The 288,358-nt window shown below is 39.9% G+C and overlaps 5 protein-coding genes across 15 annotated transcripts; 2 read left to right on the top strand and 3 right to left on the bottom strand.

Annotated features, from left to right (window-relative positions):
* Positions 1 to 67,051: 67,051 nt before the first annotated feature.
* On the top strand, positions 67,052 to 92,750 carry GALNT15 (polypeptide N-acetylgalactosaminyltransferase 15). Of its 2 annotated transcripts, XM_089532999.1 has the most exons (10): positions 67,052 to 68,225; positions 74,768 to 74,934; positions 76,203 to 76,407; positions 83,213 to 83,380; positions 85,213 to 85,330; positions 86,300 to 86,494; positions 87,307 to 87,438; positions 87,830 to 87,928; positions 89,320 to 89,460; positions 90,683 to 92,750. In XM_089532999.1, exons 1-10 carry the CDS (start codon positions 67,666 to 67,668, stop codon positions 90,815 to 90,817), a joined length of 1,920 nt encoding a protein of 639 aa, XP_089389125.1. In that variant the 5' UTR covers positions 67,052 to 67,665; the 3' UTR covers positions 90,818 to 92,750. The 2 variants fall into 2 exon arrangements, with proteins under 2 accessions (XP_089389125.1, XP_089389124.1); XM_089532998.1 differs by lacking the exon at positions 87,830 to 87,928 and having other exon boundaries at positions 67,053 to 68,225.
* Positions 92,751 to 96,881: 4,131 nt separating this feature from the next.
* LOC149309754 (vitelline membrane outer layer protein 1 homolog) lies at positions 96,882 to 104,580 on the bottom strand. 2 transcript variants are annotated; one of them, XM_089532994.1, is made up of 4 exons: positions 104,057 to 104,580; positions 98,853 to 99,019; positions 98,262 to 98,377; positions 96,882 to 97,198 (listed from the first exon to the last, which is right to left on the bottom strand). In XM_089532994.1, exons 1-4 carry the CDS (start codon positions 104,181 to 104,183, stop codon positions 96,898 to 96,900), a joined length of 711 nt encoding a protein of 236 aa, XP_089389120.1. In that variant the 5' UTR covers positions 104,184 to 104,580; the 3' UTR covers positions 96,882 to 96,897. The 2 variants fall into 2 exon arrangements, with proteins under 2 accessions (XP_089389120.1, XP_089389122.1); XM_089532996.1 differs by lacking the exon at positions 104,057 to 104,580 and having other exon boundaries at positions 98,853 to 99,357.
* Positions 104,581 to 105,849: 1,269 nt separating this feature from the next.
* DPH3 (diphthamide biosynthesis 3) lies at positions 105,850 to 111,396 on the bottom strand. Its single transcript, XM_089532997.1, has 3 exons — positions 111,144 to 111,396; positions 108,656 to 108,730; positions 105,850 to 107,230 (listed from the first exon to the last, which is right to left on the bottom strand). The coding sequence occupies exons 1-3, from the start codon at positions 111,249 to 111,251 to the stop codon at positions 107,165 to 107,167; spliced, it is 249 nt and encodes an 82-aa protein (XP_089389123.1). The 5' UTR covers positions 111,252 to 111,396; the 3' UTR covers positions 105,850 to 107,164.
* On the top strand, positions 111,234 to 144,978 carry LOC149309752 (oxidoreductase NAD-binding domain-containing protein 1-like). Of its 4 annotated transcripts, none has more exons than XM_089532992.1 (8): positions 111,234 to 111,472; positions 120,365 to 120,510; positions 126,231 to 126,294; positions 128,829 to 128,935; positions 137,715 to 137,856; positions 142,168 to 142,410; positions 143,924 to 144,032; positions 144,644 to 144,978. In XM_089532992.1, exons 2-8 carry the CDS (start codon positions 120,389 to 120,391, stop codon positions 144,796 to 144,798), a joined length of 942 nt encoding a protein of 313 aa, XP_089389118.1. In that variant the 5' UTR covers positions 111,234 to 111,472; positions 120,365 to 120,388; the 3' UTR covers positions 144,799 to 144,978. The 4 variants fall into 4 exon arrangements, with proteins under 4 accessions (XP_089389118.1, XP_089389117.1, XP_089389116.1 ...); XM_089532991.1 differs by lacking the exon at positions 111,234 to 111,472 and adding an exon at positions 111,588 to 111,738; XM_089532990.1 differs by lacking the exon at positions 111,234 to 111,472 and adding an exon at positions 112,509 to 112,676.
* RFTN1 (raftlin, lipid raft linker 1) lies at positions 135,961 to 283,015 on the bottom strand. 6 transcript variants are annotated; one of them, XR_016281931.1, is made up of 13 exons: positions 282,879 to 283,015; positions 272,454 to 278,786; positions 267,712 to 267,864; positions 241,489 to 241,675; positions 224,781 to 224,889; positions 199,836 to 200,166; positions 184,149 to 184,352; positions 174,007 to 174,122; positions 157,082 to 157,185; positions 155,164 to 155,245; positions 152,825 to 152,941; positions 149,561 to 149,907; positions 136,107 to 136,190 (listed from the first exon to the last, which is right to left on the bottom strand). XR_016281931.1 is itself a non-coding variant. In XM_089532988.1 (12 exons), the coding sequence occupies exons 2-12, from the start codon at positions 272,476 to 272,478 to the stop codon at positions 135,984 to 135,986; spliced, it is 1,635 nt and encodes a 544-aa protein (XP_089389114.1). In that variant the 5' UTR covers positions 272,479 to 278,786; positions 282,879 to 283,015; the 3' UTR covers positions 135,961 to 135,983. The 6 variants fall into 6 exon arrangements, 5 of the variants coding, with proteins under 5 accessions (XP_089389114.1, XP_089389115.1, XP_089389113.1 ...); XM_089532988.1 differs by lacking the exon at positions 149,561 to 149,907 and having other exon boundaries at positions 135,961 to 136,190; XM_089532989.1 differs by lacking the exon at positions 136,107 to 136,190 and having other exon boundaries at positions 145,052 to 149,907.
* Between the last annotated feature and the right edge of the window lie 5,343 nt (positions 283,016 to 288,358).

The raw sequence follows: 288,358 nt of genomic DNA, 5'->3' as shown, positions 1-288,358 counted from the left end.
AACTCCTGCTCCTAGAAGGCAGAAGTCCCGCACCCAGAAGCCCTGCCCCCAGAAGACAGAAATCCTGCCCCCTGGAAGTCCTCTCCACCAGCACCTGGTGACACCCGGTGTGGAAACGCCACTGAATTTGCGCACTTGGTCTCCAAAAGGTTCGCCGTCACTGTATTAAAATATGTCAGCTCAAAAGTAAATGGACCAGTAATCTTCCGTTCAGCTGGTTTAAATGAGGGGACAAAATTAACAGGCCACTACAAGCATTTACAGTTTTGCAACTATTTGGCTGCATTTTTAAACATTGTCAGTAACAACATGATCATCATGATCATCATCGATATCATCATATGGAAGCTTAAAGGTAGGATAGAAATATGCAGCCTGCTCACCTCAAGATGTTTTGGACTACAACATCCGCAGTTTCTGGCTTTTGGTCATTTTTGCAGCTTATTGTATTTACAGTCCAGTCATAGAATCATAGAATCATATGGAGGAATAGAGGAGGAAATGTTGCCTGCCCCTCTATGTGAGAAAGAAAATAGTTAAACCTGAGGAGCAACTAGTTGAGATGTTGCAAATCTGTAATTGGGATTGTCTCCAGGTGGTGTGGTTTGAGAATTGGGCTATGACTCTGGGGGCCAGCATTTGGTGACCTTGAGCAAGTCATATTCTCTCAGCCTCAGAGGATGGCAAAGACAAAGCCACTCTGAAAAAATCTTGCCAGGAAAACACTGTGGTAGGTTTACCTTAGAGTTGCCATAAGTAAAAAATGACTTGGAGACACACAACAACAACAACAACAACAACACGTTTTTCTCCTTGCACTGAAAGCAAATGGAAGTAATAATAATAATAATAATAATAATAATAAGTATAATACAAAGATATAGCACCTCCCTGCTAGTCTGCCAGTTGTAATACAACTTTGAAATTGTGAAGTTCGGGTGAATTAATTCGGTCTCAGATGGGCAATCAAGGGCCATGAACGGGGCCGGCTCTAGGTAATTTGCCACTCTAGGCGAGAAATATTTTGGCACCCCCTGTCACCCCTCATAATTATTTTCACCCCTTGATTTCCGCTGTTTCGTTTATAAAGCTAAACATGACATAAAACTTTGGTTCCTATCTGTTGTCATAGTATTAAGAATTAGTGAAAAAGCCAAAAAAATATACAAAAAAGCCACCATGCTGCCTCTAAATTTTGCCACCCTAGGTGGCTGTCTAGCTCATTTATATGGATGAGCCGGCCCTGGCCATGAACATTACAAAATACATTCTTACATGATTGCCAATTATTGCCCATTTGAGACTAAGTTAGTTTGGTTAGAAGGGATGCTGCAGAGGGCATGGAGACCTGCAGAGAGAGGACAAAGATAATCAGATATTGAGGACAGGGTAGGCATGACTATCTCCTTGAAGATTACTCAACCAACATGCTGGAAGACAGAGGAAAGCCAGAGGAGGAGTGTGAGTGAGAGAGAATGACTGATATCTCTGCCAGCTGCAGTGTATGCTGCTGTGGTGGGTTCAGGAAGGTCTATGAAAGCTCATGCTGCTAACTTCTTTCTTTCAGTTAGTCTCAAAGATGCTACAAGATCTCTTTATTTACACTGACTATGTGACACATTTTTGGTCTCATTGTAAGGAAAGTATTTGATCAGCTGACATTACAACTGCTACTGCTTTGATAAAAGGTTCCTTCATTTTGTTGTGGCATTTGAGGATGCCATCACTGTTGTCAGAAAAAAGGTGAAAAAACTAGACCTTGTCTGCACTGGCTAGGATACTCTGGGGGCAGCCTGAAGTATCCTGGCCCTGCAGCCACCCCAACCTTCCACAACTTCCTGGCCCTCCATTCCCACTGGGCCACCCAGCATGTCCGTTGCTGCCATGAGTTGCTCGCTTCTAAGGTCAGAGGTGCCTAATGACAAGCACAGGGCTGAGCTCTGACCTCAGAAGTAGCAACCTGTGGTGGTGGCAGATGTGTCAGGTGGCCCAGCAGGACATCCATACAGGCAGATGCCATGGCACAGGAATGGAAGGCTCAGGATCTTCCCAGAAGATCTGGAGCAATAGGTATATTATTTTTAGCCATTTTAAAGCTGTAATCCCCCAGTTCTGGTGTGGAACATGCCAGATGTCATCCAGACTGCACCAGAACTGGGGTTTGGGGCATGCATCTTCCACACAGGATGATGCCAGAACACGGGGTGGGGGGTGGACGGGCCTTTTTGTCCATGCAGACAAGACCTTAGATGTTGAGTCTGACTTCAAGGCACCTTAAATTCCCTGGTCAGAGGAACAGAAATTTGGTTACAAAGGCAGAAATGAGTTTCCGAGATCCTTGAAATAAACAGCCCCAGATACCTATGCTTCCAGTTTGCAGCCTGTAGCAGAGAGGGGAAACAGAGTTTCCCCTCGTGGCTTGTGTCCTCTTCCCAGCATCCCACACTGTTTGAATGTGCTCCCAGTGGTGGTGGGAAGAATGGGCCAGTCAACTATGCAAAGTTATTCCAGGGTCAAGACTTTACTAAAAAGGTCAAAGTTTTCACCCTGGGCCATCTGGCTGACCTCCATTTGGGCTTCAACTTTTAATCCATCCTCCTTCCTTTTTTGTTTTGGAGAAATAATATTTTGCTATCTTAACAGTGACAAAATTTGGGGTGGTTTGTCTTGGGATCAGATCCAGTTTGCGGGCAGACAAGGGCTGTATGTCAGTTATTCCAGGTTTGGTTTGTTTGTGTTCGTTATGGGATCTTGGGGGGGGGGGGGGGACGGGATGGTTGCAAGGGGCCTGACAAGCTCAGGGACAGGGAGACTCTGCCTCACCCTCAGGTGAGGTTTTTGTGTGCATGGCATCCCATTTTTTAACCAATGTGCAACAACTAGCACATGGGCTGGGTTTGGTTTTCATTGGTCAACAGGCAGGTCAGTTGATGCAGAGATCCAATCCCATACATGGCTAGCCATCTACAGCTATAACTAATAAAAGTTACAACCTTTTATATTCAATATCATGGCTGTAAATGTGTATTTGCCAATGTGCCACCCTCACTGTCTTGTTGAAAATAAACAAGGGAGTTTCCCTCCAACATTTATTGACATTGTTTTAATGTATATATCATGACAAATCTGGTCAAACAAAACATCACAAATTTTAAATATAATCTTCATTCAACTCTGGCAGACAGGAAACACTATTGAACAGTTAAATTATATGGGCCTTCACTAGATTCTGACACAGGTGGAATATTTGGAAGACAGTAATAGAGGCCTCTCTGTTGAATTGGACAACATTCATCAGAATTTTGCTGCATGAGGAACATGTTCTTTGCCAAGTTCTCCAAATAATTAATGATATACAGTTGACCAAAGCTTCTGCTTACAGTATTAGTCACAGCCACAAGTGGTGAGCACAATTTGTTTTGAAATTCATGCTTATTAAAACATATTTTATTGATGGTAGACAATATGAAGCTTGTATCACTTCCTATTTTGAAAATGCCACTCTTGAGTCTTTGCATTTCTCTGACACTGTGCTTTAGTTCACAAGGGCAGAAAGGTGTGGAAAGTGATCTTTTGAATTAATGGACTAGGGCAGCTCTCAGCTCTCTGTGATTTTCCAGATGTTGGTGGACTCCAGTGCCCATTGGCCAGAGTGGCAGTTATGAGGTCTGAAGCCAGTAGCATTTCACAAATACCTGGAACCCTTTCGTGCGAAACAGTTATAGCATTATGACTCCACTTTTACTGCCAGTGCTCTGCCTATGGAATCCTGGGATTTGAAGTTTAGAGAGAGCATTAATAACTCTCAGTCAAAGAGCTCTAGGGCCACACCAAACTACAAACCCCAGAATTCCAGAGGATGAAGCCATGGCAGTTAAAGTTATAACTGTTTAGTGCAAAAAGGCTCCTGGAGTGCCTCACTTCTTCTATTCATAGACAGTGGTTAACACTGTCACCTTAACACTGTGTAATAATGCTCTACCCTGTTTTGAAGTCTAGTTCAATGTCTTAATTTTAGCATATTGCTGTTTTTCTTAAAATTAAGAACAATGTATAGGTTTAGAAGAAACTAATTTTATCTTTACTTGCTTAGATGTATGTGAGCAACTGCACCATTCTGTATGGTAGGAACTGATTGTGAGTTTCAAAAGTTATTTTAAAATCAAAGAAATGGAGCACAATCTGCATGCCAGTTGGTCCAAAGCTCTTATGGTCACCAGACTGAAAATAGGAGAGGATTCTTACACAAATGTAAATGTAAATCCTACCTGGTTGTGTATTTCAGCAGTTGTTGCTTGTCATGCAACTAGGTAACAAGCAACACTTGCTTAAATTCCATGTTCTACACAACCATTAACAGTACAGAAACCCTCTCCAGTTTTCAGTAATGTATTCTGGTCTTTTACTCCAAGGAGATTATCGCACTGCGTTCTGAGAACGTTCCTATCATCACGTGATGAGAATGTTCCTGGAACAGATATTACTGCATTAGTAAACTAGAACGTGATCAGAACGTGATCAGAACTGCATTTTACCGCACAGCGAAACCGTTCTCAGAACGGTTTGCTGTATTACGTTTTGTGGGCTGTGTTCTGATGACGTCGCCACTCAGAGGTTGGACGGCTCGGGAGAGGCGCTGCTCCCAGGAAAGAGGAAAAAGGGAGGCTTGGCTTACTGAAATCCCTCACCTCCCTTCCCCATAGAAATCAATCCAAAAACGGAGCTTAAAGAGCAGAGAGCCCTATGGGTCTTCATCTGAGGAGGCAGAGCTTGCTTGGCTATGGGGATGTCCTGCCATCTCTCCCTCTCCCCTCTTTCCCCATAGAAATCAATCCAAAAACGGAGCTTAAAGAGCAGTGAGCCCTATGGGTCTTCATCTGAGGAGGCAGAGCTTGCTTGGCTATGGGGATGTCCTGCCATCTCTCCCTCTCCCCTCTTTCCCCATAGAAATCAATCCAAAAACGGAGCTTAAAGAGCAGTGAGCCCTATGGGTCTTCATCTGAGGAGGCAGAGCTTGCTTGGCTATGGGGATGTCCTGCCATCTTTCCCTCTCCCCTCTTTCCCCATAGAAATCAATCCAAAAACGGAGCTTAAAGAGCAGTGAGCCCTATGGGTCTTCATCTGAGGAGGCAGAGCTTGCTTGGCTATGGGGATGTCCTGCCATCTCTCCCTCTCCCCTCTTTCCCCATAGAAATCAATCCAAAAACGGAGCTTAAAGAGCAGTGAGCCCTATGGGTCTTCATCTGAGGAGGCAGAGCTTGCTTGGCTATGGGGATGTCCTGCCATCTTTCCCTCTCCCCTCTTTCCCCATAGAAATCAATCCAAAAACGGAGCTTAAAGAGCAGTGAGCCCTATGGGTCTTCATCTGAGGAGGCAGAGCTTGCTTGGCTATGGGGATGTCCTGCCATCTTTCCCTCTCCCCTCTTTCCCCATAGAAATCAATCCAAAAACGGAGCTTAAAGAGCAGTGAGCCCTATGGGTCTTCATCTGAGGAGGCAGAGCTTGCTTGGCTATGGGGATGTCCTGCCATCTCTCCCTCTCCCCTCTTTCCCCATAGAAATCAATCCAAAAACGGAGCTTAAAGAGCAGTGAGCCCTATGGGTCTTCATCTGAGGAGGCAGAGCTTGCTTGGCTATGGGGATGTCCTGCCATCTTTCCCTCTCCCCTCTTTCCCCATAGAAATGAATCCAAAAACGGAGCTTAAAGAGCAGTGAGCCCTATGGGTCTTCATCTGAGGAGGCAGAGCTTGCTTGGCTATGGGGATGTCCTGCCATCTCTCCCTCTCCCCTCTTTCCCCATAGAAATCAATCCAAAAACGGAGCTTAAAGAGCAGTGAGCCCTATGGGTCTTCATCTGAGGAGGCAGAGCTTGCTTGGCTATGGGGATGTCCTGCCATCTTTCCCTCTCCCCTCTTTCCCCATAGAAATCAATCCAAAAACGGAGCTTAAAGAGCAGTGAGCCCTATGGGTCTTCATCTGAGGAGGCAGAGCTTGCTTGGCTATGGGGATGTCCTGCCATCTCTCCCTCTCCCCTCTTTCCCCATAGAAATCAATCCAAAAACGGAGCTTAAAGAGCAGAGAGCCCTATGGGTCTTCATCTGAGGAGGCAGAGCTTGCTTGGCTATGGGGATGTCCTGCCATCTTTCCCTCTCCCCTCTTTCCCCATAGAAATCAATCCAAAAACGGAGTTTAAAATCTCTCCCAGATGCAGACCCAAAGGGCTTGCCTCTGCTCCTTTTAAACTCAGTTTTTGGATTGATTTCTATGGGGAAGGGAGGTGGGGGATTTCAGTAAGCCTAGGGACTCTGGCTGGGAGAGTGCTTCTCAGCCTCACTGAGAAGTCTTCCCTCCGAAGGGAGTCCGAAGATTCTCTTGGGAGGAAAGGAAGGCAAGCATCCCCCCCTCCCATCTTGTCTTCCCTCCGAAGGGAGTCCGAGGATTCTCTTGGGAGGGAAGGAAGGCAAGCCCCTATAAAACGCTGGGGCTTCATATGCTGGCATATGTTTGAAGAAAATAGGATAAAACTTATGTAACTTGATGGGCCAAGGGCAGAGTCCCCTCCTTGGCAGCCTGGGCTTTAAGGGAGCTCCACGGAGGTCCCTTCAAGTGGAGGGAAAGGGAGGGGACTGGACCAAGGGGAGAGCCCCTGCAGCCATTGCAGCTCTTTAAACCGGTTAGAAAAGAAGAGTCCTCTGCTGTCATCCCATTTCCTCCTGTGTGTGTGCATGTAATGTGTGCCTTCAGGTTGTGAGCTTCCCTCCCCGCTTTAACTCTTGTCTGGCTCTTTGCTATGGAATTCTGGGAGTTGTTTGCTTGCTTTTGTGTGGTGCTCCAAACAGAGGAGCTTTTGTGGGTTCCCTCCTGGAGGGAAGGAGGAGAAGGTCCTGGGCATCCCTGCCTCCTGCATTGTGACAGCACAGGAGCCCCACTGGACATGACACTAGAGGCCCCCGCAGAAGCAGCCAGACCCTCTCCCTCTTGCTCTCTGCTTTGGCCCCCCTGTTTCCCTCTCTCTTTCTCTCTCTTTCCCTTCTTTCCTCTTCTCTCACTTGTCCCAACTTTCCTCCCTTCCCTCCCTCCTTCTTTCCCCCCTCACACACACACACACACCCCTTCCCTCACTGCAGTCGCTCGCCTCCCTGCCTCCCTCCCTGCCTGTCATTCTTTCAGCCAATCAGGAGACGGAGGAATGAGAGAACGGATTTGAGAACAGATAAGAATATCGCACACACTTCTGTTGGAACGTTCTCATCACGTTTCAGCTCTCTGAGAACACATTCATATCTGTACCCTCCTGGAACACATTTGGAACACATTTAAGCGTTCTGAGAACCCGATTGGAACACATACGTGCGGTATACTCAAATGCGTTCCGTTCTCATCACGGGATGAGAACGTTCTCAGAACCCAGTGTGATAATCTCCCAAGTCTCAACCCAAGTCTCAAATCTCTGTCTTCAAGTTTCAAGTCAAGCCTTAAGTCTAAGAGCTAACTCTAACAGGAAAAAGGAGATGTGAGGTGTATGTGGGAGGGTGGAGTTTCAATACCTAAAAAAATCAAAAAGACATGGACAAATAAATTGATCAAGATGGCATTTTAGAAAAAATGAGGTCTACTCAGTAGTCTGTCCCCACTGCACATTGGAGGAGCCTTGTAAAGTTTTTCCTAGAAGCAATAGACAAGGCTCACCTCTAAACGTAAGACACATTTCTTGGAGGGGAATAGCAAATGCCTTAAGCAGTGGCCTTGAGGGTGGAGGTCTACAAGAAGCAAGGGCTTCCTGTACTGCACACCATTTCCATCGTGTGGCCAGTAGGCAAAAAGCAGTGAGATAGAAGCATTATAGTTCAAAGGAGGAAAACCATTTTCCATTATGGAGGAAGTTAGGCCAGCAAGTCAGTTACTAAAATGCAAGCCCTGGGTCAGGTCTGTGTGTCATTTGTTGCTGAGTCTAGTCCAGGTAGAGTCACTGAAGTGACTAGAGTTTGAGTCAATTGACTTGAGTTCTACATCACTGCCAGTTTTCACTCTGGCAGTTCTAGAACTGTCCTGGCCCATGTGCCAGCACTCTTGCTTCCCTATTCCTATCCAGAACCACCTCCGTAATCACAGCGCTCATAATTCAATCTACAGTCACATGCACAGTTACCTGGTAATAAGCACAAAGGAGAATAAACAGGATTTCTTGCAGAATACACATGAATAAGATTGCACCAGGCATATGCTCATAGTGCAAAATTCCTTTAAGAGAATAATCTAAGGGAATAATTGGTGTATGATACAGATTATACCCCTCTGGCCTACTTATCACTTCATCTGTAGAGATTGTTTCAGGTATAGTTAAGAGTGACATACTTTCTTGCTTTAGTTTTGATAACTTCTGACAAAATAATTAGGTCACACTGGTGAAGTGAAAACAAGCATATTCCTGAAGAGCTCGAGGACAACTAAATTAATAAATCTAAACAGACAAGGCAGTAAGAAATGCCATCAACACCACCAACAGTCGTGTGATGCATCCAGGGGCAATGTCACAGCTGCCAAGCCCTTTTTGCTTAATTCTGGCTCTGTTTATAGTGGCAAGAAAATAATGAAATTTCCAATGATTCTAACATGATTCATAGAAAAGTTAGGATTTTAAAATTTATTATTTAACAGAAAATGTCTTCTAGTTTCATTTGGAAAATTTACACTCGGCTCATAACAAAAGATTTGAGTTATGTATTTAGTCTTGAATGTGCATGTTCCTGGAAATTCAGCAATTCATAAACAGCCAAATTAGAATCTGTCATAGCATATAATTTTTTTTATTTACCATTAGTGTAAACCTTTGTTATGCAATCTGAAGATGTAGAAGTCCAGGAATTACTACTGGAATTTTAGTATTAATAGTACTGTAGTACTGTATCACAAAACAAATGTTATGGCTGTATACTCTATTATTATTATTACAATTTTCATGATTATCATCACTCCATCTTTACTATCTCTGTACAGTACATAGTAGTATGTAAATAGGTAATAAAGGACATCTCTCTCTCTCTCTCTCTCTCTCTCTCTCTGGCAGTTCACAAAATAGTTCTTAAAAAGTAGAACTGTATAAAGCTATATGATATAATTAAAAGATACAATTTAAAATATATGAAATATACAAGTATATAAAATAATATTATCTAATATAAAAACATAAAATATAGCACAAACACTTAAAAATTAAAACAACTGTGAAATAAAACCATTTTTAAAAATACAAAATTGAATAAAACTTAAAAACAGCTATGGAATAATGCCAAAGTTCTATCTTCCCAACAACCCTGTGAGGTAGGTTCATTTCATAAGGAAAGTGGCAGAAACTCACCCACTGGATTTCATGTCTTGACAAGAATTTGAATCAAGTCTCGCTAAATCAACAGCCTTTTCAAAGACACAAAGATGGCACTTCATCTAGGGCTGAATTTTAAAAAATAAAATAGAACAGCCTACTTTGACTAATGGGGATGCCTTTTTAGATTAAAAAGTTAGAAGGTTGTGTGTTTTTTTTAATTTGCAGAAATTTTGGAATTACCCATGGACTATAGAGGGGTGAAGATGGTCTCCTAAATGTTTTCAATTTATACATTCCATCATCTTTTACCATTGGCTATGCTCTTTGAGGCTTCCAGGAATTCATGTTGAGGTTACCCAAATGTTCCCCACCCCTAGAAATATTCTAAAAGAATAAGAGGGTCCTTACATAATCTGTCAGTACTTTTGCCATAACTGTCTTATCTCCCCATAAACACCCTCCTACCTTTCTTATTGCAGAATATTGTTATACATTTCTATTTTGCTCAGCACTCACAGGTTTTAGGTCATAAATATATGGATTTGGGAGTTTATCAGACAAGGGAAATTGAAAGTATAATCCAATGGCAATCCGAACGCAATCATGGGGTTTAACATTATTGCGTGATAGACTACCACACACAATTTCGGTCAATGGGAAGTCAGCCCGAACGCAATTGTGGGGTTGCACGTTATTATGTGAGAGGTGATCACACGCAATTTCAGGCAATGGCAAGCTATTTTTGGGCAATGGGAAGTCAGTTCGAATGCAATTTGAATTCATGTAAATTTGCTGAACTAGCGAATTCACGTGAATGCGTTCCGGCCCCACTTCCTTTTCATTCGAAATTAAGAGAAATTCCTCCTGTGTGATAAACTCCTTGGTTTCCCTGGAGGGAAAATTACAGAAGACTTAAAGAGTTTTGTTTTGTTTTTTTGCAGGTATACAAGCTGAGCATGTGAGAAAGCAAGCGGCCTAAACACCCCTAGCAAGTACTGTACCATACCAGATCCCTAGTAAGCTGCACCCTGTTCCCTGAGATACTTTTAAGAACAACTCTGTCTCTGTTCTTCAGTGTTGTTTAAAGAGACACAAACAAGAGGAGACTGTAATAAACTGCTCTCTTTATAGCTTGGAGGAAAGGTGGGTCACTTTCCGAGGTCTAATGGGCTTTCATACCACACATTCCAGAGATGTCTCTGTATCAAGGATCCTATCATTCCCTTAGGCCCTTTCATTCTACACAATTACAGCACTGTGATTCCACATTCACTGCCATGGCAACATCCTATGGAATCTTGGGATGTGTAGTTTGGCAGGGCACCGGCGTAGTGTTGTGGTTTGGGCATTGGACTATGATTCTGGAGACCAGGGTTCAAATCCCAGCTCAGCCATGTAAACCCACTGGGTGACCTTGGGCAAGACACATTCTCTCAGCCTCAGAGGATGGCAACCTCTTAGGACAAATCCAGACTGATAGAAAAATCCCCCCCTTTGAAGAAACTTGCCAAGGAAACCCCATGATCCCCTTGGCCTTAGGATCGCCATAAATTGGAAATGACTTGAAGGCACACAACAAGAAGAAAGAGGAGGAGAGGAGGAGCCAGTGGCAGCTAAGCTATAACTCTCTGAATGGGAATTCTAAATCCCTCTCCCTAAACTGTAGATCCCCAGGATTCGAAAGAATAATAATAATAATTATTATTATTATTATTATTATTATCCCGCTTCTCCAAACAGATCGAAGTGGCTAACAATAAAAGCATCAGTAAAATATAATAACAACTTATCATTGTTGTATCCCTCCCAAACCCTCCCATCCACAATAAAATACAATTAAATTATTAAACAGTTATTAAAACAGTTATTAACAATAGGGCAGAGGCAGTTAGAGCAGTTGTTGAACAATTGATTAAATTAATACGAGATTGCTGCAATGTTAATCTGGAAAGGCCTGTCGGAAGAGATATGTCTTGATTGCCCTTTCAAAGCAATCAAGACTGGTGATATATTGGGTCTCTTCTGGCAGGCTATTCCATAATTTGTTGCCAGGGCTGTTAAAGCAGGATCCTAGCAATATAACTGTGTAGTTTAAAAGGGCCCCTGGTCTTCTTGGACAGTTAAGAAATACTAACATTACAGTGATTTCTTTTCTGAAGCAATACTGTCTTATTTGATTAGTTTCTGTAGGGGGGTTGTTATCTTGTTTATTTGTTTTCTTTAAAACACTTTCTTACCACTTTTTGGACCACAAAAAGTTCACCGTGATTTAGTTATCACCAGTAAGAACCGCCCTAAAATCAGCAATGCACAGAGCCAAACCTGCAGTGAAAACAACAACAACTAAAAGCCAAGTTTAATACATTTTGTTTTATTTGATGTGTTCCTTTTATGTATTTATTGCCTTTGATTTTTGCATGCCAAATGGTAAGAAGGGATCTTTAGTCAATAAAGCAATATATTCTGAAAAGAGACTAGAGTATCCAAAATAATAATAATCAAAGCTCAAACTGTAATCAACTCTTGTTTGTAATGCAACCCACAACAGGCTTGTTCACAGCTTTCAATCTCACAACTGTATGTAATCATGAGCTTGTCAATCCTTAAATACAGAGAACTCCAACCTCCTAACGCTACAGTTCCAGTCAAAAGACATTGCACATCTATTCCATCTATCCATCCATAAACCTCTTTCTTTCTTTCTTTCTTTCTTTCTTTCTTTCTTTCTTTTTTTCTTTTGCAAAGCAGTTTATGAAAAAAAAAGGAATGAGGAAACCTGAAAGAGCTACAAGTGAAAGATTATGTTACCCAGACCCATCATACAATTCCGAGAATGAGGACAATTGCACAATAAAAGCTGTCACTGGAACTCACTTTATAGCCCACAGAACATTTTCATTGACCAAAACGTAAATTTACATTGAGAAATAACTGAAAAACTGATTGATTGATTGATTGATTGATTGATTGATTGAGTAATAATATTTTTCAGAACAAAAGCAGAGCCTAGAAAAGTGGTCTTTGTTTTTGGACTACTACTTCCAGATTCTCCCAGCCAGCATGGCATATGACCACAGTAACTGGGAAATTCTGAGAATTGCCTTTAAAAAAAATATCAGGCTCTGAACCAAAGGTATGCTGAGTCTGATTTAGGATTTTGAAACTGTTTTTTTGTTTGTTTGTTTGTTTGTTTTTCAGGCTATGTGGCCATGTTCAAGAAGAGTTTCTTCCTGACGTTTCGCCAGCATCTGTGGCTTGCATCTTCAGAGAATGCTTCAGCCACAGATGCTGGCGAAACGTCAGGAAGAAACTCTTCTAGAACATGGCGACATTGCTCAAAAAACCCACAAAAAACTATGGATGCCGGCCATGAAAGCCTTCGACTTCACATTGTTAATTTTTTTCTAAAAAGCAACCGAGCCTTTTGCAAAGTCTGCAAGTCACAGCCTCTTCTGAGAAATGCCTACAGAAAATATTTTACATGCGCAAGGCAACAATTAAATGACTGCCATTTCTGTCAGCAGTAGAAGAAAAGTAAGAAATAATTAAACAAGCGATTGCTGAAATAACTACTGTACTGACCCAGCCCAATGCCAAATTTGTTTTCTGCCTCAGGAGGTTTTTTTGCAGCTCATTAGTTCACATTCCCACAATGAAAGAAAGGCACATCTCAGTGTAGGATTAAAAAACATAATTATAATGATTAGTGTTTCCCATTTTGTGTTGGCAGCAATTCTTTTCATGTAAGACTATAATCATGTTAAAGTCCTTCTAGATCAGACCAAAGGCCTATCTAGTCCAGAATTCTGTTTGCTTACTGGCCAACCGGATGCCTGGAGGAAGCTGAGAGAAGGACAGGAGTGCAAGAGCACTTAGGGTACATTCAGACTTATTGAAAAATCTCAAGTTTTGTGTTGTTGTTTTTCCTTCCAATTTTATACTGGTGTTTTCTTCGCAAGATTTCTTCATATAGTGTTTGCCATTGCTTCCTCTGAGGAGGAGGAAATGCGACTACCCCAGGTCACCCAGTTTGATGACCATGTTCTTCCATTGCTCTTATCAACTGGTAGCCTCACACATTCTAAAAAAGAAGGAGGGAGGAGAAAACAGGAGCCTGGGAGATAACAAAAGTGTGATAAAGAAGAGAACAATCCCAATTAAATAGTGCTTTTGAAAACAGCACTATTTTAATGGGAGAAGAGGCTAGTGCAATAAGGTGCTGAGAAGAGATTCAACATTGGACTCCCAGAGTCTAGGTCCAACACTCAAACCACTACACCATACTGGTTTTTATTCTGCATTATAGTGGAGGCGTGTGTCTGTCTGTCTAGCTATCTATCTATCCGCCTTATTCTCCATTAATCTATCTAAGTCCCATTTAAAGTTGTCCTCATGGCTGGCTTTTACTACAAGCCTCACAATTTAAATATGAACTGTACAAAGAAGTACTTCCTTTTGTCTGTCCTGAATTTCCCACCATCGAGTTCTATACTATACATAACTGTATATATCTTTACCATGTTTACCCAGTCCCTGCCTTCTTTCTAAGCTAAATAGATCCAAACATTGTAACACTGAGGAGTTGCTCCAGTATCCCCAGTCATTTTGGTTGCCATTTTCTGTAGCTCCTCCAGTTCTACAATTTAATGTTTGAGGTAAAACACAATAGTGTTGTAAATATGATTATGTCTCCAATTATTAATTATTTGCTAGCTTTGTTTTAACTCACTTCTTAATTATTGCCATTATGGTATTTGCCTTTTATCGTGGTAGCTGCACAATTTGTTAACATTGTGACAGTGAGGCAGTACAGACCCACACTTTGTGCCGGCCTGACTGCGGAGTAGGGCTAAAGAAGGACTGAGCATTCACACACTCCATCAGGGCACCATCTTGGCACACATCCATTTACACGGGGTGTGCCACAATAACATCCCTTGTGTGCAGTGCCCAAACAGCGCTGTGCACAAGGGCATCATAACACTGTGCTGCAGCAGTTATGGCACCCCTTCTACAGCGCAAAAAGAACCCCCTTTGCTCCATGCAGGCCGCAGTGTGTGGTTGCCACGGCTGGCCTCCGAGCCAGAAAAGGGCGGTGTCTTGCTGTCCCTTCCTGCCAATCTGTAGAACCCCTTAGTTATGCCCAGAACCCAAAGGTTTCATTCCTTGTATGTCATTGCCTCTTATCACACAACACAGTTATAAAAACAAAGAAGATTATCGCATATTATTCTCATAACATTACGAGATGGTACATTCTAGGAACGTTCTGGGAAGGGGTATTATTGCATTCAAGAAAGTAGAACGTGATGGGAATGTAACGGGAACGCATTTTACCGCATAGCACATCCCTTTTTCTTGAGAACATTCCCATAACGCTTTGCTGTAGTGCATGCGTATTTCGTTTTGAGGACTGTGTAATGATGACGTCTCCACTCTGTGGTTGTTTTCACTCCGAATAACTTTGTTAACACTGGACTTGTAAAAGTTGCTGTTACGAATTCTATCTATATAAATATGTGTGTGTGTGTTTGTGAGTGTGCAGAGAACACACAGACAGACAGACAGACAGACACACACATATGCACACATTAGCCATTTTATATATAATTTGTGTTTGTATAAGTATATATATATATTTGAGTGTCTGTGTGTGCAAAAAGCAGACACATACAGAGACCCTTGGGAGGATTCCCTTGGGAGGGAAGGAAGGCAAACCCCTATAAAACGTTGGGGCATCATATGCTGACATATGTTTGTAGAAAATAGGATAAAACCTATGTTACTTTTGTCAAAGAGGGTGCCGCGTCATACCTGGGAGAGCAATAAACATTTTTGCACGCTCTAGGACTTTGGAGGACTAAAGAGAAGGGCATTCTTTCAGCCAATCAGGAGAGGGAGGAATGAGAGAACGGAATTGGGAACGGATAAGAATACTGCACAGACTTCTTATGGAACATTCTGAGAACGTTACAGCTCGCTGGGAACACATCTAATATGTCCCCACCCTGGAACGCATGTGGAACACATTGGGAACGTTCTGGGAACCCGATGGGAACACATATGTGCCGTAAACTGCAATGCGTTCCGTTCCCATCGGGTTCCCAGAACGTTCTCAGAATGCTGTGCAATATTCTTCAAACAAACAGCTTCATTTATATACCACTTCATAGTGAACTAACAGTGTCTAAGTGGTTTACAACTGTAAGCTAATTGCCCCCAATGATCTGGGTACTCATTTTAACGACCTTGGAAGGATGCAAGCCAGAGTCGAGCTTGAGCCCTTTTGCTGGTATTGAACTTGCAACCTTATGGTTTTGAGTGAGTGGCTGCAGTACAGGCATTTAACCACTGCGCCATTAGGGCTCCTCCATAGCATTTTCATACCACTTTGCCATAGCTGCAATCTATAGAATTATGGGATTTGTAGTTTGGTGAGGCTCAAGAACTGTCTGACAGCATTTTAAGCACCTCAGCAAACTACAAATCCCATGATAGGATGGAATGCTGCTATGGCAGGTATCACAGTGCGGCATGAATTGTGCGGCATGAAAAAGACCACTGTCTGCTTAGATCTCAACAACAGAAGTTAGGATTTTTTGGCCCAATATGCATTATTCTATTGCTTGTACTGAACTGTATTTGCCATCTTCTGTCAAGTCCAGTAATCCCTTAGTTCAAAAATTCAGGCTTCAGCAATAAAACTCAGAAAACATTTATTCAATAATTAATAATGTTCACCAGAGTTGTCTGTTGTCACAACTAACCAGCAAGGATTAGCAAAATGTAATTAAAGCAGTTTCAAATCTTTACTTGGCTAAACCCTCATTCATTACAAAACCAAAACATTCTGTTATTTCCCTTTTCTCATGAAGCCACTCTCTTTTCTTCCTCTGCCAGCATTTCCAAAAGAGTGATCTTGGATCTTCTTGAAGCTGTCTCAACTCTCTTCCATCTGCTCATTATCCACAAAGGAATGTGATCAATATTTTCTAGCAATTAACACCCTACCGTATATCTCATAATTTCCTGCAATACTGTATGACATATTAATATCAGTAAAAAGCAAGCAAGTAAAGCTATACCCTTCTAAATTATTATAAACCATGGCAGGCAAGCTGAATGATGCAGCTCTTGACACCTTCAAGTAGAAGACTGTCCTCTGATAATACAGTACTTCAAATAGGGGACCTTTGTGAAGGATACAAAAGAGGGTTGCATTTTCCTTGGCAAAATGCCCAACCCAGAGGCCATCAGAATGTGTGAAATACTATTGATTATTGGATTTAGAGAAGAGATGGTAGTAAAAAGCGCAGATTCGGTGCCGTCAGGGCAGGACTTTGGGCAGAAGCCCAAGCCCTATTCAAGAGAATGAACAAAAGGGCTTCTGAATACAGCACTGCTATTTTATCATATTTTTAAGCAAAAGAATCTGCATTACTAAAGAAAGAGGGTCTCCTTTTAAGAACTTTATGCAGATAATCTAAAATGTCATAATAACCCTAGTTTTTATAACAACGCTTTCTTATAATAACATAATAACTTAATATAGTATAATAATATAATAACTTTTTATAATAACATAATAGATAAAGGTAAAGGTTGTCCCTTGACATGAATGCCTAGTCATAACCAACTGCAATGGACAGTGCTTATCTCTGTTACTAAGCCAAAGAGCCAGCATTGTCCGAAGACAAATCCGGTGGTCATGTGGCCAGCATGACTGCACCAAATGCTGCTACCTTCCCACTGAAGTGATATCTATCTATCTACTTCATTTGCATGCTTTTGAACTTGCAGAAGCTGGGGCTAGTGACAGGAGCTCACCCCATCATGCAGCACTCGGGCATCGAACTGACAACCTGCTGATCTCCCAATCATCAGAACTGGCATCTTAACCACTAAGCCACTGCATCCCATAATAACATACAAGACTATAATAAATATAACAACACATTTGGTTATCTGCTCTCCTTGGCTTTATGCAACAGCCTTCCTCCTGCCTTTGTCCCCCAACTACTGTTGTTAATACTGAACTTTTCATCTCATCTCCATACCCACAAGATTTTGAATTTGAATTAACATTCTCACACACAAATGGCTTATATAGGTCTGTCTCTGCACTCTCCACTCCAAACATGCATCTGAGAAAGTAAGCTCAAGTCTGTGAAAGGCCATGCTACCAACTTCTTTGTTCCATTTAGTCTCAAGGGTGATACAAGATCCCTTTGCATACTAGTTTTTGTTTTTTGCCATTATGGCAGCTTTGACATCTTGCAACCCTATCAGTGAGAGACTTCCAAGAGTCCCAGTCATCAACAGTCCTGCTCAGGTATTGTAAATCGATGACTCTGTTTTCCTTGATTGAATCAATTCATCTGTAATATGTGTTACTCATTTCTTACTGACTTCCACTTTTCAAAGTCATTTTTTCATTCTCATTTTTTCCAGTGAGCCATCTCATCTTATGATGTATCCAAAGTATGATAGCCTCACTTTAGTCACTTTGCTTCTTTGTTAACCAACCCCATCTAAACAGATCATGTGCTACGAATACAAACTGACTACTGGGTTGAGTTTTATTTTGTTTATGTGTATACCACATGTATATGACGTCTGTTTGAATGTTCAGTTCTTCCCACTGGATTTGGATTATAAAGGAAGATTAAAAAGAAGGAGAATGGCAATAAATAATGCCCCATGCTGGCAGTGGTGGAGCTATTAAAAACAAAATCTTCATGTCATCTAATGTATGTCAAGCAGCCCTCAGTTAATTTCAGAGTCCAACAACTTTCTCTTTGTGTTCTAGTAGTATATAAATATCCCCAGTAACAGAGATCTGATAATTACTGAAAATATATTCCATCTTCTGTAAAATTAAGGCTGAAATGACAAAAAGGGGCACATTTAATTTCTTATTATCCTGCAATCATTCTTTCCTTTACTCTCTTTCAGATTTAAATGGTTCACTTCTAAATCAATTTTCTAAAGTACTGTAATGCTCTAATTTTAGGCTCTTTCATACAGCTATAAGACATTGGGAAAGACTGCTGAGTGGCTCGAAGGCAACCACCATTTGGTGAGAATTCAGAAATAGAAACAATTGCTAATTCATTTTCCATTTCACTATTATCAGAGGACTCAGTTCCAATAAATCTCAGAATAGTAATGTAATTTGTTTTCCCAGTACTGTATGCTGTAGAGTATCTGTTTTACTCAGCAAACCTATTCATATCTAAATGCTGGATGGGTATGTACAACATATTTGTGGGAGTGTAGTAATACTCATAATCAGATATCGACGGTATGTTCCTGAGAAGCAGGAGAAGCATGGCGGGTAGGTGGGCAGAACCGCTGTTCCTGGAGGGAATGGCCACATGATGGGCAGGCAATACCACTGACTGCAGAGGGGGGCAGAGGCTGCATACAGCCCTGGTGGCACAGTGATTAAATGCATGTACTGCAGCCACTCACTCAGAAACCACAAGGCTGTGAGTTCAACTCTCATGAAACTTTGTGTGAGATCTAGCAAACCATGAATGCCAGATCTCATGCCCAATTCTCATTATGATATAATCATTTGCGAGACTTCACCATAAGTGAAGTCTTGCACCCAGATCTTATGCCCAAGTCTCTTCTTCGTAGAGTGGGGACATTGCACTGAGCCTACAAGGGCTTGCACCAACACTCCTATTCCCAAGCTGCCACTCGGCAAGGCCTAGGAGTGTTGGTGCCAGCCCTTTTAGGCTCAGTGCAATGTCCCCACTCTACGAAGGAATCATGGATGAAGCCAATGGTAGCTGCCCATCCAATGCAAAGCAATTTCAGGAGGACCCGTATATACTCAACTATAAGTTGACTTCATGTACAAGTCGAAGGTAGGTTTTGGGGCCAAAATTGTGGATTTTGATATGACCTGTGTATAAGCTGAGGGTAAAACAGGAGCATGTGACAAAGGAAAGAATGAAGCAAGAAAAACAATGCCAAACAACTTACAAAATTCCAGCAGGCACAACAGTTTGTGCTCATACTAAATGCTGACTGGATGAGAGACAGAGGGGAGTCAATGCTTCCCAGACAGATTATGTTCGTGCTTTTCACCAGGGAATGGTTCCTTTTTGAATAAAGACTTGTGGATAAGTCAACTCAGGTTTTTGGGGTCAATTTTTTGACTAAAATTTCTAGACTTATACATTATATTTTTGTTCATGGCGTAACAGGAAGGAAAGAGTTGAAGCTGTACCCCATCTGTTATTTACATTTAAAAAAAAAAACATACATTGGGTTAGCTCCAGACTTAGTTGTATTCAAATCAATAGGACTTAAATTAATTTAAAATGAACCCATATCTGCTTTGGTCCTAAAAGATCATTTAGACATCTTCAGTTTTCCTTACGTTCTGATTTGAGAAGCATTTCTTCTATTTCCAGAGAGATTAATATCAGTATTTATAGAAATGGCCTTCTGCTTCACAGAGGAGGGACTGAAAGAACTGTTGTTGATGTTATTATTTTTGATGGTGCTGCTGTTACCGTCAAGAAGGCTGACCTGTTACATGCTTGAGGCCTCACTTGTGTTTCACACTAAATGAAAGAGTGTAATTTTATTTGTAAGAAGATATGTCTGTTCTAGAGAACACCAGTGAAACTCAATTACAATAAAAATTTGGAAAGCATCCAGTCTGGGACAAGGTTATTCTCTTACTCTTGTGCTTAGTCCAAAAACCTCTCACCACTCAGTAGCTGCCAGCTGCTCCTTCATACCAGAAGTAAGGGAAGGGAGAGGAAGAGTGACTTAGTCCATAAGATCTAGCTGCTCTATGCTTCTGGGGAAAAGAAAAAGCAGGTGCACTCCATTTCAGAGAGCATCCTTATTGTCCTCCCTTCCAATCTGAAACCAGCTGCTTCTCTATGGTATGAATCACTACCACCTCTTTTTCCACTGGTAAGCCACAGCAGCAAAGACCCATCCTGGGCTTGGCAGCAGGAGGACAGAACTAGATATATGGAACAATGCTCACATGCAGGATCTTGGCTGTTGTGTGTTTTTAAAGCATGAATTCCCCAGCATCTGTAGAATGAATTTTATTTGATTTGAACTAATAAACTACAATAATATCAGTTCATAACATAACAGAAAAACAGCAATAACAAATCCAGCATAGTATGCATAGTATACATAATAAAATGTCATAGGAAAAAGAAAGGAAAATAATACAGAAAGCCCAAGTAAACAAAGAAGTCTTCAGATGGCAACAAAAGACCAAGGAGGAGATAAAAGAAAATGGTATCTTGTGGCAGGGATTTCTACATCTTTGTAGGCAGAGTACCACCAAAGCTCCCTTTATTCATTCCTACTAATCATATTTCTGATAGTGGTTAGACACAAAAGAGATCAGTCTTTTGACTGTAGTGGACAGGCAGGATCATGGTCATGGCCAGAATGTCTCTGCTCACATAATAGTTCTGTCATAAACCAATGGTGCAAGATGATTGTAGAACGGACATCATTTCATTGGTGTTAAAGAAACCAGGGATCATTTATGAAACTGAGGACTGGAAAAGTAACTAGCAACTGGCCTTTGACCAAAGGATGAATAAATGATACTTAGGATATATGTATCAAACTGTGTGAAATTAATCAGCAAAAGCTTGGGAAAAACTAACAAAAGCTTGCAAAATTATAAAACCAAAACAGTGCAATTCACTAAATGGCTACAGCTTTTATGCTGCTGTCAGTTTCTGGGAACAACTATTTAATGGATTCATATATTGTATTCTATCATAATCTTTCCTGCCAAAGATATTTCTGCTGAAATGCCATGTACAGGAATCAGTTGTGGAGAAGAGTATGCTATGCTTCCATTAGCACATTATATTATTTTCAGAATAAATCAAGTTCTAAATTAGGTTTCATGCAATAAATTTGGTCAGCATGTTTCAAGCCAAATCATATTTACAGAAAACTTTACACGCATCTTCATATGCTTCCTTACACCCTCATTCTTTTTAGTTTTCTGAACAATGAAAAATAATTACGCATACTGTGTAACCGACCACCCAGCAATTGCGGGGATGTGGGGAGGACACACATGAACAAGCCTTTTGTATTCTTTTTGGAGTACAAGATACTTAAACTATTGAGTAGTTGCCAGGGGTAGTAAGTAAAAGCAATAGTTGAGGCAACTGTGCCTGAACATGGGAATCAACACATCACACATTGAGAAAATAATGTTTCCTGGAAATGACTGGAAATGGAATGGCATTCTGGTCAGACATTTTCCAGGCAGCAAGTAAAATTACAAAACAACAATTAGTAATGCTGCCAGAATTGGATTGATTATCCCTATGTGTAGGAAGTGAGGAAGTGAAATGATAAATTATACCATCAAAAACTCCTTTCTGTTGTTGGACAGCAACCCAAATTAAAGTGACAAGAGCCCAGAAATTGTTTCTTAAAAAAACCTTCGGCACTCGTGGACACATTAACAAGATTTACAAGCACTAATAGACATGAACTGTCAAAGGATCATTTTTATGACCAATGATACTCATTCATTAATTATCCTAAATTGCAAGGGAAATAGTATACACCCTCCAGGTAACTTGTCATGAGATCTTCTGGGATAATTGGTCTGGTAAAGCATAAACAGATGGCACTTAGGATTTTATATGACATTTTCACACAACACCACCATATTTTGAAGTATGCTCTGTTGAGTTAATGGCTGATTACAGATTTTTAATTTTGCACTTTGCTTTAAATGGACATTACAGTATTTTAATTAAATAATGAAAAGACGATGGAATGATAGCAAGAATAATATTTCTCACCACGAAAATGACATCAAGCACAGTTATGTCCTGGGATCTTTTGATCAACTTTTGTGGTCATCATGTGTGATTAGGCTTTTGGTTTATTTGATTTGGTTTGAATCACAGTCCATGTTTCCCATCAGTTGTATACCACACACTGCTTCCTTCAAGGTGGCACTTTTGTTCTGGGAATTTCCTCTTTTTTTAATGTTAAAACCATTGAGTTTTGTACCCAGTGAAGACCATTCTTTGCAGAAGGGGAGACTGTTGCTTTTAATTTTCACTAACAGATTATCCTTGGGTTATATTCCTGCTTTCAGTTTTTCCTAGTAGGACTCTTGTCTTTTAACTGCTTCATGATAGGCAAAGTTCTAAAAGATCTTTTAATTTCAATTTCAGTGATTGCACCTCAGTGGTCCAAAACACACTGCAGAAATAACCCAGTTTGAGACCACTTTAACTGGCCTGGTTTGATGCTAGGGAATCCTGGGAACTGTAGTTTATTGTGGCACCAGAGCTCTCTGACAGAGAAGGCTAAATGTCTCACAAATCTACAGTTCCCAGGACTTGTTAGCATTGAGGCATGGCAGTTAAAGCGGTCTTAAACTGGATTAATTCTGCAGTGTGTTTTGGACAAGTGCTAGGGAAATAGAGTGTCAACAGAGTGTTTCTGAATAGGTTTCTCTACATAACAAAGAAGCTTTTCATAAATTAAGATAAAAAGTGTAACAAGAAAGACCCCAGAATAATGATACAGTTCATCAAACAGAGTATACAGAAATTAATGAAAATTATCTATCCTTGAGACCATTTAAAATCTATCTGTGTTCATTAGTAATACCTCATATATCAGGCTAAAACATCATTCCACGATGTGAGTTTTAGGTGGAAATAAAATCTCAGAACTTTCATTAATGCTCAATAAATTGATAGCATTTTGTTTAAGTATTTGTGTATTGTTTACGTCTTTTATATGTTGAATTAATTTGTCAATCAAACCTGAAGTCCAAATTCTAGATCTTCCAGCCAAACACAGTGAAACAATTAAAACTTTATGTAACAACTCTTGAGTTATCATCCACAAACAAAAGGTCAGTAATTCATGAAATTTCAATCAATATATTACATATTTCTTTAAAGACCCCTTTCCACTATTTTGACACAAACATACAAGGCTACCACATATGTACCTTGTTCTATGAGCTTTTCCAACACTTATCTGAAAGGATTTAACTGATAATAGACCAGAATTATCCACACAAAGCTCCTGTGATGCAGGGACGTAGCCAGGATTTTGGGAAGGGGGGGTCCAGACTAAGTGCCACCATTATAATGGGGCTTGGGCGTGGCAGCACAGCAGCACGCACCATTCATTTTTCTAATGGAAGGGGGGTCCGGACCCCAAGAACCCCCCCCCCCCCGGCTACGTCCCTGTGTGATGGGGAATCCAGCCTTATCAATGTACTTATTCACAGGGGTTTTGTAATCATATTCAGCCAAATGGAGTTACAGGGTCATTTATAGACCCTAGAGTACATTTGAAGCATGGCAGGAAATTTAAATAGTTAGTTCACAAAGAGATATTACACACACAAAGAGGTTTCTCACAGCTCCTTCCAGTCCTGTCAAATAAGTTCTCTACCATCAACCTAAGGCCTGTCAGATAAAACTTTGTGGAATTCCTATAATCACCAATCCATAATCACCAGCAGCAGTCATGCTGACTGGGGGAAATGAGAATTGTAGTTCATACAGCTTCAATCTATCTTGGATGACACTGATTTTCTGGACCCATTTCAAACCGGCTTCCGGGCAGGCTATGGAGTTGAGACTGCCATGCCGCCTTAGTTGATGACCTCCGCCTGAGCATGGACAGGGGAAGCGTGTCCCTGTTAGTGCTCTTGGACATCTCAGCGGCTTTCGATACCATCGACCATGGTATCCTTCTGGAGCGCCTGAGAGAGTTGGGCATCGGGGGCACTGCTCTGCAGTGGTTCCGATCCTACCTCTCGGGTAGATTCCAGATGGTGGAGCTGGGGGACTGTCGCTCCGATAAGAGGGCCCTTACATCTGGTGTCCCTCAAGGAGCGATTTTGTCCCCTATGCTTTTTAACATCTACATGAAACCGCTGGGAGAGATCATCCGGAGACACGGGGCGCGGTGTTATCAGTACGCTGATGACACCCAGATAGTTTTCTCTGTGTCTCCGACTGATGCAGTAACTAAGGGTGGCATCTCTCCTCTTGATGCCTGCTTGGCGTCGGTAATGGGCTGGATGAGGGAGAACAGACTCAGTGTGAATCCAGGGGAAACGGAAGTACTGGTGATAGGTCCCTCGGTTCCGGGTGGTGAGATTTGTCAGCCTGTCCTGAATGGGGTCACACTCCCCTTGAAGGACTTGGTGCGCAGCTTGGGAGTACTCCTTGATTCGTCGCTCCAGCTAACATCTCAGGTGGATGCGACGGTCAGGAGTGCTTGCTATCAGCTTCGGCTGATACGCCAGTTGCGCCCCTACCTGGACCGATGGGACCCTGAAACTGTTGTACATGCTTTGGTAACCTCTCGGTTGGATTTCTGCAATGCGCTCTACATGGGGCAACCCTTGTACCAAACCCGGAAGCTACAACTGGTGCAGAATATCGCAGCCAGACTGGTCGCTGGTAGTTCCAGAACGGACCACATAACACCTATTTTAAAAGATCTCCACTGGCTACCCGTTCGCTTCCTAGCTCAATACAAGGTGTTGGTTTTGACCTATAAAGCCCTAAATGGCTTGGATCCAGGGTACTTGGAGGACCGTCTCTCCCCATATAATCCGCCCCGCACACTCAGAACATCTGGGACAAATTTGTTGGAGGTCCCTAAATCCCATCTGGCGAGGACCTCACAGTGGGCTTTTACTATTGTCGCCCCCTCATTGTGGAATAAGCTTCCTGTAGAGCTCCGTTCCTCTGCATCATTAGTTTCTTTTAAGAAACAATTAAAAACGCATGTATTCCAGCTGGCTTTTTCACTTTAGTTAATAGTGTTTCTTCTCTGCTCCTTGTCTCTTTGTTTTCTTGACCCCAGACTAGTGCAAACATTGTTTTTTCTTGCCCCTGGTGAATGCGATTTGTATAGATTCCCGTTCATACCCCTTGTAATGATGTTTTTAAATTTTTATATTGTGATGTTTTTAACTGTATTTTATTACTCTTCATCTTGTAAGCCGCCTTGATCATGCATTTGGAAAGACGGGGTAAAAATAAAAATTATTATTATTATTATTATTATTATACACATCTGGAAGGCAGGACTGGAGCAAAGCTTTGGCACAGCTTCCGGACTCTTAGGATGCATGCATCATTTAAACTGCATACCTCCAAAGTGACTCGAAGCAGCTTTATTTTGGCAGTCTGTATGGGGCCACTGTTAAGAAGCAGAGCTTTAAGTTTTCCCTCCACATCTCACATTGATTCCTCAAGTTCCTCAGGCTTACCCCTGGCTCCCGTTTACATAACAAAACCATATGCATATTAATTATTTTCACATAATTAATGTCATATCTAGTTTCGTCTTAAACACCAGCAAATTACAAAGATTTAACAGTGTTATGTTATGACATGTGCTTTCAGCCACAATTCGTAGAAAGCCAAACAGATTGACTGTGACATTTCTTTATTCAAAAGAGGTCCATATCTAGAGAACAATAGGCTCACACAACAAAAAACAAAAAAAACCCATGAAATGTTTTTAAATCTTTCCATTGGACTTGAGGTAGTTGACATGGCCCTATTTGATAGTAAAGCAGCATTTTGAAATGCTGTTCTGTGACTCATCATTCATTTCTAAGTCAATTTGGTGCTTCAGATTTTCATGGAGATTTATTTTTCAAAAAAAGAAGTGGTATTTGAACATAATTAAGCATTTGAAAAAGGCATTTTCAGAGTTCAGCCGAAACAGCTTGCTATTCTGCCAAGTGTGGGCAGTAGTTTATTGCTGAACAGTAACTTGTACTTGGGAAGAAAAAAAAGAGGATTTTTTGCATAATGTCACCTATTTTGATAGAAGAAATTCTGAGAATACATTAGGCCTTCTTTTGAATAAAATCCTACTAGGCCTTACCATCCAAGAAAGCAATAATAAAGATATTGCTTTGTCTAGGTCCAGAATATTCTTGATTAGGTCTCATTGTTTTGAGCCAAACTATATGTCACCTTAGCAGGCAGGTCTGGCCTTTAAATTAAAAGTTTAAAGTTAAAACGTCACATATGTTTTCTAGGGAATATAAATGTTTGACTATTGCTAAATTAAGTTCATGGGAGTAAGAAGGATTTCAGGGCAAGCTTTATTATGCAAAATATACCACACTCGTCAGTGGTGTCCCTGCACTGGGTGCCACCTAGTGTGGGATCAGGGCTTCCAGGGGCAGCACATGCTCCCCCCCATGCCACCATGTTCTTTTCCAGATGAGGAAAAGGTTGGGAGGGCTCAGGGAGTGGGAGTGCCTGTAGGGGAGTGTGGGGACAGCATGGGGGGAGCACACATGGGGAGTCCCACACGTAACTACAAATCCCACAATTTTGTATGATGGAGCCTTGTCAGTTAAAGCAGTTTCAAAGTGGTATAATTGTGTCGCTTGAAAGTGATACCTTTTATGTCCCCTAAATTACATTTTTCATTTCTTTCCTAAATACATTCAAAGTCTTCTCGAAGTCTAAATTAAAAATACAAAGCATACTGAAGACAGCTGCAGTATACCAGAGACAGAAGAGTTTTTCCAAAGTGATATAAAGTTGTAGGGAAAGAAGGATGAATTTCTTTCTGAATATTCACAGTAACTGAGTGTCCCCCTCTTTGTGTGAATTTAATTGTCCAGTTTCTTCAAATATCTCTAACAGGAAAGTTTACAAAAATGGGATCTTTTTGCCTACAGTCTTTCCAGTTTCTCCTTCAGAGTTGTATATAGAACTTAGAAAATGAGTTGTCACTACTGTTGTACACTTGGCTGGTTATCATGATGTCACTTCTGCAACAGTATTTCTATAGAAATAAAGACATAAAATTTGCATGTTTAGCACATTTCTGTGTGTACATTTATGTTTTGTCACAAGAACACAAGCAAGGAGGTTACTGCAACAAAACAAAGAAAGTGGAGGCGTGCAAATATTTGGTTCTCTATGTACTGAGAAATATCCAGTGTAAGGCAGCCAGGCCCAGATAAGGCATAGCGATGAGCTGATTCCCTGAACCTGAAGGCTCTCTTTCTTAGATATCATTTAGGACTTCTTGATAATAATCTTTCAAATTTTTAACAGTTGGCACCTGATCAGTTACAACAGTGGTTCCCAACTTTGGTCTTCCAGATGTTTTGGATTTAAATTCCCAAAAGTCCCAGCCCACCTAATAATCAGAAATTCTGGGAGCCATAACTTCTGGGGGACCAAAGTATGGAAACCATTGAATTGTATCAACAGTGTGGGCTAATTATATTAATCAAATTCCCATCAAGTCAAGATACTGTTTGTCCTGTAAAAAACAGGGTTTTGCAGGGTTTAAATGGTATCTATACTTTGTGCCTTTGATTAAGTGGGAAATGTATTACATGCCACAGCGCTGCCACAGTTGGGATCCTTGTGGGATTCATATCTGACACTATATGGATATCATTTATTGGTTTATGTTTCTCCCATTGCAAAAATTGAGGCTCACATTTCTAGACATATTTTATTTATTTTAAAAATAATCTTGCTGAAATGATGTGTTTTAATAAAAAGATTGTCACTTTAACAAGCAAGGTTTGTGTGTTGGCATCTCCCGCAAATTGCAGCTTTCAGAAATAAACAACAACAGATTCAAAGCATCTACTGCATTTCCTTGAGGTCCCTTTTTGTATATCAATTAACCATCACCTGGGTTAGACAGTGGATTTGGCCCTACATCAACATTTTTCCTGAGCTAAGTGCTTTGTTTCCCCTGGCCCATGTGAACCATTCACCTGTGTGGCAGAATGAATAGAGAATAACCATTGGTGTAGGAGCTAAATCTGCCTTTTGCTTGTGGTTTTTCTTCATGTCTTGAGCAGAGGTGGACATCTTGTGAACCTCCAGAAGTCACTGGAATGCAGTTCCCATTAGCCCAAGGCTGCACACCTAACAGTGAAGGATCATAAGACATTCAGTCTGGTGGTAAATGAATGGCCATTAGTTGTCCACCCTGGTCTATTTTAAGAGTGTTCCTTCATCACCTTGTCCTGGTGTATGCATCCTTGTCATGTGAAACTCAACTTGAATTAATTCAGTTCCTGTCTACAGAATTCCACCACTTCCTGCCTTGAGTTTATACAACCTTTTTTGAGAATTGAAAGAACACATGAAGAGGAGGAAGTAGTCATTACAGAGTTCCACACTGGGCTGCCATGTTCAGTGGTCATGCCCGAGCACCACAAACACACACACATGTACATACACAGAGAGACATGGCACATGCATAGCATATATTCTGTTGTGTGTGTTCTATGTGTGAGTCAACATCAATTGTATTAAACATGATGCTGGTGATTCTTACTCCATTGTGTAACAAGCTACATTACAGTTAGTAGTTTATCCCAAATAGCACCCACTCAAAGGAGTTAAAAATAGCATGCATACACTCTACTTTGTTTCTTGGGAAACAGACGTGTTGCAATGCATCTCCTGAGGGAATGGAAAACTTTAATTTCCCTGTTAATCTCTTTCAGCAAAACCCAACAAAGATGTTTAGTGCACCTTAGAAACTAATTTATTTGCAGTAGGACTCCTTTATTTGCATGTCCTGGTAGTGGGCGTCATTTCCTCTGCCACTACTGCACATGTTCACACAGGTGCATGCACACATATTCTCTATAGAGTACACAAAGAACAGCAGTTCAGTTTGGAAGACAAAATACTTTATTTTTTAGTTTCATCACTTCATCAGAGGAGGTCACTGACTCTGTATAAACTGGGTGCTGTACAAAGTCTAGTACACCACCCGGGTTCATACAGAGTACAAAGTCTTGTACTGGCTGATTCTCCCTTATCCAGAATTCCAAAATCCGAAATACTCCAAAACCCAAACAATTTCTCATGGGTGGCTGAGACAGTGACACTTTTGCTTTTTGATGGTTTAATGTATGCAAACTGTGTTTCGTGAACAATATTATTGTTAATAATATTGTATAAAATTACCTTCAGACTATATGTATAAGGTATATATGAAACATAAATGAACTCCATGTTTAGACTTGGGCCCCATCTCCAAGTTATTTCATTATGTACGTATATGCAAATACTGTACAGGTATTTCAAAATAATTTTTTTTAAAAAATCCAAAATATGGAACACTTCCAGTCCCAAGAATTTTGGACAAAGGATACTCAACCTGTAGTGGGTTTGATTGTGTTCAGATGCAGTTAGTTACCAGAGAATAAATCATACTTGTCAGAACTTGTCAGATAATTCATACCTGCCGTTGTTGTTGTTGTTTTTACCTGTCTTTCTAACCAGGGTAGTCCAAGGCATTTTGCTGCCTGAGCCAAAGCAGGAAACCCTCTGTCTTCATTCAAGGTCCTTAGAATTCAAATTCATTATTTTGTTACATGAGGCAGAAAAGCCTACAAGTGTTTCTTCTCATCCTAGACAGTGCAAGTACAATAATAAGCTGCTCTTTCATGATACCCCAAATCTGGTCACTGGGTATAAGTCCATTTATCACAGTTTCCTCGTTACAGTAATTCGCCAGGTCTATGTTGACTTTATACATAGGATGATTTATAAATGAATATTCAAGTCTCTTACTTTCCCCTTCATTGTTTGTACAATATATTCATTTTTCATATAATAGATGGTTAGAAACAGCTTAATCCTACTACTTCTTCATTTCCATCCAACCTCACTGTTTACGCTCCCACCATTGCATCCATATCATTTGAAGATAAAATGTAGTGCACCTGATAAAATGTAATGCAGTAATCCGTTAAAGCTTTTGCTGCAGTGAATCTGTGTAAATTATGCTGCATAAATATGAAGTGCTGGTCAGCTTTAAGCAAATAACAGGATTTCCTTACTACCGTCAGCATTCAATGTACACCAGCTTACCAGACTAGTGATGATATGGCACCCTTTTTCACTTTTAAAGACTTGGTTGGGTGACACAGAAGGTGGGGGGTAGAGACCTAGATTTGGGTGCCTGAAAACAAACACAATATTCTCCCTAGTCTAGGTATGGAAGCCAATAGACTGAGTCAAATCTTCCTTCAGTATCATCCATAGGATTGTCTTCTACTGTGCTTGAAGAAATCAAGTCAGCTCAGGGGATGCCTTCCACCTAAGACAGCTGACTTCATCTGCCTAATAATAGGGTTCTCTATAATGTCACCCAAATCTTTCTAGCTTCTCCTATAACATTTAAATCCGGCTCCCTATGCTGATGTCCCTGTGTTTAATCCATGTTCATTTAGTCCCAGTGTTGCGCTAGGCAGGCACTGTATACTGTTTAGAAAATTCTCTTCCTGCCAAAAAATTAAATTCAGCAGCCTTCAAAATGTCTTTTTTTCCCTAAAGAAAAGCTACCTGATTTATCACTGCAGCAATAAGGAATATTTCTTTCCTCCTTCAACAATGTCATGGAAATGGTATGAAAATAAATAAATCACAGATTGACAAAGTGCATTCTATAAGTATGCACTTATTCTAAAACATGCTGCTATACGTGTTGAGGATTCTACAGGGAGTATATAATAGCTTGTATTAATACAGGTATCTTTCAGTGGAGAGGGACAGAAGGGATTTTACAATTTAAAGACGAGCAGAGAGGGTTGGGGCTGAATGTGGCACTTACTGGCAATTTCTTATAAGAATATCAAACCCAAATGGGATTGTCTTGTGGAGATGTTAACTTTAAAAGTGGTAGCATATCCAACTGCTTAAACCATGATGTATTAAATATAATCATCCATATAGGAGAAAATTCTAATATTCAGCAAGTAGTAAGTAGCTGGTAGGTATTGTGGTTTCTTTTACTTATCAGCAAAATAATATTGGCCTAAAACAGATGGCTTTAGGTCTGTGACATGGCAGCGGTGAGACTCTAACTCAGGACCAAGACCCTATGGTGATTCTGTCCGTATCTGAGTCCACCGCTGTCACCTAGGATGTCAGCCCCCTTCTGGAGTGTCACCTGGTGTGGTACACACCCCACAGTGACACTACTGCCTGGGAGCAGCCCCTACCCTTTCTAGCTTCACTCCAATTGGCTGTTCTCACCATTCTAAACTGTGTTCTCCACAGGGCCAATCCGGGGGCATGGCGTTCAGATGACTCCAGGTCAGGTCCTCCTAAGGTGGCCTGGACCTGCTGGCAGAAGGAGCACAAAAAAGCGCTTCTTGCCAGCAGTCCTTTTGGGACTGTGGTGCTGACTAGCCTTGGGACCACAGCGTCCAGTCACTGTGGTCCTGCACTGCTTGGGTTCAATTGGCACTGCAGCAGCCAGGGCCGCTCCAAGGAGCCAGTCTGTTTGACCCCATAGGTTATTTCCAGCATTGCAGCTCAAAATCAAAGTATACTACGTACAGGATTTAAACAGGCTCTACCCCAGTGATGTCATCATGGCAAGACTTTGTGGCAAAAGACCAAGGCTGGTGCCATGCTACAGAGATAAAGCAGTTTGATACCACTTTAACTGCCATGACCCAATGCTATGGGATTCTGGGATTTATAGTTTGGCTGAGCACTAGAGCTCTCTGATAGGGAAAGCTAAATATCTCCCAAAAGTACAGTCCCTAGAATTCTGTTATGTTATGGGGTGTAGATGGAGGTGCAATACTCAGTATGGTACGTATAAATGTAGCACCCCCAAATAGCATTTTTGTTGTTGTTTCATAATTTACTGTATGCCCTGTCCTAACGTTACAGGCTCTTATATAGAAAAAACTTACCAAAGCTTGGAAGTGACTATTATTTTCCTTTGACTTCAAGGCAAGCTGCCAGTCCAAATGAACAGAATGCACTGTAACCTGAACTCTCTCTGTGAGTACTATTCAGGGAAAGAGGAGCCAAAAAAACTAAAAACAAAACAAGCATGGTTGGAACTTGCAATGCTGGAGAGGTCAACAGACTGCTATCCCATTTCTGCTATTTTACCTGGTGAACACCAGAGGGAGGAAGAGGAACAGAGATTTGGTCAATTGCAAAAGAAAGAAATGAGGAATGAGGACTTGGTCAGGGAGGACACAGCCTTGAGCCTGCAGGCCCTGAGCAGAGAGAATGAGAACAGGGGATCTTGGAGATGTCTTATTCACCAGGTTGCCATGAGCTGAGGACAACGCAAGGATAGATAACAAGAGCAAAAGTCATCTTCACCACGGAAAGCATTTAAAAAAATATGTTATATCATAATGTGTGGTTAATCTATGCGCACTAATTTGTGATCGATGATGATGATGATGATGATGATGATGATGATGATGATGATGATGATATATTTATACCCTGCTCTTCAGCCAAAAGGTTATCAGAGCAGCTTACAAATTATTAATTAGACATTCCCCTGTCCTCAGGCTTACAGTCTAAAAAGACAAGACACAAAAGGAGAAGGGAGTGGCAGTGAGGAAGGGAGAAAGTCCAACAGATCTTCTCTCCCTTGGAGGCTTGGACCATGGCAGATAATTTTACAAACAGAAATTAGAAGTTAGTTTTTATTCACTTATTCCATAATAAAGATTTATTCTGTTCATTTATTTTTTGATAGTGATGAGTACTTATCAATGTTACTTGTTATTTGTTACTATGTGGCAGCAGTGGCAGAAACATAATTATTTGTTTCATTTCCTCATTAGTACTGAAAATAATTTTGTTGGGATGGAGTTAAAAATTGATCCGCACTGGGTGTCAAATATGCTAGGTAACCCACTGAGTGTAAAGGACACCTGCTACCTCTGAGGACTTCAGAGCAAAAAACACTAAACATGGCTTTTGTAGAAAGTTTATGATAATAAACAATGGCCAGATTCTTTAAATACTCCGCTAAGTAAAAATGACCAACTTATTCTATACTGAAGGAGCTTAGTGAGCAGGATGAGGATGAAGGATTTACAGAAAGCGATATCAGTCTTTGGTGTATCGATCTGAGAGCATTGTCATAGCCCAGATGTAAAAGGAGAGATGTTAGCAGTCTTTGGTACTGCTGCTTCTGCCTACACTCAGGCAAATTATTGGATACCTATTGCATGGTGTGATTGAACTCCACAAGCTCACAGATTTGCACGACGCCAATGGAATTCAAAGTCTGTAATGGAACCCCTATCTAAGTTGGACAAACAATTCTAATCCAGGGCTTCGGTCACTCAACCTGCACTTTTAACTTCAGGAACCTACCCTGGATACTCAAACCGCAAGGTGACCTCTATTATTATTATTATTATTATTATTATTATTATTATTATTATTACCGTCATCATTATATTTATTTGTATCATGCTCTTTTCCCAGAACTGGGACTCAGAGTGGCTCCACAACATTAAAAAAAAGTACACTTAAAAACATAGGGAAAAGAACATTAAAAAGGAATTAAATTATTACAATATTAAAACAGTCATGCCCCCATCCTATGGAATCCTGGAATATGTAGTTTGTTGTGGCAGCAGGGCTCTCTGACAGAGAAGGCTGAATATCTCACCAAATTAGCACTGAGCCAGTTAGTGTGGTGTCAAATTTCATTAATTCTGCAGTGTAGATGTAGCCTAATTGTCAAACAATCTTCCCCTCCACCCGGCCCACCTTCACTGTATTCCATAAGCTGTGATTGACCAGTCCCACACAGTTTTGTCTAGCTTTTCACTTCCAAAAGTCATTCATCCAAGCCAATGTTCCTTTTGTTGTACATTATAGCTAAGTGGTAACTTTGGTCAGCCTCTGAGCAGTCTTAGTAGGGTAACAATTATGTTATTAGGTACCTCCATTGAGGAAGAAGTAGGTAGCAGGGAAGCGGTTTGAACACAGACAAGTCAGGCACAGTCTGCTCCTAGATTTTAGCCACATGAGCACATGTGTGTTGTGTACCTTCATGTCATTATGGCAACCCTATCATGGGGTTTTCTTGGCAAGATTATTTCAGAGGAGATTTGCCATTGCCTTCACTTGAGGCTGAGAGCATGTGACTTGCTCAACATCATCCAGTGGGTTTCATGGCTGAGCAGGCAATCAAACCCTGGTCTCTAGAATCGTAGTCCCAACACTCAAACCATTACACCACACCATGGGCACATTCTCCCTTTTTATTCTTGTAACACTCCAGATCCAGCATATTGCGGCTTTAGGACTTCTCTGATCAAATGTTAGTATCATTAAACATATAATTTCCAACAAAGAGCCTGGGGAGGCAAATTAACCTCCTAACAACACTATCAGGCAGGGGAAGTGAATAACTTTTCTGTGATTACCAATGAATAACATTCATAGGTGACAAGTATTCAGATCTGGGCAGAGTTTGGAAACATTACTTTTTCATACTATAATTGTGCAGACACAGCTATAGCACTATTATTATTTATTATTATTATTAACCTTTATTTATAAAGCGCTGTAAATGTACAAAGCGCTGTACATACAATCTTTTTAATTAGATAGTTCCCTGCCCTCAGGCTTACAATCTAAAAAGACATGACATAAAAGGAGAAGGGTAAGGTGGTGGGGCTAGTAGGCTAATACATATAAAGTACATAGCAATACAGGAGATGGTTCGATAAAACAGGCACCAAAAGAACATCAAATAGCAAGCGACAATTATGCAATGCCTGGGAACGCTTCTCTGAACAGGATGGTCTTCAACTCCGTTTTGAAGCTGGTTAAAGAAGTGATGGCTCTAGTTCGCGGGGGAAGAAGGTTCCAGGAGTGAGGGGCAGCGAGTGAAAAGGGGCAAATCCGAGATGGGGCAGAGGAAATCCTGGGCTGGGACAGCAGACCTTGACTACCAGAACGGAGGGCCCTGGTGGGAAGGTGAGGAGAAAGAAGATCTGATAAGTAAGGAGGGGCCAGTCCATGGAGGGCTTTAAACGTTGACAGCAGGAGTTTGTACTGAATATGGAAAGGGAGGGGGAGCCAGTGAAGGGATGCCAACACAGGAAAGATGTAGTCAGAGCGGTGGGCAGATGTGATAATGTGTGCAGCTGAATGCTGGACAGAAATTAAAGGTCGGAAGTGAGAAAGAGGAAGCCCAGCCAGGAGGACGTTACAGTAATCAAGTCGTGATACCACTAGGGCATGGACCAGGATCTTGGCAGTAGAGGTGGAGAAAAAGAATCTACAAGCCTTGGCTGTGGTCTGGATCTGAGGGATACACGACAGAGAAGAGTCAAAGATAAAACCAAGACTGTGGGCTTGCTGGACTGGTTGAATAGAAATGTTGTCCACAGAGACAGAAAAGGAGTGTTGAAGGGTGGACTTAGGAGGAAAGACAAGAAGCTCCGTCTTGGACATTTTGAGCTTCAAACGCTGATGGCGCATCCACTGCGAGACAGCTGTGAGACATGACAAACTTGCTGTTCAAGCCTTGGAGAAAGGTCGGGGGTGGAAAGATACAACTGGGTGTCATCGGCATACAGATGGTAGGAAAAACCAAAAGAGCTAATGAGTTTACCTAAGGACAGTGTGTAGAGAGAAAACAGAAGGGGACCCAGAACAGAGCCCTGGGGAACTCCAATAGATAAGGGAACAGGACAAGAAGTCTGACCGCCTGCAACCACCGCAAAAGATCTGCCAGACAAATAAGATCGAAACCAGTCGAGAACAGAGTCTGAGAACCCAAAGTCAGAAAGTATATCAACTAGAAGACAGTGATCAACGGTGTCAAAGGCTGCAGACAGATCAAGAAGGATGACAACAGAGTAAAGGCCACTATGATTCACGATGACATTAAATGATGAACTCACTGGAGATGCACTGCTACTTTGGGCACCAGCAGAACTCAGCAATGAATAATATTAATTTGGCTTAGTCCTTTTTCTTACATTATGGATCAACTTTGCCCACTTTGCAAGATTGCACATATTCTTCAACTTTTCTTAATGAAATGGAGAATACTAAGGATAAAACTGCAAAACTGTACCAAAGGGAGACTAGCATCTATTTTGAAGGTTCTATGTTAACTATGTACAAATTACAAAAGTATGCATGCCCCCCCCCCCCAGGCTCTTTAGCTGATCTTTGCCAAGATGGGTGTGTGTTGGCTTTGGAGAACTCAGTGGAAAGAACATGCAAAACCAATAACCACAAAATAACACTTGGGTGAGCCTGAGCCAACTTGAGATTTCAGAGGACATTTCACTTAAAGGCACTGAATTTTCTGTCATGTTGATTTCTTGTTTTTTCCCCTGTAACGCCTTTAAATAATCTCTTTGGCAGGTGTGTGCTGTAAGACTTTGAGAGATAACAATTTAATATGTTCCTGGTATCCATAGAAATTGAGTTGATGTCCAACATTAAAGGAAGTACTAAGCCAGAAAATCAAGCAGCATGGTCCAAAACTCACTGCAGAAATAATCCAATTTGAGACTGTTTTAACTGCCCTGGCCTTTTCTGTCAGAGAGCTAGGATGCCACAATAAACTACATTTCCTAGGATTCCCTAGCACTGATCCAGGACAGTTAAACTGGTCTCAAACTGGATTACTTTCCACAGTGTGTTTTGGACCCATGTGATGCATCTAATAAATGGACAGTCCATATGTACTGTATGCTCTAACACCAGTTTTGAACTTGAGTCCAGTTGCTAAATTCTGTAGAAAGGGTTTCTCTTTTGAAATCATAGTATTTAGAACTGCAATTTCCAATGCTAGACAAGATGGCCTTTGGTCCAATCCAACATACTTTTTTTTATCTCTTCACTCATCCAGAATGTCTGCTTTTTTAATGTGCTAGTGAATTTATTGACAATATAAGGAACAGCATAATAGATGGAAAACTATAATGATCAATGCAAAGAAATAGAAGACAACAAAAAGGGAAGAATGAGAGACCTATTCCACAAGAGCTAGAAAATCAAAGGAAATTTCAAACCAAGGACCAGGATGCTCTATGACAATAAAAATAACATAATTCAATACTAAGAAGTAAAAAATAGGACATTGGATGCAATACACAGATGATAAAATGAATGACACATGGAATGAAGAGCAATATGAAGATGAATCCCAAATTCTAAAAAGTGAGGTGAAAGCTGCAATAAGACAAATGGTGGGCAAAAAATCACCAGGAACAGATGATATCCCAATGAAACTGCTGCAGTTCACGCTGACAAAGTCAACTACAGTGCTAACTAACATATGTCAACAGATCTGGAAAACAAAATGATGGTGAACAGATTGGAAGTGATCAAAAGTGATCCATCCACAAAAAAGGAGACACAAAAGACTGAAACAACTATAGGACTATAGCACTAATCTCCAACGCAAACAAAATTCTGCAACATAGACTCCAACCATACATGGGGAGAGAAATCCCAGAGGTCCAAGTGGGGTTTAGGAAAGGAAGAGGCACTAAGGACCACATTGCAAACAATAGGATGGCTAATGGAACACATGAGGAACGCATGGATCAAGATTGACTCGAGGGCAGTTAACAACTACAAAGTGAATTTATATAGAATATATCTTCAAATACTAAAAATTCCACCTGTAAAAAAATCTGCAAATCTCTTTGTCTGAAATGTGGCAATCTTCATTCTTCAGCAAGAGGATTTTTGGCTGAAAATGTCATCAAATTCTGCTAAGAAATGGAAAAAGCTATTGCCGTTTTACTTTTTAACAATCCTCTTCTTGTAAAGACATCCAGCACAGAAGCCCCAGACCCAAATTGGTAATGCTCAACCTTGCACACTCTCTAACTGTCCTAGAACTTTATCGCACACTTTTCCCCCCATTATGGGAAATGGAAGGGGACTCTCGGGGCTGCGCACAACCTGCAAAAAACAGATTTTATCGCACAGCGAATCATCCTCAAAAGGGCCGTGTTCCATCCTCCGGCACCAAGCCGTCCCCGTTCAGTGCTGAGGGGCATTAAATGTTCTGGTCGGAAGTCTTCCTACTGAGGAAAATGGCGCCCCTCAGCACTGAACGGGGATGGCTTGGCGCCGGGGGACGGAATGGGGCCCTTTTGAGGACGATTCACTGTGCAATAAAATCCGTTTTTTGCAGGTTGCGTGCAACCCCAAAAGTCCCCTTCCCGTTCCCATAAGGGGGAAAAAAGGTGTGTGATAAAGTTCCTAGTTTGTCAGGAAGAGTCCTGATTCGTCCCATTGTTTCAACTGGTTTTCAAATGTTCCAATTTCCCCCTGCTCCTCTTCCCAATTTCCCCCTTTATCCTCAGCTTACTTTAATTGTTGCAAACTGAGTTCAAAGTGCAAAAGTATTTGCAAGGGGAGAGGAGAAGAGGAGCAGAATCTTGTCCTTCCCCCTAGACTCAGGCAAAAGCAATCTGCTGCATCCTCTTTTACCTTGTCTATTCTTTCTCATTGATAGCTTTTTCCATCTTGATGTTGCTTGCCACACATGTCCTGGTTTTCATCTGTAAAATGTTGGAGGGTATGAACTTGTTGAGAGTGATAAAGTTATCAATGATGCAGGCAGGCAGAGATTGTGCATCCACCACCTCACTCTCACAGAATTCACTCACAATTCAATTCTTCGCATGAGGAAGAAAAAATGTGCCTGAGCAGGGCTTTAGAAATTTACATATCACTGGGGTTCACTATGTTTCCAAGAGCTATGATACAGAAAATCATGCATATTCAGTACTGTATAGATCTGGACCTTTACTCACAAGAGAACACTTTATAGGAGGAAATACAGACAACTTAAGTACTGTATAGCATGGCTATTGATAGGACTAGAAAATCCTTTGAATAAATTTACAGGGCTTTGCAATGGATACAAAAGCAACAAAGAGTACTTAGGGAATGGGCTTGTGAATGTCTAGGTTGCTACAGACAAATCAACAGCCGTTCATTAGCAGAACAACAGTCAGACATACATCAAGGACAGTGCACTTGTCTGCTCTGGCCTGGGAATTTCTCATGGCACATTCTTATCAGCCCCTTTTGAGAACCCAGAGTGGTGACACACTGAAAATATTGCTTCTACTGGTTAAAAAACAAAACAAAAACAAAAAACTGCACACACTGAAACTCCATATAAAAACCAATGTGCATCTGAACAGTTGGACTGACTGGAGATACCCTGGTTTGGGGATTTAAAGAATACATTTTGTTAGATGAAAAATAAAATAAGACTGTATCATGGAGCAATGACTTATTTAAAGTCTTTATGTAGTAGATGGAAATTTTATGCATGGGAGAAACTGAGGGGGAGAGAAGGCTGGCCCAGTACCATCGGGCTAGCCTGAAGAAAGAGGCTCCTCCCTCCCTAACTGTCATCTTTCGGCCTCTGAGGGAGAGAGAAGGCTGGCCCAGTTCCATCAGGGGCTAGCCTGAAGAAGAAGAGCCCTCCCTCTGGTCCATCTGCCTTGGTCCAGGCCTCAGAGGGAGAGAAGAATGCTGGACCTGATTCCCTCCCCCCTCACCATTCCCTTCTCCTTTTGTGTCGTGTCTTTTAGATTGTAAGCCTGTGGGCAGGGAACTGTCTGTTATCCCCTCTATTGTAAACCGCTCAGATTCCCAGTGATTGGGCGGTATATAAATAAAACATATTATTATTATTATTATTATTATTATTATTATATGTATGAGGTTTTTCCCTACTCTTACATAGAAGTGGGAAAATCTATTTACAGCAAAATAAACATTTGTATCTCATTAGTTAAATCATTACATACCTGCTTTTTCCCTGCACAGAAATGATCTCAGTGTGGGAAGATCATAATGCACAAACAATTTTTCAGTAATCTGAAACATATTTTCACAGTTTTGCTTTTTCATTCAGATTCATTTTTAACATTCCTTTCTATCCAAGGGATTTGGAATACAGTAATTTTGGCATAGGAAGTGTTTTGTTTTGTTTGCCCATTCAAAACTTTTTTTCCTCTCTGGAATGTCATATTGCCTTTCTGAACATATTTTCTGGCTTTCTGTGACTATTGGGAAGCTTGTGCTCTGCTTGAAACTGGAGCTGACTTGAAATGGGGTGTGTTTCATGACCTCTTCCATTAAGTAAAAAATAGAAAATTAAAAGAGGAATTTCATTTTATTGGGAATTTTATAGGGAATTTTTTCTTTTTGTTCCTAAAAAATGGGATGAACATTTCATCCATTCAGAATGAAGAACTGATCTGTGAAGCCATGAGCAAATCTGACTGCCTATGTAATGTATGCTGTCAACATTTCACCAACCAGATACCTGTCTGGCTGGAACCACTTTAAAAAAAGGGCTTTAAAAAACACTGTGGAACCTGCATATCTGGCAACAGCAGCAGAAGCATCAGCAACTAAGAGGAATAACTTGTTTAAAAATATATATGTAAGGGTTTGCTTTTGCTTTTGTTTTATTTTTGTTCTAGCCAGTGAGGGATCTCATAGGCAGTGTAATGACATCACATCACCATATAGCCAATCACTATACAGTTGGACCTCAATGTTTGTGAAACTGGGAAAACTACAAACATTTTAAGCCTTCCTAAACATGCGTGCAACACACTCTGCTGTTGCAAAAAATCTCTGCCTCACTCCTCCACCCCTGGTGTGCAAGCCTTTCTCCTTCCACCTGGTAGGATGATGGCATTGTTGCAAAAAAATTCTTCAGTGTCACCTTCTTTCTTTAGTAGAGAAGGAAGAGGAGGCGGCTGACACTAAGGAGATTTTTGAAGCAGCCATTGCAGGGCTGGGCTGGTAGTGTTGGTAGTGGCACTGTCATCTTCCTACTACTACTACTACTCCTTATCTACTTTCCTGCCAATAGCCCCCTCTAGCCCATGGTGCACACCACCCATGACTAAGGCAGATTCTGCCAACTGATTACCTATCTGCTCCCTTGCCCATTTGCTCTCTCCCTCTTGCTGGCTGCCTTGCTCTGTTTGCCTTGCTCAGCCCATGCATGTCTCCAGTATCCCTTCCATCTCCCAGTGATGATGCTAGGCCATGGCCAACTAGAGTGAGAAGGGCAGGTGGAAGCAAGGAAAGAGGGGGTGTTTACAGAAGCAGATGACACCAAATTAGGAGGAGTAGCTGATACCCTAGAAGACAGGATCAAAATTCAAAATGACCTGAATAGACTGGAAAGCTGGGCCAAAGCTAACGAAAAGAAATTCAACACAGAGAAATGTAAGCCCTGCACTTAGGGCGGAAAAAAGAAATGCAGAGCTATAGGATGGGAGACATCTGGCTGAATGAGACTACGCGTGAAAGGGATCTAGGAGTCCATGTAGACCACAAGTTGGACATGAGTCAACAATGTGATGCAGCAGCTAAAAAGGCCAATGCAATTTTAAGTTGCATCAATAGAAATATAGTGTCTTAGATCAAGGGAAGTAATAGTGCCACTCTATTCTGCTTTAATCAAGCCCCACCTGGAATATTGTGTCCATTTCTGGCCACCGCAATTCAAAAAGGACATTGAGAAACTGGAGCATGTCCAAAGGAGGGTGACTAAAATGGTGAAGGATCTGGAATCCATGCCCTATGAGAAACGACTAAGGGAACTGGGGATGCTTAGCCTGAAGAAGAGAAGGTTAAGAGGTGATATGGTAGCCCTGTTTAAATATTTGAAGAGATGTCATATTGAGAAGGGAGCAAGCTTGTTTTCTGCTGCTCCTGAGAACAGGACCCGGAACAATGGATGCAAGCTGCAGGAAAAAATATTCCACCTCAACATTACGAGGCACTTCCTGACAGTAAGGGCTGTTCGACAGTGAAACACACTCCCTCCGAATGTAGTGGAATCTCCCTCCTTGGAATTCTTTAAACAAGGCTGGATGGCCATCTGTTGGGGATGCTTTGATTGAGAGTTCCTACATGGCAGGGGGTTGGACTGGATGGCTCTTGCGGTCTCGTCCAATTCTATGATTCAATGATTCAGAAGAAGCAGCAACAACCATCCCTTGTGAGTGAGTACAAAAGTTATAAACACTGATGCCAACCTCCTTGATACCACTGGTGTTAGAACAAACTTTAAATGAACCATCCAAGGTCCAGCACCTTGGACAATTCCTTTAAAGCTTGAATGAAAATGCAGACTGGATTCACCACCTCACACTCAGGGGAGTCACCTCCAGATACTGATCTGATGCATTATATTCTCATTAACATGCTTAATCTTTTTCCTGGCAAATCTATTCTGAGCATAATGTAAGACTCAGGATTTTTGTTACAGGATATAAGTCAGCATGAGATGTCTTAGGAACTATAAATGACATCTAAAGTACAATTCCATAAATCACCACTAAATAAAATTTGAAATAGCAAACATGCTATTGTCATTCAGGATGAATTACAAGTGGACTGCTTTGCCTTGTTAGCAGCAAAGGGGAAATTCACAACAGTTTGGTGGCCAAGGTTTAGCAGTATTCAGACTGCAGAAGCATTGCAATTTACACATTTCACGCTTCTGACTTAGGACTGTGTTATTGGCTCTTCTTGAATAAAGTTTTTGAGAAAAGGGAAAGATATACTCCTTCCTGGGTCCATTAGTGAATTTACAGGAGACAAAGCCAAAGACTAACAAGAGGACTTCTTAAGCAGAAGCAATAAGTTGCCAGCAATCTCCTAGCATAAGAACATGTAGCAAAGTGTGGGCACTCTATGAATTTAACTGGTATGAATGACTCTTTCATTCTGCTATTCTCCTGTTATTCTTCACAATCATTGTCAGTTTTAGTACAATTTAACAGTGGCTACTGCTTGTCCCCACCCCGTGTACATAATTACTAGTGTATTTGAGTTAAATAACAATGATATTTTTTCTCTGTCAAGGAAAGGATCTATTAAAAGTTCTGAGACTGTCATGTAGACAAATGACATGTAAGTTTTCCTCATATGCAGTTCTGCTGTGCACACTGGGTATGTTAATGTCATCATTCAAGAAATCTTTTAGGTATCCTAAATAAAGATCTCACAAAATAGATATGATATTTTGTTCTGGAATGGATGGGCTGGAGAAGATAATAAAGAGGAAGATGTGTAGAAGCTAGATTGTCAAGATTTGGACTGAGAATCAACAGAGTTGGGCAGAGATTGGAGACTATTGCATTAGCTTCGCTGCCAGGATAGACCCGGGATGTAACTTTGTTAAGGTGGATCTTATTGCATTCACCTATTGTCGGGTGGTATACAGCCTGTACGCAACCTGGGCTTCTCTCTCAGATTTTCAAGAAAGGGATTTTCCTGTTCTTGAAAAGATGTGGGACAAGCCCAGAGAAGCGCTGGTTACATAAGGGCTGCACAATGCCCAGTGATGGGTGAATGCAATAAGATCAGCCTTAAGAAAGTTACATCCCAGATCTACCCTAGCAGTAAAACTAATGCGATAATCTCAAAAATCTTTGCATATGGAGTTATGCATTGTTATAAGCAACACTTGTGCTGAATGGAAATATATAATAACTGAACCAAGTCAACAAATGTATAACTGAATGCACAGTCAAACACACATGTCTATCATATGCAATATGTATCCATGGACAAAGGTACCATATGTGTAACTCCACTTCTGAAACCTTGAAATGAATGTGGACATTCATTATTAAACACAAATGCCCAAATGCTTCCACAAGGCAGGAGTGTAGCTATGGGTTGCAAAACAAAGGCATTGCCCCCCATAAGAATTCTGCTCCTCCGACATTTTCTTTCCCTCCTCAATTGTCTAGCATTGCAGAGAGTTATACAATTATAATAATAAACAATAAATTTCTAAAACTGTTTGTTGTGTTTGCATTCCCTTGGTAACTTTGCTTACACCTTTACTTTGGATACTTATACTGTATTTCTAAATTCTCAACTGAAGTTATACATTAGCAATGCTAGAAATTTGGGGACTGAAAGAAAATTTCACAGGATGGATTCTGGGCCATGACTTCATTTTGCCCAGCCCCAGCTACTCCCCTACTTCAAGGGAATTCATGCATTCATAAGATACCAGCAGGATTCTGGTCTAAGACTGGGGAAACTGATATTCCAGTCCCTACCCAGGGCCAAATTATGTTACATTGAAAGTATTTTAACTGATGTGCTTAGAAGTGGCTACAGCTTTCTTTAGAAAAGGCAGCTGTGGACCACCCAATCTAGTTCAAGATTGTGGCATGGGGGACAGGTTCCCCTATGCCATTTTCCTGCCAACACTTCTTCCAAAAGTTTTGAAACCAATGATATCCTACCACATTTGGTTTATTGGATCACTATGAAAAAGGTTCTCTTTTCTCATGATCTTTTATAGCTGCTCATGTGCCTTAGCAATAATAATGAAAACTCAAGAACCAGCCCAAGTTGAGAATATAAAATATCTTATGAGCAGTTATAGCTGGCCACATGAAAGAGCACTTATTTCATTGCCCATTAAAGTCATTTTGTAATACAGGGTTTCACTCTTTTTGCCAGGGAATAAAAGTAAATGTGTTACACCTGTTGGAAAACAAGGGAGAGTTTAAAATTACACTGGATTAGATTCTGTTTTTGTCAGGAATTTTGGAACCTGGTTAAAGCAAAAATTATGAAAGGAACACATTCCTGGAAAAAAGTTGTTATTCCGAAGTCTCTGGTTTTTGCTCTGCCGTATTTTTGTCCCTTTAAACTTCAATAAATATAATAATAATAAAGACTGATAGCATACCCTCAAACTGACAGGGACAGACCTAATACCAGCAATCTTCTGTTGTATCACATTTCCAGCTGCTTTTAAAATGTCCCAGTTGTTCTCTCCACTTTCCCCTTTTGACCTCAGCTTACTTCAATTGCTACAAATTGAGTTCAAAGTGCAAAACTGTGTGTACTCAGTTAATTCAGTAAAGGAAAGAAGAGATAAAGAGGCAGAATCTTTCTTTTCCCAGTCAGCTCAGACAAAAGCAAACTGTTGCGTTCCCTCCCAGCTTTGTGTTATTAATAACTTCTGCCATCTTGACCACATTCTGATGTAGCTTAGCCTCCTGTGTTCATGTTTTCATTAGTGAAACTTTGGAAGGGATGTTACTGAATCCTTAAAATCAGAAAATATATTTTTGAGATACCCACTCTCCATTGGCATTACTATCAGATAAGCCCAGTCATTTTTGCACCTGGTCTTTCAGGTCTATTTACTCAGAGGATCTGAAGATGGCTTCAGCTGGCGTGTGCTTATAATGCTTTTCCATCTCCTGCCTATCTTAATATAGTGAGAGCCTTACAAGGATAGAAGGCAACCGTTGAATTAGTGTGGGAAGATATTGCAATTAGAACCGAAAGGGAGAGGGGAAAGATAGCTTAGACAATAAAAAATTAGATTATTAGATAGTGTTTTTGGCCTCAGTGCTGTTTCAGGGGAAGGAACTGGCAAAGATGCCTCTGAGTATTCCTTGCCTAAGAAAGCTCTATGGAATTTGTGGTTAACAGGTGATTTGAAGGCATACTCAAGATGAATAATAATATTGTAGATGAAAGATGACACCAGGTATGGATAGCAATGATTAAGGAATGGGTCACTCTAGCCACTGAGGATATGTGAAGTCGAAGGCTTTCATGGCCGTCATCCATTGTGTTCTGTGGGTTTTTCAGGCTCTGTGGCTGTGCTGTGGAAGAATTTATTACTGATGTTTCTTCACAGATGTCAGCCACAGTTGCAGGCAAAACATCAGGAATAAATTCTTCCAGAACACGGCCACATAGACTGAAAACCCACAGAAAAACACTGAGGATAGTTTTCTCTATGAGGCAGAATTGGGCCAACACATTTTGCTACATGTGAGGAAGAACAAAATGCACCCTCTTCCCTTATTCCACAATACTGACAACATCCATATTGTATCCTCTACCACACCTAAAAGCAAAGGGCTAGCTTAAAAGAATAAGATAGGCCATGCAACACATATAGCTTTGTCCTGCAACAGAAAGGAATGATGAGTAGCTCAAGAGGAACAGATTTTTTTTTTTTTTTGGCTGTCCTTCCAGCACCTGCCACCTGCAGCAGTTTTTCTAGAGTGTACACAGTGAGCAGACCCACTGAATGTTTTATTTTTGTTTGCACAGAGCCTAACTCTTTATCCTATTTAAATTGGAGAAGACCACTGCTGGCAGGTGATGGCATATAAGCAAATATTTGAACCATGCTGCACCACAGATTCAAGCTTTTCATTTCAAGGGAGCCCTGGTGGCACAGTGGTTAAATGCCAGTACTAAAGCCACAAGGTTGTGAGTTTGATCCCTGGCATGGCTCCAAAGTTCACTCAGCCTTCCAGCCTTTCATAGGTTGGTAAAATGAGTATCCAGCTTTTTGGAGGGGGGGGGGCAATTAGTTTACACATTGTAAATCACGTAGGGATTGTTAGTTCTCTGATAACTGGTATAGAAACATACTTGCTATTGCTATTGCTATTTGTATCACCTTTGGAATCATAGGTTACCATTTGGCCAATGGCCTGATGATGAAAATATGAAGATACCTGTTTGGAATACTGTTTAGTTTATCAATAGCACTGAAGGTGGGGGGCCAACTCTCAGTCTCACAGAATCCTGCCCTCCATGCCACCTTTTTTCTGTATAAACATGATGTGTCCTCTCTTCCAGTCTGGATTTCAACTGATCTTCCACTATTTTTTAGTTATGGGGGGGACATAGGGTATGTGTCAAGTAAAACCACAATATTTTGGGGGTGGTTTCAATTGTTTTGGGAAAAGTGGTATGAAAATCATCCCAAAAAACCTAATTTAGAAGTCTGGGTTTTAGTCATTTCTAGGAGCCTTATCACACTAGACAAATCGTGCTCACAAATGGGATTTTAAAAGTAGGAAAAAAAACGCAAATGTGAGAGGTTTTCAGATGCATTTGCACCAAATAGCAATAACACAAAAATAAAGCAAACGGAAAGTGGGCAAAAACAACACCTTTTTATTTTCAGAAAGTTGCTGAAAGTAAAAAGGTGTCATTTTTGTCCACTTTCCGTTCATTTTATTTTCTCATTAGCACTGTTTGGAAGAAACATCATCTGAAAAACCTCCCACATTTGCAGGTTTTTTTTCTACTTTTAAATCCCGTTTCTGAGCAGGATTAATCTAGTGTGATAAGGTCCTAGGACACAGAGGGCTGCTAAAATGGGATTGCAGGCCATCTGATCACAGGGACAAGATAACTAAGCTTTCCTTCAAATATCTAGAGACATCTCACACACATTTATTTCAAGAGACCACAAAAATATATTGCTATTCAGTCAGAGGGGAGGTTTTTATGATCTATTCCAAACTCCTTATGCTACTTTAGATTCAAACTGGCAAGCTATCTTGAGTTTATATATTAAGATGCTCCACTTGTGAAGTAATAATTTCCCTTCTTAGATCAACAGTGTTCTCACATATCGTATAGTGGTGCTGGCACTGGCATTGTTTAATGTGGACCTATTCAGTTCTGACATCTGGACTTTCCTTGGAAAAATAAAGATCATAAAGACATAGTCTCCATTGATGCCAAGTAACTGTAGATAATTGGGCACCATCTTTTATTAGTAATTCTTGCAGTTATGAGTATGTTCTTATTGGCAGAAACGTATATATATTATACTTATTTTCCCCAGACATATATTGGATAAGCTAAAACACCTATTTTAGCTTTATTTCTCTTAAAAGTCCTTTACAATTCACATAAAATAATAATAATGAGATTTTCTATTGGAAAAATGAAGATCAGTAAAGGTAGTTCACATTAGTCACATGTTTCTGTGCCTATGCCTATTTTCTAAATCTGCCCTATTGGGGAAAAAGTAGATTAGAAATCTTGCAGCATGCATTTACTATTTCTCCTCAAGATTTTGTTGGGCTATAACTCTAGCCAACACAGCCAATGATGGTGGGTGCTGGGAAATGAAACTCAGCAACTTTGTTCACCCATACTTTTTGTGAACAAGGCATTTCTTTAGATTACCAACCTCCAACTGGACATTCTCAAGATATTGTAGCCTACAAATCCTATCAACTCTGAACTGACCATGTTGGCTGGAACAGATAGTTGTTATAGTCTAAAACATCTTACAAATATATCAGGCAGTGGCAGGGAATGAATGTATATATTTTTTTCATATGTGTTCTCTCACTAGGCTTCATAAATGAACCATATTGGAATGGCGAAAAAGTGATATTATTTGAGATGGGAAATGCATTAATGTATCAATATGTGTTCATATGAGTCTTCCTACTATTAATATTGCATTTTGGCAAGCAATAAAGTGTGTGATCAGTTGGGCATGTTAAGAGTAAATCATTATTAAAATATTTGTTGTTGTTGTTAACTGCCTTCAGGTCGGCCTTGACTTACGGCGATCCTATGAATGAGATATCTCCAAGAACCCTATCCTTGATAGCCCTGTTCGGGTCTTGTAGACTCAGAGGTATGGCTTTCTTGATTGAATCTATCCATCTGTAATGCAATCTTCCTTTTTTCCTGCTGCCCCTCTACCTGACTTAGTATTAATTTTTTTCTAACAGGTCATGCTTTCTCATGATATGACCAAGTACAACAGCCTTAAATTAGTCATTTTAGCTTCCAGGAAGAGTTCAGGATTGAATGGCTCTGGGGCCAATTGATTTGTCTTTTTCACAAATCACAGTATCTGCAGAACTGATCTCCAGCTTTCCTCATTGTTCAGCTCTCACATCCATATACTGTGTGGAATAAGTACACATGCCAGTAGTCAATTCAATACTGTGCATAAACACAACATAGCATTCAACACAGATTGTTATCTCATGTGGCCTTCACTTCTTAAAATCAGAGGTGGCTGCTCTAACACTTTTCACTGTCTGTGGTTTTAAATTATTTTTAAGGAGTATTTTTAAGTCTATTTGTCAATATTTGTATTCATGAATTTAACATTACAGACTTTGTTCTTAGACTTTGAGTTACATGGTTTTTGGACCTCGGGGGAGCTGAAATCCTAAATATCTGGAAGACAAAAAAAAATTGAGAACCACTGTTACAGTTTTTAGTCATTGTACATCGCCTAACAGGACAGGCCCAGATGAAATGACAGTACAATAGGCACTATGCAGGTGTCTCCCAGAGGTGTTTTGTGACTCTTGCCAGCTTTTTGCTGCTTCTACCTTACCACTCAACAACTCCACACTTTAAATATTTTTTCTTAAAAAACAAGCTGTTCAGGGAGCATGCACCTTGATCCTAGGCAGATTTATGCTCCCCAAAATATCTTGGAAGTGCAAATCCCATTTTAACAGACCTTAGCCCTCTCTGCATGGGCCAGGATAGTCCAGTGGGGGAAGCTGTCCTATCTTCCCCTGTTATCTGGTTCTCCGTTCTCACACCAGGGAAACTCTGCACAAGCATCCAGCTGAGCCACTTGGCATCCAGACCATAATGCATTATGTGGTGTAAAAATGCACAAGAGTGTTTGGGGCTGCAAAATATTCCATAATCCCCAATTACCCAGAGGAAGAAAGCATATGCACCTAATTACATGAGATGGAATATTTGTTTTGAGTAGCCATTTGCCTTCTTTGTTTGCCAAACAAACAAACAAACAAAAAAAACCCTCCTGAAACTCAAGCCAATTGTTATTTTTATTGACCTTGTTGTGTTTTTAATCTGTATTTGTTGTATTGTTATATTGTAAGCCGCCCTGATCTTTCTGGAAGGGCGGGATATAAATAAAGATTTTATTATTTATTATTATTATTAATTTTTACAGCTTTTCGGGTGACATTTAAATGCCTTTCTTTTCATTTAGTTCTATGTGATTTTTGTGGCAAAATGTGACTCTGGGGAACTAAAAGTTCCTGTTTGCCTGGATGAGAAGTAATTTTTTAAACACAGTTGAAATAAAAAGTTTGAGAGCAGAAATATAATTCATAATAATTATAAATACATAATTTCATTCACACTCACCCATTATTAATTGGGAAACTTTATAATACCGTACGTTCCTTTGCAACCACCCTCTTTCCTTCACTTCTTGCCAAATGTATGAGATTACATAGTGTTCTAACTATTTAGACTCTTTTTATTACTTTAAAGCAAATAAATCATCACATTTTAAAGTGTCAGTATTTATTGCATAGGTGGAGATAGGAGACAAAACTAATAGGGAAAAGGAGAGACATCCTATAGGGATCTTTTACATTTCTTTAAAGCCATGGGAAAAAATTAAGAATATAAAATGATACCTGTTTTCCACCTTCCTTTTTACATAATGGAAATGAGCAAATCTGCCAGCCAGTTTAGAGTTACATCAACAAGCAGAATTAGTTAAGGAAATGATAGTAGAAGAAGTGCTGAAAACACAATGGTTGACAAACTCTGCTGAGTTGTTACTTAAGGAAGAGAAGAGATTGCTTTACTGAAGACTGGTATTCCAGTCCACTAAAGTCCACTAAAAGCGTAAAATCACAACCAAACCACACATTTTCTTTAATTCTTTTCCCCTAAACCAAATGTCTCATATGATGGGAAATGACTTTCACTGTCTTGGCTCTATGGAACATTACAAACCTTTTTCTCTCATATTTTTTTCTACAGTGCTATCAATTCTAAACTAATCCTGTTGCTTTTGGGTGGATCCTTGGTTGCTATATTACAGTCATATCCCTCTAGTGTTTATGCATAGATTCAGTTGCTTGGAAAAATAATGTCCCAGACAGGCAAATATAGCCTGTTCTGGCTAGACTGTAGGCCTGCAGAGCAGTAAGCAAAATCTAGAGGAGATTGACTAGCACTGGAAGTCATCTCACAGTGAAAAGGGTGGGAAGGACAAGTGGTAGGTGTCAGAGTATGGTGCAGGAATTGCAGAAGCTTTGAGTTTCCAGGCTAACAAGGCCCTGACTGCATGAGCCAGAATACTCGGCAGCCTAGAGTATTCTGGCCACAGTGTTGCCCCAACATCCCCCCATTACCTGGCACTCCCACTGCAACACAAGGTGGCTGTTCGCATGCATGTTCCGCTGTACCACCCAATGCGGCTGTCACTGCAGCAGGTCTCTCACCCTGAAGTCAGAATGAGGTGCCCAGCATTGATCATATAGCTGGACACATTGAGTTTTGGGCCTTGCATCATCTGGACTCCCCAGTGGGGCAATATTTTATTTGGCCCATGCATACAGGGCCCAAATGGCTGCCATACTCATGCAAGTTTGTTTGTTTGTTTCATATGATTCAGGGAGCCCTGGTGGTGCAGTGTTTAAATGCCACTACTGCCAGTAAATGCCAGTACTGCAGTCACAACGTTGTGAGTTTGAACCCACAGGGCTCCAGGTTGACTCAGCCTTCCATCTTTTCATAGGTTGATTAAATGAATAGCCAGCTTGTTGGGAGTAATTGGTTTACAGATTGTAAACCACTGAGAGTGCTGAATTCACTGATAAGTGGTATAGAAACATAAAAGCTATTGCTATCTCAGGTAAGTGTGCAACAAAATAGGCTTAACCAATTTAAAACAATATGAAACAGTAACAAAAAATAGACAAATTAGAGTAAGTTAACTTTTAAATAAAATGGATAAGTTAAAAGAGTTTAAATTTATAACACCTGCAGAGATTTGGATAACATCACTTATGCCCTGTATGCTTTAGTGCAAAGCCATGCTTCCACTTGGAGCTAAAATGATGCCACTATTGGCACCAAACTGAAAGGTATTCCATAACCAGGATTGCCCCCAATGGTGGGACATACAGGAGGGCCACTCCTGCAGACATATAAAAGACATGCTCATTCAAGCATTAAAGTCCCAAGGCATTTAAAGTTTTGAATGTCACTAATGCTGTGACTCATGTTAAGATGCTGACGCTGACAATTGCAAGATCGGCAGGTTAAAATTTAAGACCCAGGCACTGCATGATGGAGTGAGCTCCCATCACTAGTCCTAGCTTCTGCCAACCTAGCAGTTCAAAAGCATGTAAAAGTGAAAATAGATAAATAAGTATCACATTTTTTTTTTGTCTGCAATGAATGTGGGGTGACTGGATTTTCCGGCGGCAATTGTGCGGATAAGAGTTTCCATTGCTTACACAACTCCATTCTCTGGCCTTGCAGTTGTGTGGATGGCGTGGGAGGAAGAGGAAAAATATGCTTGGTTCATTGCACATAATAGGGACTTGCCTCTGGGGCTTGTCTAGTGTGTTTCGTCTTGGCTTTGTTCCATTTCTACTAGTCTGTTTCCCCATTTCAATATCTTTTATTGCTGTGTTTTCAAACACACCACAGAAGTCCCAAGACATTATTGGAAGCAATCATATTAGAAATTCAGCTGCACTTAAATGAGCATTTACCTGTCACAAGCCATTTTCTCCTGCTGTGGGTAGTTAACAGTCATTTGCTTGCATGCTTAATGTTTGGCTGAGTGTGATGTTCAGACAAACAGATGATTCAATCCAACATAACTCCTTGAAAACCAATCAGCTCTTGCAGCAACACGTATCCTGCTGGAGGAAACAGACAGTGAAGGGTTTTCCTAAAATGCCTGAAAGATGGAGATGTAATAGTTCCACCAATAGCCAAATCATACCAGCTGTGCTTATGTCATGCTGTTGTTTTGATACTTATGGCTGGAGGCTGCACCATCCCAGTGCAGTATTAAAGTATGTTTATCTGTCTGAATAATAGCCTGAAGAATGTTTTTTTTTTCCTGACCTGACATTAAAAGTGTTGAAGAAAGTATACAGTCTAGAGATTGGTAGCATAGAAGTAATGGAGGTTTGTTGGAACAGAGGATTGGTTGTAGGATTCTTACGAGTCTTTTATGACTCAAGATCAGCAAGCCTGATTACAGATGAGCTTTCTATGGAAATTTTCACATGCAGATTTTAAACAGCAATTGCAGTAGTAAAATACCAACTTTGATGATGCATATCACACAATGTCACCTCTGACCCATAGCAGTTGTGTCTCCCAAGCGTGGTTTGAGTGTCCCTTTTTATTGTTGGGGGAAATCCATCAATAAGCTTCCAATCAGTCCTATTTGTCTTCAGATGTGAAATGTCACTGCCATGGCAATTGCAATATTGGCAGTCACATGGTATCACAGTATCCTCCTCCCCCCATCCTCCTCGCTATTCCCAAGTAATCTGATTGCCTTTATTTATTTATTTTTCCTATTTCTTTTCTTTTAAACCTTAAATTGCATTACCACAATTCTGGAACTCTGTTTAAAAATACACACAAATGACACAGTAGGTAGGGCATGGGGCAGGGAGGCAGAGTTAAGTGGGAGTGCGGAAGAGAGCACAATGGCAGAAACAGACTCTCTTGCAGAATTGGGGAGAGGTGTGAAAATGGCTGCTCTCATAGAAACATAGAGTTGGAAGAGACCACAAGGGCCATCCAATCCAACCCCCTGCCATGCTGGAACTCCCAGTCAAAGCATCCCCGACAGATGGCCATCCAGCCTCTGTTTAAAGACCTCTAAGGAGGGAGACTCCACTACACTCGGAGGGAGTGTGCTCCACTGTCAGACGGCCCTTATTGTCAGGAAGTTCTTCCTAATGTTGAGGTGGAATCTCTTTTCCTGGAGCTTGCATCCATTGTTCTGGGTTCTGTTCTCTGGAGCAGCAGAAAACAAGCTTGTTCCCTCCTCAATATGACATCCCTTCAAATATTTAAAGAGGGCTATCATATCACCTCTTAACCTTCTCTTCTCCAGGCTAAACATCCCCACCTCCCTAAGTTGTTCCTCATAGGACATGGTTTCCAGACCCTTCACCATTTTAGTAGTCCTCTTTTGGACACGCTCCAGTTTCTCAATGTCCTTTTTGAATTGTGGTGCCCAGAACTGGACACAATATTCCAGGTGGGGCCTGACCAAAGCAGAATATAGTGGCACTATTACTTCTCTTGATCTAGCCACTATACTTTTATTGATGCAGCCTAAAATAGCATTGGCCTTTATAGCTGCCGCATAACACTGCTGCATCACACTCTCAGACCAGTATGTTTCAGTTTTCTTTAACTAGCACAATTGTGGCAAGAATGGGGTTTGTGTAATAATTTCATAGAGCCACAGAATTGGAAGTGAAGAGAAATAGTAACATATCTAATGTGCTACTATCTCATTTCTTACTGTTGGCTATATTAGCATGCCTGATCTCTAATTCCTTACTGTTGGCTATATGAGCATGCCTCATTTAATGGGAATGTGGGATAGGGCCTTTGCTGTGGCTGCTCCTAGACTCCAGAACCTCTTTCTTAGGGAGGGTAAGCTGACTTCTTCTCTTGTCTTTTTATTGGCAGATGAAGACGTTTTACAAGAAAATGACTTTTTGGTGTGTTTTACTGGTTTATTCTTTGTTTTCAATTAATGTTTTAAAATGATTTTATTTTGTTGATAGATTAATACTGATTTAATCACAACTTTTGTATGTTTTAAACTATATGTGCCTTAATTTCTAAATTTTCTATTTTCTAAGCCACCTTGAGTCCCAATTTAGGAAACAGTAGGGAAGGGATAGAGAAACAGAAATAGAGAATTAGAAATAAAGAAACAGAAATAAAGGAAGGGCTGGTTGGATGGAGTCTAATCTTTGCTTTAAAACATTTGGAAACAGACTGTGGAGCCATCAAATCGTTTGCAGTGTTAGTGAGAAAGTTCTTCCTAATGTTTAGTCAAAATGTCCTTTCTTATAATATGAATGCCTTATTGCAACACCAAGCCCCTGACAAAGTTTCTTGCTGACTTAAATGGTGGTATCATTTAAAATTATTTATCTCCTATGTCAGTATCACATCAGATCACATAAACAGATGAGGGCATTTTCTTAGACTGGGGGTATCTTTCTGCTTCCTGGAATGACCACATGAACAAGCAGAGGAAAGACATTTTCTGAAAACTTATGATTCAGACAAAACTATAATTAGAATGACCACAGTATAAACAAATGGAGAAGCATTAACTGTGAACTAGCTATGATCTTGAGAGGAAAAACTAGCTTCACTTCTTGCTGCTGTGATGAAGTGCTTGTGGTTAAGGAAGTGCTTGTGATTAATGACCATATACAAGACACTGTTGTTTACAACTTCACATCAGATGCATATTAAACCACAGCATGGACCCAACTTCTGTTGGAAAAGTTGTGTGTGTGTGTGTGTGTGCGCGCGCACGCACGCATGTGCGCGAGTGTGTGCACATGCACACTTTTGTGATAAATGGGAGTCTCTCCATTTATCAGAACCTTCTCCCCAGATAGCAAAGTGTTAAATGCGGGCAGAAATACATTTCCATTTTAATAAGGCAACATCACAGACATTATGAGATAGCAAATGTCCAATAAGATAGGCAGTTGGTGAGAAGCTCGAATCTTTGAGAGGGTACTGAGGACAGATCTTTTTAAAAACTTGGAAGCAACACAAGGCTTTTGTCTGTCTGTCTGCCTTTGTCTCGGGATGTCATTAGGCAGACCATGGCTGCATCCACACTGGAAGAGCTCTGCACTGGGCCCCACAACAAACTCCAGCTCCCAGAATTCCATAGCCTTGAGCCAGGGCAGTTAAAGCAGTATCAAATCAGGTTATTTCTCCAGTGTGGATGCAGCCCAAGAGGGGCTTCTAACCAGGAGTTTTAACCAGGCTCTGGAACTGGGAAACTGATGGAACTTGACAATAGAATTCATACTCCCAGCTATCCAGAACATCAAGGACTTCAAATACCATCTGATCTGTGTTTAAGATTAGGATAAAGTACCAGTCAGTGACATTAGGATCTTTTGATTTCTTGTCCTAGATTGGCTGAAACGATTTTACTCTGTAACTCATACTTTTTGTCTGTGCCTGGAGGACAAGTGGTCCTTCAGGTAAGTGATATCCTTTTTCTATAGAATTCACTTATTTAGAATAAAGCTTTTCCTTAAGGTGCTCCGTCTCTCTTGCACTCCTTTTTCATATGCCTTAGCTTGGCCCGGTTCTTCCCTATAGTCAGCAAGGGAAATATCAGTTGAACTCCCCAGCAATGTCCCAATGAATTGCTAAGGTGAGAGAAGTCACTAATCAGGTAGTGGCAGTAAGTTCTTTAAATAAAAGTTGGTTTCAAGGGGTCCTATCCAGCTGAGGCAGGAGAAGGGAGGTGGACACACAGAGACCTTTCCCCTGTCAATGTTTAACTTTTAGAGGAGAGTATGCCTCAGCCTAGAGCCCTACACAGTTGTTTGCACATCAGTAAAACCTGGCTATTATGCATCTGTACATCTAAACTCTAAACTTTAAATAGAGAGGGAAAGGTGGACTGAGTGACAGTTGTTTCACCCTGAAAAAGGGAAAATCCACAGGGAGTTTGTTGCCCCCAAATTGTCTCCCACTTCAAATAGCCTTGGTAACAGGCCCCCTGGGTTGAAAATGCTGCTACCCAATGCTACTTTGATAAACAGAAAAACAACAACAACCCAACACGTGATCCTGGATAAGCATGCAGACATGTCTTGTATTACAGAGATCTGGTTGGATGTGCAGCAGGAAAGACCTAAGATGAGACTGGGTAGAAGTGTGCTATCCTGATTCCCTTCCCTTCACTGGGTGTCCCATCCCACAGCTGGCTGGGTTTAAGTGCATGCCTGGAGTTGGGGGTTGGGACATAATAGGATTCCTGAGATTTAAGGAGATTATAGTATGCCTCTTTTCACCCGATCCAGGCATAGGCTGGGCACGGGCTTAAATGGGTGAAAATGGATCTTATTGCACACCCTTATCACACACTGGCATACTTTTTGAAGAAACACAACCTCCAAATGGTTTACAAACCGAACAAGAAAATCCAGCAAATGTTGCACTCAGCAAAGGACCAGAGAGACCCTCTCACAGCTACAAGGGTTTACTGGATACCATCCAGCTGTGGACAAGTCTACATAGGGACCACCAAATGCAGTGTTCAAACATGAATCAAAGAACATGACAGACATTGCAGACATAGGCCCGGTAAAGAACTGTGGGAAGTGCCGTTCTGGTGCCGATTCTAGGGTTCGGGAGCACACGATGTCCGCGTGCTCCCAAACCCTAGTGCGTGGTGGTGGCGCTATAATGGTGGCCTCTTGTCCACATGGGGAGCGCCATCATGACACAAGCGCTGTGCTGCATCCGCATGTTGCAGCACTGCATTTGCGTCATTGATACACACCAGTGCACCAATGGCACAGTCATGGCGCCCGGCATGCGCAGTAAAAATAAACCTGCTTTTAGCAGGTTCTTTTTGGTGCAGAGGGATGACTCGTGGTTTGGCTGCTGCGGTGTCCCTCAGGAGGAAAAACGTGCGACTCCAACCCACCCTTTCGGGGCGGTCTGTTGAGCCTCTGAGTCAGCCAGAAAAACCAGAAGTAGCAGAACACATTATAAACCATCCTGGGCATAAAATGCACAGGGAAGCCATTGAAATTCACAAACAACTTCAACAGGAAAGAAGAAATCCTTAAAGTGAACAAAATTTGGCTACCAGTCCTGAAAAACAGCAAAATCAGGACTCAGCAAATGCAAATGGAAAACCACCCAGGGTCAGGGGTTCTCCCAGCAGACAATGATCACCAATTAAACAGACACTAATCCTCTTTGTATATCCTCCCACCCTGAGGCCTTGCTATCAGCAATAGAACAACATAGAGATTAACATGGAAATCACTCCTCCATACTCAGGGTCATACAGTATATAGACAGACAGACAGACAGACAGACAGAGATATAGATATATACCCTAATCTCTTCCATTCCAGCTGAAGATGCCAGCCCTACAGATGCTGGCAAAACATCAGGAATAAACTCTTCTAGAAAATGGCCACATAGCCCGAAAAATCCACAGAAAACTTTGGATGCCAGCCATGAAAGCCTTTGACTTCACAACATTTATTTTACTTAAAAGGCTTGTTACAACAAATCTGTCAGGATTTCCACATCCCCATGTTTCATGTGGGTTTGTTCAATTGGTTATGTTTTAGTGATTATTTTGTCAATGGTTGCAGGTATGTTAGAAAACTGCTTGAACCTTTGGATTAGGTTGGCTACATACCCAAAGTTACAGCTTCTTTTTTTTAATAAACATTTAATTAATATTTTTTCTAACATAAGTAAAATCAAGACATACAAACATAAAACATATACAACATGCCAGTACATATAAATCATGAATATTCATTCCATTAATTTCATACCATTACCAAAGCATATTGTTCCATTCACTAAACATTCATTACTTCCTTTTCCATTCACCTTTCATACATTTGGGCTTTCTGTAATTTCACATTAATCTTTTTATATGTCACTTTTCAATCCCCCCCCCCCCCATAATTTCATATATACATTCTCATAATTTATCTATACATACAACTTGTTCTTTAAATTTATTACAATTTTCTTCTCTGTAATTAAATCTGTTTGAGAACTTGCTACTTGTGTATCCTAGTAATAAATTTAAACCAAATTTTAACTTAACGACCATTTACAGTAACTTAAAAAGTTCTAATTTCCACATTCTGGTATGCCATTCATTCTGGCTGCAGATATCATATAAACATTATTCTCCCCTGTTTCTTTTCCATATTTTTCTCTTACATAGTTAGTAAGAATATATCTGGTATGAATTCTATATTTATATGCAAAATTTATTTTATCACTTGGTGTATCTGGGACCAAAATATTTTTTGCTTTGGGACAGGTCCACCACATGATGTAAATTGTCCCTTTTTCTTTCAAACATTTCCAACAACAATTGCTACATCCTCCATATACCTTTGACAATTTTTCCAGTGTTAAATACCAGCTATAGTATATCTTATAATAATTTTCTGTGATACTTTGGCGCAAAGCATATCTCAACGTCTTTTCCCATGTTAATTCCAACTATCTGAAAATAAAACTATTCTTTTTAATTATTTCCTCTTTGATATAAATTTTCTAATAGATGTTTGTATAATTTGGATAATATATTGCTAGCGTCATTTAAGATGATCTCTTCTAACTCTGAACATACACTCACTATACCTTCTCATTTAGTATCCCTGATAAATCTTTCCTTTAGCTGTCTGTATAGGAACCAATTACGCCTTGGGTTTATTCTAAGCCTTATTAAAACACAATCATACTCAATGTGCAGAACTCATATCCCATAAAACTAACTTTCTAACAATTTTATTTAAAAACCATCCATTTTATGGCACCTGTGAAAATTTGTGTAACACTTCTTTTGCTGAATACATTGGGTTTATGAAGCTGAGACTTTAAAAAAAACCCATATAGAGTGACTCAACACAGGATGACATAAAAAAATTTATGAGCCATACTTAATGCATATGCACAGCAGGTGTAGATTACCTGCCAAGTCTTACCTCAGTCAGGCTGGGATTTTTATTCTGGCCAAAACTATCTCCCACTGGTTGACTCACTAATACAAATACTTGGGACTGGAAACAGAACAATAATATATTTTTGAATGATCATTAATTTGAACAGGGAAACTTGTGACCTTCTTCCCACTGGTTTTTAAACAGAGACTGGATGGCAGTCTGTCAGGAGTGCTGCGATTGTGTATTCCACCATGACAGGGGATTGGACTGGATGGTCCTTGTGGTCTCTTCCAACTCTATGATTCTATGATTCTATATAGAGTTTGATTCCCAAATAATATAACACATTATTCAAGGTTTTTTTTAAAAATTACCTTGTGGTATATTTTGAGTTAACTAACCCCCTTTTGTCAGCCATTACAAGGACCTCTGTGTCACTTTTTCCTAGGAACACAATGGTATACAACTTAGGTTTTCCTAGGAACACAACAGTATACAATGGTATAAAAACAAAATTTTAAGGTGATAAAAGCATCTTCAGCTGGTGCATATTACATGAGGTTTTGTCTGTCCTCTTCCTGCCTTGCATTCTATTCATTACTGTTCACTGATAGGCATCCCCATCAATAGGGTCTTAGAGGCTGTACAAACAGGCCTAAAGGGGCAGCCTCCAGCCACCCCTTCTTCAGCCAGATCAGGGCTGCGGCAACCTCACACTGCAGCCCCGATCTGGCCTTCTGAGAGCACAAAAAGGAGCTGCAAAAAGCAGCTCCTTTGTACACCCTCGAAAGGGTGCCATAGCCACGGCGGCACAGCTATATGGTGTCCCTTCAGCACTGTGTCATCTGGATGCAGCGCCAGAGGCATGTCATGACACCACATTCTACCTGGAGCGGCATGTGGCATCAGGGCACCCTTAAGGGGCAGAGTCAGGCGTGCGTTGTCAGGATGCTACGCCCCGACTGGCTCCAGGCCGGCCTTTCAGGCCGGTCTGGACAGGGCCTTAGTCTTGCTGCTATTCCATTACTGCTTTCGTGCAATAGGTCCCTTCCACTACAGTTCTGCTTCTCAGGCACTGTGAATGCGTGAGATTCTGCTCTTCTCCCCCTCAGAGTGATCACACCTCCAACAGCTTCCAGGAGGGAGCTGGCAGTCATGATCACTTGTCTCCCCCTCTTGAAGTGCAGAGCTGCTGTGTAAATGTGCACACAGCAGTCCATGCTTTGGGAGGAGAGTGGAGCAGCAATTGTGGTAGCCAACACATTCCCAAAGCTGGCTGTTGTGTGCATATTCACACAGCAGTTGGCTTTGGGAGGCAGTTGGCAGCTGCAATCACTCATCCTCTCCCTTTTTCCTGAAGGCAGAATTGGGCAGTGCAGAAAGCAGATCATGCAACTACAGATCACCAAAGCTCTATTGTGGGGGAAAGTGTGATAAGAAATGATATCAAACTGGTATGCTTCCATTCTTAAACTAACATGATTGTGGTGAGATAGCAGACTGGTGTGATAAAGTCCTAGGAGTTACCTTTTCAGTAGCATCCTATAGTTAAACTACTTTAGAAGAAGAGACCAAATGAGCAGATTTGGTTCATTTGCTGGGACCAGCCTCTAGAACAGGGGTAGGCAGAGCCTGGAAATAGTTTGTTTTAAAAAATTAATTTTTTGGCTCTGCTTCACCAAATCCTAAAAATTGTTTTCAAAATCATTAAATGTTAGCAACATTAACAAGCTCAGATAATGACTGGTGCTTCCTATTATTTTAAATTGTTACTTTGAACATCATTATTTTGGGAGTGGTGTTTGCTATTATTGTAGTAATAAAAAGGTGATGCACATAAGCTGAAGCCTGTGGTCAAAGGCTACCTGGTATAACAAAAGATCAGTCAGTCTAGAATTTATCTTCCCCTTCTATAGATGTAAATAAAACAGGAATCTACAGTGAAAACTAGAAGCAATTTTATAATGTAATTGATCCTTCATAATTGTATCATTTGTAGATATTAACATAACTGGAATGAATTATTAGGCGAAACATTGCTAAGTAAAATTTCAGTCACAAATAATAAGTTTCTTTCTTCTCCATCAACTAATGTTCTTTTAATCATACATTCAGCATTTGTGAGTCATCAGACATTCTGAACACTGAGCTCCAATAACCTCAAACATTGTGTTCTGAGCAATTCTGTCCTAATTTATTATTAACACACTACTAGAAAATGCCTTTGAAGTTCTGAAGCACTAAATCATGCCAAATATACAAAACAGCAACAACCACAGCAAATAAATTACACTTTCAAAGTTCTAAAACACTCATCATGGTGCCAGGGGAAGAATGAGGAAATAATTATGTTGTATAACCACCCAGAACCATTGGAAGCCATAGAATCAGCCACATGGTTTATATAGATCTGTTTTCTTCTTCAGCTATGCACATGCATGCATCTTGATGAAGCTGCTGACAATCGCTGTTAGCTGTGCCCATAATCATTACAAATTAGAATGCCTCCTTTGGTATATATGTCTTGTTATGCCTGGATGAGGACAACTGCAGTTGTTTACTGCTCTCTTAAAGCCAATGGGTCTTTAAATGGTTGAACCTGGAATACATCAAACTTGTTTTTCCATGATGGGCTCCTCCAGATGGGGCAAGTATGTCAGAAGGTTGCTGGAGGTTGCAGTATGTTTTCTTCTGTAGTTCTTTTTTTAAATTATTTTTCTAAATATTCAAACAATGTATTTGTTATCCAAGACTATTTCCTGGCAATTGCCACATCAACTGCAGAAACCTATCCCAACCCTCAGATGGGTTTCTTTTTAATTCTGACATATTGGAATGAACAAACAAACAAACAAACAAACAAAAAGTCTCCTCAGCCACTTCTTACTCTCCTCATTGCATCGGTGAACTGGTACCTTTGCACTGTGTATGTATGTATTGTGTGACTTCAAGTCAGTTCCAACTTATGGCAACCCTAAGGTGAACCTATCACAGGGTTTTCTTGGCAGGTTTCTTCAAAGGGGGTTTGCCTTTGCCATCCTCTGAGGTTCAGAGAGTGTGACTTACCCATGGTCACCCAGTGGGTTATCATGGGTGAGCAGGGATTTGAACTCTGCTCTCCAGAGTCATGTTTGCTTTCACTTACTCTCATGCTTGCTTTGCACTATTAACACTATACATTCAAGATAATTTTTGAATCAAATTCAAGTGGGACAAAATTTGCTCTTCAGATCTCAGCACGCCATCCCCTTGGAAAAGGCTTTTGGAAGAGCTCTAATGCAGATCCAGAAGATCACTGCTAATAGAATGGAGCAAGCAGACATGGAGGCAATAACTGACAAAACCCAGTGGAACTCAAGAATGTATATTGTGAGAATGCACACTTTTAAAAACAAATCTGGAACAGCCATATGAATGGACATTGCTGTACTGAGATGTGCTTTCCTTGATAAGGAAGCAGGATATATGCAGTCTATACAAAAAGAAACGTATACTTCACATCTAAATAAAATGATGATAGAAAAAACTGCTTAGATTGTGACTTTCAGGAAATGTCCTACTAAATGAGGGTTTTTCAAGTGCAAGTATGATTTTGAAACAACGTATAAAAGACATAGATTATCAACATGTGATAGCAGCAGCCTGTACCACCTACTTCCCTATTAATTTAGGACTGGGTTTTAACAGAAAGAGGGAGGCTAGATATCTTAATTATCTAAATATCCCAAAATTCAAAAGGGGTTTCAGTAGAGCAAGATTTAATGTCGGGTTGCTGGGAATTGTTCTCCAACGACATTTGGAGAGCCATATGATTCCTACCCCTAACATTAGGCCAATGAACAATTTCCTTCTATCATTTCATATTTTCAGATGCTTCCAAGATTCCTATCTTAGAAATAAAACAGGGTCACATAGAACGATGCCTTATGTGAGGTTATGCTGTTTATCTTTCAAGCACAGAATTGTCTTCTTTAATATCACCTCTCTAGTATCTCAAGAGAGATCTTTCCTCTGAATGGCTACCCAATTTCCTTTTTAAATAATCTAGATCTTCTATATATACAAAATATCTGCTATAACTCTAAGCAATGGCTGTTCCCCAAAACTACATGAGTGTCTATTTGAAGTTGCAGGTAATTGCTGCCAAGTGAGCTTCCACTTATGGTGACTAAATAAAAGACCTCCAAAAAAACTTGTGATCAACAGCCCTTCTTGAGTCCTGCAAATGCAGGGCTGTGACTTCCTTGACTGAATCTCTCTCTGAAACTGAGTGACCAAACATCTGTCATTTGCCAGAAAATACACTACTCTGTCTGGTATTTGCCATTCTGATACTATTGAAGATTTGATTTATACTATTTGACCTTAGTGTGACATTTAAAACAAATCAAAAGGAAGAACTCATAAAAGTTATTTTTTTGACTGCAGCCCCAAGAACCTTGTATCTCATAGCCATGCTGGCTAGGGGATTATGAAATCTGTAGCCCCCAAATTTTCCAAACTCTGGCAAAATGTGATCACTGCTTGCCATAGGGAGAGAAGATGGATAATTTCAGTCTTTTAGAGCTACCTTTTAAAAAGATGTATGTCTTTGGAGAAAGCAATTAATTTGAAAAGCTTAGATGTTGCATAATTTGGTTATTATGCTCTGTTTTATATAATTTATATATTAACTATATATAATCCTTGGTGCAAAGTTAAGAAAAGTTGCTTTTTTAGTTGTAGCATCTCCAGGGTTGGTGTCGTCCCAGAATGTTAAGTCATGTTATCACTCACCTTCAAGCTACCTGGCTGGCACCCGCTGATGTGCGGATGGGACTGCTGATGCCAAGCAGCTCGTTCTGTTTTGGTCCGCTCACCCAGAAGCCACGCAGGACCTGAAAGGCACCACCTTACCCACTAGTGGCTGTTGATGTGGGGGCAGTGTTGCTGCTGGTGGCAAAACTCCTTTCCAGGTCCGGTGTGACATCTGGACAAGTGAGAAAGGGAGGTAGCAACTGCACAGGACTCGAAAGGCACTGCAACCACTGGTATCACTAGGGGTGCAGACCATATCAGGTGACACTCTAAGAGAGGAGTGACACCACTGCTCTTCAAACATCTGCATTTTGGCACAAATGGGCTGTGACATTCACCTGCTTCACTTTTAAATGATTTAATAGATGGTGTGAGTGGGGTGAGGCTCAGTGAGAGAAGAAAGGAGAGGCCACAATTTTTTTAAAAAAATCAAAATTTCAAATTTCAAATTTTTAATTTTTTACAATATTGTTTTAAATTAAAATTTTATTTTAAAAAATTCTTTTAAAAACATCACATTTTACCAAATTTTCACTTTAACCACACGAAACTTGGTATATGTAATTACATTTAGGCTGTGCATATGAATTTAAAGGTATAATTTAAATTTTGTTAGTTGTTTATGCCACAACTATTGTCATTACAATCAGTGATATGTGCAAATTAGTGCAAAAAACATTACTAAGAATTCTGTATCGCGCAGTATGGGAGGTCAATTGGAGGTGACACAGTGAGTTACCTGGCACCAGGTGGTACCAACCCTAGCACCCACTGATTGGGGGGACAACCCCCTTTATTGCTTGAAAAGCAGCTTTGCCAGTCCCAGAAGGGATTGCTGAGTGGCAACAGCTCCTCAGCCCCAACAGCAGCTGCAGCCAATGAGCAGTAAAGGCACATTGGCTGGTGGAGGGGTCATCCAAGTGGATGTCTTTTGATGTGTGGGAGTGACTGCCCCATTGGGTGTTCACCCACCTCTGAGGTGTCACCCAATGCAGTCTGCATCCCCTAGTGATTTCCTTGGGATTGTTGGGCAACTCCCAGAATTCCTTATTATGCATTCTGGGAGCTATGGTGCAGAATGTCACTTTTTCATGATCTGTCCTGGCAGAGGTCCCATCCAGTGGTGTCACTAAAGTTGGTGTCACCCGGTGCAAAGAGGGGAGGAAAATAGCCTTGCTCTCCCTCCCATCTGGTGAGATACTGCTGCAGCTGCTGCCCCCCCTTCTGAGTCCAATACCAGATTCAGGAGGCAGCTGCTGCCACCCACCTTCTGAGTCTAGCATTGCGGCAACCACCACACCAGACTCGGAAGGCAGCCCCTTCCCTGTGTGTACCACCCCACTGGGTGACATCACCCTCTGGGGTGTCACCTGGTGTGGCCCAAACACCCCTCATGATGCCATTGGTCCTATCCATTACCACAGAGAGAATCCACCACATGTTAGCATGTGACCCTCTCTAGCTGCTTTTGCTTTCTTTCATTTCTCAAAACACATAAAAATGGACCCAGAATATAGTAAGGTGGAGTCATATTACCAAATACAAGTGCTTAATTCCTTTTTAAATCACTCTCAGTCTCAAGATACTCCCATAATAGCATTAGCTGTAGTTAGGGTTATCATAATGAAAACTGGATAGGTCTCCTGTGTCTTTAATGGTTATGTAGAAGAGGGAATTTCAACAGTTGTTGGTTGTTACCTGGTTGCAGGGTAAACAACACCTGCTGATATTCCCTTTTCTACATAACCATTAAAGTTGAGATAGAGAGGCATCCTCTCCAATTTTCACTTTATGAGTCCTAGTTATACAGTTAGCCCTCCATATCCATGGATTCTTTATCCATGGATTCAACCATCCACAGCTTGAAAATACTTTAAATACAGTATATAGAAATTCCAAAAAGTAAACCTTGATTTTGCTATTTTATATAAGGGATACCATTTCACTATGCCATTATATTTTAATGGGGTTTGAGCATCCATGGACTTTGATATCCACACGTGGTCCTGGAACCAAACCCCAGTGGATACCAAAGGCCCACTGTAACACCATTAATGTTATTATGGAGTCCCTGGCCTGAACTGACTTTTGCGGTCACTTTTAAGTCTAAAAGTGTAACTCCATCCATCTAAAATCTATATATTATTTAAGTAAAAGGCTGCAGTTGGGTGGAAATATTTCATGAAGTGAGTTGTTGCTGATATGTGTGTGGAATAGAGTTTTGCAACACCAGCTTTTGATGATTTTTCAATCATATTATCAAGCTGTCTGTCCATAGCTCAAAATCTTGCACAATATACCATTGCACTTCATTTTTGTTTTGCAAGCCTTCATAGTGAAATAAAATTGCTTGCCTGTCAGCATTCTCTGAGAAATAGGGTAAGTGGGATGTCCTGATCAGAAAGGCAGATTTAGAAATGAGCCATTAATCACATCAAACCAAATCAGGTTCACTAGTTCTCAGTGTAAACTACCTCACAAGGGTGTGGTGAGAATGAATGGGAGAGAACATTATATTTACTGCTCTGACGTTCTAGGAAAGGCAGGACATGAATGCAATAACAACCAAATCCGGAATGCATTCTTCTCATGACTTGCTGTGTTTTCATGATCCCCACTCCCTTGTTTGGGAAGGAAATTATGAATAAGCACAATAAGCTGTACATCTTGATTAGTTTCAGCCACTCCACCGTCACCAGCCCCAGCTTCTATTACAAGGTTTTGATTTGATAGTGTGAGAACAGTGAGGGCATTAGGACCAAGGGAAAGACACTTGCATGCACATGCATACACACACACACACACACACTGGCAAAGTACGTACTTATGTGTAAAACCAAGTCTGAGGCTGAGTTGTTTGCATAAAAGTGAACCTGAAGCATCAGAAGAGAGCAAGAAAAGCTATCAACTCTGCTTAAACAGAAAATCTTTTTTGCTGCATCCCTGACAACATTTGGAATTTTATTTTTGCTGGAACAAGCAATATATGAGAGAAAACTGTCAAGATATGGGCTTCCCCTCAGATTCAGGATTAAAAGAAAACAAATTCGACTATAAGATACCCTTAATGGACTTTCTGGCCAACTGATTATATCCTCTTCCATCCTAACCCACTTGGACAATCTGATCTTTGGTACCATACAAAAAGGCTATTCGTTTGTTAAGTGGATTTGTTTCATATGTAAGTATTGAGAGGGAAGCTGCTGGCATTTTATGCTCCGACTCCAAGAATAAGGCTGCAGCAACCATGACACTATCTGAAAAGGATGAAAAATTGTTGACTGTTGCAGTGAAACAAGAAATCTGGGATGAAAATGTACTTGACTGATTTTTAACATGACAGTCTGCATTGCTTTGTTGCTGAAACTATGTTTATGAGGAAAAGATGCAGGCACAGCTCACGGAAATGGCAATTTCTCTTGTTGCTACTCATGTTGGGCTTTTTACTAGTGATGGTAACAGTGCTCAACCCCACAGCCAAAGAACTAAACAAGGAGGGAGAATCCCTGCAGGTAAAATCCATCCCTAATGAGGGATATCAGGTAGATTTTGGAGAACCTCAAGAAATCTTGGACACTCAGGAGGTCAGTGAACAATATTTGTCCATGGAGGGACTGTCACCTTTCATCTCCCTAAGAGAGGATGAGCTCTTGGTGGCTATAGAGTCACCCACAGGCAAGAGAAATCACACCAAAGTTAAGAAGGGATACCGAATGGTCAGGCAGCAAAGCAGAAAACAAGAGGAGGGCAGGCAGATGCAAGACTCAGAGTTTCTGTTGCAGTCCCATCTGGTAAAAGAGGATGGATCTCACAACCAGACTGATGCAGGTGAACAGGCTATAGGTGGCCTGGAGATGTATGGGTTTAATGAAGCACTCAGCAAACAGATTCCTCTGCACAGGGAGCTACCTGAGGTACGGCATCCTTTGTAAGTAAGACTTCCCTAAATAAACTTGATCTTGAACTAGTTTTCATGAAATAAACTTATTTTCTCTCTCTGGAATGTGTTCTTTTGGTCTGTTTTCTCTTAATGGGGATGTTTTCTTGTCTCCAAAAAATATGATACCTTTCACAATCTGCATGTACCAAAGCAGAATATGGAACGCTTATTTTTTTAATTGAGGCTATGGCAGCTTGTTTCATTCAGAATCAAATACTTGGAAGGAAGTAGCTTTCAAGAACATAGGGAGCTGCTCTATATTCATCTGTCAAGGATACTGTTTTCTGATTGGCAGCAGCTTTCCTGAATTTTTCAGGCCAGAGGTTTTTCCTAGTCTTGCCTAGAAATCCCAGCTGTACCTGGAGCCCAAGTAAATAATTGCAATGCTGTTTATTCCACTCAAACTCCCATAGCTACATCCTATGCAGTCTTGAGGTTTGTAGTTTGGTGAGACACTAGAGCTCTCTGGTATAAAATTTTAAATGTCCCTCCCTAAACTGCAACTCCCAGGATTCCATAGGATGGAACTGTGGCAGTTAAAGTGGAATAGTAGTGGTATAATCCTGTAGTATTAATAGATGTCAATGGTCTCCCATCTGAAATCAGGCTGACACTGCTTAGCCCCCAAAATTAGATAAAATTCAGTGTGTCAGGGTGGGATTCAGGATGGGGTTTTGGTATTTTATATTCATCTTGCTAATTTTTTTTATTTTGTTACTTGTACAGTACACCTGCATCATACGTGGGCATGCCATATGTGTGCCAGAAGAGACAACAGTGTGCATGGTGTGGTGTGTACACCACACTGCACCATGGGCACGAGCCCCATTGTTTTCAATGGGGCTCCAGCATATGTGGTATTTCTCTTATGTGGCTTTTTTGTTTTCTAGAATGGATCCCCCACGCACTGTATTTTAATTTTGTAATAAATTAAAATCAAAATTAGTTTTTGATTAATGTTAATTTTAACTTCAATCATTAGAGAGAAATGTGAATTTTAAAAAACTGTGGAGCATATCGAATTGATATAAGATCCATTCAGAAGTAATGAGAATCATGACTGAGGCAGTCTGACAGTTTGTAGTTACAAACTGTTTTAAAATATTTTTCTATATTTTATTGTTTTTGTATGTGTTTTAATCTGTATTGGTTTTAATGTTTTGTAAGCCACATTGAATTCTATTAGTGGGGAAAATTCAGGATACAACTGAATAAATGAATGCTTTCTAAGCCATCCTGGATGTCTTTTTGATGAAAGATGGTGGATAAATACTCTAAAGCAATAAATGAATAAATAAATTCCCCTTAGTGTGGGTGTACTAGTTCACATACAAAGCACAGAGCAACTACACAGTGCACACAATGTATGGGGAAAGTGTTGCTGTTCTAAGAATGTTACTATAGCAGCATTATTCACTCTAGTTAGCAGAAACCAAGACATTTTTAACCAGGTATACCAAGTGTAGACTATAACTCGAGAGACCAGGGTTCAAAACCCCAGTCAGCCATGGAAACTGCTGGGCAGCCTTGGGCAAGTCACACTGTCTCAACCTCAGAGGAAGGCAAAGGCACCCCTTCTGCCAAATCTTGACAAGAAAACCTGTGATAGGTTTGCCTTAGAACAGCGTGAATCCACTCAGAGGAATGCAACAACAAAATCAAGTTTTAAGTCTCAATATTTAGTATTACTATTTAACGAGGCATATGGTGGCCTCTACTGGCATGTATGAGAATGACATAGGATTTACAGGAAACTTATATTTTAGCAGGTGCATGTTAGTGTTTTGTTTTGTTTGGCTGTGGCTTCTTGCTTGTTTCTGATGAAACCCTGGCAACCAATAACTATTGATATCAGTGACTGATGTGGAGTCTATCAAGGGCTAAAACCTTGTGTATGAAACTAAATGAAGTCACTCTAGTACTGTTACACTGTTCCAGAAGAGCATGTTTGTGTGTGTAAGTAGTGCACAGTGATGAGTGTCACAGTTTTTTTTTAAAGGAGACATTCCCACTATACAAATTCTCTTGCAATTAAAAAACAGTCAGTCATGTAGAAAGCATGCTTTACTTCTTGCTTACACCCTCCCAAATAAGCTCCACAGGAATCGGTAGCTCTTATCTGCTAAAGCAACAATTCCTGTATGAATCTGTCTTTGTTCCTTAAGTAACAAGACAACCCTGCACCACTGGCAGCTCCAACTCAGTGACACACCAGTGCAAAAGCCATTCCTACTGCCCCAAAGTGGTACCATCTCACAACTGAAGCTACACCTCACAAAAATAGCTACTCCTATTTTTGCCTGACAAACTGTCATTGCTGTGTTTAATAAACATTCCATGTCAGGGTAGAAAGTGTCCTCCTCCCATCATTAAATCCTGTCAATATTGTGCAATAACAGGAAGATTTTCACACAAGTTGCCATTATCACACGATTATCCTGTGAATAAAGCGGTAAAATCGCACCGCTTTTTATTCACAGTTTTAAAATTACTAGCAAATATTCCTTTGCATAGAAACACTTAATGTGTCTAATTTCCCTTCCATTTTTTCCAACTGTACACTATTAGTTTCTACTTTTCCATTTTACTATACTTCCCCCCCCCCCCCATTGAATATTTTGCATCCAATAGACAGTGACCAACTACGTCAACAAACCTGGAGCAAGGTGTACATGCAGAATACCAAAGCATATTATAAGGTGTATCAACCTGACATGAAATCTCTGCCCATGCACCCATCTGAACACTGGCCAAATGCTACTTAGACTTATTTGGATCTTTCATAGAGAGACTTTACCCTACACCATTACAGCATCTCTGTTACACTAACTGTAATGGATCAGTCCTGAAGGATTCTGGGATTTGCAGTTTCATAAGGTACTTAGAATTATATATGAGATAGTGCTGAAGTTTGGCTGTGTGGAGTGACAATTCTTAGGATTCCATAGGATGGAACCACAACATTTGAAATGGTATCAAACCTTTGTAACTCTATTGTAGATATACTTACAGTCAGTTAATAGCAATGGCATCCCCAAACTCTCAGCCTATCTCTCGTTTTGGTGGTAAAGATCAAAACTTAGGAAAGACACTTTTTAGACTATAGTTTCCCAAACACCCCAGAAGATTTGGGAAACTGTAGTACAAAAAGGTAATTTCCCCATGGTCCGGTAAAGACTGAGCATTTCTAGCAGTGCACATATGTAAGGTTTTCATATCGTAGAAAACACTAGACATTAATGAATCATATTTAAGTGGAAACTGGATTGCAGGGACAGGTTTTTTTTGTGGAGGGTGGGGGTGGATGGCCTGCTCATGTTTGGATATTCTGGCATACGTTCTTATCAGAAGTCATGCATTTGTGCATTATGGCACATTTTCAGTGGTGGATTATTTTGTAATCATGTTTTATTCCCAGATCAGATTGAAAATGTACATGGGATATCTGATCTATTATGTTTGAAAAGCTCACCTAACTAAGAAAATATCCATTCCTGGAAATCTATCTGAGACCTAAATATTAGTAAGACACAGTCTCCACTTGCCCCACGCTGAAATCATTAATCAGTCACTATAACAACTAAGTAAGAGATTGCAGTGACGTTGGACTTTATCACATGTGAGGAATTTCTTTTAATTTCAAATGAAAAGAAAGTGGGGCCAGAACACATTTATGTGAATTCGCTAGTTCAGAGAATTTACGTGAATGCGAATTGCATTCGAACTGGCTTCCCATTGCCCGAAAATAGCATGCCATTGCCTGAATTTGCTTGTGGTAGTCTATCACGCAATAACGTGAAACCCCATGATTGCGTTCAGATTGTGATTGGATTATACTTCTAATTTCCCTTGTCTGATAACGTCCATTGTAATCTTATATAGTACAATATGCCATCCTCTTTCAATTCATACACCCAGCTTTAAAGTGTGGTGGGGAATGCTAAAAGAAGCCATGGCTCATTTTATTCATGTTCAACCTACTGAGGAACATAGGCAGGTTGTTTCCATGTTATTGGAACAGTTGGTTCACTTAATTGCTTCACAGTGTGCTGCCTCTGGAACCAAATGTTGAAACTTACCGTTTAGGTCTGAATCAAAAAGACAGACTGGTACCATTCAGTGGCATTACAATAATTAAATACATTTTTCTTGTGACTTCTTGTGTACAATATCTTCTAAATTTAGACTTTGCTACAGGTTAATGGAAGAGCAAGGTCAGGTTAACAGCTGAACATTATGAAAATGACCACAGATGATTTACATAACTTTAAAGTAGTTGATAAAGACGTTGAAATAGTTCAAGATTTTCTATACTTTGGCTCAGTCATTAATTGGAATGGAGACTGCAGTCAAGAAATCAGAAGAATACTAGGACTTGGAAATGCAACTGTGAAGGAACAATAAAAGATCGTGAAATGTAAAGATATATCATTGAATACTAACATTAGGACTGCCTGTGCCATTGTGTTTCCCATTTCTGTGTATGATTGTGAAAGCCAGACAATGAAGAAAACTGAAAGGAAGAAAAGCAATTCATTTGAATGTGGTGCTGGAGAAGAGTTCTACAGATATTGTGGACTACTAAAAAGACCAATAAATGGATCCTAGAGCAAACCAAGCCTGAACTCTCCCCATGAGCTAAGATTACTAAACTGAGACCATGCAGGGAGCTGGCACAGCTTGGTACTTTGAGCATTAAGACTGCAACTCTGGAGACCAGGGTTCGATTCCCTGCTCAGCCATGAAACCCCTTGAGTGACCTTGGGCAAGTTCCACTCTCTCAGCCTCAGAGGATGGCAATGGGAAACCTTCTCTGAAGAAACTTGGCAAGAAAGATTCACCTTTGGGTCATGATAAGTTGGAAATGACTTGGAGGCACTCAACAGCAATGATATGCATGTGCACACTGACCATTATAATATGACATAGTGGAAAACCTATGATCTCCAGATGTTTTTGGAATACTCCCATTAGCCTTGGCCAGTCAAGGGACAATGATGATGATTGCTACAGTCCAACAACATCTGGACAGCCATACATTTCCCACTTCTGTAATCTGAAATAGGAAATCAATATTTTAGGTTAGAAACAATGCATTATAGGTAGTCCTCCTTTCTTGTGTATAAAAAGTTTTATTGCTTTATATTCTATTTCTGGGTTTATACTACACTTAGATTTTATGGTTATATGGTTGTCATTCTGTGCTTTTTGGAGGGGTGGTGGTACTTTACTGTATGCCATTCAGAGAATTTGTGTTATTACGTAACATAATTCATACTGACTATAAATCCTAACAGTATATAAGTGGGCAAAAATTAGCATTGCATATGCACTGTAGACATGGCATATTTCAGCTTCTAAGGATATTCTATTTATCCAAAGTAATGTTCTTTCTGTATGTTACATACTATAAATTGTAATTTCTTAAAAATAGCACCAGATGCATAATACTTTGGGCAATATGAATCATTGCTGTGCTTTATAAATGCATGATAACATATTACAATAAAGTCTTTAATGACATGCTTAAAATTGTCCCCAGGAATTCTTAGCTTATAAGTAACATAGCTACTTAACAAAAGCATTGTGTGAAATAGTAGTAGCATTACATGCATAGATAATCCTGAATAAATTCTGTAATACTATAATTAAGGACTTAAGGATTTAAACACTGAAATTAGCACAATATGTGAAAAGCAGAAAAAGAAAACAGATAAAATGATACCTTTTGAAACACCCATTCATGTAAGAGAACACAGACTTTCAAGTTATTGGCAAATCTGCCAAAGTAAGAAAATATGTTTGTAGTTGTTTTTTGTGGGTTTTTCGGGCTATGAGGCCATGTTCTAGAAGTTTATTCCTGGCGTTTCACCAGCCTCTGTGGCTGGCATCTTCAGAAAATATATGTTTCTCTGGATGTAAGAAAGCATGTTTTTCAAGCTCCAGTAACTATAGGTTCCTATCACTGGTAACAGTAATGGTACAATATGATATCTTTGAGGACAATCCTAATCCTATTTTTTAAACACTATTAAATTTTTTCTTGCAATTTTTGGCTATTGCATCACTCTGAACTAATATTAAGCAGTGTCTTTGACACTGTGCTGAACAGGTTGCCTAGAGCTGTATTGTTGTTATTTTGTCAGCAGGGTGGGCCTTTAATTAGACAGAAAGAAGTAACTACCTGAAATAGATAATTTGTGGTGTCATAAAAGTACAAGAAATTGTTGTTGTGTTTGTATTTCTTAATGCCAAGAATGGAGAGAGTCAATTGTGGCATTTTCAGCTTCCATTGCCTTGAGAGAAGAAAAGATTCTGCCATTTGACACTGTGGCACGGGCGACAACATGACTTGGGTTGAGAGAGAACCAGAGACCACACTGATGGGAGGATTATGAATCTGTACTCCAATAAAGTAACATTTCCATGCTCAGGCTAGTTTGAGCCCTGTTCCCAGGTAACATTGTGTTTAATGGAGAGTTTTTTTTGTTTGTTTCAAAGGCTACTTGTATGCATTGTCATTTACACAGATGCCTGAAGCAAGAACCCAGTCCCAATCTGCCTACTGCAAGTGTCATCATTTGTTTCCATGATGAAGCTTGGTCTACTCTCTTGAGAACAATTCATAGTGTCTTGGATACAGCCCCAAAGAGCTACCTCCGAGAAATCATCCTTGTAGATGACCTCAGTAAACAAGGTAGGTCCCTTTGTGCTCTCAGAAGCACATGGTATTAGCAGGGCCTACTTAACTAAACAGCCGAAATACTGTGAAAGCTCCAGATCATGACGGATCTTGGAAGCTGAGCATGGTCAGTCCTGGTTAATACCTGGAAAGGAGACTGTCAGGGGATACCAGGGACATATTTCAGAAGAAGCATAAAACAGAGGATGGAAGAGGGAGGACAAAAGATAGAATTGTGTCAGCACCTTGAAGATTAACTGGGTTTTATTTTCTCTTGAACTTTCATGGATACAGCTCAGTACTGCATCTAAAGAAGTAGGTTTATAGCTATGAAAACTCATGCAGGAATAAAAACCAGTTAGTCTTAAAGGTGTTGCTACTCTTCTTTCTTTGCTCCCTCACCCTTCTTTCCTTCTTTTTATGCTGCAAGAGACTAACACAGGTCCACAACAAACAGGAAAGAAAGTGTGGCTTCTGGCTGCTTTGGGCATGGGGCATGCATTGGGAAAAGCTGGCTGAAAAAAGACCATGGCATCTAGTCACCACTGTTCTGCACTGTTTGGAGACTGACTGGGGCTGGAGCAGCTGGAGGCTGCTCCAAGCTGCTGGTCTGTTTGGAGATTATCACATTGTATTTAAAATGACTTATCCCAAACAGGATACAATTGCATTTAATTTTAAAACCGGGTGCTATCGCATGCAGCCACAGCCAAGTGAGTACAACCCGTATGCAGCCCAGATCCCAGGTGCACTTATCCAGTGGCTTTTCAAAAACGGGTGCCGTTTTTGAAATACCACAGGGAAAGCGTGGGATCCAGGCTGCATATGGGTTGCACTTGCCCTGACACAGCTGTGTGCAATAACACCCAGTTTTAAAATTAAACGTGACTTTATCTCATTGGGCACTTTAAATACAATGTGATAATCTCCTTTGACCCCACAATCATACTTTTGAAAATTAGCACTTCCAGAGGAAGTCAATGACAAACCTCCTCTGAATAAATCTTCAAGAAAACCCCATGATAAGAGTTGTCATATGTGTATTGTCATAAGGCAGGCTTGACAATTCTTTGGAACTGACAAATAAATTTGTAAATTAGACCTATAGATTAGATAATATTCTTCCATGTTTTGTTTTCGTTCCTTCCTTATTTTTCACACTGTGAAATTCTAGGTCAAAAATCTAGCCTCTGGAATTATTCACACGAGGCAAATTTCTTTTACTGAGAGACATCTTCCAACTCTGACCTATTATTAAAATCATTATTATATTGATTTGGCAGAATATCTGAAGTCATCCCTGAGTGAATACATCTCTAAACTGTCAGGTGTGAAGTTGATTAGAAGCAATAAAAGACTAGGGGCAATCAAAGGTCGCATGCTTGGTGCAGCCAGAGCTACAGGCGATGTTGTGGTCTTCATGGACTCTCACTGCGAGTGTCACAGTGGATGGCTAGAACCGCTGCTGGAACGACTAGCCAGTGACAGGTAAGAACAATTTCTTTCATCCCAGCTATCATGTCAGTTCATCTTATACTGGGGAAGAGTGCAGCTCTAGCTTTTTAAAGCACAGTGGCATCCAGTCAATTACTGAAAAATATATTTTTTCATATAAATAGAAATATAAATAAAATAATGCACTCCCATGGCCGTTCCAGAAGGAATTTTTGGAAACAATAAATAAATATTGTTTTTATTTGGAAAATTATTACCAGTCATTATGTTATTATTTTTTAAAAATGTCACCAGGCCCTTATTATTCTCAAAAGTAATGTCATTACATGTAACATTTTACTACTAAACTGTAGGACTTGGCTTTATCTTGGTAAATATGACTCCAAAATTAACATTTGCAGCTAGAACAAGGATTCTGAAGCCAATGAAATAAAAAATGATCAGCAAGAGGGACAGCAATTTAGGGGCTCGAGAGGCTGATTGGGGTCGCAGCAAGTATATGCCGTGGTCCTGATACCACCTTTCAGAGGTGCAAAAAGGCGACACAAAAAAACAGAAAGGGCACAATAGCCACCTGCTGCAGCTTTTCCATGCTCCTTTGGTGCTGCATCATGTAGACACAGCTCTAGAGGAGCACCGTGACACCACCTGCTCTGTGGTGTGGCACGCAGTGTCATGCTGGCCTGGGAGCAGAGTCATGGTGTACGTCGTGTGGATGCCATGTCCTGATTCTGTCCTCAGGCCGGCCTTAATGGCCAGTCTGTACAGCCCCTAAATCCTTCATGTTCTTGGTGATTCTTCATGTCTTCTTGCCAATAGCACTGATTCCTTCTTAACTGCCATGGCAATATCCTGTGGAATCCTGAGATATGCAGTGGAATTCTCAGCCAGAACTCTAGTACTACCAAACTACAAATTCCACTATGATGTTGCTATCATAGAGGCTGCCTTGGGCCAAAAGGCCCGTGTTTCCCATGGCATTTCTTTGTCCTGTTTTGATGTTGTAGGCCATTAGACCTAGGCTGGGATCAGACCCAGATCCTGCAGACTAGATGTGGACCAGGTGGATCTGACCAGAGTCCAGGTCAAAGATCCTTAACACAGGTCAATATTAGTTTCTCTGAAACTCCACAGCAAACCCCATGCAGACCAGACCTGCACACCCCTTACTTTACTCCTCTATTGCGGCTTTGTTACCACCTCTGCCATCAAAATGGCTGCAGCCACGTGGCCAGGCACCACATTTTGGTATCAAAAGTGGTAAGAGGGGGAGGCGCTTCTCAGTAGCTGCAACATAAGAATAAGGTAAGGGGTGTGCATTGCTTTGCTTCTGCTCAGCCTCATAGTGCTAGAATTGTGAAAAGGGAATGGCTAACTAGTAGCACTTACTACTGCAATAATATAGAAAGGAAAACCAGTGATCCCTAACAACCCCAGAACACCATAAATCACAAAAAGTACACAAACTGCCACAAAAGACATCAAAATGTGGCAGTCTGGTGTTATTACTTCCCCACTACCATATCTCTCCCTGTAGAAAAAAAGGTCTGAAAATTGGCCAAAAATAAAGCTAAAACAAATCCAGAATTAAGTACCAAAAACTTCCTGGGTACCAAGAAGGCCTGGGGTGATTCACTTGAAGATGTAGGGATGAAAATGCAATTACCCACTGCTTTGTTGAAGCCTCTTTGCAAGGGATGAGTACTGTATGAGAAGAGTATTTTGTGTATGGTATCAACTGTTCACTTCAGTTGAACACATGAAGAGAAATGGTACTTAAATGTTTTTCCACATTCAGAACACTGATAAAATTGAAAAGAACTAAGGAGGCTTTTGGGCAAAAGAAAGACTCCTTTCTTAATAATGCTTATTAATAATTTCATGCTGTAAAGATGCATAACAGAATGGAAAACAAAATCATCTGTACAAAATTTAATTAGCACAGTAAATGTTGCCTGGAGGAATCAAATGTGCCATGATATTTATGGATAACATGAATATAGCAGGAACATCTACGTTACATTAGTTACAAAACTGCAGGCTTGTTGTATCATCGTACATTAGATCTCATATTTCCAAAGCATATGAAACTTGGATAAATGCTAAAATGTCTAAATTAATGCATTAATTTGCATAAGAAACATTAAAGCAGATAAAGAATGGGCAAAGAGCAAATATTTAAAATGTGCTTACACTAGTTATACAAGGGGTTTTTTTTTTCATTGAAAAAGAAACAGAGCTTTTCTTCTCAACAGAGATCAAAAACAGGAACAGTTCAGTCAGATGCAGCGTAAGTATATATGTTGCCCCACCTTGGGCTCCCTCCCTTTCCTTTTTCATTTTCTGCACTCAATACTCAGTTGAGAAGATCACAGATCTCCTGTGGAGTGTCAGATGTGGGAGACTGGTAATGAGCCACACGAGTTCCTCCCTTCCAGCAGAGAGAGTCTGGAGTTCTGCTTGATGATACAGAAGCGTCTTCGTAGGCCACAGGGTACAAGAAAGATGGAAGATCTCCATTTGATTCCTCCCACATTTTCAGAGCTCCAAAAAAATCATTTTCAGAATACAGAACCCCAAAACCTCCACCATTAAGGCTAATATCTACCTAGGCTAGGGCATTCTGGGATTTTAAGCCCCCAAAAAGCAATTTCCCCAAATTCTGAATTTTGACAAGATTAAAGCTTAGCTGGGAGGTGCACATAAAACCTAGGGCTTGTCTACATGGGGGAAAACCTGACACACACACACACCCGAAATCTGGTATATTTGTGACACATAACACATGACATTTCTCCCAAATCTGGCATAATTAGGACACATGACGCATGGCCCTATCAGCAGCAAACTTGCAGTATAGTGCCTTAAACCAAATTTTTAAAATGCACAGTTTGCTCTAGAGTTTGCTGTAGTCTGGACAATGGATTTTCACTGGATTTGAGGGGGGACCAGGCAAGACAGATGCCTGGTAGGTGCCACCATTTCCCCCCTTCCGTTCTCGCCACTGCTGCCATTACTCTGTCAGTTCCCAGAGCCAGGACAGATTGCTTGCCTGGCAGACACCACCATTTATCAATGCGCAGGCCAGTTCCCCACATGGAATGACATTTACAAAGGTTTTTGCTGCTTGCAAGGGACCACTGTTGCTGGCATGCTCTGAGGTTAGAATAAGGTGCCGGACCACCAAAATCTGCAGAAATGTGCATCATCACACTTGTGGCCATCTGTTTGCTTTGCATGCTTTCAGATAGCTGTGCATTTTCAACAGAGAGAGGATGAACAGATGTGAATTTCTGCAATAAAGTGAAGGCCATTAACCATCAGTGCAAATCAGTGCAAAATGAGATGGCTTTGGTATGTCGATCGTCCAATCTAGAGGCAGTTCAATCTAGATGTAGACTGTCCAGTCTAGATGCAAAGATACACACCAATTTTTATAGTACACTGATGTGTAGACTAGCCCCTAGTCCTGCCTAACTGAAGTAAATTTCCCCCAGATGTAGATTATATGGGAGTAAGCAATCCCAAAGATAATGTGGATCCAAACCACTATTCTGGAGGCTGTTCGAACTTTTGAAACCAAAGAGAAGAGGTGAACCTCAAGCAGGTACCATACCATTTAAAGCATTTTAGAAGCAACTTTTCATAAGTAGAACTACTTTTTGTGGGTCTCCTGGATGTAGTCAAATCCATATGAAAGGTGAGCTGCATCTAGACTGGGCAATCTACATACAAAAGCCGTCCCATTTTTAGGGGAATTTATCTATATTGAAAATTGGTTTAGCAACAACAGGCCAAACCAAACCAGAAGCTGATCAGGGCATGTTCCTTGTCCCTTCTTGGCTGTTCTGTAAATCAATAACAGGACCTTTTCAAGTCTGTTTAAACTTAAAAACAGATGGATTAGTTAATTGTATTGTTTATTTAAACTCTTGAAGAATTGTACACAATGTTCATACTTAGCGCAAAAGCCATAAGAGAACAGTTTGTTGGCAGTTCTTTGTGGTCTAAAATCTCAAACAGGAAGTTAAAGCTTAAAGAAAATTGAACTTTTGTGCATTTTAAAGTAAACTTTTGAAATCATCTCACATGATTTAAATTCCCACTTGGCTGCCCAAAACTAAGTTGCAAAAATACCCCCAGCTCATTTATCTGATTCCATAGAAAAGGAATTCAATGCCAGTTATGGACACTATCTTAATGTACTAAAGAGCAGCTGTGGTCTTGTTCCTTTTTCTTTTTGTATCTTCCTTTTTTTCCTTTTGCATTTTTTAAACTCAAAATGAAAGGAATTGCCAGAGCACTTTCCAACTTCCTTTTTATTTTCTTTGGGAAATGACTCCTAGCCTGCCTTTGTAGTAAATTTACTGTGAAAATATTACATTCCTGGTGAAAATAACAAAAACAGATGCTTTCAAAAGAAGCACTTTAATATAAATGAAGAGGTAAGATCACTCAGTCAGTTTGACTATCATCTGTCATATATCACAAACACAGAGAAGCTTCTTTGGTTAGGCTTGAAGAATTCTATCATATTTTTCCTTACCCAGACTAGAATTTTAATCTTAAAGCTATAGATATTATATACCTATACAATACTTGGGAGTAATATGAATATAAAATGACATACTTTTGCATAGACATGCACAATATGGCATGTGTTGTGATAGAAATCCCTTTTGTGTTGATTGGATTTCTGTAGAACCATGTTGATCTAGACCAGCAGAAGATTTAATTTTATTAACTTTTTCCTTATATTTCTTTTCTTTGCCATATTCTTTAAAAATATTCTTTCAGCAATAATATCCCATTTGCTTTTGGGAAATTTGACAAATGGCATACTAAAAGTGAGATTAAAATACATTTGTTTTCCATTCTCTTCTTGACAGTTAGACACACAACAGTTCTTAATTTATAAACTGTGGGAATCTGGCACTGGTACTATTTTTATAGCAATGTCTTTGTGTATTTATTTCTAAATATTTAATTCATTTTGAAAAGTAAATCATTTTTTCTTAATTACAAATTTAAAACAGATAAGAAGGCATGGTGTCAGTTCTCTCCTTTTTTTAACATGCAGTTTGCATTCTTATACAACAGTCACCTATTAAGTTATATTAAGTGGTTTTCATTAATCACACTTTCTTACATAAGTCAATTTCTGATAATAAAAATGGTAATACCCATTAAAGAGATATGAAGGCATCTTGTCATTTTTATATGAATATTTCTATTTATGACCGCTTAGTACATTACATTTCTTCATTTTCATCCTGTGCCTGCATAGTTTTTATTTCCCAGGTAGACGCATTAGCTGCAAAACTGCAATGTTGTAGTTTATAGACCTGTCAATGCATCAATACTAGTTTGCTGGTTTACTATCATTGCAACACTCTGGAACTCAAGAGTATATTTTAACCTTGTAGCCAGCCTATGCAGTAATATGAGAGACAGAATGATGTTCCTGCAGCCCAGGCCTAGTACAAACTTAGCAGGATGGCCAGATCTGGAGAGAGCGTGGATTAAAGAAACGAGATGTCTCCTATTGCTAGCAATGAAATGGCAAGTATACACCAATGTCTTAGGGAAAACAAAGGAAAAGCTCTATTATAGGAACTCTCTCAGCTATTCCCTAGAATACAGCTAGATTAGCTTAACAACCTCAATAACTTTCCAATCTTACAATGGAGTTCTATACTAAAGGTTTTACTGTGTTTTCTCTAACCCATTGGTGTATTTGACCTTTAGTCAGGGTCTCAAAGTACTTCACATGCTCTCTATCATGAATTGACCACAAGCTAAACTTGAGTCAACAGTGTGATGCTGCAGCTGAAAAGGCCAATGTGATTCTAGGCTACATCAATAGAAGTATAGTGTCTAGCTCAATGGAAGTAACAGTGCCAGTCTATTCTGCTTTGGCCAGGCCTCACCTAGCATACTGCATCCAGTTCTGGACACCACAATTCAAAAAGGACGTGACAAGCTGAAGTGTGTCCAGAGGACGGCAACCAAAATGGTGAAGGGTCTGGAAACCATGCTCTCTCAGGAATGACTTAGGGAGCTGGGTATCTTTACCCTGGAGAAGAGAAGGTTAAGAGCTGATATGGTTGTTCTGTTTAAATATTTGAAGAGATGACATATTGGGGGATAGAGCAAACTTGTTTTCTGCTTCTCCAGAGACTAGGACAATGTGCAATGGATGCAAACTACAGGAAAACAGATTCCACTTTTAAAATGTGTATAGTTTGCTTCACTGTGTCACATAGAAAAGGGATGAGGCTCCAGCCCAAGTCTAGGAAAAGGGTGAGAATTGTATTCGATTTGGGGTTGTTGGGGTTTTTTAAAATAAAAAATTACCAGTATTCTAAAATATCTTTATGAACATGACATAAAAAGTTTGAGATTGTAACAATTTAGGAGGAAGGACAGTGGACAGGTTTATCCTGTCATCTATAATCTCTTGAAGATCTGGCTTTGAATTTGGGGGCATTTTGCTATAATTCTTCTGTTGAATTGTTCTGTTGAATTTTTGTATCTAGCCTGCCATGATTTTAGAGGCAGGTTGAGGTACTATGATGGGATATGCAATGAAGTAATTACTGTAAGGAAATGGTTATCACACAGGTGATATGATAACAAAGTAGAGGAGGCAGGCAGAGACCAAAACTACCCGAAGTAGTTGCATGCAAACTGGATGAAAGAACATAGAGGAAGCAGTATGTGAAATGAGAGAACAACAGTTGTTTTTGTTTATAATGAATGAACAATTAGTCCACCAACATTTTAACATATTTTATAAGTTTTCCTTTAAAAGAACAATATGTTGATCTGTTTCCAGAAGACGGATTGTTTCCTCCGTGATAGATGTAATCGATTGGAAGACCTTTCATTATTACCACATTACGGACCTGCAAAAAGGTGTTTTTGACTGGAGATTAGATTTCCACTGGAAGCCACTGACGGAACATGAAAAGAAGGTACGACTGTCTCCCATCAGCCCCATCAGGTAATGGTTTATTGGGTGATGCTTTTTAAAAATCAGAACTTGAAAAAGTTACTGTTTTGAACTACAACAACTTAAGAAATGTCCTAGCCAGCATGGTTTGGCTCTGTTAGTAGATAATTCTGAGTTGTAGTCCAAAAACTTTACTAAACTCTGAAATCTGCTAGCGTGTCTTCTACTTAGCTCCTGGATATGAGATCAGATGTCCATCCTTTGTGATAATATTCAGAGGTTTTTGTAACTTAAAATCTCCAGCACTGCTTCATTTTGGTTGAAGTATTGTTCATGTTCTGCCAAACTAGATGCCCTCCAGATAAAGCTAAATAAATACTATTTGATTTTTTAAACGGTGTGATTTCAAGTATGACTAGGTATACTCAGCCACAAACCTTATTACAGATTTTAAAACACAGTTGTATTTGATGCTGAATAACTGATACATACCTACTACATGTATGCAACACTTACTTGGTGAATGACAGTTCAAAGGTAAAATTTGACTTACATTATGTCAACAAGATTTTTTTCTGTTGTGTTCATGGGTTGAGGATTGTACCTGAAGAAAATGGAAGGGATTTCAAGCAAGTAATTTAGGCCTGGTACAGACTGGTGCTTTGCGGGGCCGATTTTAGGGCTTCATATGGCTAGGCGTCCATACACATCCAGCCCTACTTTCAGCACCGTGCACCATCTTGCCATGCCCCTGTCTACATGGGGCGCGCAATGATGACATGCGGGCGTCTCAGCGCCCAAACAGTGCTCGCCGGGAGCGTTGTTCGCATGGCATGCAAGCACCATTACGACGCCCTTAAAAAGAAGCCATCTAGAGTGACTCCTTTTTAGGGAGTGCGTCAGTACCATGCTGTGCGGCTGGCGCGGCACCAACAAGGGGGAAATACGGGCGGCATGGAGCCACCCGTCTGTATCCCCCTTTACTTATTACTTATCATTTTAAGAACACTTTCAGCATCACTGTGTCTATATGGTGTGTGTGTTTGTGTGTGTCTTCAAATTGTGTTGACTTATGGCGAACCTATGAATTTCATAGGGTTTACTTAGGCAAGGAATACTTGGTTTTGCCAGTCCCCTCCTTTGAAATATAGTTTGCAGCACCTGGTATTCATTGGCATTCTCTCATCTAAGTAGTAACCAGTGCTGGCCATGCATAGCTTCCAAGATGAGATGGAATCTGGTGCCTTTAGGATATTTAGGCCTTCTAGATGGAGATTCACTTACCCTGAAGCTCACTCAACCACTTAGGCTCTTTGCCCTATCCTGCTTGCAGGTTTGTTGTGAAGTATGAAGACCCATGTACACAATTCTGAAACTTGGAAAGCTATTTTTTATTTTTCTTTATAGTATTTTATTTACAGTGATTCATTGCCTGATACAACAACAGAAATAATACTTGTTTTCATTACTTGGTGTGGAGAACCTTAAGACTGATGAAAGACTTGAAAACAGAAAAATTATTGCCTCTGAAAATTTCCTTTAAAAGTATCTTTGAAATGCACTTAGATGGTGCCCCAGATCTCTTTAATGTAAGTTCAGGAGTGTAGAAAGCTACAGGAGGAAAAGAGATAGGTGAAAAGTCATGGCTTAGTTTCCAGGATCAACCATTTTAAAGAGTTCTGGACAACCAAATTATCTTACTGATTTCACCAATAATCATGCGAGATAGATCTTTCTTATTTTCATTTATCAGTGATTAATGAAAGCATTCTGCTTCCTCACCACATTTCATACTATTGTCTCACTATACTTTAAACCATTCACAGTAATAATAGAGGGGAAAAATAAATTAAGTAACTCTGGAATGTAAACATTCTCCTTAGGAGCCCTGCAGTGCCTGGTGGAGTAATTGCAATGCACCGACATTATTTCCAAAACACAGGTGGTTATGATTCTGACATGACCCTCTCAGGGGGTGAAAATCTTGAATTATCTATAAAGGTAAGCATTTGAAGCTGAAGTCTTCCTCTTTGATAGTGTGTATTTATGATAAAGCCATAGTGTGTGTTTAAAATGAAAACTGTAGTTAAATGAAACCATTTAACTTTATTTTACTTTGACAAGAACAACAAAAGATTTCTAGGGGCAACGATCAAGCAGGTGGTATTTATATTATTCAAATTTATTTTAAAATGTTTAAGAAGTGTACAGCATTGTAAGCTGTCAGTGGGAAAATATGCTGAAAAATCTTGTACAAATGCTTATATTCCTTCTCAGTATCTCTCATACTATACAGTACTGATGATGTTTGGGTCTGAGCAATCCTGATAACTTTTTAGGGGGTACATGGCAAACAACTGGCTGTCAAAATTAGATCTGAGGTTGCTGCACACTGCGGAATTAATGCAGTTTGACACCATTTTAACTGCCATGGTTTTGTCATATGGAATCCTGGGATTTGTGCTTACACTGGTAAAATTTTTACCTGTGCAGTCATAATCAGGATATGATACTTGTGAACACCATAACAAGTGCTGGCACTATTATTGGCATATGTCACCAAAGGATTTTAACCAAGATCATCATCTTTTTTCAGCTGAGCACAAGTGGTGTGTAGCATTATTAGGTGGTTATTATTATTATTATTATTATGGCTATTTTATTATTAGGTTATTACTAGGTTATTATTAGGTTATAATTGTTATCATTAGGTTATTATTAAGTTATTATTATTAGGTTATTATTGTTGTTATTAGGTTATTATAAGGTTATTTTGATTAACTCGCCCCCCTACGCATTACTAGATTACAACTTCCATTACACCTAGTCATTATTATTATAGTTATACTGACTAGTGTGGATGAAAGTTGTTCAACATCTTGAGAGACCAGATTCCTTGCCCCTGATTTACATTTAAATTTCAGGAGATGTATCTGAAACATATGTGTGTATGTATATTCTCTGTTTAAGGCCTGGCTTTGTGGTGGATCTGTTGAAATTCTTCCATGTTCACGTGTGGGGCATGTCTATCATGCGGATGTGCCATACACCTTTCCAGATGAAGAAATAATTGAGAGGAACAAAATACGAATAGCTGAGACCTGGTTGGATTCATTTAAGCATCTCTTTTACAAACATGACAGGTTGGCATGTTTGATAAGCAAGGTAAATCCCTCAGATGTAGGGGTGTGTGTGTGTGTGTGTGTGTGTGTTTTAAACAACAAATCTTTAGATTTTTTAATAAAAATTGGATATATTTCCTTATCTGACCTCCTTTCATGCGCCCTCTCTCCCATTAATTTCTTTCATTTTCCATCACTGCACTGGAACCTTTGAAACACATTGTTTCAGTTTAATAATTTGCATGATTTTGAATAGATTGCCCATGTGGATTTTATTTAAACTTCAAATTCGTTACAGTTTAAAGAACTAGTACCTTAATTAGAAGTGTAGCTATGGAAGCATTGCCCATTCAAATCAGAATTTTGTGTCCACACCACCAAATGAAAATTCCTTTCAGTCCCCAAATGCAAACAGAGAGAATAAAAGAGTTATGGGTGCAAACAATTTTCAGTATCTGTAGATGCATCTTTTATCTTAACATTTTGATTCTGCTTAATAATGTTCCTTTTACAAACTCTGAATCTATTGAAGACTAAGCCCTTAAAATAGTTCAGTCCTTAACTCCCTGCAGGTTTTATACACAAAAGAATCAACAAAGAACATAAAGATGTCAATACTGATGCAGCAACCACATGATCTGAAATATCCACATTAAGTTCCTTTAGACAAGAGCGAACTGCTTACATATGCTGAACTGATAGAAGAAGCAGTGTTTTCAAAAATATGTGAAAAATAATATTGCTTTAATGGGCAGCTGAAATTGGACATCAGTGTGGTATGAATTACTTGTACAAATATTCATATACATATTAGGGTGTTTAATATCTGCTGAGTTGTTTCATTACTCTCAACAGGCGGAAAAGCCAAATTGCACTGAGCGCATCCAGCTGAAAAAGAGACTAGGGTGCAAAGATTTCCTGTGGTTTATCTCAAATGTGTACCCTGAACTGTACCGAGTACAAGGCAGACCAAGACTTTCAGGAAAGGCAAGTAAAATGTGATCTTTCTGTTGATTGTCATTGCTAACAAAGATTATACAGTAGACTGGACAGAGTTCCCAGTAGCTGAAATTAATGCCAGATATTAAAATCAAATTCTCTGTTTTCTGTAAATTCTAGTGTTCATAATGAGGGTACTCCATGCCTCTGTGACTTTGAATAAATACAATTTCACACAATTAATTAGCCTTGTAAAGCCAAGTGTTCCATCTTTTGCTACATAGATTTGTTTAAACTTGGCTAGGAATGCAATGACTGCTGAAAACAAAGTACTTTAAAAGTCACAAAGAAAGAAAGAGACATACGTGAGGGAAGGATTAAATATCTTTTTAATTTATAGGGTTTTTTTTCCTTATTTCATTATCAGTATTATTTACAGCTGTACAATATTGGGCTTGGACTCTGTATGGAGTACCAGTCTGAAAAGGATGCTGTAGGAGGCCTTAAGCTATCATCTTGCAGTGACAGTATCAACCAGGTAACCATCATTTTAAAATTGCTTGCACATGATTATATCAACTTTAAATCTCTTCTTCGGGGAAATACTCAAATATGGGGTCCTCCAAAGGGATGAATGGTATTGTTGACCCACACTGAAATATTTTCTGGCATGAAAAGTTTCTTTAAATTATCTTATGTGTCTATTGTGTGTCTAATGAAAAAGAGAGGAAAGAGAACACAACCGGCAGCAGCCAATGGCACCTGTTTAAATAGACTATTTACATGTTGTCAAATTTACAGGTCAAGTTAGGGCTGAGGAGATTTGCGTTAGAAGGAGAAAATGGAAAGAGATATGTATAGACCTGGAAAAATGGAAGAGTTCCAGAAACTGATTAGGAGAAACCTTTTTTCCATATGCTGAGTACTAACAACAGCAGAGTTATTTAGGGAACTGGATATGTTTAGCTTGGAGAAGACAGAGGAGTGATATGATACCCATCTTTAAATATCTGAAAGGATGTCAATGTAGAGGATGGAGCAAACTTGTTTTCCGCTGCTCCAGAGACTAGAAAAAGAACCAGTAGATTCTAAAAGAAAAGAGATTCCACCTAAGCTTTAAGAAGAACTTTTTTTTTACTGTAAGAGATGTTCAACAATGGAATAGATTGTCTTAGAGGATGGTAGAATCTCCATCTCTGAAGTCATTAAACAGCGATTAGATGGGCTTCTTTCAGGATGGCTTTAGTTGTGTATTCCTGCATGGCAGGGGTTTGGATTAGATGTCCCTTGTGTTCCCTTTCAGCTCTATAATTCTGTATCCTGTCTTTCTCCCAAAATGTGACTCAAAGCAGCTTACAAGTTAAAACCAACAACTGAAACAATATGTGGTCCAAAATGTTAAATACCATTAAACAATCAATCTAATTAAAACAATTAAAACCACATAAGAAGTTATCAGACAGTCTCTTTCCTCAGCTCTAGCTGTTTTAGCTTGAGCAGGTCCTTTCATGCCCACAACAACTGCAGCAGCACCTTATGCAAGGCAAGCAGATTTTAAAATTGCTTGCACACTATTAAATCAATAGCATGTAATAAATTCTCTTTTATTTGCTCATGGCTGGTAAAACCCTGCACCAACAGTAGGACTCTCAGCCATCTTTGTGGCCCATATCAGCTGCATCCCTTCTCTTTTCACTTTATCTTTAAGTATCAATATTTCTGACTTCAGGATTTGGTTGGCATAGGCCACATCTCACTGCCTCAGCTAAACAGCACATCCCTTTTATATTGGCTTGGATAACTGTACGTTAAACCAACACTTACAATATTCCCTTCATTCATTTGGAAGGTATTTTAGCAAGCACGGGCAGGAAATTATTTAACTTTTCCTTCCTGTTCCCCAGCTATGTTGTCCTTTTCCCCCCTTAGCGCTTTGAATACAATGGCATGAAGGAAATCTGCTTTGGGTCCACTCCGCAGTTTTGCTTTGATGTCAGGCACGAAGAAGTTGTCCTTCAGAACTGTACAAAAGAGATGGAAAACAGCTCACAGCATTGGGATATCAAAGAGGTATGTGGTGAGAGTGTTTCAAGGCTAGGCTATATCTAAAACCACTGAAGAGTTTATGGTGATGGCTCAAGGATATTTACAAAGGTACATACTTCTGGGTTATAATCTGTTTATCCAAATTCTTGAAAAAGTCCTTCACATATGCAGTTGACATGAGAATTTGATATGGTATTATACTGAGCTAATTGAGAGAATTTGTTTGTAAATAAGGACGGAAGAAGAACCGCGAAACGGTTGAATAATTCCAGAATGGCCATCATCTCCATATGATCTCTGGACTATATAGCACTCCTTCCACACATCTCATATCAACTATGTGAAGGACTTTTTCAAGAATTTGGAACAACAATTGGTTTCACTGTATTATCACATTAAAAATTTGGGGTGGGGCTGTTGAAATGTATATCTAGGTTTGTAATATAAGTTTGTAAGCATACAAGGAGTTCTGTTAGTATCATTTTATTGCTCTGTTATTTGGCATACTGTAAGTGAGGTGAGTGCTGACTTTTTTTCTGGCTGCAATCTGTTTATTGCAGGGCCTTTTTGAGACAATAGTCCAAAACATACTACAGAAGTAATCCAGTTTGAGACCACTTTAACTGCCCTGGCTCAATGCTAGGGAATTCTGGGAACTGTAGTTTTGTGAGACATTTAGCCTCCTCTGTTAGAGAGCTCTGGTGCCACAATAAACTACAATTCCCAGGATTACCTAGCCCTGAGCCAGGGCAGTTAAAATGATGTCAGACAGGGTTGTTTCTGCAATATGGACTGGACCACTGAGAAGCTTGAGGCAGAGTTTGTTTGTTTGTTTTCTGTGTCAGCTTTCTCCCAAATTGGACTGAAGGTGGCTCACAATATCAATATATATATATTTATATATATATGGATTATATAATTTGTACTATGTAAATAATAATAATAATAATAATAACAACAACAACAACAACAATAAAGAGCATATGGTTAAAAAATAAAAACAAAATATACTCCAGGTTCTAGTCCTTGTTCATAACAAAATAAACATCTGAGTATTGTTGGTGTGGTATGTAACTTTTACTTTGTATATAGCCAAAGTGACACAGTCATTGCATTCACACAATGAACATGATGACTAGCTTGGTTCTTAAAATGAGAAATTCAGAACTTTTAAAAGGTAGTTAATGAGAAATAATACTGATAACTAATCCAACATTATTTGTTTTTGCAATTTCTTCATTGGCAGAATGGAATGATTGTCCATGAACTTTCTGGAAAGTGTATTGAAACCATGAAGACAGCCTTATGTCTACAGAAATGTAACAAAGAGGCCATTCAGATCTGGCAGTTTGATCCTTCATACCCCATAGATAAGAGATGAACATTAATACCTACTCTACAGTTGTTTTCCCCACTTGTTTCAAAGCTGAAAGAAAAGGATGGGGATGGGAAGCTCTATGCATGTTCTCTGAGCAGAAGATGGACAATGTAGCTGATTTCCGGTTTGCACATTTCTACCAAAATATATTAAAATGGTTTGGTATGGCAATGGTTGTGCTGCTCCCAGAAAAGAAGAGAGAGAAAATAAATGTAATTACTATTGTTCACATAAATACTACAAACATTTAGCTTACATGGAACTCTTCATCAGGCAAAACGGAAAGGTGCCATCAAGATTAACTGAGCAACTAAAATGCACTGAAGTTTTTCTTTCTTAGGAACAAGCTGCTAGAAGGCAAATGTTTATTTTAGATCTGAATATTGTGTAATTTAAGGGGGGAAAGTTAAAATTACTGTTTTAAAAAGTCAAGAGCTATTTTCAACACAAATAGAAGTTTGGGAAGCTAAAATATAAACCTGGCCTATATATTTAAAATTACTACCAAATACTCAGAATCAATGGATCAAATCTGCTCTCTTTTGAAGCCAGTGATAACAATCTTATTAACCTTGTAATCAAAACATTTGAAAGGGATTTGGAAAAAAAAAACTCCTATTACTTCCAGAATCTTTCCATATGCTGGCTGGGTGATCTTGGGAAAGGTAGACTGGAACCCTGTTCGTGAAAAATGCATATGTAACCTCCAGATATGCATACATATGGCCTTTTTAAAAGTTGTTGAAGGAGATATTCAGTACCCCCTGGTGCAACATCCATACATCCCCAAGCAGCTTTCCAAAGCCGGAACATATTATTACAGCCGCTTACCAGCCAGGGAGGAAGTGCCTAGGCAACTGCCTATTGTGCAGCTGGGAGAAGAAAGCTGATCGCATCTTCCCAGATCTCCAGTGAGTCTCTGAAGAAACTAAGATCTTTCCTTAGTTTGCAGCCTGGTTGCCTCTCTTTGCTACCACTGCACTAGCCAGTAAACAGCTGTGTCCCATCCATTGAAATCTGCCTTCCTTTGGTAGTAGGAATGTAGATGCATAGTGTGGCATTGCAGCTGTAGTCAAAAAATGCATCCTCCAAGTTCTGGTAATCAGCAGAAGATTCACAAGCACAAATCTAATGTAATGCTGTTTGAACCAAAAACAAAAACACACCTCTGTTCATTCAGTTGCAGTGGATTTAAAAATTGTACAAGAAGTTGTACAAGAGACAACATGCATGTGCTATTTGTCATATGCCAGTTGCAAAATGGAGAAAAGTGTTGGATCCCTCCTGTGAACTAACTAAAAATTCATTTCTAGTAGTTCTAATGGACACAGTGCTCTCAGAATGGCACTGTTCAGTTCAAGACATAGCTTCATCTTTGTAGACTAAAAAAAACATGGAAGCCTACATTGGAAGCAGAAAATAACTGCAATAAATAAATAAAATAAAACAAAAAAAACCCCCATCTTTCATATGTTGTCTTCATGTGAAGACTTTCTTTTGTACTTCAGATATTATTTTCAACTATCACAATTTAGAGACAGTCAAGGGCCAGATTTAACGATCTAAAACAAGAGGACAGAAACATCAATGAGCCTAAATTTTACTTTGTTGACAGTTTAATCATGCATTTGTGATTCTCAGTGTATAAACTATCACAGGAGTTGGTTGCTTGAAAGCAGTTGAGGGAGAAAACAACAGGATTGTTAGATATATTATACAGCATCAACATGTTGGTATTTCCACATGACAATTGTTGTTAGTCAGTAATGGGCAATGGATGACGTTAAATACTTGTAACTACTTAATTTTGTGCTAAATTATTCCCAGACTAATTGCTGATCCAGAAAACTCCTTTTGGACCCTGCCCTTCTGGATTCTTTTCTGTATGTTTAGGAGGGGTTTACTGCACACAGTAATAAAAAAACAAAACCCTGCATCCAGACTCAGAACTTCTGCATTGTACTTATGACTGAGCAGAAGAGATGTGCTGTACTATCAGTCCTGATACTGATGACCTTTTGGGAAAGAACATAGGAAGCTGCCATATACTAAGTCAGTCCTTTCATTTATTGGACTCAGTATAGTCTGCACTAACTAGCAGCATCTATTCTTTGATTCATAGAGGAGCCTCACCTAACCTTATTAACAGATACTGAGGACTGTACCAACACCCTTCCAATGTCAAGCATGTGCTCTACCACTGTGCTGCAGTCAGGTAATTTTAGGAAGAGGCTGTTGTGCAGCACTACAGATGCTGCCTGAAAAGATCAGACTCACAGGAAACAATTCCCTCTGTTTGTTAAGAACCACGGTCAGTAATCTGCACAACTACCATAGTTATGAAGCTATGCAGTGAATCCTGGCCTGATCCCCATAATCCCTATTTACCAGGAAGCAGCCATTGTGATCAACCATTTATGGTCTCCTGCTATTCAGGAAGCAGATGTGTAATGTTCCCACCTACTCCCCTGAGTGATCCAGGCAGAATTTCCCTTTGCTCTGGAGATTGCTTGTGCAAAGGGGATGGGTGGGAACGTCCTTCAGCTGCTTCTCAAATGACAGCGCCACAGACCCCTGACGACTGCAGCAGCTGCTTCCCAATAACTGGAGATTGGAGGACTTCCACAGACTCTATCTATCCCCTAAACATAGGGATCTTGTTATGAATGTGTAACTCTAGATTACATATTTGTAACTACCCAAGAGGATTCTGGCCCACATGAGTCACACTTTCCTGATAGCTGAGGCTGGATCTAAAACATCATCAAAAATTAATCTACATAGGGAATTTCTGAAACATTGTTACTTGAAATGTTGCAACTCTTGTTTCCATTTGTCACGATGCACAAAAATAACAAAATGAAAATTATGATGATAATGTGGGGTAAATATTTCCTTGTGTTGAATTAGTTGTTTTTTATGGCATTGTTGTACTTTAATTACTCACATATGCACAGCTTATCAAATGGGCACAGATGTACATTTTTCCATGAATTAACAACAGCAAAAAGGAATGTCAACATGAGGCTGGTGGTCATCCAGGTCAATGTCACCAGATAGAACTATTTGTACTGTTTGGTTCAGCTGTTGAATATATACATGAGTAGATAGCCTTTGATATGTATCCCGAGCTGGTGTGTAAGGATGTCATCTGACTTCAATGCAGCTCTCACTGAAGATTTTCCTTGTGATAAATTAGTCAAAAGTGTCATTAATTCCAAGTACAAAATATTTTAGAAAAAAAGGGTCTGAACAGAAACTGTTATTACCATATATATTTGACTATAAGTCAATCTCATGTATAAGTTGAGGGCAGGTTTTGTGGGGGAAATTATGGATTTTCATACTTAGGGGCCTGCAACAAAGGATCTAAAAGATGAAGCAAAGGAAAACAATGCCAAAGAACTTACAAAATTCTAGCAGGCATAACTGTTTGGTCTTGCCCTAAGCTTGATGGATGAGAGAGTAAAGAGGTTCAGTGCTCCCAGGACTCATTACATTCTTGCCTTTCACCAGGGGATGGTTCTCTTTTTTATAAGAGTTAAAGTACTGTATTTACATTGACCCATGGATAAGTCAACCCAAGTTTTCGAGGTCAATTGTTTGACTAAAATTTCTAGACTTATACATGAGTATATACAGTGTGCCTCACTCCTGTTATCACTCCCAAATACAATAGACACAATGCCTAAATGGGATTTACCCATTTGTTGACTCGCCACTAAAAACTGGTTCAGTAGGTCTGCTTTAATGAAGGGTGCACCCAGACTGATTGAAAAGTCTCACATTTTATTCCTATTATTTCCAATTTTAGACTAGACTAGCTGGTATAAAAAGTCTCTGATCATACTGGCAGCTGACAAAAAATATTCTGGAATAATGAAAACAAGTATGGATCTCCAAAATAAAACCAGAAAGAATGGGAACAAAATCTGGTCTTTTCAATCAGTCTGGAGGCATCCGTAAAGTAACCAACAGGTTTCCAGACTCAATCTCTTCAAAATGAAATGGCATCCAAGAACGCATCCACACCGTCTATTTAATCTGGGAGCTTTATGCCCCAGACTGACCACAATGGTGACCACATACACTGGGCAAATTTGGTGAGATGCCACACCATTGTGCACATGGGCCAGCATCAGCCCCACTGGCCCAACCCCTTTTTAGGAGCTGCCTCTGCTGTTTCCTTATGGGCAGGAACTCCATGTAAAGCCTGCCCAATGTGCCACCACTTCTGATGAGGTCAGAAATGGCTGCCTGGACATGTGATCAGTGGCAAGTTAGGTTATACATGGAGCTGGTGCCCATAAAGAAACAGCCGCGGCATTACATTTTCCTGTGCTGCTCAGTGTATGGAAGGGGGATGGCACAGTTCTTGGCATGCAGACAACTGAATCAGGCTAAATCAGACCCAGTTCAGCTGTCCACAAATCAAAAGAACCTGAGGACACTCTAAGGTTTCTTGGAAACACTGGGATTTCACCCAACTTTGCCTAGTTCAGAATAAAGTTGGATTAAGGGCAAAAAACATGGCTCCTCCCCAGAAGTAACCATGCATCATCAGGACTGCCAGCACCTGCTTCAGGGTGAGTATGGCATTTTTTCACCAGTATAGACAAGCCCTTCATCAGGTTCCATAATGACTGGCTTTTATTATGCATCTAAGCTTCAGAACATATAGCAAAGAAAACCCAACTGCTGCTCTTTTGTGGGAGAGAAAGGGAAACAGAAATAACTCAAGACCAAAGATCTACCACTATGTACAGAAACATGTCCATTCATATAGTAGGAACTGATGTTGCTGAATTCTCTATAGCTCTAACTCCCCGATCAGATAAAAATATGTCAGCATGCTGTCCACATTTACAACATGAGTGCTGAGTATCTTTTTAAAGGGTTTGGGACACTGCCGTAAGAAGGATAAGAAAAACCAGTTGGGTGTGAGTCATGTGATATGCAGTGAGCTGAAGCCAATGTATTTTTGGCAAAGATTTAAAGAAGAAATGACTTGTAGTGGAGTCCAAGATAAAGCTGAAGATGATTTCATCCTGTAAGGTGGAGTGGACAACCTTTAGCCCTTAAAGATATTTATGGCTTACACTTCCTATCAGTCATAACCAATATTTTGGGGTTATAGGGACAGTATACATCTTGGGGGCACATGATCTTACTGTGAGGATGGGTGTCCTATGGTAGCTATATTTTCCTCAGCAATGTTCTAAACAACCTCAGGCAGAGTTTTAAATAAATAAAACCAGATTCTTTAAATGGTGGGCATAGGCAAGAGACAGGGTAAATTATATTTCCTCTCATGAGTTATGTCACCAGCTAAGCAGCCCCTTTTCAAAATCCACCAGGTATTTGCAGCTTTGGAACAATCCAACAGATGCCCACACTACAGCTTGTAAGTACTTGATTACAAATAATTGGTTAATTTTAAGTCAGTTTTTCTCCCCATAACAGTGGCGATATATTACCGGTATATTGTGATGGTAACCTAACAAACTGTAATGTTCCTCCTTTTGTGGTGGAAGTAGACATTTTTCTTTGAATAATAGGAAAGTGGAGGAGAAATATGATATGGTTCAAATGCTGACTTGTGCTCTGACATGGGTGTTTGGGCAATTATGCGGGGGACAGAGAGAAAGTGTCCTTTGTACAGGCCAGTGGCTTAGAACATTCCTATTATTTCTGAAGTAAGTAACTGAAAGCAACCATTTTAGGTACTTTTGAGAAAAGAGAAAATGAAGAGTAACTTTTTTAAAAGGTCAACTGTAATAGCAACTATTATCCCAGACCTTGGTATTACAGTATAACCATAACTAATTATTTTTAAATGAAGCTGCCCAATCCCTGACCCATATGTTATACATGTTCACAGCCATGTACTTATCAAAATAAAAATTAATGTGCTATTTGGAGGAAAATGTTACTTCCCCCCTAGGAGGTACATAATAGGCTGCTTTGATCCTGTTAAACTATTTTTCTAACAACACTTTGAAAAGGAAGCAACACAAGTGAGAAACAAATGTATGTTCATTGCAGTGTGTATTGATCACACAAAAAGGCTCATTAGATTCCTTTTATTCACAGCAGAAGAAGCGAACATCGTTGAGTGCTGTGTCATCTACCCACACGCCTTGATATGACTCCTGCTTGGTTTGTATGCCACAAATTCCACCTTTATAACAGGCACTACTCCACTCACTGTAGTCCCCAAAAGTACCACCAACTTCTTCCAAGGGAAGACCATTGCTACAACGGAATCTGATGTTGTTCACTGCTGTATCATCTCCAGTTCCTTGATCAGGTTCAGTTTTCAGCTGAAAGGCACGTAAAATACCATTTGCTGGACACCATCTGACCCCTGACCAATGTCCAAAGCTAAAAAAAGAAAAGTGAGCAACATTTCTGTTAAATGCAGCCTGCTATAGCTTATTAAAATGGTTTTCAAGAAGTGCTGTTAATTTTTGAAACTGAATGGGCTAGATCCAAAAATGCCTTTCCACATGCGAAGGTTTATATCTCTACAGCTTATCTGTGTTGCACTTCATACTATAGCACTGAGAAAAATGCAACTCATTCTAAAAAGGTTCTTCAGTTTGTGTAAGAGCTTAAATATGCTGTTAGGAAACTTCTTCATGAGAACATCTACTGACAGATTAGAGAAGTGGAACAATTGTTCCCAACATTTGCAGAATCTTGCTAGCATATATTGGAGTCCTTTAAATTCAGTTCAGTAATACTGTATGTCACAGTGTTTTACAAAAGTTCCAGATATCTAATTACCAAGTAGTATTTGACATTTGCAAGTGATGTATTTAAAAAAAGAATGAAGGAATAGAAGAAGCAACCATTTGTGGTTCAGTACTATTGCTATTATAACATGTCCTCTTAATCTATTTAAATAACTGGACATTTTCTCCATTATCTGTTTTTGAGGTGCATTGAACATCCTACAAATAAACTACTTTATTTTAGATAACATGTGACTTCTTTAAAATTGTCAAGTTGTTCAGACTGGTTTGTATTAATTTTTCTTTTAATTGAAAATAGGTGATTCCACCTGATTTTCACTTGAATATGTATACAATATGTGTAGTCATCCCTCCTGATATACGGTCTTGTCATTCATGTCCCTCAGTCTTTTTTGGATGGCAAGTCAGGAGGGACATAATGGTGTAATAAATGGGGCTCCAATAGTGGCAAAATTCCCAGTTGGTGGGGTAGTCCGGAATGGATCAGAAGGAATGACTGTACTTCTATTTGCTTGCTGATTGTAAACAGTAGTACACTCAAAAGCAAAATGTTTAAGAATAACAGCCTGGAAAGGCAAAAAGTATAAAACATTTTAGGGTTTTATACTGTTAACAGTTTTTGATCTTAATGTTGCATTTACGGTAAAAATAAAATGAATCAGAAATGTTTGGAGACTAAAAAAACTTACACTCCAGTATCAGACTCAATGGTGTACATTATGTGGTCGCTCTGATCGGTTGAACAAAATAAGCGAATCCCATTAAGTGAAGTGTCATCACTAAACGCTCCTCCATATGGCTCCACCTAATGCAATAAGAAATAAAACAGTATATTGGCATTCAGAAATCTAGCTGTGCAGGAAGAAGGTCTTGGATTCAACCCCTGGCATCTGTGGGCAGCAGTGATGTCTAGTGGTCCCCATGTCAGTGGGGCAGTAAATCTACTCCAGACTGTAAAACGGGTTGTAAAAGAGCTCTTCCAGATTGCCAAAACCTGGAAATGGATTCGCCACCCCAGTGACACCAGCTGCTACTGCCAGTTACACCTGGAAAAACACACCTGTTTATGATGCTAAAGAGCTACTGCTAGTCAAGCGTTGACAGTCTTGGGCTAGATGAACCAAAGATCTGGCTCAATATAAAGGGAACCTGTGAAAGTAAGTCTGTCTCACAGTCTCCAGTGAATTTTACAGCTCACTGAGGACTTGAACCTGAATATCTCAAGTCACAGGCCAACACATTAATCACAAGACCATAAGAGGCAATGAGTATATATTTACCTTTACGCTAAATCCAATGGCATATGATCGTTCTGGGCACATGTCAACCCATGTCCATTCACCCCAGCGTCCTCCATTAGCAACAGATAGGGAGCTGTAATTTCTTCTACTTGCAAAGGTGCCATTAGCATTGACATATGTTCTCTCCAAGGCTGATGTGAGACAAGCTAAGGCAAGAAAAAAGACAACAGAAAGGGTCTTCATTTTTATAGACGCTAGATGAAGCTACACGAAACAGGTCAAATTTTTAGCACTCTGTACTTTATACTTCATTTTATCTTGATGAGTGTCACTGAAATAACATATTCAAGATTGCCACTTGGAAAAGTAAACATACATTAATGTTTAGCAACTGGAGTTTTTTGGCTCATGCTGCTAGCTAAATCTGGAAGGCTCCCCTCATTTTTGTCCCTGAATAAATCATACTCAGCAGAAAGTAAATAGATTAATTTTCTTCCACTTGAATTTAGATCCTACTCCCACTTCAGTGGAGTAGCCATTCTTGTTTTCAACCTGTAGAAAGTACTTTAGCATCCTTGTCTAATAAAATCTGGAATCTTTAGCTTCCTTAAAAGAAAAATTCACTTCATTAACCTTACTTCAAAGTTAAAATGTTAAAGAGTTAAAAGGTTGAGGTTATAGTAATTCTTGTAACAATTTGTACCACTAAGAAGAAGAAACTCACAGGGAAAGATGCACGCTATCTATCTATCTATCTATCTATCTATCTATCTATCTATCTATCTATCATCTATCTATCTATCTATCTATCTATCTATCTATCTATCTATCTATCCATCCATCCATCCATCCATCCATCCATCCATCCATGGGTTGTCTGCACTGGCAAAATAAAACATCTTTTAACTGACTTGAAGCCGACCTGTCCATATGACATATGATGTGAAACCCGATGGAAACTGACATGAACCCATGTTCCGGAGCTAAAAACCAGAACAAAAAGAAGCTCTGATACTCCAGTTTAATATGGAAAATGTGCATAATTGCACTGGCATATAAACAGCATGGCATGAGTGCAACAGGTGACCTGTATGCCCAGATGACATACAGAAGCGGCCTGGAACAGGCACCCTGCCAGTGCCATTGCTTGCATATGGGTTTTTTTGGTTTAGTATACAGGCGCATGAGTTGCCAGTTGCACCATAGACCGGTATCACTATCAACCTGTCACATGCCCCATGATGCAAAAGTACAAAAACACGGCAGGTTGCCAATAATGCAGTGGATGCAATTAAAACAGACACAAACCAGACAGTCCAACAGGAGGACGCATGGAGTGAAGGGGGAGAGGAGGGGCTTCCATGACTGTACTTTACTAATGTGTCGTTGGGCGCTCTGATGCACTGTTCAAGTTGTTTTATCATTCATGTGTCTGTGTGGCTGGTCACATGGGGCATCCAATGGCATGGCAGCTGGATGGAAATAGGGAGACAATTCTGGTCTCAGTTGGTGTGTTTGTGTGATGATGATGGCGGGGAGGCAAAAAAACAAAACAAAACCCTAAGAGGTATAGCTTGATGCTGCATGGTGCGGGCTGCCTGTAGGTGTTCAGCCCACCTTGTGAGTGGGCCATGCAGACATCATTGTTTCTAACCAGTTTGGGGGGAAACAGTAAAAACCCACTTTTTCCTGTCTGTCTGCTCAGCCCCTTTCCCCAGGCAGAATGCAATGTAATGCTGTAGCAGTCAGATAATGTATTTGCACCCCACTGTAAAAGCAATTTTATAGCACTTTAATCATCATGGTTTCCATCTAAAGGAATCCTGGGATTTGTAGTTTGGTGAGGTGAGTGCCAAATAGCTTTAGTCGACTCCCCTTGGCTACAGTACTACAGTTCTCTAATAGAGATTTCTAAATATCTCATCAAACTATAGATCCCAGAATGCTACAGAAAACAGCTACGACAGTTAAAAGTTGCATCAGGCTGCTATATATGCAGTATAGATACACAGAACAGTATTTTGGAGACTTGGGTTTAAACCTTGACTTAGCACTCCCTTGGACTGTTGTAAGGATGAAAACGGGGTTTGAGTTCTTTGGGGGTTTCTTTGAGTTCTTTGGGAAGAAAGGTGGCCTCTACAAATAATAAATACATACTTTTACCCTTGTCATCTGCTACTAAATCGCACAGTTTGTTCAATATGTAAGGTAAAGAGACTTCTAGAACAAACTGCCTTTTAAATTATGTTCTAATTAAGTTAAAAACCAAAATGCAGTACTAAGGAAACTCTCTGTTGTGCTTTATAACAAATGTTATTGTTCAAATGATAATTGTTCCAACTTCTCCCATAAGTTGTTGGGGTTTTTTGGTCCATACATCAGGATATGTGGAACAGTATAGGATCATTGTCTAGATCAGGCCCCAGAGCATTACAGCTTATGTAGCACAGGGTCCATATTTATGCACAGATGGCTACCAGTGGCACATAATGATTTCTATGTCAGTGGAATGGGGACTCCACTGTGTATTTTAGTCAACACTTTAAGGTGCTGATTTCTCAAAAAACAGTTTGATCATCTTGGATAACTACATCAATGTTCAGATGTAATTCTGGATTCACTATTCCACTGACATGGAAGCCATTAGCCATCATTGGTGACTACTTAGCAAGCAAGGAGATTTGGAACCTACCAGGTTCAGGAGATCTTCACTGATGCTGAGTTGCATAGCTGACTGCAATCCCAGCCTCAGATCTCAGATTATGGGAACTTCACGCTTCAGAGATGCTCACTCAATAAACTTCAGAGTGAGCAGCTACCATATTAGCAAAGAGGCCTAAATTAAAGCTGTCACACTAATATTACTGTGCAAAGATCTAAGGTATCCTTCATACCTGAGTCTTCTCATATTGATAAAGATAACTTAATAATTATTATTGTGTACCTTAACTGGATGCCTGGGGTTTCCCCCTGAGCAGTCTAGCTGCTCATTTAGAACAAAACACAAACATCCAGAGACATTTCTCTTGCATAAAATTTTCTCTTGCAAGTTTTTGTTTGCCACTAAGTCCAAAGGAAATGGGAGCTGGGAGGAAATAATAATAATAATAATAATAATAATAATAATAATAATAACAACAACAACTTTATTACGGCCATTTGGCCAGCACAACTGGGAGGAATTAAATCTAAATGCTTATGTGTGGCAAAATAGCTGTTGACGTCTAATGCCAAAACAATTTCAAATGCTGAGACTAAATGTCTTGGAAGCCTTTTATGCTGAAGTACGTCTCAATATAAATTTAAAAATCTGAAGTATTTCTGATTCAAATCAATCCTGTTGCTAGGGCCAAGTTTCAGGTTCCCCAACTTATGCTAATGTCAAGAGTTCAAGCCGATCTGCAAAATGTTTATATTATTGATCATATTATCTCTGATTAATTTATCAGAAGCAGACCCCTGTTTTTTCAGGTAATGTTGACAGGACTGTCTCAGCAGGAAAAGGAGGAAAAATGTGAGTGAGACAAAGTACGCACATGCTTTGTTTTGCATGGACTGAAACCAAGGACACGGCCTTAACAGCAATTCTTTCAAAAGTGAGCAAGGAAAACTTGGCCTTCCTGAGTGGAAATTCTGCAATTGGGTGGTCTATGTTCTGTGTGGAGAACTGCATGAGGCTGGCAGATAGCACCACTAAATGAGGTTTGGCTGAACTGGGCAGGCTGTCAAATTGTCCATTGGGAAGAATACTCATTTGGGTAGCACACTGGCAGGATTTGTCTGGCTCAGAGCTTTAAATTCATCAACTTCTTTCATGGAAAATCATTCTATTTCTTTAAAGCACACCAAAAAAATTATTCAATGTAGGACAGTATTTAATGTTTTCTCAGATTACAAATTAGCTATGTCAACCCTGGATTTGTAAAATGATCAGAATAAAGGAGCCAGATAATCGCACAGAGTTAGAGCAAATTTGCTCAACAACTTAAGAATTATACAACCCAAATGAAAAAGCGTTTTCTTGACAGGTTCTTACACGTTTCCATCTCAGGTCAAAACAAAGCTTTTTACCCATATCTTCCCCTGTAACTAAGATGCTTCTGGAAGAACAAGATGTACAACTGTAATAATATATTTTAAAAACACATGGCGTAACTTGCTCTTTTCTTTCCTTCATGCATTTTTGAGGGAGTAAAGATTATGTTGATTTGGTTCTCTGTAAAATTCTTAATGAGGCAAGACTATTTTACAATAAAAGATATTGCTGGGGAGTATCTCTATATGCTAGGGAAAGCCTGTTTGTGAAGGACAGTTCACATGTTATGGTCTCCAGATGGGGACCAGGGCAAAAATGCCTCCATTATACTATACCAAAAGATCTGTCTTGATCTGAGGAGCCATTGGACACCATGAAGCTGCCATCTGAGGCAGATGGGTTGGGAAATCATGAGCAGGCATAAAATTGTTATTCAGACTTAAACCCACTTGCTAGTTCCAACTAGCGTGGATCAATAGAAAGTAATAGGAATTATATAATCATTATCATTCAGCATTTGATTTAGTGGACTACTTTAGCTGAGATGGACATTAGATTTGGCCTCAATTCATTATTGTTGCAATTTTGCTGCTAGAGAGAAGCATTTGCCAGATCTTTCTTTTGGGTGCGAAAATAATTTGCCTGGCTTTGAACACTTTGGCTTGGCGCTGATGTGTGTCAATTGCTTCTCTTCCCCAAGCAAATAAAATATCTAATTTTGTCGGGCACTTCCTATGATGAAATTAGTGCTGTTTAGCAGCTTCCACTAAGGTTTTTTTTCCAAGCAGCTTGTGTGTGTAAGCCATAATGTAAGAAGTCTTTCTGAAATAATTCAGATACTTTTTCAAGTACATGTGTGGCATGTTCTTGTAAGGCTTACAAGAGTAGGATTCAATTCACTTTTAGGTTGCCTCTGTATACTGTAGTTTGATTTATCTATAGAGAACTCTTAGGTTACCTTTATATCATCTCACTAACCATAACTCTGTGTGGTGGATGGGTGGGAGAAGAAATAGCAACCATTTTGAATTTGCATATGTATCAACATTACATAAGGAGCCAACAGGGTTTCATATGAGCCTAGCCATGGCAAGATTTAAAAGATGGTCCTATTGTCCTAATTAAATATTATGGTATGCTCTTGCTGCATGATGTCATACTAACAGTTCAATTATTCTTGAATATATTAACTGAAATTCAGCCTGACCTGTCAGAAAGGTTACAATGCAGAGAGAGAGTGAATAACTCAAAACAGAGGTTAGATCAAGGGTGGGCAACTGCAGAGGGTTCAGGGGCCAATTGTTTTGGTCCTGGGGTTTCTTCAGAAGCCACATGGTCTGCCAAAAGTCTGGAAGTGACTGGTGTTCTTCTGGTTTGGAAAAAAATAGGGTTAGTGTTGGTTTTTAAAGGTTGACTAATGCAAGGGGCCCCTGCAACCTATTTAAAAAGCAAATTGTTGCTCGGGCAGGGTTCAAGCAATCTGGAAAAGTGAAAGGGCCTAGATGAGCGGAAAGCTGTATGCACTTTGCCCACCTCTAGTTCAGTTGTCAAAGGGTTTTTACTTTAGCCATAGCTTTTGCATAACAGCACATTTGTCTAATTCTATCACATTTGTACTGGCAATTCATTGGCACTGTTCTACAGCTGTGAAAGGCACACTTTGCTCAAAATACATTATTTCTCAGTTCAAGACATAATACTGCATGTCTGAACAAAAGTGAAGTTTAAACACTTCATCTGAAGGAAAACATGTGTATCATATGGAACAATGTCTGTTGGACAGATTGAAACATCCTAGTTTTCCAAAGGCAAGTTATTTTGTACATATCATCATGAGGTAGCTTTGTATATACTGTGAAACACAGTAACCCACCTTCCCACCACATAATGCTCATAATGCTTATACACATGAAAGCAGTCCAGCCTCAAACTCTAGCTAGCATTTCTATATTCCAATATGTTCTTTTTCTGTTATTCCATTTTTTTCTACACTGCAATAGTGAGTCACACTGTTAGTAGTAGTATTCCTTGTAAAAAGAAAGGGGTGGGAGAAACACCTTTGAGATTGATGTAATTCAGCGTAAGTGTTTGGGGACTCCATCAAATGCAATCTGATGAAGGGAACTGGAGTTCACAAACACTTAAGATCAAAATCTCCTTTGGCTCAAACAAGCTAAGCCAGCTATCTCCTTGAAAACTGCTGCAGTGCTCCTTAGCCATTGTGGATGCTCAACCATCATGGCTCTGTTTGGAATAGGTATCCCATGCCTAGGTTCTTTCCCCCCCCTCTAGTTTTCTTGAACTTTTGTAAATCCTGATGTATCATTTTTTTTCCAGAATACAAGCCTATAGTTCTATTATGGATCATGTCAAAAGGCCAGGTGGTTTGGAGTCCATTCCAAGCCAATCTTCGACCAACACGCACAAAATTCGCATTTCTTTCAAACTGTGTATTTCAAAAAGATTATACAGTCCCACTTAATTTTAGGTGCCTTATAAATAAGTATGACTAGTTCATTAGCCTCTTTAGTCACTCCATAATAACTACATTATTACAGGATTGTCATGTCTGCCAAAAAATTAAAATAAAATAAAATCCAGAGTTAGGTCAAATTGTTCCAGCATGAAAGCATATATCTGATATTTATGAACTTTATATTAGATGTCTATCACATTATTTGGGTATCAAAATAGATTTTTAAAAATTACATTACAAGATGGAACAGAGCACAGAACACCCCTAAAGTCATCTGTTTTACTGCCAACACAGCAGCTAATCAATTAAATTACTCAATAGTTCTACATGACCTGCTTCTACAGGTCAGTGTGTCACCATGACATTTTAGGGAAATGTCCACTATGGGCCTGATGCAATAGCTACTATGGCAATCAACACAGAACAGATTCTGAATTTTGTGACTGGAGAAAGGTATTGCACAAGATTTCATAAAACATCGTTTGAACTCAGTCATCCCAGTTAAAATAGCATACAACCTACTATAAGATTTAAAAACTCATATTTTAATTTAAATGGCAAAATAAATATTTGTAATCTCAAGTGTGCAACATTCGTGAACCCAATATTAAAGTGCCACCTGTTGGCCACCAGCTGCTTACACGTTTTACACATGGATTTAAACAAGAAAATCATTTCATTGATAATAAATTGTTGGTTGTAGATTTTGAAAGTTTTACAAACACATGCTGTCATTCTGTTCAACAAGATAAACAGGCTCCTTGGTTTTAGATACTAGCTAAGAGGGGAGACCACTGAAAACAAAATAGGCTTCTTTACAAAATACAAGATTAGAAAATTAAATATCAGATTGTAAGCTTGAATGCTTTTAGTTGGATAAACAATTATTTAGCTGAGCTAGCAACTAAATCGAAAGTCAAGTACTGCAACCTGAATGGACAATAAAATCATCTGAGAAATGATGTCTGGCTGAATTTATAAGGACACCTTGAGGGGAAAAGACAGGAGTGAGTTTTGTGCAATTTCTAAGGCAAGTATTAATGCGGAAGAGACACTATGAATATCCACCTTGTGAAGTATTCCTGAAATCACATCCTCAAATTGGAAAGCCACTGCAAACTGAGTGAGCAAGACAAGTAACAAGCTCTTGAGCTACAAAATAGATTGCTACAAACACTTAGGTATGAAAGACCTAAAAACTCAAATGTATACAGTTAAGCCCACTTAAACCTCCAATTCTTTGCAGATCAGAGTGTATACAGATCTGGCATATTGAAAATATCAGATCATCTCTCCTTTGCTCACCGCAGTCCACCAGGGCAAATGGTAATGTCAAAATAAGCTACTGGATTTGCCTAGATAACACAGGTTGGCATGGTGCCAAAAAAGCCAATAAGGGAATCAGTTTAAACGTGATTTCAATAAATATGGTATATGCCACAGACACCTTAAATCCAGCACATCAGTATACAATATAATCTTGTTCTTATTACAAGATCCCATAGTTCATACTCTGCACATTAGCAGGTTGAATTCAAGAGCCTTTGAACCAATGATTATTTGAAAGAATTGATAAATTTGGAGGAAAAAAACATGGCACTTTTGTTTCTACTTTCAATCGGACGCTTGAAAAACTACTATGTAACTTTAATATTATGAGATTCTTAGGCACACAGGAACATCCAGGATCTTGACACAACAGTTCTCTGATGTGAGGAGAGGCAGTTATTGCAAAGCAGTCAGCTACTATCAGTGCAGAGTTTTCAAAACAGGTGTCCTTAGGTCTTCCATCTAAATCTCGCCACACTTTCCAAGAACAGCAAAGTTTATTAACAGCCATCAGCATTTAACCAGCTCCTTGTTCGTTGTGGGTGCTGAGACTTCTTCACCACGCATAAATTGTTCCTAAAACAAGAAAATAGTATTCATACACTTTTTCCAGTGACACCTATCAACCACAAAATGAACTTTATGAGAAAACCCTGCTCTTTCAAAATGATTAAATACTGCTAAGATGTCATTAATTTATGTAGAATATAAATTCTAGTGTAATGAGAGATATGAACTTCAAACAAGATTTGGTTGTATGAAAACTGTTCAGGCAATGAACTCAAAAATGCCCTTTAAGAGACATTGTACAATGCATATCAATAGTTAAAATGAAGGTCCACCAAGATCAATGGAACTTAGTTCCTGGTAAGTTGTTTAGGTTTGCATCCTAGAGTATTAAGCTTTTCATCCATGTAAGGAAATTTGTGCTTTCCAGATACTTTCTGATATCAACTCTCAGAAGCATGGTCAATTTGAAAGTACTACAGGAGTTGTAATCCAAAACATGTGGAGAACTAAATGTCTCCCATACTTGGTTTAAATATTGTTTTGGACTTCAGCTCTCAGAAGCCCCGGCCAGCTTGGCCAATGGTCAGAGATTCTCAGAAGAGAAGTCCAAAACATCAGGATCAACAAAATTTAAGAACTTTGTTATTAACTATGTGTTTGCTGCTGTTCTTGTAGTATGCCTTCAAGTCATTTCTGACTTATGGCGACTCTAAGACAACTCTATCACAGGGTTTTCATGGCAAATTTGTTCAGTGGGCCTTCCTTTGAAGCTGGGAGAGCATGACTTGTCCAAGGCCACCCAGTTGGTTTCCATGCCTGAGCAGGGATTTGAACACCGATCTCCTAGAGTTCTAGACCAACACTCAAACCACTATACCACATTGGCTCCCATTAACTGTGTGTACTTGTATATAAATATCAAATATGAAAGCGAAACTGAGTTAGTCTAAAACAGCAAGAGGAGTGCTATGGAATTTTTGGGACTATTTCATGTCATGTTTTTACAAGTAACCATTTCATCAAAACTCATGGGCAGTGAGAAGATATAGTGGAAAATAAAACAAAGAGAGTGAAAACTAAAGTCAGAGGTTTAGATTCAGAGAATTAGTCATACTTTGGTGCCAGTTAAATCAATGTGAAAAGCTAGTCATGAGTATTATTTTCAATGGAACTACATATGACTAACTGAATGGAAACTGAAGGACATGATCATGAAACATGAATAGATGTATACATATTATACACTGCATAACAAACTTTAGAGAGAGAACAGGATATGAATAATTTAATTAAATAAATAAATACATAATTACATGTTTGCACTACAAACATCAAAGATTATTAACTTAATTCTGGTAAAGTTCACAATTGTGCAAAAAGGGGGAAGTAGAACACTTTTCCTAGGAAAAAAAACCGCTACTTGCAGAAGCGTTTTCTTTTATGTGAACACAGCCCAAGCCAAGCCTCCCATACAACCTGCCTTTTTCTCACCTTGTCATAGATTACTTTTACTATAAGCGAACAACTTGGACATGTGGCAACATCTTCACCATTTTCAAGATCCTCCTGCAATGAAACACAAGATACAATCATTCTCTGGACAAGGCAAAGCCACAGCCAGCCACTGTGGTCCCAAACCCTTTTACCAAATGTGCCTTAAGCAGCTAATCATGTCCTGGGTTGTTTTGGTGTATCAATATCTTTCAGCACTGTTCTGGTGTATTATCAAAAGTTGGACCCAAAGCGCAGAACAGTACGGAGTGCAAGAGTTTCAACTGAAGTCTTGCAAATGCAAGCCAAACATATTTTAATTTATACAGCTATTTTAATTTGTTGTCTTTTTAGTGGTTTTAAAAATTTCAAAATTTACTTTGTTATTGTACTTTAAAAATGGTACAATTGGCTGAACACAGCCCTGGAATTCTAAATAGGGTGAAAGGTAGTATATAAATGGTTTAAATAAATAAAACAAAACCAAAAAAAGAGCTCACAAGTAAGGGAACCACCCAAACAAAAAGTTATCCCTAAGGACCATGTTTGCATGTTGAGGATACTCCAGCATCTAGCATTGACTCACTTCAGATCACAACCAGATTTTTAAATAAATAAATAAATCACAATTTATTGGGTGTGTCCTTGTTTGAGGGGGGGAGGGAGGAAGGACTTAGCAATTTCCAGACTCACACTGCAAAAACTTCCTTGAAGTTACCATCAGACACAGTTCAGAAACTTCGGTCCAAAACACACTGCAGAGATAATCCAGTTTGAGACCACCTTAACTGCCCTGGCTCAATGCTAGGGAATTTGAGGAACTGTAGTTTCGTGAGGCATTGAGCCTTCTCTGTCAGAGAGAGAAATCTGGTGCCACAATAAACTACAATTCCCAGCATTCCCTAGCCCTGAGCCAGGGCAGTTAAAGCAGCCTCAAACTGGATTATTTCTGCAGTGTGTTTTGGACCTCAATGAACCATTCATCCCAACTGCAACTTCATGTTTATTATTTGTTGCTGGCCACGTACATATTGTTTATTTGATTTATATTCTACTCCACCACATGGGCTTTGAACAGGTTTGTTGCTGTGCACCTTCAAATCAATTCTTACTTCGAGCAACTCTATGATAGGGTTTTCTTGGCAAGTTTTATTCACAAGAGCTTTGATGCCTTCCTCTAAGGCTGGGAGAGGGTTGACTTGCTCAAGGTAACTAAGGCGCTTTACAGACCGCCCAAAAGGGTGGTCTGCTGGCGCCTGTGTTTGCTGCGCGAGGGAACCACACCGGACAAACCGCACAGTTCCCCCAGGCAGTAAGTCGGTTCTTCTTGCAGCGCCGCTGTGAAGCCACAAGGAACTAAGCCCTTCCCAGAAGGCATCTGGCTCCATCCTGGCCTCTGAGGGGAAGAGAAGGTAGGCCAATCCCATCAGGCCTACCTTTAAGAAACAGAGCCCTCCCTCCAGTCCATCTGCCTTGGTCCAGGCCTCAGAGGGAAAGATGAACTCCTGGACCTGATCCCCTTCGCCACCGCCATTCCCTTCTCCTTCTGTGTCATGTCTTTTTAGACCTGAGGGCAGGGAACCGTCTAATTAAAAGATTGTATGTACAGTGCTGTGTAAATTTACAGTGCTATATAAACAAAGCTTAATAATAATAATAGTGGCTTGAGTGTTGAACTACAACCCTGGAGACCAGGGGTTGATTCCCATCTCTGCCATAAAGCCCTTTGGGTGACTATGGGTAAGTCACACTCTCTCAGCCTCAGAGGATGGCAATGGCAAACCCCCTCTGAAGAAACCTGCCAAGAAAACTCTATGACAGGTTTGCCTGAGGGTCGCCATAAGCCAGAAACGACTGGGAGGCACACAAAAACAACATATTTGAAAGGGAATGCAATGGCACATAGCTGGAGCCAGCCTCGGCCAGGATGAACAGACGTCATCGTCCTCCTTTTCCAGGACATGCCCTACATTTCAACCTTCTGTCCAGGAGGAATTACAAAACATCTCCATTTGGAGCATGAATTTATAATTCTATGAGTGTTTTTAGCTTTTATCAGGTCACGTCCTCCATTTTTCTTGAAGGTCCTCCATTTTGACCAGACCTATCAAGCATTAATTTATATTCCTATGAGTATTTTTTCAGCTTTTATTTGTCCTCCATTTTTCCTCAAAAGGCCCTCCATTGGGGGGTGGCGCCTTGTCCATCTTATTTATTAATTTGAAGCACACTCGTCACTCCATATCTGCAGTTTTGATAAATATGTTCTCTCTAGGAATATCTAGGTCCTCCAGCGCCAACTCTATGGTCCACTTTAACCAAACGTTGCCCTGGAGGACCAAGAGATTCCTAGAGAGGACACTCTACTAGGCCTTTGTAGCTGCTCCAGCGTCACTCTATGGTCAGATGTTGACGATAGAGTTGCCCTGGAGGACCTAGAGATTCCTAGAGAGGTGTTTTTTGTGATGCGCGGTTCTTCTATGCTCACCCTGGCAATGAGGAAGCGGTCCCCGCAGGGGCAGGGGTAGCTGTAGGTCTCCGTCTCCTCATCGTACTCGAAGTCCTCGATCTCCACTTCGTCGTGGAAGACGGACATCCCTCGGTCACCTCCTCCTCCTCCCGACTAATATGGAGCCTTTCCTTGTGTGTCACTCGCCGCTACGCCGCCCGACTGCATCTTCTTTTCAGGCGAACCGCCATCTTTGTTATGGGCTGACGCCACGGCGTCCTCTAAGCCAATCATCTTTCAGAGAAGCCGTAGACCCGGCGTTGACCTCGTCTTCTTGACGCGCAGCAACCAATCACGAAGAAGAAGAGGTAACCCAGCCATCTTTGTTATGGGCAGACGCCACGGCAACCTCTAATCCAATCGCGTTTCAGATAAACCGTTGCCCCCCCCCGTCCTCGTGACATACGGCAACCAATCAGGAAGAGGAAGAGCAAGCCGGGTTTCCTAAGCTTTGTTCCTCCACACGTTTTGGACTTCAGCTCCCAGAGTTCCTTCCCATTGGCCAAGCTGAGTGAGGCTTCTGGGAACTGGAGTCCAAATCACTTGGAGGACCGACGTTTGGGAAACCACTGAGGTAAGTAACTACAGTGATGCCCAAGCTTTGGTTTTAGACTACATCTCCCAGAATTCCTTCTTGTTGGGCCGAGTCAGCTAGGGCCTCTGGGAATTGAAGTCCAAAAAAACACCTGATGTTTGGGAATCACTGCCATAGACTAATACTAATACTTCTTCAGAGCCGTGTTGCCATTTACAATTTTCGTATCTCTGTGGAATTTACGAAAGCTCTGCTCCCTCTTGTTACGTCACTATCATGCGCGAAGGAAACAACCAATGAAAACCCAGGGATGAGGCGTTCCATCACGTGAACCTTTTCCTAGATCACAGAAAAAGTATAGAAAGACACATAACTTGAACTCCCGGTTTAAAAAGCCTGCCATGTTGTGGTTGTTTTTAAACCATACGTCGGATATTCCCTCGACTAGTGGTTTGAGCGTTGGACTGTGGCTCTGAAGGTTCCAAACTGTGCCCTTTAAGAGATTTTTGGACTTCAACTCCCAGAAGCCTCAGCCATGTTTGGCCAATAGCCTGGGATTCTGGGAGCTGTAGTCCAAAATCCCCTTAAAGGGCCTAGTTTGGGGACCACTGCACTGGGGGGCAAGTCACAGTCTTTCAGCCTCCTCAGTGGCAAAGCTCCTCTGAAGAATTAGAATAGATTTGAGAGACACACAATAGAGATACACATTTTCCCCACAATCCTCCCTTGTGGAGGCGCTCTAGCACTTCTCCACTCTATGGTAAACCATAGAGTGTGGAAGAGCAGCTTCCTGTTCCAGACCGGAAGTGTGCATCAGCTGTTGTAGTCCCCTTGACCCTTCTCCTCCTCAATGCCGGCTTTTTGCTCTTAGTGCCAGGAGAGAGATGTAACAGCGTCGGGATCCAGGCTGTTTGTGGCTGAGCTCCAGGGACTCCTTCCCTTGTTAGGCCCCTGTCAAAGGGCTGGAAAGAGTGGAAGTAAGTGCCTTCCTTCGCTCCAGAGGCTGGCAGGGGCTGTTGAAGCCCAGAGAGTTGTTGCTGGGCGCCTTCAAGCCTTTTCTGATGCTTGGCGACCTTGGGAACTGTAGTTCTGTGGGACATTCACCCTTCTCTGGAAGAAAGCTCTGGTGCCACAACAAACTACAGTTCCCAGAATTCCCTAGCTCTGATCCAGGGAGTTAAAGCGATCTCACACTGGATTATTTCTGCAGTCTGTTTTGGACCTCACTCACTGGCTTTAACTCACTCTAAGATCCAAAACATACTGCAGAAATAATCCAGTTTGAGACCGCTTTAACTGCCCTGGATCAGTGCCAGGGAATTCTGGGAATTGTAGTTTATCATTATTATTATTATTAACCTTTATTTATAAAGCGCTGTAAATTTACACAGCGCTGTACATACAGCCTTTTTAATTGGATGGTTCCCTGCCCTCAGGCTTACCATAGAGCTCTCTGACAGAGAAGGCTGAGTGTCTCACAAAACAACTGTCCCCAGAATAAACATCAAACCCCAGGGTCCTGTAAGATGCTTCCCTGACAGTTAAAGTGGGATCAAAGTGCTAATATACAGTGGGGCCTTCACACTTGCTGGCTTTAGGGGCGCAGGACTCACGTGAAAGTGGGAAAACCACAAAGAAGAAAACACCTCTCTAGGAATCTCTCGGTCCTCCAGAGCAACTCTATGGTCAACATCCACTGGAAATTGACCACAGAATTGTGTTGGAGAACCTACAAATGCCTAGAGAAGTGTTCTCTCTAGGAATCTGTAGATCCTTGGTGGACGTTGGCCATAGAGTCATGCTGGAGGACCAAAGGATTTCTAGAGAGAACATATGACTGCATATACTCATGTATAAATCTAGAAATGTAAGTCAGAAAATTGACCCAGAAAATCTGGGTCAACTTATCGATGTAAGTATTGTATTTTAATTCATATCAAAAAAGGAACCATCCCCTGACGAAAGGCGAGAGCTTATCTCTCCTCGGAGCACCCAAAAGAAGCACCGACCCCTTTGCTTTCTCATCCATCCAGCCTTTAGCGTGAGCACAAACAATTATGAGGTCGACTTATAGTTTGGTACATATGGTAAACAAATCCGTGGGTAATCAAATCCACAAAGCTCAAAGCCGCAAATGTGGAGAGCCCACTGTAACTGTGTGAAAGAGATCCTAATCTGACACTTTAACCACTGCACCGTACTGACTCTGGTCTTTATATTCTGCTTTCCATATTAGCTGACCAAAACATAAAGTTAATAGCTGTTTTATACAGTTGTGTCTGTTCCCAAGCCGGTATCCAGCGTCACGACGTGTTCCCCGTTCCAACATTTATATATATATATATATTTTTGCCTTTACTACTGCAAACGTATTTCTCTCTGCCATCTTGGGAAACTATAAAATGGGATAAATTAATGCCGGAAGCGTCTATCATAGGCTATTGATCATTTTGGATGTATACATTTCCCTCCAACCTCAGAAGCAGTATGGCTCTATGTCATTTGTTGGGAGACATGATTTGGGGGGTACAATTGCACTTACAGCCTACTTTCCACAGGTTGGTCACTGTCTAAGCAGAGTGCTGTCCTTCTTTAGGCCTTTGTTATGATCTAACAGCGTTCGTACTATATTCATACCTACCAGAATGTCATGTTCCTCTGGTGATGAAGTACAGTAATTTCTGTAAAAATGGTTTCTGGACCTTTAGAGTAATTCCACTTCACAGGTAGCAAACTGGGGCTGAAGGAATGACAATTATTCCTTCAGCCTTACTGCTTGGCAGAGTTAAGAGCTGAACACAGTTCCTCGGTTTCTTGGTCATGCGTAAGAAATCTCGTTTTTTGCAAGGACCACACTGCCTTCGTGGAAATCAGAACTAACCCATACATTTTTTTTAACACGACATGTTCACTTGCTCTCTTTCTCCTCTTACCTCCTCAGATTTCCAGACCCTTTGGGTGAAAAATGGGTTTGAAAAAGCTCCCATTGATGCAAGTGGAGACTTGTTAAAAACCCTATGTAATAGGCAAAACTGGGTCACAGCTTGGAAGGGTAACTCTTTGCACCCCAGGTTGCAGCTCCCTTTAAAAGCATCCTCATGTGACATTTAGGCTTTCTAAAAATGCTTCCATTTTGGTTAGAGAAGCTCTAGGTAATTTATGCTAATCTTCAGTCTCATTACAGATAGGGTTGCCATAAGTCTGGACCTCCAAACCGGGACAAATGTAGGACACATGTAGGACAAAATTTTCAAATGTAGGGCACGTTTTATAAAAATGGAGGACATGCGAAAAAATGGTGTTTTTTAAAAAATGTTACTATAAATGCATGTTTCTTAGGCATGATCAAAATGGAGGGGATTTGGGCATTATTCCTAGACGGATGGCAGAAATGTACTTTCCCTTTCTGGCCACCCCACCCCCCCCATTCCAAACAGCACATTTGGGCATTGAACATGGCTTTACTTAACATGGCCCCTTGCATATTTCAGAGGCTTATTCGATAACCAAACTCTTTGGGTTTCACACTGAACATACTATGCATACTGAATATGTCAAGGTGGTTTAACAAGAAGTGGGGTTGCCCTCGGATTCAACTGTACTTCTCAGAAGCGTGTACTTGGTCAAGGGATTTTGGTTTTTATCCACTGCGCTTGAGTTTGTAAAAATCAGAGCAACTTACATTGGTCGTGCCTCAGAAGCTGGCTCATTTCATCATCATCATCATCATCATCATCATCGCTATCCTCTTCCTCCTCCTCCTCTTCTTCCTCCTCGTCCTTCCTCCCTCCTTCCTTCTTCCCTCCCTCCCTCCCTCCCTCCTTCCTCCTTCCTTCCTCTCTCCCTCCCTCCTTCCTCCCTCCTCCTCCTCTGCCTCCTGGGCCCAAGCGGAAGATGAGGTGGGTGGCTGCCTTGGCACGCTCCCCCCCGCCTGCACGCCAAGGCAGCAGGCAGGCAGCCACCCACCATCTCCTCCACCTCGCGCACCTTCGCTTGACCGCGCTAGGCGCTTGGCTTGGCCCCGGCAGGCAGAGGCGGAGCCAGAGGAGGAGGCAGAGGTCCCTGCCTGGCTTGGCGCGCTCCCTGCCCGCCCGTGCGCCAAGGCAGCAGGCAGGCTGCCACCCACCTCCGCCTCAGCCTCCTCCTCTGCCTCCGCCTCCCGGGCCCAAGGCAAGTGCCCAGCGCGGTCGTGCAGAGGCGCGCGAGACGGAGGAGGCGGTGGGTGGCTGCCTGCCTGCCTGCTGCCTTGGTGCGCAGGCGGAGGGGGAGCGCGCCAAGCCAGGCAGGTACTTCCGCCGCCTCCTCTGCCTCCGCCTCGCGCGATTTTGCGTGACTGCGCTGGGCGCTTGGCTTGGCCCCAGCAGGCGGAGGCAGAGGAGGCGGCAGAGGTCCCTGCCTGGCTTGGCGCACTCCCCGCCCGCCCGCACGCCAAGGCAGCAAGCAGGCAGCCACCCACCGCCTCCTCTGCGCGACTGCGCTAGGCACTTGCCTTGGGCCCGGGAGGCGGAGCCGGAGCCGGAGGAGGCGGTGGCTGAGGGCCCGCTGGCTGCATGAGCAGCCGCGCACAGCCAGAAGAAGAGGAGGAGGCGGAGGAGGAGGAGGTGGGTGGCCGTGGGCAGGGCAGTCCCGCCTTTGGCGCAAAACCGGACCGGGACCGGAATGCCAAAAGCGGGTTTATCCCGCCTACCGGCAGGATATGGCATCCCTAATTACAGATCACTTTCTGTGCCTTCTCAGATTTAGCTACTAATTAGATCATCAGATAAGCTGAAACACATGAGATACTTGCAGGCTTCACTTGCCTAGAATGAAGAAAAATATGCCAGGCTCAATGACACTGGAATATTGGGAGGGGTTTTTAAAACTGCTTTTGTGCAGATTTTATCCTGAAAACTGAACTCTAGAACACAATAATCACAGATGAAGGACAAACACAGTGAATAACTCTCGTTAATTGGTTACAAATATGACTTGACTACTGTTAATACTGAAGGTCTGGTCCCATCTTATTTGAATATCTTACAAGCATGCTTTATACCAGTGTTAATCAAAGTGATAGTCCATTGACCCGTGCTAGAGCCTGAGTAACCTGCTGCTGGTCCCTAGTATAGAGCTTCCAGGAAAGAAAGAAACAGTTTCCTAAGTATGTAAAGAGATTTAATGTGTGTATTGGGATTCCATGCATAAACAATCCCTTCCTTCCCTTTATGTTCATGATGCAATATTATAATTAGCACAAGTTTACAAATATGTTCCAGATGATTCTAGTTCAGAATTAACTATGATTAGCACCATTATTTCTATAGATGTAATGTTTATTTGTTTATTTAAGATCATTCTATAATGCCTTCCAGCTCCTAGTAGTGAGTTCCACAGTAAGGGTGCCGCCACAGAAAAAGCCTTTTTACATGTACATATTCATCTAACTTAATGAGGTGTTGGAACACCCAACAGGTCTGAGAGGTGACTAAGGCATGAACCACTATAGCCAGACATGCCTTCCTCAGGAAAAGGTGCAGTTGGTGCACCAACCAAAGCTGGGTAAAGATACTCCTGGCCACTGTAACTACCTGGCCTTCCAGGAGCAGTCCTGGGTCTGAGAATACCCACCAAGTTATGAATTTGATCCTTCCAAGGCAATACAACCCTATCCAGAACAGACTGTGATCTTGGTCCCACGTTGGTTTTCCTACTGACTAACAGCACTTCCATCTTGTCTGGATTGAGCCTCAGTTTATTCTCTAGCACCCACCCAGTCCTTCAGTGTATCCAAACAATGATTCAGGACTTCAACAGTTTCCTTAGCATCATAGTAAAGTGACAGAGTTGGATGTCATCAGCAGAGAATACAGTATTAACCCTTATAGCCTAGCCCTAAAGTCTGAACACCAGTCACCCAGTTACAGAATGCTGGAACCATTGCAAAGGAATGCCCCCAAGTCCCATATCAGTCAAACAACCTAGATGGATACCGTGATTAATAGTATCAAATGCAACTGAACAATCCAGTAGGATCAACAGGGATGAATTTTCCCCAACCAACTCCCAGTATAGATCATCTACCAGGAAAAGGGACTCTTGCGTGAAAAGAAAATGGAGAGACAAAAAACACACAAGTCCATGGGATGGTTGCAGTGTATGGATTTTTAAAGTAGAATTATGAGAACAGCACCCTTGCATCTGCATTGGGCCCAAACACAAATGTTGGTTTTGTGTTTTTTCTGAGTTATCTCTTTGTGGAAACTAGTTTTCTTCATCTTAAGTCCAAAATGCACTGCAGAAATAATCCAGTTCGAGACCGCTTTAACTGCCCTGGCTCAGTGGTAGGGAATTTGGGGACCTGTAGTTTATTGTGGCACCAGAGCTCTCTGACTGAGAAGGCTGTCAAACAAATTTTTGTCCAGGGCTTGACCTACAAGATAACCATTACTGTTGTATGATAGCATTTTCTTTGTTTTAAAGAGATAATCAAACATGAAAGAATGCATAACAAGGATCACCTAGTAAATGTTTGAAGGAATGTAATGACATCAACTAACTTATGCAGCAAGTACGGTACGTTTTGTCCCTGCTTGTTGTTTAAGCTTTGGACATTCTTTACCCATGTTCAGGAATGGTGGTAAATGTCAGAGCTTCAAAACATTTCTCTTTTGGACCATAGCTTCCAGAAGTCCCAATCAGTATGGCAAATGGTAGGGAATTATGAGACTTGTAGTCCAGAAGATCTGGAGTCCTAAATCTTAACTCCTCCAAATTTAAAACAAAAGGCTATGAATGTTTCCAACATACATAAAGGGAGAGAATTTTAAGTATATTCAGAAGAAAAGTGTCAGCTCATTTTACTGGCCAAATGTATTTATATTATAAAAATGCTCTGGATAATGTATATATTTAAGACGTTGCACAAAAGAGAAACCTAGCAACGTTTTTTGAACTGGCTGGTTGTTCTGAAATAATATGGGTAGAAACATTTTGGAATTGCTTGCTAAAGAGAATCATTGAAATAAAAGCACTGAAGGGTGCTTTAGTACCAGCAGATGTCACTATTGTTGTAATTGATTCAAAAATGTTATAAGCTGCAGCTTGAAAGAACTATACAGATAATTACTTTGCATGTGAACTTAGGAAACAAAAACAATGGAATATTAATAGTTCTGTCAGTGTCATAAAATTGTCAGCTGAAATGCCACGCAGATGCTGTAGTCCTAAACGCACTTTCTTGTTACTAAATGCTGTTGAATTCAGCAGCACTTTTTTTCATGTAAAAGTGCATAGGATTGGGTTCTTGGAGCACTCTTCTGACATTTGAAAAATCCTGTAAAGAAGACTGGTCCAAAACACACTGCAGAAATAATCCAGTTTGAGATTTAACTGCCCTGACTGACTGCTAGGGAATCCTGAGAACTGTAGTTTATTGTACGCCAGAGCTCTCTGATAGAGAAGGCTAAATGTCTCACAAAACTACAGTTCCCAGAATTTCCTAGCATTGAGCCAAGGCAGTTAAATCATCATCATCATCATCATCTTCTTCTTCTTCTTCTTCTTCTTCTTCTTCTTCTTCTTCTTCTTCTTCTTCTTCTTCTTTATATCCCACCTCTCCCAAAAGGATCAAGGCAGGTTACAATACAAAAATACACCATAAAATACAAAATACATACGTAACTAAAATTTACATAATCCCCTTATTTGTCTATTTTAAAACTAAAAACACAATTATAAAATGGAGATTAAAATCAGTTAAAGTGGTCTCAGACTGGATTATTTCCGCAATTTGTTTTGAACCTATGTTTCAGTTTGAGCTAGTCTCATAGAGTTGCTGTGGAAATAAACAGTGGAGGAAGAGAGCCACATACACCACCTTGAATTCAAAGTACCGCTGAGTCCATGTAGTGATAAACAAAGTCGTGTGTGTGTGTGTGTGTATCTGTACTTAATTCATTGTCATGTTAACAGCCTAAGAAGCTAACACTACAGTCCTAAGTGCACTTATGTGAAATTAAAATTTTATTGGACACAATACATATAAGCCAGGATTTTGCAGGAATCCTAACTTTTTGTATTGTGTAGACAGTGAATAAATGTGAATAGAATTGCACTGGAAGATCCATAGGCAAATTTTTAATTTAAAAGGAAATTGTTAGTTGGATGAACAGGATAAGTATAGCAAATGCACCTGTTAATGTAAAGGATCCACTGTTTCAGTCAAGGTGACTTGAAGCAAGTGGTTTCCAGTATGTCGTTGTGGTTGGCTAGAGGCTCAGCAACTAAGGAATAGTATAGGTCCCTGGCCCATATCCCTCCTTTTCTGGGGTTCCATTGCACCCAGTCTATCAGCAGTTGGTCCCTTGTGGGCAATCCAGTATTTGACTACCTGGCAGAATCATGTGTAGTGATTAGAATATTGTTATGACTTGGGCTAGGTTTCTTTTGCTCAAGCAACCTTAGATTCAGAAGGAAATGTGTTTGTGATGTGAGCACCTGTTTCCTAGAAGATGGGGTTGATCTCATTTGAATCAGCAAGCAACATACATTTTATGACAGCACTGGTAAATAATATAAATATAGCAAAAGAGATTATTTGTCTGCTTCAGAGTTGTATATATCTGGCTGTTGAGACAATTGCCAGTAAAAAATAATTTTAAAAGTATTTTATTTGTCATTACAGGTCCTTTTTACACTGACGAAAGCTATGATCTGTGCTGCTACCTTTGCTCTTTCTCCATTACTAAGGGGTACCTGTAGAGTTCTTCCCAGTTGTTCTTCATTCTTGCACCTAAGATATGCTGCTTCGTGTTATTGCACAATAAATGGGTAAGGTATTTTTAACTTTAGCTGCTAATGTTGGGAGATATAGAAATGTTCATTTAATTGTTATTATTGTATACCTTCAAGTCATTTCTGACTTATGGCAACTCTATCATAAGGTTTTATTGGCAAGATTTTTCAGAGAGGGTTTGCCTTTGCCTTTGCCTTCCTCTGAGGCTGAGAAAGAACGATGTCCTTGAGGTCACCCACTGAGTTTTCATGGGTGAGCAGGGATTCAGAGCCTGGTCTCCAGAGTCATAGTCTAGTGCTCAAACCACTATACCATGCTGCCTCTGTTTGCATAATTTGTTATTGTTAACTGCTTTTGAGTTGATCCCAACTCATGCTGACCTTTTGGATGAGACATCTCTAAGACTCTCAGCTATTGTCTTAGAAGAAGCATTCCTTTCTTACAGGAGGAGAGATGGTGCCTGCTAAGATATACATGTGTCATTTAAAAATAAATGTGCTGTTTATCTTTAGAACTGATTGTAGGAAAATGCAGTCAGTCCTCTGTATCCATAGATTGTACATCCAAGGATTCTACATTCAAGGATTCAATCATCCATGGCTTGAAAATATTTTTAAAAAGCTAAAATTCCAGAAAGCAAACCTTGATTTTGCTCTTTTATATACGGGACACCATTTTACAATGCCACTGTATATAATGGACTTGAGCATCCACAGACTTTGATATCCACATGGGGCCCAGAACCAAAACATAGCGGATACCAAGGGCCCACTATATTCAGATTTCATTGATGAATTAAAATTTTAAACTGTTAATCATGTAATGAGATTGCTTTAATTTAGTGTCTGGTTTTCTAATTTACAAGCACAACCACCCCCTGTAAACAATGGAATCAGAGTTGTTACATTTGCATTTCTAATAATAATAATAATAATAATAATAATTGTTAAAAACAGTAAGAACAAAAGTCTGAGTACTTTGCAAACAGAAAATTAGTACATAAGGGAGAAGATTTTATGTGGGGATCCATTCCGGACCCTCCCCTGTGTAAGGGAAATTCCGCGTGTGTTCGAGCCCCATTAAAAACAATGGGGCTTGTGGCCGCGGTGGCGCACATGTCATTACTCTTTCCAGTGCACAGCACCACTTCTTATGGCGCGGCTTTCAGTGTGTGCTCAAAGCTGTGTGTATCGTGCCCGTGTATGACGTAGGCACACTGCACTCAGAATATACATAGTTTTGCTGACAGTCCAATGTAATATTGCTTATCCCACACCTCAAACTATTTTTTGTATAGAACAGGGCTAGGATGACTTTTAAGGGTTAAACAGTTTCATCGGTAAATGTCTGTTGGTCATGACATCTAAAGGGAGTCTCCATGTTTTCCAGCAGTGGAGGCAGAGGACTCCCCATGGGTTGTTCCTTTTTAATCACTTCAGTAGGCAGGAAGAAGACTTCAAATGAGTTACCAGCATGGGGAGCAACCCCATATGCTCCAGTCTAGTTCCTGCCTCTGCTCCAAATAGCCAATTCTCAGCCATACTTCTTGGATCAACCCAGTTTTTGTAGAGTTGGCCCCCCTTATCCACGGATTCAAGCATCCACATCTTACAAATATTCAAAAATATATAAATTTCAAATAGTAAACCTTGGATCTTGCCATTTTGCTATGCAAATGTATTTAATGGGACTTGAGCATCCACAGATTTTGTTATCAGAGTGTGTGCGTCCTGGAACCAAACTCCAACGGATAAAAAGGGCACACTGTATTTTAATTTTACTTTCTCTTTTTCTACTTTGATGGGCTAGAGCAAGGTATAGCGAAAAGAAGCCCTATGGAGGACAATCCTGGTGTGTCGGGGGAAGAAGATACCCTTACGTCCACTTCTGGGATTGGGGATATTGAGTCCCATGTGGCTCTTTGCCACAAATGGAAGGCGGCCAGGGTCTGGCCAGCTTGGAAAGTCTTCCTTTTCACCTCCCTCTTCCCCAGATAGGACAGAAGCAGCAATTACACCTTCCAAGAAGGGGATTTTTCACCTACGCTGCTTCCATAGAGATTGCCACATGGGCAGATATGCAAGAAGCGTATGCAAGAAGCAAAATGTCACCAAGCGGCCCCAGTGTGAAAAGAGGCAGAAAAACAGTGCCATCTTCAGAAAAATTGAACAACTTATATTCCATCTTTTTTATTGTTCCAAAAAAGAACGGGAATTGGAATGGCAATCCTGGACCTGCATTTGTGGGGAAATGCAGGTTCAGAATGGAGATTCTCAAGATGATCCTGGAAGCCCTACAATGTCAAGTGCATCCCTGGACTTGACCAAAGCCTACTTGCACATTCTGGTTCACCCACTTCACTGCAAATACCTACACTTTGCCTACCAATTGCTGAATTTCCTATACACGCACTGCCATTCAGCCTCTCATCCACCTCATGGGTGTTTACCAAGACAATGATATGTCTAGTGGCCAGCTGGAGGCAGCAGGGTCTACACATCTCTCCCTGTTTAGACAATGTCTTCATCAGATCTCACTTTTTGTCATAAAGTCAGAAGGATGTTAACTTTGTTCTCTCATCCCTATCCAGACATGGTCTACTGGTTAATCATGGGAACAGCTACCTTGCCCCATTGCAGTACCTCCTAGACATCCTATACATCTTGGAGGGTGTTTCTCATGGAGGTGAGAGCAATCCAGGAGAAACAGCTTAGTTGGGGACCCACAACATACCTCCTCCTGCTGGCTTTACTGCAGGGTATGATCATGACAATAGACTGTTTCCCATGGGTGTACTTCCACACACACAAGCTACAGTGGTATTTCCTCCTGTACCAGAAGCAGATTACACAGTCATGCCACAAATGCTCTATGGGTAATGACATCATTCAGATGGTGGCAATCACTGGCAATATTTAAGGGACGCCCAGTATGGTCTGTTTCAAGTCCCACTTCACCCAGGGAAAGTGGAACCAGCAGGACCTGTCACACAGCATAAACTGGCTGGATCTGAATGTGATACTGCTGGCCCTTGAGTCATTCCACTTGTGAGTGAAGAACAAGGCAGTTCTGATCCGGATGGACAGCATGACAGCAAAGGCCTATGTAAACAGAGAGGGAGGCATGTGCTCACATGCACTGATGACAGAGGCAAGGAGGCTACTGTCCTGAACAGAGACCAACGTGATGACCCTAAAGGCAGGCCACATAAAGGGAGAGCTAAACACAGAAGCAGATAGGCTCAACAGGATAGATGTAGACCAGGCAGAGTAGCAACTACATCCAGAGATGTTCAGCTGATCATGGTGAAGTTTGGCTATCTTCAGTAGAATTGTTTGTCTCACCAATCAATGCACAGACACCCAGGTTCTCTTCAAGATTCCAGTCACAGAGAGCAGAAAGAATAGATGCACTCAACACAAAGTGGTTGGAAGATTCTTGTATGCATTCCCTCGAACAGCTGTGATACTCAAGTGCATCAGAAAAGTAAGGCTGAGCACAATGGAAATAATCCCAATAGCATCACACTGGGCAAGAAGGGTATGATTCTCAAAAATCATGAACAGGAAAAGTTTCAGCTACTAATAAGGGAAGATCTGCTCACACAAAGGAAGGTGTATCACCAGGATGCAGCATGGCTCAACTCATACATGTGGAGGTTCAGCGGAAGATACTCCTGAAGGAGGGCATTAACCCAAAGGTGGTGGATACCATCATATGCTCTAGTCATCAGTTAACAAGAAGAATTTGCGAATACATGTTTAGAGCATTGGTACGATGGCATAGAAGAAAGAGCCTGAACTTCGAATCAGTTACAGTCAATACTCTGCTATTGTTTTTACAAGAAAGGTTGGATAAAGGCCTCCAGCTGAACAGGCTTAGGAGGTGAGTGTCAGCGATAACATCAGCACACTCATACATCAAGAGTTTCCTAAGAGCAACAACACTGATAAAACCTCATATAATACACAGGAGCCCAATACCTGATGGTGTCAACTTTGACTAGAGCCCCATTTGAGCCCCTGAGAAAGACATCATTGAAATTCCTGATGTGGAAGGTGCTGTTTTTAGTGGCAGTAACTTTAGCTAGAAGAGTATCAGAGCTGGGCACCTTGTTAGTGCAGGAAGAGCTCTGCATATTCCATCAGGACCTGATGGTATGGAGGCTGGATCCTACCCTCTTTCCTAAGGTCCATTCAACCTTCTACAGAGCACAAGAGATTGCACTACCATTGTTCAGCCCGCTACGGAACTGGAAAAGTTGTAGCATATCCTCGACGTGCCCAGGGTACTTGTATATTAGTTGTACAAAGTGGACCAGAGCATTGGATCTCATGTTTGTCTCATTCCAACTGTCATTGATGGGGAAGAAGGTTGCCATGTCAACTTTGTCAAGGTGGATAAGGGCCTGTATCACTATATGCCACTTATTGTGAGGATCCCCACTGACAGGGATGGTTGTCAACCATTCTACATGTAGTGCTGCCAGTTCAGTCACCCTGTCCACAAACACACCTATCATTTGTACATCACTGCCATTTGGAGGCCTTTGAATCGATGGAGGCCTCCTTTGGTAGGCTGGTACTGCAGGCTGTAGTCCCAAAATAATCAGTCTGTCTCGGTTTACCCACCCGCAGGGAAGTGGCTGTGGTGTATTCTGCATGAGGATATCTCCACCTCTGTCGCTGAAAAAAGGAACATTGGCTTTACCTGTGAGATATTGCTTTTCAGTGGTGCAGGCAGAGACATCTGCTCCCACCCTGAACTGAGGAAGAAAGACTCTCTCATAGAGGAGGTGGTACTTTCATGGATTACAGGTTAGCTTTCAGCACTGGGCATAGGCTATCCATGCTGGTAATTTGCTCGAAGTCTACTTCTTGCCTACTGGAGCGATGAGGAAAGACCAACCCACATGATGATGTCTCCATCTGCATCACTGGACAATATCTCACAGGTAAGGTCAATGTTCCTTTTACATGTACAATCAGCCCTTCTTATACACTGATTTTTTATACACGGATTCAAGCATTCACGGTTTGAAAATGTTCCATAAGAGTATACTGTATGTTTCAAATATCAAACCTTTATTTTCCATTTTTTATAAGGGACACCATTTTGCTATGACATTATATTTAATGAGACTTGAGCATCCACGGATTTTGTTATCCACGGGGGATCTTGGAATCAAACCCCAGCGTATAACAAGGGTCCACTGTAGTACAGTGTGCCTGTGTCATATGCGGGGGCGCCATATGCAGCTTTCAGCATATGCTGAAAACCACACTGGGAGAAGGGGTGGTGCGTCCCATAAGGAATAATGGGGTGTGTGCCTGTGGTGTGCGTGCACCGCTGTGCCACTGCACTGCCGCATGCACAAGCCCCATTCATTTAAATGGGGCTCGAGCATAGGCAGAATTCCCTTTATGCGAGGGAGTCCGGAATGGATCCCCCGCGTAAAGGAAGGGCAGACGGCATATTTATGAATACTAAATACATGTGTGGAACAAGAGTGTTCATTGCCTATGCTCCCTCTTTGCTTGCTTATTGAGGTAAGCAATGATGGATGAGGTGGATGTTAGTATGTTACAGGAGTATAGTTCTACTTTTGGATTTAGGATTATTACACACACACACACACACACACACACACACACACACAGTTTAGTGAAGTTGTTGTTTAAAATGGGTCTTTAATGATTTCCTATTAAGAGTGCAATTCGGTAACCACAGATCTTACTTTGTGTTTCTTTTAAAGCAAAATGAAATCCAGAAGAAAGTCAGATCATCTGGAGAGAACAGCAAACGATTTTCGACAGGAGGTTGGTATTGTGCAGTCTAGACCTGCCATGTAGTGTGTGTGCTTAAGAGATGAGATAAGTTTTATGGTGACTTTGCTCTTCTTCCTAGCCTTTTGTGACTACAGATTGCACACTATAATCGTCCCTCCAGATTCACAACTTTGAGATTCACATAGTCGATTATTCACGAGTCCTTAGCTGTTTATGTATGCAGTCTTCCCTCTCTGTCTCTCCCAGGCTTTTCCCATGTGAGTGAGGGAAAAGCTGAGGATGGAGAGAACAGCCGTGAGGGTGTGCACACACAACTAGGGACTCAGGAATAATTGTGCCCCCTGAATCCTTGAGACTAAAGGAGGAAGTGGCCAGTGCATGCCCCTTCCTTTGTTCCCAAGGTTTGAGAGAGGTCCCCGGACCTTTCTCAGATCTTGGGACCGAAGGAGGAAGCGACCAGCACATCCTCCTTCCTTCACTCCCAAGGTTTGAGAGAGATCCTCTCAAACCTTGGGAGAGAAGAAGGAAGTGGCCAGCACCCACTCCCCTAGCCCTTCCTTGCTAGAGCTATTTGAGGCTTCGGAAAGAAAACGCACGCACGCACTATTCCCCCATTATTAGCAAATTTTTCAGATTCGCAAGGGTCCTCCACTCCTAAATCCCATTAATCCAGAAGGAAGACTGTAGTTTGTTCCAAACTGGGATGCCTTTATATGAATAGCAGGATGGTATTAAAGTAATAGTTACAGCTGAAATAAGATACATGCAGAGGATGACTGTGTGTTATAACCTTTATTTCTTCCTTACTACAGGCGAGCAGTGACCAGTAGCTATGTTTATAAAACACTACAATTATTAATTCCTAACTAGGCTCCAAAATACAACCATCAAACTGTAAATTGACTTCTTCTGTCCTCAGAATGCTTGTGGTATCAGAACTTCTTTAGTTCTATAATAATGACGTATCGTCTTAATTAAATGTGACAACTTGTAATTGAAACCTTCTGGAAACCTACCTTGAAACAAGAGCAGTCTCTTATAAATTTGATAATTTTTCCTTTAGGGGAAAAATTCCCAAACCACAGTGTGGTAATAACTTTATTAGGACCCAGTCCTAATGTTACAAAGTAAGAAACAAGCTTTCATGTTCTCCAGAAATATGTGGCTTGATGTTGAACACAACAAAAGGCAGAGAGAAAAGCTGGACGTGATAAAGTTGTCCTGAACTATACAATTTGTAATTGTTTCGGGGGGAGTGCAGAAGGAGGTAGACAGTTTTTACTGCTGCTTTTGTGACGTTTGGCAATGTAGTCACCAAATGTATATTAAGATAGAAATTATAGTGACATTAGCTTAGTAATCAGCTTTATTTGAAGTCGGAAAAATAAGAGGAAAAGGTTAACCTAGAGTATGCAGAGAAATCAGATGCCACTATTTTTATTTAGATTTCATAAATTAAATCCCTTTCCTATCATCACTTTCTATGCAGGATCTAGTAAAAGTTTTAAACAGTTTTTATCTTCAGATTAGGTCATAGGTTAATGTGGACAGGGTAAGGCTAATTTGTGTATATGCTTCCTACTTTAGGGCCTCTGCACTAGCAATAACATTTAACAAGTAACCCGAAGTCAGTAGACTATTTAACTGGTGTAAAACAGTCTATCTCAAGACTGTATTTTAAAGTTACAACTTTAGAAACTATGCTAGCGTTTATTTGGCAAGTGTCCTGTTGTTTTACTGGACAATAGACATGTTCAAATATTTTTACGGAGAAATTCATTTCCTGCCATATGTTTTAAATTAAATTGTAGCTGGTTAAATTTCATTTGTTGGACGCCAGTCTTTCTGGATGGGAAATGACACAGTCATAGCTGTAGTTAGATGAGATTATATACTTTAAAAAAAATCTCTCTACTTTTGGACCTGCACAAATCATCTTAAGTTTGCCTTCTGGTGTATTGAAATATTCTGTAGTCTCAGCGATAGCCCTGTGAATGAACTGGAAAGCTGTGTAAGTCAGGAGAAATGCAGAAAAAGAGAGTTCAGAATCACCTTTAAGTCAGGGACAAACTAGATGGGTTTTATTAGGTACATTTTGGTGTGAAGGATAGATTTTTGGCTAGGATACAGGAGATTTGGATTCAGATCTCCACTCAGCCATGAAACTTGCAGGCTCACCTGGGACCCTCTGCCACCTAATTTACCTGACAAGATTGCTGTGAGGATATTTATTTTGTATGAAGGACTGTATGCTCCTCTGAGCACCTTCAAGGACAGGTGAGATAGCATGTGCCAAATACAATATTAAGCTAAAAGAAAATCCCATTGATATTTCCCATTTTCTAATCTGTGCATTGTGAGGCCTATATCTGCATAAACATGCATGGGACTTAGTTATAAATCTATCAGTAGTTGTAGAATAGGCTAGTTGAGCCAGTCCAGTATTGGTCAAACATGTTTGGAAGGAGGTTTCTACACCTGGGATATCTTCTCTCTTGAGATTTCATTGTCCTGAAGCAGTGGTGTTGGTGGTGGTGACGATGATCGTGGTTTTTGTCTTTTAGATTATTTCTAAAGCCAAAGTGTGTGGGATCACCAGTGAATCTGAAACAGTTAAAAGGCTTCGTTTGGCAGTCACAAATAAAGAATTTACTTTTAAGGCAGGACAATGGTAAGGCTCTTTGCTCTGTATTAAATGGAAGGGAAAACCATAAAGCAAGCTTAAATTGATGCTACATTTATAGAAACAAATTCAAGTAATCTGTTTCTTTCAAATTCTCTTTGTCCTTTCTTCTAGTCAAACAAACACAAACAAACAAGCTTCATTTATATACCGCTTCATACCGCCTAAGCAGTGTCTAAGCGGTTTACAACTGTAAGCTAATTTCCCCCCAACAATCTGGGTACTCATTTTAGCGCCCTCCTCGGAAGGATGCAAGCCTGAGTCAAGCTTGAGCCCATTTCCTGGTCTTGAACTCACAACCTTGTGGTTTTGAGTGAGTGGCTGCAGTACAGGCATTTTAACCACTGTGCCACCAGTATTTATTTATTTATTTTCCATGCCGCCTTTCTCCCATGAAGGGACCCAAAGTGGCTTGCAAGATATCTATTTTTGTGTAAAACAACTAGAACCTAGTTTTTCTCCTAATGCAAAACACAAACAAATGTTAATTACATAAATTAAACTCAAAACCTTTTTACAATAACCCCCACTTGTTTTCTGCTCTTTTTTTCTTCACTTACACATTTCCAGCTCTTCTGAGTACTTTTTGTGAGTGGTACAAATTTTTAAAAATATCTCCAGCTGCATTGAAAAGTGGTTAAATTGGCAGCTTTGGTACTCTGAGCCATGTCACTTGATTTTCCAAGTGAACATTAAGATTTCTCAAATGACATTTTCATGGGTCACATCGGAAACCTCTTTTGAAAGTAAAGGAACTGCAAAAAGCAGTTTGATATGGCATACGGGGAACTGCCATTCCAAAAAGGGAAAGTTTTTCCGCAGGGGCTGCATCAGCCATCTTTGTATCCTTGCTGTAAAGTCAGCTCAAAAGCTACAGTCCTGCATGGGGTTTTTTTACACTTTGCTAGTAAATTGAAATTAAATCCATAAAAGACATTACCTAAGAGCTACTTCAGTGACTTGCCTGAGTGGAAGCATGAAAATTGCTATGAGATTATCCCCTAATAATGACTTCATTAACTCTTGGGAACACTTGTTGGTTACCATTGGCGCAATAGGACTAATAGTTAGGTCCTTTCTACTCCCATTTCCTCAGAGCCTCACCAGGGGCTTGGTTTCCTTGTTGAACATTACATCTAATAATCTACATGTTTTGGGGAATGTTTGCAGGCTCTTTTAGGGCCAAAACACACCACAGAAATAATCCATTTTGAGACTGCTTTAACTGCCCTGTCTCAATGCTAGGGGATTCTGGGAACTGTAGTTTTGTGAGACATTTAGCCTTCTCAATCCAAGAGCTCTGGTGCCACACCAAACTACAGTTCCCAGGATTCCCTAGCTCTGAGCCAGGGCAGTTAAAGCGGCCTCAAACTGGATAATTTCTGCAGTGTGTTTTGGCCCTTAGTATTGTTTCCATGGGTGACTTGAAGGGTGTACTTGATTCTATCTGTCTAGAAAGCCCTCACCCCTTTTTATTGTCACTCCACCTGGCAACCAGGTTTTACAAGCACTAAACACTTATCTGCTAGGATGTTAATAACACAAGTAACTAGTGCAGTGTTAATTTTGTAGTCTTTTACATTTAGAACAAGAAAACAAGATGTTGATTGCAATAATTCATGTTTGTGGAGCAATTTGCAGCAGCTTTTGCACATGTGCCCAGATGCATACTAAATTTGTGCTTGCTGGCTCTTGGAAAAACATTTACCCTTCAAAAATGTTTTGGTAATTATCATACTGAAAACTGGGTTCTCTAATTGTAATTACTCTTTTCATTATCTTCCCTTTTAAAGTATTTTAATTCTGTTTGGTGTGATAACTTTCCACCAGTGCAGCTTGGAAGCATGATTTTGTTCTAATGGGAGGTACTAAGTATTGGTCCATAAGAGGAAAGGATAATAGACCCATTTCTGTAATGAAGTGTCTGAATTTCCCTTGCTAATGCAAACATGCAAAATTCTTTTTTTTTTATTTGCACAATACAAATTATTTTCCTCCATGGTCTAGCTGATTCTGCTCACATTATGTCCATATAAGATTTCTGCCATCATAGATAAGCTGACCAGATTGTTCATAGCAGTTTCAATCATACTGTTGCATTTCTAGTTTCTCTTGAGCAGTAGTTTGCAGAGGCGTTATTGTGGAAGATTTATTTTCTCACCTTCCTGCTGTTTTGTTCCAAAATTGACTTTATTTTCTCTGTGGTGCTAATTGTCTAACAGTTAATTTTTAGTTCTTTTAGTATTAAATAAATATAGTCTCTTGAATTAAGTTTCATGTTGTTACACATTTTTAAATGTTCTGTTTATAATTCAAAGTGAAGACCTATAAAGAATAAACAAAAGAAAACTAATAGATGGCATAGTACCTGGGGAGATGAATCTACCTTGTATTCAGGACCTCTGTTGAGACACCTACAGTATTTAAGACTTCCCCTTACATATTCCCTTAAAAATGAAGTGGTGGTAGTAGGCATCCAGGGACGACTTTTATGCTCCAAGACTGTTTGGTGGCCACCTGGACTTCTGAACAAATAAACAACAAAATCCCAAAATGCTCAGAAGTCGTTGTTTGGTTCTCAAAAATCGATATGTTTAGTTAAATGGTACAAGGTGGCCTTCACACTATTTAAAAGGTAAATTGTTGCTTCCGGGAACAGAAGTTCATCCTGTTTGCCAGAAAAACGTTGGTCTGGAGATTTTGGATGTGTCGAAGGCCCCAAAAACATCCGGCTTTAAGGACTCACTTTGACCATCCCTTAAAATAGTCTCATTGAAACTGATTTACAGTACTTGTAGCACAATCTTGGTCAACAGAGGTAAGCAAAAATTAGGCTAGTCTCTCCTGGTAGATCTCAAAGTGATTGGGCAAGAGTTTTTGGCACTCAGGCCCGGTACAGAACTGCACTTTGGGCAGGCTGGGGGTGGGGTTAGAATTATAGAAATCAGACTACATAACTGGAAGCTAAAGATGGAGCTGCTCCATTCTCTGTGGAAACATGACCAGGAAAGTTTGTGACCATGACCCTGAAGTATCGATATGAAAAATTAGAGTAAAGCTAAAGAACACAAAGCCAACTATTATGTCAAAATACAACCTGAGAAACCTCCCTGTAGAATTTAAAGATAATGTAAAAATAGATTTGCATTATTAAGTCTAATTGACCAGGAGCCAGACAATCTCTGGAGTTAAGCCAGGGACATTGTCAGAGAGGGTTGCAAAAAGACACTATTTGTAACCAAAAAGAAGGGGGAGTCTCACTGGATGACAAATGAAACTCTAAGGCAAATAAGGCAAAATAAGTTCTAGTTCTGACTAAAATTTGTCAACAAACAAGAAAAACAAAACAATGACTCACAGATTGGAAATAATATACATTCCAGTTCCCAAGAAAGGGAACACCAGAGATTGCAATAACCATAGAACCATGCATTAATTTCCCATGCAAGCAAAACAATGCTCAAAATTCGACAACATTGACTTTGGAGTGAGAAATGCCAGATGTTCAAGCTGGGTTCAGGAAAGGAAGAGGCACCAGGGACCATATTGCAAACATGTTGAATAGTGGAACACACCAAAGAATTTCAGAAGAAAATCAGCCTGTGTTTTATAGATTATAGAAAATCCTTTGATTGTGTAAATTATGAAAAACTATAGGTTGCTCTTTAAAAAGGGAGACATGCTACAACTTTTTATTGTCCTTACACATAACCTGTACTCAAGACAAGAGGCTACCGTCAGGACAGAATACATAGAGATGAAATGGTTTCTAGTTGACAAGGGGATCAAGCAAGGCTGCACCTTACCACCCTATATGTTTAACCTACACACTGAACATATCATGGTAAAGCAAGTTTATACTCTGAGAAAGGAATGTGAAAAGTGGAGGAAGGAACACCAATAGTTTGATATACAGATGATGCCATGCTGCTAGCAGAAAATAGTTGTCTTGGAAAAACTACTGAAGCAAGTCAAAGAAAAAGTGCAAAGACAAGTTTGTAGTTTAACATTAAGTGGAAAAATAATGATTACAGTTGATTTACATAACTTTAATGTAGATGATGGAGACATTGAAATAGTTTTAAGATTGTTCATGCCTTAGCTCAGTCATTAATCAGAATAAAGACTGCAGTCAAGAAATCAGAAGAAGACTAGGATGTGGGAGGACAGCTAAGAAGGAACCAGATAAGATCCTAAAGTATAAAGATAGATCATTGAATACTAAAGTTAGGATCACCCATACCATTGTATTTCCCATTTCTATGTAGGGTTGTAAAAGCTGGACAATGAAGAAAGCTGCTAAAAAGAAAACCAGCTGATTTGAAATGTGGTGCTGAAGGAGTTCTTGGACTGCTAACAAGACAAATAAATGTGTCCAAGAGCAAATGAAGCCTGAACATTTCCTAGAAACCAAGATTACTAAACTTAGACTATCATGCTATAGACATATCAGGAGAAGACAATGCTCACTAGACAGGGCAATAATGCTTGGTAAGGTAGGAGGCAGTAGTAAATGAGAGAAACTGCATTACAGATGGATAGACTGAATCAAATAAGCCACAGCCTTAAGTCTGGAAGACCTGACCAAGGCCTGTTGATGATTGGGTCACTTGGAAGTCTCTCATTTGAACTTGATGGTAACTAACACCCAGTGACTATGAGATTACAGTCTTGCTTATCCAAAGAAACATAGGTAGGATCAGACTACAAATATAATTATGCAGCACTATGCTTTGCCAGTGTATCTGTTTTAAATATAGAGTTTCTCAGCTGACAGATGAAAAATAGGCAATTTCTATTAACCTCCACATTTGGGTAATACACTAGTTAGCTTCAAGTGAATAAAGGGAGCAGCCAACTCCATTAAAGTAAGTGGAAACTTCGTTATTCACTTTCATGAAATATATAGATTATGACTGTTTGCCCAAGGCAGATATTTCTGTACATGCACACATACTGTTTTAAGTGGTGTTTAATAGGCAGTGTGGAGAGGGGAGAAAGTCTGATCAAATGACATACGGTAAACCTCAGAAAATAAAAGATTTCTGATCGTATTTGGAAAACATTCTAGCATATATTAAGTAGAATCCATTTCCTTTCTTCTTAATTAGGTGTCTACTCATCTTGTGTTGATAGCCAGTTTTATATAGCCTGTTTTATGTGTAATTATGAATAAATGCATATAAATATCATTTATATGCATGTAATTATATACTGTATCTATAGCTTTCTGTACTGAATATGTTTCAAGCCTTTGCTGACATCTATAAAGGGAAAAGTTTCCCACATATGCTTAACATAGCGGGTTAGACGTTAGGGGTCTCGCCTAAGTGTGATATCATTTAACAATTGTATTTGTTGACATTATTAGTATTCTGCCTCTGCTCCTCACTATCAATATGCAAAGTTGGGTTGGTACACAGCATTGTGGACTTTTAAGCAAGATTTTGGCTCTTGCAACATCTAGATGGGTATATGCATTTTATGAGCTGCAGATAGACATGGCTATATTTTTGAAAAGATTAATGTTTCACAAAGACATTTCTGTAGTACTGAATCAATTGTGTTGTACTCTTCAGGCTGGGGTTTTAAACTTTATAGATTATTTTGGTACTTTATGACACTCAGCTCTGTTTTTATGGAGCATTAAACATGCAGTCACTTCCTTTGTAATTGGATTTAGAGTCTAAATACCTAGCATATCTTTGGTCCTACTAATAAATTGTACACATTCTAATTGTAGTGCAGTGGATCTCTTTGTTGCTTTTTCTTTCATCCTGATTGCCCATTTTGTTGCTGTTCTTAGTCACATGAGCCCTTTGTACCTTTGTGTCCCCCCCCCCCCCAGAGAATGAGAACTCAAAAACATTTTAAAATGAATGTTTATGTAATAATGTGGTGTTGCCATAGGTGTACACATTGGAAATCGCCTTGTGGTGAGATTATTTCTAGTTGCACTGCACTGTCTGTTCTACAAGCTGCAGCTCAGAAGGAATTGGTGAAGTTTTGGTGGGGCCTGGGCAGATTTGCATAATGGCATCTTTTAAAAGTTTCTGTAATGGAGATGGAGATGGAGGTGGTGGGAGAGTGACCTCCCAAGATGGTGGTGGGGCTTAAATCTGTTTAACAAAGTACTAGCTTTGGAACAAAAAACAAGCAAGTGGGGCATAAGAGGTGAAGGGGTTAGTCAGTCACCTATGGAACTCACTACCCAGTTAGAACTATTTAGTTGCACTTCTCCAAATTGAACTATTTGGTTATAATTGTCCCAAATGCAATATTACAACATGTAACATGCACAATATTCTAACGCTAGAGGGTGCTATAATGCAGGTCGGAATATGTTGCCTATCTTATTAGGGGGTACAGTTTTTGACCTAAAAGTAAACTATGAACAACTCCACAATCTATACACTCAGAAGTGTGGTTGAAAACCTTTAAAGCTCCCCCCCTCCCATGTATTACACTGAGAATGATAGTGTTGAAAGCAGGGTGAGAAATTATCTAACAAGTTGGATGAAGCTGAACAAGCTTAAACTCAATCTAGATCAAACAGAGAGATTGTGGATTGGGAGTCTGGCTGATCTCTATGGGGATCTATTGCTTATCTTGAACTCGGTTGCTCTCTTCCTGAATGACAAAGTTAGCAGCTTGAAAGTGCTTCCAGATTTGGAGCTATAATGGCAGCTGAAATGGCATGGGTGGCCAGAAGTGCCTTTTATGACAACCGGAGTGCCAACTTTAACCCTGATCTAGATCAGTTAGGTCTAGCTATAGCTACTTATTAATTAAGCCCAGATTTGACTGCTGTAATTCAGTGCTACTCAAAGCTTTTACCCTTGGGACCCCTCTTTACATCTGCATGAGGACGTTACTCCCTCCCTCCCTGACGTAGTCTAAGGATAAAAATATTTTGGTTTTTTTAGTGAGTGTATTTTCATTTGCACATTCATGTATATTCATAATTTAACATTATATAAGGAAATGACATCATTTAAATTAGCACAGCTTTATTTAAGTAAATTTAATATACAGTTCAATACATGTATAAATTGTACACATTAAAAAGTTTTGGAAGAGGGGGAGAGGAAAGACCAAAGCCTACAATCCCCCCCCCCCCAAACAACTCTTGTGCCACCTGGGGCTCCCACCCCGATGTTTGAGAACCACTGCTACAATGTATTCTACATAGGATTGCCTCTGATGATGACTTGGAAACTTCAACTCTTGCAGTTGCAGCTGCCTGAATAATAGAGGGAAGACAGAAGTACAGATACATTATTCAGTATTGCTGTGCAAGTTACCAGTGTGCTTTTGGTCTAATTCGTGATGCTTATATGAAACTTCAAAGGGCCAAATCAGGGATGGGAACTTTGTCAGGCAGAGGCTGCACATGGTCCCAAAAACTTTGTGGCCCTGTTTCCTTTTGAAGCCCCAAGATTCCCCTCCACCACCAGGTTGGCTGGTGCAACTTGTTTGGGGTCCTTGTGGCCAAAACCCAGCTTTTAGATTCTTGGGACTTGTCCTCCCCTGTGCTAAATGGTTTGATGCTGGATTATTTTAAGCAGTGCTATTCAAAATGATGGTCCATGGAAGGTGTCAATCCACAGCAATTTTGCAAGAAAGAAAGAAAAAAAATCAGTTATAGCCAATGGGTTCAAGAATGGTGCTGGTTCCTGATACATTGGCACAGGGAGAAAACCTTGCTGGTCCACCTCATCATTTAGCCTGAGAAACACTGATCTAAAGGAGTACTTTTGACCATATAACCGTGTCCATTTGTTAAGAGCAACTACAGATTCCCTCACTGAGCATTCAGCAATAAGATCAAATAGTGGGTAAGGTTCCATATTGCCCCACAGTTGTGTAACACCAAAATACAGATGGTCATTTCTAATGTTTCTTGAATACTCCTTTCTTCCAGTCTGTCTTTCTGCAGTAGCTTTTATCCTGCTGAGTCTTAAGATGATGTGCTGCTTTACATACTGTATTCTTTTGATTTCACCTATGACTGGAACATAAACAAACCTATGACTGGATCATCTCTTAGTGGTGCACACTGCCTTCTGAGGTGTGTGGTCTCCAAAAGTGACATAACACTTAGTGGGGAGATTTCTGTATCTGTAAGGTTTAAATATTCATCTTCTGGTCTAAAAGGCTATTGGTAGGTTAGCTTTGTGAGAAGTTTGAAAATAGCCACCCAGATGCACTCTCATTCCCCAGGTAATATAGTGGCAGCTTGTCCCCTTATATTACCTATATTTTCAGTGGAAATAAGTTCAGCTCTTGCGTGCTGCAGCAACAAATTGTTCTTTTTTTCTTCTTTTTTCACTTCTTAAATTTAAGCTAGAACCTAAATGCATAAGCCTAGAGATAGATCTGGCTATAGCCATGCTGGCATAATATGCATTAATGGAAATGTAGGAATAATCTGGGATTTGTAAAGAACAATCTCTCCCATTGTTGCCCTAAAGAACAAAAATGCCTGAAAATTTGTTTGCTACCCGCACTGATCACAAGTGCTATGTATTTGATATAAACTTTGTTTACATTGTATTGTTATTGCCATGGCCAGTGGTCAGTACAGTTAATGAATTTACTCATTCAGTGTAGGCTTGCATCCAAGTTTAAGAAAACACTATCTTATAAATTGAATAACTGTGACATTGGATTTTACTTTATTTTACAGATTTTATATAAAAGGGAAAACTGCCTTAGACAAGATTCAGTGGAATACTTTTACAAACTAAAATATGTTTTCTCTTAGGGTAGACTTCTTTATACCTGGGGTTGCTGTAGTTGGTGGATACTCAATATGTTCAAGTCCTGGCCTTCTGGAACAAGAGGGAGTATTGGAACTTGCAGTAAAATATACAACACATCCTCCTGCTCATTGGATTCACACTCAGGTATCTATATGGGATTTGGTGTTCTTATTTTTTAAGGAACTCATTTGTTGTTAATTATTTATGATATATTCAACTGTTTTAATTACTGTATGTTTTTTTAGCACTTCAGGTTAGAGTAGTATATAAAACCTATTTTAAACAAATAAATAGTTGGGTCCAGAACAGCATCAGTGTAAAATTTGCTTTATTCTTAAATACTAAATGTTTAAGTTAACATCCATCCATTCATAGTACATCATTCCCCACCAGCACCACTCATCTGATCTAATATTTGGAGTGGGGCAGAGCAAAGAAAGAGTAGAGATATTGTAAAAGGCTGTAAAATAGCCACATTTAGCTTTTGCTGAAAGAATTGACAAGAAATGTGTTCCAAGACACACAAGTGTGGCATAAATTTTGTAATGAAAAATTAGACTAAATTTGGAAAACAAAAGATGAGAGTGTGACATAAAGCCAGGAAGAAGAACAGCCAGAGATTCTTACCTAGAGATAAACTTATATCTCTTTAAATGGTGAAGCATGGAAAGGTTGGAAAGCAGACTCTGACTTTGAAATAGTGCATAGATTGTGCATCCCTTTCTGTTTCTAATTTCAGCAGGAGAGGAAGCGGAACACTATTACAGTTATCTGGAAGCACAAATTCTTCAAAAGAACAGCATTTTCACTTTTTCACTCACTTCTGTGCCAGCAGAGTTGAAAGAAATATGTTTTGCTCGCTGTGATTTGTTGACTAGCAGTGATTTGAAGGCACAAACAATACACACACAACTCAGTGTAAAATCAATGCAGTCTTATCTCTTGAGCAAAAAGAATCCCCGAGTGGCTCCTAATCCATCCATTACCATGTGACTGTAAAATGGGCTCCCACTGTTGTTAAATAGGTTAGTTTCATGCACCATTGGAATTTCAATAAAATAACTCACTTTGAAAGATATTCTGCAGAAGTATGGAACCAGTGTTGCTGGACCACACATGCTAATATAAATCCTTGTGGAGATTTCCTATTGATTCTCTGTTGCTCATTAGGGACCTCTCAAAATGTAACCTCATAATTATCTGCCTTTGAGGCATCTCCTAGGAGTTTTGCTTCCTGCCTGCCTTCCTTGTTTTAATTTTTTTTAATTAAATTCATAGTGTCACAGCAATGAAAACAGTTAAGACCATTAGCCAGTTCTGGGGAGAGCATGTCAAGGTATCAAGATAAATGTCTTCTAAGAATGGATTACATGTACTATCATTATTTAATATTATTAAGTATTCTGTGTCTTACGTCAATTTTTTTAATCTTTAGAATGGCCATATACAACAGTAGACAGTGAACATTCCCGTTTGGAGAGATCACAAACCTGTGTCTTTCAACAAAAATAAATAATAATTATAGAATCAACATGAAAAATGTTAGGTATTTCCATATCATGTGATCCTATGCCATGTTTTTCTTGAATTACATAGAGGAATGTTTTGCAGGTAGTTCTGACATTCTTAGTAAAGAGCTTAATCACAAGCTGTTATATTGTGCTTCTTATTGTTTTGTGCAGATTTGCTTATTGTACACTACTTTGCATATTTTAATTTTTAAAAACATATAGACATATATATTACATATTGGGAAATGATTGCAATGCCACCCTAAAAAGACTTGGGCTTGTTTGGGAAATAATTTGAATAGAAATAAATAAATAAATAAATGTATAAAATGCCCAAATCAAAGAGAGCAGATTCTCAGGTATTCAGATTTTAACTAACATATGTATTTCATTTTATCATTTATTTAAAGTATTTATTTATGTGCTTCAAAGCCTTCAAGGGCCCCTGAGACAATGTACAACAGATAAAACATTATTCAAAAATTTAAGTGCAAACTAGTACAACATTAAAGCAAAAAGACTTTAAAGTTAGTCGCATTAAAAATAGTTGAAAACATTTTAAAGCACAAGCAATTAAAATAGTAGAGCAGCCACTCCTGACTTTAAGGACTAGAGGCCACAAGAAATAATACTCAGTTTTATGGAACTGCATTTCAGTTTCAGTGGAAGTTCAAAAGAAATGGAGCCAGCCCATCTTATGAAATGAAAAATCATATAAGGTAACCTCATGATAAATTCACCATAAGTCAGAAATTACTTGAAAACACACAACGCACACTGACATATTTGGGAGGAATGTGTCAACTTTGATATATTAAAATATTTGAAACATGGCCCATTGATTCAGTGGGAACTTCGTAAAATAACACTTACAAAAATTCCATTGATGTGGTGGGTTCACTCTTGTTGGAACTAACAGTTAAATTTAGCTCTATATGTTTATGTGCTGATCATGCTTATGAGCATGTTAATGTAACACTGTCTAATTTGGGAAAAGTTTCTTTAAAATGCAAGATGGACCCATAATAGGGTATTACAGTAGTCTATGATGTTTTTTCTAATCTGGAACAATATTTTTCTGTGTACAAGTGGACAAAGTTCTAGCTCACCAATTTTGGGGTGTTTCTCATTTGGGAGGTAGGGAATCCTAACTATGATGATCTGAGTTTCACTCATGGACTTTCCCTTTTTTTCTCCAACATGTTCTCCAAAGCCTGGAGAAGCTGGTATAGGTTGTGTCAAAGGGAAAGACTGGCAGAAATTGATATCCAACTCCTTGTATCAGCAGATGCGCTCTCCACTTGTGCTTAGGGTCCCATTAGGTCTTCAAGCCACTGTACCTGTTCGTTTGCTTTTCTCTTAACTTCTTGAACTGACTGCTTTAAACATATCAACAGTCATTTTCCTTTTGATCTTCTCTCATTTAAATGGTTGTTGGTATTAGGTGCCTTCAGGTTGACTTTAACTCAGCAACAAACATACTTTTTATGATTATTATAGTGTTTTCCTGACAGGATTTGCTCAGAGGATTTGACATTGCCCTTTTCTAAGCTGAGAGCATATTACTTGCCCAGGGTTACCCAGTGGGGTCCCATGGCTGAGCAAGGATACAAACCTTGGCTTCTCAGAGTTCTAGTCCAATACTGAAACCACTACATCACATTAGCTCTACACTTCACTGATTAAATACCTTGATTAAATAATTTGATACTGATTTGAGATACTAATTGGATCCAGTTTTGTTTTTGGAGGACTGTGCCTCCCCATATAAATCTGCAAGAACTCTTTAAGATCTTCAGGGGAAGGGAGACAGACAATATGTAACTGCACCAAGGAGGCTTTTTTACTCAGATGTATTTTTTATTTATTTTTGTATGTTTTAAAATAATTTTATATTGTTTTCACTATGACTATTTTAATTGCTTTTAAGGTGTACTAATTGATTTTAATAAATGTACATTGGGCCCTTGGTATCAGCTGGGGTTTCGTTCCAGGACACACACACACCCAGGATACCAAAATCTGTGGATGCTCATCCCATTAAATACAATAGCATAGTAAAATGGTGTCCCTTATATAACATGGCAAAATCAAGGTTTGCTTATTGGAATTTATATATTTTGGATACTTGAATCTGTAGATAAAATATCTGTGGATATGGACGGCTCACTGTATATCTATAAGCCGCCTTCGGTCCCACTCTGGGAAGCATTTCTTTGTCTCTCTGTAGGGTGTATACAGGTTTTGAATATCTTTTATTTGATTAGTTTTCAGATCTGCATCAACTAGATTATTCTTCATATTAATAGTTTAGAGTAGGCAGCTTATTTAAGCAGGTAACTCAAGTGGTCCCGAACTGTAGTACTCTGCATAACATGGTTTTCTTGTTTTTTCTATTCCTCTAGCATTCCTGTAACTGTGATTGCTAACAAGACAGGTTACCATGTACTTCTAGCAGCTGCAAAGATCATTATATACAAGGGTTTTAAAGAAGAACCTGGCCAACCTATCCTCTTTTTAATGAAGTCTATTATAGCTACAGTTTCATTTCTTCCCACTACTTAACATTCCTCTTCAGTGGATTCTTCTAAAAATATATGGCCGCTTAATTCCCTGGACCTTATAATCCCTGCCTTGAACTCCCAGCCTCTTCTGCTGAACATCACACTTCCTTTGTTTAAAGCCTCAATCATGGAATCAGCAGAAGAATGCAAGTATGCACTGTTATCACTCAGAGCAATCTGCCAAATGACATTCTTAACTTTGGAGAATGTGTGTATTGGACTAACCAAACCTTTTCTTCCCCACTGAGATGCATATGAACTCCCAGTGGGACACTTTAGTCAAATCTTCGTCTTCAGTGTGTAGGTGGGGAACTTTTGAGTACTGACTTCTGATTCAGTTTCATGCCCATAATATCCCTTGTTTTCTCCTCCTCCTCTAGTGTACTCTTGACTCAGAGGTGGCTTTACGAGTGGGAGGCAACTTCTTCTTTGATCCCCAGCCGGCTGACTCTCCTTCAAACCTGGTGCTCATAGCTGGTGGAGTTGGAATTAATCCTTTGTTTTCTATACTGCTCCATGCCGCAGACCTTCATAGAGCTCAAGCAAATAAAGGAACTGGGTATAAGATGGGAACAACAAATCTGTTCTACTGTGCAAAAAATACACACGAGCTACTATTTAGGGTAGGTAAAGTGAAATGAGCATGTTATCAATCATTTGCTTTCCTCCAGGAATTGTAAAGAGATTGAGAGAACGTGGACTAGAGGCAAGCATAGTGCAGCACCAGACAAGGGAACGGAGCATGAGCAGAGAGACAAGTTTTTGCTAAGATAATTGCTAACTCTGCCACCTCCAAGTCAAGCCAGCCACCTCTGTAATAGGATTCTGAGGACCAACTGGTGAAGCCCTGTCTTCTGTGTCCTGAGTGGGAATTGTTTGGCCTGCTTGATATTTTAGATCACCCATGGTCTCTTGCTATAGGCCATGGATGGGTGAGGTACAGTCCATGGGCTGTGTGCGCATCCATACAGCACTGTTTTTTGAGCTCATGTGTCAAACTTTTTCCCCTCTCCAAGTGTCCTTTGGAGTGAGGTGGGAATTTTCACCACGTGTTTTGACCTTCTGGGCCTAAATTGGAGAGACTTTGTTTTGAAACAGGAAATGAACTTCTGCTCAGTTCTTGCTGTTAAAAAGAAGCCACTTTTGGGCATAAAATGGCCCATAGAGTCCTAAAAACATGACGAAAATGCCCCTGTGCTTCCTGGAGAGTGCTTGGGAACCTTTAGGGGCATTTTTTTCATGGTATGTGGTAGATTGGGGGGGTCTCCTAGGAGGCTGATATGCCCTTTGTCTCCCCAGTTGCCCTCCATGCAAGCCATAGGCAATAGTATTAGGGTTTTCTGGGAGCTGAAGACCAAAAACATCTGAAATACCAGAGGTTTCCCCACCTCTTTTTGGTTGTTTTGTACCTTCAAGTCATTTCTGACTTATGGCAACCCTAAGGTGACCTTATCAAGGGGTTTTCTTGGCAAGGTTTGCTCAGAGGGATTTGCCTTTGCCTTCATCTAAGAGAGTATGACTTGGCCAAGGTCACCCAGTGGATTTCCATGGCTGAGTGAGGATTTGAACCTTGGTCTTCAGAGTTGTAGTCTAAAACTCAAACCACTACACCATGTTATCTCTCTGGTCTAGCGGAGTTACTGCTACTCTGGTCAACATTCAGAGTTTTGTTCCAGAAGCTGCCCAAAGATTAGGAGAGGTTGTTTTCCCCTTTTAGGCATGTAAAGGAGCATGCTCCCTTCAAGTTTTCCATCTTCCTTTTCCCCCCCCAGTGCTATATTCCCCCTACTGTAGCCAAGACAGAAATGTATTTTCTCTCTTCCCATCCACAGCTGTACGTAATGTTAGCTGAGTAATGAAAAGAAGCATTTCCAAGCCTGGAGCTGGAACTGGGTGGTTGCCCCTTAACAACTTATTTGGACCATTGAGCTCCATTTCCTCGATCTGAAATGGGGTTTGAATTATGAAGAAAGAGATTTCCATTATCCTTTTCTTGAGGATACTGTGTGTACTGTGTGTGCTGTATTTGTATCCTCTTCATAGAATTTTTGCTTCCATGAGGCTGGGAGTAGACATAGATCACATCTGGTTTGATTTATTTGGCTGTGGCATGACCAAATATCCTTCACATTCCAGAAGCATATCCTTGGTTTGACAAATGCATTTCCTGGAAAGATTGCATGCAGTTTCCATGTTACCCAGCAGAGTTTACCAATCTGTGAGAAATTTCAGCCTTACACCAAGGGTGAGTATTGTTGTGATGGATAAAAAAAGTTAAAAACATGATGACACTGCGGCTTATGGCTACAGTGATAAGTTGAACAGGATGTAAGTGAATTTAATTATCTGGGTGTTATTTGCTATGTGTAATAAGCTGTAAAGCATTCCAGAGGAGTGGTGGGCTGGGAAATCCTTTGTGAGTTTACTCAGAAGTGAGTCAGAGTTCACTCTCACATAAATGAACATTAGTTTTGCAATCATCATACACAAACAAGTTGTTTTTCAGATATATTGCATAGCTTTCTTTGTGCTTTGTCTTGCTCCTAAGTATTGTTTAGAACTCATGTTTCTTTTTCCACACATACTTCCCTCCTACAACCTTATCTTCCTAGCTAGCTTAAAGGTATACATGATCTTGTTTTACCATTCATTGTGTCATAGTATTTAACTTTTCTCGAATACTGTAAAGATGGTGGTGGGAAGTTACTATTAATAAGAATTGATTCAAAATGCCCCCAACATCTGAGAAAGATTTGAATTTTGAAACATAAGTATTCCCTCCTTTTAATTTAATTTAAAATTAATTTTAATTGATTAAGCGGTTTTTGTTTTTTTACTCTGTATATTTTCTGTTAGAGGGAAGAATATCTGGAAGCGATCTAGAACAATGCATCTCCCAGGATACCTTGTGGTACATCTGTGGCCCACCTCCAATGATAGAATTCATCGTTAAACTACTAGAAAAGCTTGGTGTGGCACAAAAGAATGTTTTCTTTGAAAAGTGGTGGTAGCGTATCCAGCAACTATTTGTCAAAAAACAGAAATGTCTGTGTGCCTATATGTACATACTCTCTGATCAATCAAAGATGTAGAAACTGAACACTTCCATATGCACAGATTATATATTTCTGTACTAATTTATGTAAATTATTTTAAACTTTGTCAAATGATCTTGAAAAATAAATGCAATTCATTATATATGGCAAACTTGTATATGTAATTCACTTGACTAATTTTTTCAAGTAAACATTTCTTTAAGCATTTTATTGATTTTATTGTTTACAGATATAACAGGAATCTAAGATGTACATAGGGAGACAGAATTGCACATAGAGGTTTCTTCTGTTTATTTTCACCTCAGCTTTCCTGACTGCTGAAGGCACAAGCCTTGTTTGCTTTTCAAGTGGCTTGTCTTCACACAGTGGAGAAGAGCTGCAGTAAATTTTACAAGCCAAACTGTGCCTGTACATCCTAACCAGTGCAATAGATTCAGATTTAAGAACATGCAACTGGAAGAAATAAACTCCCACAGCACTTCCTGAAAATGCTGTTTTGAGAAGGTGGACTTCGTAGTCCTACACAAGGAGAGCATTAGATTGCAGGCTGTTGTGCTAACATGTCCTTATGACATTATATATATCCAAAGGCAGACAATGTAAAGATTACTGTATACAGTGCTCATTATAATTGGTGATTAATTAGTTAAAATATCTTGAGGTTACCAAAAGGTGCTAAATAAACTAATACTCTGATGTGGGGATATAATATTAAAACATATGCCTAATTAACTTGGTAACCTTTCATTAACCTTAGTCCACAAAGCTATCTGCCAGCATAGTACCATGTTATTTCTTCATTTTGCAAGGAATTTAAGAGACGCAGATTTCTGTTTGCTGTCATGTTCAGTTTTGCTGGAAAGGGGGAAGGAAATGTTGTTACAGGAAATTCTGTTTACTTAACCCTCGTCCAAACACAAGATTGGATGGCCACTAGCTGTTGTTGGCTTTGAACAGGTTAATGAGGAGAAATTGGTGGAATATAATCATTGATAGATACATCAGTGCAGCCATCAGATTCAAAAGTTAACAGTGAATACCAGATTCTGGGGAACAACAGGATAAGACTGTTGTTTGTCATGAGGCCTTTGATTGGTCACACTGAGAAACAGGATGCTGGATTGTTGGCCTAAGCCAGCAGGGCTCTTCTTATGTTAACATACAACGTATTTAGAGTTCTCTGTATTGCTGGCTCCAGCTAATACATGGAAAATGGCAGTAAATTGGAGATAGTCAAACAGTATGATCTCATTTTAAATCAAGCATATTAAAGTCCATGAGTCCAAACTATAAATGATATTTGCTGAAGCCCTATTCAGATATTACTTAGCCATTCGTTTCAGTGCACAAAGAGGAGAGCACCTCATCCCTTCCTCCTCCACTGTAGCTTTTATTACCCCAACACATTGTGGGAGGAGAGGTTCCTGTTTGAATGGAGATTTTTTATGCAAGGAAGATCCTTGATTTTCTGAGCTACTTGTTTACAGGGATCGCCTCCATGCAAACAGACCTGCTGGATGAATGGTATATAAAGCCCACTTCACTGCAGAATGGTTTCCTAGAGTCCATATATTAGGTAAGCTACTGTCCATGTACAGAACATTGGCTTAAAGTTTAGTATCAGAGTAGTGCTACATTCTGTTCAGTTCATTAATCTCCTTAACTCGCCAAATGGAGGTACTATATTATATTTGACTTGATTTAACAGTATTATTTTATTGTTATTTTATTTCCTTATATCCCACCTGTCTCCCAATATACGGACTCAATGCAGCACATTGAGTATGGAATGAGTAGAGCTCAGCAGCTGGAATCAAAACCTAGTCGGAATAGAAATGCATCACTGCTGATGCAGCTATCTGAGTTGCTTCAGATGAGTTAAAATCTAGCAACAAACCTCCCTCTTTTTGCTTACATGTTCTACCATTCTGGAGTCAATGACAGATTTAAATAGCAGCATCTACTTTTCACTCTTAGGCTATGCAGAGAGAATTTATTCTGATAGTATTAACTCTCCTTGATTCAACTGAGTCAGTGTGTCATGTCAGTCCCCTCATTTGAGCGCAGAGGATTGCTTAGCTCATTGCAGAGCACACAGAGAGTGGAGTTCTTGTCAACTCACATAAATATTGAGGATGGCTTTTTCTTTGAAATGCCAATTCTGATCTTTTTAAATTCTCTGAGCCGGAGGGAATTAATCTTCCTGAAAAGGGAGATTATCTGTGACAGTAGCAGTGTCAGGCCTCAAGTGGAACTATAAACCAGTGTTCTGTAGCAGCTTTTTAATGCAACTGTTTCCTTTACCTATGATTTTTAAACAGTCAGCAGAAGATGAAGAATGATAGGTGGCTCTTTTAGGGGACAGTAAGTACAATTGTGATGGCTCAGGTTAGTGTCACCCTGTTTCCCCCCAAAAAAATGTTGACAAATACACTTCTAAAAGGCTTTTTACTGCTGAGTCTTGATCCCTTCCCCCATCCTTTCTCTCCTGTTCTGTCATTGTCTTCTCCGGACAGGCTACTTCAGGGATAAGAGCATGTCTTTTTTAATTGTAAGATGTCACATGCCCTTAGGGTGGTGTAAAATTGTGCAACGGTCCCCTTGAACTGGCCTATTAATTTAGAAAAGGTGCCTTTTCTTGTGGATTTCATTCCTTCTGTAACCAGCAGAACTTTTTAATAACGCGAGCACTTCAAAGGTGTTAAAATCCTCATTTCAACTGAACTACTTCATCTGAAGAAAAGAGAAATATCCCCATCCAATTGCAGCCCTAAATTATATTCTCCTGGCTCCTCACTAACTAGCTAATTTTGCATTGATGCTTCACTTATTAATCTTTAGGGATAAACGAATAGTGTAATCACATTTTGAAAAGCTACAAAAAGTTTATAATTCATTTGATGTGAAACCTCCATAATTGTATGGAATGCAAGATTATTCATGCAACCTAGTATTAGGACTACTCATTTATCCTGAAACTGGAAACGACAGCTATCATGATTTTGCTTGAATTGAAACTTGTCAAATAGTTGCTGTATAAACAAAAGCAAAAAATGCATCGATAGTTTCAAGTGACAATAGAGACTGAGTTTCCCACGGAAAGGAAACTTTATGCATGTACACACTCTGTGTTTTTGGGAGTCCCACTGAAGATTTCTTGTGACCAAAGTAACCTTATGCTACTTTTTCATTTGGGGCAAGATGAGTGTTTGTGGAACTGGTATAGGCATGGATGGTGTGGCTGTGTCTTGGCAGCAGGTCATCAAAAAAAGTGTTTCATATAATCCTAGAGTTGGAAGAGACCACAAGGGCCATCCAGTTCAACTTCCTGCCATGTAGGAAATCACAACCAAGGCACCCTTGACAGTCGGCCATCCAGCCTCAGTTTAAAGACCTCCAAAGAAGGAGACCCCACCACACCCTGAGGAAGTGTATTCCACTGTCAAACAGCTCTTACTATCAGGAGGGTCTTCCTAATGTTGAGATAAAGGACAGGTTGCTTACTTGTAAATGTATTTGTTTGAGTGGTCATCTGTAAATACACACAAATGGATTATTCTGTGCCTGCCAGTAAACTTCCTAGTGAAATCTCTTCTCCTGTAGCTTGCATCTATTGTTCCAGGTCCTATTCTCTGGAGCAGGAGTAAACAAGCTTGCTCCATCCTCAGTATGGTACCACCTCAAATATTTAAACAGGGCTATCGTATCACCTCTTAACCATCTCTTCTCTAGGCTAAACATACCCAGCTCCCTACGTTTCTCCTCATAGGGCATGGCTTCCAGACCCTTCACCATTTTGGATGCCCTCCTCTGGACATGCTCTAGCTTATCAACATGTTTTTCTTTAACTGTGTTGCCTAAAACTGGACACAGTATTCCAGGTGAGGCCTGACCAAAGCAGAGTAGAGTGGTACTATTACTTCCTTTGATCTAGACACTATACTTCTATTGATGCAGCTTTGCATTGGCCTTTTTAGCTGCTGCATCACACTGTTGACTCATTTTCAACTTGTGGTCTACTAGATGCCTAGATCCCTTTCACACATACTGCTTTATCACACTTGGGGGCAAACAGGATTTAAACGAGAGTTAAACTAGAGAAAATCAGGAAATGTCATGTGATAAACATCAGGCATTTCCTGGTTTTCTCTAGTTTAACTCTAGTTTAAATCCTGTTTGTCCGTAGTGTGATAAAGCAGATAGTCTTGTTATGTCAGGTATCCCCCATCCTATATCTCTGCTTTTCATTTTTTTTTTCTGCCTAAGAGCAGTACCTTACATTTCTCCCTGTTGAAATTCATTTTGTTAGTTTTGACCCAGCTTTCTAATCTATTCAGGTCATTTTGAATTTTGATCCTGTCCTCTGGGGTGTTAGCTACTCCTCCTCTAATTTGGTGTCATCTGCAAATCTGATAAGTATGCCCCCAATTCTGTCATCCAAGTCATTGATAAATATGTTGAATAGCGCTGGGCCCAGGACAGAACCCGGTGGGACCCCACTGGTCACTTCTCTCCAGGATGAAAAGGAGCCATTGTTGAGCACTCTTTGGCTTCGCCCAGTCAACTAATTACAAATCCATGTAACAGTTGTCTTGTCTAGTCCACATTTTACTAGCTTGCTTGCAAGAATGTCATGGGGAACCCTGTCAAAAGCCTTAATGAAATCAAGATATACTATATCCACAGCATTCCCTTTATCTACCAAGCTGGTAATTACCTCAAAAAAGTGATCAGATTTGTCTGGCATGACTTCTTTCTCTGAAACCCGTGTTGACTTTTTGTGATTATGGCATTGCCTTCTAGATGTTCACAGACTCTCTGTTTAATGATCTGCTCCAGAATCTTTCCTGGTATTGATGTCAGACTATCTAGACAATAATTGTTGGGATCCTCTTTTTTCCCCTTTTTGAAGATGGGGACAACGTTTGCCCTCCTCCAGTCTGCTGGGACTTCTCCTGTTCTCCAGAAGTTCTCAAAGATTATTGGTAATGGATCTGAGTTTATTCCTCATAGACGTTACATTTTTTTAAAAAAAGTATTCACCCATGGGATGCAAGATTCATTCTGTAAGAAAAATGTGTAACAATGTATTTTTTGACATTGTGACCATTTATGATAAGAGCTTTCTTGGCAAAATTTATTCAAATGAGGTTTGTGATTGCTTTCTGCTGAGAGTGTGTGACTTGTTCAATGTCACCACTTGATTTCTGTGACTGAGGAGGGCTTCATACTCTGGTCTCCTCGAATCCTAGTCCAACACTGAAACCACTACATACTACATTGGCTCTCTCAGTTTTTCTCAGAATTTTATTTAGTTCTTATTAGGACAGATAATAGCAGGCATGTTAATACCTCATCTATTTCCACAGTTTATAAATGAATGATCGCACTGATCTTTGGTAACACACCCTAACCTCTGTCATGTAGGCCTTTTCAATCAAAACATTTGTGATTTAATAAGCCAGGAGCAAGTGCTTGGACCATACACTCCTCCCTTTCTTTCATTTGCTCCCTTGACAGTTTTGACCTTGGCCTGTTTAAAAAGCTGTTCATTATTATGTTCAAAATGGAGAACTGTTGCTTATGTTGCAAGCCAATGGACCCTGAGATATGCTGGTTCCCCTCCGTAGGTGAAGAGAAGGAAGGCTTGAGCTGGCAATCCCTTCCAGCCAATGTGGATACAGTGGTACCCCGGGATACGAATTCACCGTGTTACGAAATTTCCGGGGTACGAAAAAGTTAGATTTAAAAAAACTGTTCCGGGTTACGAAGGATTTTTCGGGTTACGAAAATCTTTTCGGCGCGTTTCGGCGCGAAATTCAAAGCGCGGCTAGCGGCTAGCGGCTTTCCAGCGGCTTTTCGGGTTGCGAAATGTATCGGGTTACGAACGGCGCCGCGGAACGAATTAAATTCGTAACCCGAGGTAGCACTGTATTTTTGTGTCAGGTCGTTTCTGGAAAATGGAGAAACGGGTTGCGCCAAGAGATCTCTCCTGAATCCAATGTGCCTTTGAGTACATGCACAAGGGTGTGTACAGTAGTGCCTTCTGCCAAAATGTTTTAAGTATATACTCTAGGAAGATCTGAATTAGGCTCTCTGGTCCTGAAATGCACAGACTATACAAAGAATAACAATGAGACACTACTGAAATTAAAATATTCACTGCTTTTAGAGACATCTAAACTTGTTTGTGATCATATTGTTTACGGAGGATGATACTGACTTTTACAAAACAGACACAGTTACATGTATTTATGTAGCAATTAAAAAAAAGATTAGGGCATGGATATTTCTTGGTTGCTTCAGGGTCAGACATTCCTTTGTAGAATTCCGCAAGTAATTAAAGTTATTTACAGTGCTGTTTTCTGAATGTTCAGCTAAGTTGCTAAAGCCAAAGTAAACATTCTTCGATTACCAGGGAAAAAATATTGCATTGCTTTTGTGCTTGTGTGTGGAATGAAATGATTTAAACTATCCTTCCATTATCTTTTATACAACTATTTGAAGTGGTACAGTTTTGTTTTAAACTGTTCTTTAAATTGCATTTTCTTGAAGATGAAGCTGACAGTTAAAAATAGCTTAAGTATGCAGGATATGTACCTAGAGACCACATTTTATTGAGTCAAAATACTTTACAGAGAAACTAATGGGAACTGTCAAACATATATCACCCAATAGGGAAAAGAAGCTATATTGTTTATAGGCTCCCACATTTCAATTGTGCAAGGACAGAAGGCATTTTCAAAACATTAACAAGTTCTAAACACTGTTCAAATGTGGACCCAGTTAGGTTTACTCAGTGATAAAAAGAACTACAATACATGCATGAAAACTGATGGTTAAGAATTTGAATATATTTCAGAGATTAAGAAATTAAAATTACTCACATTTATTGTAAAAGTGAATATGCCTGAAAATATGAGCCTTCCATTCACCTAATATTTACTTTCCTATGGAATATTCTCAGTAAGGAGTCACTCATTTAGCGTGCAATGGAAGTAGATGACAAGCATCCAATTGTTTATGAAATGTATATAAAATAACCAGATCTTTTTATGTGCACTTTGATTTATGATCATGTATGTGAGATCTTCATTAGTAACCTAAATGGTAATTGGATACACTGGGTATGAATTAGATTCTTCAGTTAATAAAAAATCATTGCTTATTCTCTGCCACTAGCAATTTCTTAGATAAAACACATGGCTTCGTTATTGCTTCAGAATTTTTGCAGGAGATTCGTAGTTCCAAAGTCAAGATAAACAGATGTGTTTAAGACAAATATAACTAATGCCTTAACATTTTGTCCTTATATCCTGAATCCCACGTGACAAAACTAAATAAAAATGTGGCACACATCAATTAAATGTTGATATTTTTTAAAAAAAATTAAATACAGGACATACTGGTTTTTGTTTGGTTTAAAAAGCAGCTCAACACAGATTAAATACCCATGGGTTTTCTTGGATAGCAGGAAAAGCATGAAAAAGTATGCATACATTGCCAAGTTGAAAATGTAGCAGTAGTAACATTTCCACTGTATACCTGTAGAAACCCAATGGTGACAAATTAAGTTTGTTAAGCAATCATGTTCAACACTGATCATCAAAGTGAGTTTGTTTTTTTGTTTTGTTTTTTTACTTTGGCAAAAACATTGCCTCTCTCAGTCAAACTCACATTTGGGCTCAAAATTGGTTTCTGTTGGCTCATTGTCTGCTGCAGTGCAATGCTCTTGGAACATTTGGCCCTCAGAGTTTTCCTGGATGCTTCCCTGATCCATACACAAACCTCTTGTGCCTTGGTCAGCGTCATGACCAGCATCCCATTTTTCTACCAACACTTGATTGTTGTGGGCAGGCACCTCTCTACACCCAAGGCCTTCGGTTCTTCCATCTTCAAAACCAGCCAAGTGCTGATCTGAGATTACTGGAAAGTGCAAACCACTTTCAATTGTAGAGAATGGTGTTTCTGAATTCCTTACATTTTCTATAATTTCGGACTCTTCTGTCTGTTGCTTCTCTCTGGCACTTAGTCTTGCCTTCAGGGATTTCTTGACTCGCTTGTGGTGTCTGTCCTCTTTGGAGAATCTCCAGTGAAACTGCAAACAGTAGGAGAGGTTATAATCTGGCAGTATTTTGTTTAAATTCAGCACTTAAGGTTAATTCTTAAAAGGTCTGATAAGACAAGAAGCACTTTTACAAAAAGATAGTAGTCATCTCGTTAGCTTTGCTATAGCTATAGGCTACGTTTCTTCTTAAAAACTAATCTTAAAACAGCACCTATGATACAATACCTACAATAGTTTTTCCCCAATCTACCATAGGAACCAGAACATGTCAAGTTCACAAACTGAAATTTTCCATTTGAGCATGCAGAACACTACTTGGAAACCTATTCAATTATGAGATTGTAAATCTGAATTGTGTGTGTGTGCCCTTCAAGTTGCCTGTTGATTTATGGAAATCCCATGAATTTCATAGGCAAAGAATACCCAGAGATAGTTTTGCCAGTTCCTTCCTTTGAAATATAGCCTATAGCACCTGGTATTCATTGGTGGTCTTCCATCCATATACTAACCAGGGCTGACCCTGCTTAGTTTCCAAGATCAGACAGGATCTGGTGCCTTTTAGGGCATATGGGCATAAACCAAACTTATAATCTTGTCATTTGGGGGGATTCATATTTATAGTTGATCATGATCAAACATGAACCCCCAAATTTACTATAGAGACAACCGAAGAGGTTCTGAAACGGTGCAAAAACACCATTCTCTACATGGCGAGAAGCAGCTATGCCAGGACCCTGAACAGTTTCTCTAGCTGCTCATCTCAATGCGCCCCAAGTGCTGCAGTCATCATTCCAAGTACACCAATCTTCCAATATGCTGGAAACCTTCAGTTGGGATGGTGCTTTGCTTAAGAGGTAGGTTTTTAGGTAGTGGCATCAGCAGGGGTAGCTATGACAATGAGGCTCCATTGTCATTATCTCCTGATGGTGCAAGCCTTGGCCTTCTTTTGACAAATAAGAATGTGGAACCACTTAAGCACCCACCTCTGTGGAGCATGCCCACAGATAATAAATGGAGAAACACCACATGAGGTGCTTTGCTCTTGCAGTATCATCGCCTTGTTTCAGTACCAGAGTATCCTGAAAAACTTTCCCAACTACAGCCAGTGCAATGTCAATTTTAAAACAAAAAAATCACTGTGCCCCTGCCCCAAAGCCTAGTTAAGGAATTACAACAAAGCACTCCTTTGGAGAGAAAAAATCCTTGTGTGAGGAATTCTTGCTAGTTATGCAGACAGATGCTTGAAAAGTATGGCATGTACACTATTTTTAAAAACTACCATACAAGTGTTTCAAGCAACTCTTGAAAACTATTTTAAAATGAAGAGGATTCCAGTAGTTTTCTAAAGAACCCACAAGGAGGTTGGCTAACTCAGTGCTGTGTGACAGTATGTCTGACAAGAATTATGCTCACTGGAAGGCTAAGCAACTAGGGTCATCTGATGATAACCTTTTCAATGTAGATAATTTGTTTGCCTCATTCCTGATCACATCATCTCCCATTTCATCAGGCAGAAATGCTGACATTGATTTTATCAGGTCACAAATCATATCTTCCATTGCACCATCAGAGTTTCATCAAGACAGTGTCTTCTTGTTTATCTTCAAAATATATTCAGAAGGAACATATGCACACAATCTCTTACTTTATTCTTTAATATATATATATATATATATATATATATATATATATGGTTACACCATTCACATTTAATAATAAAAAATGATGCTATAGAGGCTGAAATGGACACAAAATTCACACCACCAACATGTACTACAAGTGCATGCTAAGTAACACCTGTGTGCTTTTTGATGCTTTTTTTCCTTTTTGTTGTTGTTTTTTCTGTAGTGAAAGTCACAAACAGAACAAGGATGTTCAATGTAACCCACATGCCAAAGGGTGAGGGGCAGCAACTAATTACCCCAAACCTACATGGAACATCTAAAGCAGAATTTAGATTTGCTTTCTTTTTTTCATTTTGCAAGGTGTGCAGGTGAGGATGCAAGGGAGGATATAACAGAAAATAGTTCCCTCACTGAAACAGAGAAGGGAAGGTGGGGGCCCTCTCACATCTTTTGTATTTCTGAGTATTTTTCTTTAGTTTAACAGCTCAAGTCATAGTTCAGCAAGTGTTCAGCAAATCTTTTAAACCACAGCAATGTTAAACAAGCCGTTTCTACTGATGTGGAAAATCAATTAGACTATGAAAGCTTTGCCAAGACAAACACAGAGAGCAATTCAAGGCCATATACCTTAGGTTGTTTCTTTTTGGTTTTCTGGGGCAAGAAGGGTCGCTGAAGAAAGACAATCTGCTTAGTGGCTAAATTCCCATCCCTGTTTTTAAGAAAAGAGAAGAAAAGCACAACCACAAGCCTGAAAATGAGTTCCATCCACCCAAAGCACAGTTTAACATCCGTGGTGCATCTCACAATCACCCATTCAAATCAACTTTGAAAAAGATACTTAACTGAACACACAAGTGTCCTTCGCCACACTATTAAGTCCACATGATAGATAGATCTCTGTACTGGGGACAATCACTTTCTGGGATTCCTTGCTCTAAGACATAATTTACTTAGGCATGTTCTGGGCGGTATGCCCACAGCCTTTACTGTGGTATAGAAGAAGAAAGTACGGCTCACAGGCTGCTTGTTACTTCCAGCCCCTATTTTACTGTTCCCTATGTCCTTATGGACTCATGCAATGATTTGGGCAGATTTCTCCCCCAATAGCCCCAAGATTTTCAAGCAATGCAAACAGCAAATTTTCAGGCAAAATTGAAAGTGACATTATGTCACTTCCAGGCTGATGGGCAAAATGCATGCCAGCATCCTGCTGGAAAAGCATTGTGGTGAAAATTGGATCCTGACACTTGATGCAATTAGTCATGCCTCATATAAGGTATTGTTTCAATCGTGGGCTTAGACGACTTTTAAAAGCAAGTTCTTAAGGAACAAAGGTATACAGTTAGCTAAGTGGACCCTCCAGGTTCAGAGACAATGAACCTCTGATGTGATCCTGAAGCCATAACACAGAAAAAGGCCATCATTTTCAATATTTTAAAAAATTTGTTCAAATAAAATATACAGTTTGAAAGCAAACAAACACAGCTCTTCTCTTCACATATAACTTCCTTAAAATACCTCAAATAAAGCCAATTTTTCTTAAACATCGTAACCTCAAGTCATTTTCTGACATGCTCTAATTTTGTGTTATTTACAATTGTAATTGTATAGTTTTGTACAGAGATAATGTTCCACCTTCCATTGCATAACATCATAGTATTTTGCTCTTATATATTTCTTTTATTCTTCTTTATGTGTTTGCTTTCAACAAGAATTTGTTATAATTTGACGTTAGCTGTTTTCATGAACTGCGTGGTTTTCATGTATTGTACTGTTGTGGTATGATATTGATTATATTCCTGTATATCCTTATCATCTTACCAAATACATTATTCTTGTATGTAATTAATATTTTTCTTCTTCTCTGTTTGTTTAAACTCCAGTTTGACCCAGAATTCTTTTCCTTGCTCCGTTCAAACTTCTAAGGAAATCTATCTGCCCTGGTGGAAGCAGAGCACTGGATGGGATGGATCTCAATCTGACCCAGCAAGATTTCATATCCTAATGCAACAACAGCAGAGCCCTCCATTGCCATTTCTTTACCACAGAACATTGTCTCTCTTCATCCCATCATTTAAGTGCTCCAAAGAGGACAAATAAGAATGGAAAACTAATTTTCTTTTCCATTAATTTTCTCCTGAATATTGGTTTCCTCCTCAGTTTCCTCTCATTAGCACACAAGACTGTGAATGAAGGTTTGGTGGAAGGAAGAGAAAATACATGATGCCTTAGGGCAAGGATATCTCTAAGACTACATCCTCCCATATCACCCTGCCTGAAATCTAAGATCATCAGTAGAATTCTGGTTACATTTTCCACCTCCCATGAGGCTAGGATGGTGGGTACACATGATAGGGCTTTCTCTGTAGTAAAACCTCAGCTGTGGAACTCTCCCAAGGGAAGTCAGACTGGCTTCATCCCATCTGAGTTGCAGGCGATGAAGGCTATGCTAATTTGGTTGGCCTTTGGAACTTAAAATGAGGGGTGTCTGCTCTTTTATAATGAGACTCCTGTAATTAAGAAAAAGGTCATCCTTTTGCAATACCTGTTTGTCTTTACAACTGGAGTGGGAAGCACACAAGTCAGCTGCCAGCCATACACGGCAAGAGAATTCAACAGAGGGATATAATCTGCTTGCACTCGAGCCCCCTATGGAAGAGAAATTAAACCATTAGGGTTAAATGGGAAAAGTGAGACTTGTTTTAGAAAGGTTGTTTATTAATGGGTTTGATTGTTTCTGCAAGTTCAGCAAAACCAAGAAAAGAAATTAATATTGAAAAACAAAAGGAATGAAGGGTCATTTTTCAGTTCTTGCTGAAGGGTTAAATAATTTTGTTTAAGCAGTAGAAACACATTTCTTTCCATGCTCCAAAACCTTCCATGTGGCAGCTGATGAATCAGATCAACAGGACTAATTCATTTTGTTTTGTTGGAGATCCCCTGGATGAATGGCCTCCTGCAATATTAGCTGAAAGAGAACAATTACCTCCTTCCAGACAAAAGGGTATTCAAGCAATACAAAAACCCAGCTATGCTAACATAGGTCTGATTCTGCTCTGAACATACAGGGTGGAGTTGCAAAGCAAGGAGCTCTATGTTTACACCAGTTGAGCCAAGAGGGAAAAAATTGCTCCTTTGATTTCCAGAGGAACTCATGGTGTGTTAAACGATATTATTGTGGTAATGAGCCCAGGTCATTTGCATCCAACAGCAACGGCAAGAAAATATGGATGCAATCTGTTTTATTCTTTTTCTTACCCACAGGCACATGAGCCTGACCATTTTATTATTTTCATCAGCAAATATCTGGGCAAGACCAAAATGGTGCCTTTCACTTTAAAGTATGGATCAGAGTAGGAACTATAGTATGGCACTGCCTACTGTCTCTGCCATTACACAAAACCAAATTATTCTCTACAGCAGAGGGCAATTGGAGGTGATGATAATAAATAACTCCAGAACTAGAGAATAAATTAACAAGCCTTCTTCACTCATCTCAGTTTCACAGAATATGCTCTGGCTTACTTATGGTACACTTATTTAGTACTACTGCTACAGCTATTAATTATGTAAATATAATGTACAGCATTAAACCTCACAACAGCCCTGTGAGGTAGGTCACCATTATAACAATTTTACAGATGGGGAAATATGTTGAATTAGTGGTTGGTTTTAAGCCACACTGTGAATCCTACAGAATTGTTTTGGCTGTATGTTAATACTATTCACTTGAAATTACCCAAGTCTAGAAGAATGAGATTATCTAAATGCCTCCCGTAAACACACCCTGGGTAAAGATTTGTTTCTATGAAGATGTACCATGGAGCACATGGCCCCTGCACCTGAAATTAGACCAGATAGGCAGAACCACCATTTATAGGCATGCCTAAGAAGAATGCGCTTGCAGAGGTGCAATCAGTATCAGCAAAGCTACGACACTTTTCCACTAGAGCACAGCAGGATGCTTTTGACAGCCATCACAATCACAAGACAGCAGAGTGCCCTGGACTATCTGCCTGCCAAACAGATTTCTTTCCTCTTGCTAATTTTTCAAATGGCCCAAAGCCTGAGGGTCCTATTTGCCAGGGAGCGCCACCCACTTCCATCAAAGCACACAACAAGATGTCAAAATTCAGACCCTAAGCTGTTCTGGCACCAGGAAGAGCAGTAGTACAACACAGGGGCAAAGCTCTTGGCTTCTGCAGAAGTTGAACCACTGAGCTGCTCCAACTCTTTCCAACCGCAGAAGGTTGTCTCTTCAAGTTCTCTTACTGAGGCAAGGCTGTAAAAACCTAATTGGTCTGACTTGCCAGACAACACTCCCTTCAAGCAATGCCATTACATAGTTTACTTAATAACACTCAGAATTTACAGTTGTTATTTATTTTCTTTATATTCTGTCTCTTCTCCCAGTTTCGGACCCTAGAGACTCATAACATTAAGCAAAAAAACAAACAAAAAACCCTCCAAAACAAAACCACAATAGTAAAAACAATAAAATAACAAATTAGCTATTATATTAAATACCACTAAACCAGTTTAAAAACATTATTAAAAGATCATTCCACAGCAACCTGTTAGTATTCAAGAGAAGAGCAGAACAGGCCAGGCCAGGGTTGCTGGACTAAAGTTCAAACTCCACAATCTATGGGCTCATATTCCCCCCCCCCCCCAAATCCTCAAAAGACCAAACACTGAACAGAGTTCTGCCTCCAAACTTACACACAACAAATGTGACCATTATAGTTCCCAAATCAAAATGCCCTGTACATCCTTTCTAACTCATATGCATCTCTTTAGTAACCATGCCTAATGGCTGCAACACCAAACCAGGGTTGGCTCCAGTGCCGAAAGGCATTCATTCCAGAGTTTCAAAGATCTCAATCAACTATAAATACCTGCTCCAAAGGATTGGGAAATCCAATAGTGTCTGGAGCATACCTTTGGACATTCAGAGGGTTGCACTGGGAAAGGAAGAAAGTCCTGATTGTAGTGGTGCCGGATAAAGAAGTACATCCATGGATCTTTGGAGCCCTGGTGATGCAGTAGTTAAATGTCAGTACTGCAGCCACAAGGTTGTGAGTTCGATCCCAGGGACTCCAAGGTTGATTCAGCCTTCCATCCTTTCATAGGTCGGCAAAATGAGTACCCAGCTTGTTGGGGGCAATTGGCTAACAGACTGTAAACTGCTCAAAGAGTGCTGTGCTGAGTTCACGGATAAGTGGTATAGAAATGCACATGCTATTGCTACTGCTATTTGGTTTATTGGGGGGAGGGAGACATATACCTAAAACACAATAGGACTCTGACCTATCCTGACGGTAGTGAAAAGAAAAATGGGGTGGGGTGTTATTCCATCATTAAAGATCCAGCTAAACAATCCTACTAAAATTACTAAAAACCACCACATCAGATTGTTACATTGTTAGATTTCATACTGCTGAAAAAAAATCCAGCCTTTTGAAAACACCTTAAATTGGCTTGTCTTTTAAAGCCGATGGTAATTTGGTCTTTTGGGCTAACTCGGCAACCTTAACAATCCATTCTTTCATCATTGGTGCTGCAGTCCATTTCCAAATTTGAGCAAACAATATTCTTGCTGCTGCTGTCATATTTCATAGATGTAATCCATATTTACTTTCTAGTTTCCATAATACCCAACAAAAATATTTCTGGTAACATTACAATATTTACCTTTACTTTTTTTTTGACTAACCTATAAATCTTACACCAGTAACTTTTCTCCTTCTTACCAGCCCACCTGCATCCATGGATCATGTCCTAGGATTGCATTTGGTTTTTAGGTTTTTGAAAACAACAAACGTTCTTTCACTTCCACATTTCTTTGGCTCCTCCAGTCTCTTCAATATTTCCCTTGTTTCACAGTGGCCCTATCATACTCCGTTCTACACTTACTACCTGAGTGCATTATTAGAGGAAGTGGGTAAATGGCACTAAAGCCCAAGCATTTAGATATAGTTTTATACATAGCATTTGAAACAGTACAAGTGTTAATTTCTAACACCAGACATAAGGTTAATCTATAATAATATTTTTTCTTGTGTGTGTGTGTGTGAAGCTCAGCACAGAAAAGAAATGGTCAAAACCTCAAGAAACAAGACTTATTTCTAAAGCATATTTATAAGGAGGGGAGGGAGGAGATAGCATGAGCTGATCTGCAAATCAAACTGAGAGACGTTTCCTTCCGTGAGTGTGAGAGAGAGAGAGCAAAAATTTAATGAACTCATTCCCCATTCTCCCACTGTTGATAAGTAATCTCTGATCACACCTTGAGTGTCAAAAACCAGAGCATGTTGAGCTGGCTGTTTTCCTGTCTTGCAGCAGATAAAAAGAATTCAATTTTACTTATGATTTTGCTGTTTGTTTGTTTTTTCGCCTCTCACACAGCAATCGTCTAGCTCATTAGGAAAAACTAGAAAGCTCTGCAATTTGAGGGGGGAAAGAGAAAGAAATATCTAGGCCAAGCCAATATAAAAAACAACAACCTGTATTAGCAATTTTGACTTTCCTCCCTACTGCAGATTTAAAGATAAAATAAACTTGAGCAGCAAACAAAACAAGGTTTCCAATTGCTGTAAGAATTCAGAAAAGTTAATTTTAGATAATTTCTCCCACTAATCTGTGGATCAAATAACATGGCAGCTGTAGAATTTATATAATTTTATCAACCAAAAAGGATGTTTCTAGCCATAAATCTTGCTCAGACTTTTATATACTGAAACAAGACAACATAAGCAGTCCTAATATATGCTTGTCAAGGGAAGCAAGGAAGTAATGCCATCATTACATAGGAGGATGTTCCTATACATATTTGTCAAATTCATTGTCACCCAGAATAAACAGCCATTATTGTATCAACCAATACACACAAAACTGCGGGCAGATGTTTTCTGGAGATCTTTCCATCAGGTGCAGCTAACTTTGTTCACATGTCACTTGAAAAATACCCAATTAAGCTGCATTTGAATGCCAGATGATAGCATTCCACACTCAGTTCCAAAGTATTCTAAGGACATATCCTGACATTGAGATTAAGAGGCTAGACCCTCTTTGTGTGGAGTTGATATATATCAGATATGCACGTGTTCTGCAATAAGAATCTGTAAGACTGCAATCTTATTTGTTCTTACATGGAAGAAAGTCCCAGTCAACTTAGTGAGAATTATTAGTCAGATGAGTAATTAATCTCAGAGCCACTGGCAATAATCTTTGCGAACTCCTGGAGAACAGGGGAGATCCCAGCAGACTGGAGGAGGGCAAATGTTGTCCCCATCTTCAAAAAGAGGAAAAAGAGGATCCCAACAATTATCACCCAGTTAGTCTAACATCAATACCAGGAAAGATTCTAGAGCAGATCATTAAACAGAGGGTCTGTGAACATTTAGAAAGGAATGCAATAATCACAAAAAGTAAACATGAGCTTCTCAAAAACAAGCCATGCCAGACTAACATGATTTCTTTTTGATAAAATTACCAGCTTAGTAGATGAAGGGAATGCTGTGGATATAACATATCTTGATTTCAGTAAGGCTTTCAACAAGGTCACCCATAAGATTCTTGCAAACATATGGGCTAGACAATACAACTATTAGGCGTATTTGTAATTGTTTGACTGGCTGAACCCAAAGGGTGCTCGGCAATGGCTCCTTTTCATCATGGAGAGAAGTGACCAGTGGGGTGCACAGGGTTCTGTCCTGGGTCTAGTGCTATTCAACATCTTTATCAATAACTTGGACACAAGAGTATGTAGAGAGATCTTGTAGCACCTTTGAGACTGATTGAAAGAAATAATTTGGCAGAATGAGCTTTCGTAGACTGAAGTCTAATTCCTCAGATGCTTTTAAGGATGGGGGACGCCTGGTTTAACATGACTACATGTGGAAGTGATCTGATGCAGCCTAGAATCTTATTGGCCTTTTTAGTGAAGTAATAGTGCCATCTATTCGGCTTTTGTCAGGCCCCACCTGGAATATTTTGTCCAGTTCTGGGCACCACAGTTAAAAAAGGATGTTAACACACTGGAGCATGTCCAGAGGAGGGCGACCAAAATGATGATCATGATGATGATTATTATTATAGTTCATTTCTATAGCACTGTAAATGTACACAGCTCTGTACATACAAATGATCAAATCAATAAAAATGAAACCTTCCAATGGTGTACAATCTACAAAATACGTATAAAACAATAGGTAATAATATAAAATAGAATTGGCTAAAATAAGCAGGTGGTGTCTGGAAACCATGCCTAATGAAGAGAGACTTAGGGAGCTGGGTGTGTTTAGCCTGGAGAAGAGAAGGTTAAGAGGTGATATGATAGCCCTGTTTAAGTATTTGAAGGGGTGTCATATTGAGGATGGAGCAAGCTTGTTTTCTGCTGCTCCAGACCATAGGATCTGGAAAAATAGATTCAAACTATAGGAAAAGAGATTCCTCCTAAACATTAAGAGGAACTTCTTGACAGTAAGAGCTATTTGACAGTGGAACACACTCCCTAGGCGTCTCCTTCTTTGGAGGTTTTTAAACAGAGGCTGAATGATTTAAGAAGTATTGGTCTGAACTATCTTGTGGACATTTTTTGAACCTGAATTGGTTGCAGAAAAATGTCTATATACAATCTGGTATAGGCTAGGCAAATCTAAAATTAACTGAAGTTAAATTATGTCATTTCAGGATTACCCTCCTTAGGTTTTTAAAGAAATCTCTCCAAAACAGTTTTCAATCTGGAAATCATTAGTTGCCATGTAGATTTCATGGCTTGGACCTGAGTTACCTGTGGGAATGCCTCTCCCTACATAATCCACCCCGCACACTCAGAACATCGGGGAAGAATTTGTAGGAGAATTGTAATACTCGATTAACGACAACTTCCCATAGAGCATTCACTGTTGCAGCCCCTTAATTATGGAATAGTCTGCTGGAGGAGATCCGTCTTATCACTACCTTAGATGCCTTAAAGACAGATCTCTTCCAGCGGGCTTTCCCATCAGATTTGGTATAGAGATGATGATTAAGATCCCCCTCTCTAAGTATGATGGTATATGAATTGATGTTTGGAGATTTTAAAGAATAGGGATGTATAATTTAGTATTAGTATTTTATTGGCTGTTCAATTGCATTGTATTATTTTAATGATGCAATCTCGCTTTGATCCTTGGAAGAGGCGGGACATATAAATAAAAATTATTATTATTATTATTATTATTATTATTATTATTATTATTATTAGAAATAAAAGTTTAATGCCATTATTGTGACAAAAAAATTCACAAAGTTGCTTTCGCTCCCAAATTTCATGATACTCAGAATGGACATGATACTTGGAATGGAAGATGGAATTGCAATATGCCAGTGAGGCCATGTTCTACACCCATTGGATCTATACTGCTGCAGTACTTAAAACCCTATCAGACCTAACTGGGTAAGTTAAACTCTTCCCTCCGTAACCACATCAATAAAAGCTCAAATGTCATGCTGTTCTAAAATCCAAGTCCTGGATGTCACAAATTTTCACGTTCAGTAACCTAACAAACAGCAGTACCATTCTGAGTCAAACTAGGGATCCCAGATGGAAATAGAACCTGAAGGAAGGACAACTGAAGCTCCATCTCTCCTCATGGCCCTAATGCATACCAAACTGGAGAGTGTGAGTTCAGTATTTTAAGGGAATCTGGCACAAAAGCAAAAACTACTTGAGTGTAATTTGTTTTTGTTTTTTAATTAAAGCAGGTAAATCTCAGGTTTCCAGCACAGAGATTCATTGTTTTACCCCATGAAGAACTGACTCTTTTCCTTATATGTGTGCACATTGACATATACCTTTAAGAGCTCCTTTTCAAGTAGGTGGAGGAAGACTTGATAAGTATTGTATATACTCTTGTATAAGTTGAGGGCAGGTTTTGGTGTCAAAATTAAGCATTTTGATATGAACCATGGGTAAGTTGAGTGTAAAACCTTCAGGCTCAGCAGGAGGCTCCTTGGATCCACAGCGGCTCTGTGGCATTTCCCCACCATGGTGGACAAATGGCTGCATCAGAGAAATGCAACAGCACTTCTTAGCTGCATCAGAGAAATGCCAAAGAACCACTGTCACTACCATTTTTCTTCCCAGGCATTGCAAAAGTTCACCAGAGACAGAAGAGGACTCAGTGCTTTTTTTAGGTTCTCCCAGGATGGACTATGTCCCTACCCATAGTTGAGAGCTTTTGCCAAGTCATCAAGAAAGATTCTTGGCTTCTCCGCTTACTAGAGATGGGAGTGGTGTCGAAGAGGCGAAGGGTGCCTGTTGCCTGTTCAACCCAGTGCCAACCCATAGTAAAGAGCTATCACCAAGTTGCCCAAAAGGCTTCTTGCCCCCTCTGCTTCCAAGAGTCTGTGGACACAGTCTGTGCAAAGATATCCTAGAAGAAGCAGGATAATCTGTTCCAAGATATCCTGGAAGAAGTATTGCTCTCACCACCACAGCAGAGAAGCCCTAAAAGAATCACCAGAGAGAGAAAGTAGAAGGGACCCTTGTTTCCTTCAGGCTCTCCAGGAATTTACTAACCTCTTGGACTCTCTGAGCTTAGCTTGTGTCAAGAGAGCCTGGAAGAAACATCCACCTGCTCTGTTCTCCCCGCCATTGTAGAGAAGCCCCACCACTGGCAGCATTTTTTCAGCAGGCGTTACAAAAACCCAGAAATAATGCCATGGTGGATTGAGGTACTGCACTGACCTGTGTTTTAAACTGACCCATGTTTTGGGGGTTGATTTTTTTTTTTTTTGCCATAAATTTTTCAACTTATACACAAGTGTATTTTGTATGGCCTTGAATCAATTGGAGGATGTGCAAAAATGTTTCTGAAAAGCAAAATTTTGCATATTACTGTAAATTAGGACATACAAATCATAAAGCAATGTTACGAACCATATTCCCCTTTTCTTAGTGTTTTAATTAGGAAATCCAAATTCTACACTTTTGTAGTTCTTGTAATGTTCTATAGGAGATGAAAATACATTCTAAGTTCAGAGAACAAATACTACAATGAAAACCGTTTGAGAGAATGAGTTATTTTTAGCCCACTGCTGTTTATTTTCATAACATCTATCTGGTACAAACACCATGTAAAAAAGGTGTAAGAAATTTTCCTTCTGCTCAAAGTGCAGCCTTTCTAACTTAAAGGGCTGCTGCCAAACAATACATCTGACATTATTCTCTGTAAAACCTGAACATATGGCTTTCTGAACTAGCAAGACAAGTTCAGCTAGTTGACTGAAGAAGCTAGACAGACAAACATACACAAAAAGACCTTTAAAGAAAGAACCTCCCTAACAAATGAACACACACACACCATTAACAACCTTCCTGCTCTTCAGAAAGAGAACCCAGAGGCCCAATCCTGCCTCCTTTGTAGGTCACCTTCAAACAGCACACAGGACCTTTCAAAGGGCTAGATTTCACGCTCATCACCTTTGGCTCCCTGCTGCTCTGAGCAGGCCTCATTTGTGTGACTACAGATATCAAACTGTGTTGATCAAATCCAAAATCACTATGCATTTAGCAGATCAAGGCTGAAGGCCAAATTGAAGATGGCTCTTTAGAAATACTTCCTGATAAAAGCAGCAGATTATCATATCTGTGCAACTGCTCCCAAACCTCCTCACTGCCCCAGGTCAGTATCAGGAACTGCTTTATGAATGTCTCACAGCAAAAACTACAGCTACATGGCAGTTTGATTTCCACTAGGCAATCTGCCAACTCAACAGATTTGAGAATGTATATTTGTGTGTGTGTATGTGCATGTGTGCCTTCAAGTGTCGACTTACAGCGACCCCATGAATTTCATAGAGTTTTCTTAGGCAAGGAATACTCAAGAGGAAGTATTGCCAGTTCCTTCCTCTGAAATATAGCTAACAGCACCTGGTATTCATTGGCAGACTCCCATCCAAGTACTATCCAGGGCTGACTCTGGTTACATCCAAGATCAGATGAGATCTAGTGCCTTCAAAATATTTAGGTCCTTATCTCTGTCAAATGTTGAAAATGCACAGACAGGACGAAATTACACTTTGAAATCCCCTGCAAGAAAGAAGAGGGAAAGCCATGACCACACTCCCTAAACCAGTGATGGCGAACCTATGGCACGTGTGCCAGAGGTGGCACACAGAGCCCTCTCTGTGGGCACATGTGCTGTTGCCCCAGCACAGAGTTTGCGAGAGTTTGTTACTAGAAAGCCAGAGGGACACAGCACTTTGCAATAAATAAGTGGCTTTTGTGTTGCAGTTTGGGCACTCAGCCTGTGAAAGGTTTGCCATCACTGCCCTAAACCATTCAAAGCATATTCAAAAAATCAAGTTGCAGCAACATTCTGCAGCCAGGACTTGGTTTCAGACAAAACCAATCTGATTAGAAAAGCTTTATCTTTCTCAGTTGGGGCAAAAGTCCGATGACAGATTAGATACTGGAAGCAAAAGCAAAAAAAGATTAATCAGAGACCTGCCTTTGTGAGCAGCATTAAAACCATCCAAGAAGTTTCAGTGCTAGATGGCACAAAATCTTTTGCAGCTAATGAGCCTCAACAGCTGTAGGGCTGAACTAACAGGACAGCAGAAGACATACCATCATTAAAAGCCCTCATTCAAAGGCACAAAATACTATCACTGTTTGTTTTGACTAATTTTAAATAGTTAAATAATGCACATGTTCTTGCTTCCCTTCTCTATCACTTCACAAGGGCCACAATCTGTGATAACTGGAAGGTTCACATCTTCTGCACAGTGACACTTTACACATCCACTAAGTGCGTCAGAGTGCTGAGCATGCCCCCCTTGCCTACACTTAAGAAATCATTATTGTTGTTTGTTGTTATGGGCCTTAAAGTAGTTTCTGACATTTGGCAACCCATCCTATCATGGGGTTTGCTGAGGCTGAAAGTGTATGACTTATCCAAGGTTACCCAGTGGTTTCTATGGCTGAGAAGGGATTCAGACTCTGGTCTCCAGAGTCATAGTCCACTCTCAAACAACTATGTCACACTGGCTTTGTATGAAACCATACAGTTCTTAAAAACTAATAATGGTTAGGATTTTCGTTGTTATTGTTCATATGACAACACCAGTTCCTACTCAAATGCAAAAGTGCAGTTAAATGAAATTATAAATCCTGTCCACATGGTCGCCACCACTTTCACATAATGGACATAATGGACGCACCGCGTCCGTTACGTCGTGAGTACGTCATTGGCACACTAGTGACATAACCTGGATGCCAGTAAAAGAACCCAGAAAAGCCAGGTTCTTTTAACTCTGGAGGGATGTCGGACGGTCTAGCAGCTGCAGCATCCCTCCGGAGTTAAAATGGGTGCCTGCAAACTACCGTTTTCAGGCGGTCTGTACCAGGCCTATATCCCTAACAGAGGAGAAGTAGTATAGAAGCAAATCAATCATATAGTATTAATATGGTTTATAGGAGCATTTTAATTTTTTAGGAGTGAGGAAACCCTTTTGGATGATCCTACCTCTAAGATTAATGGATCAAATTGCTCTGCTGAAGTTTCCTGTGTATTTTTCTGCTAACAGGACTGGTGTTTCTGGTTCAGTCTATGGAACCAGAAAAGAAGATGGGTGGTTGACACCATCATTCCTAGTTATGAGATGTTGGAGACAGTGGCTTCAACAGCAAAGGGAAAGTCATCACAAATCTGAGTTTTCAGATGGCCTGAACTCAACTTAGAAATAAACCTATAGTGGTATTGGCGGCTAAGAAATGTTACTTCACAATCTTCATGGCATCAGCACTGGTTAAACAAGCAGAATTTTTCCACACGTTGAAGAACTTATTAGATTTTGGTACACCTGGGTTTAGTGGAGTCTTCAGCAGTCCATTGTAGCTGGCTTTTGGTACATTTTTCAGATATAGCAACTTGCAATAATTCTGACTCCACAGTTAGAGAACCAGTTATGAACACACTCATGATTATTTCTTATACTACCACAGATATGTTACAAATGAGACAAAGAATTTTGCAACATTAGCTTTCATAGTCTCAATTCACTTCTGATGATTCTATGATTCTATGAAGTAGCATCTGATGAAGGAGACTAACTCTATAAAAGCTTGTTCTACAAATTTATCTCAGGCTGCATCCACAGTGCAGAAATAATCCTGTGTGATACCACTTTAACAGCCATGGCTCAATGCTACAGAATTCTGGGAATTGTAGTTCTGTGAGACATTTAGCCTTCCCTGTCAGAGAGCTCTGGTGTCGGAATAAACTATAATTCCCAGCATTCCCTAGCATTGAGCCATGGCAGTTAAAAGTGGTGTCAAGATGGATTATTTCTGCAGTGTGGATGCAGCCTTTAAGGTACTGTACTACAAGGCCCTTTGGCAATATTTCAATTTGTGCAACCTAAGGTTACTTTAGTGGGGTTATCTCACCTTTCTTTGGTAACTATAACAACATCCAGAACGGAAGTGGGATCTTCAGTGGTAACAGTAAATAAATGATATGGTTCCTGTGACAGTGAAGGAAGATACTGAAGATGCCTGTTGAAGAAGCACTAATCAAGATCTTTGATTTATTTTGGTCTCTGACCAAAATGGCTGATCATTAGTGGCATGATTCTGTGCTGTTCCTAGCTTGCAAGATTTATTATTATCTTTACATGTATAAAGATATGGAAGGATTCCAAAAGGGAAGAAAGGAAGTCTCCTGGATAATTCTCCCACCCCCACCCCCCCAGCTCAGAAGTGGATTGGGGAGCTGTCTGGTAGACATGCACCTTAGAAATTACAACATTCTCTATTGCAAAGCTGAAAAATATGAAAGATTTATTAAGGTCGGCTAGACTGAAGCTTCTCCAAATAAAGATTTATAATACAGTGCGCCCGCATCATACGTGGGCGCATTATACGCTGTTTTCAGCATATGCTGAAAGTAGCGCTGGAAGAAGCTGTGCCATGCACCGGAAGAAACAATGGCGTGTACACCTGTGGCGCGCACGCACTGCCACCACCCTGCACCACCCCGCCACAAGCCCCATTGCTTGTAGTGAGGCTCGAGCTTATGCGCTATTTCTTTTATGCGGGGGGGGGGGGTCCAGAACGGATCCCCCGCGTAAAAGAAGGGTGCACTGTATTATTGAGGGACCTTGGATGGACCATGCTGAATAGGGATGGAGAAACCTCCCTGCTCAGTTGGTGATTTATTAATAATATGTGACTGTGGTTTTTAGTAATTGCAGTAATATTACTTAGTTGGATCTGTAATGGTAGAATTAATTTTTTTCTTTTGTGTTTTTCTCTTAATTAAATTCAGAATTGGCTGTGTATGTGTGTGTGTCAGAGTTGTATTGTGTATTAATTATCTCTCTTTTTCCTTCCTTTCTTTTCCTCTTTATGTCTTTTTATTTTCTGAATGAATATTATTTTGAATGTAAATGAGATTGTTTGTGTTAAAATTAATTAATGTTATTTATTTCAAAAATCCTCTGGTTTAAAAATTAACAAAACAAAATCTTTGTCACAATAACAACAAATGCACATCTCAAATTTGTTTTCAACACCATCCAAATATTTAAAAACTTGCATATCTAACAATCAATATCTCAAAGTCTCCACAGAAAAAAATTGCAGCCAATTTCCCTCATTGAGGAAATAAAACAGACACGGAAAAAACTATGTCTCTCTTGGCTAACATATTTCTACAGAACTGTATTAACCAAGGGAAAAGATCAAGAATATCCAAATCATTTATATATGGGATAAAAGAAACAGGGGGACTAGGGATACTTCACTCATCACTATATTATGATTCCTATCAAAGTTGACATCTAATTAGAATAACAGATAAACCAACTACAAGTACATAGCTTCCTTTAGAAGTAAATAACATCAAGGAAGATTGGATAAGGGGAATAGCATTCTGGGACTTTTTACATAAACATCTTAAAGAAATCAAGAATCTTTATCTCTTTAATACATTTTCAATCTGACATAAATGGAAGGATAAGCTGTTCAAAATCCCATCCCCACTGACCCCACTGCTTTGTTGCCCACTTTTTTTTTTAACTGTAATGATAATCTACTTACAAAGAATGGAAACTAAAGATCTCTACAGATTCACTGGTGTTTTTTTCTTTTCAAAGTAAAAAGCACAAAACAAACAAACAAACAAACAAATGGGTAGCCAGTTAGAAGAACAACTAGGAAATACAAGAAACCTCTGGATTCAAATACACCAAATCATTCACTTTCTTTCCCATCACACTATAAAAATGAAAAGCAATAAAACCTTAAGTTAGCTTGAAACACCTACAATAGCAGTAGCAGCTACATTTCTATACTGCTTCATACTGAATTCAGCAGTATCTAAGCTAGTGGGTCCCCAAACTGTGTCCTTTAAGAGATTTTGAACATCAGCTCCCAGAAGCCTCAGCTATGTTGGCCAGAGATTTTGGGAGCTGAAGTCCTAAATCCCTTAAAGAGCACAGTTTGGGGACCACTGTCTGTTCTAAGCAGTTTATAACGTGTAAGCCAACTGCCCCCAACATGCTGGGAACTCATTTAGTGAACTCGGAAGGATACCAGGCTGAGTCAACCCTGGAGCCCCTGACTTTGATCTAACTCACAATCTTGTGGCTGTGAGTGGCTATAGTACCAGCATTTAACCACTGCACCACCAGGGCTCCCTGGAGATGCTAAGGATAATCCTAAAGGCCTAACATCCAAGATCTGTTCTGCCCCATTAGAAACCAAACTCCCTAAGGCTATAGGGGTCACACAGATTTGATAAATGGCTTCAAAAGCAATATAGACAATAACATCTGGTCTTTTTTATGGAAAAATCTATCAAGTAAGACAATCTCTATTAATATTAAAGAACAAATTAATCAACCATTTGTACTTAACTCTAATCAAAGTACAATACCTGGGTGGTGCTTTTAATGGTAAATGCTGGTGAAATCATGGTGCAAAAGGCACCTATTTACATATATGGTGGGAATGCCCCCAGGTAACAGGATAATAGAGTAAAGTTTTCCAAATGATAAGCAAAATACAAATCAAATAGTTAATGCTGACCCTAAAATGCCTTTATTTGATAATCAAAATAGATCACTGAAACATAAAGAGCTAATTAGCCTCTTGTGTTTAGCTACAAGGCTTGAAATGGCTTTGAAGTGGAAAAAATCAGAGCCCTTTATCAACAGAATATTGGATAAAATATATTCGGGATATTGCTTTGATAGAAAAAGGGTCTTCGTAATATGAATGGTCCAAGATTATGCTCTGTCCCCTATATATGAAAACTAATATTTGAAACATGTTATTTGATTTTTTATCTTTGTCATTGTTTAAATAAAAGTGTTTTTAAAGGACAAGCACTCATTAGATCCCACCAATATCAACAATCAACAAGGAACATCAACAATCTAAGATATGTGGCTGACACTATATTACTAGCAGAAAACATCAGGGACTTGGAACAACTACTTAGGGGTCAAGGAAAAAAAGTTCGAAGGCATGCTTGTTGCTGAACATAGAAGAAATAAAAATACTGTAATGATCAGGGAGGACCTGCATAAATTCAACCTAGACAATGAGGAAATTGAAATAGTTAAAGACTTCTTGTACCTTGGATCAAATATTTATCAGAATGGAGACTGCAGTCAAGAGATAAGGAGACTAACTGCTTTATCACACTAGGGGGCAAACGGGATTTAAATGAGAGTTAAACTAGAGAAAACCAGGAAATGTCGTGTGATAAACCTCAGGCATTTCCTGGTTTTCTCTAGTTTAACTCTTGTTTAAATCCTGTTTGCCCTCTAGTGTGGTAAAGCAGTAAGAATAGGAAGGGCAACAATGAAAGAACTAGAAAAGATTTTAAAGAGCAAAGATATACAATTGAGCACTAAAGTTAAAATAATCTAAGTCATGGTATCCCCCATCACTATGTATGGATATGAGAGATGGACATTAAAAAAAAACCAGATAAAAAGAATATCAACTTATTTGAGATGTGTTTCTGGAGAAGGGCTATGATACTGTGGACAGCCAGAAAGACAAACAAATGGATCCTTGAACAGATCAAGCCTGAAATACTCCAAGAAGCCAGGATGATCAAACTGAGGCTGTCATACTTTGGCCACATCATGAGAAAGCAGTAATGCTAGGAAAAGCTTGAGTGTAGTAGAAAGAGAGGAAGAGGCTGCATGCCATATGGCTAAACCAAGGGAGACTTAAGCAGAGCAGTGGAAGACAGGGGTTGTGGTGATGTCTCATCCACAGAGTTGCATGAATCGAGGTCAGCTCAAGGGCAGTTAACGACAACAGCAATGGATACCACCAACCTAAACAGATACCACCAACCTGACCAACCTGGTCAGGCTCCAACTGTCTATCCTTAGATAAGGTGACCGAGTGACCAGTGACATCTCAACACTCATCCTGGATGAAACCAGATCCCTGTCAGTTTCACTTTCAAACCTGGGCTAAATTGAAACCAAATTCATTTCTCCTGCTGGGTGAGCTATGCCAAGGGATAGATGCTCACCCTATATTAGAGATGACTGCATCACCCACCCACCCAACTTTAAATTTCAAGTATCCAGTGGTCAATGCTTATTCTCAGGGAGTGGCAAGAAGAGCTTTTCAGCTCTACTAATAATTATTATAATAATTATAAAACCTACTTAAATAAATGGGTATTGTGTGTTGCAACTCACTTTGCTAGGATCGCTTTAATAGTTCTGGAACTGAACAGTGATAAGCAGATATACTACAATATTTTAAGAAAGAGCTACATGAGCATGATTGATGTTAACCATGTACTTAAGCACTAATTTGCAAAACTGCAAAAGCCAAATGACCTGCAAAATACATTTCTGACATTTGTTGTAATTAAATACATTCAGTTTCAACAATTTTAAAAGCTTTTGCAAAATACAAAGGAGATTTCACCACTGGCACAATGAAGAGTCTCATAAAAAAGATTCAGAGCACTGTTTTATGTATTCTTTTTCCCCCTATAAAGAGACAGTTTCCAAGTGAAGAGTTACAGGTGTATCTTACAAAGGATGGCATCTCTATCAAAAGGGTATTTGTGTTTTAATGCTCCATTCCATTATTATATTTTGAAAACTGTTGTGAGAAATAGGAAGATGATGGTACCCATCATAAATTACTTGTAAAATGCATGAAGCTGCCCCAAACACCCAATACTACCTAGTTCATCAGTGTGAAACAACATTAGAATTTTTTTTAAATGAGAAAACTAATCAAATTTAAATTAAGCTAATTCTACAACAAGAAGACACATTTCATCTTAGTTCCAAAAAAATGTACTTCAGTTTAGCTATTTTTAATGTGTTTCACTTAGCAGAAAGTGTGCAACAAACAAAATAAAAACAATGGATTTATCTTTGGCTCATGATTCAGAGTAGTAGAAACAAACAAAAAAATGTACTTACTTCCAGGACTGTCCACTGCTCTACAACAATAGCATCATAGCCTTGTGTATTTTTGCTGTCATCCATAGAAAGATCTTCAAAGACAAACAGTCCATCTGCCATGCCCTGGAAGGAATCTGTGTGAGAACATATTATTTCAGTAAGACGTAGAATTAAGTACAACTTTTAAAAGTGTGTTTTCTTTGATCGGAACCCACATGTCTTCTTGGAAGGACTACAGCAGTAGACCAACTGTAGAAGTCTAGAGGGCCATATTAGCCCCACAGGAGATCTTGCTAGCAGGCTATATTAATCCAACAGAAGATCCCCCAGTACACCCATTCTGGCAAAAAAAAGTACAGTCGGCCCTTCTTATACACTGATTTTTTATACACGGATTCAAGCATACATGGTTTGAAAATGTTCCAAAAAAAGTATAAATTTCAAATATCAAACCTTGATTTTCCTTGTTTTTATAAGGGACACCATTTTGCTATGTCATTATATTTAATGGGACTTGAGCACACACGGATATTGTTATCCACGGGGGATCTTGGAACCAAACCCCAGTGTATAACAAGGGTCCACTGTATCACCTTTTTGTCCTACAACACCTTCTGAGGGATAATGCGCTTCCTTGTCCAGTTTTTGGGCCTTTTTGAGACCCTAGAGGGCATTTTGAACAAAAAGGGGGGGGGGGAGGTTTTTGGTTGGGTTTTTGTTTTGTTTTTTGCATTTTTACCCTTGGTCCAGGGGGTGATAATGCCTTCCATACCTAGTGGAAGTCACTTTGGAACCAACTTTTTATTATTATTATTCCTGCAAGGCCCGGGGAACACAAAAATAGCCCTAGGAGACTCCATGCAACCCACAGGCCGCACTTTGCGCACTCCTGGTTTACAGAATAAAATGGGGGGAGAGGATGGGAGCATTGCATGGTTCTTCATTAGGATGAATGAGACTGGAAGATTTACATATGAATTCATGGATCCAAAGTTGTATTGCTAGCAATTATTATGGGAGGATACTTACTACAAACATTCATATTTCTGGCACTCAAGATCTAATTGTGAAGCAGAACCATGGTTCTTCCAAAATTATGGATGCATAACCACACCTGAAAAGTAGCCTAGAAGGAACATCTACCCAAATGAGTGTTATCTCCTATGTATACAGGACACTAAAATCATCTTCTGAGGCTCTTTGCTGGAAGCTCCCTCCTAATGAAACAAGGTAAGTGACTACTGAAAAGTGGCTTTTATCATTAGTGGAATCCTGGGACCCTTTCAGACACAACTCTATCACTATGATTCCACTTTAACTCCCATGATAACTTCTAATGGAATCCTGGAATTTGCAAGATAAGGAAGGGGCATTTAGAATTCTTAGCCAAAGAGCTACAGTGCCTAATGAAACTACAACTCACAAGATTCCACAAGATGTAGCCATGCCAATTAATAGTGCTATAATTGCATAGTATGAATGGGCCCCTAGTTCTGGAATTCCCACTCCAGAACCCTTACTACCTGTTGGGATTTGGTTCCAGGACCTGGCTTGGATACCAACATCTGTGATTGTTCAAATCCCATTATATGCAATGATGTAGTAAAATTGTGTCCTTTATATAAATTTGCAAAATCATGTTTTTCTTTTTGTAATATTTTCAAGCCATGGATGGTTGAATTGTGGATATAGAATCCATGGATATGGAGAGTTGATATTATCGTCTTTGGCCACTTGATGAGACCCTTTTTGTCTTCTCATTCCTCCAATGTGTTACTGTTGTTTTTATACCATGGCAATTTTAAAGTATTATGCTTTAATATTATATTCTTGCACTTTATGATTCTGAACTGCCCCAAGAGGGTTGGCTATTGGATGCCATAGAAAGGTAGTTAGTTTGTTTTTGTTTTGTTTTTTTAAAAAAGCCTGATATATACACATACTTTATGGGCCAAAAACTGATTGGTCCTCTCCTTTTGCCAAAAAGAGAGGGAAACAACAAATGATATATACAAATGTTTGGAAAAACAGAAACAAGGATGTATCTCATTCATAAAACATATATGTCTATATTCACAATATCGAAACTCAATGGTCACAAACACTCAACAGTACACACATGAATAACACTCTGTTCATTGTGAAAGTCAATAATGAACCAGGTCCATGAAATAAATGTATGCTGTAGCATGAGGATGTAACATATAGTTTGTACTGGTAGCAACAGTCCTTTTAAAGTCCTTTTGACGGCTACCTCCGGAGTTGTCTGTGGCCGTTTCGACACTCAAGTAGTCTTCATCAGAATTATAGAGTTTTTCTATGCCGGATTAATATGGTCAAATATATATTCCATGCTTCCATGCCATTACGCAGTATAGCTTGAACTGATAAGAAGATTGCCTTCCTTTTGCCATCTGATATTTTTGAGTTGAGAATATAGATACCAGTGCTACTCAAAGTGGTGGTTCAGGGACAGGTGCAGGTCCCTGAGTCATCATTTCCAAGTCCCTGAAGAGTCTCCAGGAAGGACAGAAATAACTGTAGCCAAACTAACTGGCACAAAAAAAATTCTGATCCCCCAACAGAAAATTTGAGATGCCTTGAACTATACCATACTAAAACTAGCATGGTGATCCTAATTCTTCTCAACTGTGTACAAAATGAATGAGTGAAAATAAGATTTCCTAGAATCAAGGTTGGTGTCCCCAATCTCAACTGCATATCTTCCAGTGGCCTTCTTAAGCAAGGTTAGTAATGGAGGGCTCATCCAGGAATGCAATGTAACACTCTTTAGGGGTGTCTTTTATCCACAGTACTCTGTCCCCCAATCTAAATGACACATATGCAGAGATATCTTGTAGCACTTTTGAGACTAATTGAAAGAAAGAAATTGGTAGCATGAGCTTTCAGACTTCAGTCTACTTCCTCAGATGCATTATCAGTTGCATAGTAGACTGAAATCTACAAAAGCTAATACTGCCAATTTTTCTTTTAGTTAGTCTCAAAGGTGCTACACGATCTCTCTACGTACTGATTCTGCAGACTAACATGGCTATATCTTCAAATGACACATAGTTTGTCCTGTTTTGTTTCCTGTAATCATCTATGCTTTTCCATTCCAAAAGGAAGCCTGTTAATTCGAAATACAATAGAATGTGCTGCTTCCTGTCCATTTGTATGCATTTTGACTGAGAACCCAGAGACTGAGAATACATCTTTGTTATCAAGTTGATGAACAGTTTTATCTTTGCTGAAAATCTCTTTTACTACTTGGTCTCCAAGATAACTCTAGTGATAACTCCAGTTTCTGATCCAAATCTTTTGTTTCCAAGATCCCCCCCCCCCCAAAAGGGAGATGTCCACAGATGTTATGTAGAATGACATCTCTATGGGGGGGGGGGGGGAGCTTGCAAACAATAGATTTGGGAGAGGGGAATCCATCATGTATTGCAATTTAATCAGATTTTTCCTCTGCAAATGAGCTGTGTTTTTGCTTCTTCTTTTCCTTGGAAGTGTCTAAGTCTGGAGTAATATTCCCATTGGATATTTTCTTGGATGCTGACAATAATAGATTCAACTAATTCCATGCTTTCAAAGAAAGCTCAGTTACAGGAGTTGGGACAACTTCTTTGGTGAAGTCTTTTATATCTCTTCAATATAGAGAACAAAGAGCTGAAGTCTCCTTCTCCTGTGTTTGGACAAGACTGTATTCTACATTTGGGCACTAATAGTTTGGTTGGGGTTCGTTTGAGAACACAATTTTGTAGCAGTAAAGTGTCTGTTACACAGAGTGTAGCTTTGGAGCCAAGATTTCTTGATTAATCTGTTCTTTTTTATGGAATGGAGGAGCAAGCTGCTGCACAAAAATTATAAGCATACCATATGAAAACAATCAGTTTGAGCAACATAGCCCCTTATGTCCCTACTATGACTAACAACAGATACAGCAAACCCTGGCGGCATGTCTGTGAGAGACCGCAAAAGAGACAGAAAGTGAAAGAGACTGAATATGTGCAAATGTGTTAGGGGGATTAATCTATCAGTCCAGAAGGATTTGAAAATCTGTAAGCATACATGGTTACTTTCCACTATTAAGCTATAACAGAGTTAATTTTATTGTATGGTATCTGCTCATATCACTTATTCCCATATGTGACTGCCTAAGAAAATACATGCAATAACATGTTTTTGGATGAGTCAGAAGCAGTCATCCAAAAATGTCAATGGCAGCAGCAACAGGAACAACAAAAACCTCTTATAAGAAATTTTTGTAATATTAGTCTCTGGGTGTTAAAACATGAACCTAGTCATCTGTATAACCCTTCTCCTCTCAATGCACCCCAGGTTCTGAGTGGTTAACCTATTTTTACTTATCACATAATTGGTGTGATTAGTCCTGTAGATTCCAGCACATTTCATCTACGTAGTTAAATCTCAAAAGCTAAATAATCCAGTGAAGGCTCATTTGTTCTAATAACTGGATCACATAACCAGCCGTATCATTAAAACTAAAAATTGCTTCTATTCTGCTCAAGCTTTGGTATAATTTTATTTCTCTACCTTCACTAAGCTCTTGTAAAAGGTTAACCCCCTCCTTCAAGAGAAAAGGTTCCATTATCCCTGAATTTTTTATTAAGGTAAGATGCTCCCCCACTGTGCTCAAAAGGGTATTTTCACTTGGGCATATAAATATTTGATGCTATTCTGCTGGGCAAAATGTCATTTTAATGTTCCTGCACATGATTTACAAGATGACTATAGGAAAAGGTTTCTTATTCTATTATGACAGCTATACTAGTGGGAAGCAATGTCTCCCTGTGTTGTCTGTTTTCTCTAAATGATTAAGCCACATACACAAAGCCTAACCTTTATGTTATCATTATTGCCAAGTGAAAAATCACTGCAACAGATAGAACATAGAAAGATGCCCTCCATATTTGTCTTCTACTGATGTTCAACTGTCAACTTTGGGTTGCTTCACATATGATATATACTTTTATACGGATAGTGCACACATGTGTCATCAGTTATTGATGGGTTCCCACAGATTATACATCTGGAAAAACAAATACATAAATGCATGTCATGCATAATCCTACCTATTATACACTGTATAAGTATACACTGTATAGATATACACAGAATATCCTACACTAAATACAATATATGTATATGAATGTTTGAAAGAACCAGCATGGTGTAGTTTGAGCATTGGACTATGACTCTGGAGCCCATGGTTTGAATCTTTTCTCAGCCATCAAAAGCCACTATGTGACCACACTCTCAGCCTTGGAGGAAAGGAAAGGTAAACTTCCTCTGATAAAATCTTGCCACAAAAAAACTTTGACAGGGTCACCATAAGTCGGAATTGACTTGAAGGCAAACAACAATAGTATCAAGAAGGAATGTTTGGTCCCAAAGTTTAGAAAGTACAGTCTGATCTATATGAGTACTTATTACTGGAGATTTCATTTCATAATGGTATTACTGATATTTAAAAGTAATGAGAGGTTTACCAAATGTTCAGTAAGATCCAGCCAATATTTAATTTGCTATTTTAAGGGATTTTTTTTTCAAAATACCATTCCTCATTATTTAGTCTCTGGGTAGAATCTGGAAGAGAATCAACATTTGTTATCTTATGATAATATAATTCTATTTGGATTGAATTGTAGATTAAGCTGAAGTTTCTTTTACAGGGGGAGGTAGGTGGTTGATCTTGAGATCATCTTCTGAAGTTTACAATGCTGCATTAGGTATATGGACAACTGCAGGTAGAAAGGTCTCTTAGAAACAGGTTTCTTTCCAATAGTGTATTCAGCACAACATTAGGAACACATTTTCTAGAATATAACAATCAAGTTTAATCTTATTGCACTTGTCTGTTTGTTGACAAAGTAAACTGTTATGCTCATCTTGCAACCTCCCTTCTGAAGACACTTTAAAAGCAGAATCGGGCATTAGGAAACTCCCCTTGAGCCCTGTTGTTATGCAAATACTCTTTTAATGTTTAAACAATAGAATAATGCTTCTTATATGCTGCATTTGGGATATTAAAGAATGCACTGATAAGGGCCCCAAAATAAAAAGTTAACCTTAAAAAAACAGACCTAATTGGTATGTATCAGGCCCTGTGAGCTGTTTATATACAAAAAATTAATGACAATTTATTTCCAAGCAAGTTAACCTACAATTTACATGACTTCTCAAGAAGCTGGAGGAAAGCATTCCATTATGTGCCCCTTAGAACACATGGTGCTACAGGATGAAAAAGCAAGAAGACTGGCCATTAATTTCCCAGTTTAATTTTAACAAGGATAAAGTAATTTCATCAATTACTTCTTTTTATAATCTTAACAGTTTTTGGATGTGGGAACTCTTGCAGCATGGAGCAAGATACTCAAAACACTGTAGATGATTTTCATCTGTTTTAGATCTGGAGCCAAAGATTCCAATTGTGCATGTGCCACTGATTCACTCATTTCTAGCCACTTAGATGCTAAATAGCCTCTTTGGATAGTCTCTTGATCCTTTGAAGTCTTATTCCATAGGGTATAACAGCCAAGATATTTGGAGATGAGGTGGAATTAATAACGCGTGTGCCCAAATGGAAGAACATGGTGGAGTGTTTAGATCAAGTCCAAAACCTTCAAGAAGAGGGGTTATTTGCACTTTTAAATGTTATCATTCAGTATATTATTTGTTTGTTTGTTTGTTTATATAGCACTGTAGATTTACAAACTTTGCCGCCAGATTTCCCAAAATTTCATTTCAACTCTCCAACAATTTTCTTCTCTAGAGAACTTTTTATTTAATCAACATATATTATGAAGATCAAATCTTCCAGAAATACACACAACCATACACACCAGACTCCTGTATGCTTGTACATTTAAATTATGATTCTGTACACAATAAGGACATATTTACTGTTTTGATTCTGGAATGTTGCTGAAAATTTATTTTAAAAAACTATCACAAAAGAAGCTTTTGTAGACCTGCTCTATTTCCTCGGATGCATCTGAGGAAGCAGACCAAGGCCCGATCTAGACGGGCCTTTGCGGCACCCCCGTCATGTGCTAGGGGTTGGCCGAGGGCTCATCACCCATACGTGCTTCACTCCTAGCACATGACGAGGGCGTCAAAATGGCGGTGCCCTATACACACGGGTGCCACCATTTTGAAGCGACGGACACTTAGCGTCCACTTGTCAGGCCCCCATAAGGACATCATGAGTGCGCCATTGGCGCACTGCAGCGTCCTTATGGTGCCACAAAAAGAACCCACTTTTTGCAGGTTCTTTTTGCTGCACGAGGGAGCCGTGTGGTTTGTCCACTGTGACTCCCTTACACAGCAAAACAAGGCATGGACAGATCGACCTTTTTGGGCAGTCTGTATCCTGCTCAAGTCTACAAAATCTCATGTTACTTCTTTCACTAGTTAGTCTTAAAGGTGCTACAAAATCCTTTTGCATACTGATATTGTAGACTAACATTGTTATGTCCCCAAAAACTATCACACGACTTTTAAACTTTCCCTGACCTTTACTACTGCAAAGTTTTTCTTTATGTATTAGACTTTGTTCTTCTTCTGTATTTGTATTTTTCTTCATTTCTAAATAATATAGAATGTTGACACTGGCATTTTAATAATGATTCAGATCACCATATACACTACCAATGTGCATGGTGCTATAGAACCTGTCCACTACAAAATTTACAATCTACAATTTTACAGAGGTGAAGAACAAAGGTATGAGGAAAACAAAAGAACATGCAGTTATTTGCTACATGTTCTTAGTCTTAATTACAGACTCCTTTACAGTATAGCATGAAAACCAAGTAACTGTGCCCAAGGCTTCATGGACAAAGGATAGTCCAATATATTCTTACACACACATGCACACACACACAACTTAAGAAATACAACTTAAAGAAATATACTGCGCATATTTGCATAGAGCTTCAAATTACCAGTATGGACACAGCCAAAAAAAGTAGCATGTCCAGTCTTCGGAAATAGTTTCTAGCCCATGATTGGATACACTAACATGAATCTGTTCTCAAGATCTTACAAGAGAGACTAATGTTTTTGCTACAACAGAGTAGTACAAATGTTCCACTGGAATATGGCAGCAGTGGTCCTATTTTCAGCAGAAACAGCATTAGATATTAAAACAAACAAACAAACAAAAATGGTCCATTGCAAGATAAAAAGGCATGTGATGCAGTAGTTGAGGTCTGCATCTGATCAGTGCCTGGATTGGAGGTTCCCTGAGAACTTGAAGTATACTGCCTTGAGTACCTGGCATAGAGGAAAGACACAAAGATAAATAAAGTAAAACTTCTCATTCAAAAATGGGAGAGGGAGGGAAGGGGGCAGGGGAGAAGCAACAATGTTACATATTCATACTTAGATCTTCCACTTTCAGGCCAAATTCTAAAAATAAACGTCCTGTTTCCTACAGCAACACTAATATGAATGAAAAGGCTTTGGCATCTTGTGATGGAAACAGTAGTGATAAGTGGACAATCTTACCTTGGGGTGGGAGGTAGATTCTGTGGCTACTTCCTAAGCCTTGAAGGCTTCTTGCAACCTAGACAGGAAGTTTTTATTACTTCTTCTCCTTCAAATTCCTTTTTCTCCTCTTCTTTTTGCCTTTTCATCTTCTGCATTTTACCCATAAACTTGTTGTTGTTGTGTGCCTTCAAGTCATTTCCAGCTTATGGTTACCTTAAGGTGAACCTACAATGGGGTTTTCTAGACTGAGAATGTGTGACTTGCCCAAAATCATCCAGTGGGTATGCATGGCTGAGTTGGAAACTAAACCCCAATATCCAGTCCATGTCCTACGCTCAAACCACTAACTACACCAACAAAAAGGCTAAAATAGCTGAGGACCCTTTTGTGGATGGAGTATTCAAGGCATGAGTTTGATTCCAGAGGATCTGAAGATTCTCCCCCCCCCCCTCATGAATTCCATTTCCACATCAACCTTGGATAAGTGTCCAAAGAGCTTCAGCAACTTAGATGCTGTCCCACCCACAGGCCTTCCTCCATTTAAGCTAGTAAAGAGACACATATGTCCAACACAGTCTGCTTTTAGCCAGTTTTAGGATTGTATGTGTATCTTCAAGTTGACTGTTTACCTGTGGAGACCTCATGAATTTCATAGTTTTTTCATAGGAAGGGTTATTCTGCAAGATTTACTTATTGCCTTTCTCTAAGGCTGAGAGAGTGTGATTTGCTCAATGTTAACAGTGGGCTTCCATAGCTAAGCAGACATTTCAATCTTGATCTCTGAGTGTCCTAGTCCAGCACTCAAACTCTTACACCATGCTTGTTCTCAAACTCATTGCTGTCACACATTTTGATCCACTTCCTATTATAATCACTATGGGAACAAGCAGTCCAGAAACTGCTCAAGGCCACTGCTGGGAAGTTAGCAGACTACAGTGAGATGGTTAACTGGTTGTGATCTGTAGCCATTCACCCATCTAGTTATTTCAGAGTTCCACTCTTTCCAGTACCTCCCAATTCATTTCACTGGAAAGAACTGCTCCATTTAACCTACTTGTATATAGAGTGCACCCTCTTCTGGCTTCAGTTTGGTGTTCTCCTGACTTTCAACCAGACTATACATACTGCATACACATAAGCCATGGATTTTGGACTGAGGTTTTCATACAGCCTACTTTGAATTAAGCTTAAATGGATAGGTTCCCATGTGAGCCATGATCCCCCAAAACAGCAAACAAGTTTTACAGGAATTAAATTCAGCAGCCCAAAAAATCTGTAAAGTGCTGCCACTTCAAAGAGTGTTCTTGATTGACACTAACAAATAATTCGCACTCAGTATGGTGTGTAATTTCGAGGTGTAATTAGCAAGAGAGAAAGAGAGGATATTTCTTTTGCTAAGAACACAACTGAAAGATGGAAAAGTGAAATGAAGGGATGAGGTGCTGGTTGCGCACATCTGCCTAATTTCTTTGATTTCAGATTTTAAAAAACCCAAAACATTCCTGTCACTTCTCTAGTTTTCACATTTACTTGGAAACTGTTTTTGTGAATTCCCACAAAGACAGGCATGGAGGAAATAAAGGATCTTCATTTTAAGAAATATGACAAACACATTAATAATATTGAAGAAAATTCCATACCATTCATAATTCCAAGACTGAAGATTGCATTCACCAATATGCTCCCTTTCCGGAAGTGGTCCGTCATGTGCTCCAGCCAATTGGCTTCTAAGCTGCAAATGCTTTGCCCATTACTGATGATTCTCACAGGAATTGTAACAGAATAATACTGCACTGATCTCTGAGAAGTTTTGGGTTTGTTGAAGACAGCGAAGATCTCTGTTTCTAGAAGAGGAGAGAAACCATATACAGTAATCTCTCTCAGTCTCACTCTTTCAGCATAAATAACATAATAAACACTAAGAATTAAGATTATTTATCCAGACATATAATTAAAATGTTACTGCATCATTAACAAAAGCTATTTTATAATTACTGCTGAATGACCTATATGTTGTTGCACATGAATGGTGTTGTACTAATGTATGCAACTAGAAAGCTGTTCTTGAACAACTGATCTGACACCTGTAGCTTTAAAACATTTAACATAACAGTATTAAACTCTAACTATCTATCCTTTCCAAGCTTGCAATGTACAAGTATCCTTAGTGATTATTCTTAAAATAGTAAGACATGTACTCTAGTAACTTTCTTTGTATAATACTTTGTCACCCTAGATAAATAATTTATTCTTCTAGACAACCTACACTCAATAGCATTATTGATTTGCTATTTCACTTAGTACACTTAGTTCACTTAGTACTCAAGGAATCTGTGGGATAGCTCTCTTTCAATATGATCATGTTTATTTAGTAAGTTTTGAGGTCTTTTGCTTTTTCTCCTCTAACACTTAATCTACTGGCTTGCTGTACCACATTTCCTTCTTCTCCTCCCTTATCAAGTGATTCTCTGATGACTATGAAATAAAATTAATTTCTAGTAATTTTACAGACTGTACTGTGATACTTCATTGTTGTGTGTCTTCAAGTTGCTTCTGACTTATAGTGACCCTCAAGTGAACCTAGGGCCTGAACAGACAGGCTTAGGGTCACTTTGGAGGTATGCTGTTTAAATGATGCATGCGTCTGAAGAGGCTGGAAGCCATGGCAAAGCCTCACTCCAGTCTTTAAGACTGGAGCGCAGCTTTGTGCAGATTCTGGCCTCTTAAGATCTGTGTGTCATTTAAACAGCATACCTCCAAAGTGACCTGAAGCAGCTTTATTTTGGCCTCTTTTGTTCAAGCCCTAAGTTAGTTTCCACGTCTGAGCGGGGATTTGAGTCCTGGTCTCTAGAGTCGTAGTTCACCTCACAAACCACTATATCATGCTGGCTCTATAGTGTGATACCACATCTCTTTATCTCAATTCCAATAATTGGATTTGCACTTTTTGCCCCTTTCTTGTTTCATTAAGATTGGCTTTCCTAGGAAGATAAGAAGCTGCCTTACAAGGAGTCACACCTTTGGTCCAGTTAGAGCAACACTATCAATTTTGACCAGCATAGGCTCTCCAAGGTGTATGGAGGAGTTTTTCCTAGCCCTACTTGGAGATCTCTGCTATTGTCAAATGGGCTCCCAGCCAAATACTAACCAGAACTGAATCTGAAATCAGATGAAATTGACTATGTTTAGGGCACACAGGATTCTGACAACAAGTTTCCTTGCTGGCATCTGGTAGTGTAACAGTGTTTATTTATTATTTTATTGAAATATTTATAGCCCATCGTATATCAAAAAAGATCTCAGGGTAGCTTTCAAATAACATTACAAGAAAAAACAGTTTAAAATGATAAAAATAAATTAAACAAGCTAAAAACATATTACACATAATAATGAATTACAGATTTAAAAGATTATATTCTTAAAATGTATTTGAGATGAATTAATGGGGCCCAAAGGCTTTGACCAACAGACACGTTTTCACTTGGGAGCCTAAATGAATCCTTGAAGCAATTGGGCCTCCAAGGATAGGGCATCCTACAGTTTGAGAGTCACAGCTGAGAACTCCTTCTCCCATCATAGCATATTGACCTCACTGGTGGGTCACAGAGAGGGCTTCCTCCAGCCGACCTCAGTCCTCAGGAAAACACATACAGTTGGCCGTCCATATTGGTGAGGGTTCCGATCCGGACCTCACTGCAGATACTAAAAAGTGCAGGACCTCAAGTCCCATTATTGCCATGGCAAACACACATTGTGGCCCCAGTCCACCTTGAACCTGGCCCAAATAGCGGAAAAGATCCGCTCTTATTTGCACAGGGAAAGAGCGAGCTTTCCCAGCCCCTCACAACCCCAAGGCAGCTTCAAGGTGCTTTGGCGGCATGCAGCGTCTAAATGCCGTGCCACTGGAGTGTTTTAAAGCCACCCACATCTGGGTGGCCACATGGCTTCCAGGCGTCATTGGAGCATGCAGCGTGTAAACGCAGAGCTCCGATGGTGCCCGGAAGTGGACTTTTTCCAGCATAATTCATCTTTGAATTCTGTACTATGCAATGTGCTCTATATGTACTCTGGATATATACATTTATTAGTCATTGTTCTCTTACAATGACAACAGCATTGTTTGAGAGGAGACATTTCTTCAAACCATAGAAGAGAGAGAAAAATGTTGAGCTCTCCTTTCTCAGCCACTCAGAAAGCCACACACCCACCATAGTTTCAAGATGATTTAGGCTTCGTTGTGACTGCTACTGCATAGCAAAAACATGCATGTCAATTGTATTCATATATATACAGTGATGTCATGCAGGCTGCCATTATCATAGTCCCAAAAGCAATGCTCTCAAAAAGTATTTGAAAAATGCAGAGAGGTTGATTTGTATTTAAAAAAAAAAAAAAAAAGTCTGGGAGTTTCATCTGTACTAGGAACAATTTATTTATTACTTACCTTTCCCCTATATGGGACCAAAGGTGGCTAACAATTGTTTGTAAATATTTTGTAAGGCTAATGGGTCTTGGTCACTGAAGGCCAAACCATTTCAAAGCACAGTATTTTTTTAAACAAGAACACCTCATCACAACACACAGTTGCTGAGGAAATCCATTTCCTCTCCAGTTCATGTGGGAATTGCAGCAAAACTCAAGAGAGGAAAAGGGATAATATCCCCCCAAGGGGGTGCAAAATGATACTATAGCCCCCGTGTGACCCCTAAGTTACCCTATATCACTGCACATACATCCAGCAACTTTGGCACCATTTCCTGCACTATTGAATGTAGTGTAGTTATAAATCAAGATAACATTATTTGTACTTTTTTTCTGCCAAAAATCAAACCTTTTCTTTTAGTGGCTCCTGTCTTTATGATTCTCTAATGTCTACTGTAGGTAATATTTTTAGTAATTCTCAGTAGGACTAATTTGGTTCTGCTACAAAAATGAAATTTTTATTCCACTTGGCAAACTTTTTTGGCAAAGTACCTGTGTATTTTGTACTTCATTATCAATTGTTTCCAATCTTTCATTCTGTATAAGGGTTGTTCCAAAAGTTGGAAACTTCTGCATGCAGGCCTCCCTAAATTGTGGTAGTCCAGGGGAAGGGAGCCTCACTCCTCCAAATTGCAAGGGCAATATTCCTTGGGGGCAATATGCCAGTATCAACATTAATCATGGGCAGGGACCAGAGACAAAAGAAAGTATGTCCACTCCACAGATTCTTCTTCATGTGAACACACACCTATACACACCATACCGTCCATCCATCAATTAGTCACACTTACTTTCACAACCTATTCACCCACCATCCATTTAAAGCAGCTCCATTGTTCCTAAGCTTCCAGAGAAGAGCAAGGACTATACTGTTTCATACACACTTTGGCTTTTTTGATTGGTTTAATTGTGTGTGTGTGTGTGTGTGTGTGTGTGTTAATACTTCTTTTTTTAAAAGTTGGTTTCATCTGTTTTTAAAAAAGTGTTTTCAATTGTTCCACCTGTTTTTATTTGCTGTACATCACCTCTGGATTCTTGAAGGGCTGAGTGATGATAAACAAATAATAAATAGAATAAACAAATAAATTCATATTCTTACAGGAAGTACAAGGGGCCTAATCTGGATTGGGACCCTGGTGTGCAGAAGGGGTTGCTTTTCTCAACTGTTGTAGCGTTATCTCAGACCAGCACCCTGTGTTCACATTATGAATCAGGACCATTCTATCCAGTAGGATCCCAAAGCCAACTGCAAGTCCTGGGGTATGGGTCTGTAGCAATAGCAATATCAGTGCACTTAAGCACTCCCTAAACTGTTTACAAAGTGTAAGATAATGGCCTCCAAGTGTTGGTAGCTATCTGCAAGCAACCGTGTTTTAATATCTTCTATGTAAAAGGTTGTTTTTGGTTTCTATCTGCACTTCTTAAAACTATTTTTGTTCCTCTTGCCACCAAACATGATCCACATTACTGATCTTTCCCTGCTTGTATAACCTGGAGCTTTCTTCTGTTTGCTTTCTTTTATATAGTTTTGCATGGCAGTATTTCCTCCCACTGTACAACAGTCTCTTCCTTCTGTTGTTGTTGCAAGGTATGCAATTTTATACAGTACAAAGAAATGCCACCAGCAAAATAGCAGGAAGTTGCCTTTGCTTACTGATGTAGCTTTAAACCAGAAATTAGGTTTCAGATTTGATTTTTGTATATGTTTGTTTCCTTTTTTTAAACCTACACCAGATTAATCTTTCCTCATAGGGGCAAGACAACATTGATAGTACAGTAACTCCTACTTTAGGGAGCATGAGAGGTCTGACAGTTTTGTGAACAAAAACTCATAACCACTGAATCCTCTTTTAAAAGAGCAAGATGAACTGTCATGTTGTATATCTGCAATTTCGTTATCTGTGTTTCCAAACGTAGCAAATTGTAATAACCTGCTGTTGTTTTTAAACCATGTAACGTACTGCTTTCAGCTTGTCTAAACTGACAGAGGTATCTCAAGCATATTTCCTTTATATGATTGGTATGAATATTAGGAATGTCTCTTTCATTCTTTCTGTCTGGGAAGGGATCAAAGTCATTAAACTCATTCTTCTGCATAATGAAAGAGAAGATATCTCTTTTCATTATCACCAGTAAATAGCAAATGCTCCATATGAGTTGTGCAATCCTCCTTGTATCCAATTACCCACACCACTATCTCCATCCTCTTTAAATTATGAGAGAACAGATGGAAGGTCCTTTCATATTGCACAATTATAGCACTGATTCCACTTCAACTATCATAGGACCATCCTATAGTATCCTGGGATTTGTAGTTTGGTGAGGCACTACAGTTCTCTTGCTAAGAATCCTGAATACCACCTCCCCTAAACTGAAAATCCCAAGGGATTTGTGGCCATGGCAGTCAAAGTGGACTATAGTGCTGTAATTGTCTAAATCTTGAGCCTCACTTGTAGATCAGGAAAAGCCACAAGCCCACTTCAAGTTTTCTCTTTTATGCGACAGGAATTGCATAGAGGAACAGCTAAGAAGCCCTTTTATGCTATAAATTATACTACTATGAGTCCATTTTAATTGCCACAGTTCCATCCTATGGAATTCTGGGATTTGGAATTTAGGGAAGGGCATTTAGAATGATATAGTGCAAACTTTAGGAGCCCACAGGATGTTTCTATGCCAGCTGAAGTGAAATAACAGTGCTATAATTAATATGTAGTGTCAACGGGTTCCAGGGCCATACCCTCTTCTTTCACTGACCATACATTGGTGAGAAAGTTCTGAAAAGGGAAGGCTGCTCTAAAGCATGGTGGCAAACCACAGAGTGTCATACCCAGAAATTATGGATCTGGCATGACAAGAAATAAGAGGGGGTATAGTGATGTAGAAATAGGTTGATATAGTGAAATAGAAATAATCTGATGTGGGGAAATAGCGCTACAGTTAAGTTGGGAGAAGCGCAAAGGGAGGGAGGCACAAAACGGAGGGGGAATATGCTTGAGACGAATTGGAAAGGGGGCTGTAAACCGAATGAAATGCAAAGAAGGGACAAATGGACAACAGCAGGGTAGAGTCATAGTTAATGGCCATGTTGGCTCCCTGAGAGAAGATTTTGATGGTAAACAAGACCACATCTTGCTTCCTGGGAGGGATGGATCGATATGAGAGATGGGGGAGTTGGAGGAAAATTGGCAGGTTTTAAGAACCCTTTGATGTGGGGGAAAGCACACGGACTACGCGGAAAGGGGTGCTGAGAGAACCCTTAAATGTTGGCTGATTTGGAGACAATTCATATTTGACACTACCATATCTGTGATGAACCACTATCTTGGATTCCTGAAGAAAGCATTAGTTAATTTACACTAATATGCTGTCTTCATTCTTCAATTTTGAGTCTGCTCATCATGATACAGAGGGATCCTGCACAGAACACAGCTGGTCAAAGTTTGGAAATGTTACTCTTTCCATTCCCCAAACCCTGACGTCTATAGAAAACTTACTTTTCCAAACTTTCCAGTAGACTCCTCCACCCCTTCAGATCTCCAGATGGATATGTGGGGAGCACACCCTCTTTCTCTACACAGTTGTGATCAATGGTTGGTGCCACAATTCAAAGTTGTATTTCTGCACTTCTATTGCACAAAGTAAAGCAGCCCTTTTCTTCATAGGATTTCTTTGCTATTTTCCCACCTCTCTTACTTTTCATCTTGTCACCACAGTGCTCTTCAACAACTGGCTCAGGTATATCTAGTTACTTCAAATATTACTAGTCTGACTTTATTGAACAAGCTGACATAAGCTATTCTACCTTTTAACAGTTCCCTTTTATTCCTGTTTCCTGTTTGAGAGCTGCCTTTTCTTAAAGGTGACAAACATTTCTAAAACATCTCTCTTTATAAGACAAGGCAACATCAATAAGCTCTCTTCAAGGAAGAAGGAGGGGGGTGTTCAGGGAACTATGGGAAGTTTGAAGCTCCCACAGGAGGCAGATGATGATTCTTTCATAGAGAAAAAAAGATGCTTTAATTAAGGCAAAGTCTATTATTAAAAATGCTAACCTTCCTGACAAGCTGTTCTCAGAAGTTTAAAAAAAAAACTGTGGCATAACACATAAGCAAGAGGCTCTAAAATGGTATCAGGAAATTAAAAACAAAAACAAAAATAGAGTCTTGCTAAAAACCTCCCTTGTCTTCAAGATTTTGACTGCTGCACCAGATTAGTCTACAGAAAATAAATCCTTACCATACACATGTACTAACTGGCCTTGAAATAACAGTAGCAATTCAGTTATACCACAAAAACCATGTTAATGTATTATTTCCAATTTGTTTTACACTTGCTCTGGTAAAAATACATCCCATCCCATATTTCTTTTTGTGTGCACCTGCCCCCCCCCCCCAAATTTCAACATGACAATAATTTGGGGTGGGACATACGGCTCAACTGTATATTGAAGCGGGATATATGAGCATGGGGTTATTGCTGATCATAAGTTGAATATGAGCTAGTAATGTGATGCTGCACCAAAGAAGCCTGCATTAATAGAAGCATAATTTCCTAATCAAGGGAAGTAATGGGGCCACTATCTTCTGCATCAGCCAGGCCTCATCTGGAGTTCTGGGTTCAGTACCGGGCACCATGTTTTTAAAAGTATATAGACAAGGAGTAGGTTCAGAGAAGGGCAAGAGGATGATAAGATGTATGGAGAACAAAACATAGGAAGAAAGAGTGAAGAAGCTGGGCATGTTCAGCTTGATGAGGAGAAGACTGAGGATGACATGACTGCACTCTTTAAATACCTCAAGGACTGTCACAGAGAGGTGCAGGTCTGTTCTCTGTTGTCCCTAAAGTAGGGCAAGGTTTAATGGTTTTACGTTATAGGAGGATAGATTTTGACTGAACATGGATGGAAAATTTTGACAATAAGAGCAGTTTGACAATGGAGCTAATTGCCTCGAGATGTAGTGGAGTCTCCATCTCTGGATGCCTTCAGAAAGAGCTGGAGAACTACCTGCAATGGGTACTTTTGCTAGACATCTAGCACTGAGCAGAGCTTTGGATCTGATGCCCCATGAGGCCCCTTCCAACTCTATGATTCTACGATTTTATGAATCTTTCATTCTATGACCCCAACTCAGACTGCTGGCCAAAGAAGATCAAGCCTACCCACTCTGTGAGCTGCTCTCTATGGTATGAGGTCGACACAGTTGGATTAAAGTGACAGTGTAGCTGGAGCAATTCCAAAAATAGGACCCATTTTATGTGCATGTGTGAGCTATTCTAGGAGTGGTGGCATAGATAAATAATAAACAAAATACGAATTGTAAAGTCGAAGGCTTTCACTGCCGGCATCCATTGTAGGGTTTTTGGAGTATGAGACCATGTTCTAGAAGAATTTATTCCTGGCGTTTCACCAGCAGCTGTGGCTGGCATCTTCAGAGAATGCTGGCATGGAAGAGAGTGTGGTATATATTCTGTTGGTTGAGAGGAGGTGATTTGCATGTAAATCTGTGTATTGTTCTGTTGTTGAATGGCAAGACACAGTCATATCTTCTTCTCTGTGGCTCCAGATGGTGAAAGTGTCATCTACATATTGGAGCCATGTTGTGGACTTTTTTGGTGCTGTTTCCAGGGCTTGCTTTTCAAAGTGTTTCATGTAAAAGTTTGTTATCATGAGGCTCAGAGGGCTTTCCATGGCTACCTCATCTTTCACCATCTGGAGCCACAGAGAAGACTCTGTTTTTGAACCATCTGAACAACATCCACCCAAACATCCAATTCACAATGGAAAAAGAAAAGGAAGAAACAATCCCATTCTTAGATGTCCTTGTTATCTGCAAACCAAACCAGCAGTTGGGTCACACAGTACACAGAAAACCTACACATGTGGACAGATACCTACACAAGAACTCCAGCTATCACCAAGGACATAAGAGAAGCACAATAAAAACATTGGTAGACTGGGCAAAAAAGATCTGTGAACCCCAGCTCCGGGAAAAAGAATTGAAGCATCTAGACTGGGCTCCTCAGGCTAATGGTTACTCCAGCTCAGACATCAGAAGGACTGCCAGACCCAGAAAAACCCAGAGGAGTGAAGACAAACAACCACACAAAGGGAAGGTATTTTTACCATACATCAAAGGGGTCACAAACAGAATAGGAAACTCATGAGAAAACACAACCTCCAGACAATCTACAAACTGACCAAGAATATCCAGCAAATGCTGTGTTCAGTGAATGACAAGAGAGACCCCCTCACAGCCACAGGAGTTTACTGCATACTGTTCCGCTACAGACAAGTCTACCTAGGGACCACCAAACACAGTGTTCAAACATAAATCAAGGAACATGAGAGACACCGCAGACTGGGTCAGCCAGAAAAATCAGCAGTAGCAGAATATATTACAAAACATCCTGGGCATAAAATGCTGTTAGAAAACACTGAAATTCTGGACCATGCCAACAACTATCAGGTCAGAATGTGCAAGGAAGCCATTGAAATCCATAAACACCTGACCAATTTAAACAGGAAAGAAGAAACCCTTAAAGTAATCAGAGTTTGGCCACCAGTCCTGAAAAACACCAAAATCAGGACCCAGCAAATGCAAATGAAAACCACCCAGAGTGAGGGGGATTCCCAGCAGACAATGGATCATTAAGTAAATGGACGCCCTATAGGCCTTGCCATTCAACAACAGAACAATACAGAGATCAACATGCAAATCATCTCCTCTCAACCAACAATATATATACCCCACTCTCTTCCATGCCCGCATTCTCTGAAGATGCCAGTCACAGCTGTTGGCAAAATGTCAGGAATCAATTCTTCTAGAACATGGCCTCATAATCTGAAAAACCCACAAAAAAGTATAAAAATACAAATTACACCAGACAGCCAGACAAAAATCCTCTTGAACCCATGTTCAGCCCTCAACTTCTGTGAAACCTTTACCCCATGCATTTTTATTCAAGTCACACATAAAATATTGTTGGATAACTGAAGCATTCAGAAAGTAACTAGGGAAGAAGTGAATGTAAACAATGTCTTTTTCCTTCAGCACTGGACGCCTAGCCAGGTGAAAAGCCTGAAGCAACTGCATTAATTGAACTACACATAATCCAGCCCTGGAGGAAAATATTCTGATATCTGATATCTTTTTAAGCACAGACACCAGAGACTAAAGCTCATATCTTTTGAATTCAAAGCATGTGCTCCACCACTGAGCAACAGCCCATTGCTTCCCATTCATTTGATTTCATTTAAGGACTGAGACAAAAAGATAAAACAGCTCTCTAACTATAACCCTGGCTACTCTTCCGACTCCACACCTAAGTCACAATTTTGTCTCTAACAAGGGTGGGAAAACGGCAGTCCCCAAAGCTGTTTTCACAGCCCACAATCCTTCCAGATGTCTACTTTTCTGGCCATCAAAAACAATGATTTTCTCATGGCCATATCCAGGAATATCAATAGGCTACAGGAGATGCATTGTGATGTACCAGTTCGAGTATTAGACTACGACTCCGGAGACCAAGCTTTGAACCCCACTCAACTACAGAAACCCACAGAGTGGCTTTGGGCAATCACACCCTCTCAGCCTTAGAAGAAGGCAATGGAAAAACCTCTCAGAACAAATCCTGCCAAACAACCTCTGTGAAAAGGTCACCTTAGGCTTGCCAGAAGTCAGAAATGACTTGGAGGCACACAACAACAACAACAACAACAACAACAGGTTGCAGACCACTCCTCTACAGTTAGACTCACAAAGCCCATTCACACTACAGAATTATAGAACCATTATTCCACTGTAAAATCCTGGGATATCCAGTTTAGGTACAGATATTTACATTCTCAGACACAGAGTCCCTCTAATGCCTCACCAAATTACAAAATCCAAGATTCCATGGGATACAGCCATGGTCATTAAAGCAGAATAACAGAGCTATAATTTTGTAGTGGGAATGGGCCCGAAGAATCACAAGTTAGAGGGGACTAAAAGTCCACTCCCATGCTGGACTCCTGAGAGATGGCCAGCCAAACTCTGTTTAAACACTTCCAAATAAGGAAAGTCCACTTTGATATTTTGATGCAAAGGGACCATGCAGCACCTTTGAGATTAATGAAAGAAACAAGCTTGTAGCATAAGATTTCATAGAAGATTTTCAGACCTGGAAGAAAGGCTGGGAGTAAAAGGCATACTCCCGTCAAAGTCGCGCCATCGTGCTAAAGATTTTCAGACATCAGGAATGTCTAGTAACAAACCATTCATGGGGAAGTCCCAGAAATGGTTTGTTGCTGGAACATTCCTGGTTCTTCCCAGGATAAGTCCTGGATAAGCGCAACGTCGTCTGAAAATCTTCAGTGTGATCATGCAATTATTCCAGCAGTATGCCTTTTTCTTCCCTGATAATCTCTATAGACTTGAACCAACTTCTTCAAATGCATAGGGTGGAGTGGAGAGTCTATATAAGCCAGTTGTGTTTGAGAATGTCAATTGAAATTCAAAACTTTGTGAGTATGGAGATCAGGTAGCAAGTTCAGTTGGGGGAGAAAGGCAAGTGGAAAGATGTTGCTTAAAGCCAAGGAGAGTAGATAACTATAGGAATGAGTATTGGAATGTAATGTGGGAAACAGAGGGAAGATGTTTTAAATAACGTCTTTTTTTTGTCAAATCAGAAGTGGGCTTGCCAAGATTTCTGGTTTTCCTTTGTTTGTTTGTTTTCATTTTTGTTGTGGGGTTTTGTTATAGTTTATGTGGCATCCAGAGGGATAAAATTGCCCCCCTAACCCACTGCAGTTGCCCACCCCTGCCCTATAGCAAATAGGTGATTTCTCTTCCTTCAAAATGGCCCACCATTCCAGTATGGTGGGGTGGGCTACTATCTTTACAATACAATTGAGCTTTACAAGCAGTCTTCCTTTCAAATATTGCCCCAACCAGATTCTTTAAATCACTCTAGTTTTTATTTAGTTACAAACAACAATAAAAATGAGGGAGCTTGACACAAGGACTAATAATAGTAGAGCCATTAGGTTTAAAAACACATCAAATATTACAGTGTTATTTTCCTTAACAACAAAACAAAAGCCTCCTTTGTTAGTTCCATAAATTGTTTTATAGGGTTCATGGACCTTTAAAGAATTTGGAGCAGACAGTTTGAGGAAAATTCTCAGAAAATTACAGGAACACGTAGATGGAAGCCACAAAACTGCAGCTTGATACTACAACTGAACAAGGAGCAACAGAAACGTTTAAATTCATCAGATTTCTCATATTCAAAATGTATAAATGTGAAGATGTAATAGTGGAAAATATGAGCAGTTCACACACATAAAAGACAGATGCTGAGATGGTGGTTTGGAAAAGCCATCCAACTGCTGACCTAGGATTTATAGAGATCAAGAGGATCACTTTATCTCATTTTGTAGTCATAGGAAACAGGATGAGATTTTTTTTTCAGCCAAGAATTTTACAATTCAACATACACATATTAAATAAGAATCCAACATTATTTCAACATCAGCAATTATATTTTAAATCCTGTTGTAAATGGAAACACATTTAGATTCTTTTTAAAAAAATACACTTGGGAGTAGGATATAACTTGTTGCCACTCACACATAAGGTAGACAAAGTATGTAGGTAAACAAAGACCAGTCAAAATAAGAAAGAAAAGAAGTACAAACAAGTGGCACTTGACAAAATCAGAAGTCTGAAAGGAGAGACTGTGAAAAATGACTGCACTGACAAATACATTTATTCCAGCAAAACAGAAATAAAACAAAAACAAACCAGGGACTGTCTTGTCAAAGATAAGACAGACATTGTGAGGAATACAAGTAATCTTTCCCTCTGTGCTCATATGGGAGGAACAAAGATGAATGCCAAAACTTGAATAGGTTTTCCAGGTTGGATAGGAAAAGGAAATGCTGACTAGGGTCAGAAAGCAGTAATCGGGAAATCAGATGTACTGTGGGAGAAAATACTGTGGCACAGTAAGATACCTCATTTTTCTCATGCAAATACAATCACAGAACAGATTTCCCCAAATCTGTACTTTGTTAGCACTACCACCAAAGAACAGCATGCAAGAAATATTCCCAAGAAAAAATATACATGAAGAAAAGATAGCCCTAATCAGAAAATAAATGGTTTCTCTGATTGCTTCAAGACATAACTATACTGTTTGTTCCACATTATCATAGCAGTATTGGTTCCACCTATCTCATTGCCTACATCCCACTATAGTCTATGATCCTCAGTACTATTACTGTAACATCTCAGACACAAGATTAGAAGTAGGGCAAACAACCATGTGGTTCCTGTCAAAGCTCCCACACATGACAATTTCCTCTGTTCTTCCCCCGATGGCTTGAAGCACACTCAACAGTTTCTTAATCTTAACAGTGACCTGGAGTCAAAACCCAAGACAGTTTTGAAAGCTGTGGAAACAATACAACAGAGGTTCTCAACCTTCCCAATGCCATGATCCTTTAATACAGTTCCTCATGTTGTGGTGACCCTCAACCATAAAATTGCAGTGTCTCGGTTCCTAAGACCATCAGACTCCTGCGTGAAAGGGTCGTTCAACCACCAAAGGGGTTGCGACCCACAGGTTGAGAACCGCTGCAATACAACATACAATATTTTACTGGAAAACTTAACATAGAAGTAAGCAAAAAAACCTTTGAAAGGTAACCTAAAACAGATCAGAAGAGAAAGTTGATTGTGAGCTTTATCCAATGTTGGACTTCTGATCACAGAAGAGTGACTTTAGCTTAAAGAAGAGATGCAATCTCACCTTTTTGATGTAGGTTCAAAGCACCTCAAAAATCTGCTCTAGAGCACCTCAGAGCATGTTTTCAGTACCAGTTTAAGACTGAAAATGGGGAAGGGGCTGAGCACTATCATAAGCATCCCATTAGATCTATGACTATGGCGGGTTACAGACCGCCATTAGGGATGTCCTGAGGACGTCCCAGTTTGAAAAAGGGGTGTCTCTTCCAGAAGCCCCTAACCCTATCACGGACAGAGTCTGTGACAAATGGTGGCTGCCGTTCCACACGGCCGCCGCCATATTGACGTAGCGGACGCTGTGCGTCCGCACGTCGCGCCCCGGAAGTGACGCCGTGAGTGCGCTACTAGTGCCTCGCGGCGTCTCTTACGGGGTCCAGGAAGGAGCGCGATTTCCGTGCTTCTTCCTCGGAGCGTCTGGGAGCTGCGCGGTTTGGCCGCTGCGGCTCCCGGACGTTGAAAGCGGAGGCGGAGCCAGACCACCGCAATCCAGCGGTCTGTAACGTGCCCCCAAGTGATAAACATTGGTTAAAATCTCGCTTGTGTTTCAGCTAAGACAGGTTTTCTTTTTTCACTTTTAAACTTTTGCAGTTCAATTTATGTATCTTTCAAAGGTCTCTATTTAGGAAAAAAAGGAAAAGAATCAAACCCTGGTTCTTCATGAGGAAAAATTATCTTCATTATTAAGACATTGCATTTTATTATACTGTAATACGTTTTGTTCTTTGTGATGGCTTTGGACTAAAAAGTATTTCTGTTGTTGTTACTGTTAATAGCATCTCTTTTTTCTTCAGTGAAAAATTCATGTACTACTACTCTACAACCTATGGGAAATCCTTGCAAGTTTTCCCCTCAATAAATGCAGGAAGCCTAAAAGAGATTACAGTAGCACTACACTTGATCTTAGCCAAAAAGCCGAGTAGCAATAGATTACAGTAGTATGTCTACTAGAGGTAAGATGTTTATCTCATACACAGCAGAAAGGGGAACTTGTACTCCTCCAACACAACAACATGTTCCGCATTTTTAGCCCCACAATAATAGGAGTCAGCCCTTGAAGTTGCAACTGTAGAATTGCAAAAAAAAAGTCTTCAAAAATAGTATACCTTTTGTGCCATGAAGAAGAAAAAGCCTGTAAAGTCTATTATGTAATAATGTACTGACTGAGTTGTTGCTTTCCAGCTATCCCCCTTAGTCATTTAAAACAAAAAGTATGACTGAGCGTTGTAAAGAAAGACAGAAAGGCAGGCAGGCTTAAAATCCTGCCAGATGGGCCTAGTTAACTATTTTAAAATATATGATGAATCTTAACTTGTATGCTACAAATTATACTAAAGGGATAGGTATGAATAACTCCTCTCCAGTTTAAGGAAAGTTCACAAAGAATTAAATTCTCAAAAGGCAGAGATGTTCAATGTTTTTTAGATGCATGTTATAAAATAGCTAGCAGACCCATCACAATTCTGGGGTTTTCTGTTTTTATGCAATGCTGCACTAGTTTAAACTGAATAGTTAGCATCTCTCAAGAGACACTATTGTAGATATCATTCAAAACAGCCTGCTACAGATTATTGTGGCATATCGAGATTTAGTTCATAAACAAGGTATTGCTTTAAATCTTTGCTGCTGCAGTAGAAGTAGCTGAAATCAAAGCAGTAGTAATCTTGCTCTCAGGTGAGTGTTATTAAGCAATCAAGCCAAACTATACCAAAATGAATACTAAAAGTACTGACTATACCTTACAATAAAAAGGAAAAGGATCACCAAGTAGCATCACCACAAATATTATTTGTGTATTCTTGGGTCTGCCTATATATATTTTGTGAATTGACCCACCATCTTGTTGATACATTTCGATATGCATCCTCTGAGAGTGGTAAACGAAATCATAAAGCATTATCTGTACTAATAATTCTAGAATCAACTAAAAGGCTTGTGAAATTATTCTTTGGAAATATCACAATTATACAACAAATAGTATAGAATCCAGCCTCAACACAACACTGAGCTAACTTATTTACAGTATCCTTGGGGAAGCACTTGCATTCTTACCTTGAAGATGGCCTCTATTTTCTCCAACTGAGCTTAAACTGAGATGTTCAGCAATCTGCCCTTCATCTCCTGGATCCTCATTGAGGTCTACACACTGTTCATCATCTTCCCCCCTTACTTCTTGAACGTGGCATCCATTAGTATAGTTTGCTTTGTCATGATCCGGTGAAGCACAATCATCAGGAAACTCTGATGGATTTTTGCCACCTTTTAACTCTCTGGAGCTGTTGCTGGCAGATGTTACAGCACTGTTGCTCTTGGAGTTCATCTGGAAATCATATTGAGGTATGATTCCAACAAACCTCAAGCCCCGACTTGCTGCATCTTGAATCTATAAAACCAATATAAATTACATTTTAATTTACACATTGTCCTCCTGGAACCAAAGTGTTTCAAATATACCATACACACCAGGTGAAAGACTATTAATTTTATGGTTTACTTTTCTCTCACATGGAAAATAAAGATCTCATTGGATTTGTAAAATACATTCCAAAGAAGCACACTGGAATGCACTCCTTAAAAAATACATGTGAAGATAAAATGTAAACACAGGGAAGATTATGGAACATAGAGTATGTTACAAGAGTTTTATGAGTTTTCCCCATTTGTTCTAAGAGTAGCATGCATTGCATGAAAGTAGCATGTGGGTGTAATTTCTCTTAGATTTTAGTCCATCCCCAATAATTTTTGCACCTATGTTTTAATTATTTAAAAGTAACAATGCAGAAACAACACAATTTTAAAAAACAGGACTGAAAATTTGTATTCTATTTTTTTTAATATTTTTTGGCCAGGAACAGTGCAAGATCAAGGCCACCATTATTTTCTGCTAATAACTTTTTATATTTTGGGATGCTAGTGGTCTCTAGGGGTTTGAGTGGAAATTGTCACATATGTTTGTGGTTTGGGGGTGGATGTTCTGTTCAGTTGTCAGGCAAAAAAAAAATCACACCAACATTTGCTTATTTTTTCCACAATTAATTGGAGAGTTTGGAGTCTCTGAAGGGCTGGAAAAGTGAGGTTTAGGGGATGCATATGATATGTTGGCTGCACTTTCTCTGTCTATGAACTAGAAGGTCAGATACAGGGAAGAGCTGGCACAAAAGTAGAAGGCACTATGAAAAAAAAGATGCATGTTGGACCTGGTGGTCATGGGGAATCACCAAGTTAAGACATAAGAATTTAGAAGTGCAGTTAATTAAAGATTCTAGAAAATTAATTATGCCTAGAAATGGAAGTTTAATAGGAGAATGAAGCTAACATACTTGAATGACTTACACTGAATGAAGAACTGCAAACCATAACTATGTAGTAAAAGAAAATAAATAATTGCAGAGTTGCCAGGAATTATTTTTATGAGCAAAGAGGGGATAAGTGTAGAGGATAATACACTGTGAACTAATGTTTTACTGTACATTTTAAGCTTTAAAAAAAACCTTCATGAAATGAGACATCCCTAAATCACCTAAAATTGCACCCCCAAAGAACAATGTATTAATGTCACAAGTAAATGTTACTTAAATGGTGGGGGGGGGGGGGAGAGTGACATTCTATGTTCTTATACTGTTTCTTTAAAAGCAACTTTGTTAGCCCCTTGTCACCAAACAAGCAATGTGTTACAGATAACATCATTATTTTGAATGTGCTATTTCCAAACTTTGGAGTACACTGGTGCAGCAAAAGTGCTTCAGAAACAACAGCCATTTTACAAGACGGTATAAGGGAAAGCTGTACAGGGAACATATCAAACAAACAGAAAAATATGCTAAATGAAGATGTAAAACACCTGAATCCAAGGAAGCCTGGACAGAATCGTGTTCCTGTTGCCAAGTTACCCTTCTCCCCTCCTACTGCAGGCCCCCGTAATCTCCTTGAAAATCCATTCCCCTGCAACCTGGAAGTTCTGCAGCATACAAGGAAAGGGAGACTAATAGACAAAATTCTCCCACTTCACATAAGTGCTGGCAAAAGTGAGAGAATTTCTCTACTTGTTCAAGTAGGCATATGTGTATCATGATGGATTTTCTTGCTTTCTGAAACCCAAATCGTAACTGTGAAAAAGAATTTTTAATGGAACAACAAAGCAAGACAGTTATATAATACAGATACTAACTTATAGAAAACTGTTATCAATTAGTTATGGTGGAGCATAGATGACAATGTACCCTATATTATGCAAAACTGTCCTATAGGTCCCAGCAGCTGAGCCATCATTTACTAACACTGAGAGTTCTCCAGCAGGACAAATAACAATATGATGTCAGTCCTGTACTTTGCTATTATACTAAAAATATGTATGAATGGTTCACTGCAACAGATAAATTAATAACTATGAGACAGAGAGGCACAGTAGGGTTGCCACATGTGCTCATAATTAGAAGTTCAAGCATAATCTCATTATTTAAAAACACGACATTAGAATGAGCAGGGCCTTTTCCCTCATACCCACAGATTTTAGGTACACAGTGCCAGTAACTCCCATTATTAGGAATCCAAATCAAGACAATGCAAGCTATTTCAAATGCAAATAAGAAAGAATCAATTCTACACATGAGCTGCATCCTGACAAAGAAGTCAGGCCAAAGAAACAGTCATTTTTAATAAAACTTTTTTATCTTTTTTCTTTTTAGAAATGGAGGAACTTTCATTGTTTTTTTCCTGCAAATGCTATTCAGCTTCCTGACAGCAATGCTACTCCATTGAACACCTGGATGACAGAGAAAGCTTCCTCTTTTATACAATGGTAGCAGTTTATGTGCTCAACTGTGTGAGGGCAGGAACTGAAGACTGTTTCCTCGGAAAACAAGAGAAAGCTAAATGTCACCATTGCAGATTCTGGAACCAGAGACTGGATTTGTGAGTAAGAGTGTAAAGGTGAGACAAGCTATTCAGGACTAGACTGTAAACAGAAATCTAAGATGACTCACAAGCCTGAGAATCAAGAACCAGGATATAAATGTTAAAGAACAAGCCACAAGTCAGATTTAACAATCAATTTACGGTAGTCCTAAAGTCTAGGGCAAAAAATATCATATACCCCCAGGTAACCCTGCCTGAGTTTAAGATCTTTGGGTTAAGGCCTTCCCTTGGTCCCACCACCATAGCAAGCATTTTTGCTGCGGACTTGGGAGACAGCCTTTTCCATGGTTGCTTACAGATTATGGAATTCCCTCCCACAGGTGGTTTGGTTGGCCCTCTCTCTCCTTTCTTTTCACTGGAGGCTAGGGCGTTTTTCTTAAAGCAGGTGTAAGGCTGAAAATCTCTGTAGCAGAAAGGATTTGTAATGGGCTGCTGTATTTTTGTTTTTAAATCACGATCCATGATTTTATTTAGTTTTAATCTTGTTTTTAATTGTACTATTATTTAATGCTTTTAAAACTTTTGTATACACAGTATTTTAATTGTATCTTGCTTTTTACATGTTGTAGGCTGCCCTGGGTCCTGTATAAGAAGAGAGGCAGGTTATAAATCAATAAATAAATACATTTGCTGTGAAAACCTACACTCTTAGTCTTTTCATGCACCTTTTTCATCAGTTTGAATGCTGCACAAACTAAATATTACGTGGTAGGAAAAGAAACTTGGGCTGATAGAAGCTGCAGCTTTTGCTGATTTGAATGTGACATAATTTCCTTTCCGTAAGAAAAGCTATATAGTTTTCAATTTCAGTGCTGAAAGTTACACAGTGCAGTTTTATGTGCATGCTGCAAAACGTCATAGAAAAATTGTACAGGGGGAAGCCACATGTGTCTTGAAGCTATATGTGTCTCGAATCTAGGGAATGAAAAACATGTTCTCGACACCCTCTGGAATTGGAAAAATTGAGATTTGCCATCTCTATACCACATTAATCTTTTCAAACCACACTTCTTGATTGGAAGTCGAGAAGCAGAAAGGACCAGCAATTCATCTGTAGAGGAAAATAGTCTACATATGCTCAGAATTTTCAGATTATTTTCTTAGTAAGAATTTTTAGAAATTTCAGATTAAGAATTCCATATTAAAAATTCTCTAGTCTTCATTTGATTATCAGTATGGCAGCTATCCATATTTCTGTACTTGAGGTCAATTAGTGTCCTCTAACTGAAATCACTCTTCAGTAGCCTTTAACAAGCAAAGCACCTGAAGAATTAGTGATGTATTAGTGGGGGTGGAAAGAAAACAGAGAGCTTTATCGCACTGGGTTCTCGGCCCGGCCCGGCAGGAAACAGAAACGAGTGGGGGATGGATTTTACCACACACACCCGTCCCTCACTCGTTCCGTTCCCCCTCTCTTCCCTGCCCATTCCGTTCCAGAGGGAAAGCTTTTTGAGAACTGTTCAGAACAGTTCTCAAAAATTTTCCCCTCTGGAACGGATTAAGAACGGAAGAGAGGGGGAACGGAACGAATGAGGGACAGGTGCGTGCGGTAAAATCTGTCCCCCACTCGTCCCTACTCCTTCCGTTCCGTGCTCAGAACGGAACGGAACGGAAGGAACGGAAGGAACGCAGTGTGATAAAGCTCAGAGATACAGATAGATGACAAACTGAATTGATGAGGTTGTAAAATGAGATCTCATGCTTTGGAACAGCCTTCCTGATCTAACATTTTCCAGATATCCTGGAATCCCATGATTATCAGGCAGTACTCATATCATGGACTTTGTAGTCAATTTGAGAAAAATTCCAGATTGGAAGAATGCAACTGACCTTTGGAGGAGCCAACAGCAAGATATGCTTTCCTAAAGTGAACAGTAAGAACCTCTGTGCCATCATCTCTAAATCCTACAGTCTAGCCCAACACTAACAATCTAATCAACAGTTTAATCAACAATTTAATTAGATAAACTGGTATAATTTATCAAATGAAACAATTTCAGTTACTATTGCTAATATTAGTGAATTCACATTCCAATTTCTAAAAGTTAATGCTATTAAATTAATTTTCATAGCTAATGTTTCAAGCTCTGCCTACCTCATTGAACAGAGAGTATGAGAGTAATATGGGATGACCACACATATGGGAAATATGTAATATTGAGCATCTGATAGTAAAATAATGGAAACCACCAGTGTGGTTTCCCCACTGCAGCTATGACTTATCCTAACACCTCCCAGAGGGAATATTTTGTGCCAAGACTTCTGACTGGCCACTGTTGCTTTGGCCAACTCTGAGCAGTGGCTCAGAGCAGGCCCTGGTCAAAGTCTCACAATGGCATTGCTATTGCAGGATTTTGAGTGCCAGGTCTCAGGGAGTCCAGAGTTGGAAGTCCCATAGGGACTTGAAATGATGAAATATTCCATTGAAATAGTGGAAACCAGCAGTGTGGTTTCCCAACTGCAGCTATGACTTACTCCAACACCTCCCAGAAGGGGTACTTTTGTGCCAAGCCTTCTGGCCAGCCACTACTGCTTTGGCCCAATCTGAGCAGTGGCTCAGAGCAGGCCCTGGTCAAGGTCTCGCAATGGCATCACTATTGTGGGATTTCGAGTGCCGGCTCTCAGGGCAAAGCCTCATAGGACAGCAAGTCCTATGGGACTTCATCCAAGACTTGGCAGGCTTATAACGCTGTGCCCAAGCAGCTATCAGCCATTTTTGGTGATGTTGGATTCAGGCACCTGAGACCTGTGAAGGAAAGGAAAGGCACAAACACTTGGAACATGTAAGCCACTTAATCAATCCTATTAATTATCTCCCCCCATTCCTGAGAACATATAATTTTAAAACCAGTGTAATAGAGCAGCATATGTCATTTTATCGTGAGAAAGTTATTTATCCCCAGGAAGTATCAATTAATTGGATAAGAATGATATTTTTAAAAAGAAAAAAGTACTTATAACAGAAGATTGGTATTCCCTCCACTGTCACAGGGAACTAGACGATAGCATATGTTTTGCATTAAGCTGTATGTTTTAAAGGGGCTTTGTATAAATAAATTAACTAGCATTAAAACCACAGGGAGATCAAATAACTTTGGAATTCATATTATATGTAGGTTTAGTAATTTCTCAATTGCATGAAGCTACATCCCATTTTACACTGATGTTAGTATGAAGGATAGAGTAATAAAATACACTTTATTGACAAGAATAAAAAGTACATTGCACTTTGCCATTAGATAGCAAAACAAAAAGGTTTAGCTTTCCAAAATACTATAAAACGTTGGAATTAATTTCTATTTGTTTTTGAATCAAAATAAATATATGGGTTTTGCTGAATAGAAACAGGTTTACTGCATTAAGAGCCAGTTTTACAGACAGTGCATGGGCCCCCAGAATCTTGAGGCAATATGGCTCTCTTTAAGATGCCATGTACAAATGGAAGAGATTTTCTTTCATTTCAGCTTAATTCATCCTTTAAAGACTTAAAACATACTATTCTAGTCACAATTTACTTGTTAGTACACAGACCATATTAAAAAATAATAAATTACTGATACATGATTTGGAACACTTTTATTCTTGGAAGAGAGCCAGTGTGGTGTACTGATTTGAGGGGTGGACTGGAAAACCAGAGTTCGAAATTCTGCTCTGCCATGGAACTCCTATGGGATTGTTTTGGCCTTCAACTCCCTATGGTATTTCTTGGTCAAGTCTTTCAGTTTTGGAGAAACACAATGGCAAACTTCTTCTGAATAAATCTTGCCAAGCAAACTCTATGATAGGGTCACCATAGGTCAAGAATCCACTTGAAGGCACACAACAATTCAAAAGATATAGCCAAAAGTATATATACTATCGGGAAATGCAGTGAATGACCCAGAAAGGGATCTTTGAGTTGTGGCAGATAGCTCAATGAAAATATCAACGGATGGATCTATGAGAAACATAGACTCCATGTTGTCGATCATTAGGGGAAAAACACACACACAAAGACCCTGTTACAAATACATATGCTAATATAGTGGGCCCTCAGCATCCACTGGGGCATTGTTCAAGGATTCTCTGTGGATACCAAAATCTATGGCTGCTCTAGTCTAATTATACAATGGCATAGTAAAATGGCACACCTTATATAAAATGGCAAAATCAAAGTCTGCCTTGTGGAATGTTTTGGGAGAGATTGAATATGGTGGGTGGGTAGTTGAATTCGTGGATGCAGAATCCATGGATGCAGAGCACAAACTGTATTATATAAAGCCTTTATGACTCTATTATACAACCACACTTTGAATAATAGGCATGGTCCTGAAAGTATGTATTTGGTCCCTTCAAGTCTCTTGCTGATTTATAGTAATCCCAAGAAATTCATAGGATTTTCTTAAGAAAGGAATACTTAACAGTTGTTTTGTCAGTTCCTTCTTCTGAAATATAACTCATAGTACCTAGTATTCATTGGTGGTCTCCCATTACATCATTTAAAAAAAAAAATACTGACCAGCAGGAAAAAGCACAAAAATGGCAATCAAATTACTCCCCCCAAAAATTTAAGAGATTAGAAAAAATCGAAGCCAGTTTAATCCAGCACCGTTCTGTTCATCAATCAATCAATCAAACAAACAAATAAATAAATAAATAAAATGGTGGATTTTGGAAGACTTTATGGCAAACATACACATGGCTCTGGGGAGAAATTGGATTAAAGACAATGCCATTCAGCTTTTGTAGGTTAATTTGTTTTCTAATTTGGAAAAAAAAGAATTGTGCATGTCTTTATGTGTCAGCCATGCCAGATATGGCAACAGATAGTTTCATGTTACACTTCAGTGCTAATGGATATATACAATAGCATATTTCAGCACAATGCCAACCATTCTTTTTGACGCAGTTCTATCAAAATAACCTCCAAGACCGGGAAATATTATGAGCGTCTAAGAACCACCTTGACCACAGGCCCAACATTCAGCACAAAAGAGTTCAGTGAGCAAAGTAGCTATTACTTTGATCTCATTTACACAGTTTTCATAAACTGTAGCAAATTTCACAACAAATAATAACAACAAATCACAGGATTAGAAAAAGGGTGTGAGAAGAATATTGCTTCTTTAAGAGACAAGGCAGCCTGGTTATTAGTCAGTATACAATTAGACTTCTATTTTATTTTTTAAAGCAGTCAGACCAGACACACAAAAGAAACCTTTAAAAAAATAGGAGCAACAATGAATTATTATTATTATTATTATTATTATTATTAAGTTTTATTTCTATAGCGCTGTAAATTTACACAGCACTGTACATACAATGAATGAATCAATGCATTAATTGAAAGGAAGCGAGCCCCCCTATAAATGTGGTTTGTGGACTGCAGGATGATTGATGCCTGATCCTAGTTTTTTTTAATGCCTGTAGCAGGAACCATTTCAGTGAAGGTTGAGAGTAGTGACCAAGATCTCTTGACATTTGGACTTACAAATTAAGGCAGTGTTTACCTTCCAATGACCATTCTCACACCTGCACACACAAATACTAAAACCAAGATAAACAGATGGGGAAAACAGATGTCTTTCACTACTCAAGGGAGTACTTTTTCTAAATATAGTGTTAATTGTATTAATGTTGATTGTCATAATGGTCAAGACACAGCATCATCAGACAGATCTATGTCTAGCAATTCTACTCTGCAAAAATCTACCTTTTCAGTGCCCCAACCAAAGGGTTTCCAACAAAAGATCAAGGCATGGGGAAATGATACAAGCAGCACTGTCTTGGTTTTAGGGTGCACTCACAGGTGGAGAGACTGAGTTGCAACTGCTGTCTCAATGCATCCTTCAGAGAACTGCAGATGCAATTTCCTGCCACCTCAATCTGCAGTGCCTTGGAAACTCTTGAGTTGGGATACAGCCTCATTCAAAAGGTAGTTTTTTGGGGGGTTATGTTCACTTTTTAGCAACAGTAAACATGGATCCCAAAAGTTATGAAATCATAAATCCAGTTTACAATCAAATAACTACTGAACAGGATATCAGTCAATGTCACAAATCGCTGCATGTTCACCTTGGAAAAAATCCTATGCTAATAGTGGTGTTGCAGGAAGAGAAAACATTTGTTTCTGGAGGCTTTTGTTGTTGTGTGTCTCCAAGTCATTTTTTTACTTATGGCGACCCTAAGGCAAAACTGTAATGGGGGTGCAATTGCCATCCTCAGAGGATGAGAGAGTGTGACTTGCCCAAGGAGTTTCATGGCTGAGCCTGGATTCAAACCCTGTTGTCCAGAGTAATAGTCCAATGCTCAAACCACTACATCATACTGGTTTCTGGAGGCAGAAGCACCAATAACCATAATAAAATAATAAAATATACCAGATAAACGGGTTTTCAACTTTTAAAAACTGGCTGCTCAGGCTACATGTTTACAGCCATAGTAATTCCCCAAGGAGATATAACTTATAAAATGTAGGGGGATCTCATGCAATGTCAACCCAACAGTATAAGAGTACAGGAATAATGGGCAGTGAAATCTATGTCCAAATTTTGTTAGGTGTTCTTAGAAAGATGTTGTTTATTATGAACTTTATCCTGTCTATTACATTGAGAGCTTCACATATCTCATACAAGTTACAGACAAGATTTCACAAAACACCAAATAAATGTAGCAGGACAATTTAATAAAATCAAGGCCAACTTATAGGATAAGGACTTTCGCCTCACACATGGCAGATTTAGAAACATGAGTGTTCCAAACTTTGTTTAACTGTTTTGACGCCAGGAAGTGGAATTTCTTGGCTTTCACCCCATACAAACATATGCTCCACTACTACTAGCATACATTAATTCAATCCAGCTTGCAGTATTTTAGATTGACTTGGATAGTTTCACAAACTAATCATTAGACCAAAGTAGTTATTTCACTAATACTTTAAAAAGAGGCTTTGGCATGATTCATGACATAAAAAACATTGGGTTTAACCAAGTTATAATCAGACATCAGTACTTTGAGCCAGGAAAGGCAACTCCTCAATGCTCAGCTAGACACTACATTCTTTAGATAAATCCAGTCCAATCTGTCAAGGTACCAAATCAAGTTCTATAATATAGTTGGCTCATCCGGTACAGATATGAGACAAACATGTACTGAGATGGTACACTTCCTTAAAAAATTCAAATTACCTTCACAGAGTATATACTGTGTAAGCTGTTCCAGGGTGACATTTATATGAAATAAACACAAAGGTGTTGTTATTTTTATGTACAAGTGAAACACTGTGCAGCCATAGATTGGTTAAAATTACAAGTATACTTCAGTTAACCAAGTCTCTGACAAAGAAACTTCCTTTTGGTTTTTTTGTGGTTTTTTCGGGCTATGTGGCCATGTTCTAGAAAATTTTCCTGACGTTTCGCCAGCACCTGTGGCTGGCATCTTCAGAGAATGCTTTGCCTGGAAAAAGTTGGGTGTATATATAGTATGTGAGCCTGGGAATGCAGGAGTGGTTTGCATGTGTATTGTTTTGTGCTGATGGCCAGCCTCAGGCTGGGAGGCTAATGCAAAGGAGGATTAATGTCTGCTAATTGGTGATCATTATCTGCTGGGAAAGCCCCTGACTCTGAATGGTTTTCCATTTGCATTTGCTGAGTCCTTATTTTGTTATTCCTCAGGACTGGTAGCCAAATTTTGTTCATTTTAAGGTGAACAAAGTGTGGACGTAGCAGTGCAGTAGATTTTGTAACTGTTTCAAATTTTCTATTGGACAAGATGATTTTAACATTGATGAGCTTCCTGGGGATCGCCATGGCAGCTTGGAGCATCCTCTGGTCACTCCCCATTCGGCATGGGACTGCACCAAGGCTGGCTAACATGGCCCAAACCCAACTGCAAATGGAGTGCAAAAAAAATCACTCCTTGCCAGCACTCCATTGCAGAGCACGGCGGTGGCCAGCCTCAAGACTGCAGCATCTAGTCACTGCAGTTCCACACCAAACAAAAAGCAACCTGAGCTGCAGAAGCCAGAGGCCACTCCAAGCTGCTGGTCTACTTGACCCCTAAGATCAACCTCCAGCAGAGTCATGCTGGAGGACCTAGAGACTCCTAGAGAGAACATATTACTCAAATTCATGAATAATCTAATCTGCTAAAACCAAAGCCTCAAAATGCCTTATAATCCAGGAAACTGAAGACTGTGTCGTTACTGCATCCCTTTCCTCAGTCATTAAAATTGTCTACAAACTACATAAAGTTTAAGTTTCTACACGAGTTTCTGTAAAATACATCAGGTTTAAAAACTATTCAGGAATTTGAATATCCACTTCATTAGGCCTACAACACAAAATAACTAAGACTGGTCAATATGCAGCACACACAACAGGCAATTATAGGTTATTCTGCTTGTTGAAGAGTGCCACTTGAAATTTCATAAATCGGCAGTGATGCTGTCATCCAACGGCCACCATGCTGATTGATGGAAACTGTAGTCCAAAACATGTGGAGGCCATTAGTTTGGGGAAGGCTGCTGTAATCCTACTCATTTTCCACAAAAATCCATTTTCTGAGTTCTGCAGATAACAAATTGAGTGTGATCTCATCTTTCAGCCAGAATTCTGTCAGATACATACATTTCCATTTATGGACACAAATGAAGATTTTTCCCTACAAAAAATTATGAAGCAGCATACAATTTAACAAGCCTAGAAAAGTGTACTTAGAGGATAGTGCTGAAGTCACGACCTCATTCATTCTTCTTTTACTAACATAATGAAGGGCTGTGGGAAAACGAACAGCAGCTGCATGCCTGACTATACACCTTGATAAGATTAAGCTTGTGCTGGGTGAAATTTCAATCAGTAGCCACCAAATAATTCAATGCCTCCTGCCTCACATCATTTTAAGACTCTAATATTAACAAATTGGGTTTTTAAATGGCAGACTGCGCTTATTGATTACTTGGCATAGTGCTGTGAAGGGAGGGAGAACTTCCAGTGAATGAAGATACAGTGTGCAAAGACTCCCCCTTTCCCCACTAACTCTAGGTGTTTCTGAGTAAGAGGGTATATTTCAAGCCCAGAAAGTTGTTGCATTACACTGAACTATGATTTCCAGACTTGAAAGCAACTGAATAGAACTGGGTGGTAGTCTTTAACCTGTAAGGTTTCTGTCTTTGGGCTTACTCCTGAGCATACATTGCATAGACTTAGGTTGTGTTTTGTACATTTCGAAGGAAATTCCAAATTGGTTAGAATGACATCTGGCTCTGCTCATTTTACTTTGGCTCTACCTTGTGTCCTTTAAACCAGAAATAAGTGGCACAAGAACACAAGGTGACATCAAAGCAAAATGAGCTTGGGCTGTACTGTGACTAAGTACTGTAGAGAGTTTTTTTGTTTTTTGGCCACTGCAATTACAATTATATTCTATATAGAGGAGATGAGCAACGGCATGGGGGTCAGAGGTCAGTTTTCCCCCAAGACCAACCCACAAGCCACACCTCTCAACGGCAAACCCTAATATCTCTATTTTCCTCTTCAGTCTCTATCAAAATGTCAGCAAGAAATGACATTGCATCACTTCTTATAACCATTTTGGGAGGGACTGCAGCTGAAAGTGAAAGTATTTGAGGGTAGTATAGCATTATGGGGTGCTTACAAGGTTGTGAGGGGTGTTTTCACATGTGTTCATGTATGTGGGGGGGGAGGTTTCTGCATGATTTGGGGTCAAAAACAGCCCCAAATCCACAGTGAATTTTTAAAACAATGTTTGGAAGTGGTTGGGGTGCATGGGGACTTCTATAGCACATATGTGGGGTCCAGGAGCCACAGGCAGCCCTCAAGCTGCACTAGGCCCACTCCTGCTATATATAGTTTGGACCCAGCTGGCCTTAAATAAGCTCTTGAAATCTCTTGTTCCCAGGAAGAAGTTGCAGAACCAGAAAAGGATCAATGGGAAGACCATTAAGGAAACACTACCTTTCCATCTTCTCTCTGGCGGGATACAGACCGCCGCTTTGCGGCGGTCTCCCGCCGGCGCCATTTGCTCCGCGAGGGAGCCGCAGCAGCCAAACCGCGCGGCTCCCGCGCGGAGCAAAAAAGAAGCTCCATTTCGGAGCTTCTTTTTGCGGCGCCTTTATGACGTCGCGAGGCGCCTGGCGCGGACTCGCGACGTCATAGGCGCCGCGACACGTACGGACGCTCAGCGTCCGATACGTAAACATGGCGGCGCCCATGTGGAAGGGGCGCCGCCATGTTGTACGTATTCTATACGTACTAGGGTTAGGGGGGTGCGGAAGCACCGCACCTTCCTAACCCTAGTACGTATAGAAGACGTACTTTATGGCGGTCTGTATCCCGCCTCTGTATATAATGCCTTTCACCAGTATGGCAGAGCCCAGACTCAAATTTATATAATAACCAAGTGATTTATAAACCTCCCTATCTGGTGAAACAAGGATTATACTAAATTAAATGTAACTTACAGGTTTATCTTGTTTGGGGATACTGGGGATTTATTAACTGGGTCATAGCTCAGTGGGAGAATTCACTCACCACCCTCTGTAGTTAAATCTCAAGTAGCTGTGCTAGGAAAAGACTCTGTGCCCGAGACTCTAGAAAAACAAGTTGGGATACAATGCAAGTCAGATCAGAATATCCACTGGTTTGCCTTAATACAGCAGCACTCCTTATGTCATCCATGCATCAACACTAAAAAGGCAGAAATTCTTCTAAATATGGAAAGCTTTGAACTTATATTCTTTAGGGGGCTAGCCTAGATCAGAAAATTTAAACAAAGATTGTAAAGAGGATAATTTTGGATGGTTGTTGTTTTTTTTATCAAGCAAATGATTCTCTGAATTTAAGGAGCCATATGCAGCTCTACATGCAGAATCTGGATTAATATGGAACAATGGGATGAACAATATAAGCAGATGTTTGTTTCAATTTTTTTTCTCTCGTCTTCAGACAATTTCTGGAATGCTGAGGCCATGCACTGTACACACTAACTGCAGCTATTTTTACTTTCACCAGGAAAACAATCCTTAAAAAAAAAGAAGCCGCCGCCACCGGGGCAAAGGATTTTGAACGCAAATCAAGTTCCCTGGGGGACATCATGAAATACTTTTGCTACAATCACAGAGCTCATATTTCAACACCAAAATTATATTACAGAGTAAAAATTTACAGAAGTGAGGTTTTTAAAAGTTTAACCAAGAACATATGTTTCTCTTCACACCACAGTGCCCAATATACAGGATAAGCAATTTTCCACAAACTTTTGTTTTTACATGTGCTTTCAAAAATACGATTGCCAAAGACAGCAAACACAGCAGGAAATATTCCCATCCAGTATTGCTACTTTATTCTAGGATCATATCTGTGTCAAGAACCTGAAATAAAGAAACGGGTTCTCTTTGCTTTCTAAGTGTGCAGAAAACAAAGTCTTGAGTGAAGCTTTTATTGCATGGTGTAAAGAAATAAACATAAAACTGCTTTTTTGTAAAGATTTTTTAAGAAGAAAAGACAAGTATTTTCCCCAAAGGACAGGAATTATTTCAAAGAGTTTCCAGATCACTTAGGCCTGAACCAGACAGGCCAAATAGAGTAGCGGGAGACTGCACCAGCGCTGTTTGCACTGGAACCACAGCAACTGCATGTGCCCAGTCCCAATCCAGGCCACCACCACAGTCCTGAACTGGACCGGTGGAAGGAGTGAATTCTATGATGGGGCCTTGGCGCAGCATCAGGCGACATTGGGGGGGTGCGTCATGTAAACAGTGTGAGACTCTGGAAATACTCTGGCCAAAGATCCACAACAAACTTCAGATGAAACAGAAAATTTATTGATAGAACTGGAACAAAGTATTCTTGCCACGTCTTTGCCAAAACTGAAGACTCAGAATGAAATCAGAACCTTAAGATTCCCTCCAACCCCTCCCATTGAGTTGTTTCCCAGCACCTTTCCCTTTGATGTAGAAACCCTTTCTTTGATCTGTAAAGTAAGGAGGGGTTTGTTGACCATTTGGTTCCTGGCTTTTCCTATGGCGCAGAGATCTAAGGCTGTATACCAGATTGGCCTCAGATTCCCAATAGCCCCTCATAATTTACCTGCTGCCATGTCCTACGTGACCATCCGGCTCATTCCCCATGGAACCCTTCTCCACTCGTTCCAACGTTGCTGCCCGTTTGGTTATCTATCTATCTATCTATCTATCTATCTATCTATCTATCTATCTATCTATCAATCTATCAATCTATCTATCTATCTATCTATTCATCGGTCTATTCTTCTATCCATCTATCTGTCTGTCTGTTTGTTTGCTTGTCTAACTGTCTGTCGGTTTGTCTATTCATCTCTCTATTTATCCCTCTATCTATCTATCTATCTATCTATCTATCTATCTATCTATTTGTCTATCAATCTATCTATCCCTCTATCTATCTATCTCGTCATTTATCTATCCATGTCACTCTCTATCTGGCCATCTATCTATCTGGCCAAACACCACGACTGCCTAACGACTATCCATCTATCTATCCATCTATTTACCATCTATCTATCCATCTATCTATCTGGCAGAAGACACCCTGAATACTTAACTGAAGGTGGATTCTGACAGTCTGCCTCCCCAAGCCCTATCGCCCTCCTTTTGGCTTGTCAGGATAAGCCAGATGGAACTCTTTAACCAACTTATCAGCATTTACATCTTTTACGTTCACCCATTCAGCCATGTCTACAGGGAAATGTTTCCACTGCACCAAATATTCTAATTGCCCCCGCATCATCCTAGAGTCCAACACTTTTACAATCTCAAAATGCTATTCTCCTCCAATCAGCAGAGGCAGTGGTTCCATTTTCTCATCGTCTTCGTTACTCCTCCCAATCGCTGGTTTCAACAAACTGAAATGGAAAACATTGTGTAAATGTTTATACATTTTTGGAAGGTCTAACTCGGCCGTCACCTCTGTGATTAGCCGTTTGACCTTAAAAGGTCCCACAAACTTAGGTCCCAATTTTTTGCAAGGCAGCCGACACTTCAAGTTTTTTGTCGATAGAAAAACTTTGTCCCCCACTTTGATATCCCAACTTGGTTTCCGGTGTTGATCCGCAAACCTTTTGTAGTCTAGCTTAGCTTGCTTTAGAGCATCTTCAACCTTCCCCCAATTGTCTCTTAATAGTTGGCTCCAATTCCCCACTGACACTGGATCCTCCGGGGCTGGAGTTAGTCGAGGGATGACTCTTGGCTCGTAGCCGTATACAGCCTGAAATGGTGACACTCCTGTACTGGCGTGTACCCCCATGTTAAACGCTACCTCCGCGTGAGGCAACAGGTCCATCCAGTTGTCTTGCAGGTGGTTTACATAACATCTAAGGTATCTTTCCACACACTGATTAGTGCGTTCCACCTGACCATCTGTAGCTGGGTGAAAAGCCGTGCTCAGCGCTAATTGCACCCCTAATTTGTCCTGTAAGCACCTCCAAAATTGAGAAATAAAGGTTCCTCCTCTATCGGAGACTATCTTATCTGGTAAACAATGTAACCGGTACACATTTTCTATGAACAACTCTGCCAACCGTGGCGCGCTGGGTACCCCCTTACACCCCACGTAATGCACTTGCTTGGAAAACAAGTCTGCGATCACCCAAATGGTGTCCTTGCCCTTGCTGTCAGGCAAGTCTGTAATAAAGTCCATGCCTATGTGTTGCCAGGGCCGAGTGGGGGTTTCCAATGGCCTTAACAACCCACTAGGTTTCCCTGTGTTAGGCTTAGCTCTGGCGCAAACCACGCAGCTTTGAACATAGTTCTCCACCTCTTTCCGCACCCCTGGCCACCAATATTTGCTTCGCAGAGTGTGCCAAGTTTTCACAAATCCCCAATGTCCCGCCGCCTTGACATCATGGCACGCTGCCATTACATTAGCCCTTAAGTCCTCGGGCACATATATCTTATTGTCCTTGCCCCACAATCCATGCTCCGTCTGCTGTAATTCACTTTTCAAATTATTGATTTCTAGATCCCCTTCGTAAGCTTGGAGGATCTCTCGTAATAGGGGGTCTAAGTCTGCGACTGCCCGCTCTTGTTCCCTTTTTGTCTGGCTTCGTGTGGTCACCCCTAGCCCCAGCTGTTGTGCTGTGAACAGGGCCTGTTTCTCCAACTCCTCCTTCTCCCCAGGCCCGTGCATCCGTGAAAGCCCATCAGCCAGCCCATTCTCCCTCCCTGGGATGAATTTTATGGTAAAATTGAATTTAAAGAAATCTTTAGCCCATCGGCGCTGTTTTGGGCTTAGCTGCCTCAGAGTCTGCAATGCCTCTAAGTTCCGGTGATCCGTCCATACTTCGAAGGGGTGGGGAGCCCCCTCCAAGAATTGCCTCCAAGTGTCTAAAGCCCACTTAATAGCAAATGATTCTTTTTCCCAGCATGGCCAAAGGGCTTGCGTCGAATCAAACTTCTTGGAGGAATAGGCACAAGGTCTGAGCTGGCCTCCCTCATCCCGCTGCAATAATACTGCCCCCACTGCTGCATCCGAGGCATCCACCTGCACTACGAAAGGCTGCTCGGGGTCGGGGTGCTTAAGTATTGGCTCTGAGCTAAACAACTGCTTCAGAGCTGCAAACGCCTTAGTGCATTCTGGAGTCCAGTTAATCTTGTTAGATGGCTTGGGTTTCTCTATCCCTGGGGGGCTCTGCCCTCGCTGCTTTCTCCCTTCCCCCTTAGAGGTTTTTAGCAGAGTAGTAATAGGTAACGTCACTTGAGCAAAATCAGGGATGAATTGTCTATAAAAGTTTGCAAATCCCAGGAACCTCTGCACCTGCTTGCGCGTCTTGGGTTCAGGCCAATTCAGAACGTCTTGGACCTTGTGGGGGTCCATGTGCAGTCCCTGAGTAGACACCCTGTACCCCAGAAAGTCAAGTGTGTCTGTGTGGAAGTGGCATTTGGACAGTTTCACATACAGTTTGTGGTCCAGCAACCTCTTCAGCACTTTTCTGACTAGTTGTACATGGCTATTCAGGTCCTGAGAATAGATCAAAATGTCATCTAGATACACTAACACTCCTTCAAATAACAGATCATGCAATACTTCGTGTACAAGCTTCATGAAGCACGAAGGACCTCCCGAAAGGCCAAACGGAAGAACCAAATATTCAAACGCCCCCAAAGGACAATGGAATGCGGTTTTGTATTCATCTCCTTCCTTGATTCTTACTCGGAAGTAAGCATCCCGCAAATCCAACTTAGTGAAAATCTTCCCTGTGGATAGCCAACTCAGCATATCCTTCATCAGGGGAAGTGGGTATTTACTGCAGGTGCTTATGGCATTCAGGTTTTTATAGTCCGTTACCAGTCTCAAAGTCCCATCCTTCTTTTCCCTGAAAAATACTGGAGCCCCGAAAGGCGAGCTGGAAGGGCGAATAAACCCCCTGGCCAGGTTTTTCTCAATAAATTCCTTGAGCGTGCTCATTTCCCGGGGTGTCATGGGATACATTTTTGGTTTGGGTGGGGCAACCCCTGGGTTCAGTTCTATTGCGCAGTCTGTGTCCCTGTGGGGGGGCAGCACATCACATTCCTTTTCTTCAAAAACATCCCCCAAATCTCGATATACCTCTGGGAACCCTAACAGAGGTTGGACCCCTGTCCCTGCGCTCATGGCACAGGGGCCCCTCATTTTTACTGTCAAAGCTTGACTATTCTCGGCTGACGGGTGTCCATTCAGCCTCAGATGCTGCTTGCATCCTGGGTCGTTAAAAGTCAACAGCTTGTTCCTCCAGTTAATAGCAGGATTGTGCTGCGCCAGCCAATCTATGCCTAGCACCAAGTCCCAGCCCTGAGTTGCTCCAATTACGAACTGTATGGGTTCCTGGTGTCCAGCAATTTTCAACGTTAAAAGTTCTGTTTGTGTCCTACTGGGCACCCCCCCCATCATGGAGCCATCCATCTGCATGAACGGGATCTCCTCAGGTAGAGGCTCTTGGTTAATTCCCCATTCCTGCACTGTTCTAGGGCTCATTAGGCACCTGGTGCAGCCCGAGTCCAAGGCTGCCAGCAAAGTTCCCATAGTTCCTTTGCGCTTGTGCCCAAGTTTCACTTCCAAAAAATAAATGGGCACTCCCCCACTCACCACGTTTGGGATGTTCCCGTCCTGGTCTGTATCCTTCTGGTGCGCCTCAAAACGTGGAGCTCCAGTTCCTGGGTGGGTGATTTGCCCCGCAGTCTCCCTTCTTGCTCCTCCTCCGGAGCTCGGCGGCGCCTTGCCGGTGGCCTTGTCGCCGGCCCTTTCTGGACACTTGGCGATGAGATGTCCCTTCATGCCACAAGCCAAGCAGAGCCCCAGCCTCATCCTGCGCTGTTTCTCAGACTCCCTCATCGATTTTGGGTGCTGTTGGGCGCCTCCTCCGGAGGACTTTACCATAGCCTTGCCCTGTTGGAGAGCCGCCCGCTGTTTGGCCAGTCGCACTCGCTCCTTGGTGGTCTCGGCTTCTCCGGCCCACCGCATCCATTCCTGCAGCCCCGCCGGGTTCCCTCTCATCAGCACCCACTCTAGTATTTCGGAGTTGAGTCCGTCCTGAAACTGACGAACCAGCATGGGCTCTGGGAAATCTGGGATCTGGGCGGCCACGCTTCTAAACTCTAACACATACTCCCCCACGGATCGCTTGCCTTGTTGCAGCGTCATGAATTTAGTTTTAGCGCGGTCTACTCGGAAGGGATCTTCAAATCGTGCTCGAAGCGCTGTCATGAAGGCCCCCAAGTTCTGCAGCTCCGGAGCCCTGCAGTCGTAGAGCTGCACCAGCCACTGGGCCGCCTGGCCCTCCAACCTTCCAGCCACGCAGCGCACCTTTTCTCCTTCATCCGGGAAGTAATCTCCTCTGGTCCTCATGTGTCCCGCCACCTGAGCCAGGAAGAAAGGGAGCTGTTCCGGGTCCCCGTTAAATTTGGCTTCCAGCTTACTAGCCAGGAGCTCCCTCAGCGCCTCCGTTTCTCCTCTCCCCCTCCTGGGGCCCGCGTTTAGACCGCCGTGCCGTGAGTGGGGTCGCGAGGTAGTCTCTGCCTCCTCGTCGCTCTCCTCCTCCGAGCCCTCGCCGAGCGCATCCGTCGCCGGCTTGGGGGTGGAGTGATTCTCCCGCTGCTCTGACTCTCTGGTAGTCAGTTGAGACATCAGGGATTTCAGTTCCCTCAAATCCTCCTTAAGGCCCGCCACCTCATCTGCCAGGTTTTCCTCCCTTGGCGCCCTCAGCATGGCCTCTCCCACAGCTTGGTCCCAAGCTGTTACTCTGCCGGCTCTGCGGCGTTTCTTCTCGTCCTCCGGGAGTGGGAACCACAGCTCCTCCAGTAGTCCGCCTCCCTCGCCCATTTGCTTGGGTCTGGCTCCCCACTGCTCAGCGCCCTCGAGAGATTTCTCCCACTCCGAGATCCCTCCTGAAGCGGCTGGCACCTTTCCGGGTGGCGGAGATTCCCTGGTCGTCATTTTGTGTGGAGTTTTGGCAAACTGTGAGACTCTGGAAATACTCTGGCCAAAGATCCACAACAAACTTCAGATGAAACAGAAAATTTATTGATAGAACTGGAACAAAGTATTCTTGCCACGTCTTTGCCAAAACTGAAGACTCAGAATGAAATCAGAACCTTAAGATTCCCTCCAACCCCTCCCATTGAGTTGTTTCCCAGCACCTTTCCCTTTGATGTAGAAACCCTTTCTTTGATCTGTAAAGTAAGGAGGGGTTTGTTGACCATTTGGTTCCTGGCTTTTCCTATGGCGCAGAGATCTAAGGCTGTATACCAGATTGGCCTCAGATTCCCAATAGCCCCTCATAATTTACCTGCTGCCATGTCCTACGTGACCATCCGGCTCATTCCCCATGGAACCCTTCTCCACTCGTTCCAACGTTGCTGCCCGTTTGGTTATCTATCTATCTATCTATCTATCTATCTATCTATCTATCTATCTATCAATCTATCTATCTATCTATCTATCTATCTATCTATCTATTCATCGGTCTATTCTTCTATCCATCTATCTGTCTGTCTGTTTGTTTGCTTGTCTAACTGTCTGTCGGTTTGTCTATTCATCTCTCTATTTATCCCTCTATCTATCTATCTATCTATCTATCTATCTATCTATTTGTCTATCAATCTATCTATCCCTCTATCTATCTATCTCGTCATTTATCTATCCATGTCACTCTCTATCTGGCCATCTATCTATCTGGCCAAACACCACGACTGCCTAACGACTATCCATCTATCTATCCATCTATTTACCATCTATCTATCCATCTATCTATCTGGCAGAAGACACCCTGAATACTTAACTGAAGGTGGATTCTGACAAACAGCACACCTACAATGCGGCCTAAAGCTGTGTCCTTTTGCCTGTATGTTTCAGGCCTCAGATAAATAAACCCTTTGGGCAAAAAATAGCATTACATGAGGGTCTTTTCAGATTTTTTTTTATTTAAAGACTCGAACCCATTTTAGTTTCAATGTATCCACCATTAAAAAAAAACCATAAACAAAACTACTGTATTTTCTGGCGTATAAGACTACTTGGGGGTCGTCTTATACGCCGGGTGTCATCTTATAGGGCAGGTGGTGAAAACTTCTGAGCCGGACTGGAGAATCTGCGGTTGCCGCATATGGTGGGGGGACCTCAAAAACGGCTGCGGCCACATCCCTACCGCATGTGACGATCGTATGAAAGCAGCTACTGCTCTGATAGTCTTGGAGACAGGAAAGGCTGGGCAGGCAGGGAGAGCTGACCAATCCAAGCAGGCTTTGTATACAACAAGGTTTCCTGCTAAGTACCTACATTTCATTTGAATTAAAATTACCATACTGAAATCAAATCTGATGTTTTTTTAATTTTTATTTGGTGTGCATTGGAAGAGGGGTAGTCTTATACAGTGAGTATATCCTATTTTAACTGGAAAAGTTGGGGGTCGTCTTATACGCCCAGTCATCTTATACGCTGGAAAATATGGTAATATGTTTTAAGACAAGTTAAAATGCACTGAATAAATTAGGATAATTCTGTCCAAAATCATAAAGAATGGTTGGGAAGAATGGGGAAAACAGTGTGGTAATCATGCATTCCTAATTGGATTGTTTTATTGTTGTATTTACACCATTAAGGAACAACATAGCATACTCACTCAAACATGCCCTGTATCTAGTTTTTTAAGCATAAATGTAGATGTTTAAATGTTTAAATCTGAACATAAACATTAATTTAGAGATTATAGAACAGAAAGGTCGAACTGATTCTAAAAAAAAAAAAAAACCACTTCACATTTAGCCTAGTATGGACTAAAGGTTAGGATCATATTGGCTTCCAGATGTTGATCAATTGTAAATACTAGCACAGCCAATGGTGAAAGAGTAGGCCCTTATGATTCCCTTCCCTAATTTAGTGCAACTTTTAAGACTTTTTTCCCCCAGTCTAAAGATCATTTTCTTAATAGGTTTGCCTGTGTCTGTTGTTTCTCTCCTCCCTTGCCCCCAAATCTGAGTTAAAAGGTATCCAGAGATTCATAATATATTTTAAATGTTTGAATAATGTAGTACAGTTGGCCTTCTGTACCCATGTATTCTTTATCCATGGATTCAACCATCCACAGCTTGAAAATATTGAAAACATATATAAATTCCAAAAGTAAACCTTGATTTTGCTATTTTATATAAAGGACATAATTTTACTATGCCACTGTATTTAATAGGACATGAACATCCACGGATTTTGGTATTCACAAGGCATCCTGAAATCTCTGTGGATACTAAGGGCTCATTGTATATATCTTTTTTTACACTGAAGTGGTGTCCGAAACCAAAGCTTAAGACCTCCATGTGAACCATTGTGGCTTTTAATGCCTTTTAGGGATTTCTTTTTAATAGAATTAGGAGATGCAACTTTTCTTCCAAACAGAATCTTTAAAATATTGGTCTCAAACTTCCTTGGTCTTAAACCTTTAAATTTGACATTTGTTTGGGAGTGACTAGGGCCTTTCCATCCTTCAATTTTAATTTTATGTAGGTTGCTGAGAAACACAGAAACACATACTGTAAACTCAGTAATGCTTAAAAGGTCAATTTTCCTAAAGTCATCAGCACAAGATCTTGATTGCAGTAATTCCCCAAGCAACTATAAAAAGGCCACAGTCTAATTCAAAAGAAAAAAAGAGAAATATCTAGAAACCTATACATGTAAGGATACAAACAGACACACATGGTATGTAGCTAGTGGGACAGTGGAAGAGATCCATAGAGATCTCTACAGAAATGTTACTGATATGCAAGTTAAGTCAGTTACCAAAGATGTACAGTGGGCCCTTGGTATCTGCTGACATTTGGTTGTAGGATCACCACCCCATGGATACCAAAATCCGTGGATGCTCAAGTCCCATTAAATATAGTGGCATAGTAAAATGGTCTCCCTTATATAAAATGGCAAAATCAAGATTTGCTTTTTATGATTTATATTTTTTTAATATTTTCAAGCTGTGGATGGTTGAATGCATGGATATGGAAAGGCAACTGTATATAACTCCCAGGGAAAATTGTCTCCCTTCAATAACACATAAGGAGATTTTCAAAGTATGTTTTAGAAATGTGTCAGCTGAATAGTCATCAATTTGCCAAATATAATTGATTCAAACAAATTCTATATTTTCATTTAAAACACCAGTTCAAAAAAGATACAGAAAATATCAGTTATGGGGCTTTCAATGATACAGGTTGAATCTCATTATCCAAAATGGATTTTGGAGTACTAGGGTATTTCATATTTTGGAATTTTGGATCAGGGAGACTCAACCTGTAGTGATTAATTGTTCCCCTCACGACTGGTCAGAGATTGTCCAGCAGGCCCTTTTGCCCTGTTAGTAAACTGAAAAAGTAAGAGGTCTGTCCAACTACTGTTGAGTAGGACAGGGAGGGTGAAGTATGCTAGAATAGATGGGGTTTTTTGGCAGACTCTTTAAAAAATAAAACTTCTTCTGTGCTTTAGAGAATAGACTTGAAAGGAATCAGAAGCAAACATCTCTGCACTCAGCTGTGCAACAGATTTTATCCAGTACTGGTGAGAGTGGAGAAAGACATGAAGGATAACCAGAGGCTGTGAGGCAGCAAACAGGTGACTATAAATATTCAACATAATCTACTTCATTATCTAAGGATCAACTTCATTTCTTATTGTTGCTGCTGTTGTTGATGATGTTGATGTTGATATTGTTGTTATTACTATTACTGCTGCTGCTATTTTGCTTGAAACTGGCTGTACTAAAGGTAGGAATGAAAGCTTCTCCTCTTCTATTTGTTTTCAGTGTTCTTAAAGTGATAATCTACTCTGTAATCTCATTATCGCCTCACCAAAATAATTCCATATTGCAGAAATGTGCTATAGATATTTGCTCTTTACTTGCTAAAAAAGAGTGCCAGAATGGACTGTTATCATGTCCTAAGATCCAGTGAGATTTTTCCTTCCTTAGGACTGTGGATTCTGGGGTAATATCCATTATGATTTGGTTTTTAATTTTGGGAAAAATTTCTTACATGATTTCATAAACAGTCAGTCTCCTCTGGGGATTTGTTGTCATACACATCCCAGTTTGGAAGTGGCCATAAGCAGCTGGACTGAACAACTTCATCAAGTATCATATGGCATACCAGCCTGCCATCTTGAATTACTTAGGCTGAATGGTCTATATGGTCAACAGTCAGTCTCCAGGAACATTGCTGTTCTCCCTTTCTTCTTAGAACAATGTCTAGAAGCCCTCACTATAACATAACAATAACATTTTCTTCCTTGAAACTTAATATTTTTCTGGGCACAAGATGTGCTTGGAACTAAGTAGCACAAACAGGCACAATGTTAAACTGGATATAAATATGATCATTGTGGAAAGTATTGCTACACTATAACAAGAACAACAAATTTGCAGAATTCTAGTTTTTTACATTTCTTTGTTCTTTCTTTGAACAAGGCAGATGAGGTATATCAGAAAAACACAATAGTTTCCATAGATATTTAAGTGGTGTTGTTTTAGTATTCATAGTTCCAAAATAACTTATTTGTATTAATGTTATTCTGCAAGTGTTTAACTTTTACTTACTTTCTTAATAAGATCAGGCATCTTTGATTTATCTGGAAGATGATCTGAAGAGAAGCAACTTTCTATCTCTAAAGTATTCCCACTGCTGATAACATCATTTTTCAAGGATCTGAAATGAAAAGGAATAAAAAACATTCTCAGCAATAGACAGTGCATCCCAGATTATGAGGTACTGTGCAATACCAACTCAGTACCAGAGGAAATTACAAATATCAATGGATTTTTAAGAAAGAAGGACAAAGGAATGAACAGCCTTCTGGAATAGATTTTTTAAACTAAAATTTGGTATTTTTTTTTTAAAAAATACATTTTATTTTACAATATAATGCAAAATAACAACAAAGCATAAAAATACAGTTATAAAACAAAAACATAGTGTAATATTGAGTTATCATAGTTTGGCATCTTTACAGTCTATACATGGATGCAAGATGAGTACAAGCTGGTAACTTACACATCAGATTACTATACTCTGTGTACTCTAATGTCTTTCAAATGTCCTTATTTCCCCTTAATAGGAATCTGGCTTGCCATATGCTTCTGTGAGTTTTCTGACAATGTCCTTTACAACTGGGCTTGATCCTTTGGTGACTTGCAAAGTAGTCCTTGCTACTTACTGATGCAGTCAAAGAAAATAAACCATGTTGCCAAGAATATTTGTGTCTATTCATTTTATAGCAGCTATCTTGAAAGTTAATTTTTCATATAGAGCAGTAGACCAGATTGTTTTTCATCCAAGAATGGATGTTGAATCCTGCTAAATTTTCCCAGCATCTTGTAATTTTCAGACTAGCTGTCATTACGAATATGCATATTAACTCTTTGTAAGAGAGGCTTGTTGCATTAACATTCCATTTCAAAACCACTATAATACACTAATATGCATGTGATATTTTAGAACATGGATTATAAATAGTCAATATCTACATTTAAAATAATTAAAATTGTTCTTCCATATGCTGGCTCAATCTGCTCCTTAGAAAATGTTAGTAGTCATATTGAGCATTTTCTTATACATAAGCATCAAGTGTGTTACCTTTCTCATGGGCAGGTTTAATAAAATGCAGCCCTATCTTGACATACTGCATTAAAGCCACAGTCCTAAAGGGTATTCTTTTTACTCTTCATGCAATCAAAAATCATGCTTCTTGATTTACCAGCTAATATGTTTGAATAAGAACAAGAGTGTTAGCACTTTGAGAGTATTGCAAAGCACTGTGTATTGGAGCCAAAGGCGTAGCTTAAAATTAGCTAAACAGCAGGGAGAACTAAACACAATCTTTTGAATTTTCCAAAACTATCAGTACCAGCTGTCAGACATTCATAAGCCTACTCAACACCAATGAAGGTGGTCCCTAGGTATTTCTAAAGCTTCTAACACATGAGACTGGGAAATTGAAAAGTGAAAATGACTGTTAAGGCAGCTGAAGATTGCACTGCTTCCTGAGGGACACTGTAGTCAATTTCCAAAATCAAATATTGTATTTTCATTTTACCCTATATGCCCTTCTTCCTTTGTTAAAACTTACTGAAACTTTTGGTACTGCAAACAACAAGAGATAGCTCATGGTGGATTAAGGGGGATGAGTAGCTTCTTTTACAAAACTGAAGGTATCCATTAATTTATTTTTCTGAAGGAAGGAAAAGTCATGCAGACATTAATTACTCATATTCACATACTGTACCTATTAGCTGTGCTTTCCTAGGTACCACAACAGCCAGTGTGATGTAGTGGTTTTGAACATTGGGCTAGGACTCTGGATTCAAGTCCCGGCATGGCCAAAGAAACCCAATGGACAAGTCAAACCCTCTCAAGCCTACAGGGAAGGCAAGGCAAACCTTCTCTGAATAAATGTTGCCAAGAAAACTCTATGAGAAAGCCACCATAAGTCAGAATTTGCTTGAAGGCACACCACCACCACTACCACCACCACCAGGAGGTAACTGTTTGGCAGTAAATACCATATGTGTAATGGAGAGGTACTATATATGCTATTACAGACACTGGACAGAAGTTTTCTTCCATTCCTCTGCATAACAGCCATTTATGGAAGCAATGGAACCAATCAGCATCCATGGAAGTAAAGGCATATGTTCCACACACACCAATGTTCTATATAGTACTAATATGGCTACCGTTGTATCAGTGAGGAAATCAGCAATTTCCTCAAGAATCCAAAGATACCAAGAACAATTAACAATTTAAATACTGTTATAATACACTGTGGTTGTACATTAAAACTTTTTTAACAAAGTAAGGTCTTTTACTATGTTTTTTGTCAGTATCAAAGAAATATTCTAAAACATATCCCAAGGTGGCTTAACATTCAATATTTCTTTGCATTATGCACAACTGACAAAAGGCTTAAGAGTACACTGCCATGAAACAACTACTAAAGCAGATATAGGAACTATTACTTTTCCACTTGGCCAAAACACAAACTAACAGAATAACAATAAAGAGTCCACAAAATCTGGCTGCCATTTGCTATCTGTGACCATTAACTGGAGCCTTCCTTCAACATTTCTGTAATGTGTGTAGGGCCTTGGATGAACACATCTCACTGTAAAGATGAAGACTGACTTTACCCAAATTTCTGCAGGAGTACTAGAGAACACAAGATAGATTTAAACTGTATAACTAATTATTCAAACTTTAGCAAATACATGCACACATGCAATTAATGTAAATGCTAGTGAAGGATGGGAAGTGTAAAAGGAATTTAAGAAATATATGCTCTTGTTAGATTATTTAAAAACACTTGACCATTTAAAAGCAAATGCATGAGTGCTTAGTACATAAATCCTGCACAACACAAACAAAACACTTAATTCAGCATATCAAAGAAAAATAACTTTTAGAATCATTAGCACACTCAGAAAGACACGTCTCTACCTGGAGAGCCTAATATATGCTGAAATCATTACATAAAGCAACTTCATAAAAAGCTTGTTATAGGAGAAAAACTGCTAAGACCACAATCTATTTGTGTAATTATGTAAAGCAGTTTCAGGCTTTAAAACTGAAGTACTACTTTGCATTGTGACATGAAGAACAGCTTTAGAAACTATAGAATTCATAGGAAACAGGAAGCACAAGTGTTTCATATTTTTCTACACAGAGCTAGAAATAGAAATTTCATAGCTTCTTTCAGGAAGAAATGTAGAAGTGCTACTTCAGAAGATACAGAGAAAGGCAGGGAATAAGACGTGCAAGAGATCTGCACTTCCTGTTTCCCACCACATGTCATATGAGTGAAGCTGTTCTCTTTTTAATGTGATTTGTGATTTATCATTACCATTTTGTTTGTTTTAATCCCTGAGAATTTCTCAGAGAACCTTGGTTATTTGATGGCCTATAAACCATGTAGAATGGGGAGGAGGAGGAAGAGGAAAAGGAAGAGGATAATGATTGCAATGCTGCTGTACTGTCTGTCCTTTGAATGAGCCTAGTTTTACCAGCTAGTTGTTAATTTGACTAGATGTACACTTTATTTGCAATTTTTTATTCCACTTTGATAGCTAAGCTTAGTGTCAGCATAACAAAATATTAATCAATAGTATATATAATAGTATATAAAAAGGTATGAATTATGACTGATAAATATAGCTTCAAGTACCAATAACCTGTCATTATCTCTATGTAGATCTGTCTCTGTAGGTGGTATAACACCTTCCAGTGGTGTACATATCAACCCACAAGAATGCTCATAGGGGCCAGCACTTTTTATTACTGTATATTAAAGCAATATTGTGCTAATTGCACTGACTGTCTATTCATTTAAAGCCCTTCATGGTTTGGGACCAGGTAAGCCAAAAGCCAATTTGCACTCATATAAACTGGATCAGGTTTGAAAATTAGCCTTGGAACAGAACGTGGAAATGTTACTTTTGGGAGTTATAATTCAAAGAATGCCCAGAGAAGAGGCCCTGCTGTTCTGAGAGTTGTAGTCAAAAAAAGTACTTTCCCCACAACAAATTTGTCCTAAGAGACCTTTTTTTTTACAGTAATGTAATCACTGGTGTGGAGAAGACAGTGGTGACCCAATACATGCTAAAATCCCTTCTCTAGGAAGTATCTGTAGTGCCTTCACTAGCAATTTTTAAACACACCTTAACTTTTTTTAATTGAACTTTGTTGATTTGGTATTTATGTCAGTAGCCATTTTAGTTCTTGGTCTGTTTTAACTTCATTTTATCTATATATTGAATTAGGCATTAATCTTTCTAAGGGCTTACTATGAATAATGGAGTATCAATATATTAAACAGGCAGGCAGGCAAAGACCAGTGCAAGCTTATCTTATCTGACTCTCACCAAATGTTTGACCTGGCAGTTTGTTACATATTAAGCAAGATTACTACTGCAACACCACATCAGTAGTTCAATTATCTTCACTGTCTCTCTCATAATTGGTTTACCCTACTTATGATTTGTCATACAGAATCTGATCAAATAACATCTTTAGTCCATTGTTGTCATCTTTGGCTGGACTCTTATGAGGAAATACCCCACTATACAAGATACTTTTAAGGGCAAATGTCAGGAATTGAACCATCAAGGCATTCCCCTCTTCCTCAAAAAAGGTCAACGACATGTATGTCAGTATTTCTCCTATTTTATCTTCAAGATAACCCAATGAAGCAAGACTGGGAACTTTAATCCTGTTAAAGCCACTTCGAATCCTGTACCAAGAGAAAGGCAAGATATAAATTAAATAATAAATTAATAAATTAAACTCACATTCCACTCCAGCCCTCACATGAGTACCAATTCAGCTTCTAGGGCCGTGATGGAGAACCTATGGCACGCATGCCACAGGGGGCACGTGATGCCATTTCGCCCAGCACAGGTCAAGGAGGAGGAGGAACAGGCATACACGCACCCATTGCTTCTCCTCCTGGCCTTTTCTTGGCCTTCAGCTGTCTCTTGGAGACAGCTGGAAACCAGAAAATGGTGCTGGAAAAAAGGAGCCACAGGCACATGTCTCTATCTCCTCCTCCCTGCCATCTCCTGGCTTCTAGCTGCCTCTCTGAGACAGCTGGAAGCCGGGGAAAGGGCAATGGGGAGAAGGAGCGAATGTGTGTGCCCACTGCACCTCTGCAGGGACCTTTCCCAGCTCCCAGTTGCCTCGAGAGGGACAGCTGGGGGCAGGGAACGGTCTGCGAGACAGAAAAATGGGTGCGTACCTATTCTTCCTCTGCCTCTGGGACCTTTCCCAATCCCCAGTTCCTTCCAGAGGGCCAGCTGGGGATTATGAAAGTTCGGGGAGGAGGAGGAACAGGCACCTGCTTATTCCTCCTCCTTCCCAGGGACCTTTCCCAGCTTTCAGCTGTCTTTCAGAAACAGCTGGAGGCCGAGAGAAGGACAGGGAGAAGAGGAGCAACCAGCACGCACCTGTTGCTCCCCGGACATTCCCCCGCTTCTAGCTGTCTCTCAGAGATAGCTGAAGGTCAGGAAAAGGGCAGGGGGAGAAGTCCCATCATCGGAGGGCAGAAGTCCTGCTCCTGGCACCGGGTGCTACCTGATACCAAAATACCTTAATTTGGGCATGCGGCCCCAAAAAGATTTGCCATCAATGTTCTAATCTAGGGTTTACCAGATGGCCACAACAGGTTTTTTTGTAACACCTTTATTTGGTTGATTTCCCAGGTTTTGTATGGGTTTTTGTCTCAGCTATCAACTTGAAATGCCTCTTCAAGACTTTGTTACTAGCAATAAAAATCTTTAAGGTAAAACAGATGGTATCCCTTTCTCCTTTGGCCCTGTCCACCAGTGGAATGCCGCTCTTGAGAACCTCTTGAATTTGGCCCTCTGGTTTTACTTACTAGAAGTAACTACTTGTAATTTACTAGATCTCTCCAAATTAAGACAATATGATCTACATCAACATACTATCTCATGTACCATTATATCATGGTGCCAATCAGGTATAGCTCGTTCTATGATCATGAGACTCTGAAATGCCAAGAAAATATGTTTATATCAGATTTGCATTAATCTAACTGAAAAATACAAATACAGGCCCAAATCCAATTTTGAGTCCCAACCACAGTAGAACCTCTGAATAGTGTAAATTATATAAATTAAATTTATTCAGTGGGTCTACTGTATTTGGGACTAACAACTCGATTTAGCCCCTAGACATTAACACCAGATCTAAAGAACAAGATAATTTTGCTTCACAAAAAAATTAGAAGAAGCAAAGAATATAATGAAAGACAAAGTAATTTACTGGTATAAAGCTATTCAAGATACATCCGTCATGGACTTGTAATAAATTTGTTCTAGCATAAGTAAATTTGAAATACTTCCAAGAGATAAAGGCACATCATGCAAAACACATGAAGGCAATTATTTGATAATTATAAAGTAAGATGACAGACAGAAGTGGCCATAACACCTTTCTGTACCTCTACATGACCTTTTAAAAAACCTATTTCTTTCTCTTTTATATATAACATGTCATTCGTTCTCTTATCCTGGCTGGTATAGTAGAAGAGAATCAGCTTGTAAAGGAGAGGTGCAGTATAATAAGCTGCCGCCTGCTAGCAATTCCTCTTCTGGAAGGGGCTTTCCTGCAAGTGTAAATCAGTGTGAATCAGTTCTGTCATGTGAGAATCACTGTGAATAAGCAGTCTCAAGATTAAATTTCACTTCTGCAGCTCTCCTTACACCCATCACACACATACACAAAAACTCTCTTTATAATTCTGAAATTTGCTCATCACTCTTTGGCATTTATTTTGTAATTGAAGTATTTTCTGGAATTCAGTCTTGCTTCTCTTCAAAGCCATATCTGCAAATTATTATTTCTTTCTCTGTGTCTGTCTATCTGACCAACAATGGTGAAATAAAGTAATAATGAGTAAACTCTGGTTTATGACTTAATCTCTAGAAAAGTGATGCTCCATACAAGTATATGCTCACATTTTTCCACGTAAAAGTATGTTTAGGTGTACTTTCTTAAAACTCAATTGTTTATCAGTTCCCATTTAACTACTCATAGTTCCATACTTTTTTTTCTTATGGAAACCACTGTAACATATTACATAGCATACTGGAATCCCAGCCTGACCATTTCTTTGCATCCAAACACAAAGTCAAAACTAGCAATAAATAATGATTTAACAATTACAAAATTCAAACAAAAAAGGTACTAGTTAATCATTATGATTTGGAATGTTATTCAAAATTGGAAAATTAGTAAATTTTATAAATGTAATTCTGAGAGCTACATATCTTTTTAGTGTGAAACCTGAGTTTGAAGCATTACTAGGATATGAAATAGGAGAGCAAGAGGTGCCTGATATGGGAGATTATATTTTGCAGAACATCAGTGGGTTTTCATGGAACCTTGGTTGAAGAACACTTCTCTAAAATATTAGCACCACAGAACTAACTCTGAAACCCATAATGAAACTCCAATTTAGCATATTTAACAGCTGCAGAGTATTAAATAAAAGGTTAAAACATACTAGGAAAGAAATGTAGGCTGGTATTCTAGATCAGCTGCTCAGCTATGTAACTAGCTCAATTCTGCTGCTAAGCAGTGTCTCCCATCCCAACCCCACCTCACCTGACATTCTGAGAAGTTGCTGCTGTGAGCAATGAAGGTCTGTTCTCCTGTTTATTGGATGCAAAAGACTGACATTCTCATTCTCCTCTCACCACTGATCTCTGGTACAAGAGCCAGAAGCAGGATCCCTGCTGCGATTCCTCCTTGCACCAAAGCTTACTGGAGGGATGGGAGTGTGAACATCAGTCAACTGTGTCCCAATTAAAAGAAGAACAGACACACACACCCCATTGTTCATAGTAGCTGCTGCCTAGTAATTCAAGGTTGGGGGACTTTTTACAATCCCTAACTATTGAGCATAGTGATTGGGAGTATGAATCAGTTATGAATAGGTAACTCTAGGATACACATTTGTAACTGTGATTGTGAATTACAGCCATACGTTTCTAAACATGTGTTCTCAGGGTGCTTTTTTGCTTCTTTGAATAAGCAACATTTCCTCTAAATATTTTCCTGTATTTTTAAAAGCAAGGCAATTTCAAGCATAAAACAGAGCTTGCACATGCTGCTGTGGTGGTGTGCACATGATCGCAACATAACACAAACTGAAATGTATTGAGCTGTACATTTTACATTTTAATTGATTTAACTAATGAAGTGCTACACTGAATCTGACCATTCTGTTTTCACAGTGGCCAAGTAAATGTCTATGGGAAGCCTGCCATCAAGAAATGAACTAGCCTTCTGCTATGTTTCCAGCAACTATTGAGTGTTATCTCTCTCTCACATGCAGCACTAATTGCTAGGAAACAAAGGCAGAAGAATGGTATAATCCTCATCTCTGCACATATACACATGCACACACAGACCCTGGAAATAATTTTTAGGTTTGGCAGTCCAAAATTGGCAGGCAGGTAGTTATTCATTTTACCTACTTGCAGGTACATTTTTACAAAACAATGAAAACACAAAATTGGTTGTTGTTGTTTGCCTTCAAGTCATTTCCGACTTATGGTGACCCTAAGGCAAACCTACCATGGGGCTTTCTTGGCAGAATTTGTTCAGAGGAGGTTTGCCATTGCCTTCCTCTAAGGCTGAGAGCACGTACTGTAACTTGCCCAAGTTCACCCAGTGCATTTCAGGGCTGAGCAAAGAATTGAACCCTGGCCTCCAGAGTTGTCACCCAACATTCAAAACATTACACCACACTCTTAAACTACAGTCACCTTAATTTTCACCAGTTGCAATGTATTGTTTCACTGAGTGTTGCTTTTCAATGCAGCATGGTTCTTTTCTGGAAGTGCCATGAAAAATCTCAATGTGGAGAAGATATTGTTCCTCTGCTAAGATGCTGGGTGCAACAAGTTTGGAAAAGTTCATTTAGCTAAACCAGGTTGAACATATCTGCCTTGAAACAGCATGTGATATACTGTAGTTAACATCAAAGAAATCATGATGTTTAAAAAGAAAGAAAGGTGAAACCCACCCCTTGCCGAACCACATGCAGCTTTTGTAAGTTAATTAAGGTTTTGATAACTAGTTCTATCCTATTTTAAAAGCAAATGGCTATTTCTGAATTTCAGAATACACTGCATTAAAATAACAACAACCAACTGAAGCAGATAACAATTTGCCAACGGGAAACATTAGCAAAATAATAAATGAAATATTACAAAACAGTAAAATTTTAAAGATGAACAAACATAATATATCAAGTAAAGAGAAAAATATATAAGACCCCCTATTAAATGTAAGCAAAAGTGCCTATAACACTTTTTCCAACACATCTTCACCTTTACTGTGTGTGTGTGTATGTGCCTTCAAGTGGCCCATCAACTTATGGCAGCCCCATGAATTTTATAGCATTTTCTTAGGCAAGGAATACTAGGAGATTGTTTTGCCAGTTCCTTCCCCTGAAATATAGCTTACAGCACCTTTTATTAAACTGGTGGTCTCCCATCCAAATACTAACCAAGGCTGGCCCTGCTTAGCTTCCAAGATCAGACAGGATCTAGTGCCTAAGTTATTTAGGCCCTGAGCCCCTTCCCTACATAACTTTAAAAGCAAAAGGTTTAGAGATATTTTAGAAGACAAAGAATTACACCCTAACACTTAAACAAAAATGCAAAACATGTATATGCGACACCTAAAGTTAGGCATGTATTTGCTCAATATAACTGCTTAGGTTCATGAACAAAAAGAAACTGTAAAGAGCTCCAAGAGAATCTCTCTACACTGGGAGTGGGCTTTAAAATGATAAATGAAAATTCAGTAAAAACAAATACAAAGTGATGCATGTTGGGACACACAAAAAAATTAAAGCCGCAAATGTGGAGGGCTGATTGTAGAACAATTAATTTTTTTTTAAATAGCTTATGCAGAAGCAAAGCTTTGGGAAGGGTGCTACTTCTTCCTGATCTAGGCAACAAGCAGCAAAAGATGGACTCTTCATCTTTCTGGAAGAAGTCACACATACCTTTAATTAAAAACAAAAGAAAATCCATAAGGAGTTCAAAAAGGGAAGGAAAAAAGCCACCTTTGTATTTAAGTCCTGGTAAAGCCTCTACAGTAACCATTGGTCCTCCAGATGTTTTGGACTTTGTCTTCCAGAATCCCTACCCATTAGCTGTGCTGTTTTGGGCTTCTGGGAGTTGAAGTCCAAAACATCAGGAGGAACAAAAGTTGAGAACCACTGCTCTATACCATTTTGACTTTTTCTGGTGCTGTCTTACTGTTGCTGATAGGAATATGTCCCAGTTAAAGATTGCTTCCTATCACTATTACTGTACTACAGAACCAAAAATAAATTCTACATTTTACAGAAACTAAAGCTTTAGGCATAACAAAGTAATATACAACAAACAATATAGTCGCCCCTCCTTTTTTGCGGGGGATCCTTTCTGGACCCCCTCGTGAAAATGGAGTTTTGCTTATATTCAAGCCCCATTGGCTTGAATATAGACGTGGGCACATGCTCCATTCATTCCCCCTCCGTTCATCCCTTGCGTATAATCAAGGGACATGAGTCTGAAAACCATGAGAACAGAGGGAGGACTGTAGTCTTCTTCTGCCTATGTTATACATAACAAGGTCACACAGAAGACTGCCTTGGACGGTGGCAGGCATTGGAAATAGAGGTTGGATGGCCACCTGTCAAGAATGCTTTACTTTGAATCTGTGCCCTGGCAGAGGTTGAACTAAATGGCTCTTGGTATCCTTTCCAACTTTTTATTCTATGTCTCAGATCTGAGACATCAATGTGGCAAAATTATAAAGCATTGAGACAAATTAGCCCCAATTTAAAGACAAACAAAAATTATAAGGGGAAAAAAATACTTTATGGATCCTGTGCACTCACATATGATTCTGAGTCACAGTCATGCAGTGGGCCCTTTTCCCTTTATATTTTTATTTAGTACCCCCCCAAAAAAAAAAAACCTGCTGCAAGCTTTCCTGTCCCATTTTCCTACTCCAGGTGGTAAGCCAACCTTTAGCATAGTGAAACAACTCTTAAACAGAGAATATATGTTTCCTAGGACAGGCACTGAGGACAGATATTCTACCCCCTGCTGTAGTCTGGATTCTTTAGTCAGGCACCATAACAGTTATCAAAATGTCTGAAGGCAGTTGGGGTGACGCTGAATTACTTCTCCATCTATTATCATTCAATCATCCCTAACTATGAAGACTCTTACAAGCACAATGTGTACATAGATGTCCTATCCAAGCAGGTATCCACAGGATAGACTGCATGCAGCCTTTGGTATTCCTGGTAGGGTACAGCTACAATAATTATTTTAAATGTTGGTCTCTGTGTTGTGTTTCCTTGATTGTTTGGTATACTTCTAGCTGATAATTCCTGATGGGACCTAACTACCTAGTAGTCTTGATGAACCAATTTTGCCTAATAATTTTGGAGGGCTCCTTACCCTAGTTCTGGGATAGGGCTTTGAGCCCCACTCTTGCCTACCCCCACTCTGGGGTCCATTTACACACATCTTTTCCCCTAAAATACTGGCATCTAAGGAGGTTCACAAGATTAATGAGCTAAAATTACAATAAATTACAGTATTAAAGTACAATTAAATAGATAGTCATAGTAAAAACAATTTTAATTTTTAAAAAAATTGCCTGTGATACTGAAGCTAATATAAAGCCTCCATGACTAGTAGCCTCATCCTCCATGAATTACCTAATTTAATTTTAAAGCCTTCTACCATTAAACTTCAATGGGTCATCCAGTTTTTACCGAGCTATAAGGAATAGCACTGAGTTCACAATTAACACTGAACATTAATAGTACCAACTACAGTACTTTAACAGAAAGAAAACAATTTCAAAAGCAAAATTAGTCAACCCTTGTTAACCCTTGTTAACTGGTAGATCAAAAGGCATTTCCAACTCCCCTCTTAAACCTTCTGCATCTTCATATTTTCCTCTCTCATACCTGTATCTGGTAGCTGTCTACACACCAGGCTTGACCCCTATGTTTTGAATTACATTTACCAGTATGTACAAAGAAATGTAACATCCATAAGATTTATTTATATATGGTGATGAATGTGTGACTTTACTTCGGTATAAGAGGAAGAAAAAACATTGGTTGGCTTATAGAGCCAACAAGCACTGGAATCTTTAGATGATCTTTAGTTGTCTATGCTGATGGGAGTTGTAATCTACACATCTAAAGGGCCAAACATCTGAAGAGCCAAAGCTGCCCACTCCTAATGTAGACCAAAGGCTGATGAAGCAAGTGTCAGAACAAACCTAAAGCAGTATCCTATCTCATTGTATTACCCAAAATTTCATGTAACAGTTTACTGCTTTAAAAGTGATTCCATGTGAAAACATGTATATCACAGGGAAATCTTTTCTCTGATACACTGGCAGAATTTCTACATGGGCCATGACGTTATGTCAGAATATCTGCAGACAGATAATCACCATTCTAAATGAACTGTACAGTGGTACCGTCATCTGAGTGGCCTGGACCAAGTCAGTAGAATCATAGCTGTAATATTAGATTCAGTAACATGTCTTCAATATGCAAAAATACAGCTTTGTTAAGTCTCTGTCAGATTAAAAATAAACTGGAACAAGAATCAAAATAGCAATTCCATCACATATTAATTCAAGTGTTATATTATACACACACCTCTGAAGTGAACAAAACAAAATAAATCAGTTCAAATTCTGGTGGTGTATAGAATAAGATGGGTTTAAAAAAAAAAAACAAGTCATAGATGCAGTTAGCACTTTGTACAAAGAAAAAGGTTTAAATCAATCAATTCCTGGTGGAGGATTTAAAGCACATTACATTGTACTGAGAGGACTCAAAACAAGGCTGTGCTGTGCCATACAAATACAGACTAAAAGCTTTTTGTAACATAGCAGGCAGTCCTAGCTAAATTCATAAGACATGCTATTTCTGCTAATGAATTTGCACTTACAACTGAGCCTCCAGTAATCTTAAGGTTTTTGTGTTTAGCAGCTGAAAATTCTCACTAGCTACAGTCTTTCCAGCAAAATGTCAAAACTAGGCATTTTATCTCTACCAAATTGTTTGGCTAGAAGCAACTCAATTTTTTTATTTTGCTTTAGTTGAAGATTAAAATGACATGCACTCTCTTTTAACAAGGTTCTTATCAAACAAGGCAATTAACCTACTATCTCTGTATGTTTTATACCACAGAAAAAGGTAACTTATGCTAAATTACATTAGTTCAGAGGACAACATAAAACTATTCATGAGCTCACAGCCACATATGTCTAAATCTTACCCATCTTGATTACTCGTTTCTATTACCTATTTCATTTATGACAGCATCCAACTAATTCTTGGGGGAACTCAGGTTGGTGCTGCCACTCTTTTTCCTCTGTTTTCTTAATGCAAGGGCAAGAACTGCACAGTCCTCCAAAGGTTTCTGGACTGCAACTCTCATCAGGCCTAGACAGCACACAGCCATTGGTATGGAATGCGGGAAGCTGCCATTCAACAGGTTCTGAAGGACAATACAATTCCCAACATACCTTAATAGAGACACTGCATAGACTTCATTCTTTTACCACTGTAGTTGCTACTTCTCTTAACAGTAAATCCCACATCATTTATGCAATGTCCAGAAAACCAGTGTGGTTTGCTGTGACCACAAGATTAATAGACTGGGAGGTTCTGAATTTAAGGGTCTTACGTGGACTGTATTCCTGCTAAATGTTCAGTTAGAACAAACCAAATAGAACAAAATCCTTGGGCATTCTGCTTCTCAAGTAGAAACTTTTGTGAAAGGGTAGTAACCACACAGGCAGAACAATATCAGAAGGAGAGAATTTAGTGTAAACAGGCTGTTAATCTGTGGAATTTGGCCAAATTCAATACTGTCTCTTGCGTACAGATATAAAAGAATCTGCAGAGGTTCTGAATAATTGTTTGGATACAGTGAAACACTGGATGTGAGTAAAAAAAATTAGATATAATCTGGATTTAAATTTAGTTGCCCTGGAGAAAAACCAAACTGGGAATGGGAATGTTCTGGATGGGGTTGTCCTTACTCAGAAAAAAATGTTTTGTTTTGTTTTGTTTTTTTTGGTGTGCTCTCTTGAGAGGCCAATTGGCTGTTTGATGAGGTGCCCTTGACAGCTTTGAGATCCTCAAAGGAGACCCTGTTGATTATTCCAACAATTTGAGAGGCTAGGTTGCTAAGTAAGAGAAATTTTCATTTTAAAAGAAGTCTCATCATATTGACTCTCTTGTCATGAAGTGATCAAAATCAGCAGCCATTAGAAACAGTGGCTCTCTTCAGAATGACTGCATTTCTGGGCAAACATGGTGAATCCAGGGCTGGCTCATCCATATAGGTGAGCTAGGCAGCAGCCTAGGGCGCCAAAATTTAGGGAGCACAGCATGGCAAGGAGGCCAAAGAGAAGTCCCAGATGTCCTGCCCCCTTCACCCAATAGGCACGAATCACAATGGCGGCAGCATGGCACGAGATTTAATTTTTTCAGGAGGAGGAGGAGAAAGGTTGGGAGTGGGAAAGGACTTGGAGGCACCCAAAAACAACAACAAGAAGAAAGAGCCTCCTCTTCCTCCTCCTGATTTTGGCCATGGAAAGCAGGGGAGGTTCTGAGGAGGAGGGGAGCCCTGGCAAAATGGCATCTGCTTACCTCCATGCAGCCCAGAGAGCCTTGAGAGCTGAGCTGAAGCACCGCCTGAGGGCTCTCAGCCCAGGCGAGAAGGGCAGGCAGTTTAGGGCTGCTGGCAGGCCAGGTGGGTCCTCCTTTTCCTGGACGTATCCTCCTCCTCCATCCCAGCCTTCCCTCCAGGAGCAATTCCCAAATGGATGTCAAGGACACATTGCAGAAATAAATCCACTTTGAGACCCTCCTTTAACTGCCCTGGCTCAATGCTGGGGAAACCTGGGAACTGTAGTTTTGGGAGACATTAAGCCTTCTCTATCAGAGGTAGCTCTGGGGCTACAAGAAACTACAGTTCCCAGGAACTACAATTCTAGGGATGGTAGTTTGTTGTTTTCATTTGCTGCTGCTGCATTCATTTCTTTATATGAACCAGGGCAGTAAAAGTAGTCCCCAACTGGATTATTTCTGCAGTGTGTTTTGGACTAAGAAGCCTAAGTAGTATGTGTGTATGTGTGTATACACACACACACACACATACTGTGTGTGTGTATATTTATATTTATGTCCTCCATTCAGTGTATATAATATAGTATGTATTATATACACTGTATTATATACACTTGCATGTGCTGTTGTTTTTCTCTCTCTTTTTCTGTCCCCAATGAATTAGTAGTAGTGAATTTGGGTCTTGGGGTTGTGCTGATAGGAATGTCAAAATGTCCTCCATTTTGAGCATGACTGAGAAACATGAATTTATATTGTTTTTTATTAATGTTTTGGCTTTTAGTTGGTCGTGTCCTCCATTTTTCTTGAACATCCTACAATGTGTCCTATATTTTGTCCTACACCATGTCCTACATGAGGGGTTACAGTGGGGGGTGCCAAAATATTTCTTGCCTAGGGTGGCCAAATACCTAGAGCTGGCCCTGGGTGAACCCTTCACCATCTGTCCATCACAAAGGATTCTGATAAGGAGAAAAGCTCCAGCTTTCTCCTGAAATTCCTGACAATTGCAAACTATTCAGGAGAGGAATCACACAGACACACACCCCCAAAAAAAGAAAGAAAGAAAGAAAGAAAGAAAGAAAGGAAAAGAAAACCAGGAGAAATTAAAGAAGAAGAAATCCTTTCCACCACCAGTCTCCACAGCCCGGTGAAGGGGGGGGACAACTCTGCTCCTCCAGGAGAATCAGAAACAATCTTTGTGTTTCACACTCAGGTAAAGAAGACATTCAGAGGGTGACAAAAGATTCTTGTGACAGTGGTTTTTTAATCTAATCCGTGTAAAATGATAATCCTCCTTCTGAGTACTCTGGTCATGACCAAGACATCCAAGGGAGAAGTGGCCACAAAGAGCTACAAAGGCCCACTAGAATGTAGGGTATTTACCTATCACGTTTACATGTTGAACATGCCTTCTGCTCATTAGCATTAAAAAAAATAAGATTTTATCATGTCCTCAACATTTCACCAACTGTAATTTGAAAATTTCAAAACAAAATCCTTATATTCTCATCCTCTTTGAAAACTGCTGGTTTTAAAATGTACCACTTAATAACAGAAATCTAACAAACAAAACCAATCCCACCCTCACATGTCTGATAGAATGAATTAAAAAAATAACTGAAAAATTAAGGGTTCATGGCATGGTCTAAGACAAATATACACTTTACTACCTTTGTTTTGCTAGCACTGGATTGAAAGGCAAGAGGGATATGACATAAATCATTCTCCTTGCTGCATATAACAAAATAAAATATCTACAATAATGAATAAAAAAATTAGTCACCTTCCCCAACATCTCCTCAGGCTTTGTTGTTTCCTGGTGATTGTGTTCCAAAATATGAAACACATTTGAACTTGTTATACTGAAAGCACTACTGCAAAGCTGAAGATGGATCATAAACACACAAAACTTCCTAAGCCTGTAAAAATATCCAAGCCTTGCACAGCAAATATTAACATGACATTGCTATAATTTCCTGATCTAGGTCAAATCTCAGCAGGAAATCTCATTGTCTGTTTTTATTCCCAGTTCACTAGAAGAGCTTTACCTTTCTGTTTTCTTGATCAGTACAGCCCTGAAGATTTGTTCCTGGGGAGTCTTTTCATTCTCATTAGTTGGCTGCACAAAGGGATGGACAGCAGCCAAGATGAAGCCCTGCTGGTACAATTCTTGCAGCTGAGCTGGAAGATCACGCAAAGAAGAAAGCCTGATTGCTGACGATCCTGGTAGCTCAGCTGAAATCAAAGAAAGACTGATCAATAATGCTGAATTATGTTGTGCAAACGTTAAACTTGTAAACATCCACATCCTCTCTGGTAAACAAACAGGCCTCACACAGTTCTACAAAGCTGCTACATTTTTACCTGTTGATGTAAGCATCTTCCATTGGCATTCCAAATTTCCTAAAACCACTATTCATCACCCTACCAACAGAGGTAAATATTATGCACAAACCTGAGGGGGACGTGTAAAGCAGCAAAATTTATATGATGTTGGTATTTAAAATACAAATTCCTCTTATCTCCCAAAGCAATGCACTCGGCACTTTGCCTGCTCTTCTTCCCCACTCCTTTCCAATCAGATGCCAATATATATTTGACACATTTATTTGGGTAATTTCTTTCGACACATAAATCTGACTACATTTATTATTTACCTAAACAAAAAAAGATATCAAAGATCTTAAAGAGGCTTAAATGAAAGGCTATATTTTCAAATGCTTCAAACTGCAATCACATACACACGTCTTTTACCATCTCTTCATTTTTGCAAGTGTTGACACCACTGCATTGTATTTATCTCTTTAATTTCTTTCATATATGGGGAAAATTCACACTGCTTTAGATCCTGAACTCAAGGAAGATTCAATGTGCCTAGGTCTCATTAACCATCAATAAGAGTAAGAATGTACTGAAGATGCTCAGGCCTTTGAAACAGGTTTTGTGTAAAGCCTTATGGAATACAATCTTTATAAATGACAGTAAGCTCTGAAAAAAACATATTTATTCTACTCCATTTCCCACAAGGATATATGGTTATCCCTTCCTGAATAATGAAAAAGTTATCACAAAAACTAATAAATATTCAAAACTAATAATAAAAAGGCATAATTTAAATAACAATAGGAGTTGCTAGCTGCTACCCTGCACCCCTGCAACAGTTTCTCTTAACCTGCAAGAACCATACTGCAAGAATATACAATGGAGCTTCTGATTGAGGAGCACAAGACACACAACAAAATTATTTCTTCAAATAGAGGAAAAACCCAAGAAATGCATATACTGATGGATGATACACTTTGCATTTCTATGAAAGGATAAAATTAAGTAAAATTCATTTTAAAAAACCACTTATATGTAATGCAATACAATGCATGCACTGTTTAAAAAGAGATAAATAAGTAAGCAGGTTGTCAGTCAACCTAATCTTCTTGAAAGAAGACAATCTTCTTGAAAGAATTTTCCAAATGAAGAACATTTTTTTAAAAAAAATGCCTTCTTTTCTTAGGATTATACTCAACTGCTCTTTTTAAACCTGGTTTTTGATGGTAAGTCTGTAAAGTGAGCATATTACATTATCTCAACTGTCTGATTGCAAAGTACTATGGACCCTTCCTACCCACAGTGGTTCAGTTTTGGGGCTCCACACAGATGGGAGAAAACACAGACACTCAAGCCCCATATATTATCCAATGGGCGAATGTGCACACATCTGCATCAGTGCATCCATGAGTGCATGCTGCCACTGAATGATGTGAGCCGCAGATGCTCCAATCTCTGATAGCTAGTTTGCCAATTTGGCAGAGCCAATGTAAAAGCAAAAGAAATCAAGTTTTCTTTGTGATATGCTGACATTTTTTCCACCTCCATGTAGGCTAATAGATTATTGTATCTATTTGAACTAGGTAGGTTTCTTAGTTGTTAAAAGCAGCAAGGGTCTTCTCAGTGAGTGCTCCTTAGCTGTGGAACTTCCAACCAAGGGAGACTAGGCTGGTCCCCTCCATCATCTTCCTTCTGTTAACATATGACGTTTCTATGGATAGGTTACTGTGGTGTGGCTTTTACTTGGGTGGGTTCTACTCTTTCTTTTTATTAATGCACTTTTAATTGTGTTTCTGATCTGTTGAATGGTTTGTTATTTGTTTAATTGATTTTTAGCCCTGCTAGGCTCCTTGAGTGCCATTTCTTGCAGGGTATCAATCCAAAGTAAATTCAAAACCCTTTCAAATTCTTTATACACCTCAAAGGTTTACACAATGACACTACACACAAACAAATAAATAGCCTATATGAGCTCTGAAAGATAAAGTCATGGGTAGCTGTGTTGGCTCTAAATGTTTTCATTTTAAAATAAATGGTTAATTTAAGATCATCAGTGAAAAGTCTTGGGAGTTTGAAATGTTATCCCACTGTTTTTTGTTGTTTGAGTTACATCCATTTATTTTTTGTGCACCGACTGCCCTGTTTGTCCTATGTAGAATGTGGAAGGTACTGCAGTCAGGTGATAGGATATATCACATAGGAAGATGAGCAGATCAATTTCCTCTTTATACTGTGTACTAGTAATAATAGTAATAATGCCTCAGTAGATATGGGGACCAAGTTGACATCGGGGGGTTTATTGTAATGTCTGGTTCCTGCATTCATGTCTCTATTATGTAGCCTGTTACTAGTGATTAATTGTTTTGGGCAGGGGGCCACTCTACCATCTGCCAGCAATGCTCTTTGGTATTCTACAAAAGACTTAGGGCACTCTACTGTTGATTCTGAAGTAACCCTGTCAAACAAAGGAAGTTCAAAGGGAAACTGCAGTGTGAGATCTTTACAATTTTTCACAGCATTCAATTATGGGTGCCTCTACATGGGCCAAATACAATGGTCTCATATAGTATTCATAGCAAGCTGTCCAAATGATGGGACAATTGGGGTTGAACACAGGTCTTTTTATAACCTCAGGGCTTCAATCCAGCGGGGGGGGGGGGGGAATGGGGATTTATGCCAGTTTTGAGCGGAAAATCTGGATATTCGTGGAGGGAGGAGGGACGACAGATCATGCTGCATACAACATTGATGTGAGGCCAGGGGAGTAGTTTAGAAATATGTACATTCACACACATGGGGAGGGGGAGAAAACAACTGGAGCAGCCACAGCTATGTATAAGACTGAGATATGTTCGAAAGGGAGAACTGCTTGGATAGTTTTCCTGAACTTGTCCTGTGTGTAGACAAGCCCATCATCAACACCGACTGGAGTAACCTGAAGGTAAGCTGGATTTTCCTGCAAGTGTAGATGCACCTTATATTACTTGTGGTTCAAATCAAGATAATGGTTATTCATCTTAGTACATATACTGTATTAACTAATTTGTCAGTGCTAGGAATTTTATTTCTAGGCAAGCATCCCAGTCTAATTTTTCTATTTCATTTCTTTCTGACCTCACTCATTCCCATTCCTGCCCCATATGTACATATATGCCTGCCAACTATTCCATAAAAACCTATATCATGATAAATTTGTTAGTCTGCAAGGTTCTATAAGACTCCCTGTTGTGTCTGCTGCAACAATTATCCCACTAGAAATCCCTTCATAAGATAACTAAGGTCTCACTGAGGGCACATTGGCTGAAATCCTGTTTGTAGAAGAGACCTACTGATTGGATGCTATAAGACTCATAAGTGAAAATCAATTTAAGTTTGGTTTTGTAGATTGAGGCTGGAAACTCCAAAGATAGTACTTTCAGAGTTTCACTTCTTCTTCATGTAAGTGCAGAAATATAAACTTGGAGGCAATTGAGGATTGGAGGACCTGGCTCCCTCTTGATGTTGTTGGACTCTAATTCCTATCAGAACTACCCAGTCTGTCCAATGGTGAGAAATAAAGAGAATTGTAGTTCAACAACTAGAATTCCACAGGTTCCCCATGCCTGATGGAAGTTGAAGAAATTCTACTCTTCTAAACACAAAGAGAGGAGATAGAAAACGTACAAATAAAGACGATACTTTGGCCCGTTACAGACGGGCACCCTAGGATGGACTCAGTCTGTGCTAGGGTTAGAAAGGGGCGTCTCTTCCAGACGCCCCTAACCCTAGCACGAACTGAGTCCATACAAAACGGCAGCGGCCGTTCCACACGGCCGCCGCCATTACGACGTCACGACTGCGCCGCCTCCAAACGAGGCGGCGCAGACATGACATCTTTGCGCCGCGCAAGGGCGCCTAGAGCGCTCTTTCCACGGTGTAAGAAGGAGCTCCGAATCAGAGCTCCTTCTGGGGTTTGCATCGCTGGGCGCAGCCTTTACATGGCTGCGCCCAGCGACGCAGAGGAGAAAGGGGCCAAGCGGCCCCTTTCTCCTCCTCCCTGCCGTCGCCGGGTGTCCTTGGGGCTTCAAGCCCCAAGGACACCCCTTTCTAGGCCGTGAGGAAGAGGCTTTTTGCCGCTTCCCCGCGGCCTGCAAAGCGGCAGATCGGGGCCTCAGAGGCTGCCGGTCTGGCAGCTGAGGCCCCAATACAGCGGGGAAAGGGGCGGGTGCAGGCCGCCCCAAACGGGCGGTCTGTAACCCGCCCGTCATGGAATCCCTGCTCTTCATACTAGACTAATAATAACCTCTATATCATAATAATGAAAGTCTCACACTTTCTCAAAGAGGTCTTTCCCTTTCCTCTATTAGCTGTTATGTGGCCACTATATTGGCATACTTCCAGCTCAATGGTAAACCATCTCTTTTCCAGGAGTGATTGGTGAAGACATTTCTGAAGGGTTATAAGAAACTTCATCCTCTAGGCTGAAGACACTGCAGTGGACCTTAGAATTGGTGCTGTTCCAATTGACCAGAAAATTTGAGCTCTTGGCATCTCGTGACATCAAATTGCTCACATGCATAACAGCATTCCTGGCTGCCATTAGATCTTCCAGGCGAGCAGGTGAACTCTGCATATTTAAGGTAGATCTTCCATACTCCATTGGGACAAGGTCATTCTCAGACTCGACATTACCTTTCTTCCTAAAGTTATCTCGGCATTCCACATCAATCATGACAATGTATTGCCTGCATTGTTGCCAAACCTGACTTTGGACTTGGAGCAGACTCTACACTGCCTCAATTCAGGAGAGCCTTTGCATTCTAAGTTGACAGGACTCATGTCTTTAGGGCTTCACAGAGGCTTTTCCTCCAAGACAGAAAGGACTGCCTGTTTGTTTGTAGTGCTTCTCAAAATGGGAGGCATTATGATTAAGAGATGGCCAAGAAAGACCGACCTGCTCAAATCTGTCTACCGGGAGTCTCCCAACTGTGTGAATCACAGAGACCATGAAGAAAGAGACAGGTTACCTACCTACCTGTAACTTTAGTTCTTCAAGTGATCATCTGTCAATTCACACAACTCCACCCATCCTCCTCCATGCCCTGCCTATCTTAAGATTTTTGGATGCTGCTTTTACAGCATCCATGGAACTGAGGTAACATGGTGGAAGTGTCATTACAGTTTCCTTAGAGTGGGTGGGGTTAAAGCCAAAAATCACATATAGATGTTCTAGAAGTTTCCAAACAGTGCATTGAGCCATGTGAATTCAACTCAAAGAACTACAGTTACAAGTAAGAAGCCTGTCCTTTCCCTGTCCTGGATGGATTTTGTCATATCAGATTAATACATGCTATAATGCTTTAAATAACCTTTGCTTGCCTGTTAAGTTGCCATTGTTGTGTGTTTTTGATAAATGCTTATGGTAAAACTTTGAGCTAGCTGGTGCATTTATAATTTTATTTATCCTAAAAATATACTTTAATTTTGATTTAAGAAAAATATTCCCAAGAACCTGCTGAATACCATCTCCAACATCTACCAACATCTGATGAATGCTAGCTGATTAACCAACATTCTCTCTGTACATTTGGTAAAAAATTCAGAATGTGAAGAGGCATTCAGACTAATTGGTAATAAATAATTTTTAATGTATAATTTCCTATCTGAGAAGCAGTGTATTAAATGTCACTCCTGATAGTTTACAATATTCCAATTAATTTTCCTCAATGACCTCCAAATACTAAGGTGTGCCACCACCTGAATGGCCCTTCTGCTTATCAGCTGATCATACATGACACTCCAGCTCACAGCAGCCAGGATATGTTGACAAATTGTTGTTACTATCTGCATGCACATGAGGCTAGAACACTGAGGGGAGTGGGGGATAATAATACAAGGAGAATCACTCGCTTGCTCACTTGTTTGCTTGAGTGTGTATGAGCATGTGCACACATGCAGACTATGCCCTTGATGTCTGGGGAGCCCTTAAGGGGCACTAGAGCGAAGTTGCAACCCCACTCCTTTTTCTTTATTTCCTCCTTAAACTTTTAAAGCACCTGTGACTTAACTTTCTCCTTTCGTTCACCAAACTCAGTTTTGTAAGGAAATCTGAAATCTGAAAGTCGGATATTTTGAAGGTTTGGCAGTAGCAATTGCTTTAAATTTATTTAGGGCTTATCCCTGTCTGCTGATTAAAGCTTTAGAGTAAAAAAAAGAACAGGAAGCTAATTGCCCACAGGCAGTTTTGCACAGCTCAATCATATGCATATTCATTAACCAAGACTTTGGACACTAGAATGGGAAATCTTTAAAATATGGAATAAAAAGAACCATGGCTTGTAATGTGGTAGGATGCTCTTCACTAAATCACATTTAGTCAAAAATTAGTTAAGAAATCAAGAAAGTGATACACATATACACGTTGCAAACCCTCAGCACATTGGGGAGGGAGGTATACCTGAGAATTAAATTACTGTAAAGCTGTTATCTTTAATAATAATAATAATAATAATAATAATAATAATAATAGCCTCTTTCTTCAGGCTAGCCCTGATGGAGCTGGGCCAGCCTATTCTCTCCCTCACAGGTTGAAAGATGACAGTTAAGGAGGGAGGAGCCTCTTTCTTCAGGCTAGCCCTGATGGAGCTGGACCAGCCTATTCTCTCCCTCACAGGCCGAAGGATGACAGTTAAGGAGGGAGGGGCCTCTTCCTTCAGCCTAGCCCTGATGGCGCTGGGCCAGCCTTTTCTCTCCCTCACAGGCCGAAGGATGACAGTTAAGGAGGGAGGAGCCTCTTTCTTCAGGCTAGCCCCATTTAAAGCACCACCATGTAGCTGTTCACAAGCTGGCAAGGTATTATTCTATCATCATCATCATCATCATCATCATCATCATCATCATCATCAAAGCACTAACTGACAACAAGATTCTTCTTATTGAGATCATTAGAGTGGAGTCATGTGGCCTACTTGGAAGGAAGTTCAAATGAAATTAAGGAAGTATACCAGTGATATGTTGGACTAGGATTCTGGAGGACCAGGGTCTGAATCCCCAGGCAGATTCTATACATGCCTCACTGGAACAAGGACTTTATCACACCAGGCTCAAAAGGCGTCTCAATTCTGTTGGGAATTTATCGCACCAGGGATAAAACGTTCCCCGATGCGTTCTAACGTGCACAAGCGGGGCTGCGCACGGAGCATGATGGGAACCCGATGGGGCCCAGAACGCAACTTTACGCACAGGGAACGCCGCCGCCGCACGCTCCCATCGCGTTCCCATTGGGTTCCAGAGGGCGCCATTTCTGGGAACGCTTTGAAACAGTTCCCAGAAATGGCGTCCCCTGGAACCCGATGGGAACGCACAGCGGCGGCGGCGGCGTTCCTTGTGTGGTAAAGTCGCGTTCTGGGCCCCATCAGGTTCCCATCACGCTCCGTGCGCGGCCCCGCTCGTGCACGTTAGAACGCATCAGGGAACATTTTATCCCCGGTGCGATAAACTCCTTGGTCTAGGAAAGGTAAACATGCAGGGTTAGGGACAGTTATCACACAGCTCTTCCAAATCACCATGCTGCTGCTTGTCTCAGCCTCTGTCTTGTATACGCCTGCCTGCATGACCCTGCCTCTCTGCCCTATGCCCTTCCGCATATGCTTTTCAGTCTGTATTTATTCATTTTTATTTTACCACAATTGCACAATCATGGCAATCCATTAAGTATAAAAATTAAAGAAAATAAAAGAAATCGGAGCAAAAAAAATCAGCCAGAGAGAGGTGGAGAGGACCAGTATCATGCCTGCTCACACCACATGACTGCCCATATATTGGAACAACTTTGGGAGGAACGTATCACGTGTGCATCAACAGTGGAAAAGCAGTGTGATTGGAAGGCATTGACAGATTTTTTTCCCGTCAATGAGAAGGAGTCCTCCAGCAACAGATGGACTACAGACCAACTACTGGGCAGACAATGTTGTGTGATAAAGTACAGCAACAGATTCTGTTTCAAGCCTTGTGTGAGTCCTGAGGTGGGAAAATGTAACCCTCTAGATGTCCATGGCTTATATCTCCCATCAGATACAGTCACTGTACCCAGCTAATGCTAATGAGATTCCCCTTCCCACCTTTTTAAGAAATCCTACATTTGATTGCACTCAGCCCTATAACTCCTATCTATGTTTCCATGGATGGTGAAAAAAAATGTAAAACCTGCCTTCCTAACTGTCTAAATTGTTTAAATAACTGGGCCAAATTTTCCTCCCAGCCATCAACAATAGATTTGTGTGTGAGAGAAAGTGTGTGTGTTTTCTCTGTACTTTCTAACTTAGGAAAAGGTAGAAAAACTAATTGTTAATAGTGGAGAGAAAGTAACTATGTTAGCAGTGGCTGAGCATATTAATGCTCAATATTCAGGTTTCCAAAATATTAATTAGAATAGCAAAACCTGCACCTCTTCAGGGAACAATGACTGACAAATGGGTTCTCCCTTCACATAAAAAAAATTATCCACCCCGGGAGTTAAATACACTAGGTAAACCACTCTAAGCATAACGAACAGGTTCTCTAGCCACAATCAACCCTAACCCAAAGTGCTATTAAAACAGTTCTAGTTGGGTTCTTTCAATGAACTGTTGTCAGATTCAATAGCTATGAAGTACAATTTAGGCAAATCTGGTGGAATGCCCCCTCCCCAATTTTCTGCCCACCAAATGGACAATTTTGACAGGCTATTTACACTCACTTCCTCAACTTCAACAACTGCAAGACCTAATTGGCATGTCTGAGATTTGCATCAAGATGTTTATTCCTGAAACTTTGTTTTGTCACCTAAGGATTGATCCATGACAGGATGCACAGACAAAAATCAGAGTAGAATAATAATGCAGGGGTTGCATTATCTATCATGACTTAGTAGCCTCAATAAAAGTTATGATATACTTCTTATATTATCATGTCTATAGGGGAACAGTCTCCCTCTTCATTTCTCAAAACTCCTTTGAATAACTACATCCAAGCAATACTACAAAATAAAACCATTAACAATTCCAGAAACAACCACAACCAAATTGATGGACATGCCAAATTAATTACTGTGAATCTACTAAAAAAAATGCAGTACTGCATGAAGCAAACTATCCAAGACATTAATGTTGTTAAATAAATCTATGTGACTTATTTATATCTATATCTTAAAATATAAGAGGGAAGGAAGGGCGGAGGGAGGGAAGGAAAACAGAAAACTTTTGTGCAAACAAAACCTCAAAGTGACATTGATTACTAAAGAAGAAAAAACTTCTAAATATTTATGCTTTTTTTTCTTGATATATTATGTTATGTGACACTCAGGATCTCCTCTAGCTTTGAAGGAGTAAAATAAATAATCCCATTAAACAAACCATTAATAAATATGCAAGGCATATATACAACGTTTCCATAAAAACAGATTTCTCATGATTACTTTTATTATATTATTTAAAACTTTAAAGAGAATAAAAATGCTACTGGAAAAAGAATGATCTGCAAATAAGACCTCAGAGGAGTTTTTCTCTTTATTTCTCAGTGTATTAGAACACACATCATTAGTAACATTCAGGAACAGTGCTACTCAAACATGCAATAATTAGGTTAAACAGTTAAACAAAGACAGAAAAAATGTGTCTCATGGTACAAGACCTGGTTTAGACAAGTGTACCATTTCAGAATAAATTATTTTTTCCCTTGTCTTTGTTCTCATACACCATTTCTCTCCAGCTGAGTAGCAATACCAAAAACAAAACAGATTCCTCTCTAAACCATAATTTATGAATCTGCTGATCTCTTTATATGCCAGACTTCAGCTTCCATGCTCCCTCAGCCATGTTGGCTGGAATTGAGTGGAATTTCATCCCCAAACATCTTGCAGATACCAGTTTGGGAAAAGATGGCCTAAGGTGTATTCAAATTAGGTGAGAACACACTGATGAAGATAACTCGTGGCTCTTCTCTTGTCAGGGGGTGAGGGAACAGTGAACAGCCAAAGCCTACAAACAGCACTGTATCCAGTTCACAAGTCAACTGTTTTTCAGGTATAGAGCAAGTATACTTTTGCTCCATAAGATCACACGTAGATATTTGTTGAGATAAAATAGGTCACAACTTTTATTGATAACAAGTGCATACAGAAGTAGCACTCACATGGCATCCACCAACCAAAATATTGATCAATGAGCTTTATTACTTGCCACACAATCAACGGTTTCCACATGGGCAGATGCCATGGTGTGGTTCCTCTGCCACCTGAGATGTGATAAAATAGACACACATACCTGAGGTGGGCATGACCCTTGCTGCCCACAAGCTCAAAGTCCCATTAGGGGACTCTCTTTCCATTCTTGATGGCCATGCCAAACCTAACTACTCTCATCCTGGATCAGAGTCCCACACCAACCTTCTCCCCACCAAATATTGTGATGTTTATTTATTTATTATCCTTACTTTCTCACTATATAGGATCTAAGGTGAAATGAAGAACATACAACATGCAGCTCACAAACTGGGGGAGGATGGGTGGGCATGAAGCTGCAACTGAGGCTGGAGGTCTAGGGAAAAGCCTTAAATATCCCTGCCTGAGACACAAATGAAACCTTCAACCAGGCTTCACTTGTCCCTGTCTACCAGCCAATCAATTCAAATTAATTGGTTGGTATTCTCTGTTCATCCCCAAAGCCTACAAAAGACAAGCAGACCTATGGTAAGAGCATAGCAGAAGCTGACAATGGAGCGTCCAGAGACTCTATGAGTAGAATTAGACTGGATCAGTTCCAATTGGTGAGTACCACAGATGTAGACAAGCTTCTGGAGCAAGTAAGAAAGACAACTTCTCCTCTTGACTCCTGTCCTTCTTGCCTGGTCATCCAGGGAGGAGATGCAATTAGATCTCAATTACAATACAGTCAAACCTCGCCTTATGTGGGGGATCCGTTCCGGACCCCCCCATAAGGCGAATTCCACCTATGCTTGAGCCCCATTCAAGTGAATGGGCTTGTGTGCGTGATGGCGCTACAGGTGCGTGCCCATTCATCCGAATGGGATGTGCCGCCCCTTGCGCCCCACACGCTCCAACACGGCTTGAGCGCATAAGTTCAAAGTTGCGTATAGCACGCCCGCGTATAACGCGGGCGCACTGTATATTATTAATGCATGTCTCAGGGAGAAGGTTGTCATGGTTTTTTCCATTATGTTTTTAAAAAATGGTGGCATGATCACTTCTAAAAAAAGTCCTCCCTGGACTTAAGCAACTATAGACCAGTTTCAAATCTCCCTTTTCTGAGCAAGGTGACCAAAACAGCAGTTGACTTCCAACTCCAGGCAGACTGGGAAGAAATAAATTATCTAGACTCATTTAAAAACAGCTTCAGAGCAGAATACGGAGTTGAGATTGCTATAGTCGCCATAGTGAATGATCTTCACCTAAGTATTGACGGGGGGGGGGGGGGGGAGTGTGTCCCTGCTGGTGCTTTTGGACCTCTCAGTAGCATTTGAGGATTTGGGAATCGGAGGCACTATGCTTCAGTGGTTCCAGTCCTATCTCTCAGGCAGATTCCAGATGGTGGGGTTTGTGGACAGCTGCTCCTCCAAAAAGGAGCTGTTATATGGCATACCACAAGGTGCCATCCTATCCCCAATGCTATTTAAAATCTACATGGAACTGCTGGGAGAGATCGTACAGAGGCACGGGGCAGGGTGTTATCAGTATGTTGATGGCACCCAAATATATTTCTCCACACTTTCAAATACAACCTCAGTGAAGTATAGTGTCTCCTCTGAATGAATGCTTAGAGGAGGTAATGGGCTGGATTAGGAAAAACAAACTGAAGGTGAATGCAGACAAGACAGAGATGCTCAGTAGCATCACTGGAGTGTGCAGGGGATGCACTTTGGCACAGTTTTCCTTTCCTTCATCTTTTATATCCTATGTTACATGTCCCTAAATTTTACACTGGACTTATCCACAAGTCATCTCAAAATCCATAATTTAATCCTGTTTTAAAGGGGGATCAATTTATTTATAGAGAGTATTATTCCAATATATTCTAGTCATGTAAGCCGCCTTGATTGCTGTGGCAGAAAGGCGGTGTATAAGAATAAAGTTTATTTATTTATTTATTTATTATATATAATTCCATAATTATTCAGAAAAGTATCTGATCCTTTTAGACTTTATACTACTGACTTCCCATTTCCCACAAAATATAAGATATCTTTTCATAAAGTTAAGTGATGTGCAACTGAAAGTGCTCAATAAAAAAAATAGTTAAAACTTCGGCATGCATGCATGCATGTCTTCAAATCATTTGTATGGCAATCCTAAGGTGAACATAATATGGGGGTTTCTTGGTAAGATTTTTTCAGAGGAGGTTTGCAACTGCATTCCCCTGAGGCTGAGAGCATGTGACTTGCCCAAGGTCACCCAGTGGGTTTCATGTCTCCATAATCCCAGCCCAACTCTCAAACCACTATACCACATTGGCTCTAGTTGGAAGTACTGTAAAAAGTGAGTGACTGTACTGAAGGGGGGAAACCCACATAAAACCCTCAAACAGATTCGCAAAGAATTTGGAGTGACTAAAAAACACCTTATTAGGTGCGGTGCACAGCGCCAGCAAAAGGCAGCCAGAAACCGCCTCTTGTTGCTGCACAATGGTTCCAAAGCAACCAAATTGTGTGGTACCGCTGCATAGCAAAAAAGGAGCGCGCAGAAGTGGCTCCTTTTTGTGGCAGCTGCGCCACAGCAAAACACCGGAGATGGCGCGATGACATCACAGCTGTGACATTTGGGCGTGCCGCAGCTGCAACATCATTGCTACGTGCGCCATGTATACGGTGTTGATATTCAAAGGTGTTGGTATTCAAAGTTAGGTGTTGGTATTCAAAGAAGAAGTGCCAGTATCCAAAGAAGAAGCGTTGGTTTGGGTTGGGCTGGGTTGTAAATCCCAACACTTGAATTGAACAAACATTAATATTAACAAACATTAATATTAAATATCAAATTCTTGCTTGTCACTCAATATCCAATAAGTATTGTACTGTATAAGATTTGGGCATTGTGGATGTTGCATCACAAACATTCCCTTCAATATTTTTATATTCTGCAACACTCTGGAATTCCAACTAGGAACTGAAAATTCCTCCAATTAAGTCATTAGACTGAGTTTTGTTTTGTTTTTCATTTGCCCATGTAAGGATTAAAGGCAGTAGATACAGCCAGAGTTTGTTAGTTATACTTGAGTGGGAATTAAGCTATTAGTATGTTGTCCTGTTTATTTCAATGAGATCTATACACAATTAATTTAATGTACATCCAACCCAAAGAATGCACCTCAGAATAGTTTACTTTTGCTGGGTCCTTATGGTTCGTTGAGAATAGTGACCTGCCTCTCTCCTGCAACCCCTCTCTTCTTCTACCTTAAAAACCTGGCCAGAAAGCTGGCAAACCACCTGGGGCAGGTTCTGGGCACCACAAAAAGCTACAGTGGGAGGGGAAAAGTCCTGCATCCACTGGCACTGGATACTGAAAGATGTCATTGAATCTTTGCCAATAGAAATTAATGTAATTAATGCTTCTTAATTTCTATACACTAAATAAAACATGAAGAAGAGTAACACTGCAAGCCATCACAAATGTCTCTTCAAAAATGGAGGAATTAAAAAGTTAAATCCAAACTGATATGTAGACATCAATATCTTCACTTTCCTATCTGGGGGGAGGGGGAGAGACACTTAAATATCCAATTATGTTCTACTGCCCATCTTGTGAGACAGAATAGAATAGGCTGTCACGAGGAGATGTAAGGTGAAAATTTCTTGCTAGTAGTTCATGCAAAGTGATACAAAGAACACTTACTAGAAAAGAGAAAGAGAATACACATTTCTAAAGATCAGATATAGCTTTTCTGTGAGGAAGGAAATGTCTTTAAAAGGGGAAGGAAAACTCTCATTAACTTCTGATGTGAATCACACCTCTTGATCAATGGGCAGAAGTCTGGCAGGTGTGCGAAGCGAACACCAGCTTCTCATGAACATTCATTGGGCACAGAGCATCATATCAACCAAGAGAGGGAGGGGAAGGGAGAGACGGGGAGCCTTCACCTGTTATAAGAGACATAAAAAATTTAAGATTTCAGTGCTGTGAAGAGTCCTAGAGATGCCACATATTTCCAAATGAAATGATAAAAGGAGTTAATCTGAAAGAGAATAAACTATGAAGCTTACAAATTAAGTTGATGGAGTTGTGGGGAAGTTAAAGGATGATACAGATGCTAATAAAATATGAATAAGCATCAGTCTGCTGTTGTTATGCTTTGCTAGCTCAGCTCTGCATCACTGCTCTTACTTAAACATTGTTTCCTGACATAAGAACTGACAAAGGGTGCTAAATCGTATGAATTAATTTGCCACTATCCATTGTACTGTTTATTAAAATGCAAAACAAATTAACATATACTTGCATCCTAGATCTCAAAACAAAAAGTGGGGTGGGGGAGGAAAAAAGAATGGCACAATAAGTGGTCTCTTGTTAAGTCCTCGTTGTGCAAAGTTTGGAACTGTTTCAGAGTAATTTTTATTTCATTTTGTTTTGTATTGTATTGTGTTATTTATTTCAGAAAGCTCAGCTCAGAAGCAGCATCTGTCTCTCTCTGTAGTCTTGCCTCTTTTTTAGCCAGCTGGGTTGACTGCCTTGATGAAGCTTTTCAAATGATCAAATAGCTAAAATTAAAACATATTCTCCAAGATAATTTTCATTGTTCTTCACCACATGTTCACTGAATAAAATACTTGGTTATTGTCTGACTTTTTGTTATCAAGCTGCACTCCTTGCACTTCCTGTCAGTTTTGTTATTGCAAATTTGGTGAGCATGGAGAAAAGGAATGGGTGGATGGGTAGCTAAGAAACTCTTTGGTACCACACAATCTTCAGAGGCAATGCCCATATAAATTTCCTTATCACCCAGAAACTATAGCATTTTGCCATTTTAAGAAGGAAAACTTTTACATATAATATTTGGCTTCTTTTAGCAGCATTGCATGAAATAAAAGTTTTGACATCTGTTTATGTACAAAATTAAATACTGCCAGAACAGGATGAAACCAGATCCTATCAAGAAAGACAAAATGATAATTACAGTTCTTAATTTGCAAGCAGATAGTATTGGTTAGAAGGCAGCTTGTCATAGTGGTTTGAGCACAGGGGACTCTGGAGACCAGGACTCAAATCATCGCTTTGCCATGAAAACCCACTGGGTGATCTTAAGCAAGTCACACACTCTTAGCCTCAGAAAATCCTATGATAAGTTCACCTTAGGGTCACCATAAATCAGAAAGGACTTGAAGGCACACAACAAACTATTGGTTAAACAAGTAAAAGTAGCTGTCACACACACAAACACAAACACATTGCTCAGTGGAAAGATCAGTTTTATCAGGGCATGAAAAAGATTTAGAGAAGCTGTCTTAAAAGAAATGGATGATCCCTTTCTACTCATTCATTTTATATAATTTGCATTACAAATCTAATTTAAAATCCTTGGCCACCTGATATATGCAACTGTAATTTTATTATTTGTTGCAAGACAAATTCACAAACCTATATCAGCGTAGAACACGTAATCCTATTTTCTGTTTCCTCTTTGGATAAAAACAAAAGAAAAAGTGGCCTATTTGGGAAAAAAATTGTCAAAATATACTTTAAGTCAAAAGTGGGAATTGTGTGCCCCTCCAGATGAAGCTTAACTGCAATTCCCAGCAGCCATAGCCAGCATAGCCAATGGTAAGGAATGTTGAGAGTTACAGCTGAACAACATTTGGAGGGACACACAATTCTCACTCCCACTTTCAATATGAATAGACTTTTCCATCTTCTGTATTAAACAAAGCTTTTCCTCTCTTACAACAGCTCTTCGTTCAAGAAGTTCTGGCTTTCAACAAGACCTGACCTTAAGTGAAACACTGCCAATTTTTATATTTATGTATTGAATTTATATCCTGTCTTTCTCCCAAGATGGGATTCAATGTGGCTTACAATAATTTTAAAAAGAACAGGTTGAAACAGCTATTTCCAAAAATTAAAAAGAATTGAATAACAATATTATTTTTAAAAACATGATTAAAAACAGTTTAAAAACTTAAAAGCATCTTTAGAACATATTTTCAACAACAGATTAAAAATGCAGCACACCAGTTTACACTTACACACACACACACACACACACACACACACACAATTAAAATTAAATAAATTTATAATTTGCAGTATGCTCTTGATATCTGGTAGGAGTTTGGTTCCAGGACACACCTTGATACCAAAAACCATGAATCATATACAATGGCACAGTAAAATGGTGTCCCTTATGTAAAATGCCAAATCAAGTTTTGCTTTTCAGATTTAAAAACCAAAAAAAACCCAACAAAATTTCCCTTTCCCTGATCCCTTTCTGATACTCTTCATTTTTTCATTCCACAAACTCCAAGCCCAGATGTTACTTATATCATAATGAAAGAGTACTTTAAAAACTAGAAAGTACTCTGACATAATCTGGGGGCCTCTCATAGAAAAGATACAGATTTCAGCATCTTGCCAAAGATTTTTCAAAAGGATGTAGCATAAGATAAAAGGATACATACACTCCAAGTCTGTGAGAGGCCTCTTATTTTTTTTAAAAATAACACTGTACAAGAGCAAGCTCACAAAAAGCAAACATCTTTACATGATAAACAACCAGAGTAACATGATAAGCATATAAATACTCTAAAGGAGTGGTCCTCAACCTGTGGTGCACACACTGCCAGTAAGATACAGAAGTGGTGAAGATGGTTTTCAGGATTTGTATTACAATTATTTTTGTTTAGTGTTTTAATATTACCAATAACATTTACTCCAACACTACTACAACTTTACATTTATTATCTTTATGTTTTATAAGCACTAAGGTAAAAGGTAAAGGTATTACCCGCTGACAAAGTTGTCAAGTCGTGTCCAACCGTAGGGGGCAGTGCTCATCTCCATTACTAAACCAAAGAGCCAGCGTTGTCAGAGACTACTCTGTGATCATGTGGCCAGCATGATTGCACAGAACACTGTTTACCTTCTCACCAAAGAGGTATGTATTTATCTACAATACTTGCATTTGCATGCTTTTGAACTGCTAGGTTGGCAGAAGCAGGGACTAGTGATAGGAGCTGACCCCGTCATGTGGCACCTGAGCCTCGAACTGCCAACCTGTCAATCTTGCAATCAACAGAGTTAGCATCTTTATAAGTACAATCAGAGCATAAACTTTATACTCAACACTGTTGCTATAATTTTCAATTAATAATGGAATTGTTTTTGCTCATTTGGGTTTACTCCCAACAATACTATTGCAATTTTTAATATCTTTAAAACTTACAATAAAAGATAAATATAAGAACAAATTGTCTATAAACATAAAAAAATTCTCCTCTGAGAAAGGGCTGGATTTTCTGTTTCTATCATGGTGAGACCTAGGTTCTTAGATAGTGATTGGTGGGATGTAAGATACCTAAGACAAAAAGGAGATATGTTTCAAGATGATGAAAAGACTGTCCTTTCTTTAAAAAAACAAAAAACTAAGAGACAAACTAAAACAAAAACAAAAAACATTTTCCAGCATCTTGATAGGCTTCCCTTTTTCACTTGTGGATTTCATTGGCTGCTCCTCAGGTTTTACTCTTTTGGGGATCTTTGGGGATACAAAATGCTGAACACTAGTGATATGAAGGATACAGTGACCATCTGAGAGAGTCTATTTCAACATTTCACCCAGTCTAGTAAATACTGCAACATAGGAGGGGTAGTTCCCACTGCTTATTTAATCAAACTGCAATGTTAACATTCATTGTTTTGCATAGTTGATGTTATTTGCTTAAAACAGCAATCTCTGCAACAGAGAAGTCAGAAAATTAAGAACAATATAAGGTATAATGACAACTGCAGGTCAATTTTTTAAAAACAACAGATCAAATTTTAAAAGGGAGAGAGTGTTTCAGTATATTAAGTGAAATTATGCAGTCTTTTGCTTTTAGGGACTTACCCCTACTCCTTCCTTCAGCAGGACTCTGTACCTTAATCTGTTCTGAAACATGCCCCAGACATTTAAGCAGATATAGAGGCATGTTGAGGGGGCTGTAATGTGAAAGCAAGAAGCATTCCCTCCCCGGTTTGCTGACAGAAAACATTCTATCAATGAGATTTCACTGGATTCTACTTAACATATTAACTATAGCAAGTCACAGAAAACATGTCAAGCTGTAGGAGAAAATGTTAGACACCTAAACTAGAAAATTGTGTATATTCAGTAAAAGACCTTTTTGGAAAGCTAGAGACTTCCCGTACATACAAATCAAAACAATCTTTTGAAATGTGCTTTCTTCTAAAACTGACCTTGGGGAAAATTATTTGTCAGGAAAAAGAAATCTATTTGGATAAGGATAAGAAATTTGAAAGTTTTTCACTATCTAGATTTGCGAGGTCCACTCTAGGACAACCTTTCCACAGTGCATGTTCTCATGAGGCAAGAGATTATGCTAACAGGAGCAAAGCTGCTGGTAGGGTCTCCCACATAAGCAGGCTTGTGCTGAAGAGCCAGACTAAATGCGCTGAACTTGCTTGCTCTCACTGTCTTCTGAGCTTTGGTCAGATGCACTGCTGAGGAACCAGAGTCACACCTGGCATTTTCTCTTTACTAGATGGTCTCTAAGCAACCTCACAGGATCTCAGAGATAACCAACATGCTAGGCATGATTGTAGTATTATTCTATGGCATGAAAGTCTTCTAAAAGTTAAACGAAAGAGAAAATAGAGTTGCCACTGGCTGGTAAGACAGGAAATGAGGAGAATCAGCACCTGATGATAAATAAGGTTAAGAACAGGGGAGAGAAGAGAGACAGCACATGGGGTGACATTAGGAGCATCCAGGAAGGGCAGGTTTAATCTAATGATTAAATTGAAGCTACATGTGTGTATTCAGGGACGTAGCCAAGGGGGGGTCCTTGGGGTCCAGACCCCCCCTTCCATTATAAAAATGAATGGTGCGTGCTGCTGCGCTGCCGCACCCAAGCCCCATTATAATGGTGGCATTTAGTCTGGATTCCCCCCCCCTTCCTAAAATCCTGGCTACGCCCCTGGTGTATTGTTCCCTGAACAACTGTACTCTCCAAGACAGAAGTTTCTACATACCTATTTGTCTTCCCTTTCACATTTCCTGTTGATCTTCCACCAACTATTTTTAAAAGCTAATGCAATAACGCATTGTACAAACACTGTGAATATTCTAAGTAGTAAAAAAAATATGAAGAGGTGTCAGCAAGCTCCTTGGAAGCTGGTGAGCTAAAGGGACTAGTACAATTTCCCAAGCAAAGACAAAGGATGAGAGGGTAAAAAAGACTGCTCATGTAATTGAAGAAACTGATGATCAATGAGAGATGCAATGACCAGCTACACTGTTCTCCTTGGTAGGAAAGGCATAGCTTTGCTATGGAAAAAAACACATGGTTTGGAGAATAAGGAAGCCAGCTCTTGGAACTGTGAACAGGATAAAGCCCTTGCCTGTAATGGTCTGAGTCTGTCCATCTGCTGAAGTGTGTGTGTGTGTGTGGGGGGTCTATATATTACTCTTCAAACCATACAGTGAAAGACCAGCTACAAAAGAAAAGAAAGCACCATCTATTCTAAATCACATTTTAGTGAATAAAATCTGTACTTTTCAGACAATAAGAAGCCATTAGAATTTCTCTTGATGGCTCTATGACTGACAGCCACTAAAAGTTTTCCCCCTCCTTCCATAAAAATAATTTACATTCTTCTGCATTTGGTGGTTTACATTAAATCTTAGTCCAAAAGACACAATTTCCCATCTTCTCTCAGCAGGGAAGCTGTCACCACTTAAATCGTAACCATCTGTCTATCAACAAGCAACAGTTGTGTGGGTGTTCAAGTGAATTCCCATTATCACAAGATGGTCAGCTGAACTGCACATGCTGGCCATTGTTGTTCAAGTCCAGGCTTAAAATTAACATAATTAGGCATTTAAAAACCAACAATTTCAAATTATGCATACACTTCTACAATAAAGTTCACAAGTATGCATTTCCACCAAGTGTTGGTCCTGAACTAAGAATATCTCAGATAGATAGATAGATAGATAGATAGATAGATAGATTTAAATCAGTGGTTCCCAACCTGTGGGTCAGGACCCCTTTGGTGGTTGAATGACCCTTTCATGGGGGTCGCCTAAGACCATTGGAAAACACCTATTTAATTACAGTTATGAAGTAGCAATGAAAATAATTTCATGTGTTTGGGTCACCACATCATGAAGAACTGTATTAAAGGGTCACGGCATTAGGAAGGTTGGGAACCACTGATTTAAATGGATAGCCACTCTCACATTTTTCCACCACTTCTTCCCTCTTTTCTCGTCAGAGAAAATCTGTTTAGGCAAAATGACTGAATAGCCACACAATGATTTTCACAGGGTAATGGCTTGGAGCTTTTCATCTGGAAGCAGCCTTAGGACAATAGTAGTTGTGAGTTAAGAGTAGGTCATACTGATTATAGATGTGGATTTGGGGTTAATGTCTGCTGTATGCAGGAATGTAACATACCTTCTATTGTCTCTGGTTTCTTGGTCCCTTGGCCCCATGTGTAAAACAGACTTTCTTGGAACTGATATGTATATAAATTGTTTATATACACATTTATATACATTCATAGAAGCCACACAAGCTTATTCCTCAGTGTATTTGTCAGCTGTTGAAGCACCACAGGATTTTGTTATGCTTAATTTCAGACCATATTCTTAGTTCACAGTTGAGTGCTTTTTTATACAATCAGACACAAAACAATATATTTGCAGGAAGCCAGGCACAGTTTCATTAGTTCCATGATTGTGTTAAATATTACTTTAATGGAAATAAACATTGAGAAAACATGCAAGGAGGATAAAACTTCTCCCAGCTTCCTGAACTGCACATTGAAGTAGCTATGAGATGTGATTGCCTCTTCCCCCACCTACTATAAATTTGGTTGTCTGAATCACACTGTGGTTCAAACTGAGTTCCAAATGGTTCCTAATTGGATTCCCTTCCTCTTTCTCTTGCAGTTCTAAAATTTTCTCTGATATTTTCTCTGTTACAATTAGTATTTTAAGCTTAGGTGTTCAGTATGACAGAATAAACAGCTGGAACACAACACTAGAAGGATCTACCTTACAAAATCAGTTCTATAACTGGAATGGCTAAAAGCCTCATGCCCATACCATATAGCCTGGACTACAAGTACATAATTCTCTACCTTGCTCTGCCATCCTCTACATCCTTACCACCTGTGGGTTTGCCTACTAGACTGATAAAATACTGCTTGCCTACAGTCTGGAATACTACAGTCCTGTCTTTTTTTTATGCCAAACTGCTTGAAAGTTATTATTTAGTAACACTGTGGACTATTTTCACTGTTGGTTCTACCACTCCATGCCTGTTCTGCAATACAGGCACAATGGATACAGGAAGAGTAAAGACAAATAGGTTGGGTGAAACGTTGAATACAAGGAACTAAAGCTTAGGATTGCTTATTTTCTTTATGATTCCATCTGCTTTCCAAAGTGGAACAAGGAAATTAGGTAACTTCCAATGCTGGAAAAATAAAGTGCCTAATCAATTTTAAGTCATATAGAACCACCCATCCAAAAAAAAGCAACATTTTAAGAGATAAATCATCACTATTATTCATTTTTTTTAAAAATCACTAGTGATGGAAAACTAGAAGGAGAAGACATAGCTAGATCTGTTATATATCACAAAAATTATTTAAAATAGAGTTCCACAAAATTATTTGTACCTAATTAATTATTATTTGTATGTTTTAGCATGTGCCACGTCATACTGAATACTGGATGGCCCTTGAGGCCTCTTCCAACTCTATGATTCTATCTATGCAGGGCCTATAGATATTTTCCACTATTAAACAGTAATTTAACAAAGTCTACTTTGGTCTCATATTGGGAAAAAGTGTTATTTAAATAAATAAATAAATAAATAAATAAATAAATAAAGTATATCATTTATAGGTCGAGGGCGGGTTTTAAGGACCAAAATTATGGATTCTGATATGACCTGTGGATAAGTCAAGGTTAAAACTTATGGGCATGTAACAAAGGATATAAAGGATGAAGGAAAGGAAAACAGTGCCAAAGAACTTACAAAATTACAGGAAGTTTGTGCTCACACTAAAGACTGGATGGATGAGAGAGCAGAGAGACGGTGGATCAGTGGTTCCATAACAAATTACAATCTTGGCTTTCACCAGGAGGTGATCCCTTTTTGATAAGAGTCAAAGTACAGTACTTACATTGACCCATGGATAAGTTGAGTTAGGTTTTTTGGATTAATTTATTGACTAAAATTTCTAGACTTATACATAGTATACACAGTAAATGCAGAATGTTGCACCTCACACATAAAACTGCCCTGGATCCTAATACTTGCATTAAAAGCCCCACCAGTCATGGTTTTTACACAACCACATATGTTCATGGTGTCTGGCTGCATTTAGACAAAGAAGCAAGTGAGAAAGTTATTCACACCAGTCTCAGGATAGTTGGCTAATTGCCACTTGGTTACATTCAGTGCCAGCCCCAGAGGGCAGAAGCTCTGCCCCCGGGGGGCAGAAGCCCCACCCACAGCACGCGAACCTAAAAAGGTTAGCCATCACTGACTGCTGCTATCCTCCTGAAGATGTAGGAAGCAAATGCATAATTCAAGAGGTTCTCAATCCCATCTATATGATTAGCTCTTGTTTACCCCAGGGTGTCTCTGCACTGTTAGGAGGACTCTTCTTTTTCCTTGGCAGTTTCTTCCTGTTGGTTCTGTAGGATCAATTCTCCTTGTGTTCTATCCAGGAAGTCCTCCTGTTCTCTGATGTACTGAAGAGAAGCAACACATAGCTGCAGTGCACTGACCTGACCTTGCAAGAGAGTTATCAATTTGCACTTGCTGGAGGTACCATTGGTAATGTTCTTTGTCAAGAAGACAAACATTGTACATCCTTTACCGCAGACGATTATGGATCCTTCTTCCTCCATCTCTGCAGTTTTCTCCTTTTGCTCACCTCTCTACAAAGTTGCATCGCTTCTTGTTTTTCCCCCTGTATTCCTTTCAACTTTCTTCTGAGGCAGCTTTGCCATTCTCATGAAGTTTAGCATCACTGACCCAATTGCTCCAAGCATCTCCTCTGTGCTAGATTAGGACCTGCACTCTCGGACAGTCTCCATTGCTGCCTTGGTGACAGGGGTCATGCTGGTGGAGACTGTTATGGCAGCAGGGCCAGGGGCGAGGCAGCTTTCACCTCTACCTCCTCTGCTGCTATTACTGGGTCACCGACATTGCTGCCTTCTGGGCACTACCAATATGTGCTGTTCCCCTCTGACATCAGCCATGGCTCACACCAACCATACTTTTTCAGTACTTTCAAAGCAGTTGGCTCTTTGTGTTGCTCCACCTTTTTGCACCCAAGGTTCTCCTTCCTCCTCACAAGAAATCCCTCTGATTCATCTTTGCACATCTAATGTCTATGGAGAATGCTGAACTGGATGTGAAAGTGGGCTAACTTAGACTACATCTGCACTGCAGAAATAATCCAGTTTGCCACCGCTTTAACTGCCATGGCTCAATGCTGTGGAATTCTGGGAACTGTAGTTCTGTGAGACATTTAGCCTTCTCTGTTAGAGAATGCTGGTATCACAACAAACTAAAGTTCCCAGAATTGCAAAGCATCGAGCCATGGCAGTTAAAATATCAACCTGGATTATTTCTGCAGTGCAGATGCAGCCCAGGAGGCTTTTAACAGCTTGATGTAAACTACAATTGATTCAGTCCCATGAAAATAGTTGGCTACATACATTTCTACCAATTCAAGCCAAGACCAAGAATAAAATATTCCTCTGCCTCTAAACTATACATCACTAGTGGTAGCAAATATATAACCCGTATTTCACAGCCCAGATTTAGATTTATTTCCTTCACATTTATTTTATATTTTATTTTGACTACCTTTTCTTTCTGTTATGAAGCTGAGGAGTACACACTATTTTAAATTTTCTTGAATTAACTGAAAGAGGAAAAAATACCTTCATCTGACTGGAATAATCTTTTAAATTTCACTAATATCAACATTAGTTTTATATTTCTTTTTTTCCAAAGAAAACACAAACCTCTACAGACTAAGGTGCAAGCCTGATTTTACCCTTATTTTGAACCCATGCCACTTTGTTGCATTCCATACATGTTCTAGCATCTGGATTACATTATATTCCTTCCCATTTGTTTTGGTCCATCCTACTTACTGATATATAAAAAACTGCCAATAGCTTATTATGTTTGGACTTTGCCAATGCTGGAGGACTAAATGAACCCACATAATTCAAAATATTTAAGCAGAACTTGGTTGAATTTAGAATACCCTTAAGCATATTCCAAAATGTTTGAAAATAAGATGTATTCCTATCCCTACAGTACATGATGTGACTTCTCGATGATACAAGATACATATTAATTGGTCCTGTATAACATTTTGTACCTTATTTTGCATACATTGAAACAGGAAGCATACTCTCACTGATTTTTTAAATACAGAGCTTCTACAACACTTCGTTTTCCTCTTCCAGTAAGAAATATTAATGCAAGTTTAATGCTAGAATAAAGTGGGTTTGTATTAAAGAAGATTAGTGCCAGTTAAGTCATAAATCACAGGATTGTTAGCATAAAACTATTTTTTTTTCCACATGACCCTACCAGACAACATGATCACCTCAACTGCTAAAAAGCTATTTTTAACACCACAAGTGCTTTTAAAAACAACAACACTGAATGGGCCAGGAAATGGGGCAGCATAAACAGACTTAGAAGAGTTTGAAAGGTAAGTACAGCATTAGAAAAAATTGACAATTTAGACAGAAACCATGAAATCAAAGCAAAATCAAAGTTTTAATGTACTATCCCCTGATTTCCCCCCCCCCCCCCCCCAATTTTGGTTTTGTTATCTCATTAAAAAATGAAACATAAAAAGTCAATTCCTAGAAGCTAGGAGTTTCCTCTGTATATGGGTGACACAACCTTTGAATAATGGCCAACAAGTACTCAAATGACTCTATGCATAGTCCCAAATGTCATTATGGCACCTGACAAAATCCCTTGCTCAACCTTAAAAGGACATCTATACTTCATCTAGAACAAACTGCAGAGGAACAGAAAGCCTATATTTAATGAATGCTAATAGAAAAGTATGTGATTCTTTATCTGAAGACCAAACTGAAAATTCATGGAATGCTACAGGGCAGGTATGAAGAGGTGTCATGACCATTCTCCCCCCCTCCCCCAAAAAATTCACAGTCCTAATAAAAATCTTGCCCTCACAACTGCTATTTGTCTCACTGTTCATTTATTTAAAAATCCTGTCAGTGTTGCCACTTGCCAATGACATATTTAGAATCCTGTTTAGCTATGCCCAAAAGTCATGAGGTCACTTTCAAGAAGCTAACCTCTGTAGATTTTGAGAAGGCGTTAAGCAGGTCAGAACAAATGTTGTTGCTAAGCACAGAATCTACTCAGTAGAAAGAAATTTAAAGAGGTCCATTATAACAGAGGTCCAATGTGTCATGGGTATCAAACCAGAGTACAATAAACCTTTGGCTCTCCAGACATTTTGAGCTACAGTCCCACAGTCCCTCATCACTAGCTATGCTGGATTGGGATGATCAGAGTTGCATTCAAAAAGTGTCCATCTGTGATGTAGAACACCGAATAAAAGGAGACATTTGTTGAGTTCTCAAATGCTGTGGTAGCTTGTTCTTACTCATTACAACCTGAATTATGACAACCATCATGGGTACAATGCTTTTAACACAAAAAACAGAGAACTGACTTACCATCAGTTAGAGTTGTAAATTCCAGGAAATGATATTCATAGAAAATATCTATTTTTGTTTCTACTTGAGGCCTCTTCAGAGTTGAGTAGATGTTACCAGGTCGTTTTTCATCATGCTTTTCCAGCTTGTTTAGCCCGCAACCCATGGTAGTAGCTGATGATAAAAAATGGAAGGCAGGAATTACTCTGATTATTTAGTTCAAAGTTATCTGCTTTGCCACAAATAATAGTTACCTTACTAAGAATTACTAAATTTTCCATCACCCTTCAACTGCATGATTAAATGGTTCAGACATTAAGTAGGCTAGACGTAATCCCATAGATCAAACACACTTTCAGTTAAGATTTGATCCATCTTCAAGCACTATACTCTTCATGTGGAAGAGTGCAAATAAAATGACTGATCTCTCAAATTTTGAAAAAAATGTAGGGTGTCTCCATAAGGTATGCAGAGAAAGCAATGGCATCACCAAAGGAGACGTTAACAGAAGGGATGTGGCCACTATGATTATCCTGCCCTCCCTGTCACACAGTAGTATTCCAAGTTGAGGGTGGGTCATCTAAACAGGACATGAACTTTGGAAGGCCTACAGCATACTTTTTCTTATGCTGTAGGAACAACATGAAATGGTATGTTTCATTGTTTTACAAACAAGAGCTCTAAATTGACAGACACAAAGCAGCATTGCAAAGAAAGTCTGAATAAGCTTAAAAAGTAAAGTATCTGTTACAGCTAAAACAGGGCAATGCAGATGAGACCTTGTCCTGGACCTAACAGCATACTTCCACTGAATTTCATTGCTTACAACTGCCACTCACTTCTGGGACCTCCTATATGTCCTTTAACAAGAGTGCAGGGAAACCTCCCAGAACAGGTTTTTAGTGCCACAGAGGGCAAAAGGAAGGAAAAGTCTGGAGTCCACTATCAGAAGCAACAGAAACCAGTAGAAGTAGAACCTTGGATACTGGCCACAGTGGCTTGCAACTCACTGTTTGAGCAGAGGTTCGTGTACTCTTTCTTGCATAATTTGTTTTTAACAATGGTCTATTCTATATCAGCAAAAGTATGTTTACAGCTAACTGGGAACGCAATGATAACTAAGGTCTATAATCTTTAATTATGTTCTCATCAGTAATGACACAGACTTAGCCACAATGAAAGCAGAATTGAAAGGTAGGAGAACTTTGCAAGTGGGAAGAATATACGAGAATATACAAGTTGTAAGTTACCACATAATGTCTGCACTAGCCTTACATCTAATATGAAAGTTCTTCTCACAGTAAGCAACATGAAATCAAATTAACTACAATCTGTTATCATTTGGTTTTCCACAAACTAAAAAGAAAACAAATACTAGGAATATGTGTGAACTATTAAACATATACCAGTAGATTTTGCCATGACTATATTAAATATGCACATTTCTTTTTGTGCAACACTTTAAATCTGATGGCATTTAGTTGTCAGAGAAACAAATTATTGTGATTCCTCACCAACCTAGGAGAACCAGCAACTTTGCAAAACAGACGTCCCCTTTGCAGCAGCTTCCTGGCGGCTCGGGGCGTGTCATTTAGACGATACACGTCCCAAGCTGACATGAAGCCGCTGTGAAGCCCTCCCAAACACACAGTGGGCAGATTTGCAGCATTCCAGTGGTGTTGCATTTATATGCCACAGGAGCACCACAAAGCTGCAGCAGCAGCAGAAAAAATGGCTTTTTGCCTGCTCAAAAATGAGCAGCTTTTTGCTGTTTCTTTTTGGGCCAGCAAAAAGTCAGATCAGGACTGCAGCATGTGGTTACTGCAGCCCTGATCCAGCTTTCTCAGGGGCAGCTTGAAGCTGCCCCTTTAGGCTCCCTATTTTAGTCTCTTGTTGGTGTAATGTTAGGTCTCTTGTGTGTTATTTAAGTGGCACATTAATATATTATTAATTATTTATTTATTATACCAAAATTTTCCTGCAAGGATGTTATGGTCATATTGGCCTGGTACAGACGGGCCCTGTAGCACATACTGATGATGTGCTAGCGTTGCCTCAGGGTGGCGCTTGCAGATGCCTCTTAACCCTAACACTTCATCATTGCGTCAAAATGGTGGTGCCCTGTACAGATGGGCACTGCCATTGTTACACAACTGCCACGCAGCATCCACACAGCACTTCTTATGCCGCTACTGCGGCGTAAAAAGAACCCGCTTTTTGCGGGTTCTTTTTCTGCCAGCGGGAAGCTGCGCCATTTGGTGTCTGCAGTTTCCCACTGGCAGAAAAACTGCTGCTGCCAGCCCGCACTACATCACAGGTATGTACCGGGCCTCTGATTTCAAATCCTGTACCACTTAAGAACAAAATGTCTAACCTAACATCAGAAGCAAAAAAGAAACTATGCCATATCTTTCAAGATAACTTTCCACAAAGATTGACAAAAGCAGATGTTAAGGGAAAGAACATCCACTTATTAAAACAGCTGACTATATTTAAAAGGCCCTACCCACTTTGAAACCAGTGGCACCAATCCTGACAGACTACTAGGTTTGCAAATAGCCAGACAAAATCTGAGTTCAAACATCACAGCAAGTTATGGTGTAGTTTCTGGAAGTCTGTTTCACTGTGATGACCAAACCAACATCTGCTAACAGGTCACAGTATATTTACTGTGTGCCTTCAAGTCATCTGTTGGTTTATGGTAGCCCCATCAATTTCTTAGGGTTTTCTTGGGCAAGGAATATTCAGAAGTGGTTTTTGCCATGGCCTTCCTTTGAAATATAAAACTTTATCGCACTGGGGTTGAGAGCCGTTCTCGGCACGGCACGGCAGGAAACGGAACGAGTGGGGGACGGATTTTACCGCACACACCTGTCCCTCACTCGTTCTGTTCCCCCTCTCTTACCTGCCCATTCCGTTCCAGAGGGAACGCTTTTTGAGAACTGTTCAGAACAGTTCTCAAAAATTGCCCCCTCTGGAACGGATTAAGAACAGAAGAGGGGGGAACGGAACGAATGAGGGACGGGTGTGTGCGGTAAAATCCGTCCCCCACTCGTTCCGCACTCGTCCCTGCTCCTTCCATTCCATGCTCAGAATGGAACGGAAGGACACAGTGCGATAAAGTTCACAGTCTCCAACCTCGTATTCCATGGAAGTCTCTGATTCAGTGACAAACCAGGGCTGACTCTGCTTAGTTTCCAAGATCAGACAAGATCTTATGATTTCAGGCTATTTAAGTCTCTCATAGTATAATTAACAGCTACAAAGCTTGCTGGAACTAGAATTTGGGTCATCTTGGGAGCAGCCACTCAAGTAGTGACTGAAAAGCCTCACCTCACGCCTTTGCAACAAGAGGCCTCTCCGTTGCTATTCAGCCAACTGCTTGTTTGCTGCTCCCAAGATGACTGGCTGCTCAGGTGCTGCTCCCTTAGCAGCACCTGAGCAGGCAGCCAGCTGGCCTTCCTTTTACTGTAAACCCAGTGTGGGTGAGAGCAAGGAGCACACCTGGGCCGCTCCTGTGTTCACACATGGGAGAAAGAAGAGGAGGCAGGGAAGACAGAGAGCTGGATGTGACTGAGGTAGATGCTGTTGGCCAATTGGAAGCAGCACGAATAGCAGACCTAATATCAAGAGGTAGGTGTTGGGGGGTTATATGGTTGTCATCCAAAAGGAAAAGGGGTGGTAGCCCCAAAATGTTTGGGGATCACTGGTTTAACACAAACCATAGTTTATTGTGACATGCATATGTACCCTAAATGTGAACAGGACAAAGACCTTACTTCATTCTCGGGCTTTCCTCACCTTCATCTTTCAAAAACAAAGTTCATCCTCAACTGGTTACATTACTAATCCCGTTCAAATTGCATTTAAGAATGCCGTGACTGAAAATGAGATTACATTAAATGTCAACACTTTGGTAGCAAATATTTTTTAAAACTGCAAAAGCTATAGTGCAAACTCTTTATATCATGCAGCAGAAGGAAAACTAATTTTGAAATTCAGATTAACAAATTATTCTTCCATGAATGCAATGATCTTGAAACTCTTAAATCATTCATATGTTCAGCCATATGGATAAACCAAGACTGAGAATCCATCTTTGTGTAACTGTTAACAGAATTAATATAATGAAACAGACAGTAAACCAAAATTGAAATGAAAAGCAACATCTAGGCCTGCAGTAGAATACTTTGCAATGTTTCCTGAGTGATGAAGGGTCACAATAAGAATAGAACATTGTTTTCCCCACTCCACCCCATTCTGAAATTTAAAAATGAGATCACTCATTTCAGGGATCAACCAACTCTGAAAGCCTCCATTTATTATTCATAAGGAATGATACACTGGAAGGTGTGTGTGTGTGGGGGGGGGGGTTGCCATAGGGGAAAACACTTTTAGGAAGATCTAAGGGCTGAAATTAAGTAGGGGCAAACCTGTGGAACAATAAATGCTATCCAGGTGGGCAATCCCCAGTGGAGGACCAGGGATAATTCTGTACAACTAACAGAATCGACTCAAAACTCTTTCTCTTGTCAGTGATAACAAGGGGCAGCAACAGTGTCTGTCCTAAGACAATGTGCAGATGATGTTGGAAGTTCCTGCATGGCAGGGGGTTGAACTGGATGGCCCTTGTGGTCTCTTCCAATTCTAATGCTCCGAGTCTAAGACAGGAATTATTCCTTTGCTAATAGTGAAAAATACACATTCTCCCCACCACCACCACACACCCACCCATAAAATGTTAGCCTTCTCAAATAACTCACCTGGTCGCTTATTGTTCATGCACATATGCTAACAGTCTGCCTATTTTTTCACACCCTGCCCAGGGTACTTAAATAGTAAATATGATAAAATAGATGAAGCACCAATGTTTAAATGTCCACTGGTTTATAAAATACATCTGCAAAGAGAGATTTACACACACAGTCAGGGACAGCAAATAAGAGTGTATTTTATATCAGAATTTGGTGATCTGGTCATGTGGAGCAGAAATGTAAAAGAATCAGACGTTCCCATTCTCATCCCCTTCTGTCTTAAATTTATACAAGCAGTCATGAACCAAGACATATTTGACTGAACGTGGTGGATACAGGTTAAGTCTCCCTTATCCAGAATTCTGAAATCCCAAATACTTCAAAATCCAACATTGTCCACATGGGTGGCTGAGCTAGTGACACTTTTGCTTTATGATGGTTCAGTGTACAAAAACTTTATTTCATGCACAAAAGTATTTAAAATAATATATGTAAAATTACCTTCACACTATGTGTATAAGACATACATAAATGAATTCTATGTTTAGAACTGGTTCCCTTCTCCAAGATATCTCATTATGTATATGCAAATATTCCAAAAATTCAAAATGGAAATTCAAAATGGAAATCCAAATCACATCTGGTCCCAAGCATTACAGGGGACTCAACCTGTACTAGAAATGTGTTAAAGTAGAATGTACATCTAAAAGAGTTGTAAGAAATGGAGTTTACTTATTAACCACTGGAACATAAACATTTATAGTGGTGTGTATTCTTTATATGAGTCAGCTTTATATGAGCCAGTGTTGGATTGTGACTCTGGAGACCAGTTCAATTCCCTGTTTGGTCATGAAACCCACCGGGTGACCTTGGGTGAGTCACACACTCTCAACCTCGGGGAAGGCAATGGCAAACCATCTCTGAGCAAATCTTGCCAAGAAAGCCCCATGAAAGGTTTCCCTTATGTTTGTCCTAAGTCAGAAATGACTTCAAGGCACACAATAAAAACAACCAAAGAAACAACATCCTTTAGATATTAGTTTCTCTTATATAAATTTGTTGATGAAGTGTGGTATAAATTGTTGGAAATCAACAACAATAAGAAACAAACAAAGCTAAAGACACAGAGGTTGTGTCTTTAGCAATCGAACAGGAAGGACATTCACATGACAGATGCTTAGCACAGCTGACTGGGTGTTGAACATCTGCTCTTATGTGACTCTCCCATGTCTCCAAAGTACTTCCTCCTTCTTTATGCAACATCTCTATCCCTCCCATGATTCTCTTGCACACTCAACTGCTCATGCTAGGCCACTTGCAGGAGCCACATCAGCTCAGATGAAAAAGTGACACATGGCTATCCATGAGGTGATGATTTTACAGTATAGAAATCCCTGCTCATAAAAGCAGATTTGTTAGCCCACTGGTTCCATCCTCAAAAGTTATGCTCATCACTCAAGTACACAGCATACAGCTGCATATGTGCAAAAGAGGGTAGGTGAAACAACATGGTGAATAGGTTTTGAGGAAGAGGTTTGTGGTAGCATTGGTAATAATAAACAAGAAAGAACTTATAGATCCTTCTCTAAAGTTTATCTCATTATTTACAAACTTTGATGTAGATTAAACTCTTTACCCTACATATCACAAAAATTCAGGATGCTCCAAATCAACTCTCTGCCTTAATAGTGGTGCTATGGACAGTTTGGGGGCTTCCCTTCTATGTCTGGAATGAAAGAAGAACAGAACACAGCATTCAACCTGTGGAGAACTTAAATATTACAGCCAGCCATATATGACCTACTGTTTAACTAATTAAGCAGGTAACCAAGATAAGACCTAAGAAATGCTAGCTGGAAATACAGCTCTGATGAGTTTGAGTTTCAGGTCAACCAAATTCCATATCCAGCAAGGTTTCAGTTATAGAGGAAATGCCACAACCTGAGTAGAAACAGTAGCACTGTGGTCTTTCACAAATGAAGTTCCAGAAACATTTGCAACAAGATATATCAGTGTGTATTACACCAACAGGAATATCTTAATACTGTCTCAGTAAGGTATGCAGCAGATTTACTGGCATTTTTAAAGCGATCTGGAACATTTTGGTGACAGAGCAGAACACTTCTGTTCCCTACTTGTCACACTGGGAATTGAAAAGCTGCTGTAAAGCATTTTCTTCCTCAACTTTTGCAAGTGATTATTTGGTGATTTACAGGGCCACAAATGCACACATGCTTAGAAGTATACCGATCTCCCTCCCATATTAAGACATTGAGAAGAAAACAATACCACTGAAACAGTAACAAGCAAATCAACCCTTTCCTGATATTTCAAATATGTGGTTAAGTTAGAAATCTCAAAATAATGGTAGTGACATAAGTTAAAACTCTTCAAGATGCGAGCAAATGTAGTCACATCTGTGACCAATGGGATTGTATAGTAGCAATACATCTTAGAGCTTATACACCAATACTAAAAGCTGACACTAATATACTGGAAACTACTGAGTAGTAAAAAGGCAAATATAACAAGGCTGTCCCAGATCCTGCTCATATATTTTACAAGGATTAGGAATTTCAACCTTACTTCAACTATGACATATAAAAAGAGGTTGCAGAAATAGAAACATAGAGCATTCCATCCCTCCAGCGCAACTATATAATAAATATTTATTGGAAACTATTCTAATTCTGACTGCAATCCAGATTTCAGTAGTACTGCTTAATGCACTGCACTGACTTCAACATAGTTAAACAACCTAAAATACGTATGAACTGTTGCTGCCTCTGTTAATTTATATAACAAAAGCAATGAAATCTTAAAGACAAATGATATAAATTGCTATTCAAATTAAATAAAATTGTCATTTAATCGTTTAACTAAATAATTTAGTTACAGCATGGTTAAATCTGAACTGAAAATCCCCCTTTATTAGTTATCCTCCCTTTTTATTTTATTTTATTTAAATCTGTCATCCAGTTCTCTCTTCTGCCTGACTGTCTTGCAGAAAGATCCAGTTCTATTTATTGCTGCAGATGGAATTAGAAAGTGTTGTTCAGTTGCCATGCTGATTCCTAGGAAGGAATCAATGTAGCTATACCTCACTTAACAGAAACCCTCTGGTCAGTCTAAGAGTATCACTCCAAGGGAGGCCTTATTCAGCTTGCATTTTTCAAAGAGCACTAAGAGAATCAAAAGCCAGGACACCCCCAGTTCTGAAAGGGATGCAGCACACAGCTGTAGGAAGAAACACAATGATTTTTCCATTTTTCAGACATTTATTTGCTACTCACACATGCAACACTGCTACTCACACATGTAACAAACAAGTCACCACATTTCAATACCAAATAGTACTGGTGCTCCATTTACACATGAACTGTTTTATCTGGGAAACAGAAACATGTATACATTATCTCAGAACAAACATTTGGGTTGGGGCATAACAGTGACATCACAGATAACAATACAAAGAAACTTGCAAACTATATAAAGAAAAAATTGCAACAAGTCAGAGGGTTTACTTACAGGAAGCTCTCTGTTTCTCCAGGGATGCAGAGAAGTAGGCAAAGGCAGCTGGATTGTCTCAGCTGAACTACAAAACTGGCTGACCCTGAGCATGGCTGTCAAAAGCACATCCCTAAGCCAACTGACTCCTCAGAGATGGGATTTAGGGGGTGGACCTGGAAGTTTCCTCTCTGATCTCCCTCTAAGGCTTATATAAAAGCTGACCATGTGATATAAATGTCCCTTACCCATCCTCTGTAATGTGTTTTGTCATTGCTATATCATGAAGTTAGCTACAGATTAACACCAGTGGAAAGCAAATTTACCTACAGACCTTAACTGAATGGAATCATAGAATCATAGAGTTGGAAGAGACCACAAGGGACATCCAGTCCAATCCCCTGCCATGCAGGAACCCTCCATCAAAGCATCCCCGACAGATGGCCATCCAGCCTCTGCTTAAAGACGTCCAAAGAAGGAGACTCCATCACTCTCCAAGGCAGTCTATTCCACTGTCAAACAGCTCTTACTGTCAGGAAGTTCCTAATGTTAAAGTGGAATCCCTTTTCCTGTAGCTTGCATTCATTTTTCTGTGTTTTAGTCTCTGGAGCAGCAGAAAACAAGCTTGTTCCATCCTCAATGTGACACCTTCAAATACTTAAACAGGGCTATCATATCACCTCTTAACCATCTCTTTCCCAGGCTAAACATACCCAGCTCCCTAAGTATTTCCTCATAAAGCATGGTTTCCAGACCCTTCACCATTTTGGCCATCCTCCTTTGGACATGCTGTGGTTGCAAGGTCTCCTCCTCCTTCCTAGCAACATGTATGGTTGTTACATCTATTGTACATCTTGTTTAATTGCCACAACTTCATTATTTGGATGCTGTGGCCACTGAGCCAGATCCATTTCAGGAGGTATGTAGGATAGTGGATTACCTGTTCCACCAAAAGGAGGAAGAGTCCCTACAGGGGAATTCAGAATAGGTCTCAAGTGAATGGCCCAGTTTAGAGGCTGTCATCATGCCCATCACACTCTCAGGTTATAAGGAAGACCCCTGTGACTGAGCCCCCAAATCCCATCACCCTTGGGACAGTTCGAAGAGAGTATAGGTCAGCAATCAGGCTTCTTGGTGACCATATCTGTGACCTCTGCTGAGTCAAAGGCTGTAAGCCTTAACAATAAAAGTGATGGCCATTTTTATTCATGCCTGACCAGATGCAGTTCATGCCTCTTCTCCGACTATTTTTCCCACTCCCATGAATGCTGTAGGCAAAAATGTTGCGCTGTATGCTCATCTTCCAACTGTAGTCCTGCTTGAGGCTTCAGCCAGATGTGCTTTTATGGGACCCATATCCACAACCTCCATTTTTGGTTCCCAACACTCTCATGGCTATTGGTCATGCCTGATTCCCACAGGGCTGTTTTGGGGGGAAGGTTTCAAAGACTGTTACATAGCTGCAAACTTTGAATTAAGTGACCATGTTTCAGCTCCATTTCTATCCACACTCACCATCTGAATGCACTGTTACAAACAAGTTACATCAACCCATACTGACTTGTATGGAATGTAAAACTCAAATCTCTGCTTGAAGCAGCCTTCCTAAGGATGGTTCCACATGAAGCTTTCATCATGGTGCCACCCTGGCTTATTCATTAATTTTACAAAGGCTCCAAATGAAAATGTTTCATTTTCATAACCCTCTTTTATTTTTCTGTTGTTTCTTGTTTCTCATTACAGTGGAAAATCCAGAGAAAAAGAAAAAAACCCTGCACTGTGCCTTGTAAATGCTAGTGTTAGAAGCCGTCAATCTCTCAACATCCATAGAACATCAGTCCATTAATAGTCTGCCAGCAATGCACACAGAGTGAGCAGCTTCTGTCAGTCATACAAGAGACAAAACATTTAGACCTCCATTCAAGAAAGCAAGATTTTTGATCACGAGAGCCACAATTATGCAATTCAATACTAAAGCCAGTGGCTAGAAGCAGCGGAACCAAGCAATGCAGTCAGAGGATAAGTCCATCTCCCTTAAAGTAAATGTTATTCCCCTCCCCAGCATTCAAGGTAAAGATTTTGAGGGGCATAAAAGCAAACACAAATACAACATTTTAAGTAAAAGGAATTTACTACCTCGTCTTTGACTCAGCCTAATCTACTTTCTATTTGTTTATAAATGCTCTTCCAATAAATACACAAATTCACAAGAGACCAAAAAACCCATGATATGTAGTAATCTGTAAATCAATACCACATGTTGAGGAAAAGAAGGCAGTAAAAAGTGCACAGAAATAAAAATGTTTTTGAATGTTTTAATTAATATATTCTACAGATGGGGATCATACTTTTTAGGTGTTCAATGGGTATGGATCCATCATCAAAAAGAACATGTCTGAGGTTGCTGTTTAACTTATTACTTGTCCACAATCCAGAGATATGAGCCTCAGTAGATGATGGACAGCCATCAGTAGGTGATGGACAGCCTGTACAGTCTCAGAGAAATGTAGTTGATCCTTCAAATAACCTGGTTGCAAACCATTTAAAGCTTTAAAGTCCAAAACCACCACTTTAAATTGGGCCCAGAAACATAGACCTAGTGGGTATAACAGGTACAGATTCTCTAACATGCTTTTTTCACTACTAAGGATTTAGGCTACTTGTTGATGAACAGGACTTTACACACATCCTTTCCCCACAGGTATAATTAGATATTATGTTTAATAGGTTTTGAATACTTAGCTCCATCAGTGTTCTTGGTACAATGTTCTGTAACAACTGAAGTTTCTGAACCATCTTTAAAAACTGGTCCATGTAGAGCATCTTATAGAAACCCTGCCAGGATATAAACAGAAGCAAACACCATCATAATAAGGAGAGACTGCTTTCCTCATATAGTGTCACACCAGATTAACCAGATGCAACTAGTAAAAGGCACTCCTGGCTACTGATGTCACCTGCATCTAAATCCAACTTCACCCAAGACAGAGGAATTACCAACCCACAGGACTGCCATCTTGTCAAGATTATGTTTCAGTTTTCTACTTTCACCCATCTCAAAAGTGTACAGCCACCTGTTTATAATATCTTCTATCCTTGAATTACAGAGGGGAAACAAGAGGTTGAGCTGTCTGTTATCTGCCTGCTAATAAGATCATAACCCAAATCTCTGGATGCTTGTCCAAAAGGTTCTTTCAGATATCATTCTCACTCTCTAGATATATACCTAGTGTTGTGTTGTGAGAAAACAGGTCACCGTTTCTCCTAGACAGAAAAGACTAAACACAGGTTTTTACAGCAAAAGCTTCTTATATCAAGTCAAACAAGTATGTTTGCAACATCACATCTAATGCAGACTGAGTGCATGACATTCTCTTTTTTAAGTGCCTGCAAACACCACTTTAGTATGAAAGTGCTAGACACAAAAGTTCTGCTGTTTCCTCTCCGAGATTTACCTGAACTAAAATAGCAGTTTGTGTGGTACGACCACATCCTTTAGCTTTAGGTGGTTTTGTTTTTGACGTTTGACAGAATTTTTTAATCACTAAAGAAACAGAGAACTACCCTGGTGTACATCCATATAAGTTATAAAGTCATACACAAAACTGTACTCAGATGTATGTCAAACCAACCACAGGCACCTGGTTGTGTTAATGTAGGAACAGAATGGTGGACTCCTATACATAGGTTTCAAGTTCGATCCAGTACAGATGTTTTGTTCTGAGAACTGTCATATTCAAAGATCCACAGATATAGTGATACTATCATGCCTATCGTTTCTCTGTAGAAATGTTCCAAGTCTGGTTAAAAGCAAGCAAACCAGATGGCGATGGGGTTGGCTTTAACTTTTTAAACAACAAGCAAGAGTTGACGGGTACTACAGATATAGCTTATTAAAAGATTACAGCAGCCTCTAAAACAGAGATGGGCAGCATTTGACCTATGCAAACATGCTGCCTTGTACTTACTTTTGCAACTCACCACCACCACTATCTAGAATACAGTCAGACCTCCACAGACTTTTTATCCAAGGATTTTGATATCCATGGGGGAGTGGGTCCTGGAACCAAACTTCAGTGGATGCCAAGGGCCCACTGTATAAACAGTACTTAACATTTTCCATTGCTTTCAAATAAAGGCTGCAAAGTTTCAGTCTTTGAACCAAAACATTTTTTTAATTGTGGAAAAGTATGGACGGAGATGTTACATACTTGGCAACTCTTGAGAAGGCACAAACACTTTGAAACAGACCCTTACAATAAACATTAAGGATTTCATTGCTTTGCTATGATTCATGAGAGCCTTTCGCAGGGATAACACCTAGTAATAGTAAGAGATGGTTTCCATCCAGTATATCAGTCTGTCCTTTTTAGCTATACCTCCCACTGGGGAAGTATAATATCTTTATAGCAAACTGCCAACAGAAAGAGATTAAGGTCAGTGAGAGGAGGAAAAAATTAAGCCCACATTGTTAAAGTACTGATGTAAATGTGTGCATTTTTATACTTAGAAATAAGGCTTTCTCCTCTCTCTTTGTCCAGCACAGCCTTTCTTCACTCAGTCCAAAACAGAAATAATCCAGTTTGAGACTGCTTTAATGGCTTTGGCTCAGTGCTAGGGAATTCTGGGAACTGTAGTTCTGTGAGACATTTAGCCTTCTCTGTCAGAGTGCTCTGGTGCTACAATAAACTACAGTTCCCAGGATTCCCTAGCAATGAGCCAGGGCAGTTAAAGTGGTCTCAAACTGAATTATTTCTGCAGTGTGTTTGGAACCTCAGTCAACTATTCAGGTATGAAATGAATTTAATAGCATATACAGAGAATGTAAAAGCCCTTATTTTAATTCCTGCTACTCTCTTGCTGTCTCCTATAGTCAGAGGTTCTCCTAAAGGCAGAAACTGACATTCTTTAAAACTCCTAAGAGAAACTGCAGAAGCACAAGCAAGATAAATACAAACAAAATTACAAGCACTGTTTCTCAATTCCTCCCTTCTCTTTTCTGTTTTGTTGTTGTTGTTATGTGCCTTCGAGTCATTTCCGACTTATGGCGATCCTATCATGGGATTTTCCTGGCAGGTTTTGTTCATGGGACGTTGCCACTGCCTTCCCCTGAGGCTGAGAGAGTGTGACTTGCCCAAGGCCACTTGCCCATGGCTGAGTGGGGATTCGAACCCTGGTCTCAAGAGTCGTTTTTTGCTCTTCTAATTCGTCAATAAAAGCAACCATAGGCTGTTAACGATCTGGAAAGCCAGCTTTGGTCTTGTCTCAGTGGGGGCTAAGTAAGCAAAAGCAACAAGAGGGTGTACTAAAACTGACAGTGCTTGCCCACAGGGAAACTATACTTGCCTATAGAGAATCATTTCAGAATACTTGTCCATAGGGAATTACTGGGAATTACATGCCAATAGTGAAACTTTGGAGATGTTTCCTATGTTTCCCTATGGGCAAGTATTCCCTAATGATTCCCTATGGGCAAGTATTCCATAATGCTTCCTTATGGGCAAGTATTCTCCAATGATTCTTGATGGGCAAGTATTCCCTAAAGCTTTCCTATGGGCAAGTATTCCCCAACAATTCTCTATGGGCAAGTATTCCCCAATGTTTCCCTATGGGCAGGTATTCCCCAACAATTCTCTATGGGCAGGTATTCTCCAATGTTTCCCTATAGCCAAGTATTCTCCAATGTTTCCCTAAGGGCAAATATCTCCCAATGATTCCCTAAGGGCAAATATCTCCCAATGATTCTCTATGGCCAAGTATTCCCCAATGATTCTCTATGGACAAGTAATTCCCAATATTTCCATATATTGGAAATATTGGTATCCCCCAATGATTCTTTCTCTATGGGCAAGTATTGCCTAATGTTCCCCTATGGGCAAGGACTGTCATTTGTTTTAGTATGTCCCAGCAACAGCCTGTCTGCCATTCCCTCAGCCACACATCTGGTTTCACTCCGGATTCCCAAATGAAAGGGTGGACTCCTTGGCTCCAGTCGGTGTAAAGCTTTGTTGTTGTTGTTGTATGCCTTCAAGTCTTTATGGCGAAGCTTTCATGGGGTTTCCTTGGCCATCTTCTTCAGAGAGGGTTTTGCCCCTGCCTTCCTCCCAGCAGAGGGACTCCAGGCGGCTTACAAATCCAAAAGGGTCCCAAGTCAAAACACTATGAAACCTGCAAAAGGCAAGAGGAGGATAGGGGGCTTCTTGCTCCTCTTGCTCCCTGTTCACACACGCTCCGCTTTTAAGCGGAGTGGAGTTCGGACTGGCAGCCGCTAAACCTCATCCTACATCCCCCCTCAATGTCCTCCATTTCTAGTTTTCATTTTCATCTCATCCTACATTTCTCCCAAAGTCCTCCATTTCTAGCATGGACTAATTTGCGCCTTTTATTGTCGTCCCGTCCTACATTTCCCTCTCAATGTCCTCCATTCCGAGCATGGATTTACCTTCTGTGAGCAGTTTGTGGCTTTTATGTCCGTCCCGTCCTACATTCCCCTCAGTGTCCTCCATTTCTAGCTTTTATTTTAGTCTCGTCCTACATCCCCTCCATGTCCTCCATTTCGAGCAGGGCTAAGAAGCATGGATTTATCTTTTCTATGACTAGTTTGCGGCTTTTACTGTCGTCTCGTCCTACATTTATCCCTCGATGTCCTCCACTTCGAGCATGGATTTATCTTTCTATGAGCAGTTTGCGCCCTTCTATTTTTGTCCCGTCCTCCATTCCCTGTTAACGTCCTCCATTCCGAGTAGGGGCTAAGAAGCATGGATTCATCTTTCTATGAGTACTTTGTAGCTTTTCTTTCGCCCCGTCCTCCATCCCCCCGCCAATGTCCTCCATTTGGAGCATGGCTTTACCTTTCCCCTCGATGTCCTCCATTCCCTCCCCAATGTCCTCCATCCCTGGGTGCCATGATGTCCTCCTTTGGCTTACCTGAGGGGCTCCCCTTCTCCCTTCTCCTCTCAGCTCAGAGCCAGGGCCATGGCCAGCCAGGCAAAGTTTCCCCTCAGCGCCCGGGAAGGCAGGCAAAGCTCCTTCCCCTCCGAAAGGGACCCAGCCCCGCTGCCACTCCGAGCCTCTCAGCCGAGGATGAAGGGAGGAGGAGGAGGAGGAGGAGGAGAGGAGGGAAGGAGGGAAGGAAGGAAGGACGACGCCTCTCGCCCTCCCTCCCTCAGCCTCCCCAGAATGGCTTCCCCAGGGGACTAGGAGCAGGCTCTCCCTCCGACATCCCCAGGCAGGACCCCGGGGCTTCTCCCTGGACCTCTCAGGCTAGCCCCACCGCTGCCAGACCCTCATCCACGCCTTCCTCCCTTCCTTCGGCCCCAGGCAGGGCACCAGGGCAGAATGGAGCACATGGTAATACATATCTGTCTGTGTGTGTGTGTATGAGCATGCCCCATGGCCAAATTAACAGCATATATATATATATATAGTGTGTATACGTGTGTGTATATATATATATATATATGCTATTAATTTGGCCATGAGGGAATGCTCATATATATACACACACACACACACACTACTCTCTCTCTCTCTCTCTCTCTCTCTCTCTCTCTCTATATATATATATATATATATATATATACACACACATACATACAGTGGACCCTTGTTATACGCTGGAGTTTGGTTCCAAGATCCCCCATGTATAACAAAATCCGTGTATGCTCAAGTCCCATTAAGTATAATGACAGAGCAAAATGGTGTCCCTTATAAAAAATGGAACATCAAGGTAAATTTATACTTTTTTGGAACATTTTCAAACCGTGTATGCTTGAATCCGTGTATAAAAAGTCTGTGTATAAGAAGGGCCAACTGTATATATATAATGCTCTGGGATATGAGCATTCTCTCATAGTCCATATATATCTCTTAGAACATTCTGTGTGTGTGTGTGTTTGGCTGTTGATTTGGCTGATATATATATAGAGTGTAGTGTGTGTGTGTTTTTGGCTGTTAGTTTGGTTAATTTGGCTGTTAAAACACACGCTCATATATATATCCCAGAGCATTCTCTGTCTCTATTGTTGTTATTATTATTATTAACCTTTATAAAGCGCTGTAAATTTACACAACGCTGTACATACAAGTCTCTATATTTTTAATTTTATTCATTTATGGTATTTATACCCTGCCCTTCAGCCCTAAAGGCTCTCATTCATACACACACACACACACACACACACATAGAGAGAGAGAATTCTCTGTGTGTGTGTGTATCCTAGAGCATTCTAGATAGATAGATAGGTATGTATATATGTTTTTGGCTTTTGATTTGGTTAATTTGGCTCTATACGTATGGACAGATTGCTTACCTTTAACAATATTTCTTTGAGTGGTCATCTGTGAATTCACACAAATGAGTTAATCTGTGTAGTAAAGCTCAAAAACTTCAGTTTGCAACTTTTTGGCGCTGGCTTCCCCCCCCCCCCCCCTTATAAAGCCCTTATCACTTCCACACTTTTCCAGCTCCAAGTGCGCTGCACAAAAGCGACAGCAGAAATTAGCCAATTAGCAGGACTCTGAGGGGAGGATGGGCGGGATTTGTGTGAATTTGCAGATGACCACTTGAAGAAATACTGTTACAGGTAAGATCCCTGAAATGGAGATCTTGACCCCACACTTCACACAGCGTTTGAAAGAGGCCATAATCAAGAAAGCCGAAAATAGTCAGACAAGCCGGGTCAAACAATCAGCAGAGTCCATGTGGATAATCCAAAGAGAAGTCATAACGCAAACCAAATGGTCAAGGAAGCCAAAAGGTCAGTATAGATAGCCATAGCAAGAACAAAGTCCAGCTAGAGCAAAGTTCCTTCGAACTGCTGGTGCAGCAGAATAAAGGAACTGGGAAAGAGCAGGAAACAATAGGGGATTTATATTGGAAGGGAGATCACCACTGAATACCTGGTACTATAGGCTATATGTCAGAGGAAGGAACTGACAAAAACACTTCAAAGAGAAAGCTCTATGGAATTCATGAGGTTGCCATAAGTCCCCAGGCAACTTGAAGGCACATAGGGTAATATTGTCATTGAAGGAAAAAGTAGTAGCCTTGTAGTCCCTACTTTGAGAGCCAGTGTGGCTTAGCGGTTTGAGTGTAGGACTATGACTTTGGAGACCAGGGTTCAAATCCTGGCTTTGCCATGAAACCCACTGGGTGACCTTGGGCAAGTCACACTCTCTTAACCTCAGAGGGAGGCAATGGCAAACCCCCTCTGAACAAACCTTGCCAAGAAAACGCCTTGATAGGGAGGCATTAGGGTCACCATAAGTGAGAAACAATTTGAAGGCACACAACAACAACAGTGCCTGCTTTAGACCTGTTTTCCTATAGGACAGGGATGCCTAAAGTGTAGCCCCCCAGGTGCTGTTGGACTGCATAGTTTACAACAGCATGTTAAGGTTACCATCAACCCCACGTAACTCCGAAACAGTTCAGACATATCTTTTAAAAGCCAAACCATATACAGTGAGCCCTTCCTATCTGCTGGGGTTTGGTTCCAAGACAACCACCTCCTGTAGATACCAAATTCTGTGGATGTTCAAGTTTCATTAAACACAATGGCATAGTAAAATGATGTCTCATATATAAAATGCTTTTTGGAATTTATAATTTAAAAGCATATTTTCAAGCCATGGATGCTTTAATATGTGGATAAAGAATTCATGGATACAGAGGGCCAGCTGTACTGTACTATCATATAGGACAGGGGTGTACAACAGTGCTGTTGGACTGCAACTCCTATCATTTGTCACCTTTAGCAATGCTAAACTGAGGACGCTATATTTCCTACATCTGTCATACATACTTAGGGAGCCTTCCTCTAGGGTAAACTTGCTTAGAATGGGCCCGTGTGTTTTACAACAGCATGTTAAGGTCACCAGTGACATCAAGTCACTCCAAAACAGTTCAGTATGCAAAGGGTTCTTGTAGCACCTTTGAGGCTAACAAAGAAGTTGGTAGCACGAACTTTCGCAGAGTTGAGCCTACGAAGTGTAGAGTGGAGGAGTGCAATGCTAATTTAAGAAGAAATGCTGTTGTAAAATATGCTTTCCGATTTGTCTACTCAAAAGTATGCCCCACTTAAATTCAAGTATATACAAGAGGTTCAAGGTGTACGTGTGGCTCTGTAACCTACTTAGTACAGTGTGCCTCAAACCTAAAAACTAGGGATATTGGCTGAACCAATAACTTGAGCAGATGATCTCAGTCACAAAGTCCACAAGTCATAAGTGCTAGACTAGGAATCTGGGACACTAGGACTCCCTGTTCGGAAATGGAAACCCACTGGATGAACTTGGGTGAGTCACACTCTCTCAGCCTTAAAGGAAAGAACTGGGAAGCCTCCTCTGAATAGTCTTGCCAAGAAAACAGTACAGTAAGGTTAGCATACATTGGAGATAACTTTAAGGCACATAACAACATTAGTGACTACAACTAGTTACTTAGACTAAGCCCCATTCAACTCAGTTGAATAGATATACATACTGTGCTGTTGGTTTTCTAAATATTGCTTTATATTTTAAAAGCACATGTTCATTATTAAGTATTGAGAGCTCAATGTGCTGAGATATGCTGGTCTTGTCCTTTAAAACAAGGATGGGTAACTTTAGTGGATCTAGGATTGCCTGACTTGGAACTTGCCATGAACAGCATGGACTGTCGAACATGCTAATGGAGAAATGAGGGGGGGGAGGGAAGTAGACTGCACTTAACTTTTTGTGTTGATTAACCAAAAACACTGTTAAATAGGAGATAGAGGATTATTGACTAGTTAAAAGGGGTGGGCAACAACGTAAGGGGCAAGGGCCATTTTTCCAAACTGTAGCAGGCCACATAGCCACTTTTTGGCATTCCCAAAGTGATGCAACATAACTTTTGGCCGCTATTTTGGTCAAATATTGAATAACTTTTTTCAATTTCTTAGCTGGGGGGAGGGTTGTGGGGCTTTGGAGGGACAGCGGAAGCAAACTACTGTGGCCTGGACATATTTTTTATGATTTTGAGCATCAAAAAAAATTCATTCAATTTTAAACAATTAACCTGAGAGCTTTAGGGGCTTCTGGAGAGTTTAAATAGACATGTTTAGGAGTGGCTGTGCACACAGTGCACAGGCTTCACTTTGCCCACCCCAATTCAAAAGGTGAGTTGTTCTGCCTCATTAATGCAACTTGCTGCAATTATATAATTTGTCCCTCCAGGAAAAACAAAGAGGTTTAAGGAAGCACAACTAGAAAATTTGTGGTCCAAAGAGCTAACATCCATCTTGTGAAGAAAGGGCTTGGGATGATTTCTGAAAGAAAGAAAAGAAATAGCATAAGAACAGTCTCCAGGAGGCATGGGTTGGCACACCCATAGCAGATGTCAAACAACTTGCCATCTGACACACAACCTGAGATAACATAACACTGCACTTTGGTAACATAACATTGTGTTTTTGTTGTTTTTGTTTTCAATTGTTTTTTCCCCAGTAGGAGAGTAGGAGATGGGTAAAATAGTGTGATAAATTAAAGAGGAGGATGTCATTTGGTGCTTGCAAGATACAAAGAAGTCTGGATGGAGAAAAGCCCTTTAAAGAGTGTCTGGAAGTACCCTGAATATATGCTTCTCCCCATCATGTTTGCTTACAAACTTTTTTGATACCAAAGTGTAGGAAACATGTAGCTTGATTTTCTATGTCTACACATCTTTTAGAAGTGTAAAGGGGTCCTGGGTACTCTCATTTCGTTACTATAGTTTTACCTCTAAAGGGACACTATCAAGGTTTACTGTCTGAGTCACTGCTGAAAAAAATATGTAAGGAAGATTATGCTTTTACTTGGAAACAAGCTGCATGGAAATCTGTAACACTTAACTAAAATGTGTTTTTTTGGAATGGTATAAATATAATACTGTGAATAAGACACCCTGTATACTATTCTCACTTTGCATAATAATTACAATCAAATTAGCCTTTCTAACCATGCTGTCATATTCTATAAAAGAACAACTATATATAGGGCACAGGCTCATCTAAAGGTTTTGCTTGCTGCCACCTGACAATAGGAAAGAAGCTGTGCTGAAGGCTTATTGAGGATAACGGGACTCATTTGCAAATAATGGATAATCAAAATTATGCTGCCATCTAGCAAAAAAGATAGAAGTAGGATTTTCTTTTTGAAAATGCCTAAAGATAAAGAACAGAATAAAACAGGCTGCTGTCCTTAGTTATAAAAACACTGTTGGCAAACATATATTTCCCAATCATTTTACCTTCTGATTTATTATTTTTAAATTTCTTCTTCTTTCTCCCCTTGAATTTTCCTTTTTTGTGTTTGCACTGTTTTCCTTTCTCACTCTCCTTCTTTACCTCATCATTTTTTCCCACTCATTGACTTGTCTGGCTTTCTGACTATGTGAAAAAAACAGC

This window comes from Sceloporus occidentalis, unplaced genomic scaffold (genome assembly GCF_023333645.1).
Source record: "Sceloporus occidentalis isolate IW3139 unplaced genomic scaffold, rSceOcc1.0.p SCAF_7, whole genome shotgun sequence".
Classification (NCBI taxonomy): domain Eukaryota; kingdom Metazoa; phylum Chordata; class Lepidosauria; order Squamata; family Phrynosomatidae; genus Sceloporus; species Sceloporus occidentalis.
Note: the sequence above shows the minus strand (reverse complement) of the source record. Positions and strands in the feature narration are given on the sequence as shown.

Excerpts from the sequence above, each read along its gene's own strand:
- DPH3 (XM_089532997.1), bottom strand. The coding sequence starts at position 111,251 with ATGTCCGTCTTCCACGACGAAGTGGAGATCGAGGACTTCGAGTACGAT. Across the intron at positions 108,731-111,143 it reads ACCGCTTCCTCATTGCCAGG|GAGGATCTTGAAAATGGTGA; the intron begins GTGAGCATAGAA and ends GTTTCATTGCAG. Across the intron at positions 107,231-108,655 it reads TAAAAGTAATCTATGACAAG|GAACAATTTATGCGTGGTGA; the intron begins GTGAGAAAAAGG and ends TTCTTGTTTTAG.
- GALNT15 (XM_089532999.1), top strand. The coding sequence starts at position 67,666 with ATGTTTATGAGGAAAAGATGCAGGCACAGCTCACGGAAATGGCAATTT. Across the intron at positions 68,226-74,767 it reads CCTGAGGTACGGCATCCTTT|ATGCCTGAAGCAAGAACCCA; the intron begins GTAAGTAAGACT and ends TCATTTACACAG. Across the intron at positions 87,439-87,829 it reads GACCAAGACTTTCAGGAAAG|CTGTACAATATTGGGCTTGG; the intron begins GCAAGTAAAATG and ends TATTATTTACAG.
- RFTN1 (XM_089532984.1), bottom strand. The coding sequence starts at position 272,478 with ATGTGCATGAACAATAAGCGACCAG. Across the intron at positions 224,890-241,488 it reads CTGATCAAGAAAACAGAAAG|ATCCTTGAAAAATGATGTTA; the intron begins GTAAAGCTCTTC and ends TTTTCATTTCAG. Across the intron at positions 200,167-224,780 it reads TGCCTGATCTTATTAAGAAA|ATTCAAGATGCAGCAAGTCG; the intron begins GTAAGTAAAAGT and ends TTGGTTTTATAG.
- LOC149309752 (XM_089532992.1), top strand. The coding sequence starts at position 120,389 with ATGATCTGTGCTGCTACCTTTGCTCTTTCTCCATTACTAAGGGGTACC. Across the intron at positions 142,411-143,923 it reads CACACGAGCTACTATTTAGG|AAGCATATCCTTGGTTTGAC; the intron begins GTAGGTAAAGTG and ends TTCACATTCCAG. Across the intron at positions 144,033-144,643 it reads ATTTCAGCCTTACACCAAGG|AGGGAAGAATATCTGGAAGC; the intron begins GTGAGTATTGTT and ends ATTTTCTGTTAG.
- LOC149309754 (XM_089532994.1), bottom strand. The coding sequence starts at position 104,183 with ATGTGGCTTCTGAAGAAACCCCAGGACCAAAACAATTGGCCCCTGAAC. Across the intron at positions 99,020-104,056 it reads CATTGTAACCTTTCTGACAG|CTTGTCTCACATCAGCCTTG; the intron begins GTCAGGCTGAAT and ends TTCTTGCCTTAG. Across the intron at positions 98,378-98,852 it reads CCATTGGATTTAGCGTAAAG|GTGGAGCCATATGGAGGAGC; the intron begins GTAAATATATAC and ends TTATTGCATTAG.